Source organism: Pan paniscus, chromosome 2 (assembly GCF_029289425.2).
Source record: "Pan paniscus chromosome 2, NHGRI_mPanPan1-v2.0_pri, whole genome shotgun sequence".
NCBI lineage: Eukaryota > Metazoa > Chordata > Mammalia > Primates > Hominidae > Pan > Pan paniscus.
Genome location: NC_085926.1, coordinates 72,603,761 through 72,844,394, shown reverse-complemented (window position 1 = coordinate 72,844,394; position 240,634 = coordinate 72,603,761). Strand labels below are relative to the sequence as shown.

Here is a 240,634-nt window from a genome sequence, read left to right as displayed (position 1 = left end):
AGATGCAACAAGGATAAACAAAGGCAAAGTGAGTCAAAGTAACACTTGATTAGTAGCCAGGGTTTTAGCCTCAAACACCAAAGAATAATGGACCAAAGAGAGGACTCAGTTTTCTTGAACCTCACTGAAGCCAAAAAAAAAAGCCTGATCTGCCTCCTTGCACTGAGTCCAAACTCAACTTTTGGATTTGTTTGGATTGCTCTGATTGGTGGAAAACTACATCCTCTAATTTTTTTTTTCCTTGGATGTGGTCAAATCTCATTTTAGTTGCAAAAGACTTCATTTACAGCACATTCAATAATGAACCAACAGGAGAGTTGCTGACTTTGGAACATATGAATATATAAAAATCCCTCGCAATTCAGGTAGTCAAGATAATAAGCACATACAAGGAAAGCAAACCTAATTTTTCTGAAAACTTTTACATTTTAAAAGATGACTACGCATACTTGGAAGTTCAAAGCAGTAGGATGTCCCTTGCAGGGAAAGAAGGAGGAAAACCCTTTTCCGTGTTGTTAGGCAAATGTATATCAAATATATCCCAATTCCACTTGATAAAGTCAGTTGGATGACCTCCTTGAACCAGGCTAGGGCAGAACACTTAAGAGGGCCTTGGGTGGGGATGTGAATCCAGGAGAAGAGGAACACCAGATCCCATACAGTGCCAAACACATCTGTTCCACCCTCTAACACAGATGAGGCACGTCGCCCATGTCCCTGGACACCAGATGCACAAGAACAGTCATCAGATGGTTACTGCTCCCATGGCCTGATGTTTTCTAATGGTCTTAATTCAGGCCATGGAGAAAATCCTTTATCACCAAGCGCAAACTGTCATTGAACTTAAGTCATAAAGGGTGTTATTGGGGGAAATTCTTGTAACACATACATAAGGACTTCTATTTAACTAATTAGAATAATGATTACCTAATTTACATTCCTGTTTTCATAAGGTTTTGTTTTCTACACTGGAATGGCTTAAGAAAAAGTTGTCTATTTTTTATTTTATTTTACACTTTCAAAAGAGAGGGAACAGAGAGAAAAAATGTGACTAACTGCCCAACTTTGGGTCCCAGCAGGTACAAAAGTGGACTTCTCTGACTCTAGGTCCATCAGATTTGGGGGAAGTTTCAGTGCCTAGGGAAGGTTAGTGAAGCCCGTTACGCCCCCAATCCTACAGAAAGAATTCTATAGCTAATCTATCACAGTGTTCTAGCAAAGCATACGTTAAAAACTACAGGCTTCAACCTAAAATCTAAACTTTTAAAAGTAGCATTTCAGCAACAAACAAGCTCAGAGAGCTCATCGCAGAAGTGAAATAACAGAATTATTGCTCAGATGTCCAAAAAGTCAAGCTGCTGCCCTCAGCTCTGCCCACTTGAAGGCTTAGGCAGACATGGAAGGTGGTGGTGGCTCCTTGGCAGCACCATTCACAGTGGTATCATCATACGGGGTAGTGTCATTGCTGGTAATGTAAATCAGGACATCAGAGGAGTTCCTGGCATTGATAGCAGTTCCAAAACAGCTAATCAAGTAACCCTTAAAAGTCAAGATAATGCTAATAAACAGAAGAATAATAAGGACCAAACAGGTAGGATTCACTGACATGACATCATCTCTGTAGGGAAAAATCGGAGGCAGTTGTCGTATGTATTCCTGAATGGAGTTTGGATAAACAAGCACAGTGATTGCAACCAAGGTATTCAGGGCAAAATTAAAGATCTGGTAACAGAAGAATGGGAGGATCTAGGCTGCGTGTTGCTTGTATGCTCTGTAAGTAGCCAATAGCACATATCAGGATCATGAGAAGAGAAATCGCAATGGCAATGCACATGTAGTTCCACATGGCTGGGGAGGCCTCAGAATCATGGCAGAGGGTGAAAGGCACTTCTTAACTGGCGGTGACAAGACAGAATGAGCTACATCCTCTAATGTTATAGAAAAGGCTTCTAGACTCCCTTACCCATGGCTTACCCAATGTCTCACTTAGATGTCTGATACAAAAAAAATGCTTAATTTTAATGCTTTATAAATCATCTAAAATTCAATTATATTCTAAATCATTGCCATATTAGCATTTTATTTTAATTTGTTGAGAATCCACTGTATTAAAAGTTCTGGATGTGGGAATATTTAATAATTTGGAAGCTCTGAAATCTATTTTTTCTCCTAGAATCTTGACACCTCTAGTTACCTAGTTGCTCAGGCCAGAAATTAGGTGGAAACCATCCTCTTTCCCTCACCTCTTATATTACTGATCTATTGTTGCAAAAAAAATGACCCCAACATTTAGTGGCTTAAGATAATATGCATAATCTCATAGTTTCTGTCAGTCAGGAATCTAGGGATAGCTTAGCTGAGCCCTCTGCTTCACAGTCTCTCACAAAGCTATAATCAGTTGTTGGCCCAGGTCTGTGGTCTCATCTGAAGGCTCAGCTGGGGAAAGATCTGCTCCTGGTTTCACTCACATGATTGTTGGAAGGATCCAGTTTCTTTCTTTTTTTTTTTTGAAGTTCAGCTTATCAGTCTTTTCTCTCAGGGTTAGTAGGTTTGGTGTTTTGTCTAAGAAATCTTTGCCTACCTCTTGGTCTCAAGAAATTCTTTTATCTTCTATTACAATAGAGCTGTCTGGGCTGGGTCTGGTGGTTCACACCCGTAATCCTAGTACTTTGGGACAGGAGGTGGGAGAATCACTTGAGGCCAGAAGTTCAAGACTAGCCTGGGCAACAAAATGAGACCCTATGTCTACAAAAATCAAAATAGTAAATAAAAGATAGAAGTTTCTGTGATAATGGTAATGTTCAATATCTTTCCCATCCAATATGGTAGTCCAACAACCCCATATGGCTGTGGAGCACTTGAAATGTGGCTGGTACAACTAAGGAAATGATTTTTAATTTTATTTAATTTAAATAGTAACATGGGGCTAATGGCTGCCACGTTGGAAAGCATAGTTCTAGACTCTATATTATTTGATTTTTCACAGGTAGATCTACAACCGATCGTGGATTATTTTTATGTGTAATGTATAAAGGCAGAGGACAGGATTTATGTTTTTCTATGGATATTTAATTAACCCATTTGTTAAAAAGATCATCTTTCTCTCAGTGAATATTATTAGTATTTGTTGTAAATCAGCTGACCATTTACACCATTGTAGAATATTATACAGCTTTTAAAAAATAATAAATTAGAAGGCAGAAATGAGCTCACGTTCTGTAGTAAAATTTCTTAGGGTCAAATATTAGCTCCATTCCTTACTAGCTGTACACTTCTGGGCAAGTTACTTTCTCTTCCTAAGCTTCATGTCCTCATGTATCCAATGAGGATAATAATAGCATTTATATATTTCTTGTGAGAATTAAGTGCAGCAATTCTATGTGAAATTAATGGTTACCATAAAGCATTCATTGTCAACTACTAGTTGTTAGCTATTCATCCTAACTTGGCCCAATCTGGAGCCCTATCCAGCAAACATTGATCTAATAAAGCAGCGATTAAGGAGTAATATATATTTATTGATATTATAAAATATTTATTATATCTGTGTATATATATATACATATATTCCTATTTTGAAGTTACATCACAAATGCACTAATAGTAGTAGTCATTATTAACATTCATTATGTCTTACTAAATGCTAGTTCCATTCTAAGAACTTTACATGTGTTAACTCATATAATCTAAGGGGTAGATGCTATTATGTCATTTATTGATAAGGAGATTAAGACACAGAAGAGTTAGCTAATTTGCTCAGCTAAAAAGAAAAAGCAGATACGACTTCTGGTTTCCAGTCTGTCATGTAAGGAGTTTGTACCTCATTATTCTGTCCTAACAACAAGTGAAAAGTTGCACGAACTGAAATTTAACAATTATTTTTAGGTCCATCAGAGAAGTAACGTCACAGGGCAAACCATTGTCCCAGAATTTGAAAAGCCAGGGAAATACAGAGAATTAAGTGTAACTTAACCCAAGCAGAAACCTCTGCAGGAACCAGTGCTGGGGTAGGAAAACCTAAACTATAATTCACAAATTGCTGAAGGCTTAGTGTGGAAAAGTCAGAAAGTTAAAAATCCTGGTGGTTGGTGGGGCTCAGTCTTACAGGACCCACACTTCTGTGAGTTTACCTCCAGGAGCTCTGCCAGGTTCTCACAGTGAACACTGGAGGAAAATCCCCTACTGCTCCGGCAAGGGGAGGAAAACGTAATCATTTTTAAATACATCAGGCCTTCTTCCTGCCCTCAAGAGAAACTATTTTTTATCAACCTATTGGGGTTTATCGGAGCTTAAGTGAACTGGGGAAGGGAAATACCCAACTTCAGCTCCCTTTAACCATCCTGTCCCACCTACGTAGAGGGGGACTGGAAGCACTTGTCAAGTTTCTAGCCAAGGGGCATAGGCTCATTAAAATCAGCGACCTAATCATAGGACTATAGAATGCTTCCCCTCCCGACACCTTACCACCATATCACTAAAAGCCTATTTACCATAGTTTATTTTCTCTATTACATTGTATACAGCATGTAACAAAAAATTGCATGGCATACTAGAAGACTAAAAATACAGTTTGAAGAGACAATGCAAACACTAGAACTAGACTCAGATATGCCACAGATGTTGGAATTATCAGACTGGAAATTTATTTATTTAATTTTTTTGGTAGATAGATTTTACTTTTTTTTTATTTCAATAGGTTTTTGAGGAACTGGTGGTGTTTGGTTACATGAATAAATTCTTTAGTGGTAATTTCTGAGCTTTTGATGCACCCATCACCTGAGCAGTGTACACTGTACCCAATGTGTAGTTTTTGTTTGTTTGTTTGTTTTGAGACGGAGTCTTGCTCTGTCGCCCAGGCTGGAGTGCAGTGGCACAATCTCGGCTCACTGCAAGCTCCGCCTCCCGGGTTCACCCCATTCTCCTGCCTTAGCCTCCCCAGTAGCTGAGACTACAGGCACCCGCCACCATGCCTGGCTAATTTTTTGTATTTTTAGTAGAGACGGGGTTTCACCGTGTTAGCCAGGATGGTCTCGATCTCCTGACTTCGTGATCCGCCCACCTCGGCCTCCCAAAGTGCTGGGATTACAGTTGTGAGCCACTGCGCCTGGCCCCCAATGTGTAGTTTTTATTCCTTGCCACTCCCCACCCTTTCCCCCATGTCCCCAAAGTCCAATGTATCATTCTTATGCCTTTGCGACCTCATAGCTTAGCTCCCACATATGAGTGAGAACATACAATGTTTGGTTTTCCATTCCTGAGTTACTTCACTTAGAATAATTGTCTCCGATTCCAACCATGTTGCAGAGAATGCCATTATTTCATTCCTTTTTATGACTGAGTAGTGTTCCATGGTATACATGTTCATTGGTCAATGGGCATTTGGGCTGGTTCCATATTTTTGTAATTGCAATTTTGCTGCCTAAACATGCAAGTGCAAATATCTTTTTCGTACAATGACTTCTTTTCCTCTGGTAGATACCTAGCAGTGGGATTGCTAGATCAAACAGTAGAACTACTCTTATTTCTTTAAGAAATCTCCACACTGTTTTCCATAGTGGTTGTACTAGTTTATATTCCCACCAACAGCGTAAAAGTGTTCCCTTTTCACCACATCCACGCCAACATCTATTATTTTTTGATTTTGTTTTATTACGGCCATTCTTGTAGGAGTGAAGTGGTATCGTATTGTGGTTTTGATTTGCATTTCCCTGATAATTAGTGATGTTGAGCATTTTTCCATATGCTTGTTGGCCATTTGTATATCTTCTTTTGAGAACTGATCAGACTGGAAATTTAAAACAACTATGATTTATAATCTAAGGGCTTTGTCTTAGTCCACTTAGTGTTGCTATAAAATGATGCCTGAAACTGGATAATTTATTTTTTATTTTTATTTTTTTGAGATGGAGTCTCGCTCTGTTGCCCAGGCTGGAGTACAGTGGCAAGATCTCGGCTCACTGCAACCTCCACCTCCTGGGTTGAAGCGATTCTTCTGCCTCAGCCTCCCAAGTAGCTGGGATTACAGGTACCTGCCACCACGCCCAGCTAAGTTTTGTATTTTTTAGTAGAGACAGCGTTTCACCATGTTGGCCAGGCTGGTCTCGAACTCCTGACCTCAAGTGATTCACCCATCTTGGCCTCCCAAAGTGCTGGGATTACAGGTGTGAGCCACCATGCCTTGCCTATTTTTTTTAAAAAGAGGTTTATTTGGCTCACAGTTCTGCAGGCTATAGAAGAAGCATGGCATCAGCATCTGCTTCTGGTGAGGGCATCAAGCTCCTTCCACTCATGGTGAAAGGTTAAGGGGAGCCAGCCATGTGCAGAGATCACATGGCCAGAGAAGAAGCAATAGAGCAAAAGGGAGGAACCAGGCTGAAAAAGAAATGGAACAGAATATCCAAGAAGTGTGGGGTAACTACAAAGGTATATGTAATTTATGTGTAATGAGAATACCAGAAGGAGAAGAAAGAAACAGAAGAAATATTTGAAGCAATAATGACTCAGAATTTCTTCAAGTTAATGTCAGACATTGTCTTAGTTTATTTTGTGTTGATATAACAGACTGGATAATTTATTTAAAAAAGAGATTTACTTAGCTCAATTTTTTTTTTTTGAGACAGAATCTCACATTGTTGCCCAGGCTGGAGTGCAGGCACGATCTTGGCTCACTGCAACCTCTACCTGCTCGGTTAAAGTGATTCTTGTGCCTCAGTCTCCTGAGGAGCATAATTCCATGCCTGGATAATTTTTGTATTTTTAATAGAGACTGGGTTTCACCATCTTGCCTAGGCTGGACTCGAACTCTGACTTTAAGTGAGCCATCCGCCTCAGCCTCCCAAAGTGCTGGGATTACAGGCGTGAGCCACTGTGCTCAGCCTACTTAGCTTAATGTTCTGTAAGCTAGGAAGTTAAGGGTGTGTGGCTTCTGGCAAAGGCTTTTGCACTGTGTCATAACATGGCGGAGAAAGTAAAAGGGGAAGTAGACACATCCAGAGAGAAAACCCAAGGGGCATTCTGGCTTTATAATAAACCACTTTTGAGGGAACAAATCCATTTTCTCAAAAATGAATTTAGTCTCGCCAGAGTGAGCACTCACTTACACCCACAAGAACAGCACGAAGCAATTCATGAGGGATCTGCCACCTTGACCCAAACACCTCCCAGTAGGTCCCATCTCCCCACACCACCACATTGAAGATTAAATTTCAACACGAGTTTTGGCACGGACAAACAAACCATATTCAAACCATAGCAGATCCTAAGCCACAGATCCAAGAAGCTCAGAAAACTAAGCAATGTAAGTGTGAAAGAGAAAAAGAAAGAAAGAGACTATACCTAGGCATATCATATTTAAACTGCATAAAATCAAAGGTAAAGAAAAAAATCTTGAAAGAAGTCAGAAAATAAAATCTTAACTGTAAAGGAGTAAAGATGAGAATTACATCTGACTTCTCCTCAGAAATCATGCAAGCGAGAACCGAGTAAGGAAATACATGAAGTGTTGAAGAAAAAAAAAACACGAGTCTAGAACTCTGTATCCTGATAAATTATCCTTCAAAAGTGAAGGAGAAATAAAGAATTTCTTAGACAAACAAAAATTGAGGGAATTTGTTGCCAGTATAATTGCTTTGCAGGAATCGTGAAAAGAAATTCTTCAGAGAGAAGGAAAATGATGTAGGTCCAAACCTCGGATCTACATAAAGAAAGGAAGAGCTTAAGAGAATGAATAAGTGAAGATAAAATACAACACATATTTTTAAAATTCTTAATTGATATAACAAAAGGTTTGTTCAAAATAATAACAATGTATTTGATGATTAAAGCTTATGTATAAGTGTAAGGAATGACAGTAATAACACAAGGGATGGGAGGGAAGTATTAGGAATATTTTGTTATTATAAGACATTTGCGGAGCAGGTGCGCGGGCAGCTTCTGGTGGGGGTGATGAGTGGTGGCCAAAGCAGGGGGACAGCAAGGGACACTCAGGCAGAGACCATGGCAGACGGCCACTTGGAGCGGGCTGACAGGCGCATCTTCAAAATGGAAGTGGACTACAACGCCACGGTAGATCAGTGCCTACCCTAGTGTGAGAAGCTGGCCAAGGAAGGAAGACTTCGAGAAGTCATGGAAACCCTTCTCTCTTTGGAAAAACAGACTCGTACTGCTTCTGATATGGGGTCAACATCCCAAATCTTAGTTGCAGTAGTGAAGATGTGCTATGAGGCTAAAGAATGGGATTTACTTAATGAAAATATTACACTTTTGTCCAAAAGGCGGAGTCAGTTAATACAAGCTGTTGCCAAAATGGTTCAATAGTACTGTATTTATGTTGAGGAAATCACAGACCTTCCTATCAAACTTCAATTAACTGATACTCTATGAATGGTTACCGAAGGCAAGATTTATGTTGAAATTGAGTGTGCTCGACTAAAACATTAGCAACTATAAAAGAACAAAATGGTGATGTGAAAGAGGCAGCCTCCGTTTATAGGAGCTACAGGTGGAAACCTATGGATCAATGTAAAAGAAAGAGCAAGTGGAATTTATTTTGGAGCAAATGAGGCTCTGCCTAGCTGTAAAGGATTATATTCTAACATAAATCATCAGTAAGAAAATTAACACCAAGTTTTTCCAGGAAGAACACACAGCGAAATTAAAGTTGAAGTACGATAATTTAATGACTCAGCTGGATGAACATGAGGGATCCTATTTGTTTATTTGTAAGCACTACAGAGCAATATATAATACTCCCTGTATACAGGCAGAAAGTGAAAAATGGCAGCAGGTTATGAAGAGTGTTGTACCCTATGTTACCCTGGCTCCTTTTGACAATGAACAGTCAGATTTGGTTCACCGAATAAGTGGTGACAAGAAGTCAGAAGAAATTCCCAAATACAAGGATCTTCTAAAACTTTTTACCACAATGGAGTTGATGCGTTGGTCCACACTTGTGGAGGACTATGGAATGGAATTAAGAAAAGGTTCCGTTGGCAGTCCTGCAACTGATGCTTTTGGTTCTACAGAGGAAGGCAAAAAAAGGTGGAAAGATTTGAATAACAGAGTTGTTGAACATAATATTAGAATAATGGCCAAGTATTATACTCGGATGACAATGAAAAGGATGGTACAGCTTCTGGATCTATCTGTTGATGAGTCCGAAGCCTTTCTCTCAAATCTAGTAGTTAACAAGACCATATTTGCTAAAGTAGACAGATTAGCAGGAATTAACAACTTCCAGAGACCCAAGGATCCAAATAATTTATGAAATGGCTGGTCTCAGAAACTGAACTCATTAATGTCTCTGGTTAACAAAACTACCATCTCATAGCTAAAGAGGAGATGATGCATAATCTACAATAAGGGTCTTAATGCTTTTAAAAAAGAGTCAAAATTCGAAGTCATTTTTTGTTTAAAAAAAACTGTTTTAAAAAAAGACATTTGCATTACCAGCGAAATGATACAGTGTTACTTGAAAATGGGCTGGATGTAGTGGCTCACATGTGTTAATTCCTGAACATTAGGAGGCTGAGGTGGGAGGCGGTAATCCTAGCACTTTGGGAGGCTGAGACAGGAGAATCACTTGAGCCCAGGAGTTTGAGACCAGACTGAGCAACATAGGAAGGCTGTATCTCTAAAAAAATAAAAATAAATTAGCTGGATGTGGTGGCTTGTGCCTGTGGTCTCTCAGCTACTTGGGAGGCTCAGGTGAGAGGACTGCTTGAGTCCGGAAGGTCAAGGCTGCAGTGGACTATGATTGCACCACTTTACTCCAGCCAGGGCAAGAAGCAAGACCCTGTCTCTAAATGAATAAATGAATGAATGAATGAATGAATGAATAAATAAATAAATAAATAAATAACTCAGTCTGTGATATTCTGTTGTAGCAGCACAAAATGAACTAAACAGTGGAGAATATAGTATATGGAAAAATATATGTGCATGAGTGGGGGCAAAGAGCATATGAAAACTCTCCTTTCTACTCAATTTTGATGTGAACCTAAAACTGCTCTATTAAAAACTCAATTTTTATTTTTGGTTTTTCACTCAGGTATTCTGGCTCCACTGTCTATGGTTTTGCTTTTTTGTTTTGTTTTGTTTTTTTTATTTTTTTGTTTTTTTGAGGCAGTCTCACCTCACTTTGTTGCCCAGGCTGGAGTAGTGCAGTGGTGTGATCTTAGCTTACTGCAGGCTCCATCGCCCAGGCTCAAGCAATCCTTGCACCTAGGCCTCCAGGGTAGCTGGGACCACAGGTGTGCACTACCAAGCCCGGTTAATTTTTGTATTTTTTGTAGAGACAGGGTTTTGCCATGTTGGCCACGCTGGTCTCAAACTCCTAAACTCAAGTGATCTGCCTGCCTCAGCCTCCCAAAGTGCTGGAATTGCCGGCATGCATCACTGTGTCTGGCCTCCAGGTATCTATGCCTGGCCGCTAGGTGTCTATGTTCTTTTTGCTTTTTTTTTTTTTTTTCTTTTGAGATAGTCTCGCTCTGTCGCCAGGCTAGAGTGCAGTATTGCGCACTGCAACCTCTGCCTCCCGGGTTCAAGCGATTGTCCTGCCTCAGCCTCCCGAGTAGCTGGGACTACAGGCACGTACCACCACGCCCGGCTAATTTTTGTATTTTTAGAAGTGACAGGGTTTCCACCATGCTGGTCAGGTTGGTCTCAATCTCTTGACATTGTGATCCGCCCGCCTCGGACTCCCACGTGTCTATGTTCTTAAACATACTTCCCAGGGTGTGTGTGTGTGTGTGTGTGTGTGTGTGTGTGTGTGTGTTTGTTTGCTTGAGCAAAGAGAAGGCTGTAAACTGACATATATGAGGTAGTAGTCAATGAATAACTTGGGTGGGAAAGATATTTTGGGCTATGTCTATATTAGTTAGAATGTTTTCAACTGCACGGAAGAGAATACTTGAGTAACAATGGCTTAAACTAGGGCTTTCTAACTTTATGGTGTGGATGAATTATCTGAGGATCTTATAAAATTGCAGGTATGAATGTAGTATATCTGGGCATAACCTGATATTCTGCACTTCTGACAAGCTGTAGTAACCTGTTAGATCCTGCTGCTGCTGCTGGTCCAACACTTTAATTAGCAGGATTTGAATAATGAAGACATTTTTATGTTATACAGTAAGAAGCCCAGAGCAGATGGAGGACAGGGGTGAAAGGAAATCTCTTCAGTGTATACCTTCTTTGTACATCATTGTGTACATTTCTGCTGGGTATACACCTACGAGGGAAATCACTGTGTCTCCAAGTAGGCGTATATTTAGCTTTTGTGGATGCTGTGCAACATTTTCCCCAAGTGATTGCATCAACTTACCTACCCATCAGCAGGGTATAAGAGTTGTGGTTAATGCACATCTTTTTCATTACTTAGTATCATTAGGCTTTTTTTTTTTTTTTAACCATTCTGGTGGGTATGTAGTAGTATTTCATTATGGGTTTAATTTGCACTTCCCCAATGACTAATGAAGTTAAACATCTTTTCATTTATTTATTGGCCAATTAGACGTCTTTTTTCTTAATTATTATTTTTTCAGATGCAGTCTTGCTCTGTCGCCCAAGCTGGAGTGCAATGGTGTGATCTTGGCTCACTGCAACCTCCGCCTCCCAAGTTCAAGTGATTCTCCTGCCTCAGCCTCCCTAGTAGCTGGGATTACCGGTGTGTGCCACCATGCCCAGCTAATTTTTTTGTAGTTTTAGTAGAGACGGGGTTTCACCATGTTGATCAGGCTGGTCATGAACTCCTGAACTCAGGTTAGCCACCCACCTCAGCCTCTCAAAGTGCTGGGATTACAGACGTGAGCCACCGTGTGCGGCCTAGACATCTTATTTTATGATGTATTTGCTCAAGTCTTTCGCCCATTTTTCTTTTGAGTTACTTCTCTTTTATTGATTTGTAGGACTATCCAGAATATATATAAATAACTCTTATCAGTAAATATAGTTTCATTTTAAAATTTAAATCTCTGATCCACTTGGAGTTCATCCTGATGGAGGTATGGGCCCAACTTAATTTTTTTTCAGGTGGTTACTCAGTTGTCTCAAACAAATACCATATAGTCTGTCTTTGCCACATCAATTTGAGATGCCACCTTTGTCATGTAATACACTCCCATGTGTATGTGGAATATTTTTGGGCTTTCAATCTTATTCTATTTGTCTGTTCCCAGATACAAATGCAATTTTATGTACTTAACATTTTTAATGTGTTTAAATGTTTAGTAGAATAAGTCTCATAGTTTTAAAGCTTTCCAGGCTATTTTATTTTTCCATCTGAACTCAAAACTAGTTTGTCTCATTCTAAAATTTAAAAAAAAAACTTTATTGGTACTGAGACAAATTTATAAATTAAATTAGGGAGAATTAAAATCTTCATGATGTTGAGTTTTTCTATTCAACATGATTACACACCTCTTATTTGTTCAAATTTTAGCTGGTGTCCTTCAATTGTGCATAAACTTCTTTTGATATGTATGACTGAGCTGGTGGGAAAATGAAGAAAATCTCTGAGGCAAAGACACTATAAGAAAATCAGAAACCAGTACGGTTATTCAGCATTAAAATCAAACTTTTCTTTGAACAGGAGACAGCTTAGATCCCAAGCAAGGTGTGAGGTTAGAGTTGGGATACTTAAAACAAAACGAGGTCCTTCATAGATTAGCATTTTGATTAAGAATCTAGAAAACACCTAGGGGGTGGTGGCTCACGCCTGTAATCCCAGCACTTTGGGAGGCTGAGGCTGGTGGATCACCTGAGGTCAGGAGTTTGAGACCAGCCTGACTAACATGGTGAAATCCCGTATCTACTAAAAATACAAAAATTACCCAGGCATAGTGGTGGGTGCCTGTAATCCCAGCTACTTGGGAGGCTGAGGCAGGAGAATTGCTTGAACCTGGGAGGTGGAGGCTGCAGTGAGCCGAGATTGCACCATTGCACTCCAGCCTGGGTGACAGAGCGAGACTCCATCTCAAAAAAAAAAAACAACAACAACAAAAAAAACAAAAACTAGACTCTAGAAAACACTTCACAGAAGATGGGAGAAATATTGTTTGTGTCAACTGTGTTTCTCAAAGGATGGAAAAGGAAAAAAATAATTTGAGAATTCTTAATAACTCACCTTCAAATGGGGTTGTCTTCTATGAGTTAAAAAAAAAAAAAAATCCAGCCAGGTGCGGTGGCTCACACCTGTAATCCCAGCATTTTGGGAGGCCAAAGTGGGAGGATTGCTTGAGCCTAGGAGTTTAAGACCAGCCAGGGCAACACAGTGAGACCCCATCTCTACCAAAAATCTAAAAGTTAGCCAGGCATGGTGGCACGCACCTGTAGTCCCAGCTACTAAGGAGGCTAAAGTGGGGGGAATCTCTTGAGCCCAGGAGGTCAAAGCTTCAGTGAGCTGTGATTGCACCACTGCACTCCAGCCTGGGTGACAGAGTGAGACTTTGTCTCAAAACAAAAACAAAAACAAAAATGAAACCCCAAAAAACAAAAAATAACAGCAAAAAAACCCCAAGCCAAAATGTTAGGTTAAAACAGTTCCAGGTTGGTAGTTCCTCCAATTTCCAAAAGCAAAAACAAATTTTCATTGGCCACAGATATTCTAATCCTCATTGTAGTGGGTTGAAGAGTGTCTCCTTAAAATGCGTGTCTACCCAGCACGGTCAGAATGTGACCTAATTTGGAACTAGGTTCTTAGCAGATGTAATTAATTAAGGATCTCAAGATGAATCATCCCGGATTTAACGTGGGCCCTTATGACTGACGTCCTCATCCTTACAAGAAGAGGAAAGGAGGACACAGAGAGTCCTCTCTGTGAAAGAAGGCCATGTGAAGATGGACAGAGAAATTAGCATTATGCTGCCACAAACCAAAGAATGCTACGAGCCACAGAACCTGGAAGAGGCAAGAATGGATTCTCCAGAGAGCCGTCAGAGGAAGCATAGCCTTGCTGGCATTTTGATTTCAGACTTTTTGCCTCCTGAACTGTGGGAGAATAAATTTCTGTTGTTTAAGCCCTCCAGTTTAATTTGCTATGGCAGCCCTAGGAAGCTACTACACTAGGTTTCAAGGGATTTACACATATAAAATTTCAAGGACCCTCATTTCATAATCTCAAACTATAGAACACACAAAGAAATAAGCCATGATAAGCAAGAATGAGCAGAGATAACAAACTGCAGAGAATAACCTCCAGTATAGGCCTTGGAATGGCCAGTGTGGAATATTAAATAAGTATGCTCAATAGTTCTAAAAAAATTGGAAGGTTATGGAAACTATGATGCAGGTATAAGAGATTATCAAAAGGGATAAGGAAGATTAGAAAAAAAATGTATAACTTCTAAAATACAGAATATGTGATGATTAAAACTAGAAACAATTTATGGGCTAAATAGTACATAAAATGTAGCTAAGGGCCAGGCAGGGTGGCTCACACCTGTAATTCCAGCACTTTGGGAGGTCGAGCTGGGCGGATCACGAGGTGAGGAGTTTGAGACAAGCCTGACCAACATGAGGAAACCCCGTCTCTACTAAAAATACAAAAATTAGCCAGGCCTGGTGGTGTGCGCCTGTAATCCCAGCTACTCAGGAGGCTGAGGCAGGACGATCACTTGAACCTGGGAGTGGAGGTTGCAGTGAGCTGAAATCACGCCATTGCACTCCAGCCTGGGCGACAGAGTGAGACTCCGTCTCAAAAAAAAAAAAAAAAAAAGGAGCTAAGGAGGAAACTAAAAAAACTGGAAGATAGATCTAAGAAAGTTACTGAAAATAGAGCACTAAGAGATTTAAAAAATTAAAAATTAAGACATTAAAGACAGGATAGAGTGAAAAGATTTAGTATACTTCTAATCAGAGTTCCAGAAGGAAAGACTGAGGGTCGGAGGAAAGGGAGGTGATATTAAAAGTGAAAATGGTTGAGAAGTCTATAGAACTGAAAAAGATACAAATCTTTAGATTGAAAAAGCAAAGGCTGGCATGGTGGCTCACACTTGTAATCCCAGCACTTTGGGAGGCTGCGGTGGGCAGATCACTTGAACACAGGAGTTTGAGACCAGCCTAGGGTATATGGTAAAACCGTCTCTACAAAAAATACAAAAATTAGCTGGATGTGGTGGTGCATGCCTATAGTCCCAGCTACTTGGGAGGTTGAGACAGGAGGTTCACCTGAACCCAGGAGGTCGAGGCTGCAGTAAGCTTTGATTGCGCCACTGCACTCCAGCCTAGGCAACACAGCGTGACTCTGTCTCAAAAAAAGAAAGAAAGAAAGAAAATGGTAAAATATTTTGACAAATGTAAAAACAGCCACAAAAAATATTTTGGAGGTGGTTTATAATCAACATGTGATGGACATCTATAAACAAAAACATGGAAGATAGGTGGGAATAATTCAGAGTAGATTTAAAAAGTTAAGACCTGGTGCAATGACTCATGCCTGTAATCCCAAAGTTTTGGGAGGCCAAGGCAGGAGTCTCGTTTGAGGCCAGGAGTTTGAGACCAGCCTGAGCAACATAGCAAGACCCTGTTTCTACAAAAAAATAAAAAAATTAGTTGGGTGTGCTGACACATGTCTGTGATTCCAGTTACTCAGGAAGCTGAGGTGGGAGGATCACTTGAGCCCAGGAGTTGCAGGCTGCAGTGTGCTAAGATCATGCCACTGCACTCCAGCCTAGGCAACAGAGTGAGACCCTGTTACTTAAAAGAAGAAGAAGAAGAAGAAAAGAAAAAAGTTAAGGTTCCTGTTTCGTTCAGAAGGAAAATAGTAATATTAGCTATATTTTTCCTAACAAAATCTAAAGTTAGTTGTTTGTTTTTTTAACAGAATGTATAGCTAATGATAAATGGAAATATTAAAAATATAAGAGTATAGGTGAATATACAATATTCATTATAACGTTTCTTTAGACTTCTCTGTGTGCTTGAAACAGTTCTTTTTAATTATTTATTTGTTTTTTTGAGACAGAGTTTCACTCTGCCGCCCAGGCTGGAGTGCAATGGCGCAATCTCAGCTCACTATAACCTCCGCCTTCTGGGTTCAAGTGATTCTCCTGCCTCAGCCTCCTGAGTAGCTGGGATTACAGGCGTGCACCACCACGCCTAGCTAATTTTTGTATTTTTAGTAGAGATGGGGTTTTACCATGTTGGCCAGGCTGGTCTTAAACTCCCAACCTCGGGTGATCCGTCCACCTCGGCCTCCCAAAGTGCTGGGATTACAGGTGTGAGCCACTGTGGCTGGCCAAAAAATTTCATAACAAAATATTGGGAGGCATAACCAATGATGACATATCTTTCAGAATAGCTAAAATGAAGAAGACTGATAATATCTAGCATTGGTGAGATTGTGAAGCAACCAAAACTCATACACTCCCAGTGGGAGTGTAAACTGGTCCAATCGATTTGAAAAACTCTTCGACAGAATCTATTAAAACTAAATATATGCATAGTCTATGACTAGAAATTCCACTCCCAGATGTAATATACATTTAATAGGAATCATACTTAAGTGCATCAAAAGATACACAAAAGAAAGTTCAGAGCAACTTTATCTATGATAGCTAAAAACTGGAAATTATTCAAATCCCCAACAAAAGTAGAGTGGATACATGAGCATATTCAAGTGATGAAATACTACATGTCAATGAGATTAAATAAAGCTGCTGCTATGTCCAACTGTGGGTGAATTGCATTAACCTAATATTGAGGGTAAAAAGCCAAAGACAAAAGAGTGTACACTATCTTATTTTATTCATATAAAGCTCAAAAACAGGTCAAACGAATCTCTGGTATTAGAAGTCAGGTTATTGGTTTTTTCTGGGAAGGTGGAAGAGGAAGCACATTCACTTTGTGATATGTACATTTGATATGCTTTCCTAAACCTAAAAAAGATTATTGTTTTAAACATTTCAAGATAATTTCTGAGTCTATTAGCCTATGGTAATTTCAAAAGAAACACTAGAATAGTGGCTCACGCCTCTAATCCCAGCACTTTGGGAGGCTGAGGTGGGTGGATGACCTGAGGTCAAGAGTTCGAGACCAGCTGGCCAACAGGGTGAATACAAAATACAAAATTACTAAAAATACAAAAATTACAAAATGGTGAATACAAAATACGAAATTACTAAAAATACAAAAATTACTACTAAAAATACAAAAAATTAGCTGGGTGTGGTGGCAGGCGCCTGTAGTCCCAGCTACTCAGGAGGCTGAGGCAGGGGAATCTCTTGAACCCGGGAGGAGGAGATTGCAGTGAACTGAGATCACGCCATTGCACTCCAGCCTGGGCGACAGAGTGAGACTCTGTCTCAAAAAAAAAAAAAAAGAAAAGAAAAGAAAAGAAAAGAAATGCTAGAGTGAATCCCTAAGGTGTGGTGAACAATATACAGTTATTTTGAGGAAATTGAGGCTAAAGAACACTTGAATCTGCTTTGCTGCTGGAGCCCTGGGAGGTGTTGATCTCAAAGGTGTTCCCTGGGCTCCTCAGAGCAAGAATAATACGGTGGAGTGGGATGGCTGAGACCTTCAGAGGAGAGAAACCTGAGGTAGCCTCCCATGGCCCTGGAGTAGGTCATGGCACGGCCAAAATTTCTATGTCCCAGGGAGAATATTAGGTTTCTGAGCCAGAGAGTCCTATCAGGCTCACTCCTAGTATTCACAGGCTCTGGGGCAGGAGTACAAATGAAGGCCTCCTACTACATGTTTACACAGAAGTTATAAGTCAAACTAACCACTGTCAAATGAGTTATATGCTTCTGCTTGACAAATATGCTTTTATAATGACCTTGAAGGCCATAATGCACATTGAGTTCTAGACTTGCACATGGCCATGGTGGAAGGCCAGTCCCCAGTTCCCAGCTTTTGCTCTATCCCTTTTCCCTCCACCCTGGGAATGCATGGACACCCCTGTCCACATGTCCAAGCTTCATCCGTGTCTTTGCAGACAACTGCTGTACACCAGAGGCACAGTTTGCCTTCAGGAGGACCACTTGGCAAAGAGGTCAATACCAGTCCTGGAAATAGACTCAGGATCATTAATGTAGGGAATTATATTGGGAATTATGGGGTCTTGGCTATCCAGTGTGTGTTCTAGAAGTGGGGATGGGCTTGGTCTCTAGACAGGAGGGCACTGCCTGAAGAAGGCCAAACTGGGAGCTGGTAAAACATAGGGTCCACTAGGGACCCTGATACGGTTTGGCTGTGTCCCCACCCAAATCTCATCTTGAATTGTAGCATGGGAGGAACACAGTGGGAGGTAACTGAATCACGGGGGCTGGGTATACCCCCCTCTAGCTAGGGTATAAGGAATAGTGTAGGTCCTTGTGCCAATGAGGGAATGTCTCAGACTGTAGAGCTATGAAATAGGACTTTGGATGCCTCAGCAAACACTAGTCTTCATGCCTGGAGACCACATGGGACTGGACATTCCTGCACATGTCTGTGTAAGACAGGACTCCAAGGATCAGATGTCCTCTCAGGCTACCCCAACTCTGTGATTCTTTGAAAACTTCCTAGAAATGAAATGGCACCTTGAGGGGAATTATAGAGGAAGAAAATAACCTTAACTTTTTGAATGTTCTCCAAAGAAATTGAGGAAAAATTCTGAAGTGACGGAGTTTACTATGAATTTACTGGCAAACTGCAGCTAAAGAGAGAAATTAAGTTCAGAGATGGAAAATCAAAGTTACTTTTTTGCACGCCTGAGTCTTGTGCATTGAAAGTTCATAGTTAATACACATTTTATCAATGCTGCTGAGGTCTACTATGGTTTTAAGATTCATCCACTTTTTAGAGGCTGGGCATGGTGGCTCACACCTGTAATCCCAGCACTTTGGGAGGCTGAAGCGGGTGGATCACCTAAGGTCAGGAGTTCAAGACCAGCCTGCCCAATATGGTGAAACCCCATCTCCACTAAAAAATACACAAATTAGCCAGACATGGTGGTGTGCGCTTGTAGTCCCAGCTACTTGGGAGGCTGAGATAGGAGAATTGCTTGAATCCAGGAGGCAGAGGTTGCAGTAAGCTGAGATTGCACCACTGTACTCCAGCGTGGGGCTACAGAGCGAGACTCCGTCTCAGGAAAAAAGAAAAAAAAAAGATTTACCCACTTTTTAGAAAACCTTGACTCATAGTTCATGTCCCTCTCATCACAGGGAAAGGGGAAGAAGTTCACCAGTTTTGTCCGGTTAGAAGATGGAGAAAGAGGGAGGAGAAAAGACCATGATTATGTATGCTACACATAGATAACCCAAGAGGTATTTCAATCAGTGAACTGGTGAACTCAGTTGTTCATCAGTCACTGGTTCTTGTCACGGTCAACTCCGAATACAATTTTGCCCCCAGTTGTTCACTAGTTCACCAGTTCTTGTCATGGTGAACTAAGATACGATTTTGCAATTAAAATGTGTAATTTTTTGGGGTGAGGGGACAGGGTCTCTGTCTCCCAGGCTGGAGCGCAGTGGCACAATCTTAGCTCGCTGCAACCTCTGTCTCCCAGGTTCAAGTGATTCTTCTGCCTCAGCCTCCTGAGTGGCTGGGATTACAGACATGTGCCACCATGCCCAGCTAATTTTTGTTTTAGTAGAGACAGGGTTTCACCATGTTGGCCAGGCTGGTCTCAAACTCCTGACCTCAAGTGATCCACGCGCTTCGACCTCCCAAAGTGCTGGGATTACAGGCATGAACCACCATGCCTGGCCTAAAATGTGTAAATTCTATCCCAAATTCCCAGGACATACATATAACTAAAATTAGACATCTTGGGATTATTTTTGGGGGGGAACTGGACAATATGAAACAGGATAATGGTGAAGGAAGACTGATGTTGCTATGTGCTAGTAATGGACTTGCTCGCTACAATAATTAAAACAAGATGCCATTGGCACAAGTAGCTTCATCAAACAGCATAAAACCCAAGAAAACAGGCCAGGTGCAGTGGCTCACAACCGTAGTCCCAGCACTTTGGGAGGCCAAGGTGGGAGGATCTCTTGGGTCCAGGAGTTCAAGACCAGCCTGGGCAACATAGTGAGACCTGCCTCTACAAAAAATAAAAATTAGCTGGGCATGGTGGTGTGTGCCTGTAGTTCCAAGTACTTGGGAAGCACAGGCGGGAGGATCTTGAGCCCAGGAGTATCAGGATGCAGTGAGCCATGATTGCATGGAGCCACTGCACTCCAGCCTGGGTGACAGTGAGACTCTGTTTCCAAAAGCAGAAGCAGCAACAGGAACAACCCTCCAAGAAAACCCCAGGAAAACATTCTGGCCAATATTAATCTGTGCAGTACAATAAAGAATGCTGTTCAAATCAGTGTGGAAGGATAGCTTTGGGGTGAACTGATGCCAAAATGCACTCAGGATGAAATAAAAAGTTGCATGTAAACAATAAACCATAACATAACTGAAAGAAAATAGAACTAAATAGTTTTATGATTTTAGTTAGTTTAGTTTAGATAGATTTTGTGAGTATAGCAACAGTCAATGTTGTTTATAATGACAAATTGGATATAACTGAATTATCTAATAATTGCAATTAGATAATGGATTATGATACATCGATTCAATAAAATGTTACTGACATAGATTTTTTTATGATGTTAATTTAAAAATAAGCTATCAAAAAGTAAGTACAACTTAGTCTCATACAGAAAGAAAGCATAGAGGCTTAGAAAAAAGAATGTAGATGTGGGCTGGGCACGGTGCCTCACACCTATAATCCTAGCATTTTGGGAGGCCGAGGCGGGTGAATTACCTGACGTCAGGAGTTGGAGACCAGCCTGGCCAATATGGCAAAACCCTGTCTCTACTAAATATATAAAAATTAGCCAGGTGTGGTCGTGGGCGCCTATAATCCCAGCTACTCGGGAGGCTGAGGCAGGAGAATCGCTTGAACCTGGGAGGCAGGGGTTGCAGTGAGCCGAGATTGCACCACTGCACTCCAGCCTGGGGGACAGAGAGAGACTCCGTCTCAAAAAAAGAAAAAAATGTAGATGTTAGTTAACGTGGTTATCTCTAAAAGCTGAATTTATTTACTTTGTGTTCTCCTGTTTCTTTTTTTTTCTTTAATAAGGAATTCCCTCAGAAAACCCTAAATTCTTTAAGAGATTTGGAGGGGGGTCTCCCTATGTTTCCCTGGCTGGTCTTGAACTCCTGGGCTAAAGTGATCCTCCTGTCTCAGCCTCCCAAAGTGCTGGGATTACAACTGTGAGCCACCAAGCCCAGCCAAAATTTCTATATGTAGCTTCTCTTACTAAGCAATGCTTACTACTTTTAAAACTTAATGGATGGCTGGGTGCGGTGGCTTAGGCCTGTAATCCCAGCAGTTTGGGAGGCTGAGGCAGGCGGATCACAAGATCAGAAATTCGAGACCATCCTGGCTAACATGGTGAAACCCTGTCCCTACTAAAAATACAAAAAAAAAAAAAAAAAAAAAAAAAATTAGCTAGGTGTGGTGACAGGTGCCTGTAGTCCCAGCTACTCAGGAGGCTGAGGCAGGAGAATGGCGTGAACCCGGGAGGTGGAGCTTGCAGTGAGCCGAGATCACGCCACTGCACTCCCAGCCTGGGGGACAGAGTGAGACTCTGTCACAAAAAAAACAAAAAACAAAAACAAAAACAAAAAACACTTAACGGATGCAGCCTTATGAATATGAGACGAAAAACTAGGAATGAGCCAAACAACCCTCAAGGGGTAAATGGACACACAAAATATGGTAGACCCATCCACAAATACAATTCCTCAGTCGAAGGGAATGAACTACGGGCACACGTTACAGCATGGATGGACCCTAAAAAACGTTGTTATGTGAAAATACCACATATTGTATGATTGCATTTACATGAAATATCCAGAAAAGACAAATCTACAGAGACAGAAAGTAGATTAGTAGCCTGCAGCTGGAGGTTGGACCAAGGGTTAACTGTTATGAGCAGACAGATTTTATTGGGGAGATGGAAATGTTCTGAAATTGGATTATGTTGATGATTACACAACTTGATACTAGAAATCACTGAATAATAAGTATGATTAAAACAGAGTGAATATTATGAAATGTAAATTATACGTCAGTAAAGTTGTTTTAAAAAACTTAATGGAGCATTTGGTGAAAGTTGAGAGACCTAAAGGTTTAGAGGTTTGGTTCTGTTTTATTTTTAATATGAAGGAGAGGAGGAGGAAAAACTGATAGAGATTTTACAACTACAAAATTAGAGAATCTTGCTTTCAACATGATAGCGTCTGTACAGATGTTTAGAGTGGCTACACCACGGTACTTTTAATGCTAGGGGAGAAAGCCTATCTAGATTTAGACATAGAACAGTGATGCTCTTTCCCTAACCAACTGTGGGTTCCTGGAGGAAAGAAACCACTCCTTGGCCTCAAGTATTAACATCTCTGGCCGGGCGCGGTGGCTCACGCCTGTAATCCCAGCACTTTGGGAGGCTGAGGTGGGCGGATCACTTGAGGTGAGGACTTTGAGACCAGCCTGGCCAACGTGGTGAAACCCTATCTCTACTAAAAAATACAAAAATTAGCCGAGTGTAGTGGCATGCGCCCGTAATCCCAGCTACTGGGGAGGCTGAGGCATGAGATCACTTGAACTTGGGAGGCGAAGGTTGCAGTGGGCTGGGATTGCACTACTGCACTCTAGCCTGAGTAACAGGGCAAGACTCCATCTCAAAAACAAAAACAAAAACAAAAAAAAACCTCCCACCAACCGGCTGGGTAACCTTCCACAGTTACTTTCTCCAGCTTTCAGTTTCGTCTGTTAAAAAAAAAAGGGGGGGTTGGACTAAATGATTTTTAAGGTTGGTCTAAATGATTTCTATAGTTCTGTTCAGCTATAGAATTATTTTCCTTGCCATTCACCACCCTCAGCAATTTGCCCTAGACTCCTTTCCAATCCCATTGCTTATTGCTTCAGTTCCTGTATCCTTTACATCAGATAAGGTGACCTGGTTCTACCCCATTTATCTGCATTTTTTTCTCCCCAGAGCCTTTACTGGGGCCCCAGACTTTCTTACTAGAAATGGGATTTTTCTAATTGTTTCAACCCTCAAGCATTTCTCTATCTCTGGATCTCTCAGACATGAATTTGTACACTGTTGTTTCTTGCTGCTGTGCCATTTATCAACTGCTACACTATAAACTTCCTCCAAACCCACTGACTTAAAACAACAGCTATTTTATTATGCTCACAAGTTTGTGAATTAGGAATTAGATCAGGCACAGTGGGGATGGCTCTGTCTCATCTGACATAACTGGACCCTCTGCTGGGGTGGGTCTGATGATTGGAGGTAGCTGGGATGGGGCCTTAAGCCTGGAGCCTTCTTTCCGGCTGTTAGCTAGATTTTCTCCACATGGCATCTGCTAGGGTTTGAATGTCCAAAATGGCTTCTTTACTCACGTGAACAGCACCTGGGCTGAAATGGCTGGGACAGCTGGGATGGCCACATAGCCTCTCCATGTGGCTAGGCTGGGTTTCCCCACAGCATTGCGGTTTTAGGATAGTTGGATTTCTGATACCATGGCTGGCTTCCATCAGAGCACAGGTTCTAAGAGTTGAGGATGGGAGCAGCAAGGCCTTCTATGACCTGGTCTTTGGAAGTCACACAGTGTTCTTTTCTGCTGCATTCTGTTTGCTTCACAGGGCCAACTCAGATTCATTCTGGGAGGGTACTACACAAGGTGGGGGTAAGTGTTGGGTGTAGTGCTCATGGTGGCAGGGGGCATCTTTAGAAACTGGCTGTCACAACTGTGAATGCTTCTGTGTTTTATTTTCATAACTAAAGTCTAAATTATTTGAGATCAGGAAAGATTTCTTTCCTCTTTTATTACCTTCACTGTCTCCTCCTTCTCTCTTCCCACAGCATAAAGAAGAGAAACACATGTTTTATGGACTATAGGCAGGATGGCTGGGCATGATGGTTCATGCCTGTAGTCCCAGCACTTTGGGAGGCCGAGGTGGGCAAACCACATGAGGTCAGAAGTTCGAGACCAGCCTAGCCAACATGGTGAAACCCCATCTCTACTAAAAATACAAAAATCAGCCAGGCTTGGTGGTGTGCGCCTGTAGTCCCAGCTACTTGGGAGGCTAAGGCATGAGAATCGCTTGAACCTGGGAGGTGGAGGTTACAGTGAGCCAAGATTGTACCACTGCACTCCAGCCTAGGTGACAGAGTAAAACTGTGTCTCAAAATAAATAAATAAATAAATAAATAAAAGAATATAGGCAGGAGTCTGGATAAGCTCAAGGGTCCCAATCCTGGCTGTGTCATTTACTAGCCATGTGACTTGGGACAATCACTCAACCTCTCCGTATCCAAGTTTCCTCATTTACACAATGGTGGTGGTGGTGGTGGTGACATGATAGCACTTTTTCTCATAGAAATGATAGGAGGATGAAATAGTGATATTGTTAGCAAATCAGTTAGAAGAAAAGGCTACTATACAACAAGCAACCAATGAATATCAGCTACTATTGTTGTTGATTTAATTTAGACCATCAATTTATCATGATTTGGGGGCAGCGTTGCCCAAAGGAAAAAGGAAGAATCTAACCATTGTTTTCTGAAATGAAAAAAACAAATTATCCCACAAACTGTGATGATGAAGGCAACTGGCTCTACAGCGTCTGTTCAGACACTATCCCAGAGGCTGGAGACTTCTGAAGTCAAGAAGACATGTTTACATTTTCTTGTTTCTTCATGTCTTATCTAAAGATATATTTAGATAAAAGAGTATAAGTGGATACAAAGGCCTTACTCCTTGCCTCAATATGGGACAACTCTGAAAAAGCTGTTAAAAACTGAAGAGGAAAAAAGCCATCCCAGCTCCAGAGCTCCCAGTAGAAATGGTTTCTTTTTTTTTTTTTTGGGGGGACGGAGTCTCGTTGGAGCGCAGTGGCTTGATCTTGGCTCACTGCAACCTCTGCCTCCCGGGTTCACGCCATTCTCCTATCTCAGCTTCCTGAGTAGCTGGCACTACAGGCACCCGCCACTACGCCCAGCTAATTTTTTTGTATTTTCAGTAGAGACGGGGCTTCACCATGTTAGCCAGGATGGTCTCAATCTCCTGACCTCGTGATCCTCCCACCTCAGTCTCCCAAAGTGCTGGGATTACAGGCATGAGCCACTGCGCCCGGCCAGAAACGGTTTTTTCATGTCTTATCTAAAGAGAGTATATGCTTAATTGGCTATAAATTACAATTTAAAAATCACAACCAAAGGAAAAAAAATAAAAAGAGAAAAAAAAAATCACAACCAAAAGGCTGTTAAATACTGAGATGACCACGAAAAACAAGTGTAAATAAACAAAACCTGTAAGGCAAAAAAAAAAAAAAAAAAAAAAAAAAATCATCAAAAAACTGATGTGAAACAAAGAAAATGTCAACGCAGAGAAAAGAAGTTCAAGTAAATGGAAGCATGAATGAACACTTGCAGAGGATATGCAAAAAGCAGAGTGGAGAATGGAGCACAAATCAAAAGAAGAAGATTAGAAGAAGGATCTGAAGGCATGTTTTGATTATGTACAATTGACAATAACAAAATTGCTAACTGCATTTTAAACACTAAGACATCCTGTTGAAAGGATTGGTCCTTATTTTGGAAAAAAAGCAACTAATGTGAACTCTTCTGGGAAAACAATATAAAACAAGCCAGTTATACTATTTTAACTTTACAGAGAAGTGCCTGTAATGAGTTTACAATACATATAATCTACAGAAATAGTTTCAAATTGCAGGAGGGCCAATTTTCCTCCTACTTAGAGCTCGTTTTGTTTTGTTTTTTTCCCTCAACAAGATTGGCTTTCTTTTGGGAGGCTGCAATAATCAAAAGACATTCAGGAAGATAGAACACCCTGGCAATGGATTTTTTCCCCCTAGAGACAGGGTCTCGCTGTGCTGCCTAGGCTGGAGTGCAGCAGTGCAATCATAGCTCACTGAAGCCTCAACCTCCTGGGCTTAAGTGATCCTCCCGTCTCAGCCTCCCAAGTAGCTATGACTACAGGTGCATGCCACCACACCCAGCTAATTTTTTTTCTTTTTTTGAGATGGAGTCTCACTCTGTCACCCAGGCTGGAGTGCAGTGGCATGATCTCAGCTCACTGCAACCTCCGTCTCCCGGGTTCAAGTGATTCTCCTGCCTCAGCCTCCCCAGTAGCTGGGATTTCAGGCATGTGCCAGCACACCCAGCTAATTTTTTTGTATTTTTAGTAGAGACGGGGTTTCATCATGTTGGCCAAGCTGGTCTAGAACTCCTGATCTGAAATGATCTACCCGCCTCAGCCTCCCAAAGTGCTGGCATTACAGGTGTGAGCCACTGCGCCCAGCCCCAGCTATTTTTTTAAAAATATTTTTTTGTAGAGACAGAGTCTTGATCTGCTGTCCAAGTTGGTCTTGAACTCCCGGCCTCAAGTGATCCTCCTGCTTTGTCCTCCCAAAGTGCTGGGATTACAGGCATGAGCCACCATGCCTGGATGGATTTTTAAAGTAAAGTCATGCATCATGTAATGACAGGGACACATTCTGGAAAATGTGTCATTAAGTGATTCTGTCTTTACGTGATTGTGTGAACATCAGAGCATACTTACAAACTTGGATGGCCTAGCCTCCTATACACCTGAGCTGCATGGTATAGGCTTTTGCTCCTAGGCAACAAACCTGCACAGCATGTTGCTGTACTAAATAATGTAGGAAATTGTAACAGAATGATAGGTATTTGTATATCTAAATATATCTAAACATAGAAAAGGTACAGTCAAAATACAGTGTTATAATCTTATGGGGCCACTATCTTTTATATGTGGTCTGTTGTTGACTGCAAAGTCATTATGGGACACATGACTGTACAGGCAAACTCATGGCTTTAAGACCCCTCAGTGAAGAAATGCCGGGAAAGGACACTGCAGGAAAATCAAGAAGGAGGCTGCAGAGTTAATTTGGGGAATTTCAGTATTGAAGGGAAGGTCAGCATTCCAGTCTAAGACTCTAAGAAGGAAAGTTGAGTGCTGATGGTTTTGGGGGATGCTTTTGGAGATACACCTATACAAAGAGATGGAGTCTCGCTCTGTCACCCAGGCTGGAGTGCAGTGGTGTGATCTCGGCTCACTGCAAGCTCTGCCTCTGGGTTCATGCCACTCTCCTGCCTCAGCCTCCCTAGGAGCTGGGACTACAGGCACCCACAACCAAGCCCAGCTAATTTTTTGTATTTTTAGTAGAGACGGGGTTTCACCATGTTAGCCAGGATGGTCTCGATCTCCTGACCTCGTGATCCACCCGCCTCGGTCTCCCAAAGTGCTGGGATTACAGGCGTGAGCCACCGCGCCCGGCCATACCATTTCTACCAGGAGCTCTGGAGTTGGGATGACTTTTTTCTTCTTCAGTATTTAACAGCCTTTTCGGAGTTGTCTCATATCAGGGCAAGGAGTTAAGGCCTTTGTATCCACATCAGCACTCTGGAGGAGGGTAACTGGATAAGGTAGTTCTCTCTAGGTAAGGGCAGTGCCCTGTGAGGAACACAGCTATGAGCCAACAGCAGCAGCATCCCTTCCCAGCATCCAGAGTCTTCTGACTGTTGTCCAGGCACCCACAGATTCTCTTTTTTATTGAGATATTACACAGAGTAATGTGCACAAATCTTAAATCCATGGCTCTATGAATTTTTGTGTATGAATAGACTCATATAATTCCCATTCAAACTAAGATAAAAACCAAATTTTCACTACTCCAGCGGGCTGTCTCATGTCCCCTCAATAACCATTCACACAGATGTAATCACTATTCTCACATCTATGAGCATACACTGGTTTTGCCTGTTTTTGAATTTCATATAAATGGAAATATCTAATATATACTCTCTTGGGTCTTGCCTTTTTGACTTAATGTGCCTAATGTGATTCATGTATGTTGCCATGCATAGCAGTAATTTATTCTTACTGCTGTGTGGCAATATTGAGTGAATATACCACAATTTGCTCATTCTACTCTTTTTTTTTTTTGAGGCAGAGTTTCACTCTTGTTGCCCAGGCTGAATTCCAATGGTGGGATCTTGGCTCACTGCAACCTCCGCCTTCCGGGTTCAAGTGATTCTCCTGCCTCAGCCTTCTGAGTAGCTGGGATTAGAGGCATATGCCACCACGCCTGGCTAATTTTGTATTTTTAGTAGAGATGGGGTTTCTCCATGTTGGTCAGGCTGGTCTTGAACTCCCGACCTCAGGTGATCTGCCCACCTTGGCCTCCCAAAGCACTGGGATTACAGGTGTGAGCCACCATACCTGGCCCTTACACCTGGCCCTTGACCATTCTACTCTTTTTTTTTTTTCCTTTTTTTTTTTTTTGTTGAGACAGAGTCTCGCTTTGTCACCCAGGCTGGAGTGCAGTGGAGTGATCTCCGCTCACTGCAAGCTCCGCCTCCCGGGTTCAGGCCATTCTCCTGCCTCAGCCTCCCAAGTAGCTGGGACTACAGGCACCTGCCACCACGCCCAGCTAATTTTTTGTATTTTTAGTAGAGGCGGGGTTTCACCGTGTTAGCCAGGATGGTCTTGATTTCCTGACCTCGTGATCCGCCCACCTCAGCCTCCCAAAGTGCTGGGATTACAGGTGTGAGCCACTGCGCCCGGCTCCGCCCATTCTACTCTGAATGAGCACTTGAGTTGTATCCAGTTTTGACTATTATGAATAATGTATCCATGAACCCTCTGGTACGTGTCTCTCGACTGAATATTACTTCAGTTCTGTTATGTATAAAAGAGGAATTTCAAGGTATACATATGTTTAGCTTTAGTAGATACTGCCAAACAATTTTTTAAGGTAGTTATACAAGTTTACAATCCCACCACAATCTTTCTAGCCAAAAAAGGTACATTTAAATCATTTCTGCATGAGGGAATAAAAATATGTTCACACCCATCTGTACTAAACAATACAAAAATTAGCCGGGTGTGGTGGCATGTGCCTGTAACCCCAGCTACTTGGGAGGCTGAGGTGGGAGAATCCCTTGAACCCCGGGAGGCGGATATTGCAGTGAGCCGAGATCGCGCCACTGCGCTCCAGCCTGGGCGATACAGCAAGACTCCAACTCAAAAAAAATTATAATAAAAATAAAAATATGTTCACTCTGAATCAAGGAAAACATTAGTTAGGCTAAGGATAACTAGACTGTAAGAACTTTTTAATAAGTAAGATAAAGACTTGAATCAGCTGTTCTCCATGGGTATTGTAGAAACTTTTCTCCAGTAATTTTGCAGGAGTGTGAAGAATGTTTAAGGGGTTCCGTAAGTGTAGTCATAGGTCAGGTTCCTTAGAAGCAGATCCTGACAGATTTTTTTTTTTTTTTTTTGAGACAGAGTCTTGTTCTGTCGCTCAGGCTAGAGTGCAGTCGTGCGATCTCCGTTCACTGCAACCTATACCTCCCAGGTTCAAGCAATTCTCCTGCCTCAGCCTCCCAAGTAGCTGGGACTACAGGCATGCGCCACCACGCCCGGCTAATTTTTGTATTTTTATTTATTTATTTATTGTTATTTATTTATTTTTGAGATGGAGTTTCACTCTTGTTGCCCAGGCTGGAGTGCACTGGTGCGATGTTGGCTCACTGCAACCTCTGCCTCCCAGGTTCAAGTGATTCTCCTGCCTCAGCCTCCCGAGTAGCTGGGATTACAGGTGCCCACCACCATGCCCAGCTAATTTTTGTATTTTTAGTAGAGATAGGGTTTTACCATGTTGGCCAGGCTGGTCTCGAACTCCTGACCTCAGGTGATCCACCCATCTCGGCCTCCCAAAGTGCTGGGATTACAGGCGTGAGCCACCATGCCCGGCCTATTTTTGTATTTTTAATAGAGACGTGGTTTCTCCCTGTTGGCCAGGCTGGTCTTGAACTCCTGACCTCTGGTGATCTGCCCACCCCTGCCTCCCACAGTGCTGAGATTACAGGCGTGAGCCACTGTACCCAGCCAGATCCTGAGACATTTTGATGCATGTGATCTATGAGGAAGGGTTCTCTGGAGAAATTTATTAAGGAGGAGGTGAAAGGGAATGGGAAAAGGGAAGACAGCCAAAGAAAGATGTGGGTTTGGGGAAAATCTAGCCTTGGCCGGATCCCATTAAAAAAAACAAAACAAAACTCTGGAGCATAAGCCATGCCACAGAGTCACCTTCCCTTTTGAGGTGGTCTTCTGAACCCCATATCACTCTTCATGATTGCAGGCCTGGGCAAGGGGGTAGCGGTCGTGGTGGTGGTAATTAAATCCTGGAGGTTTCTTCTATCAATCTAGAGCAGCTGTTTTCAGCCCTGGGCAATTTTGTCCCCTCAAGGGCATGTGGCAAAGTCTGGAGAAGTTTTGTGATTGTCACACCAGGAAAACTCGTGCTTGTATTGAGAGATTAGACGATAAGGATGCTGCTAAACATCCTACAGTGCATAGGACAGCCTTCTGCAACAAAGAATGATCCTGTACAAAATACTGGGGTGAAGAAACCCTGAGCTAAGGCAATTCTTTGGCGGGATCAGTGGCAAGCCATTACATTCACTGCTAGTGACAGATGAGCTTCCTGGCTCCATAAAGGGAATCTGGGCAGGGCATCAGAATAGTACCTTTTGCAGATGCTTTTTCAAAATATGATGTTAAACAATGAAGGAGGCTTGAAATGCTGTTCAGTTAGCATTCTTTTGTGATCCTGCATTTCATTTAATGGGATAAGACTAGCATCTTGATATATATATCACTAAGCCCTTAGGTACATTGCTCAGAAATCTTGTCAAAAAACACTCTTATGTCAGCTGTAGCCATTTTGGATTTTCTTTGGAGCTTTATTGAACTTGTGCAAAATTGGAATTGGGCTGAATCCTCCCTGAAATACTCATTACTATGCTACATTAGTGCTAACACTGTGCTCCTTAGCAAGTTTAACTCTAACAACTGTAATGTGAATGGGCTAAAGGATTGGGGAAAAGAACAAAAATAGCTGCACTTAAATCCAGAGGGGTTTTAAAACCACTGGAGGTCACCAGTGTCAGACTCATGGTCTTCTTAGTCTACATCCTGTTGGGACCATCCCTTAAACCTCTTTTACAGTCCTGTATTTATCTGTCAGTTACCCATGAATTTATCTGTGTCCTCTTAGAAGCAGTTTATAGCTTGGAATTGCAAAACTCAGGGTATCAATGGCAGGAAATATTTGCAAATTATGCCTCCAACAAAAGACTAATATCCAGAATTTACAAGGAACTCAAACAACTCAACAAGGGGGAAAAAACCCAGTAAAAAGTGGGCAAAGGACACGAACAGACATTTCTCCAAAGAAGACATACAAGTAGCCAATAAACATGAAAAAATGCTCAACATCACTAATTAGAGAAATGTAAATTAAAACAACAATGAGACATTATCTTAACACCAGTCAGAATGGCCATTATTAGAAAGTCAAACAACAACAGATGTTGGCATGGATGTGGAGAGAAGAGAATGCTTATGCACTGTTGGTGGGGTTGGAAATTAGTACAACCTCTACAGAAAACAGTATGGAGATTTCTCAAATAAATAAAAAGAGAAATATAATTTGAACTTGCAATCCCACTACTGGGTATCTACCCAAAGGAAAATAAATCATTGTATTACAAAAAGACACTTGGCTGAGTCCAGTGGCTCATGCCTGTAATCCTAGTACTTTGGGAGGCTGAGGTGGGCGGACTGCCTGAGCTCAGGAGTTCGAGACCAGCCTGGGCAACATGGTGAAATCCTATCTCTACTAAAATACAAAAAAAATTAGCCAGGTGCGCACCTGTAGTCCCAGCTACCCGGGAGGCTGAGGCAGAAGAATCACTTGAACCCGGGAGGCAGAGGTTTCAGTGAGCCAAGATCGCACCATTGCACTACAGCCTGGGCAACAGAGCAAGATTCCATCTCACAAAAAAAAAAAAGAAACCTGTACTCATATGTGTATTGCTGCACTATTCATGATAGCAGTCATGAAATCAACCTAAGTGTCCATCAGTGGTTGACTGGATAAAGAAAATGTGGTGGCTGGGTGCAGTGGCTCACGCCTATAATCCCAGCACTTTGGGAGGCCAACGTGGGTGGATCACTTGAGGTCAGGAGTTCAAGACCAGCCTGGCCAGCATGATGAAACCCGTCTCTACTAAAAATACAAAAAATTAGCTGGGTGTGGTGGCACACGCCTGTAGTCCCAGCCACTCGGGAGGCTGAGGCAGGAGAATTGCTTGAATCCGGGAGGCAAAGGTTGCGGTGAGCTGAGACTGCGCCACTGCACTCCAGCCTGGGCGACAGAGTGAGACTCTGTCTCAAATAAATAAATAAAATAAAAAATGTGGTATAATTACACCATGAAATACTATGCAGCCATAAACAAGAATGAAATCAAGTCCTTTGCAGCAATATGGATGGAGCTGGAGGCCATTATCTCAAGTGAAATAACTCAGAAATAGAAAATCAAATACTATAAGTTCTCATTTATAAGTAGGAGCCTAAACAATGGGTACACATGAACATGAAGATGGAAATAGTAGACACTGGGGACTCCAAAGGGGGGAGAGTGAGAGGGGTAAGGGCTGAAAAATTACCTAATGGGTACTGTGTTCACTATTTGGGTGATGGCTAACTAGAAGGACAACCCCACCATTATGCAATATATCCATGTAACAGAATTACACATGAACCCCCGAACCTAAAATAAAATAAATTTAAATAAAAAACTCATGAGTGCCATTGTATTACCACTGTTATACAAAAGGATTTTTTTCAAACTTCAAAATGTGTTATCCAGTTTGTATTCTAACTTTTGTATTTTTTTTATTATTTATTTATTTTTTTTTTAATTATACTTTAAGTTTTAGGGTACATGTGCACATTGTGCAGGTTACATATGTGTACATGTGCACATTGTGCAGGTTACATATGTATACATGTGCCATGCTGGTGCACTGCACCCACTAACTCGTCATCTAGCATTAGGTATTTTTACTCTAGTTTCGTGATCCTAGTATTAGTTTTTTTTTTCCTTTCTTAAAATGAATCATCACTGTGTTCAATTCTGTTTTTAAGAGTTATAACACTAGGCCAGGAGTGGTGGCTCACTCTTATAATTCCAGTGCTTTGGGAGGCTGAAGTGGGAAGATTGCTTGAGGCCAGGAGTTTGAGACCAGCCTTCACAACATAGCAAGACCCCGTCTCTAGTAAAAAAAAAAAAAAGTTATCTGCGTGTGGTGAAACATACCTGTAGTCCTAGCTACTTGGGAGGCTGAGGTGGGAGGATTGCTTGGGCCTAGGAGGTTGAGGCTGCAGTGAGCTATGATCCTGCCACTGCACTCCAACCTGGGAAACAGCACAAGACCCTGTCTCTGAAAAAAAAAAAAACAAAAAAACAAAGAGTACAATTGTGGATAAACTTATTCTTGACAAAAATGTAGTCAAATGGAAATATTGTAATGCCACATATGTATTTTATATATTATATATATATATATAGAGAGAGAGAGAGAGAGAGAGAGAGAGAGAAAGAGATGGAGTCTTGCTCTGTCACCCAGGCTGGAGTGCAATGATGCAATCTCAGCTCACTGCAACCTCCACCTCCCAGGTTCAAAGGATTCTTTTGCCTCACAGCCTTCCGAGTAGCTGGGATTACAGGTGGTGCCACCACAACCGGCTAATTTTTTTGTATTTTTAGTAGAAACAAAGTTTTCCCATGTTGGCCACAGCGGTCTCAAATTCTTGACCTCAAGTGATCCACCCGCCTAGGCCTCCCAAAGTGCTGGGATTACAGGCATGGGCGACCGTGCCCAGCCTGTAATCCTATATTAAGTGAAGAAAGCAAATATAGATTATGACATTCTTTTGTTGAAAATACTTCCCATACTTTTATGAATAGGAGTCTGAAAAGATGTATGCCAAAATAATAACAGTGGTTAAGACGTAGTTTGCAAATACTGTGTAAGATTCCACCACCTCCCCAAAATGGCTCAGAGAATGAACTAGCGCTATAAACAACTTATTCAGGAAGCTATTTTTCAACATAGGTTAAAGCTCCATTCTTTGAGATAACATTGTTTTAATCACCTATATGCATGCCACCTTCTGGAAACAAGGAGTATTTCACCATTAAAAGACTTCTAACAATAGAACTTGGTAATAAAGCTTACACTGGAATTGTTTATAAAAACCATTTTTAATTTAACATTTAATTTGGAAGCTTATGGATCACAATCAGGGTTGTTAGACCAGAGGAGGGGCCAATTTAATATAATGAAAGATGATGGGTTACACACTTGTCCTACATAAGTTGGTCATGGAAAAAACTTTATCTTATTATTTTATTTCATGTCCTCTATAGGCCAGAAGGAAAAACTATTTTTAAAACAGTGGAAGGCCATTCAAAAGTAAGCTTTCAGAAAATGAAAAGATAAAAAATACTGCAACATTTGAATGCTCAAAAATGATGAAAAATTGCATTCCTGTTTTTCCCCTCTAAACCAGAGCTAATTTAAAACATTAAAATAATGTCTTTATTCTCAAGCAATGTCTGTATTCAGAAATAGAAACTCAATTTGATCTATGAATCAATATAGCTATGTCTCAAAAATGAACCAAAGTAGGAAAAAAAGCATGTTGCAGAATTACATTCATAGTGTGAGAATGTGCCCATATAAAGTGGGTCTAAACACAAAGCAACAGGGTCCATAGAAATGGATGTAGAAATAGAAAAGGGTCTGAAGTGATAGCTAGAAGGACTGCCTTTGAGGAAGCAGGAGAAAGAACCAAAGTTGCATGGCAGCCAAAAGGAACTTTATGTTCTTAAGTGAGAATGAATCTATAACTTATATTTACCACTAATAGAAATGCAAAAATAAGAGAACTATTGCCTGCAAGAAAACAAAAACCAACAGAAACCCAAAACAACAAAACCTTGTTATATACTTGAAACTATCCGTATTTTGTGATTTAGCAGATGCAATATATATTTCTTATAATGACAGCAGCACTGAACCATGTTGTCTTTCTGTGTTGCAGTCCTGTGTGTGTGTGTGTGTTGCCAGACACATAATAAAGTACCCAGGAAATGCACAGCTCTAGTTTGCAAAGTGCTTTCAATTAGAATTTCCTCATGGATAGCATAGCTTGTTTCAGTTGATTCTCTGGCATTAATAATTTAAAAATATTAATGCTTGTGACCTACAGGAATGAGGTCCCATGGCAGATGTAAAGATTATTTATTTATTTATTTATTTTTTTGAGATGGAGTTTCACTATTGTCACCCAGGCTGGAGTGAAATGGCACAATCTCGGCTTACTGCAACTTCCGCCTCCTGGGTTCAAGGGATTCTCCTGCCTCAGCCTCCTGAGTAGCTGGGATTATAGGTGCACACCACCATGCCTGGCTAATTTTTGTATTTTTAGTAGAGACGGAGTTTCACCATCTTGGCCAGGCTAGTCTCGAACTCCTGACCTCAGGTGATTCACCCCCTCGGCCTCCCAAAGTGGTGGGATTACAGGTGTGAGCCACCGCGCCCGGCCAAGATTCTTTGTAAAGAAGCTAATTTGGAATAGTTTAGTCACAGGCCTATCTCAAGGGACCTTTTGAGAGCTTTACTAAATCAAATTTGGCATCAATTCATTGTCAATATTGAGTGCCTATTACCTGTAAGGCTCAGTATGGTCTAAAGCAGGCAGGCTTGGCTTTAGAATGTGAAACAAAGTAGGTGGTAATAACAGAGGGAGTCAACTCTGTAATAGTGTAGAGCCTGGGCCTAGGAATCAGACTCACCTGGGTTTCAATTCCCATTGCACCACTTACTAGCTGTGAGATCCTGTGCAAGCCAAGGGAATATATAATGCCTACTTCATAGAGCGGTCAGGAGGGAGAATGAGATCATTATAAAGGGTTTGCTGCAGTGCTGGCACATAGTAAGTATTCAGTTAATGTTAGCCCCTATTACTATTAATTTTTTTTCTGAGTCCTAATGAAGTTTCAAGAATGTCTCCTTAGAATCATAAAACAGCTGGAGATTGAAAAGACTTTTGAAGTTTTCTGGTTATCTCCACTGTCCTAGGAGAGTACTTTTCATCCCTTTTCCACTGATACTTAAAACCACGGAATAAATACCACAACTGGATTATTCTAATTAGTGGTGGAATAACAGGAAACAACATGTGTGGAAAGGCCAAGGGAATATGTGGGGGAAGAGGGAAACCAGTGGGAGAGGCACTGAGAGAGTGTAAGGGGCACACTCCAAAGGGAGAAAATACAAGGAAGACAAGTAGAAAAAAAGACGGAAAAGATGTCCTCAGACAAGTGTAAGGACAAGAGTGAGAAAAAGGAAAGAAGGGGAATACAGAGGGACCCTAATTTGTGAATGCAGTCACCGACACGGTTTAAGAGTCAAACGTTCTGAGTTCTAATTACTGTAAAATGCATGGTTATAAAACATACTGATTAACCTCTCTGAGCCGTTTTCTTTAGAGTTTGCAGCGTAGATTAGATGAGATTAGCGGGACGGACGCTCTGTTAAAGAGAAAACTCTTCAAATAAGCCGTTAAGAATGAGAGAGAAAGCTGCAGAAAAAGAGAAGTGGAAAGAGAGAGGGAGGAAAGGGAAAGTGGAAGAGGAATTGTTCACAAGGCAGGTGAGAACTAAGGGAAACCACTGTAACGGTGCTGCTGTGGCTACTGCGGTGACTATTTCAGCACATCAAGCGTTGACAACTTGCCAAGTTCGTTATTAGAGTTCTACATGCACAATTTCATGCTACCCTCACAGCATTTCTATGGGGCTAGGTTCTCGTATTATCCGCGTTTTACAGAAGATATAGAGAGGTTTTGTAACTTTCCCAAGGTCTTACAGCTGGGAAGTTGTGGCCAGGAAGGGATTCAAACGCACGTCTGTTTACCTGTCAAGCCAGTGCTGTTAAAATCATCTCTAAGAACCTCGAAAAAGTGCTAGTCATCCCGCCGGTTCAACGCCGGCGCCCAGGCACCACTCGCCACGCCCTTTCTCCGCCCGGGGGTTTTGAAAGTTCCGCCTCTTCTCGAACGGCGTCCCGTCTCCATGGAGATTGGCGTGGGGCGAGACTTCCTGCCTTACGCGCGAGCACTTCCGCCTCGAGCCGGAAGCTCCGTCCCTCACACCGAGAGTTCCTGCGCGTGGGGAGTTGGAGAGTTTGCGTGGCGGGAACGCGGCGGCAGTGAGAGCGAGCGGCGCCGGCCTTTGCGTCCGGTGCGGCGATGCTGACCCCGGCGTTCGACCTCAGCCAGGATCCGGACTTCCTGACTATCGCCATCCGCGTGCCCTACGCCCGGGTCTCCGAGTTCGACGTCTACTTCGAGGGGTCTGACTTCAAGTTCTACGCCAAGCCATACTTTCTCAGGCGAGTTCGGGGTGCCTGGCCGCAGGAAAGGCGCATTCGTTAGATAGCTGCTTTAGAGGGAGAATGCAAGGTCGAGAGAGCAGTGCTCGATTGCGCGAATGCCTTTTCCCGACGTTTCCGCCGCTTCTCTTGGTGCCAGGGAACTGCCCTCTTCCAGGGGTGCGTTTTAGATGCTGCGGAAGCCCTTTTCCTTCTTGAGCTTTCTTAAATCCCATATCAAAGGATTGCGGAATCACTTGAAAAAGTGACGTTTGGACCGTGTCACTTTCCCTTTTCTACCCTGTCGCCCTAGTTCTCGTCCCGTTCTGACTTGTTCTGTTCTTTCCTTTCACTCCGCGTTTGCTCTCCCAGTCTCTCCCTCCCTGGGAACGGCGCGCGCTGACATCTCCGTGACTTCCCAACCCGTCGGTCCTTTTAACTTTGCCCAGGCCGCCTTCTGTTGATCTATCTCTTGTCTGTCCGCTCCCTACTTACCGAAATTCTTACCTTTTTGGACCTCTTGACACCAAATTAGCCTAGTTCTCCTGCTTCCCTGCTGTCTGCTGCTCTTCTGTTTGGTTTTGTCCCTGAAGTGTGGTTGTTTCCCCCAAGTCTCCGTGAGGGTCTGTCAGCACTTGATCTGTTTAAATTATTCTCCTTGCAGAGTCGTAACCTTGGTAGCAGCTAACACTGATAACTCGTAGTGTGGTGGACAAGCAGTTCCGTTAAGTGCTTTATGATGGTGTATCTCATTTAACTTTGACAGTGATCCTTAGGGATAAGCACTGCTATTAACCCCATTCCACAGAACCCGCTGCTACATATTCATCCTAAGGTATTGCCAATCTCTTGTCCTTCTCTTTATCCATCCTCCTAATCTTTCTCAAGTGTAGCTGCAGCCTACTTTTCCCACCCAAGTACTTTTGTGGTACAAACCTTCTCCACCAGTCAAGGTGGTTTTTTCACTGTTGCTGAACCAGTTTTGCTCAGATTTCCCTTAGACCATATAACGTCCGTATTTGAATTATTGCACTTCCCAGTTTTTTAATTCACTTATTTCTTTAATTTATTTATTGAGTTTCAGTGTTGGTATTATTGTGCTGAACAAGACAAAGTCCTGCCCTCATGTACTTTTCACTGGGGAGAGGAAAACAATAAACAGTGTACTTAATTGTGGTGAGTGCTATGAGGAGAAAGAAGTGCACTGATAGAGAATGAAAAGGGGCCCATGTTTTATAAAGTGGTCAGGAAAAGCCTTTCTGGGGAGGCGAAATTTAAGCCAAGATGTGAAGAATAGGAAGAAGATTATGGTGGTAGCAAATATTTATTGAATTTTTACTCCAGGTTAGTGCTTTATACGGATTATCTCATTTGTTATTAGGACAGTGTTACAACGAGGTTTTATTATTTACCCGTTGCCGTGGATGGATTATTTGTGGGCACCCCCCCAACTCTTGTCCCCAAATTCATATGTTAAAGGTCTAATTCCGGTGTCACTTCTGCTTTATTGTATTCATCAAAACAGTCCCAGAGCCTGCTGAATTTTAAGGGGAGGGGACATAGACCTTCATGGTTGGGAAGAGTGCTGTGAGATGGGCATTCTTTGATAATACAGTTTGCCCCCAGATGTGGTGGCTCACTCCTGTAATCCCCGCACTTTGGGAGGCCGAGGTGGGCAGATCACTTGAGGTCAGGAGTTTGAGACCGGCCTGACCAACATGGTTAAACCCCATCTGTACTAAAAATACAAAAAAATTATCTGGGCTTGGTGGCACGCGCTTGTAGTCCTAGCTACTTGGGAAGCTTGAGGTGAGAGAATCGCTTGAACCTGGGAGGCGAAGGTTGCAGTGAGCCAAGATTGCGCTATCGCACTCCAGCCTGAGTAACAGAGCGAGACTGTCTAAAAAAAAAAAAAAAAAAGAATATACAGTTTGCTGTACCAAGGTTGAATAAAACCTGGTCCCTCTCCTTGAAGAATGGAGACTGTAGCTGCGGAGGCACCATGTAAGCAAATATGATTTCCCATGCAGTAAGAATTTAACTCTAGGCTTATAGAGTTTAGGGGAAGGGAGCTGGTAATAATAGCTCACATTTTCTGAATGCTCACCTATTGTGCCGGCCACTAAGCTCTTTGCATTATCATTTCATGCTCATAGTAACGCTTGGATAGTTACTGTTATTTCCCCCCTTTACAGAAGAGGAATTTATGATTCTTGAAGAATAATTAACTTGTACAAAGAAGGTTGTTACACATCTGGTAAATGGCAGATCTAGGAGTTAATTCAGATTCTGACACTAAAGTTAGCGTTTGTAACCATTATAACAAACTCATCCATAAACTGACCCCTTATTCTGGCTTAGAGGGATTTTCATTCTGAAAATGTATTGAAGCTTGACGAAACCTTGGGATTAAAGGTCCTGGGCCTTTTGGGACTGTCAGCTGTTTTTGTTTTTAATCATATTTAGTAGGAAACAAGGGGGAGGGCCATGGGAAGAAAGGAAGCTCAAATTTCAAGTTTGGAATGATATGGAGTGGGCCTGATATGCCCTTCTGATAAGTTTAAATTATCTAGGCAACATGAGGCAGCCATAGACACTTTTTAAAATAGAAAAGTGACAATTAGATTCCTGTTTTAGAAAAATTATTTTGGGGCCTCAGTGGAAGACTGATTGAACTAGGGTAAAACTGGAAGTAGGGAAATCACTTCATTTCTTTTTTCTTTTGAACTAGGGTAAAACTGGAAGTAGGGAAATCACTTCATTTCTTTTTTCTTTTTTTTTTTGGACACAGAATCTCACTCTGTTGCCCAGGCTGGAGTGCAGTGGCAAATGATCTCGGCTCACTGCAACCTCCCCCTCCTGGGTTCAAGTGATTCTTCTGCCTCAGCCTCCTGACTGGCTGGGGTTACAGGCGTGCACCACTTTGCCTGGCTAATTTTGTAATTTTAGTAGATACAGGGTTTCTCCATTTTGGCTATGCTGGTCTTGAACTCCTGACCTAAGGTGATCGACCCACCTCGGCCTCCCAAAGTGCTAGGATTACAGGCGTAAGCCACGGCGCCCAGCCAATCACTTCATTTCTTTTAGTACAAAAGGGGTAAATCCCTACATAATAATGATGAGATTTGACACTTTTGCTTTCTGCTTTTTTTTAAAAGTAGTAATTTGCCTGATAAAATCAATTGGTTTTGTGTTTCTTTATTGTTTCCCATTGAGTATCCCTTATCTGTACAGATTGAGTGTCCCTTATGTGAAATTTCAGATTTTCTAGAGTTTTGGAATATTTGTGCATACATAATGAGATATCTTGAGGATGGAACTCAAGTTTAAACACAAAATTTATTTGTTTTATATACACCTTATACATATAGCCAGAAGATAGTTTTATGTAATTTTTTAATACTTTTGTGTATGCAGCCAAGTTTTGACTGCTTTTTGACTGTGACTCATCACATGAGGTCAAGTGTGGAGTTTTCCACTTTGTGGTGTCATGTTGGTGCTCAAAAAGTTTCAGATTTTGGAGCATTTCAGATTTTCAGATTAGGGATACTCAACTTGTGTTATAACAATAGTGATAAGTACTATTTATTATGGCTTTTTTTTTCAGTATCTATTTTGTTGGTGACTAGGGGTATTCAAATAGAAAGATGAGTCATCTCTAATTTCTACTTTCTTAGTTGGGGAAAGAATCTAACTTAGTTTATTAAAATATGAAAGAAATACTGAGGAACTTCTTAAAAAAATGATAGATATATTTTGATGGTTAAATGTTTGCAAGTATTGATGGCCACTTACGTTACTTTATAATTTAAGGACTTCATGAGACCTGTGTTAAATCTGCAGATTAACCCTTCCTGGAAGAATTGTAGAAAATGGAAGCGAGCAAGGGTCCTATGATGCAGATAAAGGTATTGTCTTTGGAATTTTTGTTAGTTTATTTCTTGGGATTTTTCACATTATTTACATAATAATCTTACAAGATACCATGGGGACCTTTTGATGTCTTTCAAATACAATCTGTCCCTATCACTCTTTCTTATTTCTTAGTGTCCACTGCCTGTTATTGATGTTCCCCATCAATACTTTTAAAGTATTTCACAGTGTTCTTCAAAGTAAAGTTAACTACTCTGGTTCTATTTCCTAGAGTACTTCCCCTACATTTAGTAGACATTTAAAAGTAAAAATTAGAACATGTGAAATGATTGATCATAAAAAATGTAGATGACTTATGAGCTTATGAATGGAATCTTTCTGGTATAATTTTCAAACTTGAATTTTAATAACAGGTAGGTGAGAGAGAAACTATTCATGGGTGGCATTTAAAGGCTAATTGAATTTTCTCCTCATGATTGATAAGCCCTTCATTTCAGCTAGCCATGAACCCATTTATTTTTCCTTTATAGAAGCCACTGGCTTCCTTTGTCATCGGATTTAGAACGCCTTGTGTAGTCTTGTGTACTTTATTCAATGAATATTGACCTCAGTGAACTAGGGTAAGGGTAGGGTATGGGGGAGGTGGGTTAAATGACAGAGATCTAACCCATAATGCAGTGTAATTAATGTGTAATGAAGTATAGTGAAACTGCCTTCCTAGGTAGTAAACCAGCTTTTAGTTATAGATAAGTTGCATATTGAAACAAAATTATTAAATTTTTAAAGTACACAGGAGTTAAGGAAGATTGTGTATGTGGAGATATTTGGGCTGAGTTGTATTTGGTATGTTGGAATTCAGTTCAGTACACTGAAAGAGGCAAAATGTTTTAAAATGTAAAAGTGCTAAATAATGTAGTAAGTTCCCAGGGAAGCCTAAATAAGATAGATAAACTCAGTCAAGGAGAGAAAAGAAGTACATAGACTTTAGGGATTTGAGTCTGCCATAGACTTTAGGGATAGATCTCCTGACATGCCAGAAAACCTTATTAAGCCATAATTGTTGTATCTAAGATTCTGTGTATTTTTAAAACTGTTGCCATTCTCCATTGGATTAGGTATTCTGATTTTTTCCTCCTTTCCCAGAAGTCTAATTAGTAACTCCTGGTTAATTCTAAGCTATTACCTTCTTAGGCCATTGATTTTTATAAGTTTTAACTTGGATTTTTAATATTATCAGTAGGTAAAGGTCATACTGTATAAGACTAAAGTATTCTGTAGCTTTCACAGATTAATAATTTTTTTTTTTTTTTTTTTGAGACAGAATCTCGCTCTGTTGCCCAGGCTGGAGTGCAGTGGCACGATCTCGGCTCACAGCAACCTCTTCCTCCTGGGTTCAAGCGATTATCCTGCCTCAGCCTCCCAAGTAGCTGGGACTACAGGTGCACATGCCACCACTCCCAGCTAATTTTTGTATTTTTTAGTAGAGATGGGGTTTCACCATGTTGGCCAGGATGGTGTTGATCTCTTGACCTCATGATCCGCCTGCCTCGGCCTCCCGAAGTGCTGGGATTACAGGCATGAGCCACCTTACCCAGCCAGATTAATAATTTTTTATAGAAATGACAGCTTCTGAAAAACCCTTGTTAAGAACCTTTTTCTATCTTGACTTGTATTCACCAAATCTATGAGGGCATAGTTTTAGAGCCTGTAAAATAGAATTATGTTTTACCAAGACATGTATTTCTCAGATATATTTGTGAGGTCTTTGACTTTTATTTATTTATTTTTTTCTTTTAATTAAAAAGATTTTATTATTATTTTCTGTAGAGATGGGGTCTTGGTATGTTGCCCAGGCTGGTCTTGAACTCCTGGGCTAAAATGATCCTCCTGCCTCAGACTGCCAGAGTATTGGGATTACTGGTGTAAGCCATTGTGCCCAGCTTTTTAAACATTTTAATCTAAGCATAAAACAAATTTATCTTTAAGGAATTTTTACCATTCGCCTGCCCAAAGAAACCCCTGGCCAGCATTTTGAGGGGCTGAACATGTTAACTGCTCTTCTGGCACCAAGAAAATCCAGGACAGCAAAACCACTTGTGGAAGAAATAGGTATGTTTATTGCAGTTGGGAGGAAATTAAGATAAATAGAAATATTTGGAATGCTGTGTATTTGTACGGGAAATGGGATATAGTGAATAGGAAATTGAAGAAAATACTTCAGGTATAAGGTGGTCATGTGAAACCATATGAGAAAATAGCTTCTTTGGTGATATAATTAAGACATTAAAAATCCTATTGAACCAGATCACTCACATTTTTGGACCAATTGAAACAGCGTTTTGTGGTTGGCAAAATATTAGCATCTTGAGCTAAGATCAGAAGTATACAGTTAAGTGAGTTACGTAAAACAGGGATCCCCAACCCTCAGGTTGCAGACCAGTACTGATCCATGGCCTGTTAGGAACCTGGCTGCACAACAGGAGGTGAGCGGAGGGCCAGAAGTATTACTGCCTGAGCTCTGGCTCCTGTCTGATCAGATTAGATTCTCATAGGAGCATGAACTTACTGTGAACTGTGCCTGCGAAGGGTCTAGGTTGTGTGCTCCCTTTAAGAATCTAAAGCCTGATGATCTGAGGTAGAACAGTTTCATCCCCCAAAACTATCTCTTTACCTCTTTGATCTGTGGAAAAGTTGTCTTCCACAAATCCGGTCTCTGGTGCCAAAAAGTTTGGGAACCACTGATGTAAAGTGAACACCATCTCTGTCAAGAAATGGAGCATTTCCAACACCCGAAGAATACCATCCTGTATTCTTCCATTACTTTGCCCTGTCTCCAGGGTAACCACTATCCTCTGTTTTGCCTGTTTTTGCGTTGCATATGTAGATCATACAGTATGTGTTCTTTTTGTCTGGCTGCTTTCACTTAACATTATTTTGTGAGATTTATTCATATTCTAGCTGAGATTCGTTTGCTTTCGTTGCTCTGTAATATTCCATTGTATGAACATACCACATTTTTGGTTCTTTTTTTTTTTTTTTTGCTGTCACGAATAGCGGAGCTATGAATATTCTTTTAGTACATTTGGTAGATGTCTTTTGGTACATCTTTGTGGGCATTTTTTCCTATACTTTTTCTTCCCCTAGTTGTACTTAAATCCAATACTTAAAAAAAATTAAAATTTAACACATTCAGGTGCTTCTGAGATTCCTGAGGAAGTAGTTGATGATGAAGAGTTTGATTGGGAAATTGAGCAGACACCTTATGAAGAGGTATCAGAAAGTGCTTTGAATCCGCAGTGCCACTATGGATTTGGAAACTTACGATCAGGAGTGTTGCAGCGGTTACAGGTATGTTGTCTTTCTGAAAGATCTTGATCTATAGGGTTTTTCCATTTGGATATTTTAATTTCAGTTATGCTTACACTTGGTAGTTTTAAAAAATAATATTACAGGAGGTGATTGTATTTAAAGCACTTAACACAGCTAAAGTACATAGACGTGCATTCCCTTCCATTTCATTGGCTGTTCTGCCTAACTGTACTGCTCTTACAGACACCCCGTGGCTTTCTTTTTTCTCCCCTTTATTCAGTATTCTAGATATGAAGTTTCCCAAGTACAAAACAGAACTCCTCTCTCATACTTCCTGCAAAGCTTTATGTTTTATACTTCTGAAAAGTGAAATCATGTACTTACGGCATGATGTCTCTTCTTTTCTGTATATAAATGAAATAGAATGTTCCTGGTGAGAATGAGATTGTGTGTTTTGATCAAATTGTCTAATTCTTGGTGTATAGTAGGCACCATTTTCTATTCTTTTTTTTTTTTTTTTTTTTTTTTTGAGACTGAGTCTTACCCTGTCGCCAAGGCTGGAGTGCAGTGCAGTGGCACGATCTTGGCTGATGACAGCCTCTGCCTCTAGGGTTCAAGCAATTCTTCTGCCTCAGCCTCCTGAGTAGCTGGGATTACAGGTGCCTACCACCACGCCTGGCTAGTTTTTTGTATTTTTCGTGGAGATGGGGTTTTACCATGTTGGCCAGGATGGTCTCAAACTCAAGTGATTTGCCTGCCTTGGCCTCCCAAAGTTCTGGGATTATAGGCATGAGCCACTGTGACCAGCCTATTGTTTATTTATTCTTTTTTTTTTTTTTTTTTTTTTTTTAAGACAGAGTCTCACTTTGCTGGAGTGCAGTGGCACGATCTTGGCTCACTGCAACCTCTGCCTCCCGGGTCTAAGTGATTCTCCTGCCTCAGCCTCCCAGGTAGCTGGGATTACAGGCGCCCATCACCACGCCTGGCTAATTTTTCTATTTTTAGTAGAGATGGAGTTTTGCCATGTTGGCCAAATTAGCCGGATGTGGTGGTGCGTGTAATCCCAGCAGTTTGGGAGGCCGAGGCGGGTGGATCACGAGGTCAGGAGCTCATGACCATCTTGGCTAACACGGTGAAACCCCATCTCTACTAAAAATACAGAAAATTAGCCAGGCATGGTGGCACCCGCCTGTAGTCCCAGCTACTCGGGAGGCTGAGGCAGGAGAATCCCTTGAACCCGGGAAGCAGAGGTTGCAGTGAGCTGAGATCTCGCCACTGCACTCCAGCCTGGGCAACAGTGTGAGACTCTGTCTCAAAGAACAAACACAACAAAACAAAACCTGTTTAGAATGTGGTTTATTATCTTAAGACATATTTGAATTTACCAAGGAGAGGGAAAAGACCTAGGTTCTGGTCCCGCTCCTAGCTCTGTTTAGATTTGGGATACCAGGCCAGTTATTTGACCACAAGTAAGTTTTGTCTCCTCTTTGGAAAGTGGGGATAAATTTGCCCACCTACTTTATAAGGCTGTCTTGAAAATTTAAAAAGATAATGCCTGTGAAAACTCTTTGGAAAGTGTAGAATGCTGTAAAGACTCCTGCCTTTGAAAAATATAAAATGCTCTCAAAATTCCTTAAAGGGAACAAAATTGAGATTTACTTAGGAGCAAATAATGCTGGTGAAATAGCCTTCCTTCTAAAAACTTAGGTGTTTTTCTGCTGAGTTGTGGTCTGCCCATATTCTCTGCTTGATCACAATCGCTGGTGATCTCAGAGGCAATTAGAATAGTCAGTTTTGTCTGTAGCAGGAACTACAGTGAATGGCCCTCAATTGTTGGCCAAGAGATAGTTTGTGGTCAGGCTGTTTTGGGCTTGCCAATCTAACGCTATACATGAATGATAATAAATGTCACACAGGCTAAGTATGGATTTTACATTTACATTAGAAGTGCTTCTTGAGGCCAGGGATCTGTTACTTAATTGTTGCTTCTGTTTACGGAAAATCCTTTTGAAAGATTTCTGACAGGTTGCTGAGATGTTGTAGGAATGCCATAATGTGAGCCTAGAATGAGTCCCTTTTAGGTCAGAAATTCTTGTATCTTGAAAATGTTCACTTGATAATTTAGGTTTTTTTTTTTTTTTTTTTTAAGCTGCTATACTTCCTATCTTTTTGGATGTCTTAACTAATGTATCAAATACATAGATATCTATTACTTAGGTTAAAAACATTAAACATTAACCAATATAGTTGACTCCTGTCTAATCCCTTTTTGTTTACATCCCTCTGTTTCCCATCAGAAATAAACCACTGTGGCTGGGTGCGGTGGCTCACACCTGTAATTCCAGCACTTTGGGAGGCTGAGGCAGGCGGGTCAGGAGTTTGAGACCAGTCTAGCCAACATGGCAAAACCCTGTCTCTACTTAAAAATACAAAAATTAGCTGAGCGTGGTGGCGCATGCCTGTAATCCCAGCCATTTTGGAGGCTGACAGGAGAATCGCTTGAACCCAGGAGGCAGAGGTTGCAGGGAGCCGAGATTGCGCCACTGCACTCCATCCAGTTGGGGTGACAGAGTGAGACTACATCTCAAAAAAATAAAAAAGGAAATGAACCACTGAATTTAATGTTTATTATTCTAAGCTTTTAAAATGGCTTAATCATCTAAAATCATTAAACTCTTCTTCAAATTTTAATTGCAAGAGCATTGCTTTTCTAAACAATTTGAATGAATATTCCCTAATGTAGGGGAAAAACAACTGAGCATTTGGGAAAACTCTAAGGGTTTTATAATGTAAATAGTATACTACTTGTAGTACAGGTTTATAACCCCATATGTGCAATACTGGGATCACACAAAGTTCTGAAAACTAAAAGTTAAAATATTTAATTTGGTGGCAAAACTTAACCTGAACTGATACAGATTTTTAAATCCCACTTAGTGTACATATTCAAAAATTTCCTGTAGAAGTAGTGTTTGGATATGGGTGCTGCCCCAGACATCTTAGAGGTTATTACATAAAGTATGGTGTGCGCACCATGTTACCTTTCTAAACTCTGAAAGAGTGAATCCTGAAGCTCACCTTGCTCCAGGGGATTTGGATAGCACTGTGCTGAGCACTATGTGTGCAGCAACCAGACTTTTAGAAATCAAGTGTAAGCCCAAGATCCCAAAAATTCAAATGTATCCTCTTGAAGATATTAAGGTAGATAGGTTTTATGAAATATTGCCGCAGAAATCTTGCATAATTGGTTAATTACTTGTAGAGTTCTTCTTCATTCACAGCTGCTGTTTATGGCAGCCGTAACAAGTGGTTCAAAACTGAGTGATCATGTAAGGTTAATAATATGACCCTAATTCTATGAGTAAAGCAGCTAGAAGAAACTGAAATGATGATCACAAATAAGAGATTTTAGAACATCTTTTCTAATTTAAAATGATTTTGAAAACTTCACCATTTTCTCAAATAGTATTTTCTCACAAGTTTATTTTTTCTAGTTCTGCCTATAGATGAAGAGATGTCCATACAGCTTCATTGACTACTCATATGAGTATTTTTACAGCTTTTTCCTCCCCCTGTAGACGAAAAATGGCTTTTTTGTTTCTAATAATAAAAGCAATACAGATTTATTATAAAAATATAATACAAAGAAGAAAGTAAAAAAATTATTCATAATTTCAACACTCAGGGATCTTTTCTTCATTGAATAATTTAGCCCTTTACAGAAGTCTTTCATATTTTTTTGCCTCCAACTTTTTAGACAGGATTTGTTTGTAAACATCTATATTTTATACTGATAATAAGAAAATAAAATATTTTTGCTGAAACAAATTCTCTTTGAACATTCCTCCCTCCACTCCCCATACCCAGAGATATATTCTTCCTATCCCCAGTCTTTTTTTCCTTTCTGAAATTGCTGCCAGCCACCAGGGTGCCTTTGGAAAACTGCCCTAGCTGCTCAAAGTCAGGACTTCACAACAAGCTTCTGGCAGTGGTGGCTGCCAGCAGCAACAATCCTAGAGTCTCTGGGCGCCAACCCAGCAAGCTCCTGGGACTGCTGCTGCCAGTGCTGCAGGACGCCAGGCTTGCTGGCCCTGTCCTTCTTTTGGCTACACGGGGACCTGAGGCCATTGTTTCCAGGATACCCACTAGCCAGATGTGTTCATTGTTCTTTATTTTCTTTCTGGATTGTCTCTGCCTAACCTGTGCCTAAACTTCCATAAACTTAATTTAAATCCTACCTGACCTTTTCTTGGCAATGTCTATCTTTAAATAGCTCTAATAACTAGTGGCCATAGCAATTGTTTAAAAGAAAAAGGAACCTTTTTTTCCTACTGCAGTTGAACACTTCTCATCCTCTTTCTTCCCTTTGGTTGATTAATGCCTTCTACTTCTAAACCCCAAGCTACCTTTGCTTTTAGTTTGTTTCTGTTTCTTTTTAGAGTCCAGTTTGAACAGGGCTGCTGCATGTGACTGTGCATAGAGCAAGCCTGGGTGGGGCTTGCACTGCTCTAAACACTCAGGTTCTGCTGTGTACATGTTGCATGACTATAGTGGAGGCCCTGAATCTGGAGGCCAGGGGGAAGAGGAAAGAGGAAAAAGAGCTGCTTGCTTTTTTTTTTTTTTGAGATGGAGTCTTGCTTTGTTGCCCAGGCTGGAGTGCAGTGGCGTGATCTCAGCTCACTGCAAGCTCCGCCTCCCAGGTTCACCCCATTCTCCTGCCTCAGCCTCCCGAGTAGCTGGGACTACAGGTGCCCGCCACCACACCCGGCTAATTTTTTGTATTTTTAGTAGAGATGGGGTTTCACCGTGTTAGCCAGGATGGTCTCTATCTCCTGACCTGGTGATCCGCCTGCCTTGGCCTCCCAAAGTGCTGGGATTACAGGCGTGAGCCATCATGCCTGTCCAAGAGCTGCTTTCTTATTGGTCAGTTCTCCTTCCCATGAGAGTAGAGACCTGGTCTGTGTGCTGTGTGTTTATTACTGGATTTCCACTTTGGCACCCAGAACAGTTTCTACTCCATAGCAGGCCCTCTAGCACTATTTGCAGAATAGATGATTTAATATTGGACACCGGGCACAGTGATGGGGATACAGTGAAGAAGATGATAGATGAGATCTCTACCCTCAGAGAACATTCTAGTGAGGAGATGGACAGTAATTATGTAAACACATAACAAGTAAACAGGATAATGACAGATAGTTACAGGTAAAGGGAAAGGATGGGGTGAGGTGAAAGACTGGGGGTACTACTTTGGCTAGGATGCCCAGAGAAGACTCCTTTGAGAAAGTGACATTTGCACTGAGTTCTCAATGATGAGAAGGGTACTGTAAGCGTAAAGGCTCAGGATTGGAATTGATTGACGTTATCTAGAAATGGAAAGAATAGTGAGTGGCTTGAGCGTATTTGAGCCAGAAGAGGACGGTGAACATGGGGTTGAAGAACAACAAGATGGGCTAGATTGTGCAGAGCTGTGCTCACAGTCTGGGGCTACTCTCAGCGCAGTTAGAGTTTTTAAATTTCTGGGGTTATGTCGGTCCATTTACCCTCTGAAATGTAGAGTTGTCTACAGAGACTCACAGATTATACCCCATTTATGACTTTATTTCTGGTCAAGGGGAAATAATGAAGCAGAACATGTAAGTCTGTGTTTTAAAATTGCTATTAGCAAGTGAGGAAATGGAAGTGGAGGGGAAGTAGGAAGTTTGCCAGTGAGTAACAGGGAGCAGCAGTGGAAGAGGGAGACAGAGAGAAAGGAGACCGACATTATTGAATGTAGTGAGGCCTCTGCTTGTTCCTTACTTGTATTATCTCATTTAATCCTCACAACAGCCTGTAGTACAGAAAACTGTCCCCTTCCCCAAAAAAATGTCCTTGTGCTTCTCCCCAGAATATGTTACATTATGTTGCAAAAGGTATTTTGCAGATTTGGTTATGTTGAGGATGTTGAGATGGGGAGAGTATCCTGGATACTCTGTCTCAAAAAAAAAAAAAAAAAAAAAAAGAAGCTGATGGAGGAATGGTATTATGATGTGGGGCTGCAAACCAAGGAATGAGGACAGCTTCTAAGATGGAATGGACAAACAATCTCTCCTAGAACCTCTAGAAAGGAGTGTAGCCCTTGATTTTAGCTCAGGGAGACTGATTTTGGTCTTCTGACTTCCAGAACTGTAAGATAATAAATGTGCATTGTGTTAAGCCCAAGTTTGTGCAAATTTTTTATAGCACAGGAAGCAAAGAGGAAACTAATACCTAGTGCTGTGATAGAGATGTTACTGGACTTGACAGTAAGAAAGCTGAGGTTCAGAGAGTCTGCATGATTACACTGGAGCTGAGATGTAGATCCAGAACTTTTTGAGCACCAGCATGACACTCAAAGGAAAATACTACATGATAGTATTTCAGTAGGATATGGTATAATATATTCTAATTCTCCAAAAAGTAAATTGCAAAGGAACTTTTGGAATGTAAATTTTTATAAGTTTGGAGACAGCCAGTAATCTGGTTTTTGCCCAGAATGTTTGTACTTGACAACATTAAGATGTTCTGGATGTTCCAGTGACAACTTCTTCTTTTTTTTTGAGATGGAGTCTTGCTCTATTGCCCAAGCTGGAGTGCAGTGGCACGATCTCATCTCACTGCAACCTCCACCTTCTGGGTTCAAAGAATTCTCCTGCCTCAGCCTCCTGAGTAGCTGGGATTACAGGTGCACGCCACCACACCTGGCTAATTTTTGTATTTTTTAGTAGAGATGGGGTTTCGCCATGTTGGCCAGACTGGTCTTGAACTCCTGACCTCAGGTGATCCGCCCGCCTTGGCCTCCCAAAGTGCTGGGATTACAGGCATGAGCCACTGGGCCCGGCCTGTTCCAGTGACTTCTAAAAAGGTCTCTGGACCCTTTTTATTATATTAGTATGTGCTTAGATGAAACATTATTGATACTACTTAAGCTAAATGGATTGTGATAGGGATGAGAGAATTTTAAAATTATTATATGGAAATTTTGATTGTTTGGAGAGGCTCTATCCTATCTCTAACTGATTCAGCATTGCTCACATTTGTTGCAGTGGTTTTTGCATTACAGCCATCAACTTTTAAACCTGCCTATTAGGCACCAACCTATAAGTCTGTTTATAAATGTCTTAACAGTTTGTTTTCTCAACTCTCTAAGTTATTTCCCTTGATTTCTTTTCAGCTAATATTCTTTAAGCTTCTTCCAGTTTCTGTACTTCTCACTTGTGGTTGGTAGCAGGAGTAGTGAGACAGAAGAAAGAAAAAAAGACACAATTTTAGGAGTATTTCACATTGTATAAGGTTTCTTTGCTTCGCAATTCTGGTGAAACGAATAAAGACCATATGGCATCCTAGGCAGTTTTCCTAATGTCCGTTTATTCTGTAGGATTTGGCTTGGGAAACATGTTCCATATCAGTATGTATGCATCTAGGCAAAGGCAATGACAGGAAAACTGATTCTTAGGATTCGACTTTTACATTTTTCAATGGAAAGTCATATACTGTGCATCAAAATTGCCCATAAAAATTCTATCTATCTATCTATCTATCTATCTATCTATCTATCTATCTATCATCTATCTATCTATCTATCTATCTATCTATCTATCTATCTATCTATCTATCATCTCTGATAGAGTCTGGCTCTGTCGCCCAGGCTGGAGTGCAGTGGCATGATCTTGGCTTACTGCAGCCTCCATCTCCTGGGCTCAAGCCATCCTCCCACCTCAGCCTCCCGAGTAGCTGGGACTACAAGCGTGAGCCACCATGCCTGGCTAATTTTTGTATTTTTTGTGGAGATGGGGTTTCTCCATGTTGCCCAGGGTGGTTCGAACTCCTGGGCTCAAGCAGTCTGCCCGCCTTGGCCTCCCAAAGTGCTGGGGTTACAGGAGTGAGCCACCACACCCAGCTTGTATGTAGTCTTTTACAGGATCTGAAATCTGAAATGGTCCAAAATCCAAAACTTTTTGAGCACAAACATGGCACTCAAAGGAAATACTCTTTGGAGCATTTCGCATGTGGGATTATTGGAATAGGGCTGCTTAACTGGTATAATGCAAGTATTCCAAAATTTAGAAATATTCAAGATCCAAAACACTCTCTTCCCAAGCATTTCGTATAAGGGATATTCAATCTGTAGGGTAATGCTTCTTTAGACCAGCTGAGCTAGACTATAGGAAGAAAGAAGAGACCGTGTAGATGTCTGAAAATCCAGCCACTCTACGTTTAATAACTTTCAAATCTCTAGGTGTAAATGGGGAAATGGATGTTGAGTTAAATGTTCCTGCTTGCTTGTAGGGGTTTATTCCATTCTGTTTTTTATGTTAAACTTTTATAGCCTTAATATCTGTCAGTCAGCTTGTTTGTTGTAAGGATTAAATGAGATAATTTATGAGAAAGATCTCACAGGCCCTACCAAGTAGTAGGTGCTTAAACATTTGTTGGATTTGAATCTAAATGTCACAGGTGGCATCATGGTTTACTGATCAGTTAGGTTCTTCCTGTGCTTTGGCATTTTGTATAAAATTTGAGTTTTAAATGCTAAAAATAGGAGATAGCAATTGTTCTTTCTTTTCTGGGTGTCCTCAGGATGAACTGAGTGATGTTATTGATATTAAGGATCCAGATTTCACCCCTGCAGCTGAACGAAGACAGAAGCGCCTGGCCGCTGAGCTGGCCAAGTTTGATCCTGATCATTATCTGTGAGTAATGAGATTTTTGAGGATTAAATAATTTACTTGACATTTATTTTAAAATTTTTGAGTGTCTTTTAAACTCTGCTAGGGATGTGCATTTCGGATTCCAGAAATTATTGATGACTGAAGACCTTAATGGACATTTGAATTAACCTACAATGGTTGTACCTCTGTAATCTTTGTAAGATGTTGCCTCTTATATCTCAAGTTGTTCATCTTAGCAACAGAGAACTCTTCTAACATACTTTTTAGTTTTTTTCTCGCCAGGCTTAAAAATATAATACTGAATTCATGAGACTATTACACTTCTTTTAAGTAAACTTTTGGTTGTGATTAATGGTATGCATAAATGAAAATATGTTTCAATTTCTTTAAGAATTTAAATGTACCTGTACCACATTTCTTGGCTGATCCCAGGATCTTCCTAATAACTTTCATCCACTAGCCCTTGTAATCAGTGATATGTTTCCAATGAATAAATAATTATTCTTCGTGGTAGAGAATAAATAGAATCTAATTTGAAGTTTTGCTGTATTTCCCACTGGCATTAATTGTGTTTTTGGCTATAATGTATCTCCATCAGGCTTAAATTTGCATAAAGAACTTATCTAATTAACAGATAGGTACATGATGACTTGAGAGATTGTGATACCTCCCACTGGCCAGGATAGCAGCATTTCTTCCAAGGATTGTCGCTTGACCTCTCTTGGACATGTGGCTCTACTAGGATGCGTGGAGAATGAGGGTTTTATGTTGATGTAGAACTTAATTATTAATTCTGGGTCAAGATTTTCCAAACTGTTACATATATAGCTCTAATCATCATATCTGCTTATATTGGTATAGTACCTGCAGCTTATAAAGTGCACTCATGTGATTATTCAGTTTTCACAACAGATGAGGAGAGGAGTTTAAGGGACTTGCTCAAGGTGACACTACTACTAAGTGGCTTGGCCAAGACTTGAAAAGAGTCTCTCCATTTGTCATTTTGTATATCCTTTTCATGTACACTATTTCAGTTTAATTGCTGTAGCGCTCGTGATTAACATTCTATCTCCTGTGACACAGTAGGATACTAATTGGAATGGCAGGGATATATCTTGTGATGTGCAAATGGAATGAGTGATGTGTAATGATAAATGGTTGAACTGTTCAACATCCTAAGGGAAACTGGGTAAGAGCAGGGTATGTTACATTTTGGAGGACATCTGAGAGATTCAACTCCATTTACATTGCTATTTCTAATTACCTTTATCTCTCCAATTGTGGTTTTAAAGGTCCGCTGAAGAGCAATTTGAAGAAGCCCATTTAAAATCATGCTGAATATTTAAAGTGGAAATTTCATTGTCAGCAAATTTCTCAGGCTAGCATAAAAACAGAATGAACTTTACAAGACTGAAATTTCAGGTGGGAGGGAGCTTAATTAGAAGAACTGCCTATCTCCTCTCTTCTAAAACTAGAAGAATAACTATGGCCTGAGAGAATTAGGAAATTGGAATTTATAGTTAGCAGTGTGATATTATAAGCAGCCCTTATTTTTCTCCATCTTCTGTGTGTCTTTATCCAGAAGCTCATTTTCTTTAATACTATGCATGAAATATTCTTTCCACTTCTCAAAGAACTGTTCTTACAGGAATGGTTTAAATTTAGTTATGGGCTAAGTGAGGAGAGTGGGAGTCATGAGGTAAAGATTCTTTGTGACTTTTCTGATAGCAGTAAGACTTTGGCTCAGTGTAATTTTTGTGTTACTTACTACTCACTATTTATATTAGCTGACTGACTCACCCAAATGTATTAATATTAAATGAAATGCAACTAAAATTCTTTTAAATTTTTATTTAAAAATTCTTTTTTTTAGCTCAGTGCTTTTTTTTCTTGTTGTTAGTGGTTAAAACAGTGGAGAAAAAAAGGCTTACTTTAAATTACTATCTACCATACAGATAATACCTTGTAATATACACATGTAATACATAATGTATATAATATTAGCATAATATTACCTAACTCACCCAAATGTATTAATATTAAATGAAATGCACCTAAAATTCTTTTAAATTTTTAATTAAAATGTTTTTTACCTCAGTGCTTTTTTTGTTGTTGTTGTTAGTGGTTAAAAGAGTGGAGAAAAAACGGCTCACTTTAAATTACTATCACCATGCAGATAATACATTGTAATATACACATGTAATACATAATGTATATAATATTAGCATAATAATGTATATAAGATTAGCATAATATTACCTATTTGTAAGTTGTTTGACTTGTCTTTACAAGTCATAGTGTTTCCTCATGTTGTCAGGATTTGGGGGGCTTTAGGAAAATGAATTTTAATTTCAGCCTAAGCAGAACACGGTGAAGTCAGTTGATTGTAAAGAAAAATTTATACATTTCAAAGGCACATATATGATTTTAGATTGTTATTTAAAAGTATTTTATTGTAAAATCTGGATGTTATTTTGGTGTAATCTGTTTTTTTTTTTTTTTGGCATGTTTTGCAGCTCACTATAGTGCTGGGCATGTAACAGATGATCCATAAATGTTGATTGTTTTTTATTATCCATTTCTTATTTGTAATTCCTTTGGGGTATTATTTTTACACTAAAATATGTTGACAGCATCTTGAAGCATTTCTTAATAGTCATTCCTCATTGCTTATTATTATAGCCAAGTATTCATATTTCTCTTGCTGAGAGTGTTTGGTTTTCTTCTTCCCAAATAGTTTTCTAATTGTTGGCATACATTTTACATTAACCAGTTCATAAAATCTTGCCTATTTCTTTGGGAGAAAACAAAAGAATTCAGTCAGTATTCTAAACATCTGTGAGATAAGAAAAGGGACAAAAATGATCTTATACCATTTGTTGTACCATTTTAAATTGTGATAATTTTTCATTACTCTAAATTTGTGAAAAAAGATGTATATTAATTAAGTTCTTGGGTTTATTGAGTAGATATTAAGACAACAAATAGTAATTGGAAGGCTGGGAGCAAGATCACCTGCTTCTGAGGTGGCTCTCAATTCAAAACACAGAACTTGAGAAAAAGCATTAGGATACAATTTTATGTATCCCTTCTTTCATTTATGTATTTATTTGTTCAACAAATATTTGTCTGAATGAAGTACATGCTAAACAGTGTCACAGATACCAAAGACACCGTGGTGCATACGGCAAGATCTCAATCTCTGTGTTGTCCATGGGGCTTCCATTGTAGTGGAGGAAGTAGACACTATTTTTATTGTAATTAAGTGCTATGAAGAAGAAGCGTACTAAAGGGGTTTTATTGTAATCAAGTGCTATGAAGAAGAAGCATATTGAAGAGAGTGACTAGGCATCCCACTGACTTGACTCCTCTGTTCAACATGTCCAAAATTGAACTCATCCTTTTACCTCTAAAGTGTTTGTGAATTTTCTAACTTGATTGATGCCCCATTTTTCACTCTATTCACCCAGGTTAGAAAGCGGGGATTCATCTTTGCCTTCTTTCTTATCCCACACTTTCAATCAATCCTGAAGTTGTACCATTTTTCTCTGTAGTATTTTTTTTTTTTTCACTTCATCAGTTTCTGGCCCTCATCTGTGTCTGGTTTAGTGCAGCACTCACTAACTGCCTAACTGGCATCCCTGCTTCTAGTCTGGACTTCTTCAGATCCATCAACCATGAACCATTAGTATGATGTCTTACGTGCTGAAAATGAAAATCTGCTTAACTCTGTCCTTGGTGCTCTTCTGCTTAAAGTACCTAACTCCTTTGTGTGTCATCGCAGTTTCTCTGTGATCCCGACCCTGCCTACCTCTGTAGCTTCACTTTTGCCACTCCCTGCTCACGTTTTACACCACAGCAATAATGAATGTTTGCATTTCCCCACCTATACCACACGGCTTTTCTCTCTCTTTTTTTGAGACAGAGTCTTGCTCTGTCGCCCAGGCTGGAGTGCAGTGGTGCGATCTTGGCTCACCACAGCCTCTGCCTCCCGGGTTCAAGTCATTCTCCCGCCTCAGCCTCCTGAGTAGCTTAGATTACAGGTGTGCACCACCATGCCCAGCTAACTTGTATTTTTAATAGAGACCGGAGTTTCACCATGTTGGCCAGGCTGGTCTCGAACTCCTGACCTCACGTGATCCACCTGCCTTGGCCTCCCAAAGTGTTGGGATTACAGACATGAGCCACCACGCCCAACCCACACTGCTTCTCATATATTTCCTTTTATCATGGTATCCCTTTGCCATTTATTTCCCCTGACCTCACATTGCCTGAATAGTGGTTGCTTATCTCTTCAGACTAGGCTCATTGTTTCTTCCATGCACTCACCCTGTTAGACTGGCTTAGGAAGCCCACCTCAGTGCTCCCCTGTTACAGTTTGTCTTGTTTTTTACCACATTGTTTTATAATGTTCTGTATTTGTGTACATGGTTCTCCTTAAATTGTGAAGTCCTTAAGGGCAGAAGTGAGTTTTACAGATCTTCATCTTCCTGATGATGCACGTAGAGGGCATTCAGTGAATGCTTGTTCAATTAGTGACCTTGAAAGTCTTGAAAAAGGCAGGGCATGGTGGCTCACGCCTGTAATCCCAGCACTTTGGGAGGCTGAGGGGGTGGGTCATGAGGTCAGGAGATTGAGACCATCCTGGCTAACACGGTGAAACCCCATCTCTACTAAAAATACAAAAAAATTAGCTGGGCATGGTGGCGGGCGCCTGTAGTCCCCGCTACTCGGGAGGCTGAGGCAGGAGAATGGCGTGAACCCGGGAGGCGGAGCTTGCAGTGAGCTGAGATTGTGCCACTGCACTCCAACCTGGGCGACAGAGTGAGACTCTGTCTCAAAAAAAAAAAAAAAAAAAGTCTTGAAAAAAAATTGAGATCTCAAATGAAAAAACAGACAAAACTTGAAAGTAATTTATTATGAAAAGTAAAACATTAGTCACCGTCAGCGCTTGTTCATGAAACTCTTAATTCATGGACAATTCAAGCATAGACCACAGTTCAGATTACTAGGACTGTATTAGTGAAATTTTACTCAAAATAATCAAACATTTTGGAGGTGTTTTTGGTGGGGAGGGGGATGGAGGTGGTAGAAATACCATGTTCCCAAGCCAGTTTTCTTTTTCCCTTCATCATGGTCCCTTGGGGAGGAAAACAGCATCTTTTCAGATAGGCTCCTCTACTCTTGCCTTTGGTGTCCTCCGCGCTGTGGTGTCCAAGGCCCTTTTCTCTCACTGTGCCAGTTCTTCCTGGGCAATTTTATCCTCTTCTTGGTTTAAATGCTTATGACTCTCATATCTCTGTCTTGAGCATCAGACTTGTATGTCCACCTACCTATTGGATGGGTCTGTTTGTAAATCCTAAAAAAAGGCATGTCATACTCAACCTATCCCAAGCAGGAGTCGTTATTTCTCACTCATGTCTGTTAGCTTCCCTGTCTCAACGAAGGACACTGTTGTCCACTGAGTTGTGGAGGCCAGAATTCTCAGTGTCATGTTTCACTCCTGGAGCTCTTCATTCCCTGCATCCTGAGGGTTCTGTCATCTACGTATAGGTCAGATTCATCCACTTTTCTCCATGTCCACTGCCACTCTCTTATCCTAGGCCACCATTATGTCTGCTTCTCCAGGTTTCTCCCTTTAAATCATTTTCCAGGCTGCAATAAGAGTGATGTTTCTAAACCATGCTAATGTCATTCCCCTATGTAAAAAGCTTTTAAGTGTTTAGTTGGTAGGGATAATCTTTGAGATTTTTTAAACATGGTTTACAAGGTGGTTGCCACTATATTATGTGCAGCTTCTTTCAACTTTTTTTTCCCTTAAATGTGCCTTCTTGTTTTCTAGCCTTCGCCAACCAGTTTTTCATTACAGAATTCTCTGTCCCACCCCCTTCATCTGGTTAACTGTTCATTATCATTCAACCATTGGTTTAGGTATTATATCCTCCAGGGTCCTTGCCTGTCATTCTAATTTATTTTGCCCTAGAATCTTGTACTGCTGATATGTCATAGCATTTTGCTATATTGTAATTGCTTGACTCTCCCATGGGATTGTAAGTTGTGTGAGGGCCAGGACTGTCTGTGTCTTGTCATGAATGGAACTCCAGTGCCTAACATGGATCATGCAACATGGCACAATGTCAGTACTTTCTGTTGAATGAATGACTTATTTAGCATTTTAGCCATTTATTGTTATTGTTTATCCCTTTGAAATTCATTTCCTAGAAAAAAGCTCACGTTCTGATTTGTGGATGAGTTTAGAGTAGAACTTCAATTCAAAAGAGTTCCTTCACTTTAAGGAGAAAGAGATAGCTAATAAGAAAATAGGCTTAGCAGGATTAGTTTATGAAGCAGCTATTTTGTCCTTGTCTCATATGTCTGTGCACCTGTTGGAAATTGTTATTGAGAATTCCTATTTCAAGATATTAGCTGTTCAGTTTTGTCTAGTATGTACTTTATTTCCTCATATATAAAAATGGAATATTTATGTTGGTTAAGAGCTTGGAGTCTGAAGTAAGAGTTCAGTATGTCTGCATCCTAGCTATGGTTTTTACTTGTTCTCTGAACTTGGCCAAGATACAAAACTTTTCTGAGCCTCAGTTTCTACCTTTATAAAATGAGGATATTGATAGTACCCCATGCCTATAGTGATGGTGTGAGGATTCAAGGAAATAATGGATGCAAAGCTTTTAGTGCGGTGCCTGGAACATACAAAGAACTCCGTAAGTTGTCTGTGATCTTTCTAATTTTTAAGTGATTTCAGTATCTCAGTTGAAAGGGAAGGCTGCGGAAAACTATCAGTTAGAAACTGATATAAGATTATAGTTTACAACTATAAGGTTGTAAAACTATCAGTTAGAAAATTCAGTGTATCAAAGCAACCAATTCCTTGAGTTTCTAGTTAACTAAAATATAAATAAAATTTTCACCATGAGTTATACCTTGTTAATGCTTTTCCCAAGAATACCAGTTTCCAACTTTGAATGCAAGATAGAATCATTTCTGAATAAGTGTCCTCCAAGAGTGAGAGGTGTATTTTGAATGTGGCTGTTATTTTTCTAGTTAAAACAGGAATGTAGAGTGCAGGAAAATTAGCTTTCTGTTCTCTACAAATGTTGCTTTTATCTTCTTCAGTAGTTTAAGGAACTTTAAAATTAGTATCTTAATAAAATAGATTGTATCTTGGTAGAAAATATGAGTGCACATGCCAAAAATGGTGTGTGTGTGTGTGTGTGTGTGTGTGTGTGTGTGTGTGTGTGTATAGCCCCTTTTAGCCTCTTTGTGGAGATGCAGTATCCTGAATTTCCTACTCATCTGCTTGTTTTTCTTTGCTGGTTGAGTTCAAAAATTTTTTCCTTTATTGAAATTTTACTAAAGTCTGTAGTACTTGCATACCTAGCACAAGTGCTAGATTTCAGTCCAGTGTGTCTTCAGATTTGCTTCATTTCACATCATCGAATATGGGATGGGACTTCAGGGTAGGACCAGTCTTCTATGTACCTTCTATTTAAAGAGATCAGAGGTTGGACACAGTGGCTCAAGCCTGTAATCCCATCACACTTTGGGAGGCTGCGGTGGGAGGGTCACTTGAGGCCGAGAGTTTAAGACCTGTCTGGGCAAGGAAGCAAGACCCTGTTTCTATGAAAAAATAGAAATTAGCCAGGCACAGTAGCATGTGCCTGTAGTCATAGCTACTTGAGAGGCTGAGACAGGAGGATTGCTTGACCCCAGGAGTTTGAGGCTGCAGTGAGCTGTGATTATGTTACTACTGTACTCTAGCCTGAATGACAGAGTGAGACCCATCTCTTTTAAAAAAAAGTTAAAAAAAAAAAAAAGAGAGATCAGAAATGTTATATATCCCTTTAGTCAGATACTTACTTTTGTTTTATGGTAAATAACTTATGTTTGTGGTTAGTAACTACAAAGAAAGTAAATATAGTGTTCAGTCTTTCCTTGAAATGTACTTTGAATTAAAATCTGTATTTCTAGTACAAATATGAGTTAAGATAAAATGTTAAAAAGTAAAAGCCAGTGAAATCTTGTATAGTAAGTTCTTTCAATGTTTTTTCCTAGAGCTGACTTTTTTGAAGACGAGGCGATTGAACAGATTTTGAAGTATAACCCTTGGTGGACTGACAAATATTCAAAAATGACGGCCTTTTTGGAAAAGAGTCAGGAACAAGAAAATCATGCTACATTAGGTAAGAAACTCAAATTCGGCTAATTTGTTTCATTTTAAAATCTCACGGTGTACCACGTTTACTGCCTTCCATATTATTAAGCGTATAGTTGTAATTGCCTTATAATGTTAAAATATGAGTTTGAATTGCTTATTTTGGAAATGACTTCTTTGCCCCTGACTGGAAAATGCCACTAAATAATTAGGCTTATTTGTGTTGGAAAATTCTTCTGAAGTATGGTTTCCTTTAGAATCATTGGAGTTCTTTTATAATTAATTATTTTTTAAAACCTAAATTTAGGGATATTATCACACAGGACATTTGTAGTTTCTCAATAACCTGCTTAAGAGGTATGAACATTCTTCTTTGGTAAGGACATTTGAGTATTAGTAACGGGCGGGGGGGAAGACCCAAGTGGGAAAAGACCTAGATGGACATGTTATTACCAGCTTCTCTAAGTGCAGTGTAGCATTGATATATTAAAACTATACATTAGAAATATAACATTTGCAGACAGATCTAGAAGAGAACACCCATGTTTTCTGTCACACTGATTTGGCTTTTATTTACATATTAAAAATAAAATTTCAATGTTTAAATGGAAAGAATACACATATATGTACATTCTGAAGAGTATTAAATGGAATATAGACTCTTCCCACCCCAAGTTCTTCTTCCCGGAAGTAATCACTATTAGCAATTTTGGGGATATTTTAAAAATATATATTCCCACATCTAAACAGTTGCTTTAAGAAATGTCTACACATAGACTCACGTATACCCGGTTTGTACCTTGTTTTCAACTTGTAGTGTGTGTTGCACATCTTCCATATTAGTATGTAGAGATCTACCTGAAGCTTTTCATGATTACATAGTATCCTGTTGGATATTTTTTTCATGATTGATGGTTATTTGGGCTGTTTACTACTGGTGGACATTTGGGTGGCTTCCTGTTTTCTGCAGTTGCAAATAATATATATAGTGGCCTTCTTTGACCACTCATTCTGAAGTAGCTACAGGGTCTCTAATGCATCACAGTTTTTTTATTTTCTGCATATCAATGCAATAGCCTGTTATCTGCTATTTTTTCACTGTCTAGTATAGTGCCTGTTATATAAAGGTACTCAGTAAATATCTATAAATATTGTAATAAATGTTTTTATGGTTAAATTTTATTAAAGTTTAGGTGAGTTCTACCAGATCAAAAAATTGCTACTATAATATTTTAGAAAATAGAGGATTAGCTTTATTGCATAACAGAAGCTCATTATAGTGACTCTTTTTTTTTTTTTTTTTTTTTTTTGAGACGGAGTCTCGCTCTGTCGCCCAGGCTGGAGTGCAGTGGCACGATGTCGGCTTACTGCAAGTTCTGCCTCCCGGTTTCACGCCATTCTCCTGCCTCAGCCTCCCAAGTAGCTGGGACTACGGGCACCTGCCACTGCGCCCGGCTAATTTTTTGTGTTTTTACTCGAGACGGGGTTTCACCCTGTTAGCCAGGATGGTCTCGATCTCCTGACCTTGTGATCCGCCAGCCTCGGCCTCCCAAAGTGCTGGGATTACAGGTGTGAGCTCCCGCGCCCGGCCTATAGTGACTCTTGTTATAGATTTATTGTCGTTTTCAACAAATCCTGACTTTTATATTTGAGTTTAAGCAGCTTTCAGAGACTTCTCACATTATGTATATATAGACAAATTTTCAGGTATAGGATTGCTAACACAATATAGATAGTTAATTGTACATGCTAGGTAGATCTGGTCATGAAGTTTGAACAAACTTAAATCATCAAGTGTATCAACTGGTTTGAGTCAGTTTCCCTAATTTTAGCACAGTATTTTAATGAGGTGGTGTGGGAGAAAATTGGTGGTTGCGTAGTTGAGTTCTCTGTCCACCAGGGTGAGCTAGTTGCCCTAAAAATCAAGAGAAGGCGTTCCCTTTGATTTAAATTCTAACTTGCTCTACTTTGATAAACTGTAGCTTGTTCTCAGTCCAGTTTTCTGTGTCAGCAATGCTCTTAGTCTTCTCTGTGTAATTTTAGCAGGAGATCAAGCCACTCAGTCCTTTTAACCACCTGCCCTCCTGACCCTTCATCTGACCCATGACTGATAGCCAGGCTGGTGCATCAGGAACAGTCATAGTCTGCAAAGCCATTATGGTGATTCATTCTAAAAACCACCTTTAAAAATAGCAAGGACATGTGATCTAAGGTAGAAGAACTTGAGCTTTGTGTCGAACAGCGTGTCTCTTCTAATAATACCAAATATAAGATATAAACTAAATGTAGGCTTGGGGTTGGACTTCTTGTTCCACCACATGCTCGCGATATGATCTTGCACCTTTGGGTTGCTGTGGAATGCTGTACCTACCTCAGAGTTGTCCTGAGATTGAATGAAACGATGTATTTAAAATCCTGTAAATGTTAGAAATTATTATTGTAGAGGAAAATCAGTCACAGGAGAGTCAGGAGTTGGATGGTTTCTCTGTGAAATTACAATTTTTATACATTTAGAAAGCTTTAAGGGAAAGTTCCTTGTTAACAAGATTTCTCTCTCATTTGAAAAATCCTGTTTCAAATATTTGGGGCACTCAGAATTGGAGGAATAAATTGAAGTGTGTTGAGCCAGGATAAAATATGGGGGAAAAGAAATAAACCAAGAAATAAACATCACAGTTTTCTGCTGACCTATGGTGCATGCTGCTGTACCTTTTCTCCTCTTCCTCTTTGTTCTTTGCCTCTCTGGCCTTCTTCCTCTTTGTGTCATAGCGTGGGCTGTTGTCTGTTTAACACCTCCTCATCAGGTGTCGCCAGGCAGATACAACAGTGCAGGTGAGGGGTGTACCTTTGATTCATTCTGTATCATAAAATATTAACCTAGATTGCTTTGAATTCCAGATAAGCCTTAGGTGGTGAACATTGCTCCCTCTTTTTCTCCCTTGGTTGTAATTCTTGTCGTTTTCATCACAGCCCTGAGTTACAACAGGGAGACTTTTCTCCAGCTTTGTAGTGATCCAGATTTTCCTCCCCAAAGGCTTGTAAATGGAAGTGTTAAACGCTGTGCTTCCCCTGAGCTCTGGTTTCATGAGGATGAACTCACCGCATTTCCCATGTTGTCTTTCAGTGGTTAATCTGAAGCTCCAGAGTCTTGGCACGTTATTGCTTGTTATGACACCACATAACATTTATAGTCAATGAACTTCCTAGCAGGGACATCCTGTTTGGCACCAGTGAGCCCTTCAGTGTTTGTAGAGATAACTGTCAGTGTCAACTTTGAAAGTTGTAGCACTGCAGGGCTACCCATTTAGGCTGAAGGTTTGAATGCAGCACAGTTTTTTCTGGTTCCCTTGATCTGGTTCCAGTGAATGTACAATGTAATAGACAGATGTGCGTTACTCTGAGAGCATTGAGATCCTTTGTGATTTAATTGTTGACCCAGATAAGAGGGATGTTTGGGAGGGGGATTTAGAGAGGAAGGGAGGATTTAAAAGTAACAAAATTAGAAAATATTTGGAAGAGAAAAGTGACTACCTTGCAGACATCTTTCATTTTGATAGTCCCTTTGCAGCCTTCAGACATATTGGTGGGGTTTTTGATGTTGGGAGGTGGTCCTTGGCCATTTGCTTCAATGCTAGGGCACCAGTTTCCTCCTCAAATGTATTGAGAGTTCAGCTGACTTTTGTTTCACTGGAGATTATTTTTAAAAGTATAATTAGCCAAAACATTGTGAACTATATAGCAAAGCTGCTTTGTAGTGTAGCTAAGTCATACAAATGCTTGACAAATGTTACTCATGGTGGCAATCATCCAAGCATTGTTGACACTGCATCTGTAGTTATTTCCAGTACTGCTGCTAGGTTAGACTTGATTGTGTGCAAACTTCCCCCAAGTTCCCCTTTGGGTGATATGATTTACAGCTCTAATAAAAAAGGCCTTAGGGAGCTCAGACTTTTGGTTTCTCTAGTGATTTCCTGGTTTGTTGTTATTGTTATTTATCATCTCTGATTTCTTTGCTTGAATTTCAGAATTTAAATGCATTTGTGTGTTATTAATGAAGTAGGCCACAGTGGAACTTGTAAATGCTCAGTAAAAGGTGGAAGTGTTTTAGGGAAAGTCTAGCAGCTCCTAGTATCCAAGAATTCAGAAGAATAATTCAAGTAGGTTTTTCTTCTGTGCACAGTTATTGAAAATGACTAATGTAGAAATAGTTACATGTGGATAATGTAACGTCAGAACCTACATTGCCTAGGTCAACTTTTATAAATGGTTAAACGTCGATAGGTATGATTACTTAAAAATGAAGGCATAAATATGTAGTGAGTTGACATGTTGCTAAATAGTTTCTGGGCATGCTTACTTTGTGATTGAGAATTATGTGGGAGCAGGGGTCTTTATTAGTCAACTAGGATATAAAGACTTTTCTCTAGTCAGAGATCATGAACACCTGGCATTTTCCCATTAGCTAAATTAATGAACATCTCAAAAACCATACCTAAGGGAATACTGTCTCTAACCTTCTTGCTAAATACAAGGAGTCATAAAATATTTTGTCAGGTATGCTTTCTTCCTGCAGTGAGTATATTCCTTCATGCCATTTCCTTAAATCAAATTGCTTAAAATGAACTGAGAGCTTTTGTTTAAATTAAGGAACTTCAGATGTGTCCTCCAATGAGGCAGTCAACACTCAGTTTATCTGTCTTATTAATTAAATCCAGTAAATTTTAAATTAAATACAGTTGACCCTTGAACAAAACATGTTTGAAATGCATAGGTCTGCTTATATGGGGATTTTCTTTTGCCTCTGCCACCCCTGAGATAGCAAAACCAACCCTTCCTCTTCCTCTTATTCCTCAGCCTACTCAATATGAAGACCAGGATGAGGACCTTTGTTTATGATGCTGTACCTCCACTTAATGGATAATAAATTTAATCTTAAAGAGACTTCATGTACAATTCAAGGATTGGGGAAACCTTAACTAAAGCTATAAATCCAGAATCTTGTCTTAAAAAAAAATGGACATATTGACTACATGAAAAATAAGTGTTTCAATGGCAAAAGGTACCATAAACAAAGTCAGTAGAGATATGGTAGCTTTGGAAAGATGATTAGGGTTTATATCTATAATATACAGGATTCTTAATTTGACAAGACAAGCCATCCAATAGAAAAAAACTGGACAAAACACATTCGAATGGGTCACTCATAAGAGTGCAAATCCAGATTGCCTACAAACCAAGGAACTAGTGCTTAAAGTTGAGCAATTGGAGATATACTAAGTGAAATAACAATGATAAGTCACTGTTTTAGTTTTCTCTTGCTGCATAACAAATTATCACAAGCTTCACACAGTGTACGTTCATGATCTCAGTTTCCGTGAGTCAGAAGTTGGGCCAGGCTTAGCTGGGTCCACTGTGTAAGGTCTTGCAAGGCTGTAGCCAAAGATATCCATCATATTTTTTTAAAAAACAGATGTTGGAGGCTGTGTTCTTTCCTGGAGCTCAAGGTCTTCTTCCAATCTCACATGATTGTTGGCAGAATTTAGTTCCTTGCAGATATAGAACTGAGGCCCCTACTTTGTTGCTGGCTGTTAGCTGGGGGCCACTCTTAGATCTTAGAGGCCTCTACAGGTCCCTGCCACATAGCCTTCTCACAGGCTCTCTCACTTCACCATGTGACATCTTATTTCTTCAAAACTAGCAGGCGAGTCCCTGGCTTTGGTCTGCTAATAATGGAATATAATCATGGAAATGACTGTCCCATTGCCTTGGTCGTATTCTGTTGGACAGAAGCAGGTCACAAGCTCCATCCCCACATAATGATATGACTCATTGGAAGTCATCTTAGAATTCTGCCTACTATACTCAATTTATTAACCTGGAAATGATTGTAACAAAGCTATTACATTTCTTGCCAGGGGGAGGTGGGAGGTATGTGTAGGAAGAGGAACTTCTATTCATGACTGTGAGAAAGGAGAGTTATTGTAGCCTTTAAGTAAAGTATCTTTCTAAAACAGATACTTTTTTAACCCAGTCAATACAGTCTCGAGAGTCTACTTTATGGAAATAAAGCCTCTAATATCCAAGGACATAGGATAAGGATATTTATTGCAGCATTATTAGCAGTGGCAGAAAACTAGAAGCAAAGTGAGTGCCCATCAGTAGGGGGAGTGATTGGACAGAGCATGGTACATTTTGGAATATTATACTCCTTTACAAAAATTAGTTACACACCAGTTTACTTTTAGGGATTTGCCAGAGGTATTGTTGAGTGAGAAGGGCTAGATGGAGAAAAATGACCTAGTTATTTGGGTTGAGGGAGGGTGTAGGAAGTATAAACTCCCTAGTAGGTATGCTTGTGTGTCTGTATATGATTACATGTCTAGAGAAAACTACGGAATGATATATACTAAATTTTCAGTGTGTGAGAGGCTGTTGACGAATATTCAGGAGGCGAGAAGGTGCCAAGCAGAAGAAGAAAAGCAAAAAGGAACTGTGTTGTAAAGAAACAATCTTTTCCCACAAGTCTAACGTATGTGATGTGGTCATATGTAAAACTTGATTTATATGGTAAACAATATGAGATTTTAATGGATTAATTTGAATTGAAATTTAATCTAATTAAATTAAATTTAAATTTAACAATTTTAATTGATTAATGTCTGGGAGTATTCCTATTTCTTGGTATAGAACTTTCAAAATGGATAATGAATATTTTCAGTGTGCTTTATTTAGCACTTTCTGTTGTCAAAATGTATTATCTTAATTTTAAAGACAGTAACTGGCATTCAGACGCCTTAAGTACAGAACAGTGTAGCAAAAAAGGGAGGGTTGGGAATTAAGGAATAGGTATTATTTAGAAAAATCTTCTTTATTCAGCCCTATTAGGATTTGAGCAGACTCATAGCTCTTACTAAAACTGTGAAGTCTACTTAAGTTATTTATATATCCATAGTTAAGTAGAAAGAACTTTTATTTCAGTTTCTATAATCAAAGTTCTAATTTTGACAAATCTTCCACATTGGGAGTTTTACAAAACTGAATGAAACATCTAGTTTTTAAATGCGTTTTCTTCTAGTGTCTTTTTCTGAAGAAGAGAAATATCAGCTACGAAAATTTGTCAATAAATCTTATCTGCTGGACAAGAGAGCCTGTCGTCAAGTGTGCTACAGTTTGATTGATATCCTTCTGGCATATTGCTATGAAACCCGTGTCACTGAAGGAGAGAAGAATGTAAGTGCATGTATGTGTGCATGTTGCCATAGATGACTGTGCTGAGTAAACTGCATTAAAGCATCAGTCTTTCTTGTCTAGAGTAGAACTGGTGGTGATTAGTTATTCAGGGGATGCCCCCAGCAGAGTTGCATGTGTGTGGTGGTGGTGATGGGTACCCACATGCAATCATACATTACTTAGTTGGTCTTTTTCACTTTTCTCTTGGCATTAGTCTCTGCAAAAATAGCAGAGTAGGGAAGTTTAAGGGAGTGAAACTGAGAGTAGAGAGGAAGGCTACTCTGAGCTCTCATCTCTTTTAGGCCAGAGAAGTGCTCTGTCACATGACACTTCACATTGGCAAGGGGGTAAACTGCCATACCCATTTATATTCTTTCTCTCAGCCAGAAGTCAGCAGATGCAAAATATGGCATTTTACAAAATAGAGAAATCTTAGTATTTACCTGCAAGTGTCCCTCAATTCATAGAGTACGTGTACTCTGAAAAATTATATGTAAATCAGATTTTTTAAAACCTGAATTATATCTTTTTTTGCTATTTAAAGGGATCATATTATAAAAGTAAATCCTTTTGTAAATTATTTCTTCATCTTTTAAAAAATAATATAGACTTTGTTGTATCTCTTCTTAAACCATATTTGATTTTGTAAATGAAGAGCTAAACTTCCTTTTCACCTGTACCATTGATTGTATATTTAAAAAGGCTGGAAACCAAAAAAAACAGCCTTTCTAGTTAGTGTGGCCCTGCAGCTGTTTATAATTGTCCTTGCTCAAAAGGTTATTTTTGATCTGAGCATAGCTTTCCTTTTTTGAATTACACAAATAATTCACATATGAAGGAAAATATACACATGAAGAAAATAATTAAGATTTTCTGTAATTTCAGTCATCAGAAATATAACCGCTGTTACATGGCGATGTATCTATTTCCAATCTTCTTTCAGTGTGCGCGTGTGTCCATATTGTGTGTATTTACCTTAGGTCCTAACGTGTATACTATTTAACCTGCTTTTTTCACTTGACATTATAGCACTAGGATGGTATTAGAGTTAGGATTTTCTATGTACCAATTTTTTTTGTTGTCATGATTCTGAAAATTTCTAGGGTGACTCTTGAGTTTGTGTCTGACTCCAAGATGACTATTAATTTAGTGTGTTAAGGGCATAATATATCTGAAAATACTTCTTGTTTTCACTCATCTTTTAAAGATACTGTAATTGGAGAAAATGTTTTCTTTGACCAAAAAATGCTTCATATTAAATCTTGAAAAGATGAGTGTTTAGGTATATTTGAAAAAATTTACCATTTTTAATTCTTTTATTTGTGTATTTGAAATCATGAAGTCTTACAACTTGAGACCTTCTCTAGCATTTACTTATTCTCACCAGCATTCTCTGAAAGATCAAATTTTCTAGCAGCTTCTTAAGTGCCACAGGTAATACTTCAACATTATCTTTGATTCCTTTGATAGATTATTTATGGATTGTTTGGGAGGCATGTAACTTAGTGGAAAAAGGACAGAAATTGAGCAGGGATTACTTTGCTTTAACTTTTAGTTTCAAAACCCCTGGTTATTTGCTCTTGTGTTCTGGTACTCTTATCAGTAGAAAAGTTTTATTTTCGAAAATCCCAAGGAGAGTAAACAGAAACTTCCCACTGGTAGTCTCTGTATCAGCAAAATAATTATTTTTCTATAGTCGTGAACACTTCTTAGTTCTCATATGTCAGTGATCCTCAGACACTGGTTGAATAAATGGATTTGTTTGGTCTATTTAAATGACTTCACCTCTAATGTGATGGTATTCTTTTCTCCAAAACAAATAAAGGTTGAATCTGCATGGAATATCAGGAAACTGAGTCCAACACTATGCTGGTTTGAGGTATGATTTCCAGTTGCAATGGTTTAGAGTTTGTTGTTCAGGAAGTTATTTTTGTTGTTTTTACATCATTTGGGGTAATTCAAGCAATTCCTTGAATTTTTAAAAGTAGAAGCTCTATTGTACAAGTATGTTTTCCATCTTTTTAATAAAATTCTGATAATGAACCAGGTAGAGTATTCTGGAAGCTGGGGGAGGGAAACACACTTTGGAGAGAGGGTGTAGACATGGTTTGTTGGGAAAGAATGTGGGGGCAGAGTGAGAGGTGTGTTTGTAAGTTGGCATGTACTGGAGCCTGAAACTCAGAGATGGAAGCAAACCTAGGTGATAAGTGACTGTCAGGGTCTATGCTAAGAACACACACACACACACACACGAAAAATAATGTTTTTTATATCATTTTTTATATATATGTATATATGTAAAAAAACTTCACCTATTCTCAGTATGTCTGTGAGGTAAGTATTGCAGGTTTTACAGGTGAGGAAACTTAGATCATATAGCTTAAATCTCTTATCTTAGGTCCTACAATTCAAATGTAGTCTGGTTACATTTGATAACTCTTTTAGTATAGTAGTAATGTTTCTGTTTTCTGAAAAATAGTTGTGCAGGTCTCACCAGAAATACCAAAGATAATATCTTTAAATTTGTGAGTTTTTAACAAACTTGTGCATCAAAACAGTAATTAAAAGCAGAAACTTTAAAAAAGTATCGAGATTATATCATCAGTTAAAACAACCAGTATTTTTTAAGTTGTAAAATCAAGGTTGTTTCATTGACGTCACTTTGTTGAAATAATAGGTAAGATGTAAACAGGAACTGAAACACTTACTTCATATAGAATCTTACTACTCCAAAAATGATTCAAGGACCAACAACCTGACCAGCAGCTTCAGCTGGGAGCTCATTAGAAAGACAGAATTTCAGTCCCACCTCACACTCACTGAATCAGAACCAGGATTTGTAGCAAGATCTCTAGGGAGTTTGTATGCATATTGAAGACGAAAAGTGCTGCTCTCTAGGCTTCATTGGAGTTCCTCATGTTGCCATGATCAGCATATAATAGAGGAATCGGTTTCTGTGTTAGCATTTATTAATATGTTGAAAGTAGTTGGTGACTGGATAATTTTGTAGTATAGTTATTAAAAATCTACGTGAAAATTCACCTATTTATGATTTTTAAGTTCCTAATTCTCTTTAAATTATGTCAAATACTAAGTGTTCTTAATCAGATTTCTCATAGTTTTAAGGATTAATGTACATGTAAATTATCTTTCTCCCTTGGTTTTAATTTTAAATTTTACATATGGTTTACATTTTTTATACTTTGTTTATCAAAAAACAATTTTGTGGAAATTTTCTTTTGTCTAGTGTTTTTAGTAAGTTTTGAATTGCTAATGTCATCAGTTTGATACCGTTCAAGATACAACAACTTTTTTCCTAGAAATCAGTTTGATAAGCAAAAGCAAATTACTCAAGTAAATGTCTTGTATTACCCATGTCCAGTGCAAAAAAAAAAAAAAAAAGAAAAAGAGGAGAGGAAACTGAACATACTTTACTAAAGAGTTCTGTGTATTTTTTTTTTTTTTTTGAGACGGTGTCTTGCTCTGTCACCTAGGCTGGAGTGCAGTGGCGCGATCTTGGCTCACTGCAAGCTCCGCCTCCTGGGTTCACGCCATTCTCCTGCCTCAGCTTCCCGAGTAGCTGGGACTACAGGCACCTGCCACCACGCCCGGCTAATTTTGTATTTTTAGTAGAGACGGGGTTTCATCATGTTAGCCAGGATGGTTTCGTTCTCCGGCCTTGTGGTCCGCCCGTCGGCCTCCCAAATTGCTGAGATCACAGGCATGAGCCACCGCGCCCGGCCTTTTTTTTTTTTTTTTTTTTTTTGAGATGGAGTCTCACTCTATTGTCCAGGCTGGAGTGCACTAGCGCAATCTTGACTCACTGCAGCCTCTGCCTCCCAGGATCGAGCTATTCTCTGCTTCACCCTCTTGAGTAGCTGGGATTACAGGTGCCTGTCGCCACACCTGGCTAATTTTTGTATTTTTAATAGAGACGGGGTTTTGCCACGTTGGCCAGGGAGGTCTCGAACTCCTGACCTCAGGTGATCCACCCGCCTGGAGTCCCAAAGTGCTTTACAGGCATGAGCCACCACTCCTGGTGAGTTCTACATTTTTGATCTGTGCCATCTTGAATAGCCTTAGCTGACAAAAACATGAAATGTAAATTATATTAAAATGTCCTTTATGTGCATCTGTATTTTGTTAATGCCATGTGTTTTAGATTCTTATTTGTAATCTTTAGGACTTTATTTAAAAGCTTTCTTGTGACATTTGTGATGTATTGATAGTGTGAGAAATTACAAAAACTAAGATTCTGTTTTATTGTAAAGTATACAAAAAGAATCTTATTTCATGGTTTTATGTTTCTCTTCTACTTGGCTTCACAATGATCCGAACTTGCAGCTTTTAAATGAGAAAAGCTTCCTATTTCATTGTGTACTTTTGTTTGTGTAACATTTTGTGGAAATGACTGCTTATTAAAATGACACTTCACAGACTTGGACTAACGTTCATGATATCATGGTGTCTTTTGGAAGAAGGGTGTTGTGTTACCCACTCTATCGCCATTTCAAGCTGGTGATGAAGGCCTACAGGGACACTATAAAGATATTGCAACTGGGTAAGATATTATTGTACTTGCAAATTTGGGAGGGAAAAAGTTGTAAGTTTTTAGTCTGTGAAGATATAATAATGATTTTTGCTTTTTTTCTATATATAAATAAGTAATGAAAAATGAATCCAACCACTTTTAAAGTATAAAATTCCTGTGTATAAGATATATGTAGGTAAGTAATTGCATAGAGGCATAATAAAGACTCTTTTCCGAGAGGAGTAAGGAAGGTAAACAGAAGGCACACACAGTATTGCAAACCGTTTTACATTATAATAGCTTGCATCATTCAGTATTTCTTGGCTGCCTATAATCTTCTAGGCTCTATGGTGGGACTGTGGGTCTAATAATAAAGAAGGCAGAAAAGTTCCCTGCTCTGTTGAAGTTTACAGTTTTGTCAGACAGATGATGGGTAAGTTAGCAATTCCAAAGAGAGAGTGAAAAGTACTCTGCTGGGAGAAGTCCAGGGATCGTTTAGGAGGGGACATGTAACCTAGATTCGGCATGTCAAGAAAGATTTTCCAACAAAAAGCTCAGCTACTCTGAGCACTTTTGACTTGCTAAATTCAACCTGAAAAGACAAACACTCGTTAGCTTTAAGGATGTGGAAAATTCTGGGCTCTGAAACAAATTCCAAAGTGCCCATAGTATCATCATTAGAATAAGTATATAATTTCCAAGATAATGACTTTGAAGGGGGCAACATCCATTTGTATGTATTAGTTCTGGCACATTTATTTAAAAGTCACTTTTAGTACTTTATGGTCATTTCTTATATTCTCCCCCTGGGGAGACTCATCATTCCTTTGCCCTTAGATAAAAGTGTTTCTGGGAGCTTGGTTTTCAGACTTCAGAATAAGAAGGGGAAAGAAAGGAAGTTCTTCCTTCTACCTCCAGGTGACTTCACTGGCCTAAAGAAGAGAATCGCATCTCAAATGTTTTGTCTCACCTGGAAATGTACTTCGCTTTCTGTGTAACCTGTAGTCTTCTTGCCCTGGTGGTGGGGATGGGGGAAGAAAATCATGTTTGAAGTAGATTATTTTAAAGTAGACAGTAATTGTAAAAATGAATCATGGTTAGATGAAAGATGCCTTTTTATTCATCCAGTTGGTTTAGACTAGCTGTATTTTATTTTGAAGGATTGTTGATTATAGGATGAAAGAGCTATCATTGAGAAATCTATCTTCTTTAACTTAACAGTGGGAAACAAACTGCTTTGTTTTTTCATGTGTTATTTCTTCTTGCCTTCCATCTAAGATATTTTTTGAATTGCTAAAAGTACCTTGGAAAATCAATCTACTATAAATGACTGTGTGAGCCTCAGTTACACGTCACAATTCATTTCTTTTTTAAGTCATGCTAGATTATCTGGGCATTATTCATGGACTTAAACCAGTGAGAATGCAGTTTGCGATTATCCTGTTATATCATGGCTTCCAGATGGAGAATTGGCAAAACCTCCACATGCCTGTTTGCACACACACTCACACACTCTCACTCTCACTCACATATACAGACTATTGCTTGTTACTTTTTATTCTGGGAAGTAATCTAGTTCTTTTGACTTTCATTGGAAAAGTAATCAGTTCTATGATTGCATAACCAAAAATAAATTCGATTGCCTTGACTTACACAGGAATCAATTACCCAAACAGTTTTAGTAGGTCAGAATTGAAATTGAGACTTAATTTTTATTCATTATCACTCTGACAAGAAATAGTTTTATCAGCTGTGTTATGATAGTAACATAAAACTTGAAGTAATACACTGGAGGCCTCTGCTAAAAATGAACCTGAACCCTCTATGTACCATGTACAGTGTGTTCTGTGACTAATTTGGGTTGTGGCTAGTTAGTGCTAAAACTGAGGGCTGGGTTGTCTAGAATTTGTGCCAGAAGCTGTGAAGATGACATGTTCTGGATGAGAATCGTCACCTGTCTTTGTACAGGTGGATGGCACGGGGATGCCATTATTGCCGCTGAAGAGGCTCATTTGTTTGAACACCCCATAATTTAAATAAAGGTAGCTCTGGTTTGGCATTTAGTGTTTTCCAAGAATGAATTCATGCCTACTTATAATTCAAAATGCAGTCACAGTGTTCACACTTTTTATTATAAAGGTCAGTATAGTGTTCCATAGTTGAAAGTAATGAATAACCCTGGCTCCAAAGAAGGATTGATCTTAAATGGAATGAGCTTTCAAAACCAATGTAGGAATGCTTCAGAAACTACAGAATATTTCATTATAACTGATTGACTAAGATCTGAGTTTTCAAAGAGCCAGGAATTTGCCTCATGTGACTTCACAGTAGCCTTTACAAGGATTCTTTACTAGGCCTTTGGCTCTTTTCAGGTTTGCATTTCTTCTCATTCCCTCCCCTCCTCCAGAAGACTGTATGTTTATCTCTGGAGGTTGCTGTTCTGTTTAATCCAAACTCTTTAAGGGCAGGAAATCCTGCTTTGCCCCTTAAGTACTGTTTTAGTGCTTAACAAAGGACCTTGCTCTCCTTGGATCAGTCATCTTGGGGCACATGACTCCTTTTTTTTCCCGTCTCTGTCTCTTCAACTTTTATTGCCTCTGTTCCATTCTTTTTGGAAGAATGGGTAAAGTTTTTAATGGGAGCATCACTTAGTTGCTGTTAGTCAATTAAAAATAAAAGTAAAAGAGAAAAAGCAGATTTTCTAATGTATCTTCAGAAGAGTTATTCTTTTTTTTTTTCCTTTAGACAGAATTTTGCTCTGTTGCCCAAGGCTGGAGTACAGTGGCACGATCTTGACTCACTGCAACCTCCGCTTCCTGGGTTCAAGAAATTCTCATGCCCCAGCCTCCCAAGTAGCTGGGATTACAGACATGCACCACCACGCCTGGCTAATATTTGTATGTTTAGGAGAGGCGGGGTTTTGCCGTGTTGACCAGGCTGGTCTGGAACTCCTGGCCTCAAGTGATCTGCCTGCCTTGGCTTCCCAAAGTGCTGGGATTACAGGTGTGAGCCACCGCACCTGGCCCACTCAGAAGAGTTATTCATTTTAGAAGTGACAAGTCGTAGTTTAATACTTGATCATACATTATTTATGTAATTTAGTGAGTGTATTGTCTACATCTTATTAACGTATAGAAGGTATTCCTTACTTTACTTCCATTAGAAGGGTAGGATGGGATGGGATGGAAGAGAAACATCAACTTAATTTTTGCTTTCACTTCCCCCTTTGAGCTCATTCTGTGGGTTCTTTTTTTTTCCTTCTTCTTGGATGGAATATATATCCTATATATATCATATCATATATTTGTCTCCTATAATATATATCCTATAACTTTTTCTATCACTTTAGATTTTAAAAAAGTTCTTTTACCACTTCTAGTCACAAGAGGAGTCTAATTTCAGTGCTTAAAATGTCCACTTTGAACTTCATTACAAAAGAAATTCTTCCCTTCCCCAGCTGGGACCTGCCTGAGGGTGGGTGACCAGCGGCAGGGAGGAGGACCCCTTTCACTTTGGCAGGACATACCACTTACCTCCACTTGGCCACCCCATGTTGCTCTGTCCTGCTTCTTAATGGAAGCCAGACACCAGTCTTTGTACTCTCCAGTTGGTATCTACGGTTAAAATTTCCAGGGTAAGCAGGTTGTACTCTCTTAGGGCCTCTTAAAACCCCTTTTCTCTTGGTTTAAGGTAACAGAAAAGCACCTCCTTCCTGCACCCACACCACCTTTATCCATGGACATTTTTTCTGGACCTCTTTACTCTTAAGCTCCTGAAGGTGAATATTCGGTGAATGAATTACAAATCATTTTTAGTTTCTCTCTCTACAAGTTCAGCATAGAGAGGTTAGCATCTCTTTAAAATAAAGGGATACTTGATACCAGTTATTTTCTTTGTGAGCCTCATTAGAAAAGAGTCAGAGTTCTGTCCTGATGTGTTAATAATATGTACAGGTGGATGGCACAGGGATGCCATTATTGCCACTGAAGAGGCTCGTTTGTTCGGACACCCCATAATTTAAATAGAGGTAGCTCTGGTTTGGCTAGTTTGTTAATAATAACCACAGCTGCGTGTGTTAGCTACCTTCTGTGTGCCAGCGCTAGGTTCAGTTCTTTAGATACCATATCTCATTTTGCTCATATTGCAGTCCTGTGAAGCAGGCATTACTATCCCCATTTTGCAAATAGAAGACAGGCTCAAAGAAGTGAAGTCAGTGGCCCAGGGTCTTACGGCTAGTAGGTGGGAGAGCCTAGATTTGACTCCAGATCTGTGTAACTTAGAGTCTGTGCACTTATATATATTGAAATAGTTATAAATGAAATTATATGAAGCCTGGAATTTGCTTCAAAATAGTCCAGAGTGGGTTGTGGGAAAGTGGGTGGGGTGTAGCTGAAACAAGGTTGGCTACAAGTTGATTGCTGCCTGGGTGATGAGTATGTGGGATTCATGATACTGTCTTCCCTATTTTTGTACATGTTGTGATTTTCCTTTAGACAAAGTCTTTTTTTTCCCTTAAGTCTGGACTCTTTACCACCATACTACCAAGTTTCAAATTTGAATTTATCCACCATTTTGTGGAAAACATGATTTCTATTAATATTTGGACAGTTTTCTAAATTTTTTTGGCTAATAAAAACGTATACAATTGTTCTTTCTATTTGCTGTTTTGTTTTTAAGGTTAATAGAAACCTACTTTCTAATAACATGTGAAGTCTGATGAATAGTAGCTACCTAGCAGGTAGTAACCCAAGAAACAGCCTTCAGGAGTTTAGTTGTTGTCCCCAATTAAAACCAGGTATTACTTCAGGTAATTAATAGCCCTTACTTATCAATTATTAATTGGGCTCAATAAACAAATTTTCAGAAATTACTGCTTTACTAACCTCTTCCATAGATAAAATAACACAATCAATGAGAAAGGAAAGAACAGCTATGGTACCAAGCACAGGGCTTGTGACTGATCAATTTTTTAAAAGAATAATGGATGTTTAAAACATTGAGGTTTGGCAAGTGTATTGTATGAGCTCCAAGTTTGGAGGAGACCTTAAAGGTGAATTTCTTTTTAATATTTATATTTTATTTATTCCAGAGTCAGTTTAGCAAATGACTTTTAAAAAAATTGAATTGTAGAGGAGATATTGCAAACTCGAAAACTAAAAGATGAAATCACTGCCATTTTCCAGTGTTGACATTTATCTATATTTAACTTCTGTAAGTTCCCAGTTCTGGACATTTTAAAGAATTGTTAGGCCTTTTAATTTTTACTCTTTAAATACATTGTATGAAACTATTTTGAGATTTATTCAACAAGTATTTGTTGAGAACCTGCCGTGTGAGGCTGCTGAGCTGGATCCTGAAGATATAATAGTTCTAATGGGGGCACAGGGCACAGAATTACACAACTACCAGGGTTTTTGAAAAATTGCATTTGTAATAAGTAGCTCAAAAGAGAAATATGGAGAGTGAAAATATAAGCCAGGAAAACTGACCTACATTTAAGTCACTGAAGACATGTAACTTCCTACTGTGGGAGCCTCTGCCTTATTTGACCTCTAATTCTCAGCTCCTACTAGTTTCCTAGCACCCTCAAGTACTTGTTAATTGCTTGATGAGTTCATTTATTCATTGATTTGTTCAACACATATTTTGAATGTATGCCTACTCAGGAGCCAGTCCATACAAAGCACCCTGTAAATATAAAGAGCAATAGAAAAATAATTTAGATGTGTGGGCTGTATTTGGGGACGTGTTCACTAGCCGGGGAGCGTGTTCACTAGCCGGGGAGCATGTTCACTAGCCGGGGAGCGTGTTCACTACCTAGGGAGCTAAGATGTCCATCAGTAACATAAAATATATAGTCAGCCGTGGTAAGTGCCTTACAAGAAATGTGGATTAAGTAGTTCAAAAAAGAGAGAGACGACACATTTCACTAGGGGTCAGGGAAATTTTCATAGAGGCTGTGAGATTTGAATTGGGACTTGAAGGATGGAGGGAATGTTGTAAACATTGTGAGTAAACCATGTGAGGAGGTTCATGGGATAGTGTAGTTTCTGCTATGAAAATGTGTTTGTTGGAATTAGATGATGGAAAATCAATATGCTATCTGATGCTGAGATTTGCTCTACAGCCTCTAAAACTAGTTGATAGTTTCTTTCCTATCTGAGTTAACTGGTCACTGGAATTTATGTCTCTACTTTTTAAATATTATTGCTTAATTCCCTGCTCCTCACCCGGGAGATTGTAATTCCTTTTGTTTTCTTCCTCCTATTCTAAATTGTTCTTGAACTTTTTTTTTTCTGGCTTAATTCCCCATACCAGTTAATGTTTCTAAGAATAGAACAATCATAGTGCTCTCAGAAACTTTAGCGTGGAATTAAAGTCAGATACTGAAGTAGCATTTGTACCTGTTTTTGCTGACCATTTTACATACCAACTTATCGAAGAAAGGAGAGAACTTCAGAGTACAGCAGGAGTTAACTCCTGGAAACCATGAACTGCTGCTGAATGTTTGAAAGGGAGAACTCCGGATTCTCATTCCATGAGGCAAAGTGAATTCTTTTTACTCTTGTCTCTTCCTTGGAGTACAAGTCTATGTTCCCAGTCTCCTAAATTAGTACATTCTTCCCATTCATATGTATTATTTAACCTCAGAGCATTTGCGGGTTTATACTTATAACCCTGTATAGAAGGATATTGTGTATAAACGTAAACATTAAAGGAAAGAATATCAAGTTCTAGTCATCTCCATAGAATCTCTTTCCCCCTAATACTTCTAAATATTGTTAATCACCGAAAATGTTTAGATTGCTCTCATGGTAATTTCTGGGTTACATTTGTATAAAACATTCTTGGTTCTCTTAAAATACACCATAGAGGGAAGCATTTCCCATATGGCTTACAAATAATAAATTGCCTTTTAATTGCCACAAATGATGAAAAGCTTGTGGTTATTTGGCTTCAAAAATATCACTTAAAATATTTTAAAATGTTAGTATTCTTTGAAAACTGGAGTTATATAGAAATGCTTACTGATGGGTGATGGCTTCAAGTCAGCTGACCTCTTAAATATTACATACAATTTAAATCTACACTATATTTTCTGTACTATTTATTTTTGTTAATTTCAGCAGTTTCTGAGCTGAGCAGTGTAGAAATCCCTAGAACTTAGTTACATGGTTTGAATGTATGGCTTAAAAAAAACTTCTATAATTAGTGCCTCTTTAAATAAATTTAAAGTCAGTTTTGAGATTATTTTTATGGATCTGAATTTTTATGGAAGTAACTTTCTATAAGAAAATAGCAGCAGAAAATTGTATGTATTTAAGACAACTTTGGGGGAACAAAGAGAAAACCTTCTATTTGACCCTAGTGAATCAAAGTCCTATTGTATATTAATACTGAGGCCTTGATGAAGTGAATTGAATAATACTTTATGTTTTACCAGGAATACATGTAAGAATTACAATTATGTACCACATAACGACTTTCAGTCAGTGATGGACCACATGTACAACAGTGGTCCCATAACAGTATAATGCTGTGATATTACTGTGTCTTTATTTTCTTATTAATTTTTTTTGTTTTTCTTTTAATCAGAAAAGAGCTGAAGTATACTGTATCTTTTCTATGCTTAGATATGTTTAGATACAAAAATACTTAGCATTGTGTTACAATTGCTTACAGCATTCAGGACAGTCATATGCTATACTGGCTATACCATAGCCTAGGTGTGTAGTGGACTCTACCATCTAGGTTTGTGTAAGTACATTCTGTGACGTTCACATGACAGAATTACCTAATGACGCATTTCTCAGAACATATCCAAATCATTAAGCAACACCTGATTATATAGGTAATTTAGAGTTTCATTTCATTTATTTTTTAGGGACAAGGTCTCACTCTGTCACTCAGCCTGGGGTACAGTGTGGCATAATCATGGCTCACTGCAACTTCAAACTCCTGGGCTGAAGCTATCCTCCTGCCTCAGCCTCCCAAAGTGCTGGTTTACAGGTGTGAGCCACCATATCCCAACTTAAAGTTTCTTTAAGTAAGAAGTTAATGTTGGAAAATAACAAGTGGCAGATATTTATTTATTCAGCAGACATGAATCAAATCTATTCTCCGTGCAAGGGAGTATAACAATTGGTGAAGAGTTACAAGGATATTTATGACTTGGTCTTAGCTCTTAGGGAGTTTATTGTGTAATAGGAATGATAGGTCAAAAGATAAGGTACAAAATGTAAGTATTTATGATGAGAACACATGGACACGGGCAACAACACCCATTGGGGCCTTTTGGAGGGTGGCGGGGGTGGGTGGTGCGGGAGGAGGGAGAGGATCAGGAAGAACAGCTAGTGGATACTGGGCTTAATACCTGGGTGATGGGATGATCTGTGCAGTAAACCACCATGACACACATACCTCTGAACTTAAAAGTTCAAAACAAAAACAAAATATAAGTGTTTATAATATAAGATACAAAGGGGAGACTCCCTTAAAAAAATACCTTAATGGACAGGTATGGTGGCTCATGCCTGTAAACTCAGCACTTTGGGAGGTAAAAGTGGGAAGATCTCTTGAAGCCAGGAGTTTGAGACCAGCCTGGGCAATATAGTGAGACCTTGTTTCTAGAAAAAAAAAATGTTTTTTAAATTAGCAGGGCGTAGTTGTGTGTGCCTATAGTCCTAACTACTTGGGATCCCGAAGCAGGAGGATTGCTTGAGCCCAGGAGTTCGAGGTTACAGTGAGCTATGATCATGCCACTGCGCTGCAGCTTGGGTGACAGGGTAAGACCTTGTCTCTAACAAGAAAAGAAAAAAGAAATTACCTTAATGGCCATCCACTGGCCAAATCCATCTTGTATTGCCCTTGAGCTAACAATGCTTTTTACATTTTTAAATCGTTGAAAAAAAATAATATTTTGTTACTTGGGAAAATTATTTGAAATTCTCATTTTAGAGTCCATAAATAAAGTTTTATTGAAACACAGGCTCATTCACTTACATATTGTCTATGGCTGCTTTTGCGGTAAGATGACAGAATTGAGTAAGTGCATCAGAGATTGGCCTGCAAAGCCAATATTTACTTTCTATCTCTTTACAGAGAAAATTCACCACCTCTGCCTTAGGTATGTACATGGAGGTTGGAGGGGAGCCCTTTTGTAGGGAGCCGAGGTCTTTGGCTGCTTGCCATTCCAAATAGTGGCCAGCATTGAAGTAGATCATTTCAGCTATTTTCTCTCGCCTTCCCACAAGGTGAGACTTAGCTGATCTAGTTGGCTCACATTAGAGTAGGCTTCTGTACATTAGGAGAAGCAAACTGAGATGCCTACTTCGCCAAGCAGGTAAATGAATAAGGATGCTAGGGTTTAAGGAAATAGAGACTAATGAGGCCTGTGTGAACTAGAGAGATACATGGCTCGACTGTAGCCTACTGTTGCTGTGTGAATATATAGTATTGCCAGTCTTAAAAAGAAGTAGAAAGTAAAATGGTCTTTAAAATTTTTTTAAAGCTTAAGTATGAACAAAGAAGTAAAGTAATGTAAAATCACACTGTAAGAGCCATAGCATGTCTGAGAGCCCAGGTCAGCCTGGGAGGCCCCCAGTTTTCAGTCTCTGCTCTAAAGCAAGCTAAGTGCCAGCGTGTCTTTCTCATACCCTCTTGGACCTGCCAGTTTTAGCTGCAGTGAAGGCTTGCACCAGGTCTTTGCTCCTTCAGTCCTAGCTTGAGACTGAGTCTCAACCTGATACAGGTTCTAAGATTGGGGCAGGCAAAGGAGGTAAGAGATGTCCTGCATTGTCTAATGTAGTTAACACCAGAAAGCTTTTAAAAAGTGGATCCCCTGCCTCTCTCTTGACTACTTTGTATTGTTACTCTTGTCAGCCAGAGCCTGGTCAGGGTGGAGGAGATGAGTGATAGGATTTCAGTACCTCCAGTACCACACCTCACTCTGACCCTGACAGAGTGCTTGTTAGTAGTGGGAGGAGGGATTAATAGGGAAGGAGCAAATAGCATAGACCTAATGAGTGATATATAATGGTAGTTACTAAAGAATGTGTAGGATTTAGAAAAGAAGATGTGGAGGAGCGGTATTCCCTGAGAAAGTAGAAGGCAAAAAAATCAGAAAAAGGAATATAAAAGAGTTCCATGTCCAAGAAAGGGCAAATTCCCATCTGTCTGGAGGCCAGAGGTGTGAAGGGGAATGGTAGGATAAAGGTAGAAACAGTGTGCTGGGACCGGGCTGAAAGGAGCCTGCAATGGCTTGCTGATGAGTTTGGGTCTTATTCAGGGAGGAACCACTGAAGAGTTTGGCATTGGAGCCGGTGAGAGGCTTATGAAATTAGATTCATCTGGCAGCAGCACTTAGGATAGAGTCATTCAGAAGAGTGAGGTTAGTGGGCATGGAGAAGAGAGGAGACTTATTCTTGCCTAGACCCAAGGTAGTCTGGGGACAGACAGTATGGTCTGAACCAGAGTTCTAGCCACGGCACCGAGGAGGAAGGAATATGTGGGCAGGTGCTTCACAGGTAGTGGGGCAGGGACCAGTAATGGGAGTGCCAGGGCTGATCCATACTACCCGTTGTCCTCCTTCCCTTTTCATATGTAAAGTACTTACATGTTTGTTGTCTCATTTAATTTCCATAGCAATTCTTAAGAATTTTTCTTCCAATTTATCCCTGTGGAAACAGATTCAGATTAAGTACCGAACGGTTAAGAAGTGGTACCAGAAGCAAGCAAACTCTGGGCTGCACAGCTGGTCCACAGTGGAACTGTTGGGATTGTTACCATTTTTACTTCGTGAGAAATTAGCTAAGAACTGCATAAGATTATTTATGTGTAGGTTTTTAATGATCTTTCCTTGGCTTTTTAGAATTGGGGAACACAGTTCTAAGATCTTAATTTCATAGTCAAAATTTTCATGCATCCTTTTCATATAAATTAAACTTATATGTAGAGATAAATATCTAATCAGCTTTACTAAATTATATTTATTATCCATTGATTAAAATATAAAGAAGCATAGCTCAGTTCTACCAGTGTGCAGACCATTTAGCAGAAAGCAAACATATTCACTGAAACACAGTGAGGGTTTCAAAACGGTTTGGTTTTTCTCCTTTTTTACCTTGACATACTTATCAGTACTTGAGATCACCAAAATAAATTCATCAGTGGTAGGATTAGGTTTAGGTTTGTTTTTTCCTTTTATGAGCCATTTGAGATATCCAGTTGTCTTTCTTCCTATATACTCCCTATTTCTTCTTTCCAACCTCATGCAATTTTAGTTTTTTTCATTTTGAAATAAAACTAATTTCAAAGAATTAGAACTCTATTAAGTGGTATCTGTTGGAAAAAAATGAAGTGTAATTGTTTTAATTAAAACCACAAAGGGCATTGAAATACATACTGTAATTCTTAAGATGGAAAAATTGAATAAAAATTTTACCCACAAAATTTTGAAGTTTTCTATGCCTATGGGTTTTTTAAAAGTTCAGGTTTAGGTTGCAGCTGTTTCAAAGAGCTTTTTTCCATGCATCTTCAGCTTCTTAATCTATTTTTCTCCTTACTGTGTAGACAGAGATTTTTTTTTTTTAATGTTCTACCTTGAACTTGGATGCCTCATTCTTAGTTGTCTGAAGAAATTGAAATTAGTCATGTTACCATTATGTAGTTTTGATGACATCTGGTCATGTATTTCTAAACTGAAACAATCACTGTTTTGACAAGTTACTTAAGAAAGAGGACAGAGTTAATGTCAAGGCTGTCCTTTCAAACTGGCACATCTTGCAGGGATTGTTAGAGCAGAAAAGGCAAAAAGCAGCCTTGGGTTAAATTTATTATTTGAACTTATGGTGGTACAGTGATGTAATAAAGTTTGTACAGCTACATTCTTTTCTTGTCAGGGAAATATATAATTAGGGAAGGAGTAAACAAATTGTATATGCCACATTTGTCATGATGCAAATAACTTTAAATCTGTAGACCACAGAGATGTTATAACTAGTACATGCTAACTGAGCAATTTGACTAGGTGTGTTTAAAGTTAGATTCTTTGTACTCCAGACTGGATTAACAACCAGCGTTTATTGAACAGGATCATACAATTTGCTGGACATTGTTCCAGGCCAAGGAAGAAAGATGAAAAGTCATGTCCTTTCCTGTCAAGGACTTCATCACACATGGTGATAAATACTGACAGTGGATTTATTGCATAGTGGTTGAGGGTCAGACAACTTATTTCCAGTTCTGATTCTTGCTTCCTAGCTGTGATCTTGGCCAACTGCTTCATATCCTTGAGCCTCAGTTTTCTCATTTATGAAACAAGGAAGAAAGTACCTAACTTGTAGGGTTAAATCATGTAATTATATGAAGTATCTGGTGCAGAGCAAGTGGGTAGCTCCTAATTACTTACGTCTGTTTCGTGCTGCTGTAACAGAATACCACAGACTGGGTAATTTATAAAGAACAGAAATTATTGGCTCATGGTTCTGGAGGCTGTGAAATCCAAGATCAAGGGGCTGGTGAGGGCCTTCTTGCTGTATCAGAACGTGGCAGAGGGTATCACATGGTGAGAAGGCAGGCAAGAGGTTGAACTGGCAGCTTGAAGTCCTAATTGTCGTTAACATTCATGAGGGTAGAGCCCTCATGACCTAAATACCTCTCATTAGGCCCCATCTTCCAACACTGTTGCATTGGGGATTAACTTTCCAACAGATGCTTTTTGTGGGGTGCATTCAAATGGTAGCACTACTGTAATAGAGGGGTATGTCAGGTATATGAGGGAACCTTAAACCAGCTGGGGGAAGAGTTAGAACCCTGTTTCCAGAAAAAGTAATGCCTGATTTGAGACTTGGATAGATGGTAAATTATGAGTTGAATTGAGGGTTGTACATTCCAGGCAAAGGGGACATCTAAAAAGTACATGTTTGCTTCATGTTAATTTTGTTTGCGAGTATACAGATAATATATGTAATTTTAATAACAATACTTTTTAAATGGATAGGACTATAAGTTTGTGCTAAAAATAGTAATTCATTGCTTCAAGGCTGTGTTTCTTAATACAAGTCAAAAATTGAAGCTTAAATGGCATCTGAGAAATTTGAGGATAAAAAAATTACATAGACCTAGAAGCCTTCTTAATGCTAAATTTAATGTGCGTGTTTGTGTTAATTGCTAGGGATTTGACTTTATTCTACTTCCCGATAGGGCCTGGTATTAAAGCAAATTACCCCACTTTGGTTCTCTTAATTTAGATTAATTTGACAGAATTTTTCTTCCTTCTCCCTTTTTATGGTCAAATGACATATGAAAATTAGTGTTAAAATACTTCATATCTGTTTTGATAATATGGTCTCATCAGAATCCCAGAATTCTAGCCATTTTCTAGCCAGGTATCTATTATACTAAGTTATGTATTTTAAATGATAGTAATGTTGGCTGTTATTTTGAGATGATTTTACAAATAAAGACCAAGCAGTGCTTTCCCTCAGGTGTTTTGAATAACCACTCTTTTTTTCTTTACTTATTGTTTTAAAATTATTATTTTTTTTTGTAGAGATGGAGTCCCACTGTGTTGCCCGGTCTCAGACTCCCAGGTTCAAGTGATCCTCCTGTATTGGCGCCTCCTATAGTGTTGGGATTATAGGTGTGAGCCACCAGGCCTGGTCCCTTTACTTATTTTGGCCTCTTGTCTTGATAAGGACAGATATGACATTTGATCTTAGCCAGAAGGCCAAGAAGCAATTGGCTTCTTGTCTTGGGTAACTCAAAACTTTAAAGGGCAGAATAGATACCCAGAAAACCACAGCCACATAGCTGTAATGTACCAGCAGTTGAAAAGAAATTTAGCTCTTATTGTATAGAATTAGCAACTTACATTGTTTTTCCGATGCTGGCTTTTAGCCAGCAAAAACATCCACTACCCTGATCATCTCCTAGAGATGGAAACCATTTCTTATGTGCCTCCAGCCACGAGCTGGTCTGTCAGTGAAAGATTATTCCCAACCCTGCTCTCCTAATAGGAGGATTTCAGGAAGCCAAGGGATTCTATTTAGAACAGCTCAATCTTGTCTTTGTATTAAGATGTATTAACCTGAGATGCCACTTCTGTCCAGACAGGAAATCACATTGTTCTTAGTTTACCTTCCCTTTAAAGGAAAGCTGGGGAATATGTTAAATCCTATTTACTACCCACCTACTTATTACTGTCATCCATATTTTCTTTATCTTGTCATTACGTTTCTCTGTGTTGTCATTAGTCTTTCCCCGAAGTAAAACATTCATGGCACTTGTCATTTGTAATACCAGGATACTAGGGTTAAACTGCTTTCATGAGTGAACAAGAGTTCTTGGTCTTCGAGTCATTCTTCCATGGATAGGGTTGGCTTACTCAACCAAGTCCATCCTAGAGAATCCCTAACTCTTGGGATTTAACGTCCTGGAGAGAGCTGTTAGTGCCATTTTGTGGTGCAAATAGTTACCGTGGTTACTGTGCAAGGCACTGTTTTTTTTTCCTGCTTTGAACCAGGCAGTGAACTGCCTAAAAATGGTCACTTTCCTGCAGTGCCTTTGAGCAGAAATGATTCTCTTGGACTTAGGCCTTAGCATTTTTTTATGCCCATATCGTGTATGATGAGCCCACGACTGGATAGATCCCCACAGGAACCATGTACTTTGAGTCCCCATAGGCTTCTGGCCACTGGCCATGTGACAGCCTGGAAGAGGGCCAGATTTTTCCTTTGCTCATAGCTGCTAGATAAGTGGCTGAGGGTCTGATAGAAAGAGCAGTCAGTACAAAAGAGACTGAAAAAAAAAGCCCAGCCACATGCTTGTTGAGTCTCCTGGCTGTGATGCTGTAGTCATCTACGGTGACATAGTCGGAACAAAAGAGATCAAGTGCGACCTCAGAGTAACAATGCATATTGTTGGGAGGAGAATAGTTTTCATGTACTTTTTATTCTAGATTGTCAACTGCAAGTAGCCTGGTTATCTTTACCATATTTGTCACATCACATACTATGAAAGTAGTTTAAGGCTTACAGTTAAAACACAGCTTGTGAAGAGAGCATGTAACTTTCACTTTCAAAACTGCCTTGCAATATAATTTTTAAATATTAATCTAAATATTGCTTCTCAGTTGTTTAAAAATATAATTTAAAATGTGAATTCAAATTTGTAACCTTCATTTGTCAATTTTTCAGGGTTTGGCTGTGTAGTTGAACATGTCTTAATTTTTGTTAAACAAATAATGTTTCTTCTGGACAATTTTGAAAATAGAGGAAAGTATAGAAAAGAATAAACAACTGTACTCCCACATGTAGAACAATGCCAGGTGCATGATGGGCTCTCACATATTTGCTCAGTGGATGTAGAGACAGATACTGTTAATATCATTTGGGTATATATGTCTAGGATTTTTTATTTTTTATTTTATTTATTTTTTGAGATGGAGTCTCGCTCTCAAGTCGTGCAGGCTTGAGTGCAATGGCGTGATCTTAGCTCACTGCAGCCTCCACCTCCTGGGTTTAAGTGATTCTCTCGCCTCAGCCTCCCAAGTAGCTGGGGCTACAGGCACCTGCTATCATGCCCGGCTAATTTTTGTATTTTTAGTAGAGATGGGGTTTCACCATGTTGGCCAGGCTGGTCTTGAACTCCTGACTTCAGGTGATCTGCCCGCCTCGGCCTCCCAGAGTGCTGGGATTACAAGCATGAGCCATTGTGCCTGGCCCAGCATTTTTTAAATGAGTATTAGTCTTTTTTTTTTTTTTTTTTTAAGAAAATAGGGATCAGAACATGCAAATACAATGTAATTTCTTCTCTTTAAATTAAAAAATATTTTGACATTTCTTATTTTTTGTTATTTGACATTTCTTTTGTTTTTGAGACAGAATCTCACTCTGTTGCTCAGGCTGGAGTGCAGTGGTGTGATCTCTGCTCACTGCAACGTCCACCTCCTGGGTTCAAGCGATTCTCCTGCCTCAGCCTCCCGAGTAGCTGGGATTACAGACGTATGCCACCATGCCCGACTAATTTTTTTATTGTTGTAGAGATGGGGTTTCACCATGTTGACCAGGCTGGTCTCGGACTCCTGACCTTAGGTGATCTGCCCACCTCGGCTTTCCAAAGTGCTGGGATTAGAGGCGTGAGCCACCATGCCCTGCCTGTTATTTGACATTTCTTTTCATTGTTATTCTTATTTTTTTTGTGATAGCTGGAAGATTTAAATTTGCCTGTGGCCTTTAGCAAGAGGGCAGCCTCACTTTAGGCATGTCTGGTAAATGAAGCTGTATATAATTTTATCAGGTAATGGCTGCTGTGGATCCTCATTAAATATGTGACCTTAACTCCATACCTTTTTACATTATGATCTCGGGAGTAGGGTCCTTTATTCCTACTGCCCACACCTAAGTTTAGAGACGTTCTCACTCAGTCTGTCCAAGTGCATTCTTCTCTTCCTCCTTGTTAGTGTCTGATTTCTACCAAACTCATCTGCTTATTCTCCTTTTTTTCCTTACATGAACTCTTTGCTCTAGCCAAATGGTTTTCTCCAAATCCTGCATTTTCTTTTTCTCTTTCTTTTTTTTTTTTTTTTGAGATGGAGTCTCACTCTGTCACCTAGACTGGAGTGAGTGGCGCAATCTTGGCTCACTGCAACCTCTGCCTCCCCGGGTCCAGTGATTCTCCGGCCTCAGCCTCCCGAGTAGCTGGGACTACAGGCGTGCACTACCACGCCTGGCTCATTTTTGTATTTTTAGTAGAGATGGGGTTTCACCATGCTGGCCAAGCTGGTCTCGAACTTCTGACCTCGTAATCCGCCTGCCTTGGCCTCCCAAAGTGCTGGGATTACAGGCGTGAGCCACCACGCCTAGCCCCAATCCTGCATTTTCTGTTAACCTGTTTATATTAGTAAAGTGTGGGATCTTGAGAGAGAGTATTCTGGAGGTGTCACACAGCAGAGAAGCTTATTCAAGTTACAAGAGAATAGTTCGTTTTTCCAGTAAAGACTTACGATTGATATTTAAAACTTTTAGTACTTCTAAAACTAACTCCTTCCCTCTGCACCCTCCTTCCTCTAAAAAGAGAGAGAGAAGGAAAGCAAGAAAGAAATTAGTTGGCATATGCTTACTGTGACATTTGTCTTCTCTGTGGCAATTAAAACTTCAAAACATTCTTACAGGTCAGTTGTTCCTTGATTCTTTGGGTAACATGGCTAGTGTGGCAAACATGGTTTCATCATGCCTGCAAATTTTGATTATATTTCCTCCTCCTTTCATCAAACCCTGCTCTCAACATTACCTAGTTTGTAATTAAAATAGGCTTGTGCTGGGGTGATCTACACTAATCATTTGACATAGTTAACCTGCGCCACTTTGATAAGCCATAGCACTGACCTTGCCTTAACCAAATGAACTTGACATCTTGTAGCTTTAGGCCTTCTAAGTGTTAGTTTCTCTTCACAGTCAGTCTAGCAGTGGAGCTTTCATTGACATTCTTCATTCATTCTTTATTGTATCTGCATATGAGGAAGCCACAAAGTTAATATTTTTTAAAAAGGTATAGACTCTGTTTTCAGACTTACTACCTACTTAGGGGTTAAAGTCAGTAATAAGTCCTTGAGTAATAAAAACGTTGTGATATAGACTGGATGAGGCAAGAACATACAGGTAGCATGGCACAGTGGGTAGCCTCTGGAGCCATTAAGATTGGAATTTAGATCTTGGTCCCTCAACTCAGTGGCCCTGTATCTTACCCATCCTGAAGCCTCCAGTTTTCCTTCTGGGAATTGAACAGGAGAGGTTATGGGGAGGACTTTCCCCATTTTGAGTTTCCTTTCCACTTCTTGGCAGCATTATAGTAAAGGACCGTGAAGACTAGGAAAGTCAGCCCAGAACTTCCCGAAGGAATGAAGACTGGAGCTAGACCTTGATAGTGGGCTAGGTCACATGGAGAAGGGAAAAAGGCATGGAAACAAGTCTGTAGAAAGAGCATTGAGAACATATGCAGGGAAGAGACTCCATGAAAGCAGTGCATTAAAAAATGTGTGTTTGAAGGGGTAGAGTCTGGAATCTGAAAGATGGGAAAGAAGATTCTTAAAATCGAGGCATGAGATGAGAATATGAGTGAACATAGGAGCTCAGGCAATGGCAGAGAAAGGGCAGATACAAGGAGCATCTCCAAGGAAAAATCATCAGGATTTGACGGGTGAGACCGTAGAATGAAAGAAATTTTCAAGGTTTAAGCTGGATGATTACTGTGTCTATCATGTATTCATTCATTCTTAGAACACTTAAATGGAAAACCTGCTGTTGCGGTGTTCTGTTCTAGGTATTGGGGATTAACCACTAAATAAAACAGAAGCCCCTGCTCTTTTGAAACTTACTTTCTAGTGTTAATTATGTTAAAAAATTTAGTGTCAGCAATTTTAGGATCTTGAGATGTCATCATCTAGCTCATGATTCTTTTATGATCTAAAAGTTAAATGGGAAATGTCGATGAAAGTGCATCCAGTATCTTCATGAACTCAGTATACAGTATTTCTGCGTTTCAGAACTGTAAAGATAAGAATGAAACTGTTAAACTGAAAATACTGAATTTCACAGATCAAAGAAAATGGTACTACTCTAGATGTAGAATTAATAGTTCACCTTATAATTAATAAATTTCAGGAAATATCATGAAGTTTGGAACACCTAGGGAATTGCTGAGTTGTAAAAGGCTCCTTTTGTAGACTTTGGTTGGGTTAAAACTAGGTTCATTTAAAAACCAGGAGGAAGTAGGTTGAACAAGGCTTTAATACTTGATGGCTTTTGTTCATGTGAGTTTTGTCAGCTTATTTCTGAAGTAGTGCTATGATGTTTTAGTGTTCAGTTTTCTTCAATTCTTTAAGGTAAAATAATTTGTTATTAGTAGATAACTCCTTGACAGAAAATGTTGACATAAGAAATAAAGAAGTTTGAAATTTAGAATACAGTTTTCCATGTTATGTTGAAAGCTTGAATTGGAAGAACATTATCTAATACAAATTATGATGCATTTAGATATTCATTTGGTTTAGAAAACTTTCCTGCCTTTCATTTAATTGACCTAGTTGTATTTCATAGCATTTTAATGATAACCACAACTAGTCAGCTGTAACAACAGAATATAAAGATTATATGTAATTCTTTTTTTTTTTTTTCGAGATGGAGTCTTTCTCTGTCGCCCAGGCTGGAGTGCAGTGGCGCGATCTTGGCTCACGGCAAGCTCCGCCTCCCCAGTTCACGCCGTTCTCCTGCCTCAGCCTCCCGAGTAGCTGGGACTATAGGTGCCTGTCACCATGCCTGGCTAATTTTTTGTATTTTTAGTAGAGACAGGGTTTCACCGTGTTAGCCAGGATGGTCTCGATCTCCTGACCTCGTGATCTGCCCGCCTCGGCCTCCCAAAGTGCTGGAATTACAGGTGTGAGCCACTGTGCCTGGCCAAAGATTGTATGTAATTCTTAAGGAAATCAGTAAAGGGTTTTGGACCTAATAGGACTCATAAATTTTTTTGCATTTAAAAATGTTCTTAAGAAATGATCAGGATTCTGAGCTGCTTTAGATATATTACCTCTCAGGGTCTGAATTTCTTTTTCTTAAGGATAATTTTATGTTTTTTCAATTTTCTTTAGGTAAAAGTGCAGTTTTAAAGTGTCTCCTGGATATTCACAAAATTTTTCAGGAAAATGACCCAGCGTACATACTGAATGATCTCTACATCTCAGACTACTGTGTGTGGATTCAGAAAGTCAAGTAAGTTTTCATAGAGTTACTTATGAATTTTTAGATGTTCACATTGCCGAAATACCTATTTACCCAGGAGGAAGAAAACGAAATAACCTGAGGAGTAAGTTGCGTTTTTTTTTTTTTTTTTTTTTTTGAGATGGAGGTTTGCCCTTGTCACCCAGGCTGGAGTGCATTGGTGTGATCTCAGCTACTGCAACCTCCGTCTCCCAAGTTCAAGTGATTCTTGTGCCTCTGCCTCCCGAGTAGCTGGGATTACAGGCGTGTGCCACCACGCCTAGCTAATTTTTTATTTTTAGTAGAGACGGGGTTTCACCACGTTGACCAGGCTGGTCTTGAACTCCTGACCTCAGGTGATCCACCCACCTCGGCCTCCCAGAGTGCTGGGATTACAGGTGTGAGCCACTGTGCCTGGCCAGGAATAAGTTTTAATGAGAAGGAAACCCATAGACCTACCAAACACTAAAAAGCAACTGGATTAACATGGGGAGCTTGGTGAATTTGCTTAGGGAAGGAGGTACACAGATGGTAAAAAGTTAATTTTATTAGAAAAAATTGGTATTGGTATGTCCTGGAAAACAGGTATTAAAACAGTTGTGATATTGATTGCCTTGCTATTGACTGTCCAGTATGAAATCTCAAGACTGGGTATCTGGACTTGTATCTGTATTTCACTTACAGTAGAGTGTGAGTGTGTGTAGATGTATGTGCATTCATGTTTGTGTGTGCAAACATTTTAGTATGCAAACTGCATCAATTGAATCCGGATGAGAGCTCTGCATTTATTGGCTAGCCACTGGCTTACCACCTGCAGAGCCTAATAGCATGATTCTTGATAACGCATGTATAGAAGGGTCTGAACACTCACAAATGAGCTCCAGCACTTGGTATATAAAAATTTTTAAAAGTGTTTACCATTGCGTCAATCAAAGAAACATAGTAGATTAACGATTACATTTTAAAATGCAGTGAATTTTTATTTCGTGAAGTTCTGTAGATCTGATTCTTATTAGACATGACAAAATTCCATTTCAGTAGCAAGAGGCTATTAATTAAGAATCTATAAATGGGCCAGGCATGTTGGCTCATGCCTGTAATCCCAGCACTTTGGGAGACTGAGGCAGGAGGATCGCTTGAGTTCAGGAGTTCAAGACCAGCCTGGGCAACATAGTGAGACCCTGTCTGTATTAAAAAAAAAACAAAACAAAAAACCTATAAAGGGAACTCTTAATTGGAATGACTCCTAGGTGCTATAGAAAATGATAGCTACAATGTCAATTGTGACTTAGAAGAAAAATAGTCTTGATATTTTTGCTACTGCCATGATTGATAAATAAATGCTTTAGTGTGGATTTTAATGTCTGTTTTGAATGAGCCATTATATGGGATTTATTTTTTATTTCTCTTCATGGGGGAGCAATTATATTGCAGAATGAAATATGAAAAAACTTGAGGCTATACCTGTTGTACAGAAAATGCTTAGGGATTGCTCAAGATAATGCCTAATAACATACAGCAGGTGGTGTCAGCATTTGTGTTGGAAATCTAGATTTCGCCAGATGGAAAATTGAATGTTTAACCCCTGAGGTCATAATGGCATGTCATCACTTCATTTGATCCTCCTGCTAATTGAGCTTATCAAATACCCTGCTGCCATTTCCTGTTGTTACTTTCATTTTCATAATAAAATTAAATGGGGATAGTCTATTTGTGTGGGTTTTGGTTTTTTTTTTTTCTTTTTCTTTTTTTTTAGGAATGATGATTTTGTAAACATGTAATGAATATTGAGGTATGTGCCAGGATCTCATTTCTATAAGTGCCTGTTTCTCTCTTTGTGATATTCTTTATTAGCTAGAGAGAAGTTTATTTTTCATTAAAGTAGAAAGATATAGGCTGTCAAGTAGATGTAGGGATTATCAGACCTTCCCTGAAAAAACTTTTTCTCTTGGTTTTATGTTGTGGGAAATGAAGTGAAATTCTTAGGTTCTTTGTAATTGTTGTGCTAATAGTACTTTTAAAAAATGGGATAATGTATTGGGGAGTGAGGTAGGAGAGAGAAACCAGCAGGAACTCTTCAAATTACTTTGCAAAAGTTGTTTTTTCAACTTTACCAATTTGAACATAACTTTCTTTTCCCTAAACAGGCGTGTTGCTTTCAGTTTGTATGTTAAATTCTAACTGTAGCCCAGCTATTTTTTCTCTCTTTTGAAATAAAACATTTGTTTATCTAATTTTTATAAAAATTTCTAGTTTCATTCTTAATTTTACAAGCACAACATGATTGAGCTTTCTAGTATTTTCTTTACTGTGAACTTCTTAGGTCTAAATAATTCTACTGCAGTGTAGATCCATGATTTTCGTAAGTAATTTTTTCCTCACTTTTACCTTCTGGTTTATTTCTTCTACATATAGTTTATCAGTGAAATCTAGCACCTTATTTTTATGTTTGAAAAGAGCCATGTATTTTTCTTAGTTTAGTTTGATGTTTTTGATTATAATAATAAAAACTATGTAAGGTTTTGTTTGAAATACCAGGTAATTGCTAAATTCTGACTAGCACAAAAACAGCATTCCATTTTTACAGTCAGATATATGCTTTGGCAAAAACCTATTGAAACATAGGTAGCAAAGTCATTCTTACATTGAATCGATGAAGTTATAACAACATCTATTGTTACTTCTGCTTTCGTACTAGGTTTCCCTATGTTATTTTTCCCTATGATATCTGTGTCTTGTAATGCATATTTGCAAAGCTGAAAAACTGAAGCTCCTGGCCTCTCATTCTGAGTTACAGATTTTACCAATTGTTTTTCTGAAAAGAACGCTCCCTACCACCCTTCACTATAAGCTTCACTGGAAGTTTTGAGTGTGGTGCTCACTACAGCAAATGTTCTGTGGTTGGCAGCCTTAGAAAGTGATTTGTTTGAGGTTATATGTCTTATAAGAGATAGGTCAGGTCTTCTGGTTCCAGATTTCATATTTTTCAAGATATGCCACTTATGCAACCAGTTGTCTCCACCCATATCATGTGGAAGAAAAAAGATAAAAGCCCTTTCTTCAGAGAGATTTTCCTATAGGAAAAGGAATGAATGAAACGTCTGTCTTTCTCATGGATGTTCCCATAGCACTTGGTTGAGAGATCATTGGGCACCTCTCATGCCTGCCTTATATTGTAGGAATCTAGATGTGTATCTCTTTCCCCTCTAAAATGCTAAGGTCTATGTGAATAAGCACCTGTCTGGACCCATCACAGTTTGTGAGCACAATCAGTTTTACTCAAATTGAATGATACCTATTAGACCGGATTAAAGGAACGTTTTTCTTTTTTTTTTTTTTAATGTAGCACTTTAAAAATATAAATCAATTCTAACTTATTTTTATTGGTATTTCAGCTACATATACAAGTTGCCCCATTCTTTGCTGGTGGGCTGCCATCAGTAGCAGTGATAGTTCTGACCCTCTGAAATTTAACAGTTCCATGATATCCAACCCTTTGGCTTCCATGGGCCATACTGGAAGAATTGTCTTGGGCCACACATAAAATACACTAACACTAATGATAGCATGGACCAAAAAAAAGATCCATGCATAATTTTTATGATATCCATCACTACAGATAAGCAAAAAAGTCCTTGCATTCAAATAGTTGGCACCTTTTTATATAAGGTGGGATAGAAAATAATGAACTGTAATACATTCCAGCTCTACTTCTCATTGACCGTATGACCTTAGCAAGTCACTTTGTCACTTAATCTAATTCAACCAATATTAGTATTTTGATATTTCCTGTATTTGTTTCTCATTGCATTTTTTTAAATATGTAACAAGTTTATTTATTTTCTTTTTTTTTTTTTTAGTGTTTATTGATCATTCTTGGGTGTTTCTCGGAGAGGGGGATTTGGCAGGGTCATAGGACAATAGTGGAGGGAAGGTCAGCAGATAAACATGTGAACAAAGGTCTCTGGTTTTCCTAGGCAGAGGGCCCTGCCGCCTTCTGCAGTGTTTGTGTCCCTGGGTACTTGAGATTAGGGAGTGGTGATGACTCTTAACGAGTATGCCGCCTTCAAGCATCTGTTTAACAAAGCACATCTTGTACCGCCCTTAATCCATTTAACCCTTAGTGGACACAGCACATGTTTCAGAGAGCACGGGGTTGGGGGTAAGGTTATAGATTAACAGCATCCCAAGGCAGAAGAATTTTTCTTAGTACAGAACAAAATGGAGTCTCCTATGTCTACTTCTTTCTACACAGACACAGTAACAATCTGATCTCTCTTTCTTTTCTCCACATTTCCCCCTTTTCTGTTCGACAAAACTGCCATCGTCATCATGGCCTGTTCTCAATGAGCTATTGGGTACACCTCCCAGACGGGGTGGCGGCCGGGCAGAGGAGCTCCTCACTTCCCAGACGGGGCGGCAGGGCAGAGGCGCCCCCCCCCCCACCTCCCAGACGGGGCGGCTGCCGGGCGGAGATGCTCCTCACTTCCCAGACGGGGCGGCTGCCAGGCAGAGAGGCTCCTCAATTCTCAGACGGGGCGGCTGGTCAGAGATGCTCCTCACCTCCCAGATGGGGTGGCGGCGGGGCAGAGACACTCCTCAGTTCCCAGATGGGGTTGCGGCCGGGCAGAGGCGCTCTTCACATCTCAGACGGGGCGGCGGGGCAGAGGCGCTCCCCACATCCCAGACGATGGGCGGCCAGGCAGAGACGCTCCTCACTTACTAGACGGGGTGGCGGCCGGGCAGAGGCTGCAAACGTGGCACTTTGGGAGGCCAAGGCAGGCAGCTGGGAGGTTGAGGTTGTAGCGAGCCGAGATCACGCCACTGCACTCCAGCCTGGGCAACATTGAGCACTGAGTAAGCGAGACTCCGTCTGCAATCCCGGCACCTCGGGAGGCCGAGGCTGGCAGATCACTCGAGGTCAGGAGCTGGAGACCAGCCCGGCCAGCATGGCGAAACCCCGTCTGCACCAAAAAATACGAAAACCAGTCAGGCGTGGCGGCGCATGCCTGCAATCCCAGGCACTTGGCAGGCTGAGGCAGGAGAATCAGGCAGGGAGGTTGCAGTGAGTCGAGATGGCGGCAGTACAGTCCAGCCTCCGCTCGGCATCAGAGGGAGACCGTGCAAAGGGAGAGGGGAGAGGGAGGGGGAGGGGGAGAGGGAGAGCCCCAATGCATTTTTAAACCAGTGGAAGCAATACTGCACATACCATTCTGTAGCCTGTTTTATACTCATGATAATACCTTATAAACCATTTCCCTTTATAACATAATATCCATTACAGAGTTTTTTTTAAGTAACTAATTTATTCCTCATTATAAAAAGAGTACATATATGCTCACTGAGAAAATTTCACATTAAAACTGTATGGTTTTAATACATAGCACATTTTGAAATGACAAGGGATCAAGAACGGTGTTCTTTTGTTTTTGCTACATGGAAAAATTTTATTCTTTTTAAATGAAACTAAAATCTAAAATCCTGACTCTTATCAGTACAAATGTGAACCTGTAATTAAGATGTTAAATCACACTTTTCCTCTCTAGTATAGTTTTTTTAAGTAGGTAGTTCTGGGGAAAAAGAAAAAAGTGTTTTTGAAATTCTAAACCCTCTTTGCATTAAACTGATTAATGGTTAATTAACTCTAATAGTGCAATTAACTTTTTTTGCTGAAATCTTCTGACCTTTTGGACACTAATGTGGGAAGTTTGTAGAGGGAAACAGCTATATCACAAGATAGTTATCTGTCATTTCACAAGTCATGAACCTCAGTTTCCTCAGTTGTAAGTAAACCTAAGTCATTTCAGCACTGAAGTTCTAAAATTTTAGAAAACTTAAGACCTTATGATTGCTTTAGATTCTTGAGTTGCTTTCTATGTGCATGTGCTTTTGAAGGGGATAGGATTATGCTAAGAACAGGGTAGATAACATACATCTCTTCCTTCTGGCTCTCTGTTGTTCCTGGTTCCTCTGCCAAAATGAGGGAGTGAGAGAGACTCATATGCAGAGGTGCAACATCAGAATTGCATGTAAAAGTGGAGTCATGTATTTTTTTTCAACCAGTAGTTATTGAGCTCTATTATGTGCCAGGTGGTGAGATAGGTGCTGGGAATACTGTGGTGAACAAGAGAGACACATCGTTGTGAAGTTGGTCTTCTAGTGGGAAATGCAGATGTAATGTATTATACCCAATAGCGGCTACAGTGGGCAAGTATGGGAGCTGTGGAAGCATCTAAAAGGACACAGGGCTGTAGGAAAAGGCTTCCAGAGGAAGAGTTTAAGCTGAGAGCTGAAAGGTTTGTAAGAATTGGTCAGATGCAGGTGGGGAAGTGGGGATGAAGAGTATTTCAGACAGTAGACAAAAGAATATGGCCCATTTGAAGGGCTTGAAAACCCAGGATGCATAGGTTATAGTACAGAAGGGATAGGAAAGAAGTGAGGCTAGAGGTTCATGTAGAGGCTTGGCCACCTAAAGATGCTTGGCCTTTGTCCTGGGAGAATATGGAGCATCTGAAGAGTTTTAAGCGATGAACTGCCTGTGTGAGTGAGGGTATGAGACTGACATTCTGGGAAGATCCATCAGGTGATTGTGGGGAATGAATTGTGGTGGGGCAGAGCTGAGAGCTCCAGACTTAAAGGCCAGTTAAGAAGCAGGGTAATCCAGGAAAAATAGCCTGAGCCAGGTGAGTGAGAATGGGGAAGGAGACTAGTCATCAGATTTGAGAGGCAGGTGAGACAGACTTAGTAATTGATTGGATGCTGCTGGGAGAGAGAGAAGGGGAGGAGCCAAGATGAGATGTGGGTTTTGACTTGGGCATCTAACTGGGCTGTTAAAGGTGCATATGCCAAGATTAAATAATAATGAAGAAAGTGTAGTTTGGGAGAAAAGGTGAGGAGTTCAGTTTTGGAAATGTTGATTTAATGCCTCTAAGGAATATCAGTAAAGAGGGAGCCAGGAACATTTCGAGCACAGCTGGGACAGATGTATAAAGAAGAGTTTAGACAAGAAGGGAAATGAATTAAGTCACAAAACATAAAAAATGTTCTCTGGTTACGTGGTACTGTGTTACCTATAAGTATAATAATAATCGGAGTGGATGCATTTGAAGCTGGGAAAATAACATCATGCAGATAGTAGACAAGGAGAACATGTATGCAACATGGTGAACAAATTTTCTTGTTCTAGCTACAGTGTATAGGTAGGACAAGAGTGGATGTGAGGCTTTTTGCATTTGGATCATAGTTTATCCTTGCTGTCTCCCTTTATTGTTGAACAAGAGGGTCTACTGTTAACATTTCAAGGGTCACGATGTTATAGTAATAGGGTCAGATAAGAAATCCTATCTCTCTAGTCTGTGTGCCGGAGCCTGCCAGTATTCTTAACTAATTCTTTTTGTTTTTTAAGAGGTGGAATTTCGCTATGTGACCTCCAGCTCCAGAGCTCAAGTGAACCTCTTGCCTCTGCCTCTGGAGTAGCTGGGAATACAGGAGCATGGCTCATGACTACTTCTTGTCAATTGTTCCCATAAGAGAAACTCACTCAGACTTTTACAGCAAAATTGGGGAGCTTTATTGGTGACTATAGGTTATCCCCTGGAACTGTACGTTCAAGAGTACAGCTGGATACCAGGAGGTCAGATGATGAGAAAGTGAGGCATTCGGCTTGCTCTTGCATATGGTCTTGCATGATGCTGCTTTCTGCAACGCACTGCCACTCTTCTCTCTCACTGCACATGGAGGATGGCCACTCCACAGCTCTGAGTTTACATGTCTTTACTTTCAGTGGGGATAGATTCCCTTGTTTGTAATTCCAGGGGAGGAAGAATGTGATTGGCTCAGCAAGGGTAAGTGTGTTTTCCTGGTCCAGTTGCCTTGGTCACACTGGGATCAGAAGTAGTGAGTGGCATTTCTAAGAAAGTGAAGCTGGAGGACATACAGCCACCTCAAGAAGACACTGCTGTAATTTCACAGTACCATTTTGAGCCATAGCTGGAGGAAAGCCATGACACCTACCACCCCCCAAGTCACTGATGTTTATAATAAATCTACAGAGTGGAAGGTGATTTTGGGGATCTGTTAAATTCAGGCACGCAGAGCGATAATCAGACACTCTAGGTGGTTTTACATTGGTATGGGAAGTTACTTCTGACAAATGGTGAAATGCTAAGTGTTACATTAGCTGCTAATGATTAGCATGTAGAAGTTTCAAGAAACAATTGTGCGTAATTTCAAGCAAGTTAAACCTCCTTGGATTAAAATCATTCTTGGTAAGGTGCTTATTCTGGCATGTCAAGTTGCTCTTTAGTTTTACTGTTTATTTTTAATTAAATCCACAAATTCATCCTGGATGGAAGTGGGTTTTTATCTCCATAAGAAAAGATTAGTACAAGGCAGTATCTGTTCACTTGGATCCATTCAGCGTGGTTTCATATAGAAAGGATTTACTTAATGGTTCTGTACCTTATCACCAGTAGCTCAGCAGTGCCCACTGGGGACTGTTGCTCTTCATTAGACTTCTCTTACAAGAAATGTGCCAATAAATCACAGGATTACAAATGTTCCTACAGATCTAAGACTAAAATAACCTTTTATAAAGATATGAATGCTTCCTGTAACTAAGTGTATTTAAAAAACTAACAAAAGAATTATATATTTGAATGTTAAAGGTTTATGGGATATTTTTGTTGTTCTTTTTTTTTAAATTTGTAATTTGTATCTTTTTTTTTTTAGGTAGACTTTTTATTTTAGAATAGTTTTAGATTTACAGAAAAATTGCAGAGATAGTACAGAGTTCCCATGTACCCTACCCAGTTTTCTCTGTTAACCTCTTATATTGGAATGATATATTTGTCACAATTAATGAACGAATATTGATGTTATTATTAACTAAAGTTTATTTAGATTTTCTTAGTTTTTACCTAATGTCCTTTTTCTCTTCTATGAGACCACATTTTGTTTTGCTTTTACTAAAGAACTGGAAATTGAGTAGTGCTCAATTTCTTGGACATTTTGGTTATTCAAGAGCTTAAATGCTATGAAAGGTAAGTGAAATATTGTTGAGATACTCAGATATCTGAGGAGCTTAATACATACAAACATTCTAATCATCATGAATCCAGACTTGGAAAAAATGGGTTTGACGTATTTGAGAATTTTTAGAAATAGAAACATAATTCATTTATCATTTTTACTTACACATGTACCATGGACATCATGACTATGATACATTGATAAAAATAGAGAAAGCTTAGGGCTGGGCATGCTGGCTCATGCCTATAATCCCATCGCTTTGGGAGGCTGAAGTGGGAGGATCAGTTGAGGACAGGAGTTCAAGACCAGCTTGGGCACCATAATGAGACCGTGTCTCAACAAAGCAAAACTGGGCGTGATGGCATGTGCTTGAACCCAGGAGTTCAAGGCTGTAGTGAGCCAAGATCATGCCACAGCACTCCAGCCTGAGTGACAGAGGGAGACCCCATCTCAAAAAAAAAAAAAAAAAGTTTATAAAAATAAATTGGGCAAGGCCTTTATAGTTTCATCTTAATTTTCTTAAGGTGGAGGAGGTTAGAGGAGAAAATGTGGAGATACATATGAACCATTTTCAGAGGTGAATAAGCGTGGAAAATACCCTACCTTTATCTAGGGAGTAGTATGTATATCAAGCCCATTTTATAGCTGTGGCTGGGTGGCTGTGTTAGAAGTCTCTGTTCTTTCTTGTTTTAGTCCCTGATACTTGGCTCTAGACTGCCCAAGTCCTTGGTTTTGGCTTGGTGGAGCCATGGCTTTTTACAGAGTAAGCAAATTACTATTTTCCTTTATCTCCTTGTTCTTGTGTATTTTTGTACCTCAAAGCTCTTTGGAGGATTCTCTTTGGAGGGAGACCCACAGGATCAAGTGAGTTAGGGTGGTGATTGATTTAGTCAGGTTTTGTAAACCAGTATTCTCTACTTCACGTAGAATTTTCACTGTGCTTGAATTGTCTTAACATCTTATTCAGAGAAAAGGCTTACACTGATTAATGTGGCATATGTGTGGTTATCATACTTAGAAAGTGCTCTGTTTAAGGAGAGCTTTGTCAAGAGCATTCTTTCAATGGAGTCACAAGAAAGCTTTTTAAAAAAGCTGACAACTTCAAGTACAATTTCCTTTTTCTTCTGTATATTATGATTGAAACCCAATCTTTGTTATAACATAATTATCTCAGCTGAAGCCAACAGGGAGTTGCTGCCTTAATGTAAGGGGTGTGAAGTCCCCTAAATAAATAGAGGATTAATTACATTCCCAGCATGTTGCAAAGGTGATGAGATTGATTGTGATCATTTGACTTGTCCCATTTCCTGTTCTGACTACTTTCTTGAATAAATAGAAGCTGGGAAAATAATAAACAGAGCTGTGGAACGTATCTTTGGGCATGGAGTGTTGGAAAAGGACCTTCTTGAGGTATATTTCTGGATTTTAAGTGATTTATATGACATTTTACAGTTTTTTTTCATTGATTATTCTTGTACTGTTTCAATTTAAACAGCTTTCAAGGAAATTGTTTTTGCTTAAGAAAACATAGATATTAGCAGAGCGTTGAGAGAAATTGACAAATTCTATTTTAATGGTTGGATATAAGCAAATTTCTGATCCAATTTTAGATGTTTTCGTTTAGTGTGGCATTATGGAAGGTTTAAACTAAAGGAAATATTAGCTATTACATGTTTCTATTGTCCTTTTCACATAAGAGCTTTATACTTCTGTTAAGCTTAAAGTGATAAATTAGGACTTTCATGAAGTGGATCATGTTTTCTGTTTTGTGCTTGTCTTACTGTCTTTTCCTGGAGAGTTTTATAATATCCTGAAACTGTGATTTAGAGTATTTATTTAGTCTCTAAATTTTCTATTGCTGTGGCTTCCTATGGAGGTCCACTTTTTCCAGGGAGTACATAAAACAATCTTTTTGGGGTATAGGAAAACTGTAATAGACCTTCTACCTATAATTATTTTTTGAGAATGAAATTAAGCTTCATAAATATTTTATACAGGGATTGATGGCAAAAATGATTTTTAGTGGCTACTTACCATACCTTTTTTTTTAGTGACGTGATATTTGATTAGAAGCTTAAAAGGCCACTGCTTCATGGAACAGCCATTCCTATTTTCAAAGAGAGTCATACACCTTTTTTCTCAAAGCCTAAGTTATGGCAGGGCTGGGATTGCCTCTGCCAGGAAATTAGTGTTGGGGTTCGGGGACTCTAGTCAGTCTCTGCCAATTAAAGACTCCTGATGATATGGTCTCTTCTTTCTGCTCTGTAATTTTATATAAATAATAAAATGGTGCACCAAAACAATGAGAAAAACTGCATTTGTAGTCTCAAATTAACTACCTGACTTAAATGCTAAGTTCATATTTGGGAAAACTCAAGCACTGAAGAATTATCTAATTATTGTGTTTATTTCATTTCATGTAGGGTATAAGGGCCGTCTTTTTCTGAAATGCGAGCCCTTCTTGAAAATCTCACCTGAGGCTGTGCATGATGTCTCACACCCATAATCCCAGCACTTTGGGAGACCAAGGTGAGCGGATCACCTGGGGTCGGGAGTTCAAGACCAGCCTGGCCAACATGGCGAAACCCCATCTCTACTTAAGAATACAAAAATTAGCTGGACATGGTGGCATGTGCCTGTAATCCCAGCTGCTTGGGAGGCTGAGGCACGAGAATCGCTGGAACCTGGGAGGTAGAGGTTGCAGTGAGCCAAGATTGCGTCACTGCACTCTAGCCTGGGTGACAGAGTGAGACTGTCTCAAAAAAAAAAAAAAAAAGAAAAAAAAAAGAAAAGAAAATTGCCTTGAGTGCAGACCACCATACTTTTTACTTTATTTGCTTCTATATTCTGCCTCTACTAAAAATACAAAATTAGCCGGGTGTGATGGTGGGCACCTGTAATCCCAGTTACTCGGAAGGCTGAGGCAGGAGAATCGCTTGTTCTCTGAGTTGTGTAGCACATCAAGTGATGGAATACACCTCTAATATCATGGCATGTTTGTCTTTTGTTTGGTTTGCCTGATTTTAGTCTTGTGATGGATGAGATATTACTTTACATCCCAGATTTGTAATTATGTGGTATACTTTAAGTGACAGAGTGAAAGGTGAAAAGTGATGTCTCTTCTGATGATCATCTCTTCTCCTGACTCTTGCCACTTTCGGTGTGTATGTATCCTATAAACCCAGAGCATTTACACCCCCAAAGTTGTTCTTTGTGGATGTCACTTTTGACACCTTAAGAACCCAAAGACACATTCTTTTGGCAAAGAATAAAACACCTTCTCGCATATGGTATTAAGTACCTTTGTGCCATTCCAAATAAGCTTGCCAGCCAATTTAGATTTTATTTCTATCCTTAGATTATCCTAATGCTTCAGAAAAATAAGGGTTTAGTTCTTACTAGAAGAAATTGACTTCACTTTCAACTTGATATTTAAAATTACAGTTGTCAGCATTTGTCCTGTCTGCTTGTTTAAGGGACATAACAGTTAAAAGGACTTCACTTAATGCTGTATAAGTTAGTGATCTGAATAAAACTATTGGCAAAGGATCTCCACTCTATATTAAATACTGGATTAATCATACAGGTCAAGCTTTCACAATTCTAGTTGTGAAGCTTGTGTTCTGAATGTGGCAGCACTACATATCCTTATGTTTCAGAAGCTTTATTGTGATCCATGGTTTCAGATGCATATTTCAAATCCAGAAATTTTGCCTGGTAAGTAAGGCTTATCATACCTTTTTTAAAAAATTAAATATTTTTTAAATAGTAGAGGCAGGGTCTTGCTGTGTTGCTCAGGCTGGTCTCGAACTTCTGGCCTCGAGCAGTCCTCCTGCCTTGGCCTCCCAAAAGTGCTAGGATTATAGGCATGAGCCACCTCGCCTGGCCGTGTACCTTTTTATCAGAAAGATCAAACCTTGCTCCAGGTTTGTGTGAAAACAGTTTTGCTTTTGTTTTTAAACCAGAGCCACATAGATCTTTCCATCTTCTGTATAGGTCAGTGTTACTTGTTTCTGTTAATCATACTATTTCAAAGTCCCCTGCCATTTTAAGGTGGGCTCTCCTCTTGAGGCTTGGGCATGAGAGTTAAGCCAGATACTGACTTCGTTTTCTATCTTTTGGGGTCTTGTTATCCTAGGTGGAAATGGTGGTTGTTTAATTGTGACTGCTTTAGACTTGAGTATCTGTTCATCAGTCCATTCATTCAACAAATAGTTTATGAGTTCCTACTGTGTGCAGAGTTCTCTGCCAGGGGCCTGCCAATGGTAAACAAAACTTGACTTGGCTTCTGCCCTTCTAGAATTTGTGGTCTGATGAGAGAAGTATTAATCAAATACTTGCATACACAAAAAGTAAAATTAAAACCTTGGAAAGTGGTGCAAAAGAAAAGATTCATACTGCCACGAGAGATGGCTGACCTCGCCTGGTGAGGGGATTAGGAGGAGAAGGAGGATCCCCTGGGGAAATGTTTGGTTTGAGTACTGAAGTACAAGTAGGAGTTAACCTAAAAAAGGTGGTGGACTTCAGGAATATATAGTAGATCCATCATGTGCAAAGGCTCTGTGGCAGGAGGAGGGAATTTTATATGTTTTCAAGAAATTGCAAGAAGGTCAAGGTGGCTGGAACCTAGAGAAAGGGTATATGTGTTGGGGGAGGGGTCAAGAAAAGGCTGATGATTTAGTCAGAGCCCAGACAGTATAGTGCCTTTTAAGTAATGTTAAGAATTTTTATCCTTATTCTAAGAGTAGCGAGAAGCCAGCGAAGGATTTTCAGCATATGATGGGAGATGACTGGTGTAGTGTAAAGAGCTTTTTAGGCCAGTTTCAAGACTATTAATAGTGCCCTTATGAGGCGTGAGTGTAGCCTGACTAGGGAATTAGGATTTTTAGGAACTCAAATGGATTTAGAGAATGAGGGAGAAGGTAACATGGAGGATGATGCCTGGGTTTGTAGCCTGCACAGCTGAATGAATGATAAAACCTAATTTTGGAAAAGGAATCTCAGGGTTTTGGCTTTTGTTAGAGGAATTCTTCTCTATACAGAACTTAAACTCTTTTGTGGTGATCTGTACTTTAATCATAATTCTGGATAATGGCCAGTTTTCTTTATTTGCCTCTGTTATTGTTGCCTTTATTATTTAATGAACTACTGGGTTCAGTTATCTATGGAGGTTTGCCGTTTGTATGTGTTTTTTGAATGTTTGTAGAGTTTAGTTATTTTCTTAAAATGTTTTCTTATGAAATATAAAATACAATAATATTTGAAGTGTATACAAATTATGCACATTAAGTGTATACAATTACACAAATGAAAGAATAGTAATGAACTGAATATTCATGTAACTACCACTGATTTCTTTTTTTTCTTTTCTTTTCTTTTCTTTTCTTTTGTTAAAGAGACAGGGTTTCTGTCACCCAGGCTGGAGTGCAATGATATGATCATAGGTCACTGCAGCCTCAAACTCCTGAGCTCAAGTGATCCTGCCATCTCATCCTCCGGAGTAGTTAGGACTACAGGCACGCCCAGCTAATTTTTTATTTTTTGTAGAGATAGAGTCTTGCTTTGTTACCCCAGGCTGGTTGAACAACTGGGCTCAAGTGATCCTCCCATTTCAGCCTCTCAAAAGTGCTCAAAGTGGATCGATTATAGGCGTGAGCCACCATGCCTGGCCTCCAATCTTAAGAAATAGAATATCACCAATTTCCTAGAGATTCCCTATGGGACCATTCCCAATTGTATTAAATTCTGGTAACCACAACTCTAAATTTTATGTCAATCATTACTTTACTTTTCCGTATAGTTTTACCATTTGTGCATATATCTCAAGTTTAGTTTTTAGCTTTGCTTTCTTTTGGACTTTATGCAATGGAATCATACTATATGTATGGTTCTTCTATTACTTGTTTCTTTTGATTTTAAAAAGATTTATCCATGATGATGCATAGAGTTGTAGATGGTTCTTTTCTGTCCTGCAGTGTACTATCCCATTGTCTGAATATAGTGCTGTTTGTCTGTCTGTTATTCTGTGGAACCACTAATAAATGGTTTCCAGTTTGGGCTATTAAGAAAATGCTGCTGCAGATATCACTGTACGTGTTTCATGGTGTACTTGTGCAACTTTTTGGTTAAGCCCTATACCTAGGAATGGAATTTCTGGGATTAGGGACAATGATATGTTAGCCTTTAATGGGCAGTGTCAAACTGTTTTCCAAAGTGGCCATACCAGTTTATTTCAACTTATACTTTAACCAGCAATGTATAATAATTTTCCTGATTCCACCTTCATGCCAACACTTATATGGTTCAGATTTTAAGATTTGACAATCTGAAGGGGTATGAAATAGTTTCTGTTGTAATTTTAATTTGCATTTTCCTAATTACTAGTGAAGCTGAGCATCTTTTCATGTGTTTATGAGCCATTGGTGTTTCCTCTACTATGAAATGTCTGTCTGTTGTATCCCCTGTTTTTCAATAGGACTCCTTTCTTTTTGATTTATAGGATTCTTCCAGTATTCTGGATACTAGTCCTTTATGGGTTAAATATGTTGCAAATATTTTCTTCCAGTTTATAGTTTATGTTTCAGTCTCCTTGTAGTGTTTTCATAAACAGAAGTTTTTAATCTCAATGCTGTAGAATTTCTCAATGTGTTCCTTTATGGGTGTGCTTTTGGTTCTCGTTTAAGAAAGTTTTTATGATTTGGGTGTTATAGAGATATTCTCCTATAGTATCTTCTAAATTTTTATTCTTTTGCATTTTGCATTTAAGTCCTTAGTCCACCTGGAATAGATTTTTTGTATGTTATGCAATAGGGGATCCAGTTTCTTTTTTCCCATATGGACAACCATATCCTGGCTTCATTTATTAAATAGTCTATCCTTTCCTCATACATCCTGCAGTGCTCACTCTCATAAATCAAGTTAACATGTATGTGTGAATCTGTTTCTAGGTTGTCTGTTCAGCCCCACTGATTTACTTGTCTGTCATGCGAGAGTGCCATACTTTCTTAATTACTGTAGCTTTATATCTTAGAATCAGCTTGTCAAGTTCCATGAAAAACATTTTGATTGGAATTGCTTTGAATCTGTTAATCAGTTTGGAGAGACTAAAACATTTTGTGTCTCTTTCCAATAATATGTTATGACTCTCTTAAGTTTTCTTTAATGTCTTTCAATAAAATTTTATAATTTTTTTCCATTAAAGGCTTACTCATTTTTTTGTTCGATTTATTGCTGATATAAATACTTTTTTTAAAAAATTACTTACAAACTGCCTGTTTAAAGTACAGTCATGCATTGCTTAATGATAGGGATACGTTCTAAGAAGTGTATCATTAGGCAGTTTTGTTGTGTGAACATCATAGATTGCACTTACACAAACCTAGATGGCATAGCCTACTACACACCTAGGCTCTATGGTGTAGCCTATTGCTTCTAGGCTACAAACCTGTACAGCATGTGACCACCCTGAATACTGTAGACAGTTGTAACACAGTGGTATTTGTATATCTCAACATATCTAAATATGGAAAAGGTACAGTAAAATCAGAGTATTATACTCTTATGGGACCACCATATGTAGTTCATCATTGACCACAACGTTGTTATGTGGCACATTAATGTGTATAGAAATGTAATTCACTTTTTAAAATTGATTTCATATCCAGCTACGTTGTCAGACTCTACTATTAACTCTTATGTATCATTTCTGTCCAGTTTTCTATATAGGCAGTAGTAATGCAAGTAATGACAGTTTGGTTTCTTCCTTTTCAGTCTTTATATTCTTCATTTCTTTTTCTTTTTCATTTTATTGCACTGGCCTAGGCCCTTCAGTACAATCCCGAATAGATATGGTGGTAATATATTTATCTTATTCTTTATCTTTAAGAAAATGCTTTCAACGTTTTATCATTAAATATGATATTTGCTTTTGTAGATAGGCTTTATCAAGAAAGATTCATGTTATTCTTATTTTGCATAGTTTTTTATTCTAAATAGTTTTGAATTTTATTGCATTTTTTCCTCATCCTTGGGATGATCTTAAAAATTTTTTCCTTTAATTTGTTAATGTAATGAATGGCATGTGTAAAATTTCAAACAAATTTGGCCTTGCATTTCTAGGATAAACCTATCTTGATTATGATGTATTATTTAAACATGATGCTGGATTTGGCTTGCAAACTCTGTGGGTGCCTACAATCAGGAAGAGGGTATGTATGGGAGGAGAAATTGGCCTATAATTTCCCATTATTGTACTGTCCTTTCCTGATAAAATGACTTAACATTGCCTTTTCTGTTCTCTGAAACAGTGCACGTAATATTGAAATGATACATTCCTTGAACCTTCAGTAGCATTCACCAAAAAAAAAAAAAAAAAGCCATTGTGTCTTTCTTTCTTTATGGGAAAATTCTTAACTATTTATTCAGATTTTCTAATTGTTATAGGACTATTCCGGTTCTTTATTTCTCTGAGTCAGTTTTGATAGGTTTTATTTTTCTAAAACTTTGTCCATTTCTTCTAAATTTTCAAACTTTCTGGCATAGAGTTGTTTTTATTTGCTCTTATCTGTTTTATCCACAGCATCTGTAATTGTTGTCTTTTACATTTCTGATAATCATGCTGTCTCTCTCTTTGTTTTTTTGTTTTTAAATTATTTTTGTAAGAGGGTATATTTGATTAGCTAATTTTTTAAAAATTATTTTATTTTATTTTTTATTTTTGGAGACGGAGTCTCATTCTGGTGCCCAGGCTGGACTGCAGTGGCATGATCTCTGCTCACTGCAACCTCTGCTTCCCTGGTTCAAGCGATTCTCCTGTCTCAGCCTCCCAAGTAGCTGGGATTACAGGTGCCCACCACCATGCCCAGCTAATTTTCCTATTTTTAGTAGAGATGGGGTTTCACCATGATGGTCAGGCTGGTCTTGAACTCCTTATTTCAGGTGATCCACCTGCCTCAGCCTCCCAAAGTGCTGGGATTACAGGCATGAGCCACTGTGCCCAGCCCATTTCACGCTCTTGATCCTCTCTTTGTCTTCTATTTCATTACTTTTGCTTTTATCTGTATCATTTTATTTCTTCTACATTTTGGAAGTTTGTTAGATTCTGCATGTAGATGTTAATAACTTGCTAACATTGACTCTTTCTTCATGTAAAACTAAATTTTCAAATATATGCTTTATATTCTTCTCACAGGTTTGGAAATGTACTGAATTTTCATTACTGTTTCATTCCACATATTTTCTGATTTTACTCATGAAATTTTGGAAATATTTTTCTCCTTTCCAAGCATATGGATTTTTATAGAAAAGTTTTTGTTGTTGATTTCTAACTTAATTGCATTTCTGCCAGAGAATTATATCATTGTTTAGAAATTTGTTGAGATTAATTTTATGTCTAGAATGGTGTCAGTTTTCATACCCTTTTGGTTTTATTCTTAAAAGTAATGTTGATCTTCGAATTGTTAGCTGCTGTGTTGCATGTCTGTCCATTGGATGAAACTTGTTGGTTGGGCTGTTTGTTTTTTGTATCTTTACTGATATATTTTGTCTGTTTAATCTGTCCGTTTTGAATTGAAAGAGGTGTGTGAAAATCTCCTATGTTGTCAGTCTTGTCAGTTTCTTCCTGTAGACCTGTCAGTTTTTACTTTATATTTTGAGGCATGTTATTTGGTGTTATTAGTTTATAATTGTTATATCTTCTTGGTAGGTTAAAATGTATCACTAATAATGCTTTTTGCCTTACCATCTATTTTGTCTGATAGTAACATGGCTATCCCAGCTTTCTTTTGATTAGTATTGGCCTGGAATATCTTCTTGTCCTCGGAGGATTTAATTTTTGTGAACATCTCTTCAATAAACCTTTGATGACTGGCTTCCAGTAAATTCAAACCTAACTACAAAAATCTTACATTTTGTATGTGTGAGAAATATGCTCTGAACATATGATGTAAAGCTGTGATGAATCAGTAATTTGGGAACCAGTTGTGACTTCAGATGTTTTTGGGTTTTTGGTCTTGTCGTTATGCAGGTTGACATGTTTGGGTTCTGTAAGTCATGTGTTTCTGTCTTTGATTCCCTACTCCACATTGACTCAGTCAGCAGATCTTTTTAATTCTTCCTATACAATCCCTTTCATATAAATCCCTCTTTTTGGTCTCACCACCTTTCTCTGAATTCAGGCCTTCATTTCCTCTTCTCTTGCCACAGTGTCCTCCCTGTTGTCCTTGCCACCACAGTCTCACTCCCCATCTTGTTTCTTTCCTGTAGTAGTGCCAGTCTGACAGTTCTGAAATGCCATTTTGGATATGGCTGTCTTCGTGGAAGTTCTTTTTTTTCTTTTTTTTTTTTTTGAGCTGTCTTTATGAGGTCTTTCTGAACACTTTGATCACTCCGATTTTGGTGATGGGGATTTCACTCATCTACCACTGCTACTGTGAGATAGGCTGAGGGATGTACTGTGTCATCTTTTCCTTTCCTTCCTTGTTGGAGTATACTCATTTTTTTCCTTCTTGTCTTTGGAGCTAGATTCCAATTTTTCTTTATCTTTCTTGTCCCTTTCCCTTTCTTGTCTCTTTCTCATTCTCCTTCTAACTCTTTCTCTCGTTGAAGATGTTTATCTCTGTAGTGTTCTACTTGCTCCTGAAAACTCTGGACTGGTTTTTTAGGTCTTTTTCCAAAATTCCAACTCATCCTGAAACTTCATGACTTTGAGCTCAATTTCACGAAGTTTGGCCTGTTTTTCCTCACTCATTTCCGAGTACTTAGAGAACTTGGACTCAGTCATTTCTTCTGTGATTGGATTAGAGTACAGATGATGTTCTTCAGATTTGGAACTTTGAGTATCTTCTTCATCTTCACTTTCTTCTTCTTGATTTTGTTTTTCTTCCGATTCTTCATGCTGGTCAAATAACTCCCATTTAGAAGTTGTAACAGCCTGTGCTTCCAATTCAGATTTGTCCACAGCTTCCCATTTTGATGGGGCAACTTTAGATATAGGCTCATTCTTCTCTGAGTTTTCAGTTGCATCCAAAGGCACTCCATCAAGATCATCATCAGGACTTTTTATAGGGATTCCATGAAGATCATCCACGGGAGTAGCATCAATAGGAATTCCATCTACATCTTCCAGAGGTGCACCATCAAGCTCTTCCTTGATGGAAGCACCATCAAGATTGTCTAGTACATCTTCTGTTTCCTTTTCTACAATAATATATGCAAGTCCTAAGAAAATATTTTTTAGTTTAATCAAAAATGGTTCTGGATAAATTGCCCAATCTTCCCATGCTCTAAAGCTTAGGTTGTGTACAACTTGTCATATCACTGTCTGAGGGTCCAGATGCATCTGTATGTGCATTTGAAGATCCAGATAAATGAACATCTGACAATCTCATCTTTGAACTGGTCTGCTCAGAAGTTCTTGATGGTTTGCCTGCAGGACAAAAGCCTAAATGCCTGGGCTGAGTTGGATTGCACACCGTCTGCATCTTTCTCCTCATCTTCTAAGCTTAATCCCTCATTCTTGCTGATCAGGCACCCTCCCTCTCCTGCCAAGTAGATGAACTCACTATTTCCCAAATTTGCCATAAACTGGAGCTTTTTTTTTTTTTTTTTGCTTTGGCACATTCCATTTTCTCTACCATATTTGTTAACATTTTGCTTTAAGCTTTTTCTAACGAACCCAACTAAATCATCTCTGCATTGTAAGACTTAAAGTTAACACTGACATCACTCCTCTTGATGATGACTATCTGTAATGCAGCCAGTCACAGAACTGAAAAGTCTTGCAAACTCTTCTCTTTCGTAAGCCTTTATTTTGTGGATTAATTCCCCCCTGCACTGTCGCTGCTGTGTGATTGCTTAGTCTTGGCATGGCTGACTCTGATACCCGCAAATTCACTTATAAATGAGAACCCTCCTACTCTGAAGCAGGCTAGAGGGCTTAAAAGTTGTCCTTTAAATCTGATTGAAATCTGCTTTCTTCACATTAATTTCAATTCTGGACCCATATAGAGTAAGTTCTCTTTTCAAATGTCTGCCTTCAGCTATCTGGAGGATTACTATTGTATCCCTTCTCAGTCTTCCAGATCAACCTCTTCTGCCTTAAATTATTCTTATAGGTCCAAATTTCCAACTCTTTGTCCATCTTGGTCTCTTTTTGGGGAGACTACTTTGTCAGTGTCCCTCAACCCCTCCCTTTATTTTTTTGGTCCAGACCCTTTTAAAGTATCCTCCAGTTTAAATATAATGCTTCAGGTTTGACCAGAGAGAAGCAATTGCTTTTGGTTTTTGTGAATATTACTTTGTCAGTCATCTGCTTATCACTGGAAACCTTAACTCACTATATTCTTAGTTTATGACTAGCTGAAATTCTTCATATTCGTCTTTAAGTATAATTCCTCTTCTTTGCTAGCTAGTTCACAATCTTTGCATTTGTCCCTGTTTAGTTTCACCTTGTTAGATTTGGCATATCCCATTCACCTGTTACGAACTTTTTGGAACTGGAATCTGTCACCTAGGTTATTTCCTGATCTTTGTCACCTTTGTAACACTGTTTATAAACTTGACTCTTGAAATCTAATGAGCAGTCATTTTTTGGAGCAAGCACAAGGTTAGGCGCTGTGGAACTAAAGAAGAATTAGATACGGCTTCTGGCCTTAAGGAATTAGAATGAGCATTCTCTGTTTTCACCTAAGACAGTGAGTAGAATGTAAAATGAGGAAGGCTGAGGTCAGAACTTTGTACTCTTCCACTAGATACCTTCCTTCAGGTTGAAATCAGTCTGACCTCTAAGGTCAAATATGAGTCTAGACAACTGTATAATCATACACCCATACTCTGTATTTTGCCCATAAAGAGACCACAGGAGATTGTTATATGTTTTGTTAAAATCCAGACACAATCTTTGCACAGGGTTCCCAGGTGCGGGCTAGTCCAAGGGATGGCATCAGTTTGTGAATCCATAGTAACTTCTGGGGATCACCTACTTCATCTCTTATCTGCCTATATGCAGTTCACATATTTTGAGTTCATGGTCTATGGTTTCATCACTTTCCTCCTTCTTTTCAAAAGTTAAGGAAGACACATTTGCCTCTTTCCTGTCTTCTATGTGGATATTCGAGGGTAGGTGTATTGTTCTGATTCCCTCTTCTTTTATTCTGTGATTAGCAGAACACCTTTGTCTTTAGTATTCATCTATATCACAGTTTTTGCCTTCTATAATACTAGATATCATCTTGTACTTTCTGGGCATTTTTCTTCTTTCCTTATCATTCTTAGTTTATTGAACAAACTGACAGCCCTTGGTGAAACTGGCAAAAGCAAACTCCTTCCTGGAACTTCTGAGATGTAGTCTGGCTAAAACCAGGCCCTGATCATTCTGTCATCTTAAGCCATGGTCCACAAAGCCAAATCCTGTTTCTGATTTGGGAAGGCTGAGGTCAGAAAGCTGTCCCCTGTCATTAGAAATGTAGCGAGGCCATAGAGTATTATGGTTAAGAGTATGGGCTCTGGAGCCAGCTGGCAGCTTCAGATCTCTGCTCTGTCTGTATGGCCTTGGACAAGCCATTTAAACTCTCTGTGCTTCTGCTATCCATAAAATGGGGGAGAATTAGGAAAATTAGATGAGCTAACACATGCAATTTGTTTAGAACATGTTAACACAGAGTAAGTGGTCAATAATATTTGCTAAGAACAAAGCTCCATTGATGCAATGCTTGTTTAACAATAGCATTGGCTGAATCAGGCAATCAGTCCATAACAATAATAGCTAGCATTTATCAAGGGCTTACTGCATACCAGGCATTGTGCTAAGTGCTTTATAGAGATTATCTCTCTTGATGATCTCACAAGCCCCATATGAATTTGGGTTATGTCCTCATTTTGTTATCACCCCAGGTTACAACTAGGGAAATTGAGGCTCAGAGAGATTAAGTTAACCCAGAGCTGTGTGACTTCAGAGCCTGAGCTCTTAACCTCCTTGCTGTGGTCAGTCAGTTGTTTGCTGACTTCAGAACACATGACCCTGATAAACACAGGACATTTTCTTGGTGAAGTAGCCCATGTAGTCTCTGTTATGGAGCATTTAGTCTGGTTGTAGAGACAAGACAAGATTTGCAGAGGGCAGAATTAGAGGACTGCTGAGCAAACCCTGGCCCCGTTGCAAGAGACATAGTGATTCAAAGAAGAGGAGGCCAGGCTGGTCTGCAAGGCCTAGTGGAGTAGAAGTCTTGAACAGGGAACTAAAGATGGGTGGGATCTGACCAGGCACAGAAAGAAAGGGGGAAGATGTGCTAGGCAGGGATGCAACTTGAGGCAAATCCCAAAGTAAAAATAATTGTTCTGGGTCTGGAAGCAGTGGTACCAGTCACATTAGTGTAGCAGGTATGTATTGAGATATACAGACTATGTTAGGGAACTGGGGAGATGGAACTAAGTCTGCAGACGTAGAAGTTGCAAGCTAGTGACCCTTGGGTCACTTTTGGCTCTCAGTGAGTTTTTAAAGACTTTAAATTGGTTGTCAACACTTAAAAATTGGAAGATTTTGTGTAAAAGTCTGGATTTATAGCTGCTCTTGAAATAACGGAAGTTCTGGCAGTTGCTGGGCCCACATCCCCACATGGTAACAATTGGCTAGAGCTGGGGCCAGCTGTCTCCATTATGTGGGACAAGTGCTCTCCATTCTGCCACAGACCCCCACCTGCCTGCTAGACTCCATCTGTTTGGCTTCTAGGGGCAGCAGTTTGTGGCCTTGGCCTAACGTATAAGGGCTCTGTTACTTGATCAAAGGACCTGCACTTTTTTCCTGCCAAACTGCAGGTCCCATGCAAGCAGGAGCCATGTTTTTCTTGTGCACTGCTGTATAGCTGGGTCCTATCAAAATGCCCAGCAAATACTGGCCACTCAATAAATGTGGCACCTGGATGGCAGCAGTGACCGTATTATAGTGGAATCAATTTTGGAAGCTGCAGCAGGGTTCTAGAATGCTTAGGGAAAAACATACTGGGGGCACACAGCATTTGACCTGGTGGCTCATGTTGAACGCTGTTGTAAAGGCACACTGGATGACCATTAAGCAGCAAATAGGCTGCTTATAAAGCAGAGAACAATCTGTGTTTGTGTCGAGGAAAAAACTGCTGGCCATGCAGTGCTCTGTTTCCAACTCCTCTCACTGACATGGATAGCAGCCCTGTTGTTGTTTTCTTCTTTGGACACGTACTAAACAATAGGAATAGAAAATGCATAAGTAAGGCTTATGGCACATACTTATTTGCCTCACTCAGCAGGACAACAGCATGACAAAGATCACAGCCACAGCTCTGGGCTCTGTGTGTTTTAGTAAAAACCTGTAAAATCGAGTTGCTTTCGACTAGGGATATGATCTTTCTTCCTAGATGCTGATGGCAGCTCTTCTCCACGGTTTAGCCTGTGTTCTTGTTTTGTTTATTTATTTATTTCCCTTTCTTCTGCACTTGGTATTCCTCCAGGCTCCATCTGAATGTGCCTTGCCATCGGGAGCACTAGGAAAGAAGAAAGTCAAACTGCCTCTCCCTCAGGCTCAGGCTTTGGAAAATCAAAGCTAGCAGAGGCAGCTCTTCTCTGCCTGCAGCAGGGTCAGCGATTTGTGTAATGTTTTCCCTGTCGGCTTATCTCTGCTGATTTCTTCTGTTTTTGAGCAAGGGAATGAAGAGTTGTATCATTGCTGCTGCCTTTTTAAGCAGGTGGGATCTGCAGCTGTGATCACAGCCAAGCTCTGTGCTCCCTGCTGACAGCATTCCCTGCTTTTTTGTAAACTGCTCCTTCTAGGGCTGGATTTGTCTCAGTGGAATGAAGTGGCTGCAAGAAAAAAAACCACCCAGACTCCCTGACAAGGAATGAAAGGAGCAAAGCACTTATATCTCCCGCCCCATGCAGGAAGCATTTTGATAGCATCGTTTGAATCAAACCATAATTAGGCTTTTGCATCCAGTTCTTGTAGGAACATGAAATGCTAGGCAGCCAACAGGTTTGGTTCTGGCAACCACCTAACCATGGAGGATTAAGTTGTACTATGTATTCCTATATTTAGTAAAGTAGTATCTCAGAGACCCTTTTTCATTCTTATTTTTAGTAATCAGTAATTTTTGTAGATAGTAATTTGGGTCTGATTGGGACATGTTGGCAACTCTTCAGTTCTAATTATAGAAGAGTTTTTGCCAGTAAGTCTTGAGGACAGAGTGAACGTAGGATTTTAAAAAGGTATCCAGCAAATTAGTTGAGTCCTAATTGTTGAGGGTCGTGATCACTATAATAGACTATATGAGATTAATTGTAGCTCCCTACCTCATAAAACTATTCTAGGAGACTTAATTTGCATAAATGTTTTGTCAAGGACTGGGCCCAGTGATATAGGACAGATTCTCCAGTGGTTCTGCTGGCAAATGTCATCTTCCAGCATCTTGTTCAACTTGTATGTCGGTAATCAACTCTTTAGTTACCCAGATGGTGTCCCTGCTTCAGAGCGTGAGGCAGCACAGCATAGTGCATAGTGGGTCTGCACATGAGGAGCTCTGGCTAATCAGGGATGAACCCTCTGGCATGGGGCAGGTTTTTGCTTCTGAACATTGGTGGAATATGGAGAATTGAACCTGCTTATGTTTCTGAAGAAAGGATCGGATGGGGTTGTACATATGAAAGCAATTTGGAAGCCCTCAAGTCTGATGGCTGTGTGGAGGATTAGTGCTTGGGTTTGTGGCTAGCCCTGTGGTATACCTATGCTGCTAAAGTCTCTAGGCTTCATCTTTGTCAAACAAATTAGGGCTTTAGATTAGATCTGTGTGGTCTGATTTGGTATTCATTGCCACATGTGGCTATTTTCATTTAAATTAGTTCAAATTAAATACAATTTAAGGTATAGTTCTTCAGTCAAGCTGACATTCTGAATGCCTGACAGCCACATGGGGTTAGTGGCCCATATTGGACAGCACGTTTCCATCATTATGTGAAGCCCGCTGGACAACCTGGACTCAGTTATCTAGCAGGTTTCCTCCAGCTGGGGATTGATTAGACTTCAATAAAATGGCTCATGAAGTCCTTAAAAGAGGCCTGTGCTTTCAGTTCCCCCCTCCCTTCACCGGCAGACCTGCACCAGGGGCTTGGATGTGCTGAAATCTTTCCTCCTTGTTTGCCTGGTGTCTGAGGCATGAGCCCTTCCTGTGATACCTTCTGCAGTGAGTTTCTTAGAAGAGGTAAGTTGTAGAATGACACATTCCTGAGCCCTCAAATAGTTTTATCTTGTTTACATAAAATTCTGACTTGGACAGAATTTTCCTTCTCTTTTATTAAACCTCTAGGTCTTCCTTTTCAAGAACAAGATGACCTGTGGTCATTTTCTGTGTACATGGGACAGCTTAGGCTCAGGGTCGGGCTCAGGCAGCAGTGGTGTAGTATGAACTTGGGCAGCAGATGAGGGTTTGGAGGTGCAGGTTGGCCCACAGAGGTGGATGGATGGTACAAGAACTATGGTTTAGAGATGGATACATGATCTGGAGACTAGCAATTAGCTATGTCAGAATCGGCATCCAGATGGCTTGTAGAACTGGGAGCAGGGGATTGTTGTGATTGTCTTACACTAAGCTTGATAGACTGGAGGTTCAAGCTGAGAAGAGGTGGAATAGCTGAAAACAGGAATAAGCTAGGTCCCACAGTTTAGGCTGTTCAGTGATGTATAGGGTACCCAAGGTCACCTTTCAGTGAGGCCTTCCCTAAATACTCTTAAAAAATTGAACACCCCCTGGCCCAAGTGCACCCTGGCTACCTTTTGAGTTCTGTGTTGTTTTTTCATGGCACTTATATCATCTAGCACACTATATTTTACTTACTTCTTATGATCTATTATTATTTTAGTATTTATTATCTTTTCTTACACAAGAATATAAGCTCCATGAGCACAGGAATTGGTCTGTTTTGTTCAGGGCTTGAACACATAGTACTTTCAAGTATTTATTTGGCCAGGCACGGTGGCTCATGCCTGTAATCCTAGAACTTTGGGAGGCCAAGGCAGGCAGATCACCTGAGGTCAGGAGTTCGAGACCAACCTGGCCAACATGGCGAAACCCCGTCTCTACTATAATACAAAAATTAGCTGGGTGTAGTGGCACGTGCCTATAATCCCAGCCACTCAGGAGGCTGGGGCACAAGAACTGCTTGAATCTGGGAGGCGGAGGTTGCAGTAAGCCGAGATTGCACCACTGCACGCCAGCCTGGGTGACAGAGTGAGACTGTCTCAAAAAAAAAAAAAAAAAAAAAAAAAAAAAATATATATATATATATATATATATATATATGTCATGTGAATCTGGGAGGCGGAGGTTGCAGTGTGCTGAGATCGTGCCACTGCATTCCAGCCTGGGCGACAGAAGGAAACTGTCTTTAAAAAAAAAAAAAAAAAGAATCAGTGAAAAATGCAGCCCTGATGCACTGTTTCAGTGCAGTCTGGAGGTAGAGCTACTCTTGGGAGGCTAGTGCCATAGAAGGAAGTAACAGGTAGAGGTCTGAGGAGACAGGCAAGTGGTGGCATCTGAATGGACAGAAATGGGTTCAGGGGCAGGCATGTGGACCCTGACTTCAGGCAAGGTCCCTGTGAAAGTTGAAGATCTTGTACAAGAAGGCAGCTAATGGGCAGAAAGCCCAGCTTTGCAGAGTCAGGGTTTTGAGATAAAATGTTTCTGAGTCTGGGCCTCAGGATCAGTCTGACCTAGAAGGGGGGCTAAGGAAAGAACTCTTGAGCAATGGAACCATTAGAGTAGGGCCCCATGCATCTTTTTACTTAAAGCCAAGATTAGTGAGTAAATGCAAGGTGGAGATTCATCCTCATGCTCTGGGTGTAAGAGGGATGGGACAGAGTCAGGCTGCCCTGTACACAATGTGTGAAGTCAGCAATGCCTCACCACAACAGTTGACCCAGGAACAGGGGGAACCTCCCACCATTCCCATCCCACTGTTTGATCAGATCCAAGAATCCACAATATTGAGAGTGAATGAAAAGTGTCAGCTGGTAATGATGACTTCAACATAGTCACAACTCTTTGGGGTGTTCCAAACATCATGGTGCGTATGTATTACCTGGGAGTCTTGTTAAAAAGACTCCTATTCAGAGACCTGGGTTGGGGGCTGAGATTCTGCATTTCTAAGAAGTTCCAAGATGATGCTGCTGCTCCTGGTCCAGGGTTATGCTTTCAGAAGCAAGGCTTTATCAAAGAAAGAAACTAAATATTAGCCATTGAAGTCAATTGCCTTTATTAAAAGTATTTTAAAATTCTCCTTAGATAGTCTAGGGGCTGTCATTTAAGGGTATTCTGGTAGACAGATGCTTTTCACTTCGGTTTAGTTTTTGAGAGTATAAGCAAGCATAAAATACACTTTCCCAAGTTTGATTTTCTATAGAGGACCACTTGTCAGAACTGTTGTCAAGTCTGGCTTTCAGATCCCATGTTTCCTGAGGCAGTCGTTGAATACTTCAAACCTTAGTAGTCTGGGCACCGTGGCTCATGCAAATAATCTAGCACTCTGGAAGGCCAAGGCGGGAGGATCGCTTGAGCCTAGGAGTTCTAGGCTGCCATCAGCTGTGATTGCGCCACTGCACTCCACCTCTTCTACTTGTAAGTAAGTGGTTCTGCATAGTGTGGTATGTGGGCACTGGGTAGGGTTTGTAACAGGGGTACATTGTGATCATAGTGTAAAAGCATAGCATTTTGGGCTTGGAGGGGATTTAGAAACAAACTAATCTATTCCCCTCATGTTATTACGCAAAGAAAACTTTTCTGTGCCTTGCTGTTGCTATTTTTAGTGGTGTCTTTTTTTTTTTTTTTTTCCATTTGTAAACTCAGGAACATACTATGCAATGCTTTCTAATTTCTGTTCTGCTGTAAGGATCTTCATCACTGATGTTCTTCTATATTCATTTCCTAAGGCTGCTGTAACAAATTACCACAGACTGGGTGGCTTAAAACCACAGACCTTTATTCCTTGCATTCCTAGAGGCTAGAATTCCAAAATCAAGGTGTCATTTGGGTTGGTTCCTCCTGTGAACTCTGCAGGAGAATCTGTTCCGTGCCTCTCTGCTGGCTTCAGCAGTGCTGGCAACCCTAGACATCCCCTGGCATATGAACACATCACACCAATCTCTGCCTCTATCTTCACATGGCATTCTCTGTGTCCCTGTGTCTTTACATTGTGTTTTTTATAAGGACACCAGTTGGTGGACTGAGGTCCTTCCCTAATCCGGTATGACCTAATCTTGATTACATCTGCAAAGACCCTGTTTCCAAAACAGGTGACATTCACAGCTTCCAGGGCTTAGGACATCAACACATCTTTGTCAGGGACACAGTTCAACCCATAGTATCTTCCTTCTACCACCAACTTTATAGTGATACCTTCTCCATTTAGTTGGCTGACCTCCACTTAGTTGAATTGAATCCAAACAGCCGTTTCATTTGGACAGTTAACAGGTCAAAATCCTACATCATTAAACAACACTATTTGCCCTTTTTTCACACAGATGAAATGTAGGAATGTTGTCAGAATTGTTCAAGTCTTATGTGCCCAAATACCATGCTTCATGGAATAGTCATAGAGAAGAAAATGGATTGGAGAGCTCTGCTTCAGCCTGCAACTTGTAGTCCCCATTTCTTCTGTCCTTTCCTATCCTACAAAGGTGTTTTTTACTTAGCCAGATAATTGGTTTCATTAATAATTTATTCTCTGCCTTGTACTAGAAATTATTTAAAGCATTTCTCTCTCTCTCTCTCTCTCTCTCAGTGTGTGTGTGTGTGTGTGTGTGTGTGTGTGTGTGTGTGTAAAACAAGATGGCATAATAAAGGTGAAGGTAAAAGAAGAAAATTAAAAGTAGAAACAGGCCGGGCGTGGTGGCTCATGCCTATAATCCCAGCACTTTGGGAGGCTGAGGCAGACGGATCACCGGAGGTAAGGGGTTCAAGAGCAGCCTGGCCAACGTGGTGAAACCCTGTCTCTACTAAAAATACAAAAATTAGCCAGGCGTGGTGGTGCGTGCCTGTAATCCCCATTATTCGGGAGGCTGAGGCAGGAGAATTGCTCTAACCTAGGAGGCAGAGGTTGCAGTGAGCCAAGATTACGCCACTGCACTCCAGCCTGGGTGACAGAGCGAGACTCTGTCTCAAGAAAAAAAACTGGAGGCAAGAAGGAGCTGCAGGTACATTCTGTCATGTTGAGTGAGTCACAGATTTGAATTCACCAGCAGCCCGTATGGAACGGGAGACCTTGCGAGGTACACAATTCAAGTGAGGTATACAATTCCAAGAGGTTCATGGGACTGTTATTTAAATCAGCTTTTGGGATCACAGCGAAGCACATTTCAGCAATAGCATTTCTGCTAGGGAGTAGAGAGAAATGTGGCAAATTTATGAGACCCACATTTCCATCTCTGTGAATTTGATCTGGCCTGGCAAAAATGTAAAACAGTTGCAAAGCTGGGGTGAACTGCATTTCTTTCACACAGTTCTTTATGGACATTGTACCTTTCTTAACCTATTTGTCACCCTCACCCTTGAATTTCTTAAGTGGAGGTTGGGGTTGAGCCAAATGGTGGCTTCTCTGCATTTGGATAAACCTTATGAGAGCCATTCTTTTCAGCATTTAGCATTGCCATAGCGAGTGTTTTTTTCTAAGTCATTTATTTTTCTCAAAAAATGGATGTGTGTGTATGTGTGTACTAATGTGTGTGGGCAGATGTATGTATAGGCATGTGTGTGCACATGTATGTATGTACATGTTTGTGGGCACACGTATGTATGTGTGTGGGCACATGTATGTATGTACATGTTTATGTGCAGACTGTCCTCAAAAAAACTGCTGGAGCTAGAGCCTGTCTCCTTGCCTTTAGCTCCCCTGCTTTCACCCCTTCTGTGCGAGAGTCATTCTGATGGAGGACTTTTTAAACATGTAGCCCACCTGTTTATCATTTGGTGATTAAAGTAAATGATTCTCTATATAATTGTGAACCAGGGGAAACTGTATGTGATTTCACACATAATTAACATAAAAAGTAAGAAGTGTTCTACTTGAGGTCTTTAGAGTTGTCTTTCTGTGATAATATGACATCTTTGGTCCTCCATGGCTCAAAGAAGGTGCCACATTATTTTCTTATTTTACCAGTAGGGATAATAATAGTACCTATCTCACAGGGTTGCTGTAAGTACTTCATGAGTTTACCATGTGAAATACTTAGAAAGCCTGCACAGAGTTACTGCACAGGAAGTGCAAGCCTTTTGTCAAGGAACCTTTGTCCTTTTGCATAGCATCCAAGAGGTGGTTGAGTCTTTATTATTGCTGTTTGCCATAGTGATTTGACTATATTATTCAAATACATCTAAAAATTTTATTCCTTGGCCCGGCGCAGTAGCTCATGCCTATAATCTCAGCTCTTTGGGAGGCTGGGGCAGGAGGGTCGCTTGAGCCCAGGAGTTTGAGACAAGCCTGGACAATGTAGCAAGACCCTGTCACTACAAAAAATTTATAAATTAGCCAGGCATGGTGGTGTGTGCTTCTAATCCTGGCTACTTGGTAGGCTGAAGTGGGAGGATTGCTTGAACACAGTAGGTTGAGGCTGCAGTGAGCTGTGATTGAGCCACTGCACTCCAGCCTGGGCGATGGAACAAGACTCCATCTCTATAAGAATAAAAAAAATTTTTAAAAATAAGTAAAAATAAAAATTTTATTTCCCCCACCTTCTTGGGATCTGTAGTCTGTGTCAGATATATATTAATGTGTTCATGAATATTTGTATTCTCTACTAAAGCACTAAGGACTAGAGCTCATCAACTTATTTGAAAAGTGGCATAGTTGTTGAATCGTTGGAATCGTCTTGAGAGCTTTTATCGATCTAATTATAAGAAACCTACAATTGGCTTTTCATAAAAGGATATGAAGGTCTATTTTGTGATTTTTAAAACCTTGATATATTTTGTAATATTTCAAGAAGACAGAGTTATTTTCTGCCAGGGACTTTTGGAAAGTGGTCACTGTCATTTCCTTAAGGAATGATTTGATACTGATTATTTTCTAGCTCCACATTGTATTTTTCCTAAGCTTAGTACATCACAGTCAAGCTGACTTCTCCATAGGAATTAAGTAGCATTGAAGTTTTCAACAGTCTTTTTCAAAGATTAAATAATTTATATTACTCTCATAACAACTACCCTGTAAGCAGTTGAAAGAGAGCAGATGAGAGAGAAGAGCCCTTTAAGCTTGGAACTTTGGGATTAATATCTTGTAGCAACTCTTCCAATTTAAGTCACACAAACTTTCAAGCTACATCAAAGTAGCCAGTCATGTCAACTACGTTTCTAAAGTGGAAGAATTGGAGTAGATGACTTCTGTGCTCCCTTAAAGAATGAAATTTCAGTGGATCTCTCTAGCACAGCCACTTATATGTGTCATGCAGGAAGTCCTTTCTGAATATTCATTGAGTTTCTGCACTTAGAAAGTTACAAAGAAACGCGATGGTAGTCAAACCTCACAAAAATTCACTAATGAGCAAGCCTCTTAATAAATTTCATCCACATTCTAGTATATCATTTCCTTCCCAGCATCTTTCCCATCCATCTTGCCAGTATTTTTATTGTTTGACTTATTGTTGATCATTGATATTGTACAGTGCAAATAAATTGCAAGTCAACCAAAAGATCAAATATTTCACGAAAACATTGGAAGTGATATGGGGGATGTGCTTGAACCACATGGAACCACTCACCATAGTAAACAATTGAAGAAGAAAACTCTACAATAATAGTGAAATTAGTGGAAAGTCCTTATTTTGAATATTAAAGGATTGATTAAAAGATTGATTTGAGCATCACATGATTGAGAGGTCCTTGAGGAAGCTGATGATACCCTTGATTTTTTTCTGTAAGAATTACCTTCTCTGATTCTGCTAGAAAAAGACCAACATGAAGTGATGAATGTTAGATGGTGCTGTAATATAATTTTGTTAGAACAATTACAAATACAATTAATATTTGGTTCATTCTTTGCTGTTTTTGAGAATTAGTACATGGTTGCAGTTTTAACCTACATATTGTTAACATTGTTAAATATTTCATCAATTTATTTTTGTAGTTTGTAGTTTTGTTTCAAGGTGAAGTATTCGGTTTTTGTTGTTGTTTTTTTGACACAGAGTCTCCCTCTGTTGCTGAGGCTGGAGTGTAGTGCTGCAGTCTCTGCTCACTACAACCTCCGCCTCCCAGGTACAAGTGATTCTCCTGCCTCAGCCTCCTGAGTAGCTGGGATTACAGGCACCTGCTACCACACCCGGCTAATTTTTATATTTTTAGTAGAGACAGGATTTCCCCATGTTGGCCAGGCTGGTCTCGAACTCCTGACCTCAAGTGATCCGCCCACCTTGGCCTCCCAGAGTGCTGGGATTACAGGTGTGAGCTGCTGCCTCCAGCCTTAAGGTGAAGTTTTAACCTTATCATCATTATTTACTATTAAATTTTGGTCTCCATTTTAAGTTGATTTACTTTTTTCCGGTCTATTATCCTCTATTAATGAGCATCTCCACTATTGATTTCAGCTCTACAGGGTGTACTGTGTTATAGTGATGCCCTGTGATGTCCCTCCAAAATTCATGTCCTTGCAGAACCTCACAATGTGACCTTATTTAGAAATAGAGTCATTGCAGATGTAATTAGTTAAGATGAGGTCATGCTAGAGTAGGGTGGGCCTTTAATCCACTATGACTGGTAACCTCATAAGAAAAGAAGAGACACTAAGACACACAGAGTGAAGATGGCCATGTGAAGTCACAAACACATAGGGAGAACACCCTGAACAACAGAGGCAGAGCTTGGAGTGATGCATTTACAAGCCAAGGAACTCCAAGGATTGCCAGCAACACCAGAAGCTAAGAGAAGGGCATGGAAGGGATTCTGCCCTGAGAAGGAGCCAAACCTGCTGACTCCTTAATTCTGGACTATTAATAGTAGCCTTGGCCAGGTGCGGTGGCTCACGCCTGTAATCCCAGCTCTTTGGAAGGCCAAGGCAGGCAGATCATGAGGTCAGGAGTTTGAGACCAGCCTGGCCAACATGGTGAAACCCTGTCTCTACCAAAATACAAAAATTAGCCGGGCGTGGTGGTGTGTGCCTGTAATCCCAGCTACTCAGGAGGCTGAGGCAGGAGAACTGCTTGAACCCAGGAGGTGGAGGTTGCAGTGAGCCGAGATCGTGCCATTGCATTCCAGCTTGGGCAATAGAATGAGACTCCATCTCGAAAAAAAAAAAAAAAAGAAAGAAAAAATAGTAGCCTCAGGAGCTGTGAAAAATAAATTTATATATTTTGTTTTCTGCTACCAGTTTTGGTGGTTTGTTACGGCAGCCTTAGGAAACTAATACAGGGAGTTTTCAGAAAATGATTCTGCTGATCCATGGACTAGATGATGTTTCTCAGAGCCTACGCCCACGAAATGGCATAAAAACCAGTTGAAATTTGTATGAGAAGTTGTGTTATTGGCCCAAACTAGATATGATTTAAATAACTCTTTAGCTTGCAGCCTTCCTTGTGTTAAGTTAGTCGTTTCTTGTTCTTAGAGATTGAATGTTTTTGTTAATGGCTGCGCTGGAAGTGCTTCTCACTGTTACAGAATAAGAAGAGACAGCTCCAGGTTCCTCTGTGCATCCATTGGTATTTGTTTTCCTTGGCGGCTCTCAGATTCAAGATAGGAATTTCACCAGCAACTTCTACTTAAAGCCAGTGCATTACCTTTAGATCAGGCTACATACGTGTGTTTTGGGCCAAGGAACCTAAAGTATGGAACTGGTTCTTTTCAATAGAGAGGAATTATGATATGTCATTATCATAAAGGCCCTTTTAAAAAAATTTAACTTTTAAGTTCAGGGACACGTGCAGGTTTGTTATATAGGTAAACTTGTGTCATGGGAGTTTGATGTACAGATTATTTTCACCACCCAGGTATTAAGCCTAGTACTTATTAGTTGTTTTTCCTGATCATCTCCCTCTACCTACCCTCCACCCTCTGATAGGCCCTGGTGTGTGTTGTTCCCCTCTATGTGTCCATGTGTTCTTATCATTTAGCTCCCACTTACAAGTGACAACATGCGGTAATTGGTTTTCTGTTCCTGCATTAGTTTGCTAAGGAAAATGGCCTCCAGCTCCATCCATGTTGCTACAAAGGACATGATCCTGTTCCTTTTATGGCTGCATGGTATTCCATGGTATATATGTACCACATTTTCTTTATCCAGTCTACCATTGATGTGCAGTAAATGCCCTTCAGAAAGTTGAAGCCGGGCTCAGTGGCACGTACCCGTAGTTCCACCTACTTGGGAAGCTGAGGCAGGAGGGCTGCTGAGGCCGGAGGGCTGCTGAGGCCAGTAGTTCAACACTGTATTGTGGTATTACTGCTCCTTTGACTACTGGTCTCCAGCCTGGGCAATGCAGTGAGACCCCATCTCTTAAAAAAAAAAAAAAAAAGGAAAGAGAAGAAATTTGATCTACTGTTTGGTCCCAGATAGAACCTGAGATTGTGTGTGTTGTATGCTATGAAATTAAAAGGCCGGAGCTCCAGTCGCGCAATCGGTTAGCGCGCGGTACTTATATGAAATTAAAAGGCCGAGTTAGCCAGTAAGCATCCAGTTTGAACTGTCTGGAATTGCCTCACTGGAGTCTTGTCCTCTGTGATCAATTGTGGGCTCTAGTCTCAGTATGTCATGCCTGGCAGGCTTCTAGGTTTGGGCAGAGGAAATGAAACCTAGTCGGTTACTCTGAGATTTATAGTAGACCTGCTATTGCAGGAAGTGGTGAAAAGTTGATTGATAGTTTGAGACAAAACTCTACAGCAAAAAAACAGGATGTATGCTTTCCATTTATACCCAGTTCCCCCTGCCCCTACGTTTCAGGCTCCTTTTGCATTTTGTTTTGGTTGCTTCATAAGGCTGCGGAGGCTTTCCCCCTCCTACAGTCACCAAATGTAAAATAATTGAGGAAATTTTGTATCAGCTTAGCCATAGTAAAGGCAAGTACTTTCTGCTGTTGCAATTACTCTTTCGTGGTAGTTACATGTAGCATAACTTGTCTGCAGTCTTTAAAGAGAAATTCTCCAAATAGGATATTATTTCATATATGCAAAAAGAATGAAAGGTCTTTTTTAAGTTACATTGTAGGATTACATTTCCAGTAACTTTCTAAGAAAAATCTATTTTGAGTGTGGTTTTATTAAAATATGACAGTAGTGGTATCCAATTGTCTCTTTTAAATGCAGCGTCTCTTCATTCTATAATAAATATATTCTTAACAGGTAGGTGATCCTCACTTAGATATAAAACATGTAACTAGCCAGGCATGGTGGCTTACTCCTGTAATCCCCAGCACTTTGAGAGACCAAGGTGGGTGGATCACTGTGAGGTCAGGAGTTTGAGACCAGCCTCGCCAACATGGCAAAACCCCGTCTCTACTAAAAATAACAAAAATTAGCCGGGCGTGGTGACGCATGCCTGTAATCCCAGCTACTCGGGAGGCTGATGCAGGAGAATCACTTGAACCAGGGAGGTGGAGGTTGCAGTGAGCTGAGATCGCTCCACTGCACTCCACACTCCAGACTGGAAGGCAGAGTGAGAGTCTGTCTCAAGAAAAACCTAACCAGACAAACAAAAAACATATACTATAACTAGTAACTCAGCCTATGTGTTTGTTGAGAGTATCAAAATGTACCATGCCCAGGGCTGCCACTCATGCCTGTAATCACAGCACTCTGGGAAGCCAAGGTGGGAGGATCACTTGAGCCCAGGAGTTGGAGACCAGCCTGGGCAACATAGGGAGAACCTGTCTTTACAAAAAATTTAAAAATTAGCTGGGTGTGGTGGCATGTGCCTGTAGTCCCAGCTACTCAGGAGGCTGAGGTGGGAGGATCACTTTTGCCCAGGAGGTCAAAGCTACAGGGAGCGCTGATTGCACCACTGCACTCCAGAGCCCAGGCAATAAAGCGAGAACCTGTCTCTAAATAAAGAAATAAATAGTACCTGATGTTTGTAAGAGTGGTTATCTAATAATGCCATTTGACCAAGCTTTTGGACATGAACTAGCCTAGTCAGTTTTGAGTATGACAGAGAAAAACTAATACCTACCTTAAGTGAGCTGCTTTCTGAAAAGGTAAGTCTGTTACAAAAGTAGATTGTAGAATTGACAAGGAGTGGCAGATTAGAACCAACTCTAATTGTACTAGTGGTTGAAAAAAACAAAACAGCTACTCTTTCATGGCTTAATTTTTTTTCCCTACAGGAATAATTTCCCTTTTTGTGAACAGTGATTGCTAGGTTATCTGTGCTAAGTAATTGAATAAAAACAAACCCAACTTTAATTCCTCAGGCTACTGGGGCACATTCTACACCAATGCTATTTTGAAATTTTAATCAGTTTTTATCCTAGCATTCTTTAAGAATGGGAGAGAGTTCAGAATGTTTCTTTTATTAAAGTTTCTTTCAGAACTTTAGTATTAATTTAGGAAGCTAGCCAGCTTGAGGTATTAAAGGTGGGATAATAAAATAGAAATGAAGCTTGGCGAAGGATCAAAAATCAATTTATCTGTCTGTCTATCATCCATCCATCTATCCATCCATCCATCCATCCATCTATCCATCCATCCATCCATCCATCCATCCATCCATCCATCCATCCATCCATCAACTTATTGTATAACCTGGTAATTTTAAACATAATATAATGCCGAAAGTGAAAAACTTTTTCCTGAAGGATAAAAGTTCGCATCAGCTGGTTACAGGCAGCCCCTGGACTCAGCTTCACCACTTTTCTGCCTGTTACACTTGTTACTTTCAGTCCCCCTGTGTATGGGGTATGCTTTCTGAGAAGAGCCAGGATTCTAGGGGAGGAGCTTTGGAATTCCACATTTCTACTGTTATAAAAGACAGGACACAATATCTGTATAGTAGACAATAACAAAGATCCAAATAATATCAACTTGAGAATTGGCATGTTTAATATATTCAGCAATATTCACAAAAATGATTCAAATTTTACCCTTGTTTTCTAAACCTCCATAGATGATGCTTATATGTATACTTCATTTAACATTGTTAAGCTAAATATATTAGTCACAGTTCCTTTGGAGGATTCTGGGCTTTGTGCAAGTCAGAACTTGCTCAGTTGGAAGATGCTGAGTGGAGCTCAAGTTAGGAAGAAGTAAAGAATGTGGCCTTAAGAAAGGACACTTTGGCCAGGTGCAGTGGCTCATGCCTGTAATCCCAGCACTTTGGAAGGCCTAGGCGGGCAGATCACCTGAGGTCGGGAGTTCAAGACCAGCCTGACCAACATGGAAAAACCCTGTCTCTACTAAAAATATAAAATTAGTCGGGCATGGTGGCTCATGTCTGTAATTCCAGCTACTTGGGAGGCGGAGGCAGGAGAATCTCTTGAACCCAGGAAGTGAAGGTTGTGGTGAGCCGAGATCGTGCTATTGCACTCCAGCCTGGGCAACGAGAGTGAAAATCCATCTCAAAAAAAAAAAGAAGAAAAAGAAGAAAAGAACACTTTGCAGAGCCTGTATATTCATGGGAGGCCCTTTGGTGGAACCGGAAGAGGGCTGGAGTTTTGAGGCTTGGGTTTCCAGTCGTGACCGCCCCTTGTTGGCTGAGTGAACCTCAGCGGCTCTCCTACCCCTGCAAGCTCTAGTTCCCTCATCTGTAATGTAGGGATAACAATGGCACTGATTCACAAGGTGGTTAATGGAGCAAGTGCAGTGATGTTAGTGGAGCATCATCCTTTGTATATTGTTGAGAAGTATTTGTCATGACAATTAAAATGAGATATATAGTCAGTAAACTAAAAGCTTTTATTTTATATTTTTTATTTCTAGTATTAGAGTTAGATGCAGTATCCACTTTCCCAAGTTTATTACGCTTTATTTCTTAAGTTGTGTGTCACTACCCAGAGAGAACTCCCCTTCATGGAGAAACAGAGTGGTGTACTAGTTCTTTGACTGAACTTTGCAGCAGCTCAGACTGAATCCTTTACCACTGGTAGTCAAGGTTTCAAAATATATGGTGGACATTATCTACAACTGTCTTGGGTATAAATGCAAATTATGTTGCAGCCGTCATATTCCATAGCTATGCTTTTAAAAATGCCTCAGACTGATAAAAGATTAGCCAGGGGTTATACTGCTTTGGTGAATCATTAACTGACTCTAGTGGATCTCACCTTGGTTTTCCTCTTTACCCTAAACCCCTCCCTTTCTCTAAGCACTCTGGAAGTTCTGGCACTGAAACCCAGGGCTAAGAGAAAGCTACCCATTAACGATGGTGACTGCTCTTGTCCCACTCACCGCACTGTGCCTCCCGCTCACCCTTGGACACTGCAGTGGTGCTTCTGTGGCCTGATTACACATGTGAAGAGGCAGCAGGGGTTGTGGGGGGTGGGGGGCAATCCCTGCACAATCTCATTATTGTGCTGAGTACTTTGAGAAATAGCATTTCAGGTACATGTGGGCACCCAGATTAAAATACCATCTTTGTTCGGTATTTCCCATTGTACCATCAGCTCCACTGAAATGAAGCCTCATTTTCCTGATATTATGGGATGGACTATACTTTTACAAATGAATTTATCTTGTAAACTCACCGTCATCCAGTTTGTCTCAAAGCCACTCAACGTTTTGTATGTTCATTTAATCTTTGGAGTCAGGGAAACATAGAAACCATGTCAGCATGTTTACCACTTTCACTCACTGCCACCTTTCTTCAGTTGTCACATCAGATTTCCCCTTAAGAATAGTAGTCATCTTTGGAGAATGCCAGCTTGTGTCATGTTGGTTCTTTTAGAAACAAAAAACAACTAAATGCATCCAAGTTAATAATGGAAAAGTTTATTTACTCGATACAATGTAATATTATAAATCTAGCAGGTAATTTAGAGGAAAAGCATCTTCGGCTGGTCATGGTGGCTCACGCCTGTAATCCCAGCACTTTAGGAGGCCGAGGTAGGTGGATCACGAGGTCAGGAGATCAAGACCATCTCGGCCAACATGGTGAAACCTCATCTCTACTAAAAATACAAAAAAAATTAGCTGGGCTTGGTGACTCATGCCTGTAATCCCAGCACTTTGGGAGGCCGAGGCTGGCAGATCACGAGGTCAGGAGATCAAGACCATCCTGGCCAACATGGTGAAACCCTGTCTCTACTAAAAATACAAAAAAATTAGCTGGGCATGGTGGTACGCGCCTGTAGTCCAAGCTACTCGGGATGCTGAGGCAGGAGAATCACTAGAACCTGGGAGGCGGAGGTTGCAGTGAGCCAAGATCACACCACTGCACTCCAGCCTGGCGACACAGTGAGACTCTGTCTCAAAAAAAAAAAATCTTCTGAAATAATATGAAATGGTTTTCTCATAAAAAGAAAAAGCACTCCATGCTGCTGATATTGCTTTTCCTCCTTGTACATTTTAAGATTATGAACATTTATATAGGTTTAAAAAATACAACAATAGGCAGTGAAAAGGCTCCGTCACGCCATCATCCTGTGTCATCCCCCATATTTCCAGTTCCCACCTTATCTCCTTTACAGAAGTTACTGTTTTCTGTGACTTTGGAGAGTTTATTAAGAAGTATACAAGCAAATAGAAATATCTGTTTTGATATCTTTCCTGTTATTTTCCCTTTTTATATATATGTAGCATATACATATGGTGAGCCTTTTGTGTTGTTAAGCAGTAAGTCTGGATTGGCCCACGGAGAGCTTCATTCATTGTACAGCTGTAGGCTATTCCATTGTATGGATATGTCATAACTTATTTCACCAGTCAACCAGTCTTATAACAAGGACATTTGGTTGTTTCCCATTTTTAGGTATTAAAAAACGATGTCATAGTAAATAACCTCAGACCTATGTCATACATGACATAGGTTTACTACATGTGTTTAATTTTCAGACATGGGGCTTTCTGGGTCCAGGGTATATACATTTTCCATTTTGAAAGTTATTCAGACATGGGGCTTGCTGGGTCCAGGGTATATACATTTTCCATTTTGAAAGTTATTGCCAAGTTCTCCTTCATGGGGGTTGTAGCTATTTAATCTCCCTGCATCAGTATATGAAAGTGCCTTTTCTCCTGCAGTCTTGTTAACAGAATAATATCAAATGTTTGGGTATTTTCCAATAAAAAATATATCTGACATATGACTTTAATTTGTATGTCTCTTATTTGACTGGAGTTGAACATCTAATATATTTAAGAGTTACTTATATTTCCTTTTTTGAAAATTGTCTGCTTGTATCTTCTGTCCATTTTTCTGTTGGATTGTTATATATCCATTATTAGGAACTCTGTTAGGAGAGTTAGGCTTTATTAGTGTGTATATATATATATAATATATATGTATATAATATATATAATATATATAATATATATGTATATAATATATATAATATATATAATATATATGTATATTATATATAATATATATTATATATTATATATATTATATATTATATATATTATATATTATATATTATATATAATATATCATATAATACATATAATATATTATATAATATATAATATATAATATATATAATATATATTATATATATAATATATAATATATATAATATATATATACACACACATATGTGCTTATTATAGATATATTACCCAGAAGAAATTGATATTTTTATTTTTCTTTTTGAGATGGAGTCTCACTGTGTTGTCTAGCTGGAGTGCAGTGGTGTGATCTTGGCTCACTGCAACCTCCACCTCCTGAATTCAAGTGATTCTCCTGCCTCAGCCCCCCTCCCCAAGTAGCTGGGATTACAGGTGCCTGCCACTGTGCCCAGCTAATTTTTTGTATTTTTAGTAGAGACAGGGTTTCACCATGTTGGCCAGGCTGGTCTTGAACTCCTGACCTCAGGTGATCCACCCGCCTCAGCCTCCCAAAGTGCTGGGGTTACAGGCGTGAGCCACTGTGCCTGGCCAAGAAATTGATTTTATTTAGTTGAATTTATCAGTCTTTTGTGGCTTTTGAATTTTGAGTCATAGTTAGAAAAGCCTTCCTCCTTCTTAGGGTCATAAAAGAAATCTGTGTTTCCCTGTAATACTTTTAATAGCTTCATTTTTTACATAAATATCTTGGATCTGTTATGATATATATCCTGGTGTGCCATTTAAAATATGGATTCAACTTTATTTTTTTGGAAGCTGTATAACCTGTCATCCCCAGGCCAATTAATAAATACTTCTAATCTTTCTTTTTAAAATGTTTTCAAGATCCAAAAAGTTGGCAGCTCTTGCAGAAGCCTTAAAGGAAGTCTCCCTTACAAAGGCCCAGCTGGGGTTAGAACTGGAAGAACTAGAAGCAGCAGCACTGCTTGTCCAGGAGGAAGAAACTGCATTAAAAGCAGCCCATTCAGTTTCTGGGCAGCAGACACTTTGCTCCAGCTCTGAGGCAAGTGATTCGGAGGACTCAGACAGCAGCGTGTCATCTGGAAACGAAGACTCAGGCTCAGATTCAGAACAAGATGAACTCAAAGATAGTCCATCTGAGACAGTCAATTCTTTGCAAGGTCCCTTTCTTGAAGAAAGCAGTGCCTTTCTTATTGTTGATGGTGGAGTACGCAGAAACACAGCCATCCAGGAGTCTGATGCCAGTCAGGGAAAGCCACTTGCCTCTTCCTGGCCTCTTGGAGTGTCTGGGCCTCTGATAGAGGAGCTTGGGGAACAACTGAAGACTACAGTTCAGGTTTCTGAACCCAAGGGCACCACTGCTGTAAACCACAGCAATATTCAGGAGAGAGACGGCTGTCAGACACCAAATAATTGACTCTTAGGTGGTTTTATTCATTGTTGAGAAATATGGTAGATTGGGTTTCATTTACCGAATGAGAATTCTTCATTTTCACTTTGTAATTTTTCTTAGTATATAGTCAGCCCACTGTATTTGTGTGTTCCACATCTGTGGATTCAACCAACTGCAGATCAAAAATATTGAAGAAAAAATCGCATCTGTACCAAACATGTACAGACTTTTTTCTTGTTATTATTCTCTAAATAATACAGTATGACAACTATTTCCACAGCATTTACATTGTATTGGGTAATATAAGTAATCTAGTGATGATTTAAACTGTGCAGGAGGATGTGGGTAGGTTATATGCAAATACTGCACCATTTTTTATCAGGGGCTTGAGCATCTGAGGATTTTAGTATCCTCAGGAGTCCTGGAACCAACTCCCCACAGATACGGGGACAACTTTATGACATTGTTTTTCAACCAATGAATGTTTATACCTTTTGTTTTCCTTGCCGCGACTGTGAAGATAAAGTTCAAAAGTATTTTTACCAAAGTGTAGCTAATATTTCAAGCTGAAAATAATAGTTCTACTGCCCATGTCTCCAGAATGTAGAGCCCATCAATATTTTTATTTTAGGAGGTGTACTTGACACCCAATAAACTGCACGTATCAAAAGTGTACAATATGTTGGCGTATGTATACCCTGCGTAAAACTATCACCACAACTGAAGTGAGGAACGGACCCATCATTCCCAAGTGCCCTTGTGCTCTGTTATTAGTTTGCATGTCCTAGAATTCTATGTAAATTGAATCATACAATATGTATCCCTTTTTTGGTCAGGCATATTTTACTCAGTATAGTTATTTTGAGATTCATCCATGTGGTAGCATGTGTCACGAGTTTTTGTTTTTATGTTTTTCATTGCTAAGTACTGCTTCATTGAATAGATTTGTTCATTGACCTATCGATGGACACCTGGGTTGTTTCCAGTTTGGGGCTGTTATAAATAAAGCTGTTATGAACATTTGTGTACAAGTCTTCATGTGGACGTATGCTTTCCTTTCTTTAGTCACATACCTGAGAGTGGAATGACCGAGCCATATGGTAGGTATATGTTTAATGTTTTAAGAAAATGCTGAACTGTTCTCCAGCATGGCTGTACCATTTTACATTCCCACCAAAAGTGATAGTTTATGAGAGTTCCAGTCTTCCACATGATGGTTATTGATATGGTCAGTCTCTTAAACTTTTACCGTTTTTATAGATGTATAGTGGTGTTTTGTTGTGGAAGTGTCTGTTCAAATCTTCTGCCTGTGTGTGTGTGTGTGTGTGCGTGTGTGTTTGAGACAGGGTCTTACGCTGTCTCCCAGAGTGGAGTGCAATGGTGCAATCTCCGCTTGCTGCAGCCTCACCCTCCCAGGTTCAAGCAATCCTCGCACCTCCTCCTGACCACAGGCTTGCTCCACCACACCCAGCTAATCTTTGTAGTTTTTATAGAGATGGGGTTTCGTCATATTGCCCAGGCTGGGATGTGATTTTTTAGAGTTCTTTTTGTTTGGTTGGTTTTGTTTTGTGTGTTTTTTTGCCTTGTTTTGTTTTGTTTTGTTTGAGATGGAATCTCACTTTGTCACCCAGGCTGGCATGCAGTGGCGTGATCTCAGCTCACTGCAACATCTGCCTTCCAGGCTGAAGCGATTCTCATGCCTCAGCCCCCCAAGTACCTGGGACTACAGATGTGTGCCACCGTGCTGGGCTAATTTTTGTATTTTTGGTAGAGACGGGGTTTTGCCATGTTGCCCAGACTGGTCTTGAACTCCTGAGCTCAAGCAATCTGTCCACCTCGGTCTCCCAAAGTGCTGGGATTACAGGCATGAGCGACCACGCCCGGCAGTTTGAGAGTTCTTTATAAATTCTGGATACAAGTCCTCATATGAGTCTTTTTTTTTTTTTTTTTTTTTTTTTGCATGCCTCATAGTCTTTGATTGGATGCCACACTTTGTGAATTTTACCTTCTTAGGTGCTAGATATGCATTCTTATATATACTCTTGATCTTTGTTTAGGGATGCAGTCCAGTGACATGGAAGTAGTTTGATCCTTATGGGTCTTGCTTTGTAATTTGTTAGGCAGGTCTGGAGTGGTGCTCAGTCTAGGGCAAATTATTCCCCAGTGCTGATATTCCTGAGTGCTCCACCATGCCTTATGAATTATGAGTTTTTCAGCCTGACTGATTGAACTCACACTGTTCCCAGTGTGTGTACTGAGGACTCTTCTCTCTAATGTTAGTGTGTGTGTGTGTTTTTTTCCTTGAGACAGTCTTGTTCTGTCACTCAGGCTGGAGTGCAGTGATATGATCTCAGCTCACTGCAACCTCTGTCTCTCGGGTTCAAGTGATTCTCCTGCCTCAGCCTCCCGAATACGTGGGATTACAGGCATGCACCACCACACCTGGCTAATTTTTTGTATTTTTAGTAGAGATGGGTTTTCGCCATGTTGGCCAGGCTGGTCTCGAACTCCTGACCTCAGGTGATCCACCCGCCTTAGACTCCCAAAGTGCTGGGATTACAGGCATGAGCCACCGCACCCAGCCCCCTCTCATCTTTTCAGATGGTTCTAGAAGAGGGCTCTCCTCTCTCTCTCCAGATATCCAGCGTTCTCTGTGCAGCTCTCTCCTCTCTGGAGCTCTGTGCTGCAAATGTTAGCTGCCTTGGTCACCCCAAGTCCTCAGCCCTGTCTTTGAACTCCATAACCCCCTGGGTTCTGCCTTGATTGTCCTTCCCTACATAGCATGGAAAGTCTTTCAAAGCAGTAGATCTCACCTTGTTTTCTGTCTCTCAGGATCACTGTCTTTCATTGCCTGAAGTTCAGAGTTTGGAAAGCCATGGTTTTGTGTATTGCTCCCATTTTTCTTTTTTGGTTATGTCTGACGGGAGAGTAAATCTGGTCCCTGTTAATCCATCGGGATTGGAAGTGTAATTCTCCATTAATAGTTTAAATATGGGTTTTCCCACTTGAGTTTAAGCTGCTGGGGAGGTAGGGTCTTGTTAACAGTATTCTCAAGCACTCCATAAATATTTGTTGAATGAATGAACAAATAAGATAAACCAATTTGCTTTGAGGAGGAAATGAAATCTCATCTATTAATCTCAGTAGCATCATTAATTTCAAGAAAGGGTATGATGCTTTTTACTTAGGGTTTGTGAAGGTTGTGAATGTTTGTACTTTTCCAGGTTGTATTAACATGATCCTGGGGTGACTACGGCACTTAAAATGCATGTGAACTCCTGAACACTATAACTGCTTTGTTGGAATGTGTTCAAGACTTCTCTCAGCTTCCCTGGAGAGCTTCCAAATCCTTATGACCATTGAAAATGCATTTCTTCTCACTAGTACATTATCTGAAGCCAGTTTGAAAAAGTATTATCTGTAACTCCCCTCATTTACTTCCACTGAAGTCAAGCCAGTTAAGCAAATCCTCTCGTCTAAAAATTTAACGCCATGGAAGTTTTCTTCCTTCCATCAATTTTTGTTCTTAGGAATCTTGACAGGATCTACTTCAGTGAGACTTGTCTTGGGTAGAAAAACCTGTTATTCCCTTCCTCAAAGAATGAGCAAACATGATCCTTCCCGGACATCCTCAAAGCCAGGGAGCTCATTAAACAACCCTCATGAGTATTAAAGACAACGTGAGTGAGCTCCTTAATTTCAGAGTCCGTGTCGGCAGTGTTTCTCCTACCCTTTCTTTGTTCATGGAGGTTGAAGCTTTGTTATATCACATTACTCTGTCTTTGTTTAAGATGGGCTGAGAACACTATACTACGCTAGCTCAGTAACCCAAAACACCTCCAGAGGTGCTGCCTTTCATTTATTTTTTTAAACTAGACAACCTGCCAGGCAACTTTAGGGATCTCCTATAACCATATGGGTTTCCCAAAACCCCTAGATGATGGGAGAAAAAAATAAGTTGGGGCAAGAATAGGGAAGAGACCCAGTGACTGCCTAGTCGCAGCTCAGTGGGAAAAACCGAGACTTTGCAGTTGACAAGAGGCAGCCTCCAATTCAACCCAGCTCCACTGTAGCTGGCTCACAAGGGGGGGACTCCAAACGACACCTTTCCCTTCGTCTTAGAAACGGGGCTGGGCGCGATGGCTCATGTCTGTAATCTCAGCACTTTGGGAGGCCGAGGCAGACAGATCACTTGAGGTCAGGAGTTCGAGACCAGCCTGGCCAACATGGTGAAACCCTGTCTCTACTAAAAATACAAACAACTTATCTGGGCGTGGTGGCGGGCCCGTGTAATCCCAGCTACTCGAGGCTGAGGCAGGAGAATCACTTGAACCTGGGAGGCGGAGATTGCAGTGAGCCGAGATTGTGCCACTGCACTCCAGCCTGGGTGACAGAGTGAGGCTCTGTCTCAAAGGAAAAAAAAAAAAAGGAATAGATGAGATCAGGCGCGTTCAGGGTGGTATGGCCATAGACAGAAATGGAAATAGAACTGCTTTTATTGCTGGCCTTCCAGTGCTAGGAGACTGTATGTTCAAAGCACTTTTATAAACTGGAAAGTGTTAAACCAACGTAAGGGTTTATTATTATTGTCTGACTTCCCAGAGCTGAACAGGGCTCTATTTAGCTACCTAACAACAGGTCGCTGGGGGAGCCGGCACTGTGAAAATGAGTCAGCCCTGTTAATCTCTACAGAGGCCGGCTAGTGGTAAAAGTCTACACAGTTCAGCAGATTAGATAGAAATATTAATTATGCCAATGAATCACAGCACTGCCTCATCTTCTAGGCTTGCATTATCATTGACCTATTTTTCTATGTTCTGTCTCTCTTGTCCCATTATCCTTGAAGAATAATCGCAGGCCTTGCTGTGGGCATGGCCAGGTTTTAGGTGCCGGTAACTAAGCTGGTATCACCTTTCACTGGCACAAGATTAATCTGCAAATGAGACAAGAGTGCTCCCTACCACATTCTAAATTGGTTGACAGCTGGGGAGCGGTTTTCACACCTGCTAATGAAAAATCCACTTTGGTTACGTGGATCAAATTCTATTATTAATACCAAGAATTGGGAGGAGTAGAGAGAGGGCCATATTTAAGACTTTATAAAATTATTAAAAAAAAAAAACCCAGACTCCTGGATATCTACTTTGTTACAAAGGGATTTTTATTACTTTATATGTTATAACTGGAAATTGACTTATATAGTCAATGATGACAAAACAGATACCTCTAAAATAAATGGAAATGAGTTTAAAACTTAGTACAGGAATAAAATTATAAATATACATCAGATCCTAAGAGTGTATTAATTATAAAATCCTTAAAGATGCAGAAACCACCCCCCCCCCCCGCCCGCCAATGTATCAAATGACCTGCCTGGAATGTCATTGCATGTCAGGTAAATTCAAATTAAGCTTCATAAACACAAATCTCTGATTGTTTGGTCAGGGGTCTCCATTAGAGCAAATGAAAGATTGCAAATGTTTCTTTAACATCATTCCATCTAAATCCCTGATGGAATTTGTGTGATCTGCTGCTTTTCTCTCCTGTTTTCTGAGTGTGTTATATATAGTTTCAATCCATACCAAATGAAGGAAGCATTGATTAGACTTGATTTAAGGCAGCAAGTGATAAATGCAGCTGGGAAATTGATTCATGTCTCTCAAGTGACTGGGGCACAGCCATCCATAGTTGACACAACTCTTGTCTCAAGGCTGGAGAAAACAAACAGGCAAACACATGTCAAACAGATAAATGACTTTGCTGTTTTGAGCTCTCCGTGGAGGCCATTTGTTTCTTAGATAAGGAAGACTGCTTTCCAAAGTCATGAAAAGATAAGTTAGAGGAAAAGGATGAATGTGGGATTGGATGCCCAAGCACTGGGAAGAAAACAACAGGATTTACCTCCGGGAAGGGTCTTGCTTCTTTTCCCTCCAACATGCTGGGAGCAGTACTCCAAATGCTTTGTCTCCATATTTTAAGTGTTCATAGTGGTATGTTGGTGTCTTTGAAGCTATTTCCCAAGAAACATTTCCTGACTGCTCTTATTGGAGTGAGTATTCAGGAGAAGAATTGGCAAGAACAGCTAAGACTTGCGAGCCCGGCTTGGTCTGAAATAGTGATAGTTCCAGTAGTTTGACCACCAGCCCAGAAGGCCCCTGGAAACAATAGTCCCATTGCAATCCAGTGCCTCTTGTAGAGCCTCGCCCATAATACAAAGTATTGCATTTGTGTTTCCCCTACATGCTTTGTGTTTTCCCATCTTGATGTTTGCTCCTGCGTTGCTCTCCCATTTCCCTTGCTGTTAGTTTGCGTGTTTAAATCTCACCCATCCTTCAAGGCCCCCATTCAACTGCCACCTCCTCCAGGAGGTCACCCTTCATTGCTCTGGACTAGAAATAAATTCTCTCCTCTGAACTCCCAGAACAATTTGTAATGGTCTTAGAGTATTTATTGCTCCCTGCGGGGTAAATATGCGTGTCCTATCTTATTTACTAGAGCACAGACTTAAGTATCTGTTTCAGCTTTGGATCCCACACAACGTTCTGTCCACACAACACCTTCAGACGACACTTGTTGAATGAAAAACTAGGCAACTGGAGAGCTCAAATGAATAAATGGCATCAAACACTCGACAGCTCTTTACTAGCTAGTAATCCCCACCTAGCATCGGCCATGTTGCCTTTCTTTGGTTTTCTTTTGTTTCATAAGTCTTGATTCTCTTATCTTTTGAATATGACTTCTGCCAACATTCTAAGCAGGAAGATCAAGTGTGTCTTTCCTCTTCCTCCTTCTTCCGGGTCTGGGGTCCTCATCTCCTGGCCTAATTGGCACATATGTTCAATCTTTTCCTGTTGCTGTCCCTCCTCCCCAACCCTGAATTCCCAGCGTTCTCCACTCACTGCCCCCTAGGCTGGCAGGTGGAAGATTAGTTGGTAGAGAATATGAAAAGTACCCCCTCTGGGCAGTGCCCCTGGACATGGTGGACATTATCCCAGTGAATCAGGGCCAGGTCCTTCTGGAAGAGCCTTAAATCCAAGGCAAGCCAGAATGATCGGAGCAGGAAAGAGATTCTTATCTTCTAAAGCAGTGGGTTCCAGAGTTCTGTATTGATTTCTACAAAATTAAAATTAGAAACAAAACCAAACAGGGTAGAGTGCAGAGGGTGCTGACATCAGGCTGCCGACTTTTCATTCTGGATGTGCATCTCTAACCCAACCCAGGCAGTATTCTACTGAAACAATCCTTTCATAAAAGCCTGTTAATGCCAAAAAGTAGAAGGATAGTATTTAGAATAAAGATTAGCCCTCTAAATTGGACATAATTAGCTTTAAGAAAAACTCTCGGCTGGGTGCAGTGGCTCACGCCTGTAATCCCGGCACTTTGGGAGACCGAGGCAGGTGGATCGAAGCCAAGGACTGAGCTCAGCAGTTCGAGACCAGCCTGGCCAACATGGCAAAACCCCATCTCTACTAAAAATACAAAAAAATTAGCTGGACATGGTGGTGCATGCCTGTAGTCCCAGCTACTTGGGAGGCTGAGGCAGGAGAATCGCTTGAACGCTTGAAGTTGGGAGGCAGAGGTTGCAGTGAGCCGAGATTATGCCACTGCACTCCAGCCTGGACAACAGAGTGAGACTCCATCTCAAAAAAAAAAAAGAAAAAAAAAGAAAAACTCTTTCTCCTGAGAAACCACAGATACCTTTTCAGTTTCTCTATTTTTCTTTGTAGAAACATGAGTAAACACATGTAGTTTTTAAACAAAATTTGAATCATATACTACATAAATTTATATCCTTCTTTCTCTTAACATGAGGTCCTGTTTCCCATGTCATCAAATAACCTCCTGAAATATAACACTCATAACTGCATTTATTCCTATTGCACTGGCAGCAATTGCTCTCAAATGTAAATCTGATTAGTGAGGATTTTCCTGTTTTTGTAGTAAATTTGCTAAGCATGGATGCCTAGATCCTCTAGGTGCTTCCTCAGCAGCTCTTCCTCTGTTGTGTTATAGCAGCATAGTTTATTTCATTTTACGTTATTATTTTTTATGTTTTTTTTTTTAAGAGATAGGGTCTCACTCTGTTGCCCAGGCTGGAGTGCAGTAATGTGATCAGAACTCAAGGGATCTTCCCACCTCAGTCTCCCGAGTAGCTGGGACTACAGATGTGTGCCACCACACCCAGATGCATAATTTATTTTAAAGACAATACAGTCATCCCTCGGTATCTGTGGGAGATTGGTTCCAGGACTTCCTCAGATACCGAAATCCAGCGATGTGCAAGTCCCTTATATAAAATGGCATAATAGTTGTGTATAACCTACCTCCATTCTCTTGTATGCTTTAAATCATCTCTAGATTACTTATAATACCTAATACAATGTAAATGCTTTGGAAATTGTTAGTATACTATATTATTTTTAAAATATGCATTTTTTATTGTATTTTATTATTTATCTGAATATTTTCAGTCTGTGGTTGGTTGAAGTCATGGATGTGAAACCCCAGGATACGGAGGGCCAACTGCATCCCCTTGAATTACAGAAGAGACAGGAATGTAATAACATCTGTCATTTGTTGAGCGACTGCATGATGCCAAGCGCTGTGCTAGGCTTGTTTGTCCTCAGCATGTCAAGCAGGGGCCTATCTCCTCTCACTCCTTCTTTTTTTTTTTTTTTGAGACAGAGTCTCACTCTGTTGCCAGGCTAGAATGCAGTGGCACGATCTCAGCTCACTGCAACCTCCGCCTCCTGGGTTCAAGCAATTCTACTGCCTCAGCCTCCCGAGTAGCTGGGATTACAGGCGTCTGCCACCACATCTGGCTAATTTTTGTATTTTTAGTCGAGATGGGGTTTTGCCTTGTTGGCCAGGCTGGTCTCGAACTCCTGACCTCAGGTGATCCACCTGCCTTGGCCTCCCAAGATGCTAGGATTACAGGCATGAGCCACTGTGCCTGGCCTCCTCTCACTCCTTCTGTAGCCACAGATTCTGCCAATGGAAGGGACTTTGGGCATAGTGAGACCCTGTGGCTCTGCTCTTAGCTGACTGGATTGAGCTTGAACTTGACCCAAGGGCCGACTGTGGGGTCAGCTGGCCTGGAAAGCTTTACTAATCCAGGGGTTCTTGACTCTGGCTGCACACTTGAACCATCCAAGAAACTTTTCAAAAGTACCAATACTCAGTCCCCTCCACAGACAGTGGAAATAGAATCTCTGAGGTTGTCTAAATAGGCAAGAGCTGGGATAATCCAAGTCCTGCTCCCGGAAATTTGAATTGGGAAATGAAGAGAGGATAAGGCCCTTGGAAGTTATTGAAGGTAAGAGATGTGTTAGGATAATCACAAGGTGAATCTGGAATCAGTCTTGCAAACTCGACTCAGGAAGGAGGAAGTGTGAGTTAGGAGGATGTATGTAATGGAGAAAAGATACAGGCGAGAGGGTGAAGACAGCAGCTGGTCATGGGAAAGGGAGTGGCTGGGCATAAAAGGATGCAGACACGTGGAGTTGCTGTCATTACTCTGAAATGAACATTCACACACTGCTCCCCTGAGGTCCCAAAAGCAGTCATGGATGCCCATACCACCCTTTCATCAGTCCGAGGCTCCATAAGGCCTGAGCATTAGGCCTGTGCTGACTTTTGGAGCTCAGAGGACATCCAGTTCCCTATTGCTGATCAAATCAGAGGCCTTTCTTATACGTAACAGGACACCTGACACAACTGCTTCAAACAGTAAAGAGGATTTATTAGTTTATGAACTGTAAAGTCCAGCAGTAGAATGGATTTCAGAAGAGGCTTAACCAGCCATCCAACAATGTGATCAAAGGCGCTATCTCCTGTTTCTCTGTACCACCATCCTCAATGCTGAATTCATCCCAATTTGGACACCTTTCATGTCTCAAGATGGCTGCCAGCAGCCCCTGCAGCTACCTACTTTCTTGTTACCATCTGTCAGAAAAGAGATTATCTGTGTCCCAGCCTCCCCAGCAAATGTCCTCAGATTCACCCTGATTGGATGCGTTTGGGTAAACACTGAATCATTCATCACTGGCCACTGAAATGGGATGGCTGGTTGGTTTGTCTGAGTCATGTGGCCATTCCTGGAGCTGAAGGCAAGGTCAGGGGGACTTTGGGAGATGGAGGATGGAGCACAAAACCAGTAAGGTTACTGATAAACGTCTACCACCCTTTTCACCAATGCTCCCATGTGCAGGGCTCAGCTCTCTCTTCAGAAGAGGAGTGGTGAAGTGACAGCTTCCAGCGGCCACACCTTCATCTCGAGATCCACCCCAGTGTTTGCGCTAAGGCCACACTCTTCCTGGCCTGTTCCCAGCAGCTGGCTGGTCATAGCAAGGTGCTGGAGCTGGGCCATTCCTGCCCAGTGAGTGACTCCCATCCTCTCCACACCTTCTTAAGCTTACACTGCACTGTGGGGCTCCTTCTCACACTTGTCTGTCTTCCTTTTGGTCTGCGCCCTGCCCCACTCCTGTTTCCTTTTCCCTTTATTCTTCCTTCACAGACATTGCACTTCTAATTCTATCTTGGCTTCTGCTTCCCAGCAAATGAAACTGACACATCCTGGTTTTCTGAGCTACTCTCTGAGTGTGCCTCTGATTTTCAGAGGAGCTCAGCTCAAACCCACTTGCTCCACAAGTGCCTGTGGGGCCGATACTGTCTCCAGTATACAGAAGGGGAAGCCAGGGTTAGAGGTTGAGTAGCTTGCCTGATGTCACCCATGCAACAAGGGGAGCCTTGGCTTCCGAACCCCATCTTTACCTCTCTGCAGCCCGTGCTCTCTACCAGCTCTAGATGCTGTTCCTGGTAGAACCTGGTGAGGTGGCCTGAGTCTTTCAAGGTCACCCCTGGCTCAATGGAAGAGGAGAGGGTGCATCGCAGCGTGTGTTCCCTCCAGTCGGATTTCCTTGAATCACTCGCACCTGGGGGAAGGAAGATGAGGAGGGGATTGTCGGTGGATGGGGGGGATCTCTGTACTGGGGGCGGGAGGGGCGTTGCCACGTTGAGCACCGACACTTGAGAAGTGACACGGCTTCGTTTGTACACAAACCATCCTGCATGGTGTTTAAAAACAAAGGGCAAAGTCAGACGTTGCTCGAGGGCCCGGAAAGCCAACTGCGAAGCAGGCGGGCAGCTCCCGGATGGCCCCGCGTTGCCCCTGCTCCCACGCTCCCGATCAGTGAGAAAGCCTGCGCCCCGCCCTGAGAGCCAACCCGCTAATCCGCGGCATCGTCCACCAATGTGTCTAATGAGGTGGCATAACCACCCAGCTCTCCCCGGAGCCGCGCAGGGCCTCCTGGCTGAACTAGCGGGTGTAGCTCCGTCGGGTCCTCGGGCGTCGCGGGGCGGGGCGGGGTGGGGCCACTGCGCGTGCGCGCGGACCGGGCGGGGCGGGGCGGGGCCCAGGGCAGGTGCTTGGAGGAGGGTCTCCCAGCGGCAGGGGCAGACGCCAAGCTTGCTGAGGCTGGAGTGTATGCTTAATCACAGTCGACTGAGGGGCTGTTTAAGAATTGTAAGAAGCTGTTCCAGGTTAAGTTCTGAGCAGAGCTACAGAAGGTCGCGGTCTGGAAGCTGCTGGGAGGAGAGGGGCGACATCAGTGGCTTTCGTTGGGGGGAGGCACCCGCAGGATTTCCTGGGATGGGGAAACAATAACCTGGAATACGAGGAGGGTGTCCTAGAAGAGTCAGATTGCCCACTCCCATCCCACCCCCATCCCCAAGCTGATGAAATTGGCGCGAAGCAGATCCCTAATTCACAAGCTTATCTAATTCCTGCCAATAACACAGTATTTCTGTTTCTGCGGATACCTGGCTCTCGGGGCACATTGAAGCTTCACCTGGAGAGGATGGAACAGAGAAGACGATCAAAAACAGGGCCTTCCTGGAACCAAATGCCAATAACAGCCCTCAGGTGCCTAGCTAGCCCTTTACAGATTGCAAAGGGCTTTCTTCTACCTTGCCTCGTTTTCAGCAGGGGCAGGCAAGTGATCCCATTTTAAAGCGAGGAACCCGAGAGAGCTCAGGCTTTTCCCAGGTTGGGCACAGGGTGCAGTGGGAACTAAGGACTCAGTGAGTAGGGGTCACCCAGGGAGCCATGGAAGGTCTCCCAAAGAAAGGATGAACAGGAGTTGGTTGAGCAGAGGGACGTTAGGGTTGGGTGTTCATGTCTCAGGTGGAGAGATGTGGTGGGTGAGGGAACAAGATTGCTCAGGGTGGCTGAACACGGGAGGGTTAGCAGAGCTGGGGAATTGGGGGGCAACCCATGGAAAGACACATCCACTTGTGGGCCCAGATCAGCATTGTGTCACATTAAGAAAAAGGGAGAACTCAATTCACTATCCATAGTAATTGAAAAGCAATTGAATATTTATTGTAGCCTCTGGTGCACTTCATTTGTAAGGCAGAGCCAATACAGCTGGCCCTCCATATCCATGGGTTCCACGTTCCTGGATTCAGCCAGCTGTGGGTGGAAAACCACTCAGAAAAAATAAAAAGGATAATTCCATACTGAACATTCACAGACTTTTTTTCGTGTCATTATTCCCTAAACAGTACCGTGTAACAACTATTTCCATAGCACTTACATTGTATTAGGTATTATAAGTAATCTAGCGATGACTGGAAGTATATAGGAGGATGCACATAGGTTATATGCAACTTCTATGCCAATTTTTATCAGGGACTTGAGCATTGGCAAATTTTGGTATCCTGGGGGTCCTGGAACCAATCGCTTGCAGATATTGAGGGACAGCTGCATTGTAAAAATCTTCTTTTTCTTTCTTTCATTCTCTTACTCTCTTATCCTAGCCACTGCCCCCAAAGATGCATCTTTCCCCTTCCAAATTTCCCCAGTTCTCCTTCAGACTCTGCCTTCAGAGGGTTCCTGCCTCTCCTCTCCTTCTCCCCTTCCGTGGCTGTGGTTTTAACCCTACAGTAACTTTTTAATTAATTAATTATTATTTTTTCTTTTTTGGGAGACAGAATCTTGCTTTGTCGCCCAGGCTGGAGTACAGTGGCACGATCTCAGCTCACTGCAACCTCTACCTCCTGGGTTCAAGCAATTCTCGTGCCTCAGTCTCCTGAGTAGCTAGGACTACAGATGCACCCCAGCACACCCGGCTAATATTTTTATTTTTTTATTTTTAGTAGAGATGGGGTTTCATTATGTTAGGCCAGCTGGTCTCGAACTCCTGAGCTTAGGCAATCCACCAACCTCAGCCTCCCAAAGTGCTAGGATTACAGGCATGAGGCACCACCCCCGGCCTAACCCTACAGTACCCTTAGATTTCCTTCCCAGTATAAACTCTGCTTTCCCTGTGGCTTTTTGCACTTCGGAAAGTGGAAAGAGATTAGTGCAGGAGTCAGCAAACCAGGGCACTGAGGCCATATCCATCCCACTGCCTGTTTTTGTATAGCCTGCAAACTGAGGATCTTTTAATTTCTTTTTTTTTTTTTGAAACGGAGTCTCACTCTGTCACCCAGGCTGGAGTGCAGTGGCACAATCTCGGCTCACTACAACCTCTGCCTCCTGGGTTCAAGCAATTCTCTTTCCTCAGCCTCCCAAGTAGCTGGGATTACAGGTGCCTGCCACCATTCCTGCCTAGTTTTCTTGTAATTTTAGTATAGATGGGGTTTCACCATGTTGGCCAGGCTGGTTTCAAACTCCTGACCTCAAGTGATCCATCTGTCTCGGCCTCCCAAAGTGCTAGGATTACAGGCATGTGCCACCGCGCCCAGCCCAAACTGAGGATTTTTTTAAAAAAACTTTTTAATGATTGAAAAGAATTTATGGAAATGTCTTTTCTCTTTTGTTATGTAGGTACTTACCTAATAGCCTTGATTCTGCCCCTTGGTCCATAAAACTTAGAATATTGTACCATCTGGACCTTTACAGAAAAAGGTTGCCAATCCCTGGTTTAAGAGAAGGGGTTTGTGAATACCTATCCAGTAGCATTTTGGATGCCTGGCCCATGGCTTCTGGGGTTTCCATGCCCTCCTGGGGGAGGCTGTGCAGAAAGCTGGGACAAGAGGAATGAGGCTGATACTACCCCGAATCCCACCACAGGGGTGGTCCCATGGCTCAGGTCTGGCCAATCAAAGTATCCTGTTCTTCTGGCCACAGTGATTGGTTCAGCAATAAGCAGGTGTCTCAAGCCTATCAATCAAAGTCCTCTTGGGGCTTTGGCCAGAGCTACTAGAAATGATACTTTTTCTGAGTTGGTAAGCTGGAAGGAAGCCATTTTTCAGAGGATGATTATTTTTGTATCTATGTGAGGAAAACCTTTCTGGAAAAGAAATTGCATATACCAGAAAGCAGACATGGAAGGAAGAAGGGAGGAAGAGAGAGAGAGAGAGAGATTGACACATTTGACATTGTTTGAGACTCCACACCCAGCCACCCCTAAAGCTCCTTCCACCCTGGACCTTCAGTCATGCAAGCCAGTAAAATGCCTGCCTGCCTGCCTGCCTGCCTGCCTGCCTGCCTGCCTGCCTGCCTTCCTTCCTTCCTTCCTTCCTTCCTTCCTTCCTTCCTTCCTTCCTCTCTCTCTCTCTTTAGCTGAATTGGGCAGAGTTCAGTTACTTGTATCCAAACACATTCTGAGCAATATATGGGCTTTACCAGGTACTTTGGAACCTTGGATTTCTCCCCTTGGTACCCACAGCCCCTGCCATGTAACTTTCAGTGCCCTCTCACTCTGACTCTGGACTCCAAGTGACTTGCTTTGGCCAATAGCATGTTTGCAAACATTATGTAGACACAGTGGGACTTGTATTGTCTTTAGTAGCTCTTGGAGCTCCTCCAAGCCCATATAACAGTCCCAGTCTGGGCCACTACATGATGATAGGCATATAGAGCCAAGATGAGCCTTCCCATCCTCTTGACCAACAAGCCTCGAGCTAGGATGGCTGGAAGCCAACTGTAGGCACATGAATGATCACAGCAGAGGCCAGCAGAAGAACCGCCCCCACTGAGCCCAGCCCACAGAATTATGAGATAAACAAATGGTAGGTGTTTTAAAGCAGTAAGTTTTGGGGTGATATGTTAGGCAGCAAAAGCTGATCCGTAGGCAAAAGGTGAAAAAAGGATTATGAAAGGCTCTAAAGGAGAGCAGCTTATCACTTGCTGGCACTTTTAGTGTATAAGAAAAACAAAGCACCGTAGTATTGAAATATTGCCCAAGCTTAAAACAACCACAGTTCTAGAACACCAACACTTAAACAAGCAGTCTGGAACACATACTGAATTCCTTGGCAGGAACCCCACTGAGAAATCCACGCCTGGCACTCCCATTCCACAGCCATACTGGGCAGCTCCTACTGCAGGGATCATGGCCGGCACAAATGTTATCTCTAGGATGAGGGGATCAGGTACATCTGTGAAAATGTAGAATTCCTCTTACTTGTGTCGTAAAGGCATGACAGTAAGAGTTAAAATGAAATAGTGCGACGATCCCTGGTGGTCTACTGGTTAGGATTCAGTGCTCTCAAAATGCAATAGCATATTGAGCACCTACTGTATTCATAATGTTCACAGCAACCATGTTTTTCTTCTATAGGTCTGACTTAGTACACTTTCATTCTCATTTATTAGGGGTGAATTGCTAGATGCAATGTACCATTTTCTCTTTATGTGAGGTTGTTCATGTCAAATACTAAAGGTATGACTACTACTACTACTAATGATGGCTTACTGTAGGCCGGGCTCAGTGGCTCACGCCTGCAATCCCAGCACTTTGGGAGGCTGAGGTGGGCGGATCACTTCAGGTCAGGAAATAGAGACCAGCCTGGCCAACATGATGAAACCCTGTCTCTACTAAAAATACAAAAATTAGCTGGGCATGGTGGCATGCTCCTGTAATCCCAGCTGCTTGGGAGGCTGAAGCAGGAGAATCACCGAACCTGGGAGACAGAGGTTGTAGTGAGTTGAGATCACATCACTGCACTCCAGCCTGGGCAACAGAGCGAGACTCCATCTCAATATAAATAAATAAATAAATAAAATAAAAATGATGGCTTGCATTTGTGAACACACACTTAGCACCAGGCTCTGGACAAGGGGCTTTACAGGCCTAATATCTTTTTTTGTTTTTTGAGACAGAGTCTCGCTGTGTCACCCAGGCTGGAGTGCAGTGGCAAGATCTCGGCTCACTGCAACCTCTGTTCCTGGGCTCAAATCATCCTCCCACGTCAGCCTTCTGAGTAGCTAGGACTACAGGCACACACTGTGCCTGGCTAATTTTTGTATTTTTGGTAGAGATTGGGTTTTGCCATGTTGCCTAGGCTGGTTGAACTCCTGGGCTCAAGTGATCAGCCCATTCAGGCCTGATATCTAGTCCTGACTACAACCCAGGAAGATGGGTACTATCAATCCCATTTTGCAGATGAGAAAACTGAGTCCCTTGCCTAAGTGCACCACGTCATTAAGTGTTGGCATTGGCAACTAAACGTACATTTTATTTTAAAGGGAGACTATTACTGTGGCCTACAGAAATGGGGAGGCTCATGAAGGACACACTTCTCCTGCTTTGAAGGCAGGTTGGGATTTACCGCCTACCAGCTCTGTGACCTTGGGTGTCTTATTAAATGTTCCCGGGCCTCAATTTATATGTCTGTGAAATGTGGGTGATAATCCTTTCTTTCAAGGATTATCAAGGGGGAGGGAATTAAGTGAGACACCTAAAGCTCTCAGCACAGTGCTAGGCTTGGGGCTGGAGCTTGAGCCCTTATACTTTTTCTTCCTCCAGGGGAGACTAGACCATACTGGTTTCTAGTGACTCTATCTGATAGAATGTAAACCTCATGAGAATTTGTTTTTTTCATTATTTTGTTTAGGTTGTATCCCCTGCACCAGAGTGGTGCCTAGCACATCACAGAGACTCAATCCATGCTTTTTGAATTGAGTTCTGTATTTCTGTGACTGTGATTCTGTGAGATGTGACTGGCAGTGGTTTCCTAGGTGCTGGTTGGAATGGGAGGTGGAAGGGATCCAGGAGCAAAGCTTTGTGAGAAGGAAGGGAGAGATGTCCCAGTCAACAGTGCCCTGGGAGCTGGGCTGCATGGCTTGCCATGTTGATAATGTCTCATCCATTGCTGCCCAGCCTGGGAGGGCAGCTCAGGGGTTGCTAGAGATGCCCGTTGAGTGTACTGGGAGCACAGTCTGTGCACTGGGCTCCACCCCACCTCTCTCCTCCTCCTCCTTTCAAGCTCTCCTGGCCTCTGCTCAGCACCCCCACCCATCTGCACCGTGGCCAGGCTTAGAAAGAATCCTTCCTTGGTGCCAAGTATCAGCAGGGCTTTCTGAGGGTGTGAATTATTCCCCGACAAACCCAGCACCCATCTGTCCCCAGCCGGCACTGCTGGCATCTCCCTAGGCCTGGAAGCTGCCCAGGGCACCTCCAAGCCAGGCCTGCACGGGGCTTCCTCCCAGTGAAGACATGGCTGCCCTGAGCCTTAATTGGAGAGATGATGCAGTGAGCCCGGGAGATTTTAAAGTGTGTATTTACAATCTGCTTGCTCCTTGAAGTGGCATGAAAACAAAAATCCAAGGAAAGCGCTCAGTGAGGGGATTTCCCTGGTGACCTGTGGCTAATGGCCTTTGCCTACCTCTTGCTCTGGAGAGGCCCTCCGAAGCCTGAATGGGGGTGGGAAGTGGCTTCCAGGGAAGAAGGGTCTTTCTGAGGTGGCTGTGCTCACAGGACACAGCCTTTGAGAATCAGGATCAGAAGATGTAAGTAGCCCCCATAACTGGCACATTGGTAGTGGATGCTCTGGGAGGACTCCTGCACTCCACGTGTTCCCCAGAGACAAGGCAGTAAGATTTCAGAGATTTTAAAAAGAGGTTAGGTTGCTTGTGAGTTCGACCAGCTTCCTGAACTTTCTGGAGAAAATAGTTGTGGCAGCGAATCTGTAGGACAAGAGGCTGGATGAAGGTGTGTGTACTGCTGGTCATGAAGTGTCTTAATTCTAAGAGATGAAAGGGCCATTTTCGTCCACTGAAATAATAGGCATTATTTGTATGTATCTGTAGTGGCCAGTGACTGACTTCCCAGGAGAAATCGGCATCTCCAGGAGAGAAAAGTAGGGACTTCCTAGTAAAGAGTTCCCCAAGAACCAATAACAGTCACATGGCCCTACAGCAGAGGCATTTTAAGATGTCCGTTGGCTCTGGTTCCTTTTAGAAGCCTCTCCCACATTATATATCAAGTATCCAATGCACCTATATCATATGTTTGTTAATGTAAATACATTTTAAAGAATTTTCAAACCTGGCACAGTGGCTTATGCCTGTAATCTCAGCACTTTGGGAGGCTGAGGCAGGGGATCACTTGAGGCCAGGAATTCAAGATCAGCCTGAACAACATAGTGATACCCCATCTCTACACAAAATAAAAAATTATCCCGGTGTGGTGACACATGTCTGTAGTCCCAGCTACTCGGGAGGCTGAGGTGGGAGGATCACTTGAACCCAGGAGTTCAGGGCTACAGTGAGTTATGATTGCATCACTGTGCCCCAGCCTGGGCAACAGTAAGACCCTGTCTCTAAAAAAATAAAATTTAGGGCCGGGCGCGGTGGCTCACGCCTGTAATCCCAGCACTTTGGGAAGCCGAGGCAGGCGGATCACGAGGTCAGGAGATCGAGACCATCCTGGCTAACACGGTGAAACCCTGTCTCTACTAAAAATACAAAAAATTAGCCGGGCGAGGTGGCGGGCGCCTGTAGTCCCAGCTACTCGGGAGGCCGAGGCAGGAGAATGGCGTGAACCCCGGGGGGCGGAGCCTACAGTGAGACGAGATCGCGCCACTGCACTCCAGCCTGGGCGACAGTGAGACTCTGTCTCAAAAATAAATAAATAAAATAAAATAAAATTTAATTTGAAAATTAAAAATAAAAAAATAATTTGTGAAATTTTGCTTTTGAACTTACTTGGCTATGAGTAGTAATTCCTTCACTGTATAATGCTATTGGCTGTGCTTTCTCATGCAAACTCAGGAGTTATTACAAAGTGAGGGAACCAACCCATAAATTGTGTTTAGATGTAATAAGATTTTAATGAAAACAAACTTAATGAACAAAGTGGACCTAGTGTTTTTTAGACATTTAATTAAGCATTTCTTCATTTCAATTTTGCATCTTTTTCTTTATTTCGAGCCAATGCCTTTTATTTTTTTCCTGGTCCTCAATGTGTTTGCAAGACCTGGAATTTGTGGCTATAGGCGTGTGTTTCCTGGTGGGTAATGCAGCCTTATCTGGACTGGTCGATCAGGAGGCTGGAGGCAGCACGAGCAGCGGCCCCAGGCTCCAAGAATCTTCATTCTCACAGGTCACATTGGCGATTTCTCTAGGGTGGAATAATCAGCTCAGCAGGGTCTGCGCTTAAGTTCGGAGGCCTGTGACTCACGTTGAAATCAGCACCTCCAGGTGAGGAAAGCCTGGGGTGGCTCAAAACCCAATAGGAGCCACTAACGAATCCAGGGGCAACTGTGACTATTTATGCTCCTGGCACACAAGTCACAAGATAAAAGCTCGGGGCCTCCCCTGGCCTTGGAATCTCTCAGAGGTTTATTTGTTCATTCACGCATCAGTTTACTCAGCAAAGAGGAATCACGGAGTTGTTTTTCGTGCCCAACCTGGAGTGGAGGGAGGGGAAGAACAGATGGGACGTGAGGTTTGTCACCGTCACCTGGTCGGCTGGCTTCCTTGCACATTAACATTTTATATCTGGGCTCTCAGTAGCAGCGAGAATCCAACAACAGCATGGCACTGACCTGGTTCTGAGCGTCAAGGAGCCTCAGAGGCTTCCGCTTCTGGGTCCCAATTGGGCGTGGCCCTGTAGTGAACCCCTCAGGCCATTTGGGGGAGGAATGAGGAGAGACTTACACTGAAAGGGCACCTTCTGATCTCCAGGCACTGCATCTATGCTGTTGATTTGCTTCCTAACTTGTGCCTCAAGCAATTGCATCCCTTTTCCAGGTGAGGCAATGGAAGCTCCAGACAGGTGAAATACTTTACCCCAAGTCACACAGCAAGGAAGTGGTAGAGGCAAATTTGACCTCAGAGCAGCCGCACCCCAAACTCTGCACTGTTGGCTTCCACGCTCTTCTCCCTCCCTGAATTTTCAGGACGGTTCAGAGTCTGTTGGTGGAATTTCTGGTATGCCTCAGATGTAGACTTGTTGCTCCTTTCAGATTAACTGTTTCTGTCCAAAGCCAGGAAGACAGAAGTGGTGGATGTGTCTATAGCTGCCTCGGGCCTCTAGTGCAGGGCAAAGATGCCCCTCAGAGGAGTCAGGTGAGGCTGAAATCCAGCCCACATGTCACCTACCTGTTGGTACGTGGTGTGGGAATTCGTCAGACTGACAGGAAAGGGTTGCTTGCCAGGCCCTGCACCCCTGAAGCCCCATCAACCCAGAGGGGTTCCTCTTAATAAATTGCACAAAAGCACCGCCTTGCTTTGGGTTTTCCTGGAAGCAGACTCCGAGGCAGATATTGCAGTGCAAATCCTTTTGTTTGGGAGGTGACTCCAGGAAGTACTGGTAAGAGAGTAGGGAAGTAAGACAGGGAGGGGAAGCAAAGCATTCACCGTGTGTTGCCATCGTGGACAACTAGACCACAGTCCCACTGGAGAGCCCTGGGGAACAGTAGGGAACATGCCCCTAAATTATCCCAGTGCCCCATCTTTGGTGATGGCTGCTTCCAGGGACTCCACGGCTTGCTCTTCACGCAGGCTGAGTGCACTCTCATGGCCAGAGTAATGCCCTCCTGAAGGATCAGGGTTGTGCCTGATGAACTGCTTGGGTGGCATGTGTGTGCTGATGAGCCGTGTTGGTTGCAGGTGTGAGCGGAGGTGATCTGGTCTGAATGGCAACAGCACCCATCCCACTACCCACAAGGTGAGCCTGACACCGTTACCGAGACTTCTGTCCTGGATTCAACAGGCTCAAGAGATTGTCTGTGCCTCTTCTCCACTTTTTCATTGGCTGAGGTATGAATTTAGGCATCCACCTGTAACGTTGCCCTCCCAAAGGCTGACTTGCGATTGAAAACAAAACAAAACGCTTCTGAAAACAAAACAAAAATGCATTCTGCTCAAACACCATCCCAGGAAACCTCAGGACTTTATAATCAAGTCTGGGATCTGTTCCTAGCTCTGATGTGTGGCCATTTCCTTTGGCTTCTCTTCACTTTCTGCCTCTTTCTCTTCCTCCCCTTTGTCTTTGGAAGCCAATAAGGAAATCCACGTGTCCTGGCTTCTTGCCTTCCTGTTTTTATCCTGTAGACCTCCGGAGGGTTGTTTGGCAAGAGCAGGAGTGGCTGCCTTGGAACTGCACGAGGTTGGGTGGTGAGGCTTGGGAGGGGGCAGCCGCATGGGGTGGGGCTGCTTTGAAGCCATGTTTGTGTATGGTTTACTGATTGGGGGTGACGGGTGGAAACTACGGGGAGCCTCAAACCCCCCTTGGCACTGTCCCCAACAAAGCTGAATTCTTGCTATTGCTGAATCCCCAAGCCCCAGAACTCACAAGCCCCTCCTCCATGGCCCTTCCTGGACCCCCTGGTTCCATGGTTTTGCTTGTTCTGGGGCTACATCGCAGACTTCAGTAAGAACTGGAGCAGGAGTTTGGCAGAGATGTCAAGAGTTGACTGAAATCAGAAACCTCCAGCACTAAATTGTGACTGTTTTAGTCTCTGTTCCTCTGACGAGACTGCTGCTGCTCCTTGGAGGCTTTCTGATGTGCCTTTCCAGTTACCCTTTACGATTTTTCCCTATAACCCAAATAGCTCCGAAGGAGGCGCAGAACCCTGTTGCTTCATTTGGCGCCAATGATCTAATGAGGTGGAAATCCCAGGGTTGCTCTCAGGGGGCCGACGCAGTAATTGATATCAATTGGTGTGATTAGAGAAAGCCCTCAATCATCCCGAGGTGTCTCACTGCAATCTGTCATGGTCCTCATCAGATGAGCTTCGCCCTGAGCTTGTGCTGGAATGAGCACCGCTTTCCTGTATTCAGCCCAAAAGCCCAAATGTGGCCCGGCGTGGTGGCTCACACCTGTAATCCCAGCACTTTGGGAGGCAGAGGTGGGCAGATCACCTGAGGTCAGGAATTCGAGACCAGCCTGGCCAACATGGCAAAACCCCGTTGCTACTAAAAATACAAAAATTAGCTGACGTGGTGGCATGCACCTGTAATCTCAGCTACTCCAGAGGCTGAGGCAGGAGAATTGCTTGAACCTGGGAGGCAGAGGTTGCAGTGAGCCAAGATCACGCCATTGCTGATCTCAACCTGGGCGACAGAGCTGGTCTCTGTCTCCAAAAAAAAAAGAAAGGGCCTAATGTAAGCATGAGAGATACATATCTTACTGCCCTGCCCAAGAAGTGAGGACGTGCTTTTCCCACTTGCCTGGGAGGCGGCCTGGCTGAGAGGTCACAGGCCCAGGCTTAAAATCTGACTCCCTGGGCGGGAGTCTTTGCTATGCCTTTATAGGCTGGTGGCCTTGGAACAGTGACTTCACTCCTGGTGCCTCAGTTTCTTTATCTGTAACATATGGTGATAATAGTACTACATTTCTTTTTGGTAGAGACTGGATCTTAATGTTTTTCTCAGGCTGGTCTCAAACTCTGGGGCTCAAGCAATCCTCCTGCCTTGGCCTCCTGAGTAGCTGGGACTATAGCTGCATCACCCCACCCAGCTATCATATTACGTTATTAGCCCTCACACGATTGTTGGGAGGGTTAAATAATATGTGTAAAGTGCTTAGAAACATACCTAGTACATAGTATTTGTTAAGTAAATTCTCTTATTTTTTCTTCTGCCCGTTCCAGAAAGGCTCTGGGGAGTCTAACAGCCAGGACAGACAAAGAGCAGTAAAACAAATACTGAGGAACTCAAGAACCATGTGAGGTTGACACCTGAGGTATTACTTGGACTCTGTACTGCAAAGAACATTTATTCATTCAACAAGCATCCACTGAGTACCTCCGGTGTCCCAGGCACTGTGCTCGTGGCTGGGCTTACAGCTGTGACTTCATAGAAGTTAGATTTGAGTGTGTGCGTGTACACCTGGCATAGGTAAACAAGCGAGTCATTAAGATAATTTCAGAGTGATAAAGATGGTGAAGAAAATGAGCAGGATGAAGTGAAACGGAGGAGTGGGGTGGGGGCAACTCCAGGATGTGCAGTTGGGAAAGTCCTCTCTGAGGAGATGAGGGGACAAGAAAGAAGCAGCCCTGTGAGGCCCCAGGATGAGAACTTTCCACAAAGCGAGCAGCAAGTGCAAAGGCCCTGGGCTGCATGGGAGCTCAGAGAATCAGGAGGATAGCAAGGAGGCTGCCATGCTGGAGGAGAATGAGGGAAGAGAGTGCAGAGGCCAGTTTGGAGAGGCTGAATAAAGCCTGAGTGTGTGTGGTGAAGTGTTCAATTTTTATTTTTGAGGATTTATTTATGTATTTACTTGAGACAGAGGTCTTGCTCTGCCACCCAGGCTAGAGGGCAGTGGTACCATCACGGCTCACTACCGCCTCGACCTTCCTGGGTGCAACTGATCCTTCCACCTTAGCCTCCTGAGTAACTGAGAACCCAGGTGCATGCCATCTTGCTCTGCCAATTTTTGTATTTTTTGTAGAGATGGCTTTTTGCTATGTTGCCCAGGCTGGTCTTGAACTCCTGAAGTCAAGCAATCCACCCACCTTGGCCTCCCACCATGCTGGGATTACAGGCGTGAGCCACCGCACCCGGTTTTTTGAGGACTTCAAACAGCAAACAACATAGTTTCCGTTACCAGTTAAAAAGTTTAGAAACCCAGCTGGGTGTGGTGGCTCACGCCTGTAATCCCAGCACTTTGGGAGGCCAAGGCGGGCGGATCACGAGGTCAGGAGACCGAGACCATCCTGGCTAACAAGGTGAAACCCTGTCTCTACTAAAAATACAAAAAAAATTAGCTGGGCATGGTGGTGAGCGCCTGTAGTCCCAGCTACTCGGGAGGCTGAGGCAGGAGAATGGCGTGAACCCGGGAGGCGGAGCTTGCAGTGAGCCGAGATCGCGCCACTGCACTCCAGCCTGGGCAACAGAGTGAGACGCCGTCTCAAAAAAAAAAAAAAACAAAAAAGTTTAGAAACCCAACTCAAGGTAGCTTAAACAAAAGGAGGGATATATTAAAGAACAGCAACAGTGTCTCAGGGAAGCCAGGGGGAGGAACAGAGCTGGGCTTGAAACTGGGAGGGCGATTTCTCCATCCCCATTGCCGGTTTTCTTTATACTGTTTGTGACCCAGTCCATGTTGTGGAACACAGCTGCCGACTACTCCTGAAATTTGTGAAATTGACTTCTGTAGTCTGGCATCTCAAGGGTGACTCATCTCTCAGTGCCAACACGCCTCAGGTAAGGACTCAGGAACTGGCTTGAGCCAGGAGTCCACTCCTGGACCAATCAGCTATGGCCAGGGTGGAATTGAGTCACACTCCACCTCCTAGTTGTTCTTAAGTAAGGATGGGGGCTGGGCACGGTGGCTCAGGCCTTTAATGCCAGCACTTTGGGAGTCCGAGGTGGGCGGATCACGTGAGGTCAGGAGTTCGAGACCAGCCTGGCCAACATAGTGAAACCCCTTCTCTAATAAAAATATAAAAATTAGCCGAGTGTGGTGGCAGGCGCCTGTAGTCCCAGCTACTCGGAGGCTGAGGCAGGAGAATCACTTGAACCCAGGAGGCGAAGCTTGCAGAGAGCCGAGATCATGCCACTGCACTCCAGCCTGTGTGACGGAGTGAGATGTTGTCTCAAAAAAAAAAAAAAGTAAGGATGGGGCCCTGGGCAGGGAGAAATAATTCTCAAAGAGGGGACTGAGGGAAGAATAAACAAAGGATCTAAGTTGCCAGAAAACCAGAAACTAAAGAATGAATGTACCTAAAAGCAAGCTCAGAATTTAGCTCTGAGCTTTGTGGTAGCCAAAGCTTTAAAAAAAAAAAAAAAAAAAAAAAAAAAGGAAAGAAAGAAAGCAATGAATAAGCATCTGAGTTCTGATTGGCTAATAAAATAAGGCACAGCAGATCACGAGGAGAGAGAAGCATTTTCTTCCATGAAAGCTGAGAGGACATTCTTTAGGGTTCTATGTGGAAGGGGACTAAGAAATACAATAAATGACTCATTCAGCAACAGTTGAATTTAGATTTCTGAGATGATTAAGTTTTTCACAATGTGTGGGGAGTCCCTCCTGGTGAATTCTGAAAGTAGAGGGGACATTATTAAATTTCAGTGCAAGGGTAGGCAGGGTGTGTTTGAGGGGGAACCAAAGTCATGCTCATTATGTTTTCTTTCAATGACCTCATTGGCTCTTGGAGACCTCAGTGCTGAGGTAAAAAACTCAGGATTTACCTACAGGACTGGGGAGAGGGGTGTGGAGTGGCTTGGGTGTGAGGAAAACATCAGGATAAAGGGGAGCTGACAATCCATCTCTGTCAGCAGGGGGAACTTGAGAAATAGCTGCTCCTTGGTGGTAGCCAAGTGGTGCCTCTTGGGCCTAATGATATTCTACCAGGAACTGGAAATTCTGGACTATTAAAACATGACTGTTGACAATGAATTTAAATTCCAAGAGCCAAGCAAAACGTGGTGAGGGTGAATGTAGCCCTCGGCCATGGGCGTGCAGGCCCCACCCCTCTGGCGTTGCAAGGACTGGGTAGCCTGTGTTCATATGAGCTTCCTGGAACACAGATGGCTCTGCCAGGCTCTTGGCCAGAACTGGGCACAGTGAGAGCCCCAAGTGCAGAAATTCTGTGTCCTGCAGAGCCAAGAATGCCACACCTCTTACTCCTTTCCTTCTTTTTCTTTTTCTATTTTTTTTTTTCCAGACAGGGTCTCACTCTGGGGTGCAGAGCATGATCACAGCCCACTGCAGCCTCGACCTCCCAGGCTTAAGTGATCCTCCCACCTTAACCTCATGAGTAGCTGGGGCAACAGGCATGTGCCACCATGCCTGGCTAATATATATATATATTTTTTGAGACAGAGTCTCCCTCTGTTGCCAGGCTAGAGTGCAGTGGTGCGATCCCAGCTCACTGCAACCTCTGCCTCCCGGGTTCAAGAGATTCCCCTGCCTCAGCCTCCTGAGCAGCTGGGAATACAGGCACATGCCACCATGCTTGGCTAATTTTTTGTATTTTTTAGTAGAGACGGGGTTTCACCATGTTGGCCAGGATGGTCTCGATCTCTTGACCTCGTGATCCGCCCACCTCGGCCTCCAAAAGTACTGAGATTACAGGCGTGAGCCACCACGCCCGGCCAAATTTTTAAAAAAATCTTTAGTAGAGATGAGGCCTCTCCCTATGTTGACCAAGCCAGTCTTGAACTCCGGAGCTCAAGCAATCCTCCCGTTTTGGCCTCCCAAAGTGCTGGGATTACAGGTGGCATGGGTGACAGCACCCTCCCTCCCTCCCTCCCTCCCTTCCTCCCTTCCTCTCTTTCTTTCTTCCTCCCTCCCTCCTTCCCTCCCTTCTCCTTTCTCCCTTCTCTCTCTCCTTCCTTCCTTCCTTCCTTCCTTCCTTCCTTCCTTCCTTCCTTCCTTCCTCCTTCCTTCCTTCCTGTTGGGCCCCAGGTATCCAATGATGAGTAAAACAGGCCCTCCATTCTCTCAGGGAGTTTACATTCCAGTTAGGGAGCCAGACTTTCAACAACTAATTACACAGTGAAGTGGTTCATCCAAGTTGTAAGATGTGCCAGGAGGGGAGCCTGCCGAAAGCCACCTCAGAGTGCTTACAAGGGAATCTGATCAAGTCTAGGTTTAGGAAAATTCCCCGAGGAAATGACTTAAGCCGAGATCTTAAGGAGAATAAGGGAGGGTTGTGATTCCAGACAAAGCAGGCTGCTGTGACTGCTGTGAATTGGGAAGGAACTTGTCACTTGTCACCGGAGGGCAGAGTTACCAGATGGGGCTGGGGACCGAGGAAGGAGCCAGGCAGATTTTGTTAGCCATGTTGAAGATTTAGAACTCAAGCAAACTTATCCAAAACTTAGAAATATGGCAGAAAGGAAGACTGCAGTTTCTTTCCACGTCGGCTTAGAGCATTATTTGCCAGGCCTGCCCAAGGATTAGTTAATTCTATATGGGAATTGTACCTTGGTTTGATTTTGCTATTTACTGATTGAACTTGATCTCTATTAAGTTACATGTAAATTTGTGAATAGCTGTCCTGTTGAGATGCAAATGGTTTATGTGTGATAGAGGAGGCAACCCTAAAGGTTTTGGCTTTATCACCCTGAAGGACATTAGTCATTTTTGTTCCTAACTTAAAAAATGAACAAATAAATTAAACTTTACATCAGTACCCCCTCTCTGGGGGACTGTAGAAACCCCTGTCATCAAATGCTTTTTGAAGCAGCTCTACCGTGCTGCTGGCTCTCTTATTAATCAGTTAAATATTTGACACATGCTTGTTCTATATAAGTTTCAAAGCCAGGTTTTTATCTTCTCAACATTATTCTTTGACGGAACTCTCTCCAAAGTGTGATGAAAGCTGGAGGGTTTTAAGCAGGCAGCTGCCATGATTAAATTTGCCAGTGGACGCCAATGTTAAGGTTCTTCTGTGAAAATTAAGAAATGCAGGCTTCTATTTTTACCTTCAAATGGAGGCTTTACCTCTAGGGAAAAATAACTGGTTTGGTTGAGGACCAATCTTCTGTTGTTATCACCAAGTGTGGGTTTATTATAGGGTCTTTCTGCAAACATAGGGGCCTCTAATCATTGCAGTGTCCATTTTGTTAAGACTTAAAGCATCAGATGATAATTTATTGTAATGGGATCTAAACTAATGAACTCCACTTACAATTAAAATGTTTTAGAAAGCTTTCTTTTCTCCTGGGTCTCCCCAGGAGGCCCAGCTCTGACAAAAGTGGAACCACTCTGCTGTGGGATAGATTGCTCATCAGCTCTGTCAAGTGTCAGGAGATGGGCCATCTCTTTAAAGTGCTTAAAAAGGGGGAGGGGGGAAGCATCCATTTCTATAAATTATTGAATATGGATTTAAAATCACCTATTTGGAGAAGTGTTGAAATTGCACGTGCTAATTGAAGAGCCAGAGAAACAGCATTGGGACTGCAGCGAGGAGGCCAGTAATTGTTCCCGAGCTTTTGGTGGTCAGAATGAAGGTGACAGCACCCTGGGCAGCCACAGGATCTAAATGGAGTCCCAAGTAGAAAGGCAGCACTTCGTGCACCGGGAATTATGCTAGAGCCTGACCTCTCTGCTATCTCCTCTAATCCCTAAGGTATTGGCAAGGGGACCGTTGTTGCCTTCCTGCAGGTAGGAAACTGAGCCCCTCAGAGGTCGAGTGACTTGCCAGAGGTCACTCAGCTAGTAGGTGGCTGAGGTGACTTCTGAATCCAGGTGTTTCAGATTCAGTGTGTCAATATGCCTTTCTGTAATTTGCAGACATTCTTCACTTCAGTTGTCATTTTCTCAGTGTTTATGCTCCAATGATATCATTCAAACTGATATAGTAGAAAGAGCATGACCACACCCCAACATGCCCCCAGAGAATTAATGCTCAGCTTTAGGCAATTGACAGAGAATTGGGAAATTATGATCCTCATTTCTTCCCTCCCTGCCGGCCTCTCTTCCTTCTTTCATAATTCTGTTGAATACCTCCTTCAAGTTTTTCCTCAAGGCTGAGCGTGGTGGCTTATGCCTGTAATCCCAGCACTTTGGGAGTCTGAGGAGGGTGAGTCACTTCAGATTGGAAGTTCGAGACCAGCCTGGCCAACATGGTGAAACCCCGTCTCTACTAAAATTACAAAAATTAGCTGGGCGTGGTGGTGGGCATCTGTAGTCCCAACTACTTGGGAGGCTGAGGCAGGAGAATCGCTTGAACCCAGGAGGGAGGTTGCAGTGAGCTGAGATAGTACCAAGGCATTTCAGCCTGGGTGACAGAGTGAGACTCCATCTCAAAAAAAAAGGTTTGGCTCAAATATCATCTATTCAGTAAAGCCTCCCATGGCCACCCTCCTTAAAATTGCAGCCTACATGAGCCCTCAACCCTCTTTTCTGTTACCCTATTCTATTGCTTTTCCCCCATATCATGTATCTTCTAATATACTACATAATCTACTTATTTATTTTCTTATTATTTATTGTTTGTCTTCCTTTAACAGCATGGAGACACTAAGCAAGAATCTTCGTCTATCTTGTTCACTAGTGTCTTTCCTTCTTTCCTTTCTTCCTTCCTTGCTCCCTCCCTCCCTCCTTCCTTCCTCCCTCCCCTCCCCTTCCTTCCTTCTTTCCTTCCTTCCTTCCTGCCTTCCTTCCTTCCTTGCTTCCTTCCTCTCTTTCTCTTTGCTTCTTCCTTTCCTTCTCTCTCTCTTTTCCTTTCCTTTCCTTTCCTTTCTTTCCCTTCCCTTCCCTACCCTTACCCTTCCTTCCATCCTTCCTTCCTTCCTTCCTTCCTTCCTTCCTTCCTTCCTTCCTTCCTTCCTTCCTTTCTATTTTTGAGACTGGGTCTCAGTCTGTCACCCAGGTTGGAGTGCAGAGGTACAATCACAGCTCACTGCAGCCTCACCTTCCCAGGCCCAGGTAATCCTCCCATCTCAGCCTCCCAAGAAGCTGAGACAACAGGCACGTGTCACCATGCCTGGCTTTGTTGTATTTTTTGTAGAGACAGGATTTTGCTATGTTGCCCAGGCTGATCTTGAACTCCTGATCCAAGGCCTCGCAAAGTGCTGGGATTATAGGCGTGAGCCACTGCACTTAGCCCACTTTTGCATTTCAAGTGTTTAGAACAATGCCTAGAATGTAGTAGGTGCTTAATAAATATTTGTTGATTTATTGCATGAATGAATACCTGTTACTGGATTAGTTATAGTTTAACAAAAACCAACAAGCAACGTAAACTAGTACAATAGTTTCCTTTTATTCATGGTTTTGCTTTCGGAGATTTTAGTTACTTTCAATCGACTGCAGTCTGAAAACAGGTGACTATAGTAAAATAAGATATTTGAGATAGAAAGACCACATTCACATAACTTTTATTATAGCATATTGCTATAATCGTTTGATTTTATTATTATTTATTTTATTATTTATTTATTATTATTGTTGCTAATCTCTTACTGTGCCTAATTTATAAACTTAATCATAGGTATATATATATATATATAAGGGAAAGAACATAGTGTATATGCAGGGTTTAGAACTAACTGAAGTTAGGCCGGGTGCAGTGGCTCAAGTCTTTAATCCCAGCACTTTGGGAGGCCGAGGCAGATGGATCACGAGGTCAGGAGATCGAGACCATCCTTGTTAACACGGTGAAACCCTGTCTCTACTAAAAATACAAAAAAAAAAAAAAAAAAAGAACTAACTGAAGTTGGATGGGCACAGTGACGCACACCTGTAAACCCAGTACTTTGGGAGGCTGAGGCAGGTGGATACCTGAGGTCAGGAGTTCGAGACCAGCTTAGGCAACATGGTAAAATGCCATCTCTACTAAAAATACAAAAATTAGCTGGGTGTGATGGCACACAGCTGTAATCCTATCTACGAGGCTGAGGCAGGAGAATCACTTGAACCTGGGAGGCGGAGGTTGCAGTGAGCCAAGATTGCGCCACTGCACTCCAGCCTGGGTGACAGAGTGAGACTCCGTCTCAAAAAAAAAAAAAAAGAAAAGAAAAGAAAAGAAAAAAGAACTATCTGAAGTTTCAGGCATGCACTGAGGGTCTTGGAACATATTCTCCTGGATAAGGGGGCACTGCTGTATTAATTGTACACACCTGTGTGTGAGGCATTGTTCTAAGGGTTTACCCATATTCTCTTCTTTAATCTTCACAGTATAGCAACTATTATTACATTTTACAGATGAGGAAACTGAGGCCCAGGAAAGCAGAATAACTTGCCCAAGGTTACATACCTAGTACTTTTAAAATCAGCTTTGGTGAGGTATAGCTTTCATATAATAAAATGCACTCATGTTCAAGCACAGTTTTGGCAAGTGGGTACACCTGTGGAATCCTCACCAAACTCAAGATATGTAGCCTTTCCATCCTCCAACAATTCCCTCCCCTCTGCCACTTAGCAGTCTGTCCCTTCCAGTACCCAGCAAATACTAACCTGGTTTCTGTCCTTCAATGTTTGGCTTTTCTAGAATGTTATATAAAGTGGAATCACACAGCATGCACTCATTTATGTTTGGCTCTTTTACTCAGCATAATTATTTGAAATTCATCCATATTTTTCTGTGGATCAATGGTCCATTCATTTTTATTGCTGAGTAGTATTCTATTATGTGAATATATCACAGCTTGTTTATCCAGTGCCTTTTGATGGACATTTGGGTTGTTTCCAGTTTGGGGCTATTGGGAATAAATCTGCTATGAGCATTCATATGTAAGTTTTGTGGGCACATATGTTTTTATTTCTCTTGGGTAAATACCTAGAAATGAAATTGCTGGATTTTGTTTAGCTGTATGTTTAACTTCATATGATTTTATGCACCTCTTAGGATTTATGGCTTAGCTATTTGTATGGCACCCACACGGTTTCAGGAATAATGATAAATGGTTGAACCCCAGAGAATTTTCCTGTCTCACTGGGCCATCCTTTTACAATCCCCCCTGGAAGGGCTGGGATTAGATGGCAGAAGTAACCTTGATGGGGTGGGAGGAGTAGGGTGGGGGTCATGGATCCGCCCATGTCTTGGGCGGGCATGTCTACCCTCTGGGGCCCAATCTCCTCAAATGGGGAGAGTTTAATGCAATGGTGTGCCAGTAAATGTTTAATAAATGCTGCTTCAGAAAAGCTACATATGCTCTTGCATATATTTTTAATAAATTTTACTGAGTAAACAATTTGAGAATAATAAAATGTGCAAAAGTCTTTATTATAAATTCCACATAGCCAGTTGATTTTCACAAAATACTTTTATAGACTTTGCTCAACTCTCATATCAGTAGCCAACCAATAGTTGCAAATGATGAGTGAGTGCAGTTTGGATACGAATGTTGGTTGATATTTTTGCTTATGTTAAAGAGTAAGAGGCCAGGCGCAGTGGCTCATACCTGTAATCCCAGTACTTTGGGAGGCCAAGGCAGGCAGATCACCTGAGGTCAGGAGTTTGAGACCAGCCTGGGCAACATGGTGAAACCCCGTCTCTGCGGTTCCAAGATGGCCGAATAGGAACAGCTCCAGTCTATAGCTCCCAGCATGAGCAACGCAGAAGACGGGTGATTTCTGCATTTCCAACTGAGGTACTGGGTTCATCTCACTGGGTCTCATTGGACAGTGGGGGCAGGACAGTGGGTGCAGCCCACTGAGTGTGAGCCAAAGCAGGGTGAGGCATCGCCTCACCCAGGAAGTGCAAGGGGTCAGGGAATTCCCTTTCCTAGCCAAGGGAAGGGGTTACAGATGGCACCTGGAAAATCGGGTCACTCCCACCCTAATACTGCACTTTTCCAATGGTCTCAGCAAATGGCACACCAGGAGATTATATCCCACACATGGCTCGGAGGGTCCCACGCCCATGGAGCCTTGCTCATTGCTAGCACAGCAGTCTGAGTTCGAACTGCGAGGCGGCAGTGAGGCTTGGGGAGGGGCGCCCACTATTGCTGAGGCTTGAGTAGGTAAACAAAGCGGCCAGGAAGCTCGAACTGGGTGGAGCCCACTGCAGCTCAAGGAGGCCTGCCTGCCTCTGTGGACTCCACCTCTGGGGGCAGGGCGTAGCCGAACAAAAGACAGCAGAAACCTCTGCAGACTTAAATGTCCCTGTCTGACAGCTTTGAAGAGAGTAGTGGTTCTCCCAGCATGGAGTTTGAGATCTGAGAATGGACAGACTGCTTCCTCAAGTGGGTCCCTGACCTCTGAGTAGCCTGCAAGTAGCCTAACTGGGAGGCACACCGCAGTAGGGGCAGACTGACGCCTCACATGGCTGGGTACCCCTCTGAGATGAAGCTTCCAGAGGAACGATCAGGCAGCAACATTTGCTGTACAGCAATGTGTGCTGTTCTGCAGGCTCCGCTGCTGATACCCAGGCAAACAGGGTCTGGAGTGGACCTCTAGCAAACTCCAACAGACCTGCAGCTGAGGGTCCTGACTGTTAGAAGGAAAACTAACAAACAGAAAGGACATCCACACCAAAACCCCATCTGTCAGTCACCATCATCAAAGTCCAAAAGTAGATAAAACCACAAAGATGGGGAAAAAACAGAGCAGAAAAGCTGAAAATTCTAAAAATCAGAGCACGTCTCCCCCTCCAAAGGAACACAGCTCTTCACCAGCAACACAACAAAACTGGATGGACAATGACTTTGACGAGTTGAGAGAAGAAGTCTTCAGACACTCGAACTTCTCTGAGCTAAAGGAAGAAGCTCCAACCCAACGCAAAGAAGTTAAAAACCTTGGAAAAAGATTAGATGAATGGCTAACTAGAATAACCAGTGTGGAGAAGTCCTTAAATGACCTGATTGAGCTGAAAACCATGGCACGAGAACTACGTGATGAATGCACAAGCTTCAGTAGCCAATTTGATCAACTGGAAGAAAGGGTATCAGTGATTGAAGATCAAATGAATGAAATGAAGTGAGAACAGAAGTGTAGAGAAAAAAGAATAAAAAGAAATGAACAAAGCCTCCAAGAAATATGGGACTATGTGAAAAGACAACTCTACGTCTGATTGGTGTACCTGAAAGTGATGGGGAGAATGGAACCAAGTTGGAAAACACTCTTCAGGATATTATGCAGGAGAACTTCCCCAACCTAGCAAGGCAGGCCAACATTCAAATTAAGGAAATAGAGAGAACGCCCCAAAGATACTCCTTGAGAAGAGCACCTCCAAGACACATAATTGTCAGATTCACCAAAGTTGAAATGAGGGAAAAAATGTTAAGGGCAGCCAGAGGGAAAGGTCAGGTTACCCAGAAAGGGAAACCCATCAGACTAACAGTGGATCTCTTGGCAGAAACTCTACAAGCCAGAAGAGAGTTGGGCCAATATTCAATATTCATAAAGAAAAGAATTTTCAACCCAGAATTTCATATCCAGCCAAACTAAGCTTCATAAGTGAAGGAGAAATAAAATCCTTTACAGACAAGCAAATGCTGAGAGATTTTGTCACCACCAGGCCTGCCCTACAAGAGCTCCTGAAGGAAGCACTAAACATGGAAAGGAACAACCGGTACCAGCCACTGCAAAAACATGCCAAATTGTAAAGACCATCAATGCTAGGAAGAAACTGCATCAACTAACGAGCAAAATAACCAGCTAACATCATAATGAGAGGATCAAATTCACACATAACAATATTAACCTTAAATGTAAATGGGCTAAATGCTCCAATTAAAAGACACAGACTGGCAAATTGGATAAAGAGTCAAGACCCATCAGATTGCTGTATTCAGGAGACCCATCTCACATGCAGAGACACACATAGGCTCAAAATAAAGGGATGGAGGAAGATCTACCAAGCAAATGGAAAACAAAAAAAGGCAGGGGTTGCAATCCTAGTTTTTGATAAAACAGACTTTAAACCAACAAAGATCAAAAGAGACAAAGAAGGCCATTACATAATGGTAAAGGGATAAATTCAACAAGAAGAGCTAACTATCTTAAATATATATGCACCCAATACAGGGACACCCACATTCATAAAGCAAGTCCTTAGAGACCTACAAAGAGACTTAGACTCACACACAATAATAATGGGAGAATTTAACACCCCACTGTCAACATTAGACAGATCAATGAGACAGAAAGTTAACAAGGATATCCAGGAATTGAACTCAGCTCTGCACCAAGCGGACCTAATAGACATCTACAGAACTCTCCACCCCAAATCAACAGAATATACATTCTTCTCAGCACCACATTGCACTTATTCCAAAATTGACCACATAGTTAGAAGTAAAACACTCCTCAGCAAATGTAAAAGAACAGAAATTATAATAAACTGTATCTCAGACCACAGTGCAATCAAACTAGAACTCATGATTAAGAAACTCACTCAAAACCACTCAACTACATGGAAACTGAACAACCTGCTCCTGAGTGACTACTGGGTACATAACGAAATGAAGGCAGAAATAAAGATATTCTTTGAAACCAATGAGAACAAAGACAACATACCAGAATCTCTGGGACACATTCAAAGCAGTGTGTAGAGGGAAATTTATAGCACTAAATGCCCACAAGAGAAAGCAGGAAAGATCTAAAATTGACACCCTAACATCACAATTAAAAGAACTAGAGAAGCAAGAGCAAACACATTCAAAAGCTAGCAGAAGGCAAGAAAGAACTAAGATCAGAGAAGAACTAAAGGAGATAGAGACACAAAAAACCCTTCAGAAAATCAATGAATCCAGGAGCTGGTTTTTTGAAAAGATCAACAAAATTGATAGACCACTAGCAAGACTAATAAAGAAGAAAAGAGAGAAGAATCAAATAGATGCAATAAAAAATGATAAAGGGGATATCACCACTGATCCCACAGAAATACAAACTACCATCAGAGAATACTATAAACACCTCTACACAAATAAACTAGAAAATCTAGAAGAAATGGATAAATTCCTGGTCACATACACCCTCCCAAGACTAAACCAGGAAGAAGTTGAATCCCCGAATAGACCAATAACAGGCTCTGAAATTGAGGCAATAATTAATAGCCTACCAACCAAAAAAAGTCCAGGACCAGACGGATTCACAGCCAAATTCTACCAGAGGTACAAGGAGGAGCTGGTACCGTTCCTTCTGAAACTATTCCAATCGATAGAAAAAGAGGGAATCCTCCCTAACTCATTTTATGAGGCCAGTATCATCCTGATACCAAAGGCTGGCAGAGACACAACAAAAAAAGAGAATTTTATACCAATATCCCTGATGAAGATTGATGCAAAAATCCTCAATAAAATACTGGCAAACTGAATCCAGAAGTACCTCTAAAAGCTTATCCACCATGATGACGTGGGCTTCATCCCTGGGATGCAAGGCTGGTTCAACATACACAAATCAATAAACGTAATCCAGCATATAAACAGAACCAAAGACAAAAACTGCATGATTATCTCAATAGATGCAGAAAAGACCTTTGACAAAATTCAACAGCCCTTTATGCTAAAAACTCTCAATAAATTAGGTATTGATGGGACATATCTCAAAATAATAAGAACTATTTATGACAAACCCACAGCCAATATCATACTGAATGGGCAAAAACTGGGAGCATTCCCTTTGAAAACTGGCACAAGACAGGGATGCCCTCTCTCACCACTCCTATTCAACATAGTGTTGGAAGTTCTGGCCAGGACAATCAGGCAGGAGAAAGAAATAAAGAGTATTCAGTTAGGAAAAGAGGAAGTCAAATTGTCCCTGTTTGCAGATGACGTGATTGTATATTTAGAAAACCCCATCGTCTCAGCCCAAAATCTCCGTAAGCTGATAAGCAACTTTAGCAAAGTCTCAGGATACAAAATCAATGTGCAAAAATCACAAACATTCTTATACACCAATAACAGACAGAAAGCCAAATCATGAGTGAACTCCCATTCACAATTGCTTCAAAGAGAAGAAAATACCTAGGAATCCAACTTCCAAGGGATGTGAAGGACCTCTTCAAGGAGAACTACAAACCACTGCTCAATGAAATAAAAGAGGATGCAAACAAATGGAAGAACATTCCATGCTCATGGGTAGGAAGAATCAATATCATGAAAATGGCCATACTACCCAAGGTAATTTATAGATTCAATGCCATCCCCATCAAGCTACCAATGACTTTCTTCACAGAATTGGAAAAAACTACTTTAAAGTTCATATGGAACCAAAAAAGAGCCCACATTTCCAAGACAATCCTAAGCCAAAAGAACAAAGCTGGAGGCATCACACTACCTGACTTCAAACTATACTACAAGACTACAGTAACCAAAACAGCATGGTGCTGGTACCAAAACAGAGAGATAGACCAATGAAACAGAACAGAGCCCTCAGAAATAATACCACACATCTACAACCATCTGATCTTTGACAAACCTGACAAAAACAAGAAATGGGGAAAGGATTCCCTATTTAATAAATGGTACTGGGAAAACTGGCTAGCCATATGTAGAAAGCTGAAACTGGATCCCTTCCTTACACCTTATACGAAAATTAATTCAAGATGGATCAAAGACTTAAATGTTAGACCTAAAACCATAAAAACCTTAGAAGAAAACCTAGGCGATACCATTCAGGACATAGGCATGGGCAAGGACTTCATGTCTAAAACACCAAAAGCAATGGCAACAAAAGCCAAAATTGACAAATGGGATCTAATTAAACTAAGGAGCTTCTGCACAGCAAAGAAACTACCATCAGAGTGAACAGGCAACCTACAGAATGGGAGAAAATTTTTGCAATCTGCTCATCTGACAAAGGGCTAATATCCAGAATCTACAAAGAACTCAAACAAATTTACAAGAAAAACACAAACAACCCATCAATAAGTGGACGAAGGGTATGAACAGATACTTCTCAAAAGAAGACATTTATGCAGCCAACAGACACATGAAAAAATGCTCATCATCACTGGCCATCAGAGAAATGCAAATTAAAACCACAATGAGATATCATCTCACACCAGTTAGAATGGCAGTCATTAAAAAGTCAGGAAACAACAGGTGCTGGAGAGGATGTGGAGAAATAGGAACACTTTTACACTGTTGGTGGGACTGTAAACTAGTTCAACCATTGTGGAAGACAGTGTGGTGATTCCTCAAGGATCTAGAACTAGAAATACCATTTGACCCAGCCATCCCATTACTGGGTATATACCCAAAGGATTACAAATCATGCTGCTATAAAGACACATGAATACATATGTTTATTGCGGCACTATTCACAATAGCAAAGACTTGGAACCAACCCAAATGTCCATCAATGATAGACTGGATTAAGAAAATGTGGCACATATACACCATGGAATACTATGCAGCCATAAAAAAGGATGAGTTCATGTCCTTTGTAGGGATATGGTGGAAGCTGGAAACCATCATTCTGAGCAAATTATCGCAAGGACAAAAAACCAAACACTGCATGTTCTCACTCATAGGTGGGAATTGAACAAGGAGAACACTTGGACGCAGGAAGGGGAACATCATACACCGGGGCCTGTTGTGGGGTGGGGGAAGGGGGGAGGGAAAGCATTAGGAGATATACCTAATATAAATGGCAAGTTAATGGGTGCAGCACACCAACATGGCACATGTATACATATGTAACAAACCTGCACATTGTGTACATGTACCCTAGAACTTAAAGTATAATAATAATAATAAAAGAAACCCCATCTCTACTAAAAATACAAAAATTTAGCTGAGTGTGGTGGTGGGAGCCTGTAATCCCAGCTACACAGGAGGCTGAGGCAGAAGACTTACTTGAACCTGGGAAGTGCAGGTTGCAGTGAGCCGAGATCACATGCCATTGCACTCCAGCCTGGGGAATAAGAATGAAGCTTCATCTCAAAAAAAGAAAAAAAAAAAAAAAAGAAAAAAAAAGAGTAAGATGACAGTGAAACAACAAAGAAATATGCATTTATCAATGGCATAGAGACTTCTTTGCTTAATTGGTTAATAGTTCTTCAGTATTGGAAGAGTATTTTCTAATTCTTTGTGCTATTCATAATGTAACAGCTGCATACACAAGATACTTGGTATCAACATTTTCTTTATCACTTTCCTAAGTCTAGACAGTTGACGATGTTAGCTTAACCTCTGATTCACAGTGTTTGCCACTGTCTGTGGTGTAAATGCTCCTACCTTGATGTGTGGTGTCACTGAATGTGGTTGTGGGAAGAGATGCATAATAGCACACCATTATATGGTGTATCCACTACAGATAACAGTAGATATAAATAATCTCAATCACACATAATAGTAAAATATAGCAAAATACTTAGGGATGGTTCGTAGTATTATTACCTTTATTTTTTATTTTTTTTTTCTTTTTTCACTTTAGTAAACTGGTCTATATTACCTTTATTTTTAACATACTTTGTTTAGTGAAGGTTTCTGTTATTTTTAATAATGGCTGTGTTTAATAAGCAGCTTGCAAAATTCCTGGAAATTTTCAAATCAGCTCTTGGGAGCATGTGAGCTGGCTGATGCACACCCCTGGTTTGATGAGATTCTTCCAGAGGCCCAACCCAGTGCCCACCTCCAGGCAAGATTTTCAAGAAGGGCCCACATTTCAGACCTTTCCTCTCTGAGTCACTGTCTCTCCCAGCCAGGGCCAGGTCAGCTTCGTCCCTAAAAGGAGCAGATGTCTAGCAGTGTGTTAGCTTCCTAGATTGCCATAATAAAATATCACACACTAGGTGGCTTAAACAACAGAATTTATGTCTCACAGTTCTGGAGACTGGAAGGCCAAGATCAAGTGTCAGCAGGTTTGTTTTTCTCTTCTCCTTTTGGCTTGCCTATGGCCACTTTCTTGCTGTGTCCTCTTGTGGCCTTTTCCCAGTGCAGGTGCTTCCCTGGTGTCTGTCCTTATTCTCATAAGGGCACAGTCCTATTAGATTAGGGTCCCACTCTCATGACCTCATTTACCTTTAATTATCTCTTTAAAGGCCCTATCTACAAATGCAGTCACATTGGGGGTTAGGGTTTTAACAGATGAGTTGGGGAGGGACACACTTTAATCCACAACAAACTGTGGTGTTTCTACTTTGCTGCAGGAGAGAAAGAGAAGCAGAGAGGTCACGATGCAGAACTTGATTCTGGAGCCAGAGCTGGGGCATCTTTTCCTGGGGTCTCCAGGTTGTGGTCATGGACAGAGGCTGGAAAGGGGAAGGTATGATGACAGAACTCAAGTTGTGCAAGGGGAGATATGAGAGTACCCTCAGTTCTTATGCTCCTGCCATTCCAGAACTCCATGACATTGGAGCAGTATCGCCCTGAATGGGCAATTGAGCATAGCGGTCAAAGCCGTGGACCCCAGAGCCAGGCTTCCTGGGCTTCAAGTCTCAGCATGCCATTTACTAGCTGTGTGACCTCAGGCAACTTACTGACCCACTCTGTGCATCAGTGTTCCCACCTAAAGAATGAAAATATGCCAGTACCTCCCTCAAGGGTTGCTGTGAAGATTAAATGAACAAAATATATATACAAATATATAGACATGCATATTTATAATTAGACTGGAGATCATTCTTTGTGCCTGGCACAATTGTAAATGAAGTATAAGTGTTAGCTATTGCAGCTGCAATTACTATCTGTTTCCTTCTCTCAAGTGTGTGTCTTTGAGAAGATCAACTGCTTGTCTCCTATGTCTTCGAAAACCTCCAGTCCCAATTACTATATCTGAAACTTAATAGATGTCCAATACATGTGTTGGATTAAATTGAATTAAAAATGTGTACCAAAGGGTGTCAGAGTGATTAAACAGCCAGGAAACAAGAATATTCATTCATACATGGAATCATCTAATGATTTAATCATTAATTGATTTAATGAATAATTGTTACAGCTTTATTGAAATATAATTCACACATCATACAATTCACCCATTGAAAATGTACAATTTAGTGGTTTTTTTTCTTTTTGAGACTGAGTCTTGCTCTGTCCCCAGGCTGGAGTGCAGTGGCGGGATCTCGGCTCACTGCAACCTCCGCCTCCTGGGTTCAAGTGATTCTCCTGCCTCAGCCTCCCAAGTAGCTGGGACTACAGGCATGCACCACCATGCCCAGCTAATTTTTTGTGTATTTTTAGTAGAAACGGGGTTTCACCATTTTGGCCAGGATGGTCTTGATCTCTTGACTTCATGATCTGCCCGCCTCAGCCTCCCAGAGTGCTGGGATTACAGGCATGAGCCACCGTGCCCGACCCAATTCCATGGTTTTTTGTGTATTCACAGAGTTGTGAAAACATGATCACACAATGAATTTTAGAACATTGTCTCACCCTGAAAAGAAACTCTGCATTCATTAGCAGTCATTCTTCATTTCCCCCCAAATCCACCAGGCCTGGGCAAACACTGATCTACTTTCTGTCTGTATAGATTTGCCTATTCTGGATGTTTTTTGTAAGCGGGATTGTACTATATGTGTTTTTTAATGGGTGGCTTCTTTCATTTAGCACAGTGTTTTCAAAGATCATCCATATTGTAGCATGTATTAGTAGAACAAATAACTTTTAAACGTCTGCTGCACACCATGAGATAAACCAGAGAGAACCTGTGTAAAATGCTTATAGTCTAGAACACACGTGTACACAAAGAACTGTCCGTGATTGTTCAGAGCAGCTTAGTCAAAAAATTAGAAGCAGCTCTAATGTCCTTGAACTGTGAATGGAAAAGCAAATTGTGGTACATTCATACAATAGAATACTACTGGGGAATATCAACGAAGAAAATACTAATAGCCCCCAACATGAATGAATCTCAGAATCAGTATGTTAACTTCAAGAAGTCAAACACAAAAGACAAAAGATGCTGTGTGGTTCCAGATATATGAAATTCTAAAAAAGGTGAAGCGATGTTGACAGAAAGGCTAGTGGTTGCCCCTGGGGCTGGGGCACCAGAGGAGGGGCTCAGCTGCAGAGGGGCCTGGGGGAACTTCTAAGGTGACGGAGCTGCTCTCTATACAGGCGATTATACCAATGTATACAATTACCAAAATCCATCAAACTGTATAGTTAAAATGGATAGATTTTACTGTATATCAGTCAAAAAAATAAAAACATACGTTTTTGCACTAGCACTACAGGCATGCGCCACCACACCGGGCTAATTTTTTATTTTTTTTTTGTAGAGATGGGGTCTCACTGTGTTGCCCAGGCTGGTCTTGAATTCCTGGGCTCAAACAATCCTCCCACCTGAGCCTCTCAAATTGCTGGGATTACAGGTGTGAGCTGCCATGCCCCACAAAAACATACTTTTTATGCTCCTGTTTATTAACTGGTACTTACTAAAAGCCAAATACTCCTAGAACTTTGTAGTATTATCCCTTTTAATTCCCACATCAACTAAGGTAGATGCTGTCTGTTATTGACTAAATTGTGTCTTCCCACAAAATTCAAATGTTGTAGCCCTAACTCTCAATGTGATGGTATTTAGAGACGGGGCTTTTGGGAGGTCATTAGGATTACATGAGGTCATGGGGTAAGGCCTTGGTGATGGGATTAGTGCCTGTAGAAGAAGATGAAGAACTCTCTCTCCGTCTGTCTGTACATGCACTAAGGAAAGGCCATGTGAGGACACAGTGAGAAGGCCTCCTGTCTGCAGTCAGGAGGAAAACCATCACCAGAACCTGACCATGCTGGAACCCTGGTCTTGGACTTTCAGCCTCTAGGACTGTGAGAAAATACAGTTAATGCTTGAACAAATCAGAGTTTGGGACACTGACCCCCCATGTAGTAAAAAATCCATGTATAGCTTGAGACTCCCCAGAAACTTAACCCCTAATAGCCTACTGTTTACAGGAAGCCTTATCAATAACATAAATGGTCGATTGACACATATTTTATATGTTACATGTATTATATTCTGTATTCTTACAATAAAGTAAGCTAGAGAAAAGAAAATGTTATTAAGAAAATCATGGCCAGGTGTGGTGGCTCACCTAAGGTCAGGAGTTCAAGACCAGCCTGACCAACATGGAGGAACCCCATCTCTACTAAAAATACAAAATTAGCCAGGTGTGGTGGCACATGCCTGTAATCCCAGCTACTCGGGAGGCTGAGGCAGGAGAATCGCTTGAACCCTGGAGGTGGAGGTTGTGGTGAGCTGAGATTGCGCCATTGCAGTCCAGCCTGGGCAACTAGAGCGAAACTCCGTCTCAAAAAAAAAGAAAAGAAAATATATTTACTATTCATTAAGTGGAAGTGGATCATCATGAAGGTCTTCATCCTCATCATCTTCATGTTGAGTAGGCTGAGGAGGAGGAAGAAGAGGAGGGCTTGGTCTTGCTGTCTCCGGGGTGGTAAGACAAAAGAAAATCCATGTGTAAGTGGACTCATGCACTTCAAACCCATGTTGTTCAAGGGTCAACTGTAGATTATTGTTGTGGTTTTTTTTGTTTTTTTGTTTTTTGTTTTGGGACAGGGTCTTTCTCTGTTGCCCAGGCTAGAATGCAGTGGCATAATCATGGCTTGCTGCAGCCTTGACCTGCTGGGCATAAGCAATCCTCCCACCTCAGCTCCTGAGTAGCTGGGACCACAGGCATGCGCCACAACACCTGGCTGATTTTTAAAATGTTTTGTAGAGATGGGGTCTCACTATGTTGCCCAGGCTGGTCTTGAAATCCTGAGCTCAAGTGATCCTCCCACCTTGGCCTCCCAAAGTATAGTGTTATAGGCAAGAGCCACTGTGCCCGGCTGGTTACTGTTGTTTAAGTCACCTGGATTATAGTATTTTGTTATGGCAGCCCACACTGACTAAGGCACTATCATAATTCCCATTTTACCAAAGTGGGAATTTAAGCATGGAGAGATTGCCCATTTGTCAAGAATGTCTGGAATCCATTCAGACTTTGAATAATTGTTTCTTAATTTCCCCCCACCCCAAAACCACTCCTCTCCCCACATTCAGCAAATGCCCTTAGGAGGTGGTGCTATCTCCAACTGAGATTTAAAGCTCATCACTTGGTCGAAGCCGATCAGCTCATCATGATCCTCTGACCCCAAGGATTGGTTCAGGGCTGGGCAGTGGCCCCATTCGTGCCACTAAAACATAATACAACTTCTGCTGGGACTGCTGGAACTGCGGCACTTTCCTGATAGACAGGAATCTGGGAGGATGTAGGGCAGGAGCTGCAGCAGCTATGTTGCCACCATGCAGGGAAAACCCCTCTAAGATGGAGCCGACCCTCTGGAAGTAGAGCTATTAGAGATGGAGAGGGAGAAAACAGGTTTAAGCCCCTATGTCAAACTGACCTGAAGCTAGGGTATCCCTGGACTCTTCAATTATACATGCCATTAGCCTCACCCCTCCCCCCGCACCCTCCTTTTTTTGCTTAAGCCAAAAAGATGTACTCAAGGTTGTCGCACAGCTGGTATTTACGCAGGGACACCATATTCAAGCCAAGGTTGATTCTACTGTGCCCACTCTTTTAGGTATTTAGCTCTAGGGGAGAAGGAAGAAAGAAGGATGTTGTATAAAAGGAGAGCAACTTTGGAAGATCTATTCAGACTTTGAATAGTTGTTTCTTAATTTCCCCCCACCCCAACCCTACTCCTCTCCCCGCTGTCAGCAGATGTCCCTAGGAGGTGGTGCTATCTCCAGCTCAGATTTAAAGCTCATCACTTGGTCCAAGCCAACTGCAGCTTTGGGAAACTAAAGCAAGGATGTTGGAGTCACCCTATGTGTGTCGGAAGCATGGTCCCTCCTTATGGGTGGCATCTGTGGCTAAATTACTTGATCCTTTGGAGTCTCAGTTTCTTCCTCTCTATAATGGGGATAACAATGCATCCATCCCTGTGGACCGTTGTGCGGTTTAAGCAAGACAATAAGTAAAAAATATTCAGCGCAGCATCTAGGAAATGCTCAAAAACAGTAACTATTTTATTGCCCAAAAATATTTACACGGTGACCTGTGAACTCCCTGGGCCACCCAGTAGTGGATTAGGTTATCTAATCATGCTGTAAATACTTTGTCTTATCTTGCTTTATTTTTGAATGTTTTGAATTGTTGTAATGATTTTAATACCACTGGGCTCCTCTGTGGACGCTTAGACTTGAAGGGCAGCAGGGATGAAAGAGCAGTATGATCCATGCCCCTATCTTTCCTTGAAAGTCAGTTCCTCCTAAACACTGCTGTTGGATTTGTCTTGCTCTTTTTTTTTTTTTTTTTTGAGATGGAGTCTTGCTCTGTCACCCAGGCTGGAGTGCAGTGGCACAATCTCGGCTCACTGCAAGCTCTGCCTCCCGGGTTCACGTAATTCTCCTGCCTCAGCCTCCCGAGTAGCTGGGACTACAGGCACCCGCCACCACGCCCAGCTAATTTTTTGTATTTTTAGTAGAGACGGGGTTTCACTGTGGTGTCGATCTCCTGACTTTGTGATCCGCCCACCTCGGCCTCCCAAAGTGCTGGGATTACAGGCATGAGCCACCACCCCCAGCCCTGTCTTGCTCTTTATTCCTCTTACCTGTGGAATGATGCGTAGGATGTTGGGAGGAGTAAATTAGTTAATTCACGTAAAGTGCTTAGCTTGGGGGTGGCAGGTTTTAGCAACTAAGTGCGGCCCTGTGCTAAGAATTTGACATTCTTTCCTTTATTCCTCTTACCTTCTCAATGAGGCAGGCATTACTGTTTGCCCATTTTGCAGATAAGAAAACCGAGGCTTGGAGAGTTAAGGAGGTTGATCAAGGTCCTCACACAGCAACGAAATAACCAAGCTAGGACTGAGCCTTTTGCTTCCAAAATCTGGCTGTGCTCTCTTCGACCAGACAGAATGCTTGCAGGAAGTCTAATGGCCACATGTCCCCCAGATGCATATGCAAAAATGTGGTCATCACAGCTACGCTGTTACCTGCGTTCTCAGATTGATCCTCAGGCTAAAAGTCAGTTTTACTTAATGAAAGATACCAAAAAGGAGGATGCAACCTCCCCCTCATCCTTTCTGGGTAGAATTAGCTTGGTTTTCCCAGATCTCCTGGTTTCCCAAGACAAGCCAGAAATCTGCATTCTTTATGAACACTCCATATTTCCCGGGACAGATATTTAGCAGAGTGTCTTCCCATCCTTATGCACTGGATGGGAACTACAAATGAATGTGTGTGGAACAGTGAGTCTAATGGCAGAACCTGGGGTGCCTTTGGAGCAGACCTCCTTTTGGAGCTCACTGGTGTCGTGAACCAATGCTGGGGAAGTGAATGTCAGGGCATGTTTCTAAGGGTGACCCTGATAGATAGAAACAAGTACCTCCCCTTCCCAGGGAAGGAATTTTAACCCGCAGCATGTAGAACCCCTTCAGCCATCCAACAGTGATTTATTTCAGCCTGCAGACTTCAGAGAGGAGTGTGCCAAGGTCAGGTCATCCCCAGGAGAGGCCTGCAGCTGAACAAGGTCATGGCCAGGAGATATTTGCTTGTGATTTAGTTATCATAGGGTGAGGCCCACACAGTCCCAACTGTCACAGTGTTCTTGGCGGCCCGACACCAGCCAACAGAGAACAGACGACAGATGAGGGTGGCATGAAGAGCTGTTGCTCTGGGACGCCCACGGCATGCCTGGCCTTTGCAGGCCATGCCTCTGCCCCTCAACTTATCTGACAACGGCTTTGCAGATGAGGAAACTGAGTCACTAGAGGCAAAGTGACCTCCTCTGGTTCATACAGCTAGTAGGTGGCAGAACTGGAATTTTTAACCTAGGTTGATCTGGCTCCCAGTTAATGCTAAGGGATTCATTGACCACAGGAAATAGAAATGTCCTTTGGGCAGGACTGTTGTAGCTCCTCATAAGGAAGAAATACAGTTGCAGGTTACAAACTGCAGATTTATAGTCCAATCCCACCTGCAGAAATGTTTTGTTTGGCCTAAAGAAAGTTTAAAAAAATATTTAAATTCATTATCAACTTTTAAAACTATGGAGTGTTCGTAAAGAATGAAGATTTCTGGCTTGTCTTGGGAAACCAGGAGATCTGGGAAAAGCCAGCTGGAGCTGAGGGTGACAGCCTCCTTTAGAAGAGACACAGCCGGGCGCAGTGGCTCACCCCCGTAATTCCAGCACTTTGGGAGGCCTAGGCAAGCGGATCACGAGGTCAGGAGTTCGAGACCAGCCTGGCCAACATGGTGAAACCCCGTCTCTACTAAAAAATACAAAAAAATTAGCCGGACGTGGTGGTGTGTGCCTGTAATCCCAGCTACTCAGGGAGCTGAGGCAGGAGAATCGCTTGAACCTGGGAGGTGGAGGTTGCATTGAGCCAAGATCACACCATTGCACTCTAGCCTGGGCAATAGAGTTAGACTCCATCTCAATAAATAAATAAATAAATAAATAAAAGGTACATGAGCCCCCTAGAGTGACAAAGCCCCCATCAACTTGGGGCCCTGTTCAGTGGGAAGTAAGATGACCCCAAGGCTGCAGAAGGAGGCTGGATTACAGCCAAGGGGAGTCCTTGGACACCAATAATTAAGGGTACCAGCCTCTCAGATCTTCATTAGTGTGTTTGCTAGGGCTTCTATAGCAAAGTACCATAGACTGGGTGGCTCACACAACAGAAATGCACTTCCTTGCAGTTCTGCCAGCAAGAAGTCCAAGATCGAGGTGTGAACAGGATTGGTTTCTTGGCCTCTCTCTTTGGCTTGCCTTCTTCCTGTGTCTTCACAGGAAGGTCTTTCACAGGAGGTCTTTCCTCCGTGTCTGTGTCCAAATCTCCTTATAAGGACACCAGTCAGACTAGATTAGGGCCCACCCTAATTACCTCATTTTGCTTTAAGTACTTCTTTAAAGACCCTTTCTCCAAATACAGTCACATTCTGAGGTACTGGCAGTTAAGGACTTCAAGATATAAATCTTAGGGGTACATAATTCAACCCTTAACAATCAGTTACTGATTGTCTTCCCATAGGGGTAGACCCAGTTTTGTAGGATCAGAAGCAGTTTTGGAGGAATTCTTTATAGGAATTCTTTATAAAAATTCTTTATTATAAAAAAGTGCAATTGTGCATGTAAAATTAGGTATAGGGAGCAGAGCTGTTGGTGCCCCACCCATATGCCAGAGATTCTAGCACTTCAGCATGTCCCAGACACTTCAGCTGCCAGGATCACCAGCCTTTTGTCCATAAAAGTACTTGGGAGGCCGGGCATGGTGGCTCACGCCTGTAATCCCAGAACTTTGGGAGGCCGAGGCAGGCGGATCACGAGGTCAGGAGATTGAGACCAGCCTGGCTAACATGGTGAAACCCCGTCTCTACTAAAACTACAAAAAATTAGCTGGCCTTGATGGTGGGCGCCTGTAGTCTCAGCTACTAGGGAGGCTGAGGCAGGAGAATGGTGTGAACCCGGGAGGTGGAGCTTGCGGTGAGCCGAGATCATGCCACTGCACTCCAGCCTGGGTGACAAAGTGAGACTCAGTCTCAAAAAAAAAAAAAAAAAGTGCTTGGGAATGACTGCTACTCCCTGTTCTTGCCCTGCAGAAGCCCTCAGCCAATGACTCCTTGGGATCATTCTGAGGTGTGTGTTCTCTCCTGTGTCTTAACCATGTCTTTTATTTTCTGTATTTCTGATGCTTTGACATCTGAGATCTTGCTGACACTGGAGGGACTGCCCTTTCCAGGGCTAGCCAATTCCTAGAGAGGGTAAACAACTCAACCCAACCAGCCCGTCCAGAGCCCATACTCCCAACCACCTTTACTGAGCTCTGCCCAGCCACTATCTACCTGGCCCAATCAATCTCCCCGGGGCCAGGGACCAGACAACTAGGGACAGCCCCTATAACCCAGAGCCTGCTGAATTATTCAAACTAGCCAACCCTGCCTTGGCCGATCATTCTCATGGAGACCCAATAAAGGCTATGGCTCATGCTTTCCTCCTGCTGTTTCTGCCTCCTGACCCACCCCAGTGCTTCCCTATGGGGCCCCTTGTGGCATGGTGGGTCCCCTCCCGTTGGGAGGTATAACAAGATAACTTTCAATGACAGTGATCCCCTGAGCTGTTGGCTTTGCCATAGCTAAATAATAATAAAACCTACATTTTAAAACACGCCGTCTCCTAAAGGCCCTCATGGGATAAGCTCCCGTTGCCCACAGTGGGAGCTGCCTGGATAACGCAGCCTTTGTTGGCCGTCTGCCCTTCCTGTTCTCATTTCCCCACTTCCCTGCCAGTGTTTCCTGTGCCTCCCAAATAAGCCAACCATATTCCTATCCTTGCCCCAGGGGCAGCTTCCAGAGAAACAAAATTAAGTCAGCACAAAAGTGAATATTTATTTTAAATACAGAGAGGAAATGAAGATGGAGACAGTGGACTTAATGGATGGCCGTTGAGGTATCTTATATGGGCAAATTCTACAAAACCATGTGACCACACATGCACATACTGTGAGGGCTTTTGGAAGGGGTCCAGGTCTTGATGCAGGATAAATCTGCCTCTACCTCCCTGCCTAGGGTGTAGGCTCCGTGGGTACCAGGACAGTGCCCAGTGCAGGGGCTAACACATAGTAGTTGCTCCATAAATAATAGTTTAATAGGATAGGTGCAGTGGCTCATGCCTGTAATCCCTGGACTTTGGGAGGCCGAGGTGGAAGGGTCACTCAAGTCCAGGAGTTTGAGACCAGCCTAGGCAACATAGCAAGATGCTGTCTCTACAAAAAGTTCTTAAAAAATTAGCCAGATGTGGTAACATGTGCCTGTAGTCCCATCTACTTGGGAGGCTGAGGTAGGAGGATTGTGTGTGTCCAGGAGTTCAAGCTGTAGTGAGCTATGATTGCACCACTGTGCTGGCCAACAGAGTAAGACTCTGTCTCTAAAACAATAATAATAATAGTTTAATAAATGAACAGTGTAACAAGGATATGCCAATTAGGCAGAGAAGACTCTGGTGTACTCTCCTCTCTCCTGGGTGGTGCTTGGGTAGACATCCTTTGAATTCCCTTTTTGATGATCAAGTCTCCATTAGATGGACACAATTTTTTTCTGTAAATGCACTAATATCTTTATTCTCACAGACCTGGGAGCCAGGATATGTCTTTAGAACCACTTTGCAATTTGCTGATCTGATCCATTGTGTACTGACTGTGGTTTATCTCCCAGATGGCAACTCTATCTCCATTATTTCTAAGTTCTTTGTTGGGTAGGTGGGACATCATGACCCCTACACAAGGAGCCAGGCATGATATTGACTAACATATGATGTGTAACTGTGCAGCCTGCATGGTTGGAAGCTTCTCCACTCCCTAGCAGAATCTGATTTTGGGCAAGTTACTTAGACTCCCTGCCCCTCAGTTTTCTCAGCTATAAAATGGGGATAATGACAGTACCACCTTTCAGATTAGTGGGAAAATTCAATGAGATAAGGCATTCAAGCCCTTAGCACAATGTCTGATGATAGCTAGTGCTTAGTACATGAAGACTGTTTATGGGAAATGTAATGCTATGCCCAAAGACTGTTAATTCTATAAGGCTAAGTTTTTCTGTTGCAATCCACAGGCCTAGGGCAGCATGGAGTTAATTCTAAAACAGACTTTTTATTAGTCTCTGGGAGCTTGTGAAGTACAGATAGGGAATGCTCTAACGTGAACAAGGCACCATAAATGATGTGCTTTGTTTCCTGTAGGGGTGGTTTCCTAGTGACTCTCAGGGAGCCAGGTCCCTCTTGCCTAAACAGTGGGGCTTCCTGAGGGAAACAGCCCTCCTGTGGTGGGTCAGTCAAGAAGGAATTGCTGGCCCATGGAATGCTGTTTACCACCAACAGCTTTTGGCAACACAGAGGGGGATAAACTTAATGGATGAACTGCAGAAGCAGAGAGGCAGAGAGCATGAGTGAGCACTCCTGGCAAGCTTCATACAAGGAGGGTGCAATCTATAGAAAACAAGATTTACTGAGATGACAAATGTGTGTGAGGTAAAGAAACAAAAAGAGAAAGTGCGTGGAGTGAATATGAAGAAGGAAGGAGCAAAAGAAAGAAGTACAGGAGAATGGCACATGAATCTAGGAGGGTCTGTCCTAAGGACAGCAGAAGCTGGAAGCGGAGTAAATAACAGAATTGACAGGCATACTTATCATTAGTCTCCATGCCTATGCCTGTGGCAGGCATCACCAGTCAATCACAGCAATCCTCCAGCTGGCCTCAGACATAGCCTCAGAATCCTCCTCAATCCAGTGATCCAGGTTATCACTACTAAACCACCATGTTGGTGTTTGAGTTGAAACCTTCCTCTTGTTTGGGTTATAAGCTCTTGCCAAACATTTAGGAAGAAAACTTTGACCAGAAAAGCAGATCAAGGCACTGAGGACACAAGAGCAGTAAGGAAGGGGGCATTCGGACTGCCACATTCCTGGCTGAAGGGCAGAAGGAGTGGGCCCTTTGCAGTCTCAGAGACTGGAGCTCTGTCTCCTACCCTGTTCCACTTATCAGACAGTCCCATTTCTCTGACAGTAAAATAGGGAGATGAAGGGGCTGGATTGAAGCCATAGCCTCAGAGTTGAGTATAGGAGATCCTTGGAGATGGAACATAGAGAGAAAAAAGGCTTATTCTAGTCATCTCTAGCAGTGACTTGAAATAGTAGGTGCTCAATAAAAAATCATCAAAAGAATTGAGCAAGGAATGTGCAGGGCTGGAAAAGAATATTGATTCACCACTGGTGGGAGCGATGTACCCTTTTGGAAGGATGCCGTGGACCTATATATAAGCTTAAAAATGTGGAGAACTTTTGACCTTTATTTCTAGGAATTTATCCTAGGGAGAATTGCTTGACCCTGATAGGTGGAGGTTGTGGTGAGCCGAGATTGCCCCACTGCACTCCAGCCTGGGCAAAAGAGCGACACTCCGTCTCAAAAAAAAAAAAAAAAAAATTCTCCGCCTGAAGTGTGTTTTTTATGCTTATAACGAGCAAAGGGTCAGACTTTTGCTGAGGACCGGTAAAATCAAAATGCGCATGCTCCCTACAGGGGAGATTCCCAACTGGAGGGAGCTTTGCTTGAATGAGCTTGACTACAGTGAGGATGCTGGGGCTTATTGTGTTGACCGTAGGTCCCCACTGTTGCTGTGTCTTGAGGACATGGTTACTTCCTTGACTACCTATCCTGCTTCAGGTGAAGACCACACAGCCGTTAAAAATGATGCTGCCTAGAAATGTTTAATGACAGGGGACTACATTTATGTCATTAGTGAATAGAAAAAAGTTATTAAAAAAGCAAGTACTTACTGAAAAAATTAAATATATTTATGCACAGTAAAAACAATTGGAAGTATATAGGCCAAAATGTTAAAAAATATTTATCTGAAGGTAGTTGTATGATAGGTGGTGTTTAGTTTTTCCTCCTACTTTTCTATGTTTAAAACATTTTTTCACAATAAGCAAATTAGTTTTGTAATAATTAGAAGGTTTAAGAATAATTGACAAGCTGGGCATCGTGGTGTGCACCTGTAGTCCCAGCTGCTCCGAAGGCTGAAGTGGAAAGATCACTTCAGCCCAGGAGTTCGAGGCTGCAGTAAGCTGTGATTGCACCACTGCACTCCAGCCTGGGCAACAGAGCAAGACCCTGTCTCTAAATAAATACATACTTTTTTTATTTTTTATTTTTATTTTTAAATTTACAGCAACACCAGCCTGAAAATTAATTTTTTAATTAAAAAAAAGATCGGCAGGCATTTATACTTGGTCATTTTTACACAGAGACATGCCCTTATACACATGGTGTATGTGACTTTAGATATCTGAACTTTTATTTATTTATTTATTTATTTATTGATCATTCTTGGGTGTTTCTCACAGAGGGGGATTTGGCAGGGTCGTAGGACAATAGTGGAGGGAGGGTCAGCAGATAAACAAGTGAACAAAGGTCTCTGGTTTTCCTATGCAGAGGACCCTGTGGCCTTCCGCAGTGTTTGTGTGTGTCCCTGGGTACTTGAGATTAGGGAGTGGTGATGACTCTTAACGAGCATGCTGCCTTCAAGCATCTGTTTAACAAAGCACATCTTGCACCACCCTTAATCCATTTAACCCTGAGTGGACACAGCACATGTTTCAGAGAGCACAGGATTGGGGGTAAGGTCACCGATCAACAGGATCACAAGGCAGAAGAATTTTTCTTAGTACAGAACAAAATGAAAAGTCTCCCGTGTCTACCTCTTTCTATACAGACACGGCAACCATCCGTTTTCTCAATCCTTTCCCCGCCTTTCCCCCCTCTCTATTCCACAAAACCGCCATTGTCATCATGGCCCGCTCTCAATGAGCTGTTGGGCACACCTCCCAGACGGGGTGGTGGCTGGGCAGAGGGGCTCCTCACTTCCCAGTAGGGGCGGCCGGGCAGAGGTGCCCCTCACCTCCTGGACGGGGCGGCTGGCCGGGCGGGGGGCTGAGCCCCCCACCTCCCTCCCCGACGGGGCGGCTGGCCGGGCAGAGGGGCTCCTCACTTCCCAGTAGGGGTGGCCGGGCAGAGGCGCCCCTCACCTCCCAGACGGGGCGGCTGGCCGGGTGGGGGGCTGACCCCCCCACCTCCCTCCCGGTCGGGGCGGCTGGCCTGGCGGGGGGCTGACTCCCCCACCACCCTCCCGGATGGGGCAGCTGGCCGGGCGGGGGGCTGACCCCCCCACCTCCCTCGCGGACGGGGCGGCTGGCCGGGCGGGGGCTGACCCCCCCACCTCCTTCCCGGACGGGGCGGCTGGCCGGGCAGAGGGGCTCCTCACTTCCCAGGAGGGGCGGCTGGGCAGAGGCGCCCCTCACCTCCCAGACGGGGCAGCTGGCCGGGCGGGGGGCTGACCCCCCCACCTCCCTCCCGGATGGGGTGGCTGCCGGGCAGAGACGCTCCTCACTTCCCAGACGGGGTGGCTGCCAGGCGGAGGGGCTCCTCACTTCTCATATGGGGCGGTTGCCAGGCGGAGGGTCTCCTCACTTCTCAGATGGGGCGGCTGGGCAGAGACGCTCCTCACCTCCCAGACGGGGTCGCGGCCGGGTAGAGGCACTCCTCACATCCCAGACGGGGCGGCGGGGCAGAGGCGCTCCCCACATCTCAGACAATGGGCAGCCGGGCAGAGACGCTCCTCACTTCCTAGATGGGATGGCGGCCGGGAAGAGGCGCTCCTCACTTCCTAGATGGGATGGCGGCCGGGCAAAGACGCTCCTCACTTTCCAGACTGGGTAGCCAGGCAGAGGGGCTCCTCACGTCCCAGACGATGGGCGGCCAGGCAGAGACGCTCCTCACTTCCCAGACGGGGTGGCGGCCGGGCAGAGGCTGCAATCTCGGCACTTTGGGAGGCCAAGGCAGGCGGCTGGGAGGTGGAGGTTGTAGCGAGCCGAGATCACGCCACTGCACTCCAGCCTGGGCACCATTGAGCACTGAGTGAACCAGACTCTGTCTGCAATCCCGGTACCTCAGGAGGCCGAGGCTGGCGGATCACTGGCAGTTAGGAGCTGGAGACCAGCCCGGCCAACACAGCGAAACCCCGTCTCCACCAAAAAAATACGAAAACCAGTCAGGCGTGGCGGCGCGCGCCTGCAATCGTAGGCACTCCGCAGGCTGAGGCAGGAGAATCAGGCAGGGAGGCTGCAGTGAGCCAAGATGGCAGCAGTACAGTCCAGCTTCGGCTCGGCATTAGTGGGAGACCGTGGAAAGAGAGGGAGAGGGAGACCATGGAAAGAGAGGGAGAGGGAGACCGTGGGGAGACGGAGAGGGAGAGGGAGAGGGAGAGGAAGAGGAGAGGGAGAGGAGAGGGAGAGGGAAAGGAGAGCGATATCTGAACTCTTTTGGCTACTTTAATCATGATGTGCAATTAGCTAATGTTTAATAGGCATGAACACTTAGTATGTAAATGCCAGGCACTGTGTGAAGCTCGCTTCATGTTTGCCTCATTTAACTCTCACAGCAGCACTGGGAGGGAGGTTCTGCTGCCCTCTCCGTTTTAGGTATGAGGAAACCAAGGCACAGGGCATAAGTTACCCACTCCTCCCACCCCCCTCCCCTGGCTGCTGAGGGCTGAGAGCTGAGGCAGACAGGCTATCTCCAAAACTCGCACTGTCAACTTTCTGTTGCTGCCTCCAGAATCTTAGCAGGAAATTGTCAACATTCTAAGATTGAACCAAGGGGGATTAAGTAATCACGTTTGCAGTAATTTTGAGAGCCCAAAATTAAATTCACATTTTTGTGTACGTGTGTGAGTTCTTGTCAGGAAAGAAAATGAGAGAATTAAAGTATCATGAGAAGATTCCTTTTTATAATGAAGCCTTCCTCGCCTGCTTTCTGTTACCCAGGCTGACACATTACAGCAATAAAAAGTGCCTGAAAAGGCCGTGCCTCATGGTATATCAGCTTGGGAAGGATGAGAGATAGTGCACCGAAAGCCCCTTGCTTTAGTCAGCTGTTTTCCTTGTCCTGCATACAGGTCTTCGAAGTTGCCCGCTGCATTGGAGAACCACTGAGAGTCATATATATTTATTGTTTCTGAATGGCATCTGTAGTTTCAATGTCCCAGCAGAGCGTTTTAAGGAAATTGGGCCTTCAGGGTGGACAGATGGAGGGGAACCTTCTCCGGCCATCCTAGCTGATCCCTGTAATCACTCATTTCCCTTTGAACAAACCAGAGCTGTCCCTGAGAGAAGAAAACTGTTTAGCACCCTTTTTGGGGCAGCCCTTTCTGGCAACTGGGGTTTCTTTTGTTTGTTTGTTTCATGTTTTTGGAGACAGAGTCCCACTCTGTCACCCAGGCTGGAGTGCAGTGGCATGACCTTGGCTCACTGCAACCTCCGCCTCCTGGGTTGAAGCGATTCTTGTGCCTCAGCCTCCTGAGTAGCTGGGACTACAGGCATGTGCCACCACACCTGGCTAATTTTTGTATTTTTAGTAGAGACAGGGTTTGGCCATGTTGCCCAGGCTGGTCTCAAGCTTGTGAGCTCAAGCAATCTGCCCACCTCCGCCTCCCAAAGTGCTGAGATTACAGGCATGAGCCACCACACCTGGCCTGGGGTTTCTTTAAGCAAGGGTGAAGGCCCCAGGGACACCCTTCATACACCAGGGCTGTGTTTGGGAACTGGGAAAAGTATAGCCACGGACTTGCCAGGGGGAGGGTTTCAGACCCAGAAGGAAGGACGAAGGAAGGAGGGAAGAACAGGGACTTGGAGTCCTGACTTTGACCCTCACTTAGCCATGCAGTCTTGGACAAGGGACTTCACTTCTCCCAGCTGCAGTTTCTTCATCTATGAAGGGGCAGAAATCTGTGCCTCCTAGGTTTCCTCCCCTCTCCCTTCCTTCCTTTCCTGTCCTTCCTTCTTTATCTCCCTCTCTTTCTTGCTTTTAGGAATGAGTAAAACAGGATATATAAATGTGTCAGATGCTTGGCACAGAGGGGATGCTCAGCAAAGACCAGTGAAGCATTATCTGTTTGTGGTTACCACTGACAGCTCTGGAATCCAACAAAAACAAAACGTGGTAAAAATGGCTGCAAACGCTTTGATCCTTCTCCCATTGAGAGGCCAGTGTCCTGTCTCCTTCAATCTGGCCAGGCTCTGACAGCCTCGAGATGTTGCTTTGCTAGACTGTGGATGCGGGCCTGAAGCGGTCCCCACTTGCTCTCCCCTGGGCCCCTCTCTGCAGCCCTGAGCTGCCCTGTGAAAAGGTTAACTACCCTGAGACTGCTGTAGGAGATCACCCCTGGGCACTGCAGGCAACAGTCCCAGCTGGGCTGCCCACCCTGCCATCCCCTGCCATGGCACCAGCCCCGTGAGAGGAGCTGTCTTGGATCCTTCAACTGAGCCCCTCTGCCTGCTGAAGACCACAAAATGACCTGGGTGACCCTCCGTAGAGCTGATCCCTTCCCAAGTGGTTGTTGTTTTAAGCCATGAAGTTTTGGGGTAATTTGTGATACAGCAATAGATACTTGGAACACCAGGGTTTGAGTTATTCCTTTACCAATAGCTAACTAGTTGTTTGATCTTTAAAGATTACCACTGGATGCTCTACTCTCCTCACCTTTAAATGGGGACAAGAATAGTCCCCACCCTGTAGGATCTTAGCAAAGTTTAAATGAGGTAACTCGGCCAGGCACGGTGGCTCACGCCTGTACCCCAGAGCTTTGGGGAGGCCAAGGTGGGAGGATCACTTGAGCCTAGGAGTTTGAGACCAGCCTGAGCAACATAGTGAGACCCCCATCTCTACAAAAAATTTAAAAATTAGCCAGACGTGGTGGTGCTTGCCTGTAGTCCCAGCTACTCAGGAGGCTGAGGCTGAAGGATCACTTGAGCCTGGGAGGTTGAGGCTGCAGAGAGCTACGATTACACCACTGTACTCCAGCCTGGGTGACAGAGTAAGACCCTGTCTCAAAAAAATAATAATAATAAATAAAAAAAAGAAATTCCAGCAAAGTGCTTGAGGCAGGGCCTCGTACACATGAGCACTTGAAAGTGCTAACTATGACTGCTATCATTCCTCTCCTAGACTTTGCCAGCAGGATAATGAAAGAGCAAAAGGAAGGAAGCACTCAGACCACGTACACTGGGGGGCAGTGGGCCCTGGGCAATGCTCTCTGTTTCCCAATGAATAGAATTATCTTAATCATACTTAATCCTGTTCTCATGAGGGTGTTTAAAATTGGAAGGGTAATCTATTAGATTTCCTCTGAAAAAAGTTGCCCTAGTGAACCTGTGGGGCTGGCAAGGGAGTTAAGAGGCCTCTTCTCCGTCTGCACGTCATGCCCCGCCCTTCTCTCCTGGAAGATGTTAGTGCACATGGATCAGGCTGTTTGCACAGCCTTCTTCTTGTTTTCCCTTTCTCCTTTTGCTTCACAGGCTTTTCTTCGCCCAGTGGTGGGGCAGCCAGGCCTGCGCCGAGGGAAACACTTGGGCTGCTGATCTCCTGGCTGCTGGTGGAGCCCGTGGGAAATTTGCTCAGTCAGCAGGCTGGTACCTCACCATTCCCAGCTGTGCCTGCGTTCCACAGCCCTTGGCCCCCGAAACGACTCCAGGCTCCCCTTGGCTTCCTTTTATACTGACTGCAAGTCTTAGAGACTGGAGGTGTTACAACAGGCTGCTGAGCTGTTTGTTTTCGAGGAAAGGCTGGGGCCTGTGATATGGAGAGCCTGGGACTGAGGTGGAGGCAACAGCAGAATAATGTAAAGAACAACTGTGAGCTTTGGGGTCATTCATTCATTAATTCAGCAAATACACCTGAGCACCCACCAAGTACCAGGCACTAGGCCAGGCACCAAGCTAGAAAATTTGGGTTTGATGCCCGATTCCTCAACTTAAAAGTTATATCCGACATCCATCCAGCAGAATGGCTAAAACGAAAAGGTAGACAATCCTGAGTTCCTTTTTTTTTGAGATGAGAGTCTTGCTCTTTTGCCGAGGCTGGAGTGCAGTGGGGTGATCTCGGCTCACTGCAACCTCCGCTTCCCCGGTTCAAGTGATTCTCCTGCCTCAGCCTCCCAAGTAGCTGGGATTACAGGCACATGCTACCATGCCTGGCTGATTTTTGTGTTGTTAGTAGAGACATGGTTTCACCATGTTGGCCAGGCTGGTCTTGAACTCCTGACCTCGTGATCCTCCCATCTTGGCCTCCCAACGTGCTGGGATTACAGGCCTGAGCCACCGCGCCCGGCCTCAATCCCAAATTCTAATGAGGCAAATAAGCAATTGGGATTCTCAGATGCTGCTGGTGGGAGTGTAAATTGGACTACCACCTTTGGAAAGCAGAATCTCCTAAAGCTGAACATATGTTTCCCTTCTAAATGCATGAGAAGAAATGCCTGAGAAGGTTCATAGCTGTGTCTTTTGTAGGAGCCACCAACTGGGAACAACCCATAGGCCCGACAGCTCCAGAACGGGCATCCACACCACAGAATTCATGCTGCAACGAGAATGAATAAGACGAGTGCTACGCGCAACAACACGGGTGACTGTCGCAAACACCATGTTGCAGGAAGGACATTACGGATAAGATATTAAACATGGTATGATTCCATGGATGTGGATTTTAAAACAGGCAAAGTGAGTGGACGGTGTAAGTCAGGGCAGTAGTCACCCTTGGGAATTAAGGGATGGGAGGGTGCAGGAGAGGGGCTGGCAGGGACGTCCTGTTTCTTGGTTGGAGGCTGGAAGGGACGTCTTGTTTCTTGGTTGAGATACTGGTTACACGATGTGTTCACTTGGTGAAATCCATCCAGCTGTTTCCTGACAATGTGTATATTTTTCTGGGGTGCACTTTAATAAAAGGTTGGAAAAATGTTATCCGTCTGTGGCCATACCACCCAGAACGCACTCGATCTCATCTTATCTCCAAAGCTAAGCATGGTTGGCCTGGTTAGTACTTGGATGGGAGAAAACTGTTATCCTACCTTGACCAAATGGCTTTTCCTCTTTAAGCTTGGTTTCCTCTTCTGCAAAATATGGATAATGTTGCCTTGGTCATAGGGCTAAGGTTATATAGAGGTTTAATTAATATGAACACTGTCATGAACTACCTAAAACAGGTTAGGTGCTTCATAAATTTTGACTATTGGCCAAGCACGGTGGCTCGTGCCTGTAATCCCAGCACTTTGGCAGGCCGAGGCAGACAAATCACTTGAGGCCAAGAGTTCAAGACCAGCCTGGGCAACATGGTAAGACTCTGTCTTTACAAAAATAAAAATAAATGACTCTTATTATGATTTTTATTACTAATAATATCTTTTTCATAGACTTACATGTCTCTGAATGCCTAAGGTGTTTTTTAAAAAAAAAAAAACTGGGGAAAATGCCATTATTATTCAAGTGAGAAAGAAAAAAACACCCCTAAAAAAGGCTACTCTGTGGGTTGAAATTATTTTGCTGAAAATAGCTCCCTCTTTTGAAAATGCTCATTTTTTATGCTCCCCAAATCCCTTTTCCTATATGTGCTCTGTGGCTGAAATTTTGGGGAGAGAATGTCACACCGCTTGGAAGAAATGTCCCCCGTCCTTTCTCCACACATTTAGAGAACGTGACTAAGGATGGATTTTTCAATTCCTCGGGAGCTGAAAACACGTTGCAATAGAGTTTATACCTCTCAGCCCAGATTTTCCTCCACTTTTCATGGAGCTGTGTGTCATGAAAAGGTTTAGTGGTTCACCCATGCCCTTCCACGGCCTGAATGCGATTTCCAGCCCCTGGAGAAATTCCCCATGCTTCACGGCTGGAAGCAGAGCTTTTGCACTCTGGATATCACATTACATCAACTTAGAAAGGGTAATCCTGGAATTAGCCATTGGCCGCTGAAAAACAGACACAGCTAGTCACAGCTGGGGGAGGAGAAAGGCCTCAGAAGGAAGCCTGGGCTCCAGATCAAGGGGAGGCCCAAAGGATCAGCAGTGAGGGACCTCAGTCCTCCCTGTAAAGGGCTGGCTGATGCTGGCTGGTCCCAGGCATTTCCCTCGCCCTCTGCGAGACAGGCCTGTCTGCCCACGGGCACAGGGTCTGCGGGTCCAGGATAGAGATGCCTAAGGGTCCTGCTGATGCACTTGGGCAGACTCGACTTCAATGTCCAGGCAAGTCTGATGTGATGTATCACAGAAATGGTGGCTGCCTCTCTGCCACATCACTGGTTCACTCTTCCTTAAAAGGATGGGATTCAGGCCGGGCACAGTGGCTCACACCTGTAATCCCAACACTTTGGGAGGCCGAGGCGGGTGGATCACCTGAGGTCAGGAGTTGGAGACCAGCCTGACCAACACGGTGAAACCATGTCTCTACTAAAAATGCAAAAATTAGCCAGGCGTGGTGGTACGTGCCTGTAATCCCAGCTACTAGGGAGGCTGAGGCAGGAGAATCGCTTGAACCTGGGAGGCGGAGGTTGCAGTGAGCTGACATCGCAGCATTGCACTCCAGTCTGGGTGACAGAGCGAGAAGCTGTCTCAAAAAAAAAAAAAAAAAAAAAAAAAAAGATGCGATTCAAGTCAGCCTTACCTAAATGACCTCAAGCAATTGCTGTACTGAACTCCCTCCATCCCCCCAGCCTCCTGTGTTTTCCCTCATCGAAGAGAGGGAACAATTAGCACAGATTCCCCCTCCTTGGGCTTATGGGGCAGTGAGAAACCAGAATTTTGTGGAGGTCACAGCATTCCTGGAGGAGAATTTAATAGCATGAATTGAAAGTCTTTAAGAAGTATAACCCTTCTTATCTTAGGAATTGATCCTAAGGAATTTTGACTAATGTGCAAATGTATTTATTTATATTTTAGTTCATTAAATATTTGGTAAGTGCTTGGTAAGTAACTGAGACTTAACAGGTGGTGGGCACCATGTAAGATGTCACATGCATTATCTGGCAGGCTGCTCAGGGTGACCCCATGAGATGCCATGTCACCATCTCCATTTTACAGACAGAGAAACTGAAGCCTTCCAAGGTTAATTCACTGCTCACAGCCCAGAGCTAATTGCAAGCAGAGCTGGGTTTGCACCTGGTGCCTCTGAATCGACAGCATAAACTCCGGATCATTTCTAACCTGTTTCGTTGCATAGGCTCTGTGCAAAGGGTGGGCTTAGGCAGGCACAGCTTTGATCTCTCAGAGCGTTCCGCATTCCAAAGGAGACCAACACTGAACAAAATCTACATGTGTGGTTACTGAAGGAAACATGCAGGGCGCCACAGGAACATGCGACTTGGATGTTCCTGAAATTGTCAATTACCAGTCTGTAAGAAAGGAAATAACCGGCCAGGCGTGGGGGCTCACGCCTGTAATCCCAGCACTTTGGGAGGCCGAGGCGGGCAGATCACAAGGTCAGGAGATCAAGACCAGCCTGGCTAACAGGTGAAAACCCGTCTCTACTAAAAATACAAAAAATTAACCAGGCATGGTGGCGGGAGCTTGTAGTCCCAGCTACTCAGGAGGCTGAGGCAGGACAATGGCGTGAACCTGGGAGGCGGAGCTTGCAGTGACCTGAGATTGTGCCACTGCATTCCAGCCCAGGTGACAGAGCAAGACTGTGTCTCAAAAAAAAAAAAAAAAAAAAAAAGAAAAGAAAGGAAATAACCAAAATGTCTGACAATTAGGGTTTGGCTAAATAAATTACATAAGTCCACACTTTGGAATAGTGAGCAGCATTAAAATAAACATCACAGGGCTGTGTTTATTGACATGGAAAGATGTTCCTGTCACATTAAAGGGAAAAGGGTGATTACAATAAAAAAAATTCTGTGTGTGTGTTTGTGTGTGTGTGTGTAGGCATAGAAATGACACATTACAAGTTTTCTCTGGGTTTGGGGATTATTTATAGATAGTTTTTTCTTTCCATCTCTCTGACCTTTCTGATTTAGGGAGGTAATTAGCATGTATTCCATGTCTAATTGGAATAACCAGCTATTTCCATTTGAGGGGAAAATAGCTGCTGCCTTTTGAGGCACACAGATGGCTGGGACAGAAGACCCTAGCTCCTTGTTCTTATGAAAGGTAAAGGAGTCACTTATAGATGATGAAGGCTGGTCCGTGTTCTGTAGAACCGAGGTCCTCAAGTGCAGCCCATACATCTGCATTCGAATCACCCAGGGCTGCTGGTTAAAATGTAGCTTCCTGGGCTCCACCCTGATATCACTAACAACTCACATTTACTGAGCATTTGTTATTATTATTGTTGTTTTTTAGATGGAGTCTCGTTCTGTTGCCCAGGCTGGAGTGCAGTGGCGCGATCTTGGCTTACTGCAAGCTCCGCCTCCTGGGTTCACGCCATTCTCCTGCCTCAGCCTCACCAAGTAGCTGGGACTACAGGTGCCCAGAACCACGCCTGGCTAATTTTTTGTATTTTTAGTAGAGACGGGGTTTCACCATGTTAGTCAGGATGGTCTCGATCTCTGACCTCATGATCCACCCGCCTCGGCCTCCCAAAGTGCTGGGATTACAGATGTGAGCCAACGCACCTGGCCTACTGAGCACTTTTTATGGACTGGCCATTGTTCTAAGTGCTTGACACTTACTAACTCATGTAATCCTCATGAATCCTAAGGTATATACATAATTATACCCATTTCACTGATGAGAAAGCTGAGGCACAGACTGTTGGACCAGCATGCCCCAGTGAGAGAGCTGGTGGCTGGTAGAGGGGATGCTAGTCCTTGTTCTCAGCTGCAAGTCTGAACTCAAATCACTACCCTGAGAGGGCGGGGTCTCAGGAATCTGGAGTTCTAACCAGCTCCTCAGGTGGTCCACGCACACACTGAAGTGAAGCAGCACCACTTTAAAGAATCTTTTCCTCTCAGAACCCCTTTCAATGCTTTGGTAAGAAGCAGTGGCTGGGCGTGGTGGCTGATGCTTGTAATCCCAGCACTTTGGGAGGCCGAGGCGTGCAGATCACTTGAGGCCAGGAGTTCGAGACCAGTATCTACAAAAAAAATACAAAAATTAGCTGGAAGTGGTGTCACACGCCTGTAGTTCAAGCTACTTGGGAGGCTGAGGCAAGAGAATCGCTTGAACTCGGGAGGCAGAGGTGCAGTGAGCAGAGATCATGCCACTGCACTCCAGCCTGGGTGACACAGTGAGACTCTGTCTCAAAAAAAAAAAAAAAAGTAGCGGATCCATTTTACTCAACATCTGCTATGAAAAAACTGTCTTCTTGAAGTCATTAGAACAAAAATATATCTGAGATTCTCAGCTGTGGGTAAGTCACCATGTGTAAAAAGTGGACGGGGACCAGGCACAGTGGCGCATGCCTGTAATCCCAGCACTTTGGGAGGCCAAGGTGAAAGGATTGCTTGAGCTCAGGAGTTCGAGATCAGCCTAGGCAACATAGTGAGACCTCATCTCTACAAGAGAGAAAAAATAATAGCTGGGCATGGTGGCATGCACTTGTAATCCCAGCTACACCAGAGGATGAGGTGTAAGGATTGCTTGAGCCCAGGAGGTCAAGGCTGCAGTGAGCTGTGATCGCACCACTGCACTCCAGCCTTGGCAACAGAGTGAGACCCTGTCTCAAGAAAAAAAAAAAAAGTTGAATGGGCTGTGGCAACTCACTAGCCTAATTATTCCTCCTCTTCTTCCCTTCTTTGGAAAATTTCTTTCAGGCAAACTTTTATTCAGAATCCAACTTCTAAAATGTTAAAAAGTTGTGCTGCTCTATCTGAAGTTGGGAGGTGGGGGTAGATGTGTGTGCAGGGTTCCATAGGCCCCTGAAGATCTCTTTTCTGTCTCCAAAGGCTGAAGAGCTTTGGAAACAGTTTGAAAGGTGGGGACAGTTGAGGAGAGGAGGCCATGACTGCCCAAGGCCACCCAGCTAGCTGGTTTCAGTCTCAGGACCAGACCCTGCTGCCCATCTCCAACTAAAGACTAACACAGATTGCTTTACAAGGTTGACCTGCTGTGTAAAGATACCCACTGGCGGCCAGGCGCAGTGGCTCATGCCTGTAATCCCAGCACTTTGGGAGGCCAAGGTGGGCAGATCACTAGGTTAAGAGATCGAGACCATCCTGGCCAACATGGTGAAACCCTATCTCTACTAAAAAATACAAAAATTAGCTGGGTGTGGTGATGCGTGCCTGTAGTCTCAGCTACTTGGGAGGCTGAGGCAAGAGAATCGCTTGAATCCGGGAGGTGGAGGTTGCAGTGAGCTGAGATCACACCACTGCGCTCCAGTCTGGCGAAAGAGTGTGACTCCTTCTCCAAAAAAGAAAAGAAAAGAAAAGAAAAGAAAAGAAAAGATACCCACTGGCCCAAAGGGTAGCTTGGCAGAGTTACTATGTTGAAATATTGCCTTGCATGTGCCCCACCCTGGGTGGCACAATTCCATGGGCCCTGTTTCCATCATGTGCCATGGAGTTGGCTTTAGGGGGTTGCTACTCATATACATTACAGGTAGATATATGGTGGCTTCTAAAGTGACGAAGGTCCAAGAACCCACTGAAGTTCCTTGATTTTGGAATTAAGGTGAAGTCGGGCCCTTGAAGGAGCAGATTAGTCAGCCTCCAGCATGAAAGTGACAGCCTGTGAGCACAAGTCTTCCAACCTGAGGTGGCAAACCACAACAGTGATCCTTCCAATTAGCACATGTGTCCTGGGCCTAGCTCTGGAAGCTGTCATGGTGGACATGAGATGGGAGTATGGGTGGCATGGACCCCAAAGAAAGAGAACTGGGAGATTTGGTCTCTGTGCTTGGGGCTGGAGAATGGGGCCTGAGGACCCTAGTCGAATGGAAGTGTGAGACTGTGGATCATGACTGGATGCTGGAGTGTGCTTCCTGGCCTATTCACAACATCACCTTTGATGCACCCAAGCCCTCTGAGGCAGGTACGACTCAGTGTATATTTTTTCCATTTTGCAGATTAGGAGATTGAAGCTCAGAGACTTGTTGGAGATCACAGCGGCACTGGGACATTTGGACCTGGAGCTTTTCTCCCTTCCGAGTCAGTGCATGATGCCAGAGAACATCCCTGGGTGAGGTTCGAAGAGAGTGGCCAGAGAGACTTTTCTATCTGGGGAGTGTGAGGTCCATATTTCCTGCAGGGCTTCCCCACTTACAGTGTCTCTCAGCCTCACTGATGACCTGCACCTGGCTGGGAGTTCTTTTGGTCCCTTCCCTACCTCAAGACCTGATTTGACTGCTCCAATTTACACAGGGAGGGAAGGAATTAAGAAGAAAAGAAAACACTCCTAAACATGAAAGAAATCACAGTCTTTCTCCGGAACTAAAGGCTTTTACAGGAGTGTAGGGGGAAAAAATCTGATCATTCTTGGCAGCTTTTGAACAAATTAGAGTGTTGGAAGAATGGATGAAAGACTGAGGGGTATGTTGGAGTGTGGAACAGTTGCACAGTCCTAATGAAACAGAGCAGGCTTCCCCAGTGAGTGCCTGTCCCCTGCTACGTCTGTGAAGTCAGGGGTAACATTGGAGTCTAATGCTGGGAAACAGCCATTGCTCTTTCAAGCTCAGCTTGAACCACATTTCCTCAGGGACTCTTCTCGATTCCTACACTAGGCTGGCCCGTTCATTTATGTGGTCTTCGTGTCCCCTGCACTTGACCTTTGTAACCCACATTGTTCTTGTAATTCTTTGTCCAGTACCTGTCTCCCTGTTTTGACTGTGAACTCCATAAGGGCACAGGCTTGTCTACCTTGTTTGCCACTTGTACTCCTTAGGAATCTTTTAGGTACAATAAACAGAAGATCCAAACCAAGGTGAACTAGCAAAAAGGAACTTTTTTTCTGCCCAAGGGTAGAGTTAGCTTCAGCCTAGGTTGAATTTAGGGGTTCTGAATTAGCCAGCCAGATTTGATCTCTTTCCCTATCTTGGATCCACTTCATTTTTCTCTTTGTGTTGGCTTTATTCTCAGGGTTCCCATGGTGCTGTTATGGCTGTCCTGTTTCTTGTCCCAGATGCTTTCAGGAAAGACTAAGATCCTCTTCCTGGTGAGTACAGCAAAATTCCCAAGACTAACTCTGATTGGCTTGGCTTGAGTAATATGTCCATCCTGAACCAATCACCATAGCCCAGACAGCATGGTGCCCTGATTGACCAGTGTAGCACACATGGATCATTGTTCACCCAAAAGCTATCCCCTCTTCTTCCTTGATAACAAGAACCCATCAGGTATCTTTTTGTTTGTTTGTTTGTTTGTTTTGCCCACCTCTTGATACCCATTAGGTATCAAGAGTTGGGCAAGATCCTCACAGAAGGTGACCTCTTCCCAATCCAGGAAACTATTCATGGTAATCTCATTCCCTTTTGGTGGGAATTGGTTTAAAAGGGTGCATTGTAGGCTGTGCATGGTGGCTCATGCCTGTAATCCCAGCACTGTGGGAGTGCTAGGTGGGCTGATCACTTGAGGTCAGGAGTTCAAGACCAGCCTGGCCAACATGGTGAAACCCTGTCTCTACTAAAAATACAAAAATTAGCCAGGCATGGTGGCACACGCCTGTAATCCCAGCTACTCAGGAGGCTGACGCAGGAGAATCATTTGCACCCGGAAGGCGGAGGTTGCAGTGAACCGAGATCGTGCCATTGCACTCCAGCCTGGGCAACAGAGTGAGACCCTGTCTGAAAAAAAAAGGGTGCATTGCCCCACTTCTGACAAAGAGGACACAATGCAAAGTGTACTGGAGAAATGTTCCTCTCTGGCAAGTCAGGTCTGTAGGGGTGGGGCTAACTGCCTGCCCAACCCTTCTTGCCTTTGGATATTGTTGTAAGAGGATGGAAGTTTGGAGCGGCTGCAGCCATCTTGCAACCATGAAACAAGATAATGCTAATATATAGAGGTTGGCAGAGTGGGAAAAGGTCTGCCCCTGGCTATTTTGTTGTTTTACTTGTACTAGCATGTACCTGTGGCTTAAAACAAAGAAGAAAAAATACTGTACACAGGCTCCTGGAACCCCTTTGCCTGCATGTGCAGCGTCAGAAATGCCTGGGATTTACATTTCTACCAGGGCAGCCTTTACCCATAACTGTCTGATGCAGAAGTCTGAAAGCCTAGCACCTTTGCTTTGAATTGGGACAACCTCTGAGGCATACTTTACACTCCAGAGCTTGCTGAAGGATCAGGCTGAGGCCTGGACTTTGCTTGAAATCAACCTGTGAATGGAGTCTTCCCTTCCTTGTCCTGCTCCCCCCACCTCCACCCCCTGCCAGACACCCCTGGGAGCACTTCCTTAATCAATCGCTTGCACACAAATCGTTAGCTTCTTCTGGGGGACCTGTTGTATCACCAGGGCTTACACATCACAGCTGCTCTGTAAATATTTGTTGCCTGAGTGAATGAATACATGAATGGATGAACAAGCTGGGGAAATCACAGGCAGGTGGAATCTGAACAGGTTATTATACTAATTACAGGCTGTCTACTTTTTTTCCCTTTGCCTCTGTGAAACAGGTTGGCCCTTTGGGGAATTTCCCCAAAGCTTTTGAAGCAGACAAGGTGTCTTCTCGCTAGACTCATATGCTTCCTAATTGGGCAGGCCATTAGAAAATTAGGTCATCTCCCCAGGGAAGGAGGAGGGGCCTTATCACTCAGGACAAGGGCCCTGGGGTGGGGACAAAACTGCCTGAACATCTGCAATGTCTATTGTTACTTGAGCAGCTGGAGGGAATGACCATTCTGGAATAAATCAACTAAACCTTTGACCTGAACTCCAGTTTAATTCACTCTTCCCCTCCATTAGCTAGTGTAAGGGATGGTGGGGGGGAGAAGGGGAGGGATAACATATTTTATTTTTATGGCATTTTTATTCCAAATGACCTGTTGGGTCAAACCCACTCTCCTTTCATGAATTATGCATTAGAGGAGCCCTTTTGCTTTCCTAATGGCTTTAGTTGAGTTCACCTCCCAGAAAGATAAAACAAAAAATCAAGAATTTCAATTAAAAAGTTCACCTCTTGCCATATCAATTGACATGGTTTTAATTGGGTCATTCCATAAAGAGTCTCTGTTGATACAATTTTCAAGCTTCCTAGGGTCTTAGAAATCATCCACCTCCATCCCTGTATTTCAGGAGGGAGGATAAAGAACCTGGAGATGAGAAATGACATGCCCAAGTTCACACAGTTACTGAGTGTCAACAGCTATTAAGAGAAAGGGATGGGAATATATTCCACTCACTTTATTTCCAGTCCAGTGTTCTTTTGTGCAAGGAAACCTAGAGAGGTAATATAGTTGCCATGGCTGCAGAACAAATTGTTCCAAAACCTAGTGGCATAAAACAATCACCCGTGGATTCAGTGGATTGGGAATTCGATAGGGCAAATGCTTCTCCATGCTTCTTGGTGTCTGCGGACTGAGCTGAAAGGGACAAAGGCTTGGGGCTGGGTTCATCTGAAGACCTGTTCATTCACATGAATGCTGTCTGTTGACTGAGGCTTTAGCTGGAGTCGTTGGCTAGAACCTCTATATGTGGCCTCTCCATGTGGTCTGGGCTTCCTTACAACATGGTGACTGGATCCCAAAGGGGAGAGTCCTGAGAAAAAGAGAGAGAGAGAGAGAGAAATAAAGATTGGTGGAAACTTTTATTGACTTAAAGTCACTCAGTGTCACTTCCACAACATTCTATTGGTCATAGCAGTCCAACTGGTTTCAAGGACAGGGAACGCAGATCCTGTATCTCAATGGAATAGTGTTAGTCACATTGAAAGAGAGCATATTGAAGCCATCTTTGGAAAATACAATCTGCCACAAGAGAGTTAGGGCTAGTACCCATTAAGTTTGGCTGAACTGTTAATTTAGTATCTGTCTTTCCTATTGGATTATAATTTCCTAAAAGGCAAGGCGTGTGTCTGTCTTGTTTGCTGGCAAACCTGTGTCCAGCACAGGTGCCGCTGACTCAGAGTAAGAAATTAATATATTTTTGTTTGGAAAGTAAGTATCAAAAAGAAAGTCTTCATTGGCTAAAAATATACTCAAAGATTTTCCTCTCCTCTTCTCAGTAAACTTTCCCATTCATCAAGAACTTGACGGCCGGGTGCGGTGGCTCATGCATCTAATCCCAGCACTTTGGGAGGCCGAGGAGGATGGATCGTTTGAGGTCAGGAGTTTGAGACCCACCTAGCCAACATGGTGAAACCCTGTCTCTACTAAAAATACAAAAATTACCCAGGTGTGTTGGTGGGCGCCTGTAGTACCAGTTACTAAGGAGGCTGAGGCAGGAGAATTGCTTGAATCCAGGAGGCAGAGGTTACAGTGAGCCAAGATCATGCCACTGCACTCCAGCCTGGGTGGCAGAACGAGGCTCCATCTCAAAAAAAAAAAAAAAAAAGAAAAGAAAAGAAAAGAACTTGAACACCAGTACCATCTTCCCTAGAGAGTTGATTGATTGGGAGAGATACTTAGCTTAGTCTTAGTCAGAGACATTGTCCTGGGGGGTGTTATACATAAGAGGAGCCCTGGAGGATGAGAAGGGGAAGCCAAATGAAGAGGCAGGAGGAAGAGCACCCCAAACAGGTAGTAGCCTGTGCAAAGGTGGGAGTCAAGCCGTTCAGCATGGTGGGCACAGAGTTTGAGAGATTTGAGAGATGAGTAGCAAAAAGTCAGTAGGCTGGAGGGGCAGGCAGGACCTGGGTTATAAGGAGGACTTAAATGTCACCTGGAGGAGTTTGACTCATCCATCAGAGTGGTGGGAAGCCACTAAGGAAGTGGCACGATCACATTTATGTTGGAAGGATCTGACTGCAGGGTGGGTGGTAGGATGTGGGGTGAGGAGGTGGACATCGTGGGAAGTGGGAGGCAGGTTGGGACATTGCTGGCAGAGATCATGATGCCAGAGCCGCATTAGAGGGGCCGTGGGGCTGGCAGGAAGTGGGGGGATATTTCCAAGGAGGATTTAGAGACTAAATGGTGTAGGGCTGAGGCAGAGGCTGGGCCTGTCTGTCCTCAGTCTCTGGTTCAGGTAAGCACGTGGACGGTGGTCCTAGGCATCCAGCAGGGAACTCTGGAGGAGATGCAAGCTTTGAAACGGGGCTGAGGAGGAGTTCAGTGCTTTGGACACGTTTAGTTCCAGATGCCAGGGAGACATCCAAGAGTAAAGGTTCTAGTAGGCATTTGGATTCAGGAGACCAAAACTCACAGAGTAGTCCTGGCTATAAATTTGGACTGGGACCCAATACAGAGATGGAAACTGAAGGCACAGGAGTAAATGTACTCACAGTGGGAGGATGGGAAGAATGGGAGCAGAGCCATGGGTAAGGCATGTTTCCAGAAGGTTCTCCTGAGAGACCCAGGAAGGAAAGGAGCAAAATTCCATAGGATCCACAAGAGAGGAGTCATTGGCAATTTTCATAAGGACAGTTCCCCTTGCAAGATATGGGAAGAAGGCAGATGGCAGAGTTGAAGAATAAGAAGGAGGTGAGAGAGTGATGAATGAATGAACAGCATTCCAGCAAAGTCTTCACATGCCTCCTCTAGGTCTGCTAATTCTGGAGATTCAGAATGGATTTGCCAAGAAAACTCCCAACGACCAGCCAGGAGAGGAATCTTTTCCACCAAGCTCTCTCTGTTTCAGAAAATAACCAATGTGTGTGTTGACCTCAGCATCCCTCCCTAGCAACCAGCATCTGTGTTTAAATTCGTGGGGGAGGGGTGCTATTATCTTGTGGCTATCCACACAGCTTCTGTGGTTACATCTGTTGTTTTTGTCTGTACAATAGCCATTTGTCATCATTTGGCTATTAACACCTCGATCTGGCTGGGACTCACTCCTTATCCCTGGCTCTGGGGATGGCACGTGTCCCAACTGTGGCCAATAAGACTCAGGCCTGAGATTTTTTGGAAACTATTGAGAAAGAGAAGCACCCCTTAGGCAGGGATGGCTGCCACCACCCCTATCAGGACTGGAGACATCCTGCCAGCAGAGACGGAAACAGATCCAAGAGACAGAGGGAGAAAAACAGTCTTGATAGCACTTCATGAGCTCCTGGATCCAGCCATGCCTGATACCGTTTAATCCTTGGGCTTTTCAATTACATGAGTCAGTAAATTATCCATGTTTGCCTGTCAGAAAGGGTTTTGTGAGTTCTAGCACTGAACGAATGGTCCCAGCAGGAACAAACTGCCTAGGGATGGGGGCATAGGAGTGGAGTTGGTGGAGGAGGTTTACTTGATTTCCCCTCAGACATTTCACCAGCCATCTCACCCCCCAAGTTGCTACCTTAGCAATTCTCCCTCCTTTTTGCAGTCATCCTTTCTATTGTTTTTGCTTGTATTCCTATCTTTTTGTAAACTCCTCCTTGCTTAAAAAGCAGCATCTGAGATGCTGGCTTGAGGCCGTCTGCCATTCCCAAGAGAATACACATGCTTGCTATTCTTTACAGTAAAACCAAGGTCCACATTGCATTTCCCCAGGGCTCCCAGAACCTGAGTTGAGAGGTGGGGATTTTGCAGGGACTCCATCAGTGTGCAGCATCTGTACCTGCCTCCAGCGACTGCTGACACGAGCAGCCACATCTCCACACTTCCGCCCCACCACCTTATGTGTGCCACAACCCCTCCAACAATGCAAACTCTTGTTCATTTGCTCAGAACATGAATGAATCATGCCAGGGAAACTCCTGGCCACTGGACCACATTTTGCTGTGTTAGCAATAAACATCCCTTCATATTGTCATCATAGCCACAGGGGAAGACAGAGGTCTCCTGGCAGAGGAAGGGCGTGACACATTCCCCACTCTTTCTACTCCCTCCCCATGTCAGCCCTGATCTTTGTTTCCTTCTTTTTGCTTCAGAGCAAGCCTCCTTCTAAGGCCTTTAATTCCATGGATCATATTTTCTGTCTAGCTTCCATTTAATGGCCTGTCATGGGCCCATACCATGCCAGCTCCTGGGCGTAGTGGGGTTTGTGTATTTCAGTGTGGGCTTGCAGAATGACCCTGCATTATTTACTTTCCATCCTCATTGAGAATTATCAGGCTTAGGTGGGTTCCTCCCACCCTTCTTGAACTCTTCTTCCTATCCTCCATCCACCCTCTTCCCTCTCTCTATTTTATTCTTCCTGTCTGTCTTTCCTTCTCTCTTTCCTTCCTTTATTTTTTCCTTTTCTGTCGCTTCCTGTCTCCCCCCATGCCCTGGACTTTGGTCCTGTGGTTCTAGTAAAAGGAAAACATAGGGAATAATACGAAAAGCAGCCAGGCTTAGCCAATAAATCCTCTAATGCTTGTAATGGTTTTATTTTCTTCATGTTCATTCTAGTTTAAGAGGTCAATCAACATCTTTGAAATGCTTGTGGTTTACTACATGGAATCTTTAATTGAGGCACAGAAAACTCCTCTCTCCCTCCCTCCGTCTTCCTTCCCTCTCTCTCTTCCTTTCATTTGTTTAATAAATGTTTTTTGAGGGTTTTTTTCTGGGGCAGGCCCTGGGCTAACTGCTAGGAATGGTGACTAGAAACATGGGTATGATCCTTGCTCTGATGATCTTACATCTATTGGGAGACACATGTTTTCACCAGATAATTCCACGTAAATGTATTCTCATAACCTCAACAAATGCTTTGAGTTTCCACGATGGTCTACAGAGACACTGACCCCGACTATGGAGGTGTGGAGGGTTCCTCAAGGAGCTGATTTGAAGGATGAGTTTGCTTTTCTTTTTTTTGAGGGGTGAGGCGGGATGAAATCTCGTTCTGTCCCCCAGGTTGGAGTGCAGTGGCGTGTTCTCGTCTCACTGCAACCTTCACCTCTCGGGTTCAAGCGATTCTCCCACCTCAGTCTCCCAAGTAGCTGAGACTACAGGCACCTTCCACCATGCATGGCTGATTTGTGTATTTTTAGAAGAAATGGGGTTTGACTATGTTGGCCAGGCTGGTCTTGAACTCTTGACCTCAAGTGATCTGCCTGCCTCAGCCTCCTAATGTGTTAGGATTACAGGCATGAGCCACTGCCCCTGGCTTGAAGGGTGAGTTTTCTAGGTGAAGATCAGAGGAAAGAGCATTCCAAGCAGAAGGAACAGAATATGCAAAGGTCCTGGGGTGAGAGGAAGCAAAGCACCTTCATGGAATGTAAGAACAGTGTTACTGGGACAGAGAATGGAGAAGAAGAGGCCAGGGGGTGAACAGGGGCCAGATGTTCAGGACCTTTACCCTAGGTAAGAGTTTGGGTCTTCACTCCAAAAGCAAAGGAATGCCATGGCAGAGTTTCACCTGCCAGTGGAGGTGAGTGGGGATAATCGGTGCTGCATTCCTAAGCTCCAGCCTGGCTCTTGCTGCAGTCTGGGTCGGGACGGGAGGCTCCTTGGGTGACCTGGGTGTGCTGGGTCAGATATGGCATTGGTGCCAGGGTCTGGATTGAGGGTGCCAGGTTATTGTTCTGGCTTTTGGAAAGGGAGATAATCCTGCCTATAAACTTCCTGCGTGGGTTAGAGGATCCTATGAGATTAGCAGGTGGAAGAAGCATCACTGAGTACTGATGAGACCTTTGAACTGGAGACATATTCGACTTTGTTAGGAGATCTTGGGCAGGTTTGCAGTTTCTCTAATCTCAGTTACCTTTTCTATAAAATGGGGATATTAACACTAATGAATCTGTGTTATTTCTCTCTGCTGGTCATCCCTTTTTCAATTAGGATATGACCATCCCATGTGTGTCTGGTGGGACTGGCAACCCCTGTTCCCCCAATCCCTATTGGGTGAAGGGAGTGAGCATGTGATCTAGTCCCAGAAAATCATTGTGCCCCATGTCCCTGTCCACAGAAACTGATTTAAGGGAGTGGCCCAATCGGAGTCCCTCCATGAGATATGACATGGGGCTGTTGGAAGACAGCGTATCTTGCTTTTATATTGTGAGTTGTAAGAGCACAGACTTGAGCTACTGGTATCCAATTTTCCTGGAAAAAAAAAAAAAAGAAAGAAACAGGGAGATTGGTGGGGATGGGGGAGGAGAGGGAGACAGAGAGAGAGAGAATCCTGTTTGAGAAACTTTGTTTGAGACCCTGGATTTAGTGGTTCCTGAAGCCAAGAATACTCCCTTGAATCTCTCAGTTAAGGAACCCATAAATGCCCATTTTGGCATAAGCCAGTTTGAGTTGGGGTTTGTCACCCACAACAGATGTGCTCTGCCTGATGCATCAAGTCATTGGGTTAATGGCAGTAAAGCACTGAAAGTCAGTATGAAATCTAGGCATGCAGAGTGCTCAGTAGTCACTATTGTTACTGTATTGGTGATAATTCATAGCTATAGAATGCATCGCTAAAGTATGGGCTGCTTCTCATCCCTGGGGTGTGGCCTCATATTGCCCCACAAAAGGCTGTTAGCCACCACCATGATGCTTTCCTATTTGAAAGCCTTAGACAATGACTTGAGTTCTCCTTCTCTGCCTCCTCATCTCCCTCCAAAATTTGTGACTCCAGGCCAGGCTCAGTGGCTTATGCCTATAATCCTAACACTTTGGGAGGCCATGGCAGGCGGATCACTTGAGGTCAGGAGTTCGAGACTACCCTGGCCAACATGGCAAAACCCTGTCTCTACTAAAAATACAATAATTATCTGGGTGTGGTTGGGGGAGCCTGTAATCCCAGCTATTTGGGAGGCTGAGGCAGGAGAATTGCTTGAACTGGGGAGGCAGAGGTTGCAGTGAGCTGAGATAGTGCCACTGTATTCCAGCCTGGGTGACAGAGCAAGACTCTGTCTCAAAAAAAAAAAAAAAAAAATTAATCGTGACTCCAGTGTCCCCTGAGACTCTCTTGAAGTGACAGTGTTAGCCACTAGAGAGTGACCTGAAAGACGTGACTATGTTTAGATCTAATTCCAGAAGACCAGTCCCCTCCCAATCCAGTGGATTTCCCACTAACTTTTTTTTTTTAACAAAATGTAACAGCTGTCTACTGCTGTATAATAAATTAGCCCAAAACTTGGTGACTTACAACAACAGAGATCTATTATTTCAAACCTTCTATTGGTCCGGAATTCAGAAAAGCTTAGTTGAGTAGTTCTGGCTCAAGGTCTCTCATGAGGCTTAAGTCATGACATTGGCCAGGGCTGAGGTCATCTGAAGGCTCAATAGGGGCTGGAAGATTCACTTCCAAAATAGAGCACTCATGGCTATTGGAAGAAGACTTCAGGTACTTGACATGGGAACTTCTCCATAGGACTGTTGAGTGTCCTTACAATATGGCAGCTAGCTTCCCACTCACCCCCCTACCCACCCAGTGAGTTACCTAAGAGAGAGGAAGATAGAAACTGCCATGTTTTTTATGACCTAATCTGAGGAGTCACACTCTGTTATTTTTGCAATATCCTACTGATTGCACAGATGGGCCCCATTCAGTGTGGGAGGAGGTTGCACAAGGGCATGATCCCAGGAGGCCCAGGAATCACTCGGGGCCATCTTGGAGGATGGCCACTGCACTTATGAGGGGCAGTGGTTATCATTAAGTATCATTAAAGTTAGCAGTTTCTTCTTAGTCTGGTGGGACTTCTCTTCCCTGAGGAGTCCTTTGGATGCTCAGGATAACATAGCATCACTGAGGCACCAAAAAAACAAACAAACAAAAAAAACCACTCTTCCTACAACTTTTGCTGGAAAGAGCTTTTAGCAGAGCTTGCAAATAACTCCTTAAATAAACTAGTGAAATGATGAAACTAATTTGCTGGTCTGTAATTTCCTGGCAAGTCTGGAGATTTACTAATAAATAGTAGCTGCAGCTTGGAAACCTGCCAGAATTACAGCCCTCTCCTGGGGTCTCCTTTTTTTGTCAATAAGGGATGTGTAAAAGCATCTTGGAGGGTTGGGAAGGCTGGTATATTGAGGAGAAAGAGCATTGGATGCCTGGGTTTGAGAGATGTCTTTGTCTCTTAACCACTGTCGTATTTCAAGTGAAACACATTCTTCTCTGTGCCTAAGTTTCTCCCTCTGGGAAAAGTGATGATAACCATGGACTTTCCTGACTTGCAGGGCTATGATGAGGTTTGAATGAGATGATGTAGCATTTCTAAAAGAGTGGTACATGGGATGATAGCACCATGGATCCCCAAAAGGGGTCCTGCGCTGAAGTGAACGTGGAGAATTGTGTTAAATGAAGTCCAACCTTTACTTGCCTTCCCTGGCCACAGGTGGGTCCAGCTTCTTGGATGAGGGCCCAGTGCATCTGCACAGGGCCCAGTGCTCAGAAGGGCCTGCATTTGGAGTTTAATGCTTTGCAGTTGCTGTCTTGAATATATTTTATTAATTTATTTACTTATTTATTTTTGGAGAAAGGGTCTTGCTCTGTTGCCAAGGCTGGAGTACAGTGGCTTGATCTTGGCACACTGCAGCTTCCATCTCCCGGGCTCAGGCGATCCCCTGCCTCAGCCTCCCAAGCAGCTGGGACCACAGACATGCACTACCATGCCCGGCTAATATTTTGTATTTTTGGTAGAAATACGGTTTCGCCATGTTGCTTGGGCTGGCCTCCAACTCCTGGGTTCAAGTCATCCACCCGCCTCAGCTGGGATTACAGGCATGAGCCACCATGCCCCGCTGAAATTCTTAATACTCTTTTTTTCTTTTTATTTCAGGCAGTTGCGATGTTAGACAAGATATTTTTATTTATTTATTTAGAGATCACGTCTTCACTCTGTCGCCCAGGCTGGAGTGCAGTGGTGCAATCTGGGCTCACTGCAACCTCTGCCTCCTGGGCTCAAGCAATTCTCCCACCCCAGCCACCCAAGTAGCTGGGACTACAGGTGCCTGGCACCACGCCCAGATAATTTTTGTATTTTTAGTAGAGACGGGGTTTCACATGTTGGCCAGGCTGGTCTCAAACTCCTAACCTCGAGTGATCTGCCTGCCTTGCCCTCCCAAAGTGCTGGGATTACAGGTGTGAGCCACAGAGCCCAGCCTAGACAAGATATTCTTAGTAATTTTATCCTTGAAGTTGTCTTTTTTAAGTGAAGTCTGATGGGACAATGAAGTGTGTGTCAGTGACGGGGTCTCGACTCACATGTAGCCCCCTGCCCCACTGCTCCCTAGGGTGGGTTCTCAGCGGCCTGCTCCCCTTCACCGGCCTCCACTGGCTGCCTGTGCCCTGAGACCATACCACCCAGGGCCCCAAACCATGGTGCTCAAGGCCCATTGGCCTGAGAGGAGGCCCCATTTGTTGTCATCCTCTGCCCCCCTCAGGGGCCTGTGTGTAGGTAAGGAGAGGGCTGGGATCCAGTGCCCGATGCACAGTGTCTCAGGTCAGGGCAAGGTGGCAGCTATTCCAGTGTGGAGCTGACAGCACCTCTGCACATTTAGCAGGCAACTCAGTGGGGACCTCTCACCTACCTCTGACCCAGATACTGAGGAAGTTGCAACCCCTTGGGGATTGTCTGTATGCTGTGATTTGAGGTGCCCGTGAGAAGAGGAAAACGACTTCCCCACTGCCAGCCAGGGTGGTACATTTTCACTTTGCATTGGGTGCTGCAAATTATGCAGCAGGTCCTGCCTGCAGGACTTGTCAGATCCTTTAATAAAAATGTGTATCAGGTCAGAATGCAGACATGGGAGCCGAACTGCCTGGGTTCAGGTCATGGCTCCACCACATACTGCAGTTTTGTCCTTGGCTGAGTCACCTGACTTTTCGGAGCCTCTGTATTTCCTCCCTCTTTCTTTCCTTTCTTTTCCTTCCTTCCTTCCTTCCTTCCTTCCTTCCTTCCTTCCTTCCTTCCTCCCTCCCTCCCTCCCTTCCTTTCTTCTTTCTTTCTCTTTCTCTCTTTCCTTCTTTCCCCCTTTCCTCCCGTCCCCTCCCCTCCTGTTACCTCCCCTCCCCTCCCCTTTCTTTCCCACAGAATCTCACTCTGTCACCCAGGCTGGAGTGAAGTGGTGAGATCTTGGCTGACTGCAACCTCTGCCTCCTGGATTCAAGCGTTTGTCCTGCTTCAGTATCCTGGGTATCTGAGATTACAGGCACCCACCACCACGCCCAGGTAATTTTTTTTTTTTTTTTTTTTGTATTTTTAGTAGAGATGGGGTTTCGCCATGCTGGCCAGGCTGTTCTCGACTCCTGATCTCCAGTGATCCATCCACCTCGGCCTCCCAAAGTGTTGGGATTACAGGTGTGAGCCACCATGCCGGCCTCTGTGTTCTCATCTCTAAAATAATGATTGTGAAGTTCCTACCTTGAGGTTTGTTCTGAGGATTCAATCAGGTAGTACATGTAAACTCTTGCCCTCCATGCAGTGAGTTTTAGCTAATACCATGTTTCTTGTTTAATCCTTGTTTCCCCCAAAGTCTGCAATGTTCCTGGGGCAGAACTGTCTGTCTGGTATCCTGCTATGATCCTGGTGCCCAGCACCATGCCTAGAATAGATTAGGTACTCCATGAGCACTTGTTGAATGAATGACTCTCCAAGAGGGGGCTTCCCCCCACCCATACTCACCCCATCCCCTTTTTATCCAGAGAACCTTACAGAATCAGTGTCCTGCAGACTGCACATTTAGGGAACGCTGAGCTTGCCTGTGGCACAAAACACCTCGCAGGTGCAGGCGGCAGTATCAGTAGCCTTTGGAAGGTCCTTTCCCTCCTCTTTGTCCTCTGGGACTCGGTGTCTCGTCCCTGCTGGGAATGGCTCTTCTAGACCACCCACAAGCCAAAGCCAGGGCTTCGTAACTCACTCTGCCTCCCCAGCCTCCCCCATCCTTAACTGGACCAATCTGTCTGCTTGACATCGCGCTCTGGTTCGTTTTCTTCACAAAGCCCTCTCCTGTCAGTTGACAGATTCTCAACTGTCTAGGCACATTTTTCAATGTGTGCTCTTCCAGTGATTCCTCAGCCAGGTTTCTGTTCTTTTTCACCCTACTGAATTTTATAATTTCACAATGGTTTATCTCGCCTTTCATGATTCTTCTCCATCTCCACTCCCCAACGTTTTTCCCACGGGCTTCCAGCTTCTTGCCAATGAAGCCATGGGTTCTGGGGACCCTTTAAGGAAGCCTAATGTATTCAGCTATGTGGTGAACCACAGCCTTAACTGGGATGCCTCCAAAAGCTGGCCCTGAGACAAGGGTTGGGTGCAATTGTTTATCTGGAAAGCTACCCAGAAAGCAAGAGTGAGGGAGAAGGAGAGAGGGAAGAGAGAAAGGCTGCTAAACATGCCTTATTTTACTGCTTAGCCGCTGGGTAACTTGCAAGGCGTCATGGATGTAGAATGTGCCTTTGCATTGTCCTTTTGTGGGGAGGAGAGACTGGGGCATTTATCCAGACTCTCACTCCCTTAATGTTGAGGTGTTGTCCCTGGGAAAATGAACAGCCTTGCGCTTCTACCTGTGCACATCAACTAAGTGGCTTTTCCCTGCTTTGGGGAAAACCTCTGCAAGTGTGCTTGAGGTGGGATTCTGGAAATGTCTGCCAAACTCTCCATCAGAGCTTCAGTGAAATCAGGTGGCCATGAGGATGTGATCTGGTGCACGCAGATGTCTGCTGTGGCTGGTCACACGCATAGGACTCCCTGAGTTTGGGATTGTCACTTGGGGTGCAGACTCCCTGAGCATACATTTCTTTGTCTTCTGTTTAAGCATCCAATTATGAAGGCTTTCTGCTGTCTTTGGGGCAGACTCCAGTCAGTTGGCACCCCTACCAGAAGGACTGTCAAGTCCCCAGAAAGAAAGCGAGGTCTAACCAGGCAGTTCTGTAAGTTCTGTCTCTGGTCATCAGGCTGCTGAGAGGGAAGGTGCTGGTGCTCTCAGATCATAGGAGGGAATGGGTCTCCCCATGACTTCCTTGGTCCATAACTGCATTTGGGTGGTGTCCTGGATGCAACTGTCATGCAAGGCACACTTTATGTATTGATGATTCTGAAGATGATGAGATGAATTAGATTATTTTCCTCCAATTGATCTATCTCCCCTATCTTGTCCCTTAACATCCTGGGTGGATTTCATAGGTTGACTGCAACCTTTTTCTGCCTCACAGACTCCAATTCTCTCCTGCTTTTTCTGGAATGGACTTGAAAATCCTGTTTCTCATGGGAGTCCAACCAGGAATGAGATGCCTGGCTTCCCTTGCAAGCACCCCCAATCTCTACAAGCTACTCTCCTCTCTTAACTGGAGGAAAGAGAAGCAGTTCCCACCGGCAGTACCAACCCTGTTCCATCCCTGAGTCTGTTAATAAAAGTTGGAGGGGGGGAAGTAAGTGATCGTGGTTGGGCCAATTTGGGCACCTCTTAATATGCCTGGGTGGGCCAGGTGCAGTGGTTCATGCCTGTAATCCCCGCGCTTTACAAAGCTGAGGTGGGAGGCTGGCTTGAGCCCAGAAGTTTGAGACCAGCCTGGTCAAGATGGAGAGACCCCATCTCTACACATGCGCGTGCACACACACAAGCCTAGATGATGAACTCATGGCCTCTTAGTGGCTCCCTTTAGGAATGGGGTTTTTGTTTTTGCCTGGGGTCTGTAAGCTTGGATGGGAAGATTTATTTTTTATATTTGTTAATCTCTAGGTAAAAGCTGACATTTCTTTCTGTTCAAAATGTAAACACCAACCCCCCCATAGTATTAGTAGTGCCTATGACTTTGTTACCCTTCACAATCAGAAATCACACTACAGTTGTCACAGATATTTAAAAGTAACATTTTACACTCATCTCTATGTAAAAATTACAGTAGTAATTAGACTCATTGCTAGATCTTGTTATTTAATGTATTAATAAAGAAGAAACAAGAGTATTACTATATCATAAATTTGTGGGGGTTTTTTTGTTTTTTGTTGTTGTTGTTTTTTGAGACGGAGTCTCGCTGTCGCCCAGGCTGGAGTGCAGTGACGCGATTTCGGCTCACTTCAAGCTCCGCCTCCCGGGTTCACGCCATTCTCCTGCCTCAGCCTCCTGAGTAGCTGGGACTACAGGCGCCGCCACCACACCCGGCTAATTTTTTTTGTATTTTTGGTAGAGACAGGGTTTCACCATATTAGCCAGATGGTCTCGATCTCCTGACCTCGTGATCCGCCCGCCTCAGCCTCCCAAAGTGCTGGGATTACAGGTGTGAGCCACCGCGCCCGGCCCATAAATTTGTTTAATATTTTGACAGCTGTATCGTGAGTTCTCTGCAATCCTATGTATTTTGTTTTGTGCATTTAAAACCATTAGTCTGAAAAGGGATCGATTGCTTCACTGATACCAACAGGATGCATGGCACAGGAAAAGATCAGAAACTGTGCTTTGGAGCATGTGGGCTCTTTGTGCCTAATGTCTAGCTTGGGGCTTAGGCCACAATGCTAGGACTAAAGGAAAAGTCATCTTCAACTTCCTGTTACCCATAGGCAGAGGGACTCCATGTCATGGTTTGCCTGGGACAGTCCCTTTTACTCCAGCTGTCTGGACTTCATTATTCACATTGCTCCCTTTCATTCTTAAAGTCACCATGGTTTGGAGTAGGTGGAGTGGTCATTCACACGTTTGTGGTAAGATTCGAAGAATCTCTTGCTTACCTAGTGCCTGAAATCCCACTATTTTTTTTGGGTTAAGCATTGCAATAGGATCTTGCTTAAAATGCAGAGTCGTGTGATTGATTGTGTGTATGTGCACTCACTTGTGTGGGTGTGGGGGGAATGGGTGAATACCATGAGTCCTAGTTTGAATTGGTTTTTCAGATTGCATTCCTGAATAGTGGGGAGGACCTGGACAAAGTTAAACCCAAGAAGTGGGGAGGGGGATCCATGCGAGGAAGACGTTTGGCCTCTCTCAGCCCCACGAGGTCCCCGAGGGAGAGTTCCGAGACTAGGCTGGCCTCGGACCCAAAGCAGACAGATGAACCTTGTGACTTTTGGCCCTGGGCAGGCGCCTAAGCTTGGCTGTGAACTTGGTTTTACTCTGATGGTGAGAAAAGCCCAGGTAATATGTGAGCCCCTCATAAGAGCCAGTATTGCTCCCTGATACTCTCCTGGCAAACCCTCATCCTTCCCACAGTCCCTTCCAAGCAAGAGGAGGAGCACCAAGACAGGAAAGGCACCTGAGGAGGGATCAAGTCCCAGATCCCAAAGGGACCCCTCCAGGCCTTGAACAATTTGCTCATCACACTGATCGAGCCCTCCTGGGTTCCAGTGCTGCCTCCTCTCCTCCCGAGTGTCCTTGGGTGAGGTACCTTTTTGAGCCTCCGTTTCCTCGTCTGTAGAATGGGGGTAAATAGTAACCATCGGGGAGTGTCCCAACTGAGACCAATGCCCACTCACATAAGGATACTTCCAGGAGGGCTGATTTACAAAGGAGCCTGGTGTGGGGGAAGAGTAGGGAAGGTGCAGTCTCCCACAGTAGCCATGTTTCTAGGCCAGGAGGGGACAGCAGGAGGGAGCAGATACTAGAAATGGGAGGATGGGTCCCATAGGGAAGGCTGCTGTGAGACGATCAGTGACTTCTGGTGGAGGGACAGGTCCAGCAGAAGTCAGGGAAGGTACCAGGGGGATAAGTACCCAGCCTCAACCTTCTCCCTCCCTCCACTTTCCTGCCAGGGCTGTTCAACTGGTCCAACCAACAGGATGCCAGAGGCAAGAGGGCACGTTAACATAGCGCTCACCAGTCAGACTTCTGGGCACAAAGCAGGGTGGAGAAGGGCAGAGCATGGACTTGAAGGGCAGCAGAAGCCCACCCGCATGTGATCCTGTGGCTGATGGCTGAGCATTAGCCCACTAGAGCCTCACAATAGCCCCATTCCTCATTCAGGGGCTGGCACATAAAAGGCTCATTAAATAGTCGCCAAATGAATGAATGAATGCATACCTCCTACCTGCTAACAGAAGTGCCTGTGCCAGCTCCTTACTATACTGTGAGCCCCAAGAGAGAGGTGTTGGGGCCAAGAGCAGCCTGAATCTACCCTGTGGCTGGCCATGAGGAAGGTATTGGACGGAACTGATGAACTTGCTTTGTGTGGAGTGTGGATGCCAAATGGCCTTGCAATGTGAATCCTTGGGACCCCACAGGCCACCAAGAACACAGAAAACTTCTGTTCAAGTTCCCTTTCTCTGTTGATGTGAAGACTGTATTAGTCCATTTTCATGCTGCAATGAAGAAATACCCGAGACTGGGTAATTTATAAAGAAAAAGAGGTTTAATGGACTCACAGTTCCACATGGCTGGGGGGTCCTCACAATCATGGTGGAAAGTGAAGGAGGAGCAAAGGCACATCTTACATGGCGACAGGCAAGAGAGCGTGTGCAGGGGAACTGCCCTTTATAAAACCATCACATCTCATGAGACTTATTCACTATCTTGAGAACAGCAGAGGAAAAAGCCACACCCATGATTCAGTTACCTCCCACCATGTCCCTCCCATGACATGTGGAGATTATGGGAGCTAAGATTCAAGACGAATTTGGGTGGGGACACAGCTAAACCATATCAGAGACAGAATGGAAGCTTCTTGGTGTGGGAATTCCAGAAGGCACAGGCAAAGCTGGTTTGTGTGGCGTTTTCAGGGGAGCCTAGATTCTACAATTTCCTTGCAGTGCTAGTGGGGAATGGCACAGAAAACCCACTGCAGTCCAGCTTTCCTTCTCTTCTTCTTTATTACTCTTAGAGTAAGCTTATAGAGGTCATATAACTTTATTGTAAAGAAAACCAAATCAGCAATCACAAATAAGCAGAAAAGAAACAATAAAAAATGATCACTGTCATATAATTGATTAATATTTTGGTGCATATCTTTCTAGATTCTTTTCTACTCTGGCTTTCTTTTTATCAGGATCCTGTTGTTTCCAACCAAAGCCAAAATAGCTAACATGCTGGCTGAGCACGGTGGCTCACATCTGTAATCCCAGCACTTTGGGAGGCCTAGGAGGCGGGTGGATCATTTGAGATTAGGGGTTCAAGACCAGCCTGGCCAACATGGTGAAACCCTGTCTCTACTAAAGATACAAAAATTAGCCAGGTGGTAGTGGCATGTGCCTGTAATCCCAGCTACTCGGGAGGCTGAGGCAGGAGAATAGCTTGATTGGAGGTGGAGGTTGCAGTGAGCCGAGATTGCACCACTGCACTCCAGTCTGGGCGACAGAGTGAGACCCTGTCTCAGGAAAAAAAAAAAGCTAACATGCTTTAAGCACTTTTTCTGTGCAGGTATGGTACAAAATACTTTACATGCACTAGCTCATTAGATTCTCATTTTTTTAATGGCAGCACAGAGAGGTTAAATGACTTGTCCAAGGGCACACAGCTAGTAAGTAAGGAAATTGGGATTTGAACCTAGGCAGGCTGACTCCAGAGCCCCCATTCTTATATGGGCTGATTGCAAACCAGGTAAGAGATAGCTAGTTTTTCGAAGATCCCATGCCACTGTCTCCTAAGTGACATGGTGCCAGCTAGTGCAGTCTTAATCACAGCAGCATACAGCCAAAAAAAACTTTTCAGCGCCCCAGTTGAGAAATGAACACTGAACCACAGCGCCCCCTGGCTTACATAGTAATTCTGATTGGCTCACTCTAGGGTCACACTGGCCAGCAGAAATTCAAGACAAACCTTTATTGGGCATCTACTATGTGGCGAGCTCTCTGCCAGCCATTGGGTGTAAAAAGTAGAATAAGGTATAGCTTCTGCCCTCCAGGTATTCTTGCATAGCCAGGAGAGACGCACCTAGAAGGTGTGTCAATAGAAGGAGAGCTATGCTCTAATGGAGGGTGTGTACCCGCCAAAGCCCTGCAGACACTATGGGGGAAGGGACTTTCACAAGATCACAGAAAGATCAGGTTTCTGCTCTCACCTCCCTTGAGGCCCCCTCCTCTGATGCCACCTTGAGCTCCCTGGCCTGGCCCCAGTGATAAGATTTCCTTTGGTCCTTCCTCCCTCCAACTGAAACGTATGTGTCTTCCCACTTTTTCTCTCAGCGTGCTGCCAGATGGCCATCTCGCTAATCTCAGAACCTCATTCAAAATCAGGGGGTAATGACTTCTGAGTTTTAACAAGAGCTTTCAGAGCTGAACACCAGGAATCACAAACACAGATGCCCACGGGTTAGGCCGATAACATCAGCGCACTCAGCAGACCAGTATTTGGATGTTAAATATGCAGGAATATTCTTTACTTGCACAAAGAGATATACTCTCAACTATTTTTTTTTTCCTGAAGCACATTGTCCTTTGAGTCTATCTTTTCGTTTTCTATTCATTTTTAATAAATATTAAATACAGCTAACATGCTGTATTTAAATGAGAAATATAAATATTTCTCTACCAGAAGAAAAAAAATAACAGCACAGCTGATGATAAATGCTAATATTTGGTGGAAAACCAAAGGGACTGGTGACTTAAGGTTCCCTAGGGCAGGCTCTGAGACTTAGGTTCCTCGAGGGCAGGATTTGAATATAAGCAGTTGATTTGGAAGGTGATCCAGGAAATGGCAGCCAGTCAATAAAGGGTATGAGTTATGGTGAGTTAAACCACTGTGGGCAACTGTGACACAGACTCCAGAGGCCAGCGTCAAAGGTGCCCTTCAGCTGCCCATCTGTGAAATGGGTATTTTTCCATCAGCTCCCACCAGTCATTCATTGGGGTTGCTGAGGATGCTTTAATTTTTCCAGTGTCTCTGGTCTACAATGTGTGTGTGCCAAGCAGGCAAGTCCTCAGGCGAAAGACTACAGGCCTTGGGGATTGGAAGTCAGGCCATCAGACCTCCAAATGGCAAGATCCCAGGACCCAATAGCATTTGCCATAGGCACTGATGATGGTGAACTGAAGCACGCTCACGCCATCTAAAGGGACAATGTAGCATCCGCTGAATTTCACCAAGGAAGATGTGGACCTAGGGTGGTCAGACCTTCAGCTTTCTCAAGAAAAGCTAGTCCTTTAGATTTTTATGTGAAATTTCTCAACTTGTAAATGTTGACAATGAATTCAAATTTTAAAAAATGCACTATAGGAGCCAACCAAAGCATGTCTGTGGACTGAATCTGGCTTACAGGCAGCCAGATGATGAAATCCAATCTACTCTGAAGGCTGATCTTGGCTCCAGACCGTTCTTGCTCCAGACAAGATCTGAAGATGAATTTTGATAAAGGAAAGTGAATGTTTTAGTCAGGAGTAGACTGCATTGATGTAATAAAGGGACCCCCAAGTACAGTGGTGGTAACCAGACAGAAGTGTGTTTCTTTCTCGTGTAACAATCTGGAGGTTGGTGGGTGGTTCAGGACATTTCTGCTATATGAGGCTGTCCAGGGACTAGGTTTCTTCTATCTTGTTGCTCAGAGTGTTGTCTTCCTCCACGGGGGTCAAAACTGGCTCCCCAGCTTCTTGTCCACATTCCAGCCAATAGGAAAGGAGAAAGAGAAGCTTAATCATTTTAAGGGTCAGATCTGGTCATTGCACAGTTCATGTCCTCTCACATCCCATTGGTGGGGACTTAGTCACATGGTCATGTCTGGCTGCAAGGGATGTTGGGAAATGTAGAATGTGGTCTCTCTCTGTCTCATTAGCCATAAGGTTCTGTTTAAACTTAGGAATTCTGTTTCTATAGAATTAGGGGAAGACCAATATTAGCAACAAGAAGCCTCTGCCACCATGGAAGAAGGATCTGGAAAGAAGGGTGGGATCTCAGCCTGATGGCAGGTCTTACCCAAGAGGGAATTTTTTTCTCAGGAGAGTGAAGAAAGCCTGGCTTTCCTCATCAGCTCTCTTTGTGTTGAATTCATCAGTCATGACAATCATTTGAGAAACCTTAGAAGATCATCCCAAACCTGGAAAAAGTCAGTTACATTAGGAAAGGAGTGAGCATAAAGAGCACCTACTAGAGAGAGGGTCCTTTCACACACATGACCTCATGTAACCTTCACAATCATGCCATAAGGTGGGTAGTATTATCACCACCCCTATCCCCTTTTTTGGAAGAAAGGTTGAGTACCAGAGAAGCAGGGGTGATATTCAAACTCTTTAATTAGGGTTAAGGTATGGGGGCTGACCAATCAGAGCTGCCATACAGATTTGTTTTATCAGAGAAGTAAAGGCCTTGGTCAGGATTTGAAATGAGGCTCATATGACTGCAAAGCTCACATTCTTTTCACCGCAATTTGATTTCCTTATGCCAGCTGCTTCCCCAGAGACAGTGACACCAACTCTTCTGGGTTGTTGAGAGGGTAAACAAACCGTGATGAATGAATCTCCTCTCCTAATATGAATGCCTTATTGTTGTTATTCTTCATGCCCTGACAGAGTATTTACAGCCTCTGCTGTTGCTCTGCTTCTATCTGGTGGATTAAGGAAAGTCACAACTCACAGCCCTAGTGGAAAGTTACAACTGGGATTTGAGCTAATGAAGAGTTGAAGACTCAGCAACAGGCGCTTGGCTTCACTATTAACCTGGACAAGGCCATTAACTCGCCTGTACTTAATTGGCTTGTTCTGTGACACACTGTTGCCCCAGAAACACCCATATGGGTGTACCCCACATGAAAGAAGCCCGCTCTATGAAAACCGAGACTTGTTGAAAAGATAAATGGGAGTTAATTATTTAATTAACCACAAAAGACTTTGCACTGAAAAATGGGATTTCTGGATAGCTAGTTTCAAAATAATACTGAAAATTTTGATTCTGGGAGAAAGGGAGGATACAAAAATGTGTCAGTTCTTTTTTGGTCCATCTGGGAATGTTCTGGAATAGATTAGATTTCAAGAACTCTGTAATGATGCTTCAGAGGGAACTTGTGAAATCTGAATTGGGTTGGGGGTTGTTTATGGTGGATATATATGGGGTGCCTGCCAAGGCCCTGTCCGACCTCTGAGAGTCTAGTCCCTCACCACCTAATGGAAGGAGGAGGTGTGTCTAAGCCGTCATGTCTATGCCACCTAACTCCATCCCCCCATCTCCCACTACTGACCATATCAAAGGTAAACTCCTCACCAGGAACCAATCCATAGGCCCAGTCCGTGAGCCAACCAACTTGTCTGTCAAATGTGTGAACTAAGAGACACATAACTACACTTAGATAGTGCTTGGCATTTGACCTGAAAGATCATGTACAGCCGGGTTGGGGCAGTGACTTTAATGCTGTGTACTGTCTTTTAGGAAGGCAGAGAGAAGGCATGCTAGTCTGTAAAGGGAAAAGGGGACTGAGTTGACATGCAATGGTGGGCCTGGCTATCTTGATCTCCCGTTGCTGGGTGCCCACAGGATTGCCTACTATATACTTTGAATAAGCACGTCTGGAGCCCCAGTCAGTGAGGATTTCAAACTGATCTCAACTTATCCACCTTGATCAGGAATAAGACCTTATTTTTATTCCACTCGCTACTCTCAGTGGGTCCGGTGGTCTCAGTTGGTCACCTGTCCAAGAAGGCTTTTGTCCTGCCCATTGTGGTGGGGTGGGGATGATGGGGGGAGGGTGTTAGCCATGGGACATATCACTGCAAACTGGATGATTATTGAGGTCTGGTGGTCCTTGCCAGACAAGAGAGATGATTTGGTTGTGACTGAAGAAATCCCAAGCTCCTTGGAGCAAACCTAGTGGAGCCTGTGATTTTCATTCTCCCACTGTGCTGCCCGGGAGTAAATGCAGTCTTTGCTTTATTTCCCTACGGAGTAACTGACTCGTTTCTTGCTGAGCAGGCTGGGGATAGCAGTTGGGGGAGAGAGGCTTTTAGGATGCAGCAGAGAAATTTGATGAGTACAGAAGTATGGTGTGAACCCACCATTAAATGCCCCAAATGTTACTCTACCCCATTATCTTAGGCGGTTCTATTCTTTGCAACCAAACGTGGCCTACAACACATCAACACAATAGTCTTCTATTGCTTTCCCTCCCTTCCCTCTTGAATTTCTATAGGTAGCAGAAATCCAATCTTACTACCCAGGAGTCCTGGGAATATCATATCCAAATTTACACTGCGGCCCAATCAAAATCCATCATGCCTAGGGGTTTAGCAATGGGGCTTTGTATATTCATAAGTCATTAGAGAAACAACCAACTTACATTCCACTATTATGAGAGTTTCTTATAAAAGGGGTTGGCTATCCCTTTGTCCCCTTCACCTAATCCCTTTCTCCTTTTTAATTCCACCTGGTTGAACCACCTCTATTTGCCAGGCATTTCCCCTTCAGTTAATAGTATCCATTGTGCAGGCTCTACTCATGTTTTCGATATGCCAGCCCTTGTGCAAAATGATTTGCAGGTAGCATGCTGTTCAATTGTCACAGGCCCCTTCGTTGCAGCTACTAATGATGATTCCCATTTTACAGATGGGGAAATTGAGAGGCTAAGTCATCCATCTGACTCCATAGCCTGAAATTTTTTGGCCACTCTGCTTTACTACTGCTCTGGCTTCCCTGGGTTTCCTTCTGCCATTTTCAGTGACTAGGGGAGAGAAGGTCCAGGTGTCCTGCCTGGCAGCAGGGCCCCCGGAACTTGGCTCTTTTCTGGCCTCCTTTCCAGCTAGCACAGCTGCCAATCTGGAACACAGCCCTTTCCAAGAAAGCCCAGGAGAGAAGCCAAATGTTGACTCACCTGCCAGACTCGGGGATGCTGCTGCCAAGATGCCTCAGGGCCTGTGCAGGAGGGCTGGCAGGGCTGGCCCATTGTGGGGCCTGGCAGGGGCAGCTTCAAAGGGCCAGGCCTTCTTTCCTGAGTGCTTCAGGTTCCAGAGGCTAAAGAGATCCAGATGGGTTCCTCCCCTCCTCCTTCTGCCCCATCCTTCATCCCTGGAAGTTTCTGAAAGAATGTCTCCTCTACATCTCCCCTTGGGTGGCAGGCAAAATTCTAAGGAAGCACGCAAGACTTTCTGCCGTCTCACCCCACCCCACTGTGTGTACCCTGCTTAATCCCCAGACCTGTGAATATGCTGGATTTTGCTCCCATGATTAGGTGATGTTCTATGGCACACTTGATCCTAAGAAGGGGAGATTATTCAAGGAAGCCTGATCTAATCCTAGAGTTTTCTCTGACTGGTGGCAGAAGAGGAAGTGAGAAGTTGGAAGCAGGAGAAGAATTTGACCCAGGCTTTCTGGCTTGAAGTTGAAAGGAGTCCTGCAGTAAGGACTATGGGAAGCTTCTGGAAGCTAAGAGAGGCCCATAGCTGACAGCCACCAAGGGAACAGGGAGCTTGGGCCCACGCATGCAAGGAACAGTCTTCCAACACAGAGAATACATTTGCAATGAGATGCTTCCTCAGAGCGTTCACACAGGACCCTAGGCCAGCTACCACCTGATTTCAGCCTTCTGATAACCTGCCCAGAGAACTCAGTTGAGTCTACCTGGACTACTGACTTCCAGAACTATGAGCTAATACATGGGCATTGTTTTAGCTGCAAAGTGTGGGGTAATCTGTTATCCAGTCACAGAAAATGAGTATACTTCAGATATGTAACAGGCATTTCAAACCCTACATGTCCAGCTATTCCCCACTTGAGTCTTCCCCAGGTGGTCAGTGGTAGCTTTATTCTTCTTGGCATAGGCCCCAAATCTTCAAGTCGGTCTTGCCTCCTCTCCTTCTTGTAACTCTTTGTTGAATTCATCAGCAAGTTCTTTTCACTCTCCCTTCATAATGTCTCCAGACTCTGACTACTCACCACCCCCGATGACCTGTTCCTTCTCTTTTCTGCCCTGACAGCACAGTAGTTCATTACTGAAATGGCCAAGTCCTTGCCCCTCCCTGGCAGGAGGCAAGGACACTCCTGGATGATGGTTGGCTGGCCTCCTCTTCAGCTTCTGTACCCAACCCATTGGGGTGGCTGATAAATTCAAACACAGACACAAAGCAGAGGGTGGCAGAAGAAGGGGGCTCCCATGTGGAGGCCTAATGGGGAGCAGCGGACATTCGAGTTCTGGCTACCCTTGGGCTTGGTAGGCTCACAGAGCCGGCTGCCTGGCATGTTTCCAGATATAACACAGTTGTCACCCAGGAGGAGTTCCCAAGCCTCCTTCAGAATCAATTATGTTCAGGAGTCATGCTGTGGAATACTTTCCGGGGATCAGGATTTTATTTATTGTTCAAGGTTTTGAGCCAAGAGTGAAAAATTGTTGTTGATGATGATGGGGGAATTCCCAGGAGGCCCAGAAGAACTCACAGGCAACCAGCCTCCTGGAGTCAGTAAGATGAATGGCTGTCAAGTCAGCCAGAGTGCGAGGCCAGCTTGTCCTTCCTCGATGGCTTTTCTGGGCTCTCAGTCTCTTCAGTGAGGATCAGAGAAGATACATTTTCTTGTTTGGTCAAACCTTTAGCACAGTACTGGGCGTACGGTAAGTTCTCATCAGATGGTGGTGGTTATGACTGATATATTGACTGTAATTTACTTCTAAACATAAAGCATATTTAATACACCATGTCTCTGTGCACATGTATGCATGGGGTGTGTGTGTATGTGTTAGCTTTCATCTACATTGTAGGGGCTGTTAACATTCAAAAGATCACAACCCCACACTCCAGAGGAAGGTACCATAAGTGCTTCAATTATCTGTCCTAGCTCAGCATCCATGGGTGTGTTAATTAGCATAATGGATTTCTAAAATGGTTTTTCATTGATGAAAAGAATGGCGTTCAAGAATGGTAGATGGCTGGAAATGTTTCATAGTGCGTTTGCCTTGCCTGAAGACATTATAAATAAGTCTAGCCAGACCAGTTGCTTATTCTTTTAGAAAGGCTCCAGCCTTGGAAGTCCAAACAGTCCTATGTCTATATATTAAAGGGTTGATTTGATCACCTGCCTGACTAGGCTAGATACTGTGCTGACAATAGTGTCACGTGTGCCTTGACTACACTTTTTGTGAAAGAGGCTGTCGAAGTGTCTAAAGTGAGAGGGCTGACATGTCCCCGGGTTAACAGAATGGGTGGTGTGGCTGTTTATGTGCCTGCTTGCTGGCCTTGAAACCAGTTAGCAAAATGTGGAATTTGGTCTGAGACAGACTGTCTTTGTAACATACTATCTGATTAGGTGATCGGGGGAGGTAGCTTGTAGCCTTCATGGACTTCTTACCTATTGCAGGAAGCCATCATGATCAAACACCTAGTAGTTTGAATAGCCAAATTGCTTAGGCTAGTTTGCAACAACTACTTTAAAATAAGTAAGATAATTACAACTGGATCAAGGAATAACTGGTTTCCTTTAGCTTAGAAAAGACATGTTACGACAAGAAGTCAGGAAAATATGAGTATAAACCTCTGTATAGCATGTCCTGGGGTGGAGTTCTGGTGCCATTTTAGATGATGGTCAATCTTGAAATGTGTGTGTGTGTGTGTGTAGACAAACAGATGAGCAGGTAGATGATAGGAGAAGAGGAAGGTGAATGGAGAATTACAATTCTATTTTTCTCTCAAGAAAAGAAACACCATGGAACCTTCTAGAAGTGGTGTGGCTGAATGTGATAAGCTGGAGTTTGGACCTCAGACCAGGATTCGGATGCTGCCTCTCTTTCTTTCTAAGGGGCCTCAGGCCAGCTTCTTAACTTCTCTGAGTCCACTTTGTCATCTACAAAATGGGTATTGGAATACTTCCCTTGAGTTGTGATTAAAGTAACTGGCCTTGAAACCACTTAGCAAAACGTCAGGCACAAAGTGAGCCTTCAATAAATAATTTCCTCCTGGAATATTTACAGAGCATTAGGGCTCTGCACACAGTATCTGGGTTATAGTAGCAAATAAGGCATATAGATTCCTAGAGCTCACAAACTCACAGTGATGATGAACTTCATTAAGGAGACACACGAGGACCCCCTGGCGTGTTTGTTAAAAAGGCAGATTCTAAGTATCAAGACCTCCTGAATCTGAGGATAAGTGGGTGGGGCCAGGAACCCATTTATAATAAGCTCTGCAGGTGATCGAATGGGCGGCCAGGTTGGGGAACCACTGACTTAACCACTGTAATTCTCTACTGAAGCCTTGGTTTGGCAATGCTCCAGTCTCCCTTCAAAGGCTCTTCAGTCATGAGTTTGAACTGACTGCACCCACAGTGATGGGAGGTGCTGCCCTCTTCCTACCCTGAACCGCTCCACTGCAGGGGGTGGGGCAGAGAGAGTTACCCCTTGTCTTGCTTATTTTATAGGCAGTGCTCATACATCATTATCAGAAACTTCAAAGACTTCACTGAGCATCGAATTGACAGGCTACAACTTGAATTATGAAGTCTTCAGTAGCTAAATCTCTAAACTTGGAAAGCCTCTGCTCCTCAGATCATCACCTAAAAACAATGAACATCTAGTCTGGAGGCTGCTATTGTCTGCATGTGACTTAGGAACCATTTTTTTCTGTTCTTCCCCTCCTTAGAATAATATATCATGTATACATACCAGTAGAAAATTCAGGTAGTATAGTACTGGCACAGAAAGTAAAAAATAGTAATCCAGCCCTCCTGAGATAATCACCATTAATATTATTTGGTATACTTCCTTCCAGTTTTTTTTTTTTTTTTTTTTGAGACAGAGTCTAGCTCTGTCACCGAGGCTGGAGTGCAGTGGCTCAATCTTGGCTCACTGCAACCTCCACCTCCCAAGTTCAAGCAATTCTCCTGCCTGAGCCTCCTGAGTAGCTGGGACTACAGGGGTACACCACCACACACAGCTAATTTTTGTATTTTTTAGTAGAGACGGGGTTTCACCATGTTGGCCAGGCTGGTCTCAAATTCCTGACCTCAAGTGATCCGCCCGCCTTGGCCTCCCAAAGTGCTGGGATTACAGGCATAAGCCACCATGCCTGGCCTTCCTTTCAGTCTTTTTTCTTTGTATGTGAGTACATGTATTTTGTTGTTGTTGTTCATAAAATCAAGATCGTACCATAAGTGCTATTTTTTGAATTGCTCTTTTCATTTCATAACATGTTTTAAAGTAAAAAGTTAATATTTTTTAATGCAATTAAATATTCCTCTTTAACAGTGGTTTTTCACACTGGGATGGACGAAACCCTCAGGGTTCCTTAGATGTACCTACTGCTTACCTGGGGTGGGGAAAGGAGTTGGGTGGGGGGAGTTCCAGGCCCTAGAGCCCAGTTTTCATCACAGCAGTTCCACTCATATCAGGTTGTAACTGGAATACTATGTAGGATTCCATCAGAAACTTAAAAAATGTGTAAACTATTGCCCTAAATTATCATTAAAATGTTTTTAAACCATTTCTTTCCTTCTTTTTAAAAAACTTAAATGGAATGACTCTTTAAAATTTATAAAACAAATATTTGCTGATAGTTTTAAAAAGCTCAGGTTTTTATTGTATATTTTTAACATGATATATGTTCTTTGTAAAAATATCAGATACAGATTTGATGACAAACCTACCTTTACTTCCTCCTCCAAATACCCAAGGAGTCCAGCACTGCCCCACTGCCCACCTTTAGAGGGCTCAGCTCACAGAGAATACCCAGTTAAGCCAGGTGTGGTGGCCCACACTTGTAATCCCAGCACCTTCATATCCACTTCGGAAGGATCGCTTGAGGCCAGGAGTTGGAGACCAGCCTGGGCAACATAGTGAGACCCCATGTCTATAAAAAGAAAAAAAACCCAGTTAAGATTTATGTCTCATTCCAGACTCTTCCCAGCATAGGGATTATTCCGTAGGTCGAGGTACCCCAGAAGCCAACCTGAGACTAGGATTTCGGTGCAAGTGTTTTATGTGGGAGGCAAGCTGACCACTGTCCTGGTTTGCCTGGGGCTGGGGGTTCCCAGGATGAGGTGTTTGCCCTCTGTCGGGAGATAATCCCAGGAAGCACTGATGGAGAAGTGGGGAAGTGAGATGGACAGGGCTGGGAAGCCTGTGATTACCAGGTTAGCCCCATGCACAGCTGAGCTCAGTCCTGTTTGGGACCTGTGGGGGGCGCTCTAGAACACCCTCCCCAAGGTGCTTTTTCTTCCGTAGGGCGTCCCTGCCTGGTTGCAGGCTCCCCCTGACTTCAGGCCTGCCCACCTCCTGCAGTCCTAGAGAGGCCTGGGCAGAGAGCCCCAGGAGCACCAATGCCAAGAGGGTAGCGGCAGAGCGCCAGTAGCATCTGCTATGAGAATATTTCTGTACATGTATTTAAAAAAAATAAAAATAGGATCACTCCATTTTTGATTTACTGGCACCTTGATTTATGTAAGGTGTCTGAAGGAAAGACATTCTAGACCACAAATCTAATACTGCAGTCATTTCAAGGGTCCAGGCTTGGAATTGCCCTTGGGTTAATTATATCAGAGGCTGATCATGTAAATGACTAGCATTGGAATCGGATAAAATGCTATCACTACTACTTAAAACAAAAAACAAAAAACCTCCGATGAGTTCTCTGCTGGATTCAGTTCAAAATTGTCCGCTGAACCACTGGAAGAAACTAACAATGGAAGTCTAGTGATTCCAATTCTTCTAGCGCTTGCGGTCAGCCCAAGTCCCCGCAGGAGCCCACGTGCTAATCCCGGGTCCTGACAGCCATGGACGAGGCCCGGCGGTGCTCACGGGGGGCCAGGGGCTGCCCCGGTGCAGGAATTCAGGTGTGTGCGACCGCAGGCGGCGCCGGCCTCCCCGCTGCAAGCACAGCAGCTCCTTGATTGCTCTGTCTAAACAAGGGAGCGAAGGCATAAGTTCCTTTTGTCACCCCGTCTCCATGGTTATTTGACACGTGATCGTCTTTTTTGGCGTCCTCCCGGCAAAATCGCGGTAGGTTTGGCTATTACATTCCTGTCTGTGAAGGAATGGGAGGGGTCCAATTACCCTTCGGAGAGCCTCGGGTTGTTCCACAGAACAATTTTGGAGGTGCATTTCTTCCCTAATGGATTTAGGAACCCCAACCCTGATTTGTCAAAATGGATGCTGTTGAAAATTTGAACACTGATAGGATTGAAGGCAATTTGATGATATAAAGGAATCATTTTTTTTTAAGTTGCGTTCATGGTACTGTGTTTTAAAAGACCATTCTTAGCCTTTAGAAACACATACTGATATTTACAGATGAAATGATATGATCTCTGAGATACGCTTCAAAATATGTGGTAGGGATGGGCCAAGCCGAATTTGCCACGGGTCCGAGAGTGTTTACGGTCCCGTTCTGTCTATATATATATATATATATATATATATATATATATATGTTTGACGTTTTCTATAAATGCAAACATTTTTGTTAGTGTAAAAAGATGGTGGCTGAAAAGCAAATCTGCTTTTGTTTTCAAAGGTCATGATAAGGATTGAGTGAATGAATGTGGCTGCAGGATAAACTCTGAAATGTTGTAGGAGAGTAATATGCCAGAAAATTCTAACCTGTGGATAATGATGATGGAGGTGGTGGGAGTGTGTGTGTCGGGGGTGGGGGGGTGTGGGTCAGAGTTATTGCAGGGCAGCTCTTAGGGTCTCAGACAGAACTGTCCACCTATGACTAGGCAGGGTAGAATTTTGAGATATTAACCATACTCCAACCCCAATTTGTGAAGCCAGACAATTTGCCTGTATTGTATATCGGAAGAAAGGGTGCTACAGAATTCAGAGAATAGAAAGATTAAAGTTTTGGCTTTTTGTTTAATAAATTTATCGTAGAGACAGGGTTTTCTTGTGTTGCCCAGGGTGGTCTTGAACTCCTGGGCTCAAGTGATCCTCCCACCTCAGCCTCCCAAACTGCTGGGATTACAGGCATGAGTCAGCATGCCTGGCCAGTTTTGGCATTTTGAATTTTAAAAGCTACTCTCCAGGCATAAGAAAAAGACTTAATTAGTGAGAGTCATTTTTTCCCTCCCTCCTGTTCCCCCAAAATGGTAGTTAGCTTTAGTTAAGCATTTATGATGGGCCAGGCACTGTTCTAAGCATTCCGCAAATATTGTCTTTTTAAATCCTCTAAGAAGCCCGTGAGGTAATCAGTTTTACAGATGGAGAAATCGAGGCACAAACTGGTTAAGTAACTTGCCCAGAGTCCCATAACTCACCTGACTCCAGAGCTTAGCTAATCCCCGGATAGATGAGGGAAGACCAGCTTATCATGGGAGCTGCTGGCTGAGATGGTGGATCAGGGAGGCTAGGCGGAAAGGACCCAAGGAGTCCCAGTGTGGAAGGGAGAGCATGAACCGGGTATGGAAGCCTCAAGGAAGCTGCAACCACCCTCGCCTCCCGTGCCTGGGTGCTCCTGAGGGCCTCCAGAACTTGGACTCAACCTAAGGGAGACTCAAGGAAATTCCTAAATAACAGTGATTTTGTTTCTCCCACCTCCAGGATCAGGGACCTGATAAAGAAATTCACTTTAGTTGTCAAAAAACTGGAGAAATGTTCACTCATGGTTGAGTTTGCAGCCTGTGATTCTCCATGCATAACAGTGTGATGTGGTTTCTGTTGTTGTGATAAGGCATTCTAAAGGAATCAGGGTCCTGGTTTGAGTATTAGATTTTCAAGTCAAAGTAACCTAGGTTTGAACCCTAACTCTGTCAGTTAGTTGCTATGTGGCCTTGGTGGGAGCCTTAATTTCTTGTCAGCAAAGTAGGGATGAGAGTACTAACTGTGCCCACCAAACAGGGTGGTATAAGCATGAGATGAATGCCCAGCTCACTGCCTGGCACAAGGAGGGCGGTTGCAGCTTCCTTGAGGCTTCCATACCCAGTTCATGCTCTCCCTTCCACACTAGGACTCCTCGGGTCCTTTCCACCTAGACTCCCTGATCCACCATCTCAGCCAACAGCTCCCATGATAAGCTGGTCTTCTCTCATCTATCCAGGGATTAGCTAAGCACCCAGGCTCTGGAGTCAGGTGAGTTATGGGACTCTGGGCAAGTTACAAGTACATTGTAACCTGTGTGTCTCAATTCATTGGTGGTATAACAAGAACTGGTTTTATTGTTTCCAACTATTGCTCCTAACCCAGCTTCCATAACATTTTCCATGGCTAAACATCCTTAGCAGTAATTCAGCTGGATTCTGTAATTTACCAGTTCCTTTACTAAAACCATCACTTTAGTTTTTAAAGGCCCTGTCCTGCTCATTTTAATACTTCAGTCTATATTGCTGAAATGGGGGTGTAGTTAAAAAAAAAACCCCATGAAAGAAAGAAAGAAAAAAGAAGAAAAAAGAAAGAAAGAAAGAAAAAGAGAAAGAGAAAGAAAAGAAAAGAAAAAGAAAAAGAACGCTTCAGTCTTACATTGGATAGAAAGCCTTTTCCTGCACTTGCCCTGGGGCACGCATGAACTATGATTCCTGGGGTGAGGAGGGGAAGTGAGGATGATTCTCTCATACCCTTTGCCCTCTCTCCTCCTTTTGTTGACTCCTCGAGGGTGGGGGCTGGCAGGAAGGAGAGGAAATGCCTCCCACATCTCTTGCCTGGACCTGCTGGTGAGGCTGTGGGCCTCTCTTTGGTGGCTTAGAGCTTTTGTTGCTCCAGGGTTCTGTGGGCTTCATGTCGTTGGCCTTGCAAGGGGCTCACTTCTCAGCATCTCCCAGGGTGTTGTTGGTTCCTTCCTAGACCTGCCCACACCTCCTAGCTGACCCCACCATAATCCTCTCTGTGAGGATGTAGGGTCTTTGCTCTTCTATCTTCCATGGCCAACTTTGGGACCTCTGGATTTGTATGAACTCCAACTGTACACTTCTGAAAAACTAGGGAGCTAGACTGAGCTAGGGACTCTCTTTCTCATGGACTCCATTATGCCATCCCACTCCAATTTTATCATCTTCTTTCTGGTCACACAGAGGAAAGTCAGCAGGTCCTCCCATTAGGAAATTAAATTCCAATCTTCTTTACCTGTGGATACTGCTAGTCATTAGCAGGATACTCTCTGGGTCTCCTCTCCTTTCTTTGGAGGTCAGAACACACTTTGTTATCAAAAGGAAAGGAGGAAGGAAAAGGCTTCTCTTCAAAAATACTGCACTATCCCAAAATATGAGGTCCTCTCTCCACAGTGCTGATGGTGGTGGTGGTGACAGTGATGGAGATAGTGCTGGAGGTGATGGTGGAAATAGTGATGATGGTGATGGTGATGAAGGCATTGACGGTGGTGGCTGTGGTGGAGATGGCGATGAGGGTAGTGGAGGTGGTGGTGGTAGAGGTGGTAATGATGGTGATGGTGGTGGATGTGATGGTATAGATGGTGGTGATGGTAGAGATGTTGATGATGGTGATGGTGTTGAAGGCATTGACTGTGGTGGCTGTGGTGGAGATGGTGATGAGGGTAGTGGAGGTAGTGGTGGTAGAGGTGGTAATGATGGTGATGGTAGATGTGATGACACAGGTGGCAGGGATGGTGGAGATGCTGCTGATGGTGATGGTGATGAAGGCATTGATGGTGGTGAGGGTAGTGGAGATGATGGTAGTAGGGGTGGATGTGATAATACAGATGGTGGTGATGGTAGAGATGTTGATGATGGTGATGGTGATGGTGGTGAAGGCATTGACGGTGGTGGCCATGGTGGAGATGGTGGTGAAGATAGCGGAGGTGATGGTAGTAGAGGTGGTAATTGTGGTAAGGGTGGTAGAAGTGATGGTGGAGGTGGTGATTCTCCTACAGTTACCCCAAATAAAGCCCTGAGGGAAGGTAGCTGGTCCTTTTGATTCTCAAGGGTCAGAGCTCTGAATTTGGAAGATGGGTATCCTTTGTCTTCAGCTCTGGGCCTTAGCAGAAATTTCAGAACAACAGGAAAAATTCCACTCAGCCATTAACACAGTCCAGTTACATTAGGTGTAGTGCTACCAATAAAAGTAATTCTTCCACAGTTCTTTTAAAGTGGTACTGAAAATATGGTAGCTTCTTGTTATTTCCGCAGCCAACAGAAGCTGAAGTACAACTACTACAGTGTAAAGGTCTATAACAGTTCTTGGCATTGGAAAAGAGTTCTTTATATCTGAAAACTTTCGAACTAGTGCTCTGACTGGGTTGCTCACAGTCTCTTCTTGGGCTGGGTGAGAGGTCTTTTGAACTTGGGGTATAAGCTGTTGTCCCAGAAGGAGCACAAGTGAATAAATGATCAATAAGAGGCTGAAACAAGAACTCTGGCCTTGCTAACTCTACAGTCTGGTCAATGGGATGAAGCAAGATGGAGGTGGTTACCTAGATGAGGAGGAAAGTTAGGCTCCTGGTTTTCTTTACTAGTGCCTTATGATGAGTTAATTTCTCTCTGTACAGCTAGGACTTCCTGTAGGCCAAGGTTTCTTGACCTTGGCACTATTGACATTTGGGGTTAGATAATTCTATGTTGGGGATTGGCTGGGGCGGGGCTGTGCTGTGCATTGTAGGATGTTTAGCAGCATCCCTGGCCTCTACCCATTAGATGCAAGTAGCACCCTCCCTACATTGTGACAACTTTATATGTTCCCAGACATTGCCAAATTTCCTTTGAGGGGATCCTTTGAGCACTGCCACTGTAGATCCTACCCAGGCCAAGGCTGCCCCTTCTCTGGGAAGGGTCTGGGTACTGATGCAGCAGATATGATTTTTATTTTATTTTTTGTAGAGATAGGATCTTATTTTGTTGCACAGGCTAATCTTGAACTCTTGTCCTTAAGCAGTCCTCCTATCTCGGCCTCCCAAGGTGCTGAGATTACAGGAATGAGCCAGCCTAGGTTTGATGTTTTTGAGCCATGTATTCAAATCGTATAGCAAATTTAACTCTCTCTCTCTCTCTCTCTCTCTATATATATATATATATATACACACACACACACACACATGAGGTTTTTTTTGTTTTGTTTTGTCTCTTTTGTTTTGAGATGGATTCTCGCTCTGTGGCCCAGGCTGGAGTGCAGTGGCGCGATCTTGGCTCACAGCAGCCTCCACATCCTGGGATCAAGCGATTCTCATGCCTCAGCCTTCCAAGTAGCTGGGATTACAGGTGCCCGCCATCACGCCTGGCTAATTTTTGTATTTTCAGTAGAGATGGGGTTTCGCCGTATTGGCAAGACTGGTCTCAAACTCCTGAACTCAAGTGGTCTGCCTGCCTCAGCCTCCCAGAATGCTGGGATTACACGCATGAGCCACCATGCCTGGCCAACATTCTTTACATTTCTGTTCCCCATTTCTATAACTCATTTATATATATCACCCTTTGAGCCCTCATTCTTCCTGTTGGCATCTGTGGGGAAATGCTCTCTTTTTAAGTTTAAACTCAAGTCAATTCAGGATCCTTTTATTCTCTTTCCCTCCTGTACTGATCAAAGATTTACGGGGTTTCTGGCATTGGTGAGGGAGTGGTGGGAACTAATTTCTGATCTATGCCACTATCTTCTGAAATGTGTGATCCTTCTAGATGGTTCCTTGTGTGGGGGACTCTCGTATTGATTTCTGTGTTGTCTGAACCAATGGATATGTCTGTTCTCATCTTATTTGATTCCATTTGATTCCTTCCTTCCTCCTCTACTGACTTTATTCTGGTTTCTGTGACCCCATAGACCCCAGGTTTTCTTCCCACTTTACTAGCTATTCTTTCTTTGCCTCTGTGGCTAAATCTTCCTTCCCCTTATCTCCAAATATCAGAGCACCCTGGATTTCAGTCCAGAGCCCCATTTTCTTCCCTATCTAAACATTTCTCTTTAAATCCATGGCTTCAAATGTCATGCTTTTCCCATAACTCCCACATCTCTCCAGCAGTGACCCTGCCTTATGTCCCTCATCCTTATAGTCGACTGTCCACTTGATATTTCTGCTTGGATATCTTACTGATGCCTCAAACTTGACATGGTTAGAACCACTCTTGTTTTCTTTTCTCTAAACCCGCTCCTGCTCCCCAGTCTTCTCTATCTTAGAGAATAGTGTGCCATCAGCTCAGTTCCTCAAGCCAAAGATCATTTAATTATTTTCAGTCTTCATTTCCCTTCCCTAACACATTCCATCTAGCAAGATCTGACTTCGACTTTATCTCCAAAACAACATGAATCAGTTCACCGAATTTTCACTGCTACCACCTTGGTCCAATTAGCCATCATCTCTTGCTGACATTACCACAACAGCTACCTGACTGAAGTTTCCTTGCTTTTATTTTTGCTCTGATCATCCTACGAATCATTCCCCATGCAGCAGCCAGAATAAGCTTTACAAAATATAGAAATCATAAGATCATGTCACACTCCTACTTAAACTTTCTTTTTTTTTTTTCCACTCTGTCGCCCAGGCTGGAGTGCAGTGGTGCGATCTTGGCTCACTGCAACTTCTGCCTCCCAGGTTCAAGCAATTCTCCTGCCTCAGCCTCCTGAGTAGCTGTGATTACAGGTGCCCACCCCCACGCCCGGCTCACTTTTGTATTATTAGTAGAGATGGGGTTTCACCATGTTGGCCAGCTGGCCTCAAACTCCTGACCTCAGGTGATCCACTCACCTCAGCCTCCCAAAGTGCTGGGATTACAGGCGTGAGCCACGGTGCCCGGCCACCTGCTTAAACCTGATTGCTCCTAATCACACTTCAGATAAAATCCTGACCGCTGGCTGGGTGCAGTGGCTCATTGGCACTTTGGGAGGTCAAGGCAGGAGGATCATTTGAGCCCGGGAGTTTGAGACCAGCCTGGGCAACATAGTGAGACCCTGTCTCTACGAAAATTTCAAAAATTAGCCAGATGTGGAGGCATGCACCTGTAGTCCCAGCTACTTGGGAGGCCATGGTGGGAGGACCACTTGAGCCCAAGAGGTCAAAGCTACAGTGTGCCAGCCTAGGTAACGAAGTGAGACCCTGTCTCAAAAAAAAAAAAAAAAAAAAAAAAAGGAAGAAAGTTAGGAAAAAAGGAAGGAAGGGAGGGAGGAAGGAAAAGAAATCCATCCTCACAGCATATGCTGGCTTACAGGCCCAGCCTGATCAGCCCCTGCCAACCGCTCCAGCATCATCATCTACCACACCACCCTTTGCTCCATTGAACTTCGGCCACACTGGCTGTTTTAATGATCTACTGCGGCAAGACAAACCATCCTGAAACCTAGTGGCTTGAAACAGCAACTGTGGATTATTCCTCATGATTCTGTGAATTGGTGGAGCTCAGCTGGGAGGTTCATCTCTGTTCTACTCTGATGTTGGTGGAGGTGACTCGTGGCCTCATTTGGCTCGGACTTTTGCAGGAACTGGAGCAACCTCTCTCACATGGAGGACACCTGGACATCTCTTTCTCTCCACCTTGTCTCTGGATCCCTTTACATGCTGGCTCAGGAATCCAGGTGAGTGAAATTGGGAATTGCCAGACTTCTTAAGGCCTTAGCGTGGAGCTGAAATGTTACTACATCTGCATTCTACTGGTCAAAGCAAGTCACATGGTATAACCAGATTCAAAGAGGTGGGGGGAGTGGCAAATAGACTAAGATGTGGCCATCCTGAATCTGCAGTCCTGACCCTCTTTCTGTTCCTTGCTCGTGACCAGTTCATTCCTTCCTTGGGACCCCTGCACCTGCTGCCCCTTGGCGGGGATTTTCTCCTCCTTGATCTCAGCATTGCCGGCATCGTCTCGTCATTCACATCTCAGCTCACATGCCGTCTCTTAAGAGGTGACCATCCAATGAATAAAGTCACCAGTTACTATCATGTTACCCTTTAAATATTCTCTGCAGAGCATTACCACTCTGTTTGTTGGTTTGTTTATTTGCTTATCAGTTGTCTCTTTTCCCTGGAATGAAAACCCCATGATGGCAGGAACCTGGCTATTTTGTTTACACTGTATTATCTTTAGCCCCTACAACACCTGGTACAGAGCAGGCAGAGGCCCCCAGTAAATATGTGTTGAAATAAATAAATGATAGAGGCCTCTCTACCATTTGGAAGTGAAGAACCTGGGAATCACTCAGGTCTGGGTTCTTATTATTTGCTGTGTAACCCTGAGGACGTTATCTAACTTCTCTGTGCTTCAATCTCTAAAACAGAGTGAGAATTAAGAGTGCCTACCTCATCCTCATGGGGGAGTTGTAAAGACCAATGAAAATGATCTATATCTAACTTATCAAATGATCTGGAACTTGGTAAGCCCTTATTATCATTTATTTTTAGATTTTATTTTTAATTGACACATAATCATATATATGTATAGGGTATAATGTGAGGTTTCATGGATATATTCTGTAGTGATCAAATCATATGTAGCATTTTTATCACCACAAACATCAGTTCTTTGTGGTGAAAACATTCAAATTCCTCCCGTCTAGCTTTTTAAAAATATACATTATTGTTAACTATAGGCACCTTACTGTGCATTAGAACACCAGAACCTATTCCTCTTACCTACCTATAACACTGTACCCATTGTCCAATATCTTCCCTTCCCTCCATCTCCCCTACCCTGCCCAGCCTCTGGTAACCTTTATTCTACTCTCTACTTCTATGAGCTCCACATATGAAGGAGATCGTGTGGTATTGTCTTTCTATGCCTGGCTTATTTCACTTAATGTTACTCCAAGTTGTTGCACATGGCAGGATTTCATTCTTTTTTATGGTTGAATAGTATTCCATTGTGTATATGTACCACATTTTCTTTATCAATTCATCTGTTGATGGGCACTTAGGTCACTGATTGTGAACAGTGCCGCAATAAACACGGGAGTGCAGATACCCCCTTGTAATTTTGTAATTTTAATTAATTACATTACTTTAATGCAAACACTAACTTACTCCCTCCTTCTTATCTCCCTTCCCTGAGCTCCAAAGGCAGGAGAGAAACCAGTAGAGAAAAATTCCATGTAATTCCAGAAAGCAAGAATCACCTTTCGTTTCTATCTTTAAAATAGCTTCAAGTGACTGCCTGCTGGCTCCAGCCACAGAGCAGGAGATGGGATAAGGAGATGGGTCCTTATCTTGTTCTTGGTGGTGGAAGGTGGGTCAGTCAAGGTCTGGGCCCCACTCTCTGCTTCTTACAGAAACGTGGAGCTCCTGAGCTGCAAGGGTCTGGCAGGCTTCTAAGAAGTTCCCTTTTGATTTGAATCCTGCTGAAGGCTGTGCTGGACTTCTCTAGTTTGTCCCAATTAGAGTCTTTTGAAACCACTGTACTTAATTTACCACCTAATTACTCTTACCTTGTTTGTTTAATGAAGCTTACATAATGATTCCGGTGATCTGTACAAAACCTTAGGTGGAGATTTTCCTTTTCACTTGATAATTTGTGATTTTTATATTAATGTTTTATAACCTTGGGTTCTTAA

General features: G+C 42.5%; 1 protein-coding gene and 2 pseudogenes across 2 annotated transcripts; 2 read left to right on the top strand and 1 right to left on the bottom strand.

Annotated features, from left to right (window-relative positions):
* Positions 1–7,995: 7,995 nt before the first annotated feature.
* Positions 7,996–9,446, top strand: LOC100988897 (26S proteasome non-ATPase regulatory subunit 12-like; annotated as a pseudogene).
* Positions 9,447–36,161: 26,715 nt separating this feature from the next.
* SHQ1 (SHQ1, H/ACA ribonucleoprotein assembly factor) lies at positions 36,162–136,788 on the top strand. 2 transcript variants are annotated; one of them, XM_003815798.6, is made up of 11 exons: positions 36,162–37,358; positions 41,181–41,245; positions 43,197–43,319; positions 44,404–44,558; positions 53,118–53,230; positions 61,280–61,407; positions 68,455–68,609; positions 70,435–70,488; positions 73,047–73,170; positions 92,786–92,906; positions 135,227–136,788. In XM_003815798.6, the coding sequence occupies exons 1-11, from the start codon at positions 37,216–37,218 to the stop codon at positions 135,777–135,779; spliced, it is 1,734 nt and encodes a 577-aa protein (XP_003815846.2). In that variant the 5' UTR covers positions 36,162–37,215; the 3' UTR covers positions 135,780–136,788. The 2 variants fall into 2 exon arrangements, with proteins under 2 accessions (XP_003815846.2, XP_034812778.2); XM_034956887.3 differs by lacking the exon at positions 135,227–136,788 and adding an exon at positions 132,208–134,239 and having other exon boundaries at positions 37,091–37,358.
* On the bottom strand, positions 111,340–113,416 carry LOC112439311 (U2 snRNP-associated SURP motif-containing protein-like; annotated as a pseudogene).
* Positions 136,789–240,634: the final 103,846 nt, after the last annotated feature.

Coding starts and splice junctions, on each gene's coding strand:
- SHQ1 (XM_003815798.6), top strand. CDS start 37,216: ATGCTGACCCCGGCGTTCGACCTCAGCCAGGATCCGGACTTCCTGACT. Junction 41,246..43,196: donor GTCCTATGATGCAGATAAAG/GTATTGTCTTTG, acceptor TTTATCTTTAAG/GAATTTTTACCATTCGCCTG. Junction 43,320..44,403: donor ACCACTTGTGGAAGAAATAG/GTATGTTTATTG, acceptor TAACACATTCAG/GTGCTTCTGAGATTCCTGAG.